Source organism: Vanellus vanellus, assembly GCF_965231255.1.
Source record: "Vanellus vanellus genome assembly, chromosome: Z".
Classification (NCBI taxonomy): domain Eukaryota; kingdom Metazoa; phylum Chordata; class Aves; order Charadriiformes; family Charadriidae; genus Vanellus; species Vanellus vanellus.
Window position 1 is genome coordinate 18,983,886 of NC_138908.1, and position 288,358 is coordinate 19,272,243.

A 288,358-nucleotide genomic window follows, 5' to 3' on the forward strand; every position below is an offset into this window, starting at 1 on the left:
TTACTGATCAGAATCAGGGAGTCAATTCAATCAGTTCCACAGCAAGAAATTATTATGGAATTTTTAATTTTATGGATTTTTAAATACGTTTAGGTGCCCAGAGATAACAAGCCTTCAAACAAACCTTCAAAAGCATTGTTTTTGTCTTATCAACAATACTTCTTTTCAGATCAGTTATTGCTGTCATTATACATAGTGCAATGTGAGTGAATTCCCAGTTGCAATGTGTGACATCTGATTGCAGTAGCTCGTTTGCTGTAATTAAGAACAGAATTTGTTATATGGCATAAAGAATGACAAGATCATAGTGAGATCCATAAATTCAAGTTTATTATCCATTCTCTGGGAATTGCTATAATTTAGATTTTTAATGGAAATACAGTTTTAGTAACTCCTGTGAAGTATGTTCCTTTCCAATTGGCAAAGAAGCAAAATCAGAACCATGAGGTACATTTTGCTTGATTCATGTTTGTAAATAGCTGAGATTCATTCTTGGCATAAGAAATAATCAGTAAGAATCTACATTTTCATCTGAATTACTCAGATAGTTTTCCTTCTAAAAGAGTATTTATTGTTCTTTAGGCCACTACTGCATTTTAAAAATCAGGAACAGTCAAAACTGATGTCGCAGCAAGTAACACCCAAATATTCCCAGATGATTTTCATTAAAAACTTTACCGTAAAATTATGATATATTTATATTAAATAAAGCCGGTGAATGTACACGGCCTACTATCATTGGATGTTTCATTACGTCACTTCTAGAACTACAGGAAAAATTTAGTATGGCCAGGATTGACAGCGGAAGAACATGTGAACTGCTGGAAGTGACATATTGCATTGTGTCCAAAACCAGCAGATGGTAAATGACAGGACAGCTACTATTTAGGGCACAGAAAGGTTTGGCTTCATACTTTGTTAGGGAAAGTCAGGCTATGGTGTAACAAGTAGTAAGGATAGTCTGTATAACAGTGAAATTTTAAAGAGATGGGAGCAACATCCAAGCAGAGCCAAAATACAGTCACACAAATGCGAGGAACAGCTGATGCAATCTACAGAGCACCACGTGGACTGAGGTCTTCTCTCTGCCCAAAACCAGAAACCAAATGGATATACGTTATCTGTTTAAAGCTGGCACTTGGTTTCTGGTGAACCAGAAAATGCACCACCTTATTCAAATGTACTGTAACCTGTTTAAGAGAATCTCCTAAAAAATACTGGAGGACTCCTAAAGCATACAAATTAGTGATAGGGCAATAGCTTTCCTCTCCATAACCATACTGGCACTCAGACTTTTCCCTGAGTATTGAGCTGAACTGAAGTAGTGCTGCTGGATTCACAAATTAGTCCAGATGGCATTTGTTCTAAAATTTAGAAAGCTGTAAATCTTTCCCCCTTTTACTCGTGCATTTCTATAGACCTCTGTAGAGAATTGCCAACCCCTGACAGGCACAACACCAGAAGCCGGGACAGAGTGCTGTATGTGATTTAATGTTCTCTATACTTTAAAAGATCTAAACATACAAAGTTATTTTGTTTTCAAAGAATTTTAAACTATAGCACTTCATATCACAGTGTATTTGCTCGTTTCATTTCTTCTTTTTATATCTACATTATTTTTAAAGAAAACATTAAAGTATGACTGCCTTTATCAGTTCAGATTGAGTGCAACCACTAATACCCACATAAGACTTTTCAGCATAAACTTACAGATATCAAGAGTGAATATTTTCTTTTCTACATAATTTTAAAGTCACATCATCGATATTTTTATTCAGATAAACATGTGAAAATGAACAACATCAGTAAAGTTTACAGCCTTATTTATGGCGTTGGCCATCATAGTTTCCAAATCACTGGAAAAGAAGATTGTTAAAACTGATCTATTGAATCCTTGTAAAAAATGATTAGCAATAAGGTAAGGGGGGATAAATATATGCTAGGAGGAAATTTCTTAAAACAAGTGTTCAAATTGTGTTCTGTTCTCCAGCTGGAAAAACAAAGAAGCCAAACTGCATCAGATAGAAATACGTTGTGAAAGAATAAATACAAATACCCAACAAGAAAACAACCCCTATCTGAGTACCTTCATTAGTTAAAATTCAAAATCTTTCAGCAATGATTGCTTCCATTTTTGTTTACCTAGGGGATTGTGTAATAAAGTAATCAGAAATGATGTGGCAGCATATTTCTAAGTAGTGCTGATGATTACATTTTTGTGCGGTAAGAGCTGTGGAATAATTTTGTAACAGAAGGTGAGTTTAATAAAGGCCTATTCTGCTAATGTCATTTTGCATACTCCCACCATAAACAAAAACACTAGAAGTCAAGCCAAGAGGAAGAAGAGAGAGTTCAGAAATGATGAGTTAGGTTATGCTAATGCTGCTGTTCATCAGAGATGTTAAAGGATTAGGTAGGGGTATTTTTGATACTCACCATGTCAGAAAGAAAATATATTGGAGTTGTATAGAAAGCTCAGCTAGCACTACAAAAACCTGTCAGCTTGTAGATTTCAGTGATACCATCTGTGTGTGTATGTCTCATTTGACAAATTTTAAAAATAAAAACATTACAGACATACCCCTCTGGGTAAATACAGCAATTCAGCTAGCCAGTGGCAGTGGGAAGTGCCCTTGAGCAAGAGCTCTCAACCCAAGGCATTTTCTGTGGTCCATAGTACTCGCCTCTGCCAAAATCTACAGCTGTAGCATCAAGGATGTTGGAAGGTACATCCCTGCCTATCTCTTATATATTTATTTTCCATGGGCTTGTCTCATGCCTGCTTGAATCTGGAGATACTTCCTCTATGACTTTATTTAGGAATAAACTCCAGAAGTTAGCTAGGTGGTGTTTAAAAAAAGTACTTTAACTGTTTTAAGCTGATTTGCTTCTATAATTTAAATGATTGAACTTTTGTTATTGTAGAATTCAGTGAATGTTGTTCACCTTGTCTTCTTTCATGATTTTGTAAACCTTGATCATATTCCACAGCACTCTTCACCTTAAATGAAGAATCATGATATTTTCATTTTCTACTCACAAGGCAGTTGTTCCATCCTCTGATCATTTTAGTTTTCTCTCTGTACATTTTTAATTGCCCTATGTTCATCTTGAGATGCAGAAATCACAAATGCACAGACTACTTAAAATGTGCAGCAAGGTCTTCTACAGGGCAAAATTATGCGCTCTGTCTCGTTCTCCTTCCCTTTCCCAGTGATGAACAGTGTTTTCTGGAGGTTTTTATTGTCTGCTGCTAAACATGGAAAGAGATGGTATTTCAGAGATGTGTCAACGTATAGGGACATGACAATTAATGTCCTTTGTACATTTAATTCACGTAGGTTATTAAGAATCCGTTATTAAAGCAATACTGCACACGCTTTGTTACTGACAGATTTCTAGATTTGGAATCACTGTCAGTGACTTTAAACTGGAGTATTGGAAAGTATTACATTATGATTATCTCCTGACATTTTCTCTTACATTGTACTAGATTTTCATATCAATGACCTTGAACCTCATGGGATTTTTTCCTACTGAGTAAGCTGCTCTAAAAATGTTTAGAGATTAAAATAGTCTAAAAAAAAAGTTATATAGTACACTTGCATATGTAGATAGTATGTCCTTACTTTGTTTCACTTAGTTTATTCATTTCACCTGGGACAGTGTCATACCAAATGTTTTTACAACTCTGATTGCTCAGCCACAGTAGCATATTTTTAGTGGTAGATGTTACTTGGTATGCTATGTGATACTTACATGTTTTAACTCTTCTGAAAGGGAAGCTTGTTGCTAATATTAACAGTTTTGTACAAATAATGTTGTAAAAGTAATACATAACAATAGCTTAATTACCTTACTTCTTCCTTATTTTCATCTGCCAGCTAATTTAAGACCCTTGCTGATATCTTCATTGTTTCCCATCTCCACTTTAGAACTTAAGTTCAGCTCCCTGTGGTTTTTTTAATTCCCTTGATTCGATTTTTATTAAGACCTCCTTTGACAAGTTTCAAAACTACTGCTAATCCAAAATCATCTGTGTTTTTCCTTGTAAGATGTTGTCCTTTATTGGCTTACAGTAGCCTATCATCTGCTGATTTGTCTCCAGTCTTTATAGCTGTTCCTTGCACCTGTGAAGTACCAGAAGGCAATTCAATGGTTATTTAGGCAATTCCTGTAATTTTTCTTTCTAAATTTGATCTAATCTGTAAACCTGAAGTTAGTGAATATCTCTATGACAACAACTTGCAGATCAGCTTCTCTTCTCCTCTCTCTTCTTATCTAATCAAAAACCTCTAACTGTCTCTCTCAATTTCTCTATTTCTTGATTGGCATTGACAGTACTACCATCCAGCCTATCACTCAAATCTGTAATGTGGTTGCAACATTCCTCTTCAATTTCTAAATTTTCAAATCTGGAATGCGCTTAAAATCCTCATGCTTTTGTGAGTATAATAACTTAAGATGTGGGTGTTATGGATATTTCTTTCCTAAGTAGCCATATGGCTAAAACTCTCCTCTGGACTTTTATCGTATCATGTTTCGGTTTTTGCAGCGTCTTTTTCTTTGGCTTTGCTAATATGAGTCAGAATTCTGCTACAAGAAGTAATTTCTTAGCTTTTTATGTGTAATCTATGCCTATTTCACTAGCATTATCTGCTTATTTTAGCTTTTGAACCCCCAAATCCATAATTCTTATTTTCCCTTTCCATTTTCATCAACTGCCACTTTCATAGACTCTCACTTTCACTTGGCTCATAATATCAGTTCCTATCATCCCTCTTTCTAGCATACCTCTGCTTTCTCCCATGCTCAAATGTACCCTTTGGAAACATGCTTAGAGCAATAAACCACTCCTAACACTATGCTTTGTTGTGATAGTCATAAAATTACCAGACAACGTTTGAAACCTCCACAGAACTACCACAATACAACAAATATTTGTATCAACAACATCCTTTAAAAGGATATTCTGAATACCAGTTTTGTAAGAATGAGGATTTTCTTGTTCTAGAAATAAGAAATTAATTTTCTTTTTCTAACAATTGCTTGTTTGGAGAAAAAAATGTATTCTTTCTCTTTAGTTGACTGTTATTTATGTAAATGAAGGTCTCTTGTTTCACTATGCACATTAAGTCCCACTTCAAATTAACAGGTTATGCTGATATAGCTGAGGAAAAATAAAACGAGTTCAGGAACACCTGAATATTTATGAATTCAAAGTCACAACCCCTGTAATATGGTGCCTTGTTTGGCTTTTCCCCCGTTATTCAGTTCCAAGAACGTTACATTACTGATACTTCTGTCGTGACTGTGAAGCATTTGCAAGTGGAAGAATGTACTTAATTACACCACTTTGGCACTATACTGTAGCACAAAGAATCTAACTGTATTTGTAGAGCAGTGCAGTTAAAAATACGTGTGCGGCAAGTCGAAAAACAAGAGCTCTAAAAAGAAATACGAGCAGCCTGGAGGCAAGTGTCTGAAAACGTGATGGTACAAACTAAAATAGCCTTGTTCTATGTGCTAGTTTCCAGTCATTTGTACCTCAGACTACAACAAGACCCCAGAAAAAGTCACTTACTTTCTTCCAGTGTTTCAGGAAACGTTTGTGCCTCATTGTTTCAGAAACATAAGATGATTTTTACACTCTCGAACACTAAGACTTATGCTTTGTCATGTATAAATGTGTGCAGGGGGATGGGGGCAGCAGGGGTTACCTTCTCAACTTCATCTGAGAATGGTTAAGGAGAGGCCTAATTACTTCTTCCAGGTGTATGTAAAACTGCCAAATGAAACCTTTGCTTACCTCTTGTACTTTTACTGTTGACAGTATGGTCTATCTCTCGTTTATCTAGGTAATGAAGAATGTTGGGTTTACGTTTAATTTTGACCCTGTGGGTCTGGGTGCCTGCTTGCCACTAGAGGTGCATGTGTTCTCTGGAAAATGGGATAGCAACATTCCTACCTAGCCATGCATTTCTAACTGGCTAAACAATCATGTTTGAGATTTTTGCTTGAAGAGAATATGGAATCCTTGCAGAGTACCAGCAAGCTGGTCTGAAACCATCCCTTTCCCCTGAAAATTCACTTTCAGGATCCTGTACTTTGTTATCACCAATTACCACAGCACTTCAGTTTGTATGTAGTGTCTTGAAAGTGAGCAATTTCGTGAAGATTTTTTTTTCAAGGTACTCATTATCCTTTGCATTACAGCACTACAAACTTGACCCATTTTAAGGGGAGCTGAAGTTAGGTTTCTGGTTTTGTTTAGCTATGAGCGTTTTGTCTGGAACACAAATAATTTGAAAGTTTTATATGTTTCAGATTTGTGATTATCCCAGAAGTTAACCAGTTAGCTTAAGAATAAAATCTCACAAAACAACTTAAACATGCAGCCTTTGGGAATACTCCCAAAGATTGGAAAAGTATCCCAAATCCTGTATTTCCTTTCTGGAAGATACTGTTACAGTTAGGAGTCTAGAAATATGAAGTCTAAGAATCTGCAAAATACCTTTGAATTAAGATTTGATTTAAAAGTCTTAACAAGCTGAAAGGAAAAGAAACAACCTAGTCTGTCTTATGCAATTACCCTAGCAATTGTTGAGTTTTGCCCTAACGGAAATCCACTCTGAAATGGAAGCTGTGAGGTGCTGTATCCAGCTGTAACTTTTCTGATCACTGGAATTTGATCATTACTATGGTAATTCAAAATTATGCATCACTGCATATTTAACCACTGGTTGTTTTTACTTCATATTGGAATAAAACCCACTGGATGAATCCCTAGGTGGACCTACTCTAACTTTAGTACCTGATTGATACTTATAAGACTTATCTTAATCTGGCATTTATTTACTAAGGTAAATGACCTCAGGAAAAAAAGGAAAGTTTACATTCTCTGGAAAAGGGGGTTGGCAACTTATGAGGACTATCAAGATATAACAAAGCTATGTAGGGGGAAAATGAGAAGGGCCAAAGCTCAATCAGAACTCAGTTTGGCCACCGCAGTTAAAGACAATAAGAAGAGATTCTTTCAGTATATCAGTAGAAAAAGGAAGACTAAGGAAAATGTAGGCCCACTGGTGAATGAGACGGGTGCCCGAGTGATGGAAGACACAGAGAAGGCAGAGTTACTGAATGCCTTCTTTTCTTCGGTCTTCACTGCTAAAGCTGTCCCTCACGAATCCCATACTCTGGAGGCAAGGGGGAAGGTCTGGAGAGAGGAAGATTTTCCCTCAGTTGAGGAGGACCGTGTCAGAGACCACTTGGCCAAGCTGGACATTCACAAGTCCATGGGCCCTGATGGCATGCATCTGCGAGTGCTGAGAGAGCTGGCGGATGTTATTGCTAGACCACTCTCCGTCGTCTTTGAATGGTCATGGAGAACAGGAGAGGTGCCTGAGGACTGGAGGAAGGCTGACATCACTCTGATCTTCAGAAAAGGCAAGGAGGACTACAGGCCAGTTAGTCTCACCTCTGTCCCTGGGAAGGTAATGGAGCGACTCATTCTGGATGTCATCTCCAAACACGTTGAGGAACAGGAAGTTATTGGAAGTGGTCAACATGGATTTACCAAGGGTAAATCATGCTTGACCAATCTGATAGCTTTCTATGATGTTATAACTGGTTGGCTGGATGAGGGGAAAGTCGTGGATGTCATCTACCTTGACTTTAGCAAGGCTTTTGACACTGTCTCCCATGACATCCTCATTAGGAAGCTGAGGAAGTATGGGCTAGATGAGGTGACAGTGAGGTGGATTGAGAGTTGGCTGCAGGACAGAACTCAGAGGGTTGTGATCAGCGGCACAGAGTCTAGTTGGAGGCCTGTAACCAGTGGTGTCCCCCAGGGGTCAACACTTGGTCCAATTTTGTTTAATATATTCATTAATGACCTGGATGAGGGGACAGAGTGTATCCTCAGCAAGTTTGCTGATGATACCAAACTGGGTGGGGTGGCTGACACCCCAGAGGGCCGCGCTGCCATCCAGCGTGACCTGGACAGGCTGGAGAGCTGGGCAGAGAAGAACCTAATGAGGTTCAACAAAAGCAAGTGCAAGGGCCTGCACCTGGGGAAGAAGAATGCTAGGCACCAGTATAGGTTAGGGGCGGACCTGCTGGGAAGCAGTTCTGAGGAGAAGGATCTGGGGGTCATGGTAGACAGTAAATTATCCATGGCCCAGCAATGTGCCCTTGTTGCCAAAAAGGCCAATGGAATCCTGGGCTGCATAGGGAAGAGTGTGGCCAGTAGGTCGAGGGAGGTCATTCTCCCCCTCTACTCTGCACTGGTGAGGCCACAACTGGAATACTGTGTCCAATTTTGGGCTCCCCAGTTCAAGAGGGACAGGGAACAGCTGGAGCGAGTTCAGCAAAGGGCAACTAAGATGATTAAGGGCTTGGAGCATCTCCCTTATGAGCAAAGACTGAGAGAGCTGGGACTCTTTAGCCTGGAGAAGAGAAGGCTGAGGGGAGACCTTATTATGGTGTACAAGTATCTAAAGGGTGGGCTGAAGGAGGATGGAGCCAGGCTCTTTTCAGTGGTTCCCAGTGACAGGACGAGGGGTAATGGGCACAAGTTAGAACACAGGAAGTTCCGTTCAAATACACGGAAAAACTTCTTTACGGTGAGGGTGACAGAGCACTGGCACAGGCTGCCCAGGGAGGTTGTGGAGTCCCCTTCTCTGGAGATTTTCAAGACCCGCCTGGATGCAGTCCTGAGTAATGTGCTCTGGGCAATGATGCTTTGGCAGGGGAGTGGGACTAGATGATCTCTAGAGGTCCCTTCCAACTCTGAAAATTCTGTGATTCTGTGATTCTGTGAGGTCTGATACAAGATGTGTACACAGTTTAGAGTTACAGGCTGGAGATTATATAAACATTTTTATCTATTTTTTTTTTTTTTAAGACAGAAGAGAAAAGAAGGAGAATATCCTAATGGGATCACATTCCTTCTGATGATAGCTTGAACTCTTGAAATATTTCCACAGTTTTCTAAGCTCCAAATCTTTTACTTCTCAAGACCTTTGAAAATACAAATTAATTACTAGAGTAAATAGTGTTTTGGGTGATTATTCTAAGAGTAATGTTCCCTTACAGCTACTCAAGCCTGGCCTTTGATGAGCATAATACTGATACTCATGGTTTTTATTTTTTATCTTCTTCCTCTCCCAGACTCCTAGTATGGGATAAAACTGACACCATGGCTGGTGTGAGTTGTACTAAAGACTGTATGGCTTTTCTTCTGAACTGTCTAGTGAGTGCTTGGACTATTTAAAGAGCAGGTTGATCCAGCACATTGAGTAGAGAACAGAAAGCATCAGGCTCCATCAAAGGTTAAATCTTTTAAGGTAAAGATTTCCAGTTCACTGATTTGATTCCATATGAAGACACTTTTATGTTCTTTTGAGAAAATGCAATTTATAAAGAATTCTTCATGCACACAGGACCATCCCTGTACTAATCTGGATGCCATCTTAATATATTTATCCTATACTTCTCTGTTAACTGTCACATTTACATAACAGTTAAAAAAAAAAAAAAAGCTGATCCTTTGTTTTTTGGCTTGTGATATCTTGTTTTCATGTGGGGCAAAGATATATGAAGCTTTTCATAAACAAGAAATTGTTATTTTCTTTTTTTGTTGTCATCCAGATATCAAGATTATATTAATGACAGCGTGGTAATTTACCCAAGGGTGAAATCTTATAAACTTTCTTTATAGCAAGAAATGGAAGTAGTATTTGAGGAAAATGGAAGGATTGTGGGGGATTTGGGTTTTTTGGTACTCATTTGTTTGAGTTAATCTTGTCTCAACCCTACTGCTGAAAACACATACATCTACATGCCTCTTTTAGTTTTGGCCCCAGCAACAGGAGGCCTAGACAGCACAGATTCACCCTCATTGAGCAAAGAGCAGAGGACTTTCAGCTAGGTTGCAACCAGCAGATGTTCATGCATCAGACCTGGAGAATTTTGTATCTGTTTATAAAGACAAGTTTTATTGCTGTAATTTTGGAGGACAGAAATCTTGCCAACTAAGTGGATGAGTTGGAGAGAACTAAAGCACATTTTTGCAAATTAAGGATTACGATCATTTCTGACAGCTCCCTTAATGAAAAATTAGAGGTTGTTTAGAACCAAGCAGTTTGCTGAGCTCTTCAATACTGACAAGTTTAGTGAGACAGGGAGCTGAGTTTTGATCAAGAGGAAGCTGCTCCTAGCTGAAAACTTTTCTTCAACCCCTCAGGGGTTTGTTTTGGGGTTTTTTTTGCCATGTGGGAGAGTCTTCCTCTGAGGAATACTGTTTTACAAGCCTTTTAGTCAGTGACTGAGAGATATCTTTTTCAAGCAGATGACTTCCCCCCCCCCCCCCCCCCCCCCCCCCCGAATATGTGTCAAAGCTATCTCAAAGAGGATCTTTCAGAGGTATTCCACTAGGTGTTGACAACTAGGTATAAAAAAGGCTGTCAATGACACTCTGTTGTTATTTTACAATAGCATGTTAATCTGTATGCCAGGACTAGGGTCCACATGTTACAGTGTCTCAGCTTCACTGATAAGGATGTTAATCTGATGCTATGAGTCATGAATATGTGGCATATGTACAGTTCTCAAAATACATGTAGATATAATCATTTATAGAGAAAGTACAGAATTATGTGTATTTCTTCTGAGATTATTTTCTGGCTGAAGATTTAGGACCCCATTGTTATGTGATGATTGTCACTCTCCAACTCTGCCTCCTTGGCTTTGCTCTTTTCATGTTAGGATAGTCGCTGACCTGCTTTCTCCAATGGCCTCTGTTTGTATTTCTTTCTGGGGATTTTTGGATACTAGAGAGAGGTGGAATTTTTTTGTTTGTTTTTAAATCAGTGCTTTGCCCTAGAATATAATCTATTTAATTTTCATAGCTAACATCCTCGTTTCATTATTTCTTGCAATGGAAAGAGAGACTGAAGGCTCTGAAGGGCTGGAGAAACACCAAACTACTGCTGGAGTTCCAATTCCTCTTCATTTTTAATCTGAATCTTTTCATTCAGAAACAGGGATACATTTTACTTCTGGAACGGGACTTATCCAAATAGCAGTTCATGACATTCACAATAAACATCATGCATAGTTATGTCTTTAAGTTATCGTCCGAATATGCAGAACAAATGCTTCTTGCTTAGCATGGAGAATTTAATACACAGTTATTTGGGTTTTGTGACACTATTGCTCCAAACCAAAGAAAACTATTGAAATTATTGCAGCTGTTGTCTCAACTAAAGGAAACCAAATATACACAATAAACTTTCTGCCACTGTGCAATCAGAACAGGAGCATCTACCTGTTAAAGATGAATCTTTATTAATATAATAATTGAGGCTTTATCATGCAAATGCATCCATGTGGCACAGAACTGTAGTATATTTATCATATATGCAAATTTATTTTTCCATCAAACCTGCGTCTTTCAGAACGTCATCTCAGAATGTCTCAGAGTTGTCATCTCACAGCATCTGATTTTAATTTCCTAGTATTAGTGATGTGTTTATGCATGGAGGGTGTACTCAGAGTGTTTTTGTCAAGACTCATATTTATGTTTCTGGTTTTCTGGTTTTGAGTTTTGAAAAGGGGCTGTGGAAATGTGTATTTGCTCCTCTTCCCCTCTTTCTTAAAAAATGCTATGGATTAATTCTGCCTGTGCTCACCATCCAGAAGCATCAGGAATTCCAGCTTTTTGTAGGAACGGTACAAGAAACACTGATGTGCTACGACCATTGTGCCTGCTCCACAGGACAATTAAAAGTATTTGCTCAGGTTGTCTGGCACTAAACTGAACTGGAAGATTTAAATTTCCCAAACGCTCTGTGTAAGGCAATAATGGCACAGCAATCTGGGGGCAGTGACCTTTCTTTGGTCCCTGAACAGGAGTGAAAATCATGGAAAGAAAGGAGGAAACACTCAGGATGCTCTGCGATGACCGTATCTTCTGTCTAAATAATTTACTGGAATTTTAAAATATCCCAACAATGATGACTCAAATTTTGATTCAAAATGAAAGGTATTATTTATATTAAATGATTGTCAAAAACAATTAATGTGAACTATAGCACGCAAAAAGCCCCCGAATCCCCCAGTAAGTTAAGGTCAGTCTAACAACTGCTTTCACAACACACATCCCTACAAAGGACAGCAAGGTAAGGGTAACATAACAGTAATGAGATTTCTTGCATAGGTTTTCTTTTTAAAGAATAAGATACAAAATGTGTGACAATTTAATCGGGAAACTAAACCCATGTTTCTTTTGATCCTTAAAAGGATCTTTCATGCTTGAGGGTTTAAGCCTCAGAACCTGACACAGGTAAAATAGGTGTCACAAAAGTTTTACTAAGCTAAAAGCTAAGACAATGTTCTGACTCCATATACGTGGTGCTTGTGAGCAGACACTGGCAATTAGCTGCCCCGGAGAGTCAGAGACCACCACTAACTCCACAGCCGGGACTCGCAGCAAGAATATATAATCCACATGGGCTTGGCAGGTTGCCAGCATGAAGAGGCCCCCTTGAATATTTTCCTCTTTTCATTTCTTTAAGTAATGTTTAACTGTAGATACACGTGGACAGATTGCAGGGTAAGAAAAATAGTGCAAACAAAAACACCTTTTAAAAATTGGAATAATGATAGTGAATTTATTAAAATTCTTTCAGGTGAGGACAACTGTAAGTTGTATTTATTATTGTAATAATTTCACTGTTGTAATTATTGTAATAATTTCACTATTACCAAAGAAAATAAATATGTTATTTGGGCTTGTTTATTTAGATACTCTGTCCAGTTTCTTAAATTATGCCAGTTTTGGACTCTTCCGATCCCAATAAATAATCTAAAATGATTTCTTGAATTTGAGTTCCAAGAGCATCTGGTACATGATGTGACCAGAAAGATCATAACCTATACACATAAGATAATATAGATTATAACAGTGAATATACACCCAGGGAAATTAAAAAAAAAAAAAAAAAAGAAAAAAAAGAAAGATGTTTTTCATGCCAAGAACACTAACTGCTGAATCCTTTTGTGTCTGTGAAGTTACCACCAGAACACTGGAAAGTACAGAAATACTTTTGTAGAGGTTATTGTAGAAATTCTTTTTTTTCTAACTTAAACAGGAAATGGGGAAACAGAGGCCACTGCGGTTAGAAGATATAAAAATGTTAGTATAAGCAATAAGCAGTCAGCTTTTATGTAACACAAACAATCTGGAAAGGGAAAACATCGGGAGTCATAAAAAAGTCAAAAGGAAGTAGTGAGTGTAGAATTACAGGGGTATTTCGACCACCTATAAAGAGTTCTTTGACTAAAGCATATTTGCAGTGAGCAGAAAAAACTGAAATAGGCAGGAAAGTAAAAAATTGACTAGTAAAACAGCTACGGAAAATCCAGCAGAAAAGACAAAGGAATGGCAAATTCTTAACGTTATTTTGTTTCACAAATGACAGCGTAAAGCAATTAGATGTATTTAAAATTAGGATTATTTGATCAGTACAGTCAGTTAATTGGCTAATAGGGATGCCAAGGAAAACCTTTTGCAACATTAAAACTTATGCAACAGAATTTTTGTTATTGAAACAAAGTCTTCTCAAACCTCTGAATTAGGTATTAGTGGACTGCTCTTTGGTCAGTGTTTTTGGTAGCTGGAACACTGGCTGCCTCTGAAGATCACACCAGAGAGGACTGTAGACAGTTCCTGGTGAGTCCTCTCACACTTGAGGAGCAGCAGACACCATTCTCAGTAGAGAACAAGACATTTTGCTGATCCTGCAAAATCAGGGAATGAAAGTATGTATTTCTGGTTCCCATTTATTGGCCAATTATTTTTTAAATACTTGCACATATACAAAGAGCCTGCCTAAAGCAGAATATAACAAAAATCTCCTTTTCATCATGTGATCTGGCAATACTGGACTTACTAAATGTGCTATGACCTGCATGAGGACTTCTGGCAAAGCTGAAGTTGCAGGCAGCTTGTGCTGTGTGACTTCCTATTCCCCTTTGGATTAAATAATCTGTTAAAACAATTTGCATAATTCAGTTTTGTGCCTATAGAGTATACTCCAGAAATGTTATACACTCAAGCAGTTAATGAAGCTTTCTTAGGGATACTGCTGCAATTCTGAATACCATGCTAATCAGAAACTATGCCCTCTACCAGTTTGTGTTATCCAGATTTAATCTTGCCATGTTTTTAGTTTTCAAGCCTTTCCAGTATGACTATCCCAGTACATTCTGAACACTCTCCTAATATGATTGAAATGACTGTTTAGTCTTAAATGGTTCACAGTCAAATCCCAAAAGATGGAAGTTGTGTTATTTGTTTGTTGGTTTGTTTTTTTTTTAATGACTCCCATGACTAATGATACTGATGTATGTACCTTTTACATGCACCTTTCAGACCACGTGTCTGAAAGATATTATAATGTGCTTTGGGAAAACGCAGTGAATTCTAGACATTTTTATGGAAACCAAACAGGAGTATGTTTACCTGACAAATGTCATTGCAGCTGACTGAGCTTTGTATTATAGAAGGAAGAAGCTGGTTATGATGTCATGTGTAATTCTATGCAGTGCACCAAGCTTTTCAATTTCAATGTTTTCTTCCTATGACTAAAGACAATTTGTTACTTCATATCTGTTAGACTTACAGGGGAAACTGTGTCTCCTTTCTTTCCCTGTAAACATCCTCCAGGAAAGCAATTAAAAGCTTTGACATGCAAGAATTGCAATCCCTTCAAATGTACTAGGACTTTTTCAAAACAAATAATCTTATACTTTGTCTAAATCTTCTAAACTGGGAGATACATTACATTATCCCCAGAAGAGACTTTCACTACGTCTGTCAACTCCTGATTTAAAAAGACAATGAATTCTATATAGTTTCATAGATCGAATCATGTTTTACTTAAAAGATTTTCTTCTTTGGAATAACTATTGAATAACTACAATTTTTATGTTTTCATGGTCTGGATTTTGTGATAAAATGAAGCAAAAAATCCAAATCAATAAAGTAATCTGGTTGATAAAGAATCTGTGTCTTCTTAAATCCCTCAAACACATCACTTTAAGTGGTGATCATTTGATACGCAGAGCAAAAGAATTATGTTTAACAGCCAGAAAAATCTTTTTTTGCTTCTCACAGTGTGGTTTAAAAGATTTTTGTACCAGGAGTAGAAGGCACAGATAATTCTCAAAATACTTCAAAACTCTTTTTTCTCTGTTGTTTTCCTGTGCTTGATCCCAAGGCTTAGCCAAGGTTGGTTTACATACATTTTGAAAAACATAGCAATGAGTTTGTGTCCTGTCGCGAAAAAGGGGCTTCGTGTTCAGTGAATGTCCTAGAAACACAGGCTCCCAGGAGGCAGCTGAAGCTCACAGGGGAGGGAACTGCAGTGCAGGTCTGTGCCCTGGACCAGAATTCTGCATTGTGCCCTCCTTTCTCCTTTGCAGCCTGGCAGGGACATTAGTAACATGGGGTGAGCGTAGTAGGTTACGAGCACTCACACGATCTGATGTGCAGATGCTGTAAATCTCTGACTCTGTTTTTGTGCAGGGTTTACAGAGCTGGAGGCTTACTCAAAATCTGACTTGAAATGTTTGAAAGGAAAAGTATCTTTCTGGCCCCAAGTCTGGCTCCAGTGGAGCGGCCGGTACTATAAGCTAGTGCAAAGCAGGTGCCTGGAGGGTACACTTGCAGCATATTGACTCCTGCGAGCTTAAACATGATGTGCGAAGGGATGGATCACTTCTTAGATTACAACTGTTTCGATGCCTGCTTGATACAGCAGTTGACAATAAAGTGGAATTCCTGTGATGTGGATTCCGTGACCTCTGCCAGGGATTAAATGAAACAAATTAGTTCCATCAAATATTCCACGCTAAAGTAAGTAAACCACTGTAATTCTACTGTTATTGATATATTCATAGGTACTGCTGGCTTTCTATGTCTCTGATTCCCTGGTTTCTTGTGTTCCGATCTGTTCGGTCTGGGATGAATATCCACTGTGCTGTTGTACATACAGGATTTGCGCAGAAATAATTTAATTAAGGCAGAATATATTCAGAATACTTTAGAAATATGGATTCTGAGCAATCCGTCTTTGTGCTGAAAGATTTCTCTCCTGTGTCTGGGAGTGTGAGAACTTTGATAATGTCACTACATGTTTTCACCCACAGGACATAGCACAGTGCGTTCCCAGTCCTGACTCATATCTCTGTGGCTGAACTGGAACTGTTTGTCACTAACAGCTGAGATATTATGCCTTTGCTTTTCTTTGAAAAATCTTCACTGCCATATGAAGACAAATTACATGTCTGACCTGAGGGAGACTATCACAATGCTTTTCATAACCTCTCTCTTTATTCACCCTCTCTCATGGATGATTTGACTATCCCTAAAATCATATATTTTAGGGCAAGTCAGGTGTCTCCTCTGCCCTAGATGGTCAATTACTAAGCATTTGGTAGTGGCTCCATGTAATGTTAGGAAAATAGTCATAACATGTTTTTTCTCCAAAATGTGATCCAATGTTGATCCTGTCAAAAATATAATTTTCAACTAAGCCAGCACTTTCCACCAGAAAAAAATCATTCACAGGAGATCTTCTGATGTTTTCTGGAAGGCAGTGCCAGACGCCTTCTTTAAGACAGTATTGCAGTTTACATAAAACCTTCATCAGCCTATTGGTTGGGATAACATCTTTACCCTGTAACTGTTTGTTAGTTTTATCCAATCCATCAACAAAACATTTGTATGCTACATGGTGCTGTTTGCAATAACTCAATCATATAACTGAAATATATCATCAAAGTGATGAAAACAGGTGCTGGATCTGATTCATAACCCTGATAAATCTTTTTTTAAACATTGCAGGGCTGTAATATTTCATATTTCTGTAGCACTTTCCATGCTGTGGGCTGTGAAGGCTAAAATTTCCTAATCAGGAAGGCAGAAAACACAAGCTAAATGAAGAATCAGAGGTGCCGTTTTCTTTAAAGCAGTTTCCTTTTAGTTTGGAGAAGAGTGGTTACTTCTTTGCATATGTATTAAAAAAAATATCACTGGATGATAGTCTAATTACCATTTTTATCACTTTTAAATGTAAAGTTTCACTAGTCTTGGTGGCAGTGGAGTCTGAACTATTATGCATGGAAAAGTACAATTTCCTGTAAAATATTGCTTGACTTGAAAAGTGTCTAGAAAGTGTTTTTTTTATATTCTTACATAAGAAAACAAAATCTGGTTTACTTTTACAGCTTTTTTGTGCTTTCTGTTAATATGTGGAAAGAAGTCAATCATCTCTGGAAGCTTAGAAAAAATGTTTTGAATTTCACTCTGCTCCAAACAGATTTATCTCTCTCCAGTGTCTCCAGAAGATTTTATTCTGGGTAGCTGTAGCTGTCTGTACAAAATATCTTTCTTCTAGATCTACCCTCTCCATTTTCTTTCTTGTTCTCTCTGGAAACAAAATAGTTAACAAAAACTAAACACAAGCAAGTAGTCTACTACCACATGTCTATTATAAGGTCTTAATTCCTCTGCAGAATATTTATTTGACTTAAGATTAATTTGGTGCCTTGTCTGTTATTTTACTAAGATGTTGTTTTTTAACTCACCACAGATGATTGTAATGAATTGAACTTGTTCTGTTCCCACGGTCCATCAGAAGTGACTTGCAACTTATCATCCATTTCAGCAACAGGTGCCTAAATACTTTCTTAGAGGAGCAGAGCTTCCTGGCTAAAAGCCAATTGTATATTCAAGTATTCTCCAGCAAGTTAAAAAAAAAAAAAAAAAGGAAAAAAAAAAGATATTTCAGATCCCATTTTGAAAAAAATATAAAAATCCAGTCCCATGGCCTACATATGCAGTGTCAATACTTCAATACTTTTTTTTTCCAAAAAAACCCACCCAAAACACTATGTACAAAAGCCCCTTTCAATTTTAAATTACTATTATTCTGCATTAAGATGTTTTTCCTAGTATAATTCAATGTATATTTTTACATGTCTAATATGATGTAATAATAAAAGAACAGGGTCAACATGTTATTGCATAATAACTTTAAAATATTCTTTCCTATTTCAGGTGGGTAGATTCTATTCACAGCTGTAAGCATTTCCATGTGACATTTCTGTCAAAATTAGAAAAGTTTCTGTTTATTGATGTTAGTTTATTATTTGGCTAGGCAGACATCTGGAGTGCTAGTACCACATCGTGTTTCCTTCTCTTTTTAACAACCCTGAATATCAAAGACAGCATATCAAAGACATAAGGAGAAAGGACCAACATCCTTCAAATCAGTGAAGACTCCTCTCTATTTCATGGACCTGGCATTTATTACACTGCTGAAGCTTACCTATCTTATGTGCAAAGACAGCATACTAATATACCGTCTTTTAGGTCAACAGCAAGTAAAAAGTACCAGACTTGGAAAGATTAAACATTTCTCAGCCTACTCAATACATGCATATGATTCTGGGGCAATAGAATAGCCAGTTTATTCTCTAACTGTACAAACAATCTTTATTACTGCAATTATTCACTAATTCTACCAGACTACTTGCTGAGTAATCATTAGTGTCTTGCCAAAGATTCACAAGCTTGAAATGCACATTGAGCTGAGCATAAATAATTCCTCAGAAAAGTTAATCTTTTTAACCAAACCCACTGCTTGGAACACTTGCAGCAACATGGGTAGATGTGTTAAGAAAAATAACGATAGCAGACAGATTATACAACCTGCTGACACATAAACAACCTTATTTTTCTTCCTCATTCTATAAATTCCCTACTACTCAGGATCAAGAATAAATGACCACTGATTTCCATTTGACATCATCACTTCCCTAACAGACTGCTGCTGTTTGCCTTTTTCATACCCAGCAATTGAACAGAAGTTGTGTGTTTTCTACTCCAAAGCAGAAATAGAGAAACAAATACTTCATTTGGAGTCACATAGATTCCTTAAAGAGAAAAAATGGACATTGTCTTGAAAGCACAGCTGCTTTTGAGAATGCAAGAATTTGAACTTTATCCTGGAAATTGGTGGTGGTGGGTGGCTTGGGGTTTGGTTGTTTTTTGTTTTTTTTTTACATGGTAACTATTTTTCTCCTGAGCCTCTTCCTTTTAGATTAGATTTAATCTTGCCAGTGCTCTCCGTCGCTTAAACTCTAATACAATTCCTTCTCTCTCCAGAGGCTATAAAAATCAAAGTAACCTTCTAGCTTCAGAAAGATTTTTTTAATGGAATTTAGACTAAAGGGGAGAAGAAAGGAAAGAACAGTACAACAGTCTCTCCTCAGCACAGAAGTGTTTAATTCTAAAGACTGCTGATGGGAAAAAAGCCATACTACAGACTTGATAACTGTAATTTCTGTTTGAGCAAAGACATATGTAACTAAGACAGAGACAAGAGCTCTCTATTTCACTCCATCTGTGATTCAAACTCACTGCTGATTCTGAGGACTATGCAAAAAACCTTCACATTTTTTTTAGTCAGTATCTATGGCAGACAGGATCATAAAAGCTTCAGTTTGTGATAAAAAAAGGAGGGGAGGGAGACTGACATTAATGTTGGCTGTTCTTTTCCTAATTTGATTTTATTCTATTTCATTTCAAGTGTGTGGATTTTATCCATGATAATAATAATTGTGGCTCTAGATTGTTGATTTTTGTAGGTTATTTTGTATTCTTTCAATCAGGCAAAAATCAAATCAAAATATGGATTACAATAAGCATTTTTACGATACAGAAGACCTGCAAAACCTAAAGTTAGGAGGTAAAATTGAGATATATAAAGTCCCAAAACATTAAATTCCCCACCATTGAGGTGTAAGGGAAGCAACTTGTATTTGAATGGCAATTTTCTGTCAATTTGTAGACTGTCCCAAGAAAGCTTTTACCTTTTTTTTTTTTTTTTTTTTTCCATTTACAGGGGAAGGAGGGAAACTGTGTCTGGTAGGGAAGCATGGAGAATTTTATTCTTAGTGATAAGCAAGTCTTTGCTTTCTCCCAGCTCTCTGCCTACCTGACTAACTGGTGTGACACTGAAGAAGTCTTAAGACAAATGGATTGTGAACCTACTTCGAAGATACTAAGATTGGAAGGGGAAAAGGGGACAGAATCTGCTTTTGATTTCTGGTACTAAAGGAAGAGTTCAAGGAAACAACAAAGAAATTCATGGATTTGAATTCTCTTGAGTTGTAGGGTATTTCTTTATAATGAAACTTCCGATGGGAAGAAATTTCTACTTTTTATTCATCTCTAGTATTCAAGTACTTACTGAGATTCTAAAAGATCTCTAACTTTCATTTCCAGCAATGTTAATTAGTTTTCTCAATGTGTATGAGTATCTCTTGAGACATCAGTTTGATTTTTAAATATCTAAATATCTTTTTAAAACTGGTGCAACAATGCATGTTACTGTGTAATATTGCTTGATGTTTAAAATGCTTTGAGGTACATCCACTATTTGGATGCCTGTTCATCAGCGTGATTAAACTTCCATATTATGCTTATAGTACTACACAACACAAAGCACTGTGAAAACAAATGCAAAAATTTTGTATGTGATGCCACTGATGTGACAGTGTGTCCAAAGGGACCAGTCTTGACAGAAGCCAGTGATAATGGTCTGGGAAGGTGGGAGCTGTGGCTGCTGAAAAATTAGCTAGTGAAATGTATCCCCTCAGCCTGTGTAAGAGCAAGGAAAATATGAATGTATTTCACTTGTTCATAAGTTGAGTCGAATAATATTTGTAATCTAGAGTTGCTTTAAAAGAGGAGGGAAAGCTATACTGGAAGGTATAAATCTAAATGACTCTGAAGAAGCTGGGCTCTGGGGTGTGGCCAGATCAATGCTGATACCATGGAAAGTTACCTGAAACAGGACATATGAGATGAAGCATTCGAATAAAGGTTAGTGAGCTTGTGGGGAAAGAAAATTATGTCTGGCAAGCTTTTAAAATTCTTTACTAGGTGAGGTGCTGTCTAGTAAGGAATGAGTGCAGACAGCCTGCAGGTCAGAGCTTGCATTCAAACAAGGCTGACAGGAGAAACCTGCTCTGGGGACATCAACAGAAATCACAGTAAATGACTTTCATTTGAATTCCAGAAACTTTTGCTGAGCGTCACTACTAATGGCTGTTATTCTTTGATGTTCCCACCAACCTTCCTTCCATAATGTGTTGGAAGGACTTCTGAGGAACACTGTTAGTAACTAAAGCTCCAAGTGGAAAATCCTGTGATGGGAAAACCAAGGCAGTGGCAGTATGTCTTCCCTTTGTTCTGTGTGGTGCCACTGTCAGATACGTAGCATAGCTTAAACCAGATTTAGTAATTACAGTTTACTGAGGATGAAATACATTGCAGAATACGAATTTCAGTTCTTTCCTTAAGAAAACACATACGTGTGTTCACACACAGGGATGTGTGACCAGAGTTGAGGATTGTTTTTTTTTCTGGGACTGTTAAACTCTTTCAGAATTTTAAAACACTTGCTCTCTTCCTTCCACTCCCAGTCCTTTCACTCCTTCTCTGACTTTTGTGGTCGCAACAATGCCATTATACTCGTTTCCAGTAAGTATGACAAACTGTTCTAATTAAGTCATTTAAAACAACAGCTTTATTGCAAACATATGTGAAACCAAATGTGTTCTTAAATTAATTTTCCACTGCTCTTTTGTGCAATTTAGATGACTTCAATCATTGTAAGTGTGATTTAGGAAAGCTGGAGTTGTTGGAACCCACTGTTTTGTGACAAGAGAATGCATTCCTTGTTTATTGAAATGTATGTGCTAGTAATATGTGTTTACAAAGAATATATTCAGTTTGTTGAAATTTAATTCAACTAACGTAAATCTTTTAAATAATACGGCTTAAAATATTTTAACCTAAGGAAGTAGATAACTTAAGACTTTCAAATGTAAAAGATCTTGCCTTGTTAATTCAAGAATTAAAAAGATTTATTCAATTGGTATTTATGGCATGACACAGTTATTTACGTATTACTGTAAAGACCTACTAATGCTGTCAGTATTATTTTTTAACATGTTTTTAATTCAACTGTTTAAGTTTGAGATAATCTGTTTAAATCTGCTTAGTAAATATTTAATTTCTGTAAGTACAGTGTTTGGTGATATAGCTGTCTGAAATCAAGATTCTAGACATAAAAAGCAAGGTTTTATCTAAACAAAAGCTTGTTTAAGTATGAAGTGGAAGTTTAGGAGTTGGTCTGCAAAAACAATTTAACCTCAGCATGGCAGAAATTAACAGAAGGCTCCTAACCATGCTACAGAAACTGCTGGTTTGGGTTCAGTGTTCAAACTCCCTGTTCAATATTTAGGAACAGGGAAGCATTTGTAAGACTGGTACTCAACAGTTAATTTGCTAAATTGGGAGGCATTTATTCTTCACCTCTACTTCTTTCTATAAATTCAGTGATTTGCTTCAGGCTACACTTCTCTCAAATAGGAATTCAAAAATCTGAACTCTTTTCTAAGAAAGGTATATATGCAAGATGCTTATCCCACATTCATTCACCCAGAGATATGAGAAACCTCTTTCATTAAAACTGTCTCTGTGCCTGAGGATACATAAACCAAATCTGTCCTTCTGGGGCAGGTGTTGGAAGCCAGGTCTTTCAATTTCTTGAGTGAATGATCCTTGTGCTCGGTTTTAAGAGTTTACAGCAGTTATGTTCTCAAATCCCTAGCTGAAATGGGTCTAATTTTGTATGGCATAAACAGAACAGGAAGAGTTCCTTCTCTAAAATTACCACGGTAATGAATAGAGGACCTTAGTTACAGGAAACAGGGAACAATCTTATTTGCTCTGTCCTCTTACTTTAAAGTGAACCCCAGCCCTATAACTTGCAGCTCCAGAAATGCCAGTACTTGCTTTCCCAAAGCTACCTTGTGAGAGCTCATAGCAGACTCTTTTTTCCCTCCCCTCCTCAGCACTCACATCAGAGCCCATGGCAACCTCTCTGGCTTCAAGCCCCAAAGTGCCAAAGTACCCTGACAGATCTCCATCAGAGGCCCCTGGGGCTTACCTGCAACCTTCCAGCTGCTGCTTGCAGAAACGCAGGATGAGGATCTGGTACCGGCCTTCAGGTCCTCTCGTCTGGGTTGCAAGAACTTGCTGTCACTTTATCCTTGGCCACTGAAGTCAACTAAGCCAGCTTTTTAACCTGCAACATCATGTCTTTACTAGCTGTCCCCACAGTAACCAAATTCTATCTCCTTTTCCTGACAAGAATTTAAAAAAACCTCAGCTTTACCTGTTAAAAATTTGTCAGAGGGCAGACAACAAAGATATGCCTAAAAATATAAATACATCTTCTTGAGAAGAACTATATGTTCTCGCACTTGTTGAAAATAAGAATGTCTTTAGAAAAGTTGAGAACCACTAGTAATTCAAGTGTATGTTCACTTCTGTCTTTTTGTAATAGGCATCACTCTACTCAATGCATGTACACTATATGTAACATGTTCACAAAATAACCTTTAATTTACCTGTTAATTTTCTTAGTTTTTTCTGTCTTAAATCCTGGGTATGGCTTAAATATATTTGCTTAAATCATTTGTGTGTAACTTAATGGCCAGGGCAATTGACTGTGCAAAGGACGAGACCTGTGTTCAAGTCCTCTCTGGTTAAGAAAAATATTTCTAATATTAGAAATGAGTGGTGGATGTTTCTCTGCAAATAAATGCTTTTATAATCCCACTTGTGTGATTCTCAGTCCTGGATTTTCTCTCTAGAAGACAAATGTAACTATTCTAAGCGTTCAAATAGTTTTAACAGAAAAGACTGAAAGCACCATATGATTTCCACATTTCAAAGATTAGTGGTATGCAGGGTCCACCTGCACAATGGTACATACAATTTGTTGTGCCATCCCTGGGTGGACAGGCACAAACTGCAGTTGGAAGAACTCCTTTGGCAGCAGCAGCTTATCTCCAGCTGCTTTCTCTCCTGGAGACTATGGGACTATCCCTCCACCCAGTGATGTAACTCACACCTTGTGACTGTTGTGCCTTGTTGGAACATTGTTGGGCTTGCCCAAAACATCAATCAAATTAGGTACCGTAACACTGTGACTGATAGATCTCCTGCAGAAGAATAGGCCAGCAAAGAGGATGGTACAAGCTCTGAGGTCCTGCCAAAAAGAGAGCAAGGGAGATACAACTATTTAATACTTGTTATTAATGCTTGCCTGTAAGAGAGAGGTAGCATGTGAACATCCATACCAGACTGCAGGTACAATCTAACTGACAATATCACAATCATTAGTAGCACACAACAATAATTATTGTGGGAAAAGATTCATGAAGCCTGAAACAAGATGGTAGATGGGAACGAGCTACCAGAAACAGAACATTTTCTCTGATTTGCAGCCTATCTACAGCTTGTATCCATGAAAGGAGGAGACCAAGAATGGGCAGCCCTAGTTCTTCTATCTATACCAGCCTGTTACTGAGGATCTTTGCCATGTGTACAGATGTACAAAAAGGAAGTTAATGCTTGTATCAGGCTGACTGAGAACTGTTGAATATATTGCATGTACAGTGCATCGCTGATTCCTCGCTTGCAGAACATTTGACCTGTATCCTCAGGGCATAAGGTTTGCTGTCCGTTTGGCCCACAAGTTTATTTGTGAGAGATTTTATGGCTTGAAATGGAGCTGCCACTGACATTCTTGATTAAGAAATTCACAAAGCTGCAGATTCAAGTCTCCTCAGACATAGATGTCATGTCAGAAATTTCCAGGTATGTCCAACAGTGGAGTGTCTAATCAACTTTAACATTGGGAAGTCAGACAAATGTTCAACAACAGCTGTTCTCTGATGACCTTTTGATAATTTAACAGCAGACCTGAAACTTGATCTGTGCATGACAGCCAACAACTTATATGATATATTTTAATATCTTAATGGGGTTTCATCTCTATGGACTTTAAGTCAACAAATCTCCATCAAGACAGATTCCAAAGACATTCCTTATGTCTTCTTATCTGAGTGCCCTCTGATATGGGTAGTGAGCAGAGCACAGGTCAGAAAACTATTCTGGTAATGGTTGCTTGTCCTCAGCTTCTATCTTTCTCCCTTGTGATAGCATAGACCTATCCAATGATGCTGCTAAACATATGTCTAACTCCTGAGAAAAACACAAAGAAAAGTTTGAGCATTGTGACAACAAATCCAAGGTATATGACCTGTGGAAGGGAGACCAGAAGTCACTGGGAGTTGCATGGGAGGTCTTCTGCATTTCACAGAGAAAAAGCACGTATCTGTGCTTAGGGCTAACCAAAAGGAAATACTAAGGATAGGGCTGTATCCCATAAGAATAACCAAAAGGAGCTCCCATCTGCTGGAGAACCACTCAAGGAGGTATGCCATTGTGTCTGTCTTTCCAGGAGCAATGCAGGACTATAATGATTTAAAACACTGCTAGACACAGTGAGCTGTTGCACATTTTGGCTACAAGTGATCAGAGAATTCACTCAAGATGTTGAAGACCATAAAATCTTCCAGACTAAATTCAGATTCCTTTTGCCTCATATGGGAATGTCCTAAGGAATCAGAGATGTAAAATGTGACATTGGGCAGAAAAGCATTCAAGATTCATAAGGTCATGAGGAGAAGATAGTAGTAGGATTTTATAGCCTCAAGAGTAGGGCAATGACCTGATCGTCATTGTCAAAACACTGCTCTGTATATTATTCAATATTTGATATAATACATTCATAGATTGCCAATAATTTTGATTTAAAGTATATGCTTTTATTCAATAAAGCTGTTAAAGATTATAGCTTAGTCACTGTGGTTGTATAAATTCAATTTTTAGTGTAGATTAAAATTTATAGCTATGATCAATCTAATTTTTTTCTTGATGTGTTACCTCATCGCAACTGAAGATAATGTACAAGAAGTCTCAAAAAAAATATTGCAATATGGACACACACAATATCAAGGTTTATTATTTTCCTTAAGAATTGAAAATTCTGAATGAGAATCAAGTCAAAAGGAAAAAAAGAAACATAAATAAAATAAATTCAGGAGACAGTAGTACTGTCCTAAGAGCTAAGAAAAATGTGACTCTGTGTCTGATGCAAGAAAACTTTACGCACTTACTGTGTGAACCTTTTCAGGTCAACTGTGGCAGTAGTATGTTACGTGCCAGCTGGAATAAAATACAAGTACTTTGGACATCTTCCAAAGAATTACATGCCAGGATATTGAAAGTTCCAAGTATCACATCTTGCCACACAACTGAGTCAACACTTTTTCCCCACAAGTCACCATTTTGTATCTAAGAATGGAAGCGAGTCTGGTCTTAGCCAAAAGTGAATGAGTGGTATCTATTTGTTTAGGTCCTCATATGGTTCCTATCACTTAGTATTAAGAGTGTCAACCAAATATTTAAGAATACTGATTAGACTGACAGAGTTTATTCTCACTTCAGAGACTATTCCTCTCAACTTTCAAACCTATCGGAGTGTGGCAATAGTATCTGAAATGTTTGACAAATGATAAAAATACAGACTAGCTGTTTAGTTTCATACAGCTCCATTTCTTATTATCAAGTTTTAAGAATAAAATAATTTTTAAAAGATGCTTTCTCCTTGCATGAATTTAAAAATAGCCAGGTCTTTAAAAGACATCAGGCACTGATTGTTCACCTGCTAATAGGGAACTTGATTTGGGTTACACCATGTGAGAGAGGTTAGATTTACCCTACTGATGATGTGTTGTTGTAAAACAAATTTTGAGCTTTTGCATAGGCTGCAAACTCTAAATCCAGCATTTCAGAAATTTCATCTACTGAAGCTAAAGGAAAAGAGATTAACAAGAATGTAAATATTCACTTCCACTCATTTCCACGCTCAGACCTTTTGTCGAATTCCAGCCAAATGTGAGTCTGTTGACTCTCAAAGATCCGTACTTGCAAAAAGCAAGAAATCTAAACCTCTGTTCTTAAGGATGCTCAGAAGCCTCACTCAAGAAGATGGAATTGGTACCATTAGGTGCCTACTACTTGCTCAAACCCTGCCTTCAAGTGCGGCACATGACCTGCGGCCAGCATACATGTAGCAATTATGGACTGTATCCCTTCTTTTCTCTGATGGTCTAAGACAGCCTTAGGCCTCACCGAGTGCTAGAGCGTATCCTCTTTGTCTGTTTCAGTGGATTCAACACAAGGCTTCTGTTTTACAAGGCCTATTCACAAGGCCAGTGGGCAGTTTTCAATAGATTGTGGGGCTGAGGGGGGTTTGATTTGTCTTGGAACTTTAAAAACATCAGTTTCCAGTTTGTAAACATTAGTTAAATAGGTTTTCAGAGCTTGTGTGAGTTTGAGCTTATAAATCAGAATTCCTTGCTAGGAGAGCAAAATCTGGGCTGTAATGCCTCCTCCGGTGTCTAATTGTTGCAGTAACAGGGAGGAGTCCAATGGTTGAAACACAGTTACGATAGCAAATATTTTAACAAGTACTAAGTAAAAGCAACAGTAAATATAAGAACTTAAAACTCTGAATCTCATGACTTACCATGTGTATCTTTTGTAAGATAAAAAGTAAACAGAAACTGAGTTACCAAATCTTCTAATGCCTGATTTGGCAATGCTGCAGAAAAACAAATCGAGTCACCTTACTCCAAATGACACATAAGAGAGCCATGGCAGTTAATTCTGCACAGACCCTTTTTGTACCATGATTTGAGATTCTTGCCTTTGTGTCTGTATGCGTATGAAGTCCTGTCAAAGGCAATGCCAAATCAAAGAGGTGATTTTTTATATTTACCTCTGATTATTGTGCAGCTTATACTCCTCTTTTACTCCTCAGCTTGGTGAGTGCAAAGACTTAGAATCTGTGATACGCAAAAAACATTTCATCTTTAGTAAACTGCTGCACTGGAACAACAGACCCTAAGTAATCAGAAAGTCTGCCAACTTCAAAAGGCATCACATAAAAGCCAAAGTTTGATAAAAATTTCAACATTTTAGAATAAATGATCATTGGAGAGGATCCTGGAAGTGGGGATGCATTTTTTCCCCACTTCTTCAATAAACATCCACAATAATTACATCTTTCCTGCTGCAGAAAACAAAATTGAATGTCAAAAATCTTAAACAAGGCAAAAGTCACAAGACTGTTTCTCACTCTACTGATTGAAATTACATAGGTGAATTAACTCCCTTATGCAACCTGCACAACAGTAAAAGGACTTCTGTCTTGACTTGGGGGTGCTCTGTGAGAACAAAGCAGTATCTAAGTATGGCTTTTCTAATAAATCTGGAGAAAGGATGCTTCATCTGATGGACCTTGACACCTCAGGTCACCCTTTGGCTCCTATGCAAAAAGGATTGAGCATATAAACCCAAACTTTTTAAAGGAATCTCCTTTGTACTTAGATTACTTGCTTTGTGCAGTAGCAAATGATTAAGAAACAACTAAACGGATCCCAAAATTGCAAATGCAAGTAATCAGTCCAGCAGTTTCTGTAAAACTTGGATTTGCATGTGAATTTAAGAGAAGGCATCATTGCATGGAAATGCGGGAATGGGATTATAGATTCCAGTGCCTGTCAAAGCAAGAAAACAACTCCCCTAAACTTCACAGAGAAACAAGAGATGCTGTCAGTAGTAGGCTAAGGCAGGCCAGACTAAGCTGTAAACTCGTTGAACTGTTGGCTGGATCATCCATTGTATCAGATTACACAGGTTTAGGATTCTATCTGCTTTCAGTGCCTCTAGTTTAAGCAACTTCTGAAGCAGAAGGTCAGTGCTGTAAAATATTTATGGAAACTTTAATCAACACTTCACTCCAAACAATCTGCAAAATTGGGCAGAGTTTTAAGAAGTTTCTAGAATCCTTTGTAGCTCTTCCTTTGTTGTTTGTTTGTCTCATTGCTTGGTTGTTTGTTTTTTAAATTCAAATACTGTCAAGGTTGTTGAAGTCACAAATTTACAAATGTACATTATACTAAATGGGTCTTATTGGGTTTTTCAGGTGAAGTTCAGAAAAAAGAATGGAAATTAACAGAGAGACACAAATGAACATGTTTATATTAAGCCTTCTGATCTTTACCATTTTATCTCTAGATAAAATCTGAGTCGGTGTAAGAAACTTCAAAATGGTGCTAATCACACAAATAAGATATCTTCAAATATTAAATGCCTAAGCAATAGCAAGAGCAAAAGAAAATTAAGATTGTTCTTCCTTTAATAATCCCTGGATACCAGAGCAGCCTAGATTTGCTGTTGCTATACAAAATCATGCATATTTTGAAGCAAGGGATAGAAAATAGGATTTTCCCGACCTTTCAGACTGTAAATTATATGTGTGAATGTCTTTTCGTTCACTGTGTTAATGCTTTTTAAAGTTCTTTTCAGAGTAGCGTTATTCTATGTAAGCTCTTCCAAAGCAAAAATACTCAATGCTAATTAAATTTAGCATTTTTCAATCCTTAAAAAAAATCTTTATAGGAGATTGATATAGCAATTTACTAAATATGGTACTTGACACCTGTATCAAAAGTAATTTAGGTATAGTTATTGGCTAGATGGAAGCATTCAGAAATATAATTTTAGAGTGACACTGTGGGTTGAGACCTCAGGAACAGAAGAGCATGTGTATTGGGTAAGACATAAGGTCCTTTTAGTCCTGTGTCTGGTATTGAATCACCACAGAACCAAATGACAGTAGCATAAAAACAGAGCACAGCCCAGGGAAACTAAGACACAGAGTCTTCTTGTGATCTGACTTTCTTAGACAGAAGTCATGTATTTCTGCTAAAATATAAGATTGGACATATTGAAGAGGTGTCACAACACAATTTTACAGAAGTTTAGACCAAACTGTCTCACTTTTTAAAGGAGGCTTGCAGATTGTGGGTCAAGCCTTCAGGTAATATACGTAAAGCATGTTAGTTGTAGGTTTAATTATGGGGCTTTTCTGAAAGTTGAACTGGCCTGATTTTCTGTCTACATGTTACCTACTCATCAAGTGTTTAATGGCTTGGTTTGTCAAGCAACCAGCCTCTATTTGAATGGAAAAATGCAATCTGATCTGGATTCTCTTCCTAAGCTTTTGCAACATTACATCCTGTTAAAACAACAACAAAAAAATCACAAAAAACTACTATGACAGAACTGCCTTTTGCTGTCACCTGTGTGCTAATAATTTTTCTTGATGCTTGCTAAAAAGATCAGAAACTATTCCACTGTTTTGAAAGAAAACAGATATTCAAGGTCATGAAAAAGTTAAAGCTCTATCACTCTGTTTTGTACCTTTCAGCTGGGATGACAATCCAGAGTGCATAGACTCTAGAGCTCCTTTTTCTGAACCAGTAGCTAAAAATGGACTGGTGGTAATTACCAAGGAAGCAAATGGCACGCACTTGATTCTGAAGATTTCTGTTAGTAATAGTTCTTACCTAGGGAGAAAAGGAGTTGTGAGTTTTCCCAGCACAGCTGCAAATTCTCCAGAACAAATTCAAAGCTGAGGTAAGCAAGAACAGCCACTTTGTTTGAATGGCTGGTGGATGACACATGCGGATATCCACTGAAAATATTTCTTCCTTAAAAATACCTGGCATCGCTTCTCAAAGAAGCATTAGATAGAAAGTACATACTGGTATGCGTCACTGTGCAACTTACATTTTAAAGACAGGTCATAGGTCCTGAGAGCTAGAAATGTTGTGACTGATTCCATGTAAATTGTTTGTGGGAATTTGCAAGGAGATGGTTTCATAGAAAATAAAAAAAAGCATAGTGGAAAAGCATTAATGTGCAAATTAATAACAGATGACACTAATATTATATAATAATTAGTGAACACTGAGTAATGGAAAAACCACATATTTTCAATTATAATTATCCGAATTTAGGAGTGGAATATGGGAATATATTTCTGTGGTTTGGAAGATTCTGAGTGGTGCTCCCGGGTGCTTGGGTCTGTAACGTAATGGGCCCAGTTCAGCAAGGCATGGATAGAGCCAGCGTGTCCTCATGCCATCACTTGGAGAACAATCAGTACCTCAAGGGACTACTTGGCACTCACACAAGCCGGTTCTATGTTCATCAGTGAGTAATGGATCCTTCCCATTTATGTTTCTGGCTTCTTTCTCTTTCTTTGTACCACGGCTTTTAACATAATTTGAATCTGGGGAGTAGGGGAGGAAGTGGCAGAGATTCATTGTCTGTGGATGCACAATTCATCAATCTAAAATGAAAGCCCAGAATATGTGAATGTTCACCTTTGCTTTACAGCGTATGACTGAGAAAAAATAGTTTTTTAATTGCAGTAGCTGGAGCGGGCTTTGAGAGAAAGGCTGTATAAATCCACTGTAGGCCTGCATGTTAGAGAATTGCATTTTTTACCTTTTTATTCTTGCTACTGTACTCTAGTTCTTTTCCATGTTTGGGTTACTCATTTAATCTGGCATTTCTTTTGCTCAAACCATTCTGATTGAGGTGCTTCAGGAAAGAATCTAGACAGTGTTTTTCTTGTGTTCTCCAGATGTTTGCAATAACATACTACTGAAGTGAATGCCAGCAGTAAAGGGATATTCCTCCACAGGAAATACTTTGCATCTGACACCAACCAATAGCTCCTTAGGGAAAAAAAAGGCACTAATTTGTTAGCTGACGGTTAACCAGTAAACAAAAAAGTAATCTTGGGAAAATTAGTTTCAGTACATAACTTCCAGTAACAGAGTTTGAAAAACAAGTATAAGAAATGACTAATACAAACTATTGCTTCAGGATTACTGCAGAAATGTATTCGGCCACCATTCCCCTTTCAGTCTTACCACCTGTTTGCTTTTCAGTTTTGAAGAGAAAGAAAGAAACTTCTATTCTTTCCAAGCAATTATGCAGAATGTATTCAATGGAGAAAATCGTACATTTTGTCTCCCATTATTCCTTTACTTTAAAAACATTTTGATGGACATTTGCAAGAGAGATGCACTGAACATGCTATAATCATCTTTTCCATTCCTGGACCATTTCCTATTTATTTATTGTCATACATAATATTCTATCAATTTGCATTAAGACAGCCATTTGTGTTAATTCTCTTCACCAAGACTGGACATTGAACTGAGTGTTTACTGTGAAAGCAAATACATTTCTGCATATTTCAAGGATGCATATGCATATAGTTATGTTTTCTTATCTCCCACAATAAATTAATAGATTTTTTTTTTTTTTTTGCTTGCCTATCTAGTGGGTCATTGTTGAGTCAAAGTTTTGAGCACAGAATTATTTACACAATATTAGAAGCCACTGTATAATATGAATGGACAAAGTTCACATAACTTGGACAAAGTTCATAATATCATATCACCTCTATGTACTTGTATTCTGACTGAGTTTAGTTTTATTATCCTGTCTCACTAAAACCATAGGCTGTACTCTGTCGAATTTTACAGTGACAACTGAATCTTTGTTGAATTAAAACAAGTCACAGACGTAATTGTTACTTACACTTTTTGGTAAGATGCTCTATTTCTTTATCTAGGTTTTGAGGGACTAGTTTGCAGAAAATAAATGATGTAAATTCTTTCTCATGTGTACTTTTCAGAGCTTTTGATATTTTTTGGAAATATCACTAGTTAAAATTTGACAGAAAAAAGCCCACTGCAATTTAGTGCCTGGGGAATACCCCAGACAGAGGATGGTTCATTTGCTATGGTTGTTTTACAGCTCACCGAGGAAGCCTGATAGAACACAAGTGGTTCAAAGAGATCTTAGTTTCAGTAAGTTTATCTTCCAGCTAGGTAGTATTTCTTATTACCCTGTGAAGCAGTAATAAATACTGGGAGTTGGCATTCCAATATAGAGACACTATACAGATTTTCCTTTGAACTGTGTTAACTAATGTGACACTCCATCCCAAGCAGATTGATGGAATTGAACATGAGTTATGCATGGGAGACATTTTACTCATATTTAATAGAGAAAATATTGTGTATATTTTTTAAGTTAGGCCAAAATAACTAAGTAATTTCTCTCCACAACATCACTCAACTAAGCATTTGCCAGATAAGTAACTTTTATTGACACCCTGATTAAACACATTACAAACAACATGCAACGATAATAGATTTAGATTCCATAAAACTCTTCACTACTTTTACTTCTAAAGAAGAATAACATACCCTAAGCTGTCTGTTCAGTTTCTTAAGAGCTTAGCTCCATGCTTAGAGTTCTGCTCTACAAATAATCAGCCCTGTACCATCTTTACCAATATGTAAATCCTCTTGAGAAATATGTGTGCATTGTGCACTTGACTGAAAGCACAATATAACAAGTTTCATACTATACATATGGTATGCCTGATTTTAAATCAATATCAAGAAGAAAAAGGTTGGAGCAGTAAGACAAGAACTTGGGTCAAAGGGTGACTTTGCCTTAATCCTGACTTCCATTACACCTGCCAGTTACTGTTGGGAGACCATCCAACTTAATTCAGAAGTATGTAGTTTATTTTGTGAGATTCTGCGTTTCTTTTTAGGGGAATAACTTGTTGGTTTTAAAGAAGTGAAATAAATTAATGGTATTTAATTATACCACACTTCAGAAAGTGCTTTTAATTTTTTCCTTTACCTGAAGAGTCTCTCAGCCTCTATTCAAATGAACAACAACTCTATAGTTTGGAGCATAAGCAACTAGAGTGACTTCCTCAGTATAACTGTTAAAGAATTGTTTAAGAATTAAGAAAAGAACACAATATTCAGTTAAATATGGGAGCATTTTGGAAAAAGATTAACCCACTCTTCTTTTAGAATAGAAAAGATAAAAGATGAAAACCTATGTTTAACAAGTACCTGGAATGGAAGTTAGTGGCATTGTACTATAGCTTAACCCATTGTTTTAATTTAACTTACGATTAATTTTGAAGACTTCAATGAATACTTTAACTAGCAAAAGTCTAATATGCAAGCCTGTGGCAATTGAATTAAAATTTCTTCCACAATTTCATTTGGAATGAAAAAAGGTAGGTTTGCTGTTTCAGTGCTTCCTTGCGTTGTATGTTGAATATTTGCTTCAGAGACAAATTCAGAAGAGAGATATAAAATAAATTAAGTTTTTATTTTATCATTCCCCAAGTTAGTCAGTTCAGCTAGGTATCCTTTTTGCTTGGTAAATTCTTTAATTTTGTTTAGAAAGTTTGAAAACATTTAAAATAAATCATAACATTCAGATTATTTTTTTTTGGCCTAGAAGACTTTGTTCAACTTTTACATTTGATAAATAGTAGAAATCCCAAACAAAATACCTTCAACAGGCAACAACAAATTAATTTTTAATTAATCTGTCTGAAATACTAACGACTTGGAGAACGCTATGGTATTGTATCAGCCCCTTCCAAGTAGGTAAGCATTTGGGTGTGGGTTTTTTTATTATGTTGTTTGGGTTTTTTTTTTTGTTTTTTTTGTTTTTTTTTTTTAATAAGATAAAAGTGACTAAATTTAAAAGTAATTGCATTTCTATATTTCTGATATGACTGGTCTGGCTGATTCTCATGAATATTTTTTTCTGTGATTCATGTACATTTTATGATTAGTCATGATTTCCTGCATAGTTTCCAACTCTCTCTGTGACTACACATACACAAAAAAAAAATCCCATAAATAAAACAGCATGATAAAATCACTGTTTTGTGTGCGTGTTCAGTTCACTGTATTTGTAACACTGGGCTAAGATATAGGATATTTTTTTGCAAAAGGAAAAGTGCCATCTACTGAATTACCATAACAAAATTTTGCAGCATCTTGAGAGATTTTCCTGAGAGATGTCCTTTCCAATTACTGATCAGGCCAAGCCTTACTCAACTTGTGAGCTTTAATGTGATCACAGCTGGCAATGGTATGGTTGAGTGCCACATTACTTCACTAAGTATTCATTTAATGTCTGTTTTGTTTTGTTTTGGGTGCTTTTTTCGGGATTAAAAAATGTTAGTGGAAGATCAGTGAACTGCACTTTGAAGGTCTTAAGCTTTTACATCTAAAATAACTTTCTCCCCCAAGATTGTTGGGGGGACTTCTTGTGCATCCTCTGCATCTTCTTAACGGCCTACAGAGGTCAAACTTCCAGTAAGGAGTTACTCCTATTTTCCCTGGTTAGACACTTCAGGTTTGGTGAAGGTACAGAGAGAAAGACTGCAAAAAGAATAAACTGATAACACACTGATAAATAACATTTACTTGCAGAGACAGAAGCAAAAGAAATAGAAAAAGTAGTAAATAACTTTGCTATGGGCCACTACCTACTAGTTGACTGAGACATAGTTTAGCAACGTATAGAATATTTTTAGAAGCATAAAACTGCTTTCAAGACCAATAGGAAAATGAACTTTACTCAGGACCTAGAACTGTCAGTTTTTTTCAGAAACATGCAGTATATGCTTGGATGAACACAATTTATCTATAATATACAAAAAATATAATAGTATTATAGACAATAAAAATACAATATAAAAGTATAATAAAATACGTATACCACTTTATAATCCTGTGCAGCTCTTGGAAGAATGTCGCTACAAAAGTGGAAGGATAGGTGAAATGGACATGGTTTATATCTTCAAAAGTTTGGGAAGTCTCCAAACATGGTCACAGGATTAAGGAAACTGGATAATCACAGGATTATGGGTAAAGTCTTGTCATGATTTAAAACTAACTGATGAGCTAGAACAGGAATCAATTTTTGCTTCTTAAAGTAAAAATATTTAGCAGTGAGTGGTGCCAAGGCTTTATACAGAGACAAGAAAATAAGTAAACAATTGTGTAGGGAAAATATGTCTAATCATGAATGCTCAATCAGGCTAGACAAAATGTAGAGGGTCTGTAGCAAATCTGTTAGTAATTTTGTGACAATGTTGATGATTTCTACAAAAATGTAGTAGAAACCATCCCTTACCTGTTTAAGCTGTGTTATGTACAGGTATGTACAGTATACTATTATACAATATCTTTAACTTCTGCCAGAAAATAGCCTTTTGTTCTTCTAATTATAAGCTGGATATGTGCTGGCTTTTGCATGCATAATTTCACTGATAGTTTTTCATAAATGTTTTTTTTTTTTCTGTTCATACGCCTTTGATGAATGGTATTCAAACATATTAATTAAAACTTACTCAACAACTTGTGGGTTGCTTTCTTCATAATTTAGTAATGACTGCAGTCAGGAAATTCAGACTGTATTACTTAGCTAGATTTAAAAATCATATGATGATGTTGCTCATACAGAAACAGTTAAGCAAAAATAACCACCAGGAATGCTTTTAAAAGTCAGTTTTAGAAGAGCTTTTGCTTTGGTGAGATGAAAAAAAAATCTACTGTGAGACTTGAGGAAAGCCAAGAGGAAAGACATGGGCTCTTCTTGAACATGGTCTCTTTGAAATTGTTTAACAGGTCTATGAGACACGTTGGGGGAAAAAAAAATTACAATGTATTCCCACTAACAAATTATTTCAGCCAAACACCACAGGTTTTATAATGGTGAAAAGTGGGAAGATAATTACACCTAACCCAAGACAGTAAGAGGTGCTGTCAGCCCCTGTCTATTCATATCCCAGTCCCACACCCTTCCCAGAGACAAACTGTTCGTCCCCAAATGAGATTTTCACCAGGTGCTGTCAAACTGCTCAGGGCAAGGTTTCTGCTTTTCCCGCCCTGCTTTAGCTAGGTTAAAACATCTCAGGCTGCCAAAACTCTCAGAAGCATTTACAGCATCAAAGTCAGTTGCAACCATGCAGGGCGATCCTCGAAGCGAGGCTTGGCCGCGTGCCCTCTTCTTGCTGTTCAGAGCTAGTGGGAGGTAGACATACCTAAAACAATTCCTTTTACCTGAACGTGCCACTTTTTTTTTTTTTTTTTTTTTTTTTTCCAGAAAGATGAAAAATCACCAGAGGTGAGTGATATCTAGCAACCTCTTCATTTTGCCCCACAGGTTGATCTCTGGATATCACTGTGTATTCAAATGCAGCGCTGGCCTCTGCTTCAGAGAAAGACCCAGGCAGCGTATTCGTAAGAGCTGTTCTGCTTGACGTGCGTTTTTATTTCTATCTGATGAGATGGACGACCTTTCTTTCCCAACTGGAAGCGGGTCCGCTGACCACTGCACATAAGGGTGTGTAGAGACGTGTAAACTGCCTTTTACCAGTTCGGTGGCACTAACTGGACACCGTCCTGCCTATGGCCCCATTACAGCAGCTAAGTCCAACGCGAACATGCTGCACCCCAGAGCAGCCAGAACGGTTACCTTAGAGTGCAGAGGTGTGCGAGTGTCACCTCCCAATTATGACTTCCCCCCCCAAAACGAGCATCGTTGTTGTCTCCTTCGACAGGAATTTTGCAATGAGCCAGCGTTCCCCTTTTTGGGCGCTGTTTTGGCGGGTACACATTTCTCTCCGGCAGAGGTGCTGCAAGCAGCCCCCGTGCGCGGGGACCACCGGCGGGGAGGAGGGGGGGAGGGGGGGCGGAGGGGACCCGGGGGGGTTGTCTCCGTGCTGACACCGCGCCGTGCGCTCGCCCCCGCGGGCAGGGGCGAGGGGGGAGGTGAGAGTGGGGGGTTGCGCGCCCCTTCCGGAGGAGCCGCCCGGTCTCCTCCGCCCCCCCCCAGGGGACCGCGGGTGGGGGCGATACCGCGGGCGGCGGGCGCTCCTCCCCCGGCCGCTCTCCCCGGCCGGAGCCGGAGCCGGAGCCGGAGCCGTAGCTGGAGCCGGAGCCGGAGCCGGAGCCGGAGCGGGCGGCGGCGCGGGCGGGGCGAGGCGCAGGCGCGGCGCACGACGGGCTGCAGCCGGGCCCCCGCGCCGCTCCCGGGAGCCGATGGCAGCTGCACAGCGCGGCCGCCCGGCGGAGCGCGGCGCGGCTCGGCGCCCCCGGCGCGGGATGCGCGGGCGGGCAGGCGGCGGCGGTGGCGGCGGCGGCGGTGGCGGCGGCGACGGCGGCAGCGGCTGCGGCAGCTCCGGGAGACGGAGGGACGGGGCCGGGCGGCCGGCGGCCGCCGCGCTCGCCTGACCTGCGTGCCCCCCCTGACCGCGCCGGGCTGCCCCGAAGGATGTCCGCCCAGTCCAAGGGGACCGCATCCTCCTCCTCGTCGCCGTCCGAGGGGCCGCCGGCAGGCTCCAAAGCCAAGGTGAAGGAGCAGATCAAGATCATCGTGGAGGATTTGGAATTAGTCCTGGGGGATCTGAAAGACGTGGCCAAGGAACTTAAGGAGGTGAGAAGCGGAGAGCTGCGCCGGCAGATCCCCGGTCTGCCCCGTGGGGGGGCGAGCGCCTGTGGGCCGGGGGCCCTGCTCCCCCCGGGGCTCCGCTGCCGCCCCCGGGCTCCTTCTTTACCACTTCTTCACCGCGGGTCGAGCAACTGGTGTCCAGGCTTGGGCACGGGGCGGCCACCGGCCGTACCCGGGGCGGGCGGCTCAGCCTCGCTGCCGCGCCCGGCTGTCCGTAACGGGACGGGGCGGTGCAGGGCGGCTGGAGCCCCGTGTGCCGGGTGCCGTGCGCCCCCGGGGCCGGTCGTGCTCCCACCCATCCCCCGGCTGCGAGGCGGCTCTTCCCGGGGACTTCCCACCTCGGCGTAACCTACGGAGTTGTTTTGTTGGGGCTTTTTTGGGGGGGAAGGTTGTTTTTTTTTGTTTGTTTGTTCGTTTGTTTTTCCCGGAGGGCCAGGAGTGCATCTCCTGCGGGGTCCACCCTGGGCGAGGAAGGTGTGTGTGGGAGCTGCAGGACCCGCAGTCCTGCCCGGTCGCGGTCTGCGCCGGGCCGACATCCCGACGGTGGGAGAGGTGTCAGAAGCGGCTCCACTCCCGCTCTGGCGGGTTTAACTTTTCATCTGCACGGTGCAGCCCCGTATTCACCCCTTAGGCAGCAGCCCGGCTCGGATCTCCCGGCTGGTGGCGGGGGGGAGGGGGTCCCGGACCCCGCGCACCCGCCGCCCTGGGCGAAGGGTCCCTGCCCGGCTCGGCGGTACCGGCGCGGCGAAGTCCCGCTTCTGCCTCTGCAGGCTGCTTCACCGCCAGCTGGGAGCCCTGTTGGTCTTGCCGATCTGGCATGATTGCCTTTGCAATCTTTCTTTTGCCGGTGGCGAGTGTCATCTCCCCTCGGTTAATCTGCAGGCAGAGTGCGATTACCGCGGGCGCGTTCCTTAACGGGGAAATGCTGTAGCTGAAGGAAGAGAATTTGGCTGTCCTTTTGGAGATTTCCACGTTATCTTGATTTTGCTACACAACTGGTCGACAGATGGTTGGATTATGCACCGAATTTCAAGTCCAGAATCTCTGTGCATTGCTTTTTAATCCTGTATTTGACATTTATAACAGGCTGTGTTTTTTTGCTATCAAATATTAGTTTTCTATTTTAACAACACTGTCAACAAGTTTCATTCAACAGACTTTTGCCATCTGAGGCAGTCTGAAATTCACCCAGTACTTCATATGAGGTTGAAAGATGTATAAACACACGGCTCACTAATCACAGCTGTTAGACTTCTTTCTCACCCACAATTCCAGATTTCTCCTTTATTGAAAATATATCTATAATTTCTCTTTTCCTTAATGTGCTACTGTCTGTGCTTTGTAATTTTTTGAGGTATTTTGAAGTGGAAATAAACATTATTTGTTTGGCAGTTCTTCCAACATTTTAAAGACTGATAGAGCAAACTGGCTTCTGTTGCTGCAGAAGCACATTTTCAGGACCTGGAGAGGATGTACTGTGATCTGTCTCATGAATGTAAATCATTCTCTGCACATAATCAGTCCTAGCTTTTCTCTAGTGAGCAAACAAGATCACTGCAGGTGGAGGTCGTATGTCATCATTTACTGTGGCATGTTTTATCTAAGCAAACTTGCCTGTTCTGGTTGACTGCATCTGTGAAAGAGAACTGGATTTACTTCTGCTCGGTGGGGAAATGGCTTGGGTGGAACTCCTTTTTCCAACTAGAGTGAAATGGGAAGTTGTAGAGAAATGGTGCAGTAACTCTATTAAGTGCTACGTACCTGTTGAAGGGTGGAAGGATTGCCAAAAGCATCTGTTTTTAAAAAATGGAAGTATTTTTATAAAAAGGATAGTTAAATCTTGTTTGTAATCACACAAGCTTTTGAGTAATGCTTTTCTCTAAACATGTCTTACAAAAATAATACCTGCAATACTCTGACAAAGGTTGCATATACAATTATCTGCTTGCTTGGAGTATTACCATTATGTGTTAAATACACTTTGTGTGACATTTATTTTGAAAAGTCCACGGAAGTTTACCATGTGAGTACCTCCAGTTGTCTGCCTTTTATGGACTAAACCTGTACAAGATCTATTGACGCATCTTTAGTGTATGCCTTTTTATGCGAAAATGAGTTAATTGATGATAGTATAAGCTAATAATCAGTCTCTTTCATACGTTGTTTGTAGGTGTTAGAAAGCATTGTCAGATCTTTCATTAAAGCGTGTAGGAAGTTGTTCTATAGTCAGTTCTGCTGTATTACACACAGAAGTATACCTGTGCTTCATTTGTGGTGCATTACTGTAGTACCAAGGAAAGCGATAAACTAGAGGATGTAAGTTTATGCTTTCCATTTTCACTACAAATTGTGTCTGGAAATGTTTTGGGTACCTTTTTTTTTCCCACTGCGTGTTTGCTGCAGTTCAACTATTGCGCTACAACCTTTTCTGTTGTTCATTACTTTTTCTTTTTAATTAGGAATATAGTATTCTGAAAACAGGTTTTTATTCTTGTTATTACTGTTATGTTAAAAAAGACTTCAGTTCTGCTACAGTGGTAGGGTGTGAGAGCCTTTTTGTGCAGTTACAGTAATATTTAATTCTGATATTGAAAATATGGCATTTGTAGAACACTATTTATGTCCACCTATTTGTTAAATATAAATAATTATTTGTTAGATTATACTTAATGTAGCACTTGACACCCAGTCTAACCCAATACGTAACCTCCTAACGTCTTTCAGTCTTTTTTTGTAAGATTTCATATTCAAAATGCTGTCAAATTGAAAGATAGTTTTGTCACTTCAAAGTGAACTGTGCTGTAACAGTAATGAGTATGGCTGTATAAGACTTGTATGTCTCGTTACATTTAGCTTATTATAGCTTACTTACATTAATGTGTTTTAATCTGCCCTTTGTTCTGAAGATTTTTCTAATTTATCCTTTAACATTTTTTGTATTTAAAAGAGGGGAAGGGAGGAGTGGGAAGAGGATGGGGTGTTAAATCCAGATGCACAAATCATGGAACTTATAAATTTTCTGTAAAAGCACATGACTGAATCATGTGGATGAAAATAAGTACATGTTAGGAGTTACTGTGTCTTAGAAATGGAGCGTCTGTCTCTTTTTTGTCCCTTATTTATTGGTCTGGCCTGTTAAGGCTAACATAACCACAGAAGACTAAGGACAGAGAAGGGGGGTGATTGGGAGGTATGTTCGGATGGAGCGGTGCAAGGTCCAGAGTCTGAGCTCATGTGTGGTTAGTCCTCTCTTGGGTGCAGTTAACTTAGGAGAGACTTGGCAGCTTTTGTATCCTTGCTAAAAAGAAACACTGGGTGGGTGTGTACCAGCAGCAGGATATGTTTTGTGCTGGAAAAAAATTGATGGTTTTAAAATGGATCAAGTGGCTGTTATTTGTTGAATATTCCAAAGAAAAATCAAATGGGTGCCAGAGGATTGAGTAACACTGACTATTTCTTCAGTTCAGGCTATTTCAAAATTAAGTTGGTGAAGCCTTAAACTTTGATTCTCCTCCAGAGGATTGGATAAAAGACCTTTTTCTCTGGAGCCTGTCTAGAAATATGTTTATTATTCAGTCTTGCTTTGCAGATGATGTTTATCTGTCTGGTACCTAAATAATGATGTACTGGAAACCAGAAGCTGTGTGCTAATTAAAGTATTTTGAATGTAAAATGCGTGAGGTAGCCCTAATTCTTTGATGACTTCAGACGGGGCTGTAGGGGGTGTGCATGCACACCTGTGGAGAGCAGGACACAGAGATCTGTATCATCTTAATACTGATCTTATAATTTTTAAGACTTCCCTGCTTTCACATTTTATGATAATGTTGCACATTTCTGTATCCTTGCACTTGTTTACATTAAAGAAATACTTAACTAAATCATTTGATAAATACTTTTTGCGGTAATAAAAATTCATCATGCAGAACAAATTCCTGGAAGTTATGTGTGAAACATTTGCATAGCTTTTAATTGGCTAAATACGCTTCAACCTTTTATCGAAAGGAAGCAGCTGTGTAGCTATTGCCAATGTTTAGAATAATCCAAAATGGAGGTACAGGAGAAACAGAAGCCCTCATAAGCATTGCACATGCATCAGTAAATTTCCAGTCTTTCCAAGTCTTACCTCCTCTGCTTTAAACCCTGCAAAAATGTCTTGCTGACAGAACGAGTGAATAATACTGCCTCATCTAACTGATGCATTTATTTCCCATAAAGATGTGATCTGTAAAATTTGGGCGTGACTTAACAAATAATGTTTTCTCAGTGGTGATGGAACCAACAGATGCTACCCCCCCTCCTTGCAAGCACCATGATAAAGTTTGTTATGGGGTAGGGTACATGACCTGATTCTGTTACCATGCCAGTCATTGTTCTTTTAAGTGGAGGGTGGTCATGTATTCCATGGTCTTCATTTCTGGATCAGGCCTGCAGGACCATATTACAATTTCAACACCAATGTTTTCCATTCTGTTTTTGTGTTCAGCTCACGATCCAGATGGGACGAAGGCACTTCAGATTCTTGCCTGTTAATCCAGAAACTAGGAAACTGCAGTTTGTGTCCATCAAAGGGATTAGAATGGAGACAATCAATCGTGTATCAGTATCTCTGATGTGCAGGCAGCAATACAAACAAATACAAGAAATGTTTTGGGTTCATATTGCTGCATGAAGGTGAGGAGGGGAGGTAATACAGCACAGGTAAAGAATAGACTATGTGCAAACCTAAGGGTAAGCAGAACAATAGCAAAACGTTTTAATCCATTTGATCTTCTCCTGCTGATCCCTGCCTCTTCTCTTTTTTTTGGGCTCTCTCCAGATGTCAGGGACTTCCAGCTCCTTTTTCTAGGTGGTGGCAGTTGAAGGAAGAGGTTTTTGAGCATACTTGTTCCTGCCGTTAGAAATCCAGTAAATGCAGATGCCCTTCTTAAGTATGGATTCTGGATGCTTGCCCTCTTAACAGTGTTCCTCCCGGAGTCTTGCTTCAGTAGATACAGTCTTTGTATATGCAGATCTGGTCAGTGGGAAGTGAGAGGGACTGAAGCTGTCCTGTGATTTTTATTGCTGCAGCTGGAGTTGTGGTCTGGTTCAGGCACCAGGACCAAGGCATTGTATGACTAATGGCATTTCCCATTCCAAAACTTGCTGATCTCTCCAGCAGCAGGCTTTTTTTTTTTCCCAGTTTCTTGTTGCATTCCTTAGTGACAAATGCAATCATGAACTGTACCTGGATGTTTATTCCAAGTGCAGAGTGGGATTCATTGTGTAAGAGAAGCACTGCACAGCAACTGTATTGTGATCTGCCCAGGGGTCCAAACAGGGCCACAGATAGTCATTGCAGGTGACTGAATCCTAATTTTAATTTCCTTTTATTTCTTGTGGTCTATGAAGCATTTATACAGTTATACCCAACAAAAAAGTGCAAATGTATTAGGACAAAATTCTTATGCCAGTAGTGTCAATAAAACCAATAGAGCTAAAAGGTAACTGTGAACCTTACACACACACACACACACACACACACACACACACCCCCCCCCCGTGTGTTGAGGTTGTCAGGAACATTTTAAATGCTGATGTATGACAAGTTAAGGTTGCTCCGCATCTGATTGGTAACCAAAGCTACCAAGAGTTAGTAATTATGTTGTGTAACACAATGAAAAGAATAACTAGTGTACGTATAGAGCGTTGCTTGTTAATACCAGGAGGTTTGACAAAGGGAGGCACACTGTCAATTTATGCTAGCTATTTTGTTTTTATAAACACTCATGTCAGCTACTTCATTCCTTTTATGCAATACTAAGCTCCTGATAGTAATGTGTATTGTGCAACCATGAGCTAAATAGAGCATATATAAATTCAGTTTTCAAATAAAAACAGTACCACAGTGAAAATATGTATCTTTGTGCTGCAGTTCAAACTTCGCGCAGTCCGTGCACTACTGACCGTGATACAGAAAACAAAAGTAGTGAGGCACGAAATTCAGTTTGTTGCAATCAGATTTTTCCACTGAATTCATTAGGAACAAAAGTAAGATCAAGTGTCACTAAAGTTAGATTTGGGCTGCTTCATTTTTATTAAAACTTCAGAATTTAGAGAAAACAGTTGCTGCCATGTGTATGTATGAATGTGTCATACAAAAACAATGACTTGGTTGAGCACCACCATTGAAGTTTGGCAGATTTTTGCCAGTTTCCTCTGGAAATGAAGCAATGCTTCTGTTCCCATTACTCACGCTGGACAAAGTTCTAGAATAGCCTTCCCACTTCCAGTCAAAAACTTCCATCCAAATTAGTACTTACAGTCAATTTGCACACAACTAATTAATAATACTCTTGGGGGAGATGTGGGAGAGGGGCAACTGTTGTCCCTGAGTTTAAAGAGTACTTTCCCGTAGTGCCTATTTCACAATACCTTTATGAAGAGCATCACTATCCTCTTCTAGTTTCCATTTCTTTTAGAGCTGCAAAATGTTGGTGGTTTATAGTCTTCTCAGTATGTTATAACTGTTATTTGAAAGGCAGATGAGCCGAATGGTCAGTGACCTCACAGGTAGCTCATGTACATCCTGCTCAGGTGTCCCCACTTTTTCTTCTGTGGAGGTTATCACTGTGAGGCAGAGAGAGTGAAGGGGTCTGTTTTGCATACGGACAGGTGTCCTTCCCACATAACCTGTGGCTGACTTTCAAAGCATGCAGGTTAACACTAGTGTTTTTACCTATATGTAGATGTGACTTTGTTTTATTCTGCTAGTAGTTGGGCTTTTTGGTTTGGTTTGGTGTTTTGTTTTTGGCTTTTTTTTTTGTTTGTGGTTTGGTTTGTTGTTGTTTTTTTTTTTTTTTTAATAGATGCACTAAATAGCAACTGATGTATGTTGTTTTCTTAAAGTAAAGGTCTTGAGGTAGTGTTTCACTCAAATTTCAATGTAGCATGCATATTACCTGTTTTACTGAATCTTTAATATGTTAACCGTGAATGTATGATAAGGGCTGCAGCCTATATCTGCCTCCCTCTCACAGCTCATGTCCAGCTCTGTACATCATTGACTGTGGTCATTCTTACTGCAGCTACCTGCAATGCTTCAAAATGCCCTCTTTCTTATTGTACTCAGGGGAAGGAGAAAAGCAGAGCCTGCCTTCACTGTGGAAGGGCTAAGAAAATCCTCTAGCAGATCTCTTACTACAGCTTCCCTGTGTCAGGTTGTGTCTGTGTTGGATGACTGGGGTGGGAGGGCTTGGTGGCTGAGCCCCTGGCGTTCTGGTTTGGTTTAAAATTATTGTGTTAGAGCTGATGGGAGTAGCGAGGAGCAATTGCCTCCAAACAGGAGTAGTGCCGTCAGTTGTTGCTTTTGCAAAAATTATAGGATGTTCATATGTCTTTAAAGGTTAACAAAGTCATCCGTTGTTTCATGCAGCATGTGCCACATTGCATTATGAAGATGGAGAGCACTGATGTTGAATCATTTCCAGCTTTCATTGTAGATTATTTCTCAGTAATCTGAAAAATCCTGCAATTTTAAAACACCTTTCCGTTTCTTTGCCTTTTTTTTTTTTTGATAGATCTGCAGTAATTATTTTATTCTTTCACCAATGATAGTATTATGTTCTATTGTTTGTTGTAGTCTGTTTACAGTTCTTTCAGTGAACAGCTTCAAGGTGGAAGCAGAGTAAAACATTCTTACTTGCACTGTAATCATTTGTGTTGTAAGTAAGAGAAGAAGATGATTTAATACTTCTGAAAATAGTGTGAGAAGTTTATTACTTGTTTAAAGTGGTACCATCTTCATGGGGCTCCAGGACTTTGATGGGAAACCAAAAACTACATTTGGGCTTTCCATTCAACTGCAGAAAGTGAGATAAGTGCTTAAAATATTCAAAATTTTGATATTTAATGATATTTTACATTTTACTGGAAATGGCACTGTGTTAAAGGAGGCAGCTTATGTAGCCTGAAAGATGCAGATTTTATAAGCAAACAAAAAACATTAACAAATGAACAGTTTGGGCTTGTTTCTCCGTTATAATTTATTTGTTTATACCCATGTAACTGTGTCCTTTCTGTATATAATTAATGTGAAAATGTGAAAAATCGAGGTCAGTATGTTTCTTCTTTACTGCAGCGTAACAAAACCCAAGGATAATTCTTTCTTTGCATGCTTTGTCATTGAGATTTTCTTCTTTTTTTGTGGTATGACTTCAGCTTTTTCTTGCCTTTTTGATGAAACTGGGCAAAAAGAACACTTTTTCAGTGTTAGTTCTCTGAATTTTTGTAAGGGCACATGCTAATGAGAGAGCAATTGTCCAGCTAAATTAACTACTGAAAGTTCAGTAGTTACTGGACAAATAATTGGAACAAATGTATTTATTTTTAAATATGGAATCACAGACTGGTTGAGGTTGAAAAGTACCCCGGGAAATTGTCCAGCCCATTCAAGTGTCTACCAGACCAGGTTGCTAAGGATCTTGTTCTTGAATATCTTCAAGGATGGTGACTCCACAGCCTTTTTGGACTACCTATTCCAATGTTGAATCACCCTTACAGTAAATATGTTTTGTATTGCGTTTAGTGGAGTGTCCTGTATTTCAATTTGTGCCTGTTGCCTGTTATGCTCTCATTTAGCATCACTGAGAAGAGTCTGGCTTCGTATTCTTACTCCTTCCAATCAAGTATTTATACACATTGTGATAAGATTGCACTGAGCCTTCTCCTCTCCAGGCTAAACAATCCCAGTTCTCTCAGCGGCCCCTCGAATAACAGATGCTTCAACCCTTTAGTCATCTTCCCAACCTTTTGCTGGACTAGGTACAGGATTTTAATATCTGTCTTGTACTGGGGAGTCCAGAACTGTGCACAATACTGCAGACATGGCGTCAAAAAATCAGGTATGTATTCAGTAAAAATGCTGTGTTACAAACATTAGCTTCCCTCAGTAAATATTTCTTTAACACTCAAATTTTGAATTAGGTGAAAAACATGTTCTCTACCTTTTCATTATATCTGCAGTAGTAAATGGTTACGGACTTCTCACTGCCTGTGGTCTGAATCTGGATTTTACTTACTTTCAGGCAGAAGGATAAATAACAGATTTGTAGGATAACTCCCTGTATGAACATAACGGATGCATACACCGAGGGTATGGGGCTGGTGTTGGTGGGTGCAGCCACTGGATGTGACATTAGGCAGTGATGATGGGAAGGGAGGGCTGCAGCTTCTGCTTTTTACAGGGATGCCACTCCTCTGTAACATCTCTCCATGAGACTGTGATACATCCTTTTCCCCACCTCCAAATGAAATTGAGCAGGCAAACCCAATGCAGCTACTCAATTTAACTTTGTGAACCATTCAGATTAATTTTGCCCCTCTGCTCCAACCGCTGCAGATGTCAATTTTCACTTTGATTTCTCATTTTCTGTTGCATCATACAAATCCCTCCATTTCTATGAGGCTTTTTTGTTTTCTTTTCCTAGCCCTTTTCCTCTTTTCTGTGGTAACAGTTTCTGGTGCTTCTGCAGCTTTATCTACCTCACTGCTAGTGGCTACCAAAATGACATATAGGATGTTAAACGTGAAAGTGCTTCTCTCTCCGTTCTTGAACGTTGACTCAGGAAAGTCAACATCAGAGTTTTAAGATCGGTCTTAAGAATTTCAGGTGACTCTGGTATTCATCTTAGTAACACAATTGTTCTCCTCATGCATCTTTCACGTGCTCATAGCAGATTCTCCTATGTAGGTTCTGGAAGCATTGTTAGTATTTTTTTCTAGCTCAATTTCCAATCTGGTATAGCAACTGATAGCTGCATTGTTTGGATTCCGAAGTTATCTGTGTTGCTGTGATAAGCAAAAAATTTTCGTTTAAAGCCCATGATAGGTTAAGTTAACATTGTTTTCGAGCTTTCCAGTTCAGTATCCAGAATATTTAAAATTCACTCCATCTTTTCTCAAAATTCTGCAGTGCTACACTCTTAAATCAATGATTTTCAGTTACCAACTGGAGTGTACTTTAGGAGTTTTTAGTGATGATTGCAGAGACCATTTGAATGGGATATGTTTACAACAGCAGGTGGTCTCTGCTAATGCTACTTTTATCTGTGATAACTGGAGTGGTACAGTCTAGGCTTATTTGACTTTCATTGCTTATAGGTAATTTTATGGGGCAGTTTTAAGGTTCAATAAACTGTGGCATTTGGAAAAAAAAAATACCCTGTGTTTGGACATAGTGTCTGGTAATTTATTAAGACTGGGAATCTATATAAGCATACGTACCTTTGCTGAAGTAATAACTTCTGTTTCTTGAAATCAAAGTATGGATGGTATGGAGAATCTGTAAGGCTTACAGAAAACTGATGGTTGACCAAACTGGGAGGTTTATGCTGAGGCAAGAGAATGAGGAGGTTGTGATTGTTAGTTTGTTTTGTTGCTTGTTGACAATTGATTTGCATATGCTTGTTTTTCAGATGGTAGTTATTTGATTCTGTCTATTAAAAAAATTCATAGAATTTGAATGGTTGGATTGTAAGCACTTTAAATCATGTGCAAACACTTTAGTTAATTCTTTTCATTAGCTGCCGCCTTAAATCTTAGAATGCAGCGCTTTTGCTGATGTGATACAGTGTAACCATCAAGGTGTTTGACTAAGCTGAGACTTTAAATTAACTTGATGAGTATCATGGAAAATAGGGTGTACTACAAAGATATGTAAGACAGTGTAGCTGCAAAAAAAACCCCCAACCCCAACCCAGTATATTGCTACACATAGTAATATTTAAAGTAGGGAGGGATGGATGGGCGGGTGGGTGGGTGGGTGGATGGATGGATGGATGAATGGATGGATGAGTTGCACAAGAAAAAGTCATACTACTTCAGGTGCTGAGGATGCTGAACTAGGAAAAAAAGGTACTGCAGAGAAGTAAGAATTTTTTATTTAGTTCAGACTTTACATAGTCTGTTCCTTTCTTCAAATTAAAGCTGCAATAAGACAGAAAAACTGATACCTTGAAAATATTCAGGTTTGTCTTTGAAGAAGGTTTGAAGGATAATGTAAAACTGAGGGCGTTACAATACAGTTAGAACAGTGGCTTGAATGATGTTTTTCTCCCTATTTTTAAGGGGCTGTACACTGAAGAAACTTAATTCGACTTCGATAGAGCTGTGCCATCTTGTATTAACTGGCCTGTTGTTCTTAAGCAGTGCAAGACATTCTGGAGATTTGATATGCCTGTGTCTGTGTGAAGTTGGTATCTGATTCGCATAATTCATGTTCTTCATTTCAGGAGAAATTAGAACCCCACTACTTGTATGGACAGTAATCTGTATGAATGGCTATGACAAGGTTCTAATTCTTTTATCTAAGGCTTGAGTTTATTGCATGCCAAAGAGTTATAGTCCAAGATTGATCCTGTTTCTAGATGAACACTTGGCTAGCATTGTGAATCTTTACTTCAAGTTTCTTACAAATTAAAAAAAAAAAGTCAGATCTATCAAAGTTTGTTCAGTTTACACCTTAGAAATAGGTGCCACTTTTATACTTTATATATACTTTTTTATACTTTGAACAGAATATTAAATGTACCTAGTCGGTTATTTTCTCCGTAAATTAGTAGTCTGCTGCAAACTTACATCTGGCTTAGAATGTAAATTATTTCTGAGATTCAGTGTTTAACAGATGTTAGTCAAACAAGAGCATAAAATAAAATACTAAAAGAAAAAGTTAATAAATAACCCTCTGGATGAATTCTTTCTTTGGGAAAAATGTAAACAACCTTGACTTGACGCTTTGTATCATGGAGTCAGGTGTAGTTAATAATAATCGATTTTGAAAAGAAGGAAGGACTTATATTTCTGTAGATCTTGTGGCTCATTTGCTAAATATGAAGCATGATTCTGTTTAGTTTTCCCCACTTCTGACAGTGACATCTCATGATAATGTCCTGGTATTATGTGACAGCTTTTCAAATGATTTTTGTTTCTTTTATAGCTATCTTTTGAAAGAGTGGCAAGGCTCAGAGGGGATTTGGAACATTATTGAGCCTTAATTTTCTAAAAATCAAGTTCTTGTTTTAATAAGTGCTTGTTTCGTACAGGTAGAGTTCTTCTCGCATGTTCATCTATTATTTCTCAGCTTAATTTATCAAGATTGAGGCATCATTGTTATCACTGTGGATTTACAGATATGATATGTCTTCCTTCTATTCATGGTTTCTTGTATGCAATGAAACAAAGTTGTCTGTTACATAAATGCTAATATAGTGCAATTAAATCTTGATCAAGTGGATTTTATGATAATTAAATAACTATTTTGAACAGAGTAATTTTTTTCCTTGCTTTTTGTACAGCAACTATAGTCTTGCAGCACTTCAGTACAATTTTTCATTGAAAACTTTGTGTTAGACTTTGGAAGCCTGTGTGGCTAGAGGACAAGATGTCAGTATCTTGCTTTCTTCTAACATAGAGCAGTAGCAAGTCTATGTGGCTTTAAGGTTTTCTTCCCATGAAGAAGATGTTCTTGCAGTCTTCGCATGCTTCCTACTGCAGACTGCCATGTAATAGAGACACAGGAAGCATAGTACCATGTTTTTGTGAATGGAAACTGTTTAATCTGGGCAAAAACCCCCAACAGGCAAAGAAATGAACAGTGACAATAAAATTTTGTTAAAATTCTAGTAGTAGTACAGATTAGGAGGAGGTTTATCACAGAGTCTTTTTCCCTTAGCAGTCAGTACTCTTATCTCTGATTTTCTTCTGCTTCTGATTTTTGTATGACATTTATTTGAGATGCAAAATATATGCATGATAAATTAACATACACAAAGCACTGTGTTGTTGTGGCTAGACTACTTGCAGAACTTGTCTCCTGTGACATAGACATGTGCTTTACATAATTTTCTCTGTTCATGCACGTGTGTCCTGTAGTGGAAGCGATAGCAGATACTACATAAGGCATCCTCCTTTGTTTTAAGAAGCACACCCTGTTTCTAGCTCTGCAGAAAGAGATTTCTCTGAAGGAATTATTTTCTTTAAGGACATCAAAGGGGAGCAAATTACCTTAGTGTTTTGTGAACCACATCTGAGGAATAAAACTGTAAAAGCTCTGGAGAGACTCACAGGCTAAGTAGAGGTATTTGCAGGATGAGATAGTACTGTGGTCCTCCGTATCATTGCGGTATGTACATTATCAGGAAAAAAATCTTGAAAATGAATAGTCTACTTTCCTAAATGAGAACGCAAATGTGTTGCATTAAATTCAGCAAGAATTTAACAGTTTCCTTTTTTAGAAAGGTTTTGTGCTGTTATTCTCCAAAGAATGTGTCCTGGGTGAATGCTGACACAGTGTTATCATCTTGATTTGCAGACTGCTCTTGGGCCTTTGCTGCTCATCCTTGCCTTGTGTAACAAGATCGGTAATTTTCAATACAAGTGTGAAGAAAATCTTAACTATAGAAAGTAGGAATAAGAATTATTTGTGATTTTTTTTTTTTTTTTTAATTCTTGGTGAAACCTCAGGATGTCACAGCTGCTGGAACCATTGGCATAGAATGAAGAATTTTGAGAAAATGCAGGAAGAAATAAAGGAAGAGAAAGGAGGGATGCTGGTGGTGAAGGGATGCAGATGGGAAAAAAAAGCTTTGTCTGACAGTTTTTCAAGTTAGAAAAGGAAGATGAAATTGGAGTAAAAAGATACTCCAGCCTTAAACTCAGCTTATCATATTATCTGAAATGTCATGACTTTTCTGTGTGGTGGTCTATGTTTTGTTTAAGAATAGGTGACTGGAAAGAGCAAACTAAGTCTCTGAATCCAGGACCCTTCTATTGGAGGCAGATCATGTTTCTTTGTGTGTTTATGTAGCTCCATTTTAAATATATCAATTTCTTTTGTTATCTTCTTTCTACTGTTCCCATTGGAATATTATAAGAATTGATGTGAAAACTTGGAATCTTTTAATTATTATTTTTTTATTATTTTTTTAACACCCAAGGTTTTCGTCCTAGTGTTGCCACTCAGCTCAGGTAGCTCCTGAATATTTCCTCCACCTGTATTGTATGTTGGTACATTAGTAAAGAAACTCTTAATCCTTTTATTAATTTGATAGACGGTCCATTTGATGAAACGGAGAGTTTTTCTATGTCTATTTTGATTGCGTTAATCTTCATAGAACTGTCTGATGCTATAGGTGGCGTCTAACCAGAGCTTTGCACAGTGTTGCTCATCTTTACTGGAACTGTGTCTTTTGCTACATCCTGAAGTTGTATTTCCATTTTGGTGTCAGATTGGCGTTTGACAGCTGTGCCGTGATCATCTTGTACACACAGGGTCTTTTCCACATAGGTCTATGAATTAGTGAACTTCCCATCTGTAGCACGAAGCTATTTAGTTTGTCCTCACGGTTATGATCTTGCACATTGCACAATAGGAATTTTATTCCACTTCTAAGCATCTGCGAGATTTACTCCATCCCCTGTGTGTTGTCTCTTAGCTCTGCTGGATCAGCAGATTTCCTCAGAGCGTTTACAACATTTGTGGCAGGGGAATTAATAAAAATATAGTATGACATCAGCCAAAGTCTGGTTAAGGACTTTCATTGCTGTGTTCTCCTGACCCAAATCTACTGCATTTTATATGTTTAGAAAACCATTGAACTATAAAGTAGTCAACAATCCACCTGGAGGTGGCTTTTCAAACAGTACATACTTGAGTTTTGGAACATCTTGGCCGTATACATTATGGAGAATATGAGTTTCTGTGTGCTGAAGATGACAGTGGACAAAATTAATGAGAGGGAGCTCCCTAAATGCATAGAAAAGCCTAGAAGCTGGCTAAATGTATAGAATGAAGCACACATCTCAGGAAAACCCTGGGCCTCAGGTGGTTGCAGCCTGGGAGAGTGCTTAAAGTGACTACTCGCTGTGCTCTTCAGCATCTGTTTGTGATCACTGTTGGAGAGAAGATGACAGGCTAAATAGAGGCTTATTCTCATCCAGTAGAGCCATTTTTATGTAGTTTGATTATCATAGTTTAGCCAATTTTATTTACTGTCTTTCTTTCTCAGAGGCATTTTCAAAGTTAAGGGGTTTCATTTTAGGTTTATCCACCTGTAGCTGCCATCCTTCCATTTAAATATAAATGTAATGTAATACTTCTTCTCCATTGTCTGGTATCTCATTTGACTTTCAAGACTAAAAAGTCTTGCTACTGGCCCTGGAGATAACTGTGTCATTGCTAGAGCAGCACAGCTGAGCTCATCCCATGCTGCTCACCTCAGTGCATTGAGTTTTTGGGCTTTCATTTCTGTTGCTGATGCTTGGGGTTTAATTTCCATTGTTCGTCTTGCTGCAGGATAGGCATAACTGATATTCAGTGTAGCAAGAAAAGCCAAGTAGTTCAACCAGCACTTCTGAAAGCTAATACAAATTAAAGTTTGAGGGCCGCCTGTATTTAAAGTATACTGGCAACCAGATTCCTTACTTTTCTTCAGGAAATCTGAAGAATCTTTCACTATTTAGTGTCAGTTGCAAAATCTTATTCAGGTTTTTAATGATTTATTTAACAATACATTCTTCTTTACTGTACAGTCTTTATTTTCATGGTGGACTCTTTAGTTCTGTATGCTCTTTGAGGTAGTTTCTAACCAAATTAGTTCTGGAAGTGAAGGGCTGTGATACTTCTGATTGATTGGTTTTGTACTTTTACTTGAATACATTGTAGTCCTTCTCTTTATCCACATTTATGAGCTTCTCAGTTAACTGTATTAATCAGCCCTTTGTATTTTGTCAACATCTATCTTTTTTAAATTCAGAACCTATTTCTGTTTTTTTTTTTTTTTTTAGTTTAAACTAAGTGTGTTAATCTTCTGTCATTATACGCATGGTTATTCCTATGATTGCTCTTTCTACAGGGCCTGAAAGGTCTGAAGTGGTATACTCTCTTACTGAAGCAGTGACTAGTTGAGAAGGATGTTCCTGGTTTCACCCTCAGGAATACATGTGTATTACCATTAATGATAGCAACATTGCATGTTTTACTGGGCATAAGTTAGGAGGAGATGGGAAGTGCAAATCATAGAATGGTTTAGGTCAGAAAGGACCTTGAAGATCATAGAGTTCCAACCCCCCTGCCATAGACAGGGACACCTCTCACTAGACCAGGTTGCCCAAGGCCACGTCCAGCCTGGCCTTGAACACCTCCAGGGATGGGGCCTCAACAGCCTCTCTGGGCAGCCTGTTCCAGTGCCTTACCACCCTCAAAGTGAAAAACTTCTTCCTAATGTTTAATCTGAACCTGCCCTCTTCCAGTTTACAGCCATTCCCCCTCATCCTATCGCTACATGCTCTAGTAAAAAGTCCTTCCCCAGCTCTCCTGTAGGCCCCCTTTAGGTTCTGGAAGGCTGCAATAAGATCTCCTCGGAGCCTTCTCTTCTCCAGGCTGAACAGCCACAGCTCTTTCAGCCTCTCCTCATAGGAGAGGTGCTCCAGCCCTCGGATCATCCTCGTGGCCCTCCTCTGGAGACACTCCAGCAGGTCCATGTCTTTCTTATCTTGGGGACTCCAGAGCTGGATGCAGTACTCCGGGTGGGGTCTCACAAGAGTGGAGTAGAGGAGCAGAATCACCTCCTTTGACCTGCTGGCCACCCTTCTTCTGATGCAGTGAATGAGTAGTTTACTGGATGATGAAGTAGATTCTGCGGGTTTAGTTGGTCCAATAGGTTCAAAGACTAATATTTAAAAAACATTTTTGTGAAACAATGGTTACACCACTGTAGTGTGATTAAATTATTGTTACATTAATTTAAATTACAGAAGTTGAGACTACAAAGACATGAGCTGAAAAAGGCAAGACACAAAGTGAAGGAAACTGATGTTGGTCTTCGGAGTCTGAGTAATGTCTGTGTGGTCTGGCAAGGAAATCTGGAATGTCAGGAATACAACTTCAGGAGGGATTTTCACTGAAATTTATCCTTGCTATTCTTAATTTTATGTTTTTTTCCACCTCCTGGAAAAGTTTACTCTAAGTCACCTTAAATTGCAGCTCTTACTTTTATGAAGGGATATGTCCACTGTGACTTTTCCACAGTGCTAGTCTCCTATTGTTATTTATAGACGTACGCATGTTTCTATTTCTTTTGGGATTTTTGTTGTTAATATTTTGTTCCTTGGATGTTACAACATCATAGAATTTTTGTGTTGTGCTTGATTCAGAAAGCATATGTTGTGATTCTGCTTTTTCTCTGCCTGTGATCTTTGACCATGATTATTTTCCAAACATATTTCGAAATATCTTTCTTTCTGCTCCTTTGTTATTACAACTTACAGGAAACGAAGGCTATTTGCATCACTTAAATTCTGTCCTTGTTCTAAGACGAAGTGATGCTTCTAATTAACTACTGTTAGGTGCCCTGGCCTGGTTTGTCTTGTGCCAACCCCTTCATTCTCTCAGCAGGGGAGTGAACTTTCTCAGTGTTTCCTGTCTTCCTTGAGGGTTAGGTATCATCTGTTGTGAAACCATGGCCAAGGAGTAGCACCCCGTTGGAACTGGAGTGTCCTCTCTAGCAGATCTTTTTCCCCCTCCCTTCTCTCCAGTCAGTAGACTTCTAATAAGGTTTTTCAGGCTCTGGGAAATGTTGTATCAAGATACCCAATTAACAGCAAGAGTAATAGCAGCTGAAGATAGCAATTTACACGGTGTTCTTTTATGAGGGAGTGACATTATGCGTTTGTCTTTGCATGTTGTTAAAAACCTTCTCCATCAGTGAAGTGAAATAATGTCTCAAGGACTAATTAGCTATAGCATGCTATATACTAATGTCAAAGGAGGACTTTCCAAAATGGCTGGATACTTTTTCAAAGGTACACAATGCCATTCTGAAGAGTTTACTTGGTTTTGTTCATTTAATTTTGTTTTGTTTTGCTTTGCAGACAAACATAATGTTTCAGATTGTGTAACACCTTACTAGATTGCCAGGTGCTTCCCATTATAAAATACCATCTTCAGTTGTTTGTAACTTTTCTGTTAAGGCCAAATAGTTTAGACAGAAATTTTCAATGCTGAGTTCTGCATCATGCTGGTACTATTTTTTAAAAAAACATTTTTTTAGACTAAGTGGTTGATCTATTTCAGAGCGATAAGAATGGGAAGACTTCATTGTTTTGATCATGCTTGCTGTCTTCATGCTTGAAAGGTTTTTTTCCCCTGTCTTTACTTTAGCAAAGGAGTCTAACCTTTGATATATTTTATTTTTTATCATGGAAGCCTGTATGACATGACCAGGGAATGTAAATGCCCCATCTGAGCTGCTATAACAAGTCTGAGTCCAGGACTCTGAAACTGTAAGTGAGGAGAATTTTTTTCTTCTCCTCCCTTGAGTAAACCATGCCACTCTGCTGACCTAACCTGATGGAGAGATGGATACCTGAAATGAAAGGAGAAGGTTGAACAGCAGGTTGAGGGTAAACTGGGGTGAGGATGCTGTGATGCACATAAACTGCATGTACGATTTATGTTTGCATAAGTGAAGGGTTGGCAGAGGGGATGGGAAAATGACCATAAATGAAAAACCGGTATAATGATAAGGCTGTGACTGGAGATGTGCATGTTTGAGGGCTCTGGGAAGAAGATGTCAAGTTTGAGAGTTCTGAGCAGAATCCTGGTACTGGCGTCCCTTTTGAGGTCCCTGAGGTGCTGAGTGAGAAGGCTCCCAGGATCTCGAACTCTCTTCCACCATCATCTCTAAATGTGTGTAAATGTCCCTCTAGTAAAATGTCCCTTACTCTCTCAGGTCCTTCATATCATGGGTGTCAATTATCTTTTTCTTTGTGCACCAGTGATCTTACAATGATCTACGTGACTCAACTATCAGTAAGGTGCCAAACAATGAAGTTGATCCTTTCTGCTATTTTGGTTTGCTTTTAAACTAGGAGGTGTAACATAAACTTAGGGTGTGTATTCTTAATTTTTTTTTTTTATTGGTTTTGATGTAGTTTTCAGTTGCATGCCCATAATTGTTTTCTGTAAGACTCTGCCTTACTTAGAGTATTTTATGATGGTTCATGCTTGCTATATAATTAGCTGTGTGATACTATGTTGTTACAATTATTTGGTGTGGTAGGCCATGCATTATACATAGCATGATGTTCAGAGCTTTTCTGAATGGAGAATTAATCTTCTGTTGGGCTTTTCTGTGATAGGCGTCATTATGGTCCTGGAAAGTCTCATAAATGTTTAATGAATTTATTTTCATAATACATTTATGAGGTGAGGAGGTATTATCTCCAGTTCACAGGTACAAGACTGGAGGGTGCGAAATGCGAAACAGTAGAAACGTCGTTTTTCAGTATATTAAGGACTTTATAGCTCCCCTGACTTCAGCTGTAACAGGTTGGTCTTTGGCAAATCAGAGATGAGTATTTCAGTTCAGAAAATAAGCAATACACATCCGCAAGGTAGGTACAATTTTGATGGCAGTGATTTCCTATGGTATCACCAAGCTGTATGGCAGGGGCAGGGGTAGAATCAGGGTATTTTTGAAACTCATTTATTGAATTAGCTACTGGATCCTCTCTCCCCCCTGATCCCCCACCTCCTTTTATTAAGGTCTCTGTTGCTTTTTTACCTTCCAACGCAGTAGTCTGGGACCCTTTTACCAAATGAAGTTGGTCTAGTCTCAGGCCAGCTTGACCTTTTCCATTCAGTCAGGTGGGACTTAAGTTGAAAGTACTGTGCCATCCAAGTCTGGACCATAAAGTATATTTCCTAGGGGCTCCAACTAAAATTGTAGAGGCTATTTTGACCCAGTGGCCCTAATTTTTACCCTGATTTTTAAGCTTTAAACTATGGTAGAAAGGACACTAGAGGGATGCAAAGTTTGCATTAATTTAAGTGGTCTAGGAAAACTCATTCATATATATTGAAACCAACATCTAACAGAAAATCCCTGACTGAAATGAGGCCACTAAAAATGATAAGTTCTGAGATGGTTTATGCAAAATGAATCAACAGCTAGCTGAAATTAACTAACTGAATTATGAAGAAGTATAATAGCATGGCTAACTGTTTTCAGCTGAAGTGCCATCAAAATTCGCATGCATTAAAGGAGCAAATACCACCAAAAAGCTTACTGTTTTGGAAGGAGATTTCAGCCTTGTATTTTCATTGTTCTGTTTTTCTCGGAATCTCTTTTGCAGGACCTTTTGCAGAAGGATCTTCTAGTGCTCATGTAGTGGTCGCTGATCAGAAAGGCGTCAGGTATAAGCATTTAGCTATTTAAAAGGTATTTCAGGATCTGTGTAGTCTAATCAGTCTGTCGAAATATTTTTATTTATGATTGAGTAAAGTAACTGTAAACATTAATTTTAAATTATCTAAATTGCATAGTGTTATCAAATCAATATTTTGTACTACCTATATATTATTTTCTGTCCTACAGTTTAAATTTTTATAAATCTCCTGGTTTATATTTCAGTCCTGTTTTATCTCATTGCTCAAAAATAATTGGATTATTTTCATTAAAAAACTAGTTATGCTCTTGAAGAAATGTGCGTTCTTTTTACCATGTTAGCTTGATCAATAATCACCTTTAGAGATACTGTGGCCCTCAAAGAGAATCTGTTATTCCCTAACTTTCAGAAGAAAGCTTTTTCTTTTTAAAAAAAAAAAGAACAAAAAAAGAAAATGGAATTTGCTTGCTCTTCATTACAATATGTACTGTGAAAACAGAGTAGTTACATTTTTTCACTGGAATTTTAATTAAGCAAAGCCATCAAGGAACTATGATAGATGCTTTTTAAAATTGTAAATTGAAATCCATAAAAAACTAAGCATATAGCAAAAAGAAAACTCTTCCCATAGGTGAACTATGTAATACATTTTACTTTGTTTCCACGGCACATTTAACTTTCTTGTATTGTACTTTTTATGTAGTAAAAGGACACTGAAAATGAAGATATGAATCTTTTACAATACTCACTCTTTCTGTCTCTGGTGTTCCCTTTTTTTTTTTTTTTTTTTTCTGGATATTGCCAGCGTTTTATTTCTTATTATGAAGGCAATACAGCTTCCAGCATAACACACCATTAGGGAAGACACTGTTTAGCTACCGTTCCAAAATGTTTTTAATTCCTAAATTGTGTTGCAGCATAAACCTGAAGTTGGTGATGTATTTAGTTTCACATATGTTGAAAGGCTCATCACAACTTGGAGAGACAGGAAAGGGGAATGTTTTTGATCTTTTTGTTATATTTAGAGGTGACAAATTGCTCGGTTACATGTAGCTAAAATTATGCCTAAGTCAGCAATTGAAACTGAAAGAAGTTGATATTGGTCTTGTGTTGATTTTTATATATCTTGTGTGTTTTTAGGTTAAAGATTTTAAGCAAAAAAGAGTTTAGCACTATTTTTGTTTGAGTATACTGCTTCCTGTTCTTTAGGTACACCCACGTACAAGTACAGTCTCTATCTTATCTGTTTGTTGGTTTTGGGTTTTTTTTTTGGCGTGGTTTCTTTCAGATCTTCTAGTCACATCTCCAGATGATCATTGCGATAGTGTCAGAGGTCTGGCATATTCACGGCCCATTTGTCAACTTTCTTGCTAAAGTGTTGCTGTCCTTCCATTGAATGTGCATCTGTTCAGGTGCCAGAAAGACCACCTTTGCAGTTTCAATAGCTGAATGAGAATTAGTTTTAAATTCAGTGGGAACTGGGGATTATTGTTGCAGCAAACATCCAGAACAAGCCTTGATTCACGCTTTAAACGTCAGCTGCAGTAAATTCTTTTTGAAAACCATTTTAACATCTGAAATTGACTTTATATTTGAAATGAAACCCTGAAGTTAATTATTTTTCCTTGGTTGACCTAGCTATAGGTTTTATTACAAGTATAGTGCACCTGGAAATACCTCCTGACAAAGGATTTTGGAAATGAAATGCTATGCAACATTATAGCCTAAACTCAGCTTCACATCTGTGCGTTTGGTTTGACTGTATTTCCCTGACCTCACCAGGGTGTTGTAAAAATAACTGCACTGAAGATTGTAAAATGCCTATATATTATGGTAGTAGGGGCCATGTAAGTACCTAAGATAGATGGATAGACAGATAGCATTAGTGCATTAGAGGGTTCCTTGAGAACACTAACGCGATTAAGTGCCAGTGTTCTTCTATGTAGCAATGTTAATTGCCAATTTTTGGCAGTTGCACAGGCACTAATTACTTTTTAATAGAACCAATGGAAGAAAATTTTCCACTAAGCTTTTATGGATAATTATTGCAATTTTTTTTTCTTCCAGGAGCTTGAAAGTTTGCTGTTAGAGCATCCATCAGATCTGTCTTCCAGATGAATGGTAGCATTACAGCATGTGCAAGATTGTATTCTGTAGCTTTATACCATCCCTGTCTGCTTTTTAAATGATACCATTTAGAACCTACTCCCTCACTGAACAGAGAGTTTGTACAAATAACACATTAACACATTGCTTTGTTTTGTTCAAACCCATCGTGTTTCTACACAGTGTGTTATGGAACAGACAAATCTGTGGGGACTGTCCACTGTACTCAGAGCTTTTGGAATGAAGCCTCACGACTGTGCTGAATAAATATACGGGAGTGCGAGGATTTAATGCACTAAATTTGCCAGTGTCTGTTTCTAAGGGTTCCCAGGATTTACTTGTTTTATGGCTCATTCTCTCATTATGTATTCATGTTGTGCTCAAAATAAAAAGAAGAAATTGCTGTACTAACGGTCTCAGAAAGACAAGACCCATGTATGATGGTAAACTTTAAATCATGTTAAAAGATGAGTGTGTCATTGCAGTTGGACTGAGACAGTATTGGCATCATCTTACATCACCCTTCTGTCAAGAGTTTGTTACAGTTCATTGGGATTTTAATGTAACACTCATCTTTCATAATACTTCGTAAACCAATACGCCATGTCTTCTCTGTGGTAATGAGTTAGACTGAACACTAATGTTTTTGGCTGCAAACCCCCCTGTGGCTTCAGTATTTCCCATTGGCTACAGGATAAAATATCAGGTCTTCAACCATAGAAGACTCCTTGAAGGACAAGACCTGCAGATTTAAAAAGGGAATGAGGGTTTGTTGGTCAAATTCTGGTAGTTTATTAGAAGGTCCTTAAGATAATAGGTATACTTAAAAACAGGAGTGTGTTGGTGGCCTATGGGTAGATAGGGAGAGTGTGCCCCAAACCATCCCCTTTATGGGGACTGATGTATAGTTCACTCAGGTGTGTGTGGGTCCTACATTCACTCTTGTCCTGCATTTGGCTCTAAAATACCCCTTGGGCAAGCCTGATCCTGTTTGAAATTTGGACTAAACTTTTTCTTATTTTTTTTTTCTTGAAGTGTTCACTGGAGTAATTGTCTAACCACTAGCAAAAAAAAAAAATACTGGGGGAGCAAACGTTTATAGTTGGACTGTTATTCATAAGGATTTTGTTATTAATGTTGTTATATGTGTAATTTCAACCTATACACCTGAAGTTATAAATTACATCATGATATGAAAAGATGGTTACAGTGTAATCTGTAAAATCTGTGTTTTAATTTAAAACATAATTTAAACATCAGCAATTGCTAAACCTGGTTGAAGCAATGTTTGCTCAGAGACCCATTAAAAAGATCTTTTTAGGGTTTCTGTGTGTATAAGGGTAATGTGTTTATAACGTAGTATATGCTCATTCTCTTCTCTAGAGCCATTCAGTTAATTTGCATTAATTGCTCCCCGCTGCTTCTTTCTACCTTTGTTTATACTTGTCATTTAAAAAACAAAAAAAAAATCACTCCTACCCCTCCCAAAATCACCTTTCCCTTCCAAACCATCTCTTTCCACTGTCTTTGTGACTTTTGGCAGTGAAATAGTCAGTATCACAAACCTTGCTTACAATACTTCTGATGGCATTCTGTTGCACATTTCAGGGGGTTTAAAACTGCAGCTCCTTATGGTCTTAATCATGATGAAAAATCTTGTTGTTCTGCTGAAACTTAAATAAATAAAACTGCAAGTTACAAGGTTTATTGCACTTTCTGAATTCTTTTCCAGAATGACGATATTTTAGTCAGCTAGTATTGAAGTATTTTATTTGTTTTGTAAGTTAGCAATTTATACAGGCACAGACAAATGAATAGATTAGAAGGGGCAGAAGCAGCACTGGGAGAAAAGGCTTCCAGGGAAAAAGAGTCAGAATAGATGGAGGATGGCAGAAACATCATCTCTGTGAAGTTATCCTCAGCGCGGGGTGTAACTAAGTTGACTGGTTCCCTCATCTCCTAGTGGTAGAAGCTGCTGCAGATGATTCAAACACATGATGCGAATAGCCTGGGCAAGACTGTTGGGAAGATAATTAAATCTAAAAAGTGCCATTTTCCAAGACTGGGTAAACATGACACATGGAGCAGGAAACAACCAACACCTACCAAAACAGGTAGATGCAAGAAATCTGAGTAACATTGAGGACAAGGAATGACACTCCTTATAAGTCAGTCTACATCGTATAACAACTTAATCCAGAACTCCCATTAACATCTGGCTGTTGGGCTAAATGGCTAGCACAGGTAGCAATAATGGGATTGTCCTCAGCAGCTGTCTTTTCTCATAACGTGTAATTCATTAACAGAATATTGCAGAATGCTGCTACATGTATGAATTCATTCACCAGAACAAAATCCTGACTGTGTGATCATTGTCCACAGTTGGATATAGTCCAAGGCACTCCCTTCTGTTCCGGGCTCTTGATTCATGGGCCTTGTTAAATGTTAGAGCCATCCTCCTATATGTTATCAGATCTGCTGATACCACTGTTTTGCCACTTTTCCTGCAGTGTGTGTGGGGAGCAGGAATACACCAGGAAATTTGCTATATGCACTTTCTTATTTAAGACTTCAGATGTTGACTGGGCATTAGTACACAAAGTATTTTGTGATGGGTGTTTGGAAAGTAGGATTCTCTTCTACAGTAAGAAACACTGGACATGCAGAGGGGTCCTAATTATGTGCCATAGCCCTCACTATTTGTCATTCATTTGAAGCTGGGTTCAAAGGAAGTTCATTCTTAATTCAAATGAAGATGTGAAACAGCTTATGGTTCTTAGCGGGAGTGATTTCTTAGAGTAGTAAAATGCTGCGGTTTGTCACATGTGGAATTTTAAGCTTAAAGGTAAAATCAAAGTAAGGACAGTGTATATGTTTCAGTAATTGACACAGTTCCCCAAGTCTAAGTCTGTAAAAGCTGACTAGACCCCAGCAGCATAGGAAAAGCTAAATATGTGGTGCTAAGGACAAGGAAGGTCTATGGTGGTACTGGAATTGGCTGGGTTTCCGCTAATAGAGAGACTATATTCTTCTTTTCTTTATTAGTGTAAATTTATTAGGTATAAAAATGCTTTTTTTAAAAATTATAATTTCAAGTAATTTGGGGAGAAAATAATTAAAAATGTAAAATTATTTTACAATCAGAAGTCATCTTTGGTTCAAAATCTGTTTCTCTGTTTGGTTTTGATGATAACCAGAAGTTTTGTAAAGAGGTATTTACTTGTGGACTGTTCTTTAAAAGACCCTTAATTAGATTTAATCTTTCTAATTTTATCTTGTTAGATGCTGAATAAGTTTGTCTGTAGTGACCATTTAACTGCCTGGATGATTTAGGTTTTATTCTTACTCTTTTTTGGCTCTTGCCTGAGACAAGAGAATTGCAATGGCTTTAGAGGTTTCTGATTTTTTAAATGCCAGTCCGGTTTTAAAGTAGTACTAAAATTACTTGAGTCCATGCTTTATAAAATATTTTCCCTTTGAAAACACAATAATTTAGTCTATAAACCTTAAAATGCCGAGAATGCTATCAAAATGTTTTCCTGTGGGGTTTCTTTCAGATATAATTGTTACGATGACAGCAAACCTACTTGGCAGCAAAAGAAAACAAGCTTTGTAGGGTTGACCTTGGGTGACAGCCAGACCCCCACCCAACTGCTCTATCACTCCCCCTCCTCACTAGGACAGGAGAGAAAATAAGATGAAAAAGCTTGTGGGTCGAGATAAGGACAGGGAGATCACTCAGCAGTTAACAGTCATGGGCAAAACGGACTTGACTAGGGAAAAATTAATTTAATTTATTTCCCATTAAAAACAGAGTAGGATGGTGAGAAACAAAGGCAAAACCTAAACCACCTTCCCCTCACTCCTGACTGTTCTGCCTCCTGCCCCCAAACAGTGGAGGGGGATGGGGAATGGGGGTGGCAGTCAATTCCTAATGCTTCATCTCTGCTGCTCCTTCCTCCTTGTGTTCGTTCCCTGCTCCAGGCAGGGTCCACCCTGAGGGCTGCAGATTTTCAAGAACAGCTCCAGCTTGCGTCCTCACCATGGGATGCAGCCCTTCACAGACTGCTTCAGCATGGGTCTCCCATGGGTCACAGGTCCTGCTAGAAAACCTGATACTGCATGGGTTCTTCTCCATAGGACACAGCTCCTGCCAGGAGCCTGCTCTGGCATGGGCTTTCCATGGGGTCACAGCCGCCTGCTCTGGCATGGGGTCCTCCACAGACTGCAGGGTGGATATCTGCTCTGGTGGGGTTCCTGATGGGCTGCAGGGGGACAGCCCGCCTCACCATGGTCTTCACTGAGGACTGCAGGGGGATCTATGCTCCGGCACTTGGAGCACCTCCTCCCCCTCCTTCTTCACTGACCTTGGTGTCTGCAGGGCTGTTTGTCTCACATGTTCTCACTCCTCTCTCCCAGTTGCTGTTATGCAGCATTTTTTGCCTTTTCTTGAATATGTTTCCACAGAGATGCCACCATCTTGGCTGCTGGACTCACCTGTGCCCTGTGGTGTGTCCTTCGGATCTGGCTGTGAGCTCTCCTCTGTGAGGAGAGGCCACCCTGCAGGCCCATTGCCAGCACCTGGGCATCTGCACCCAACACAGAAGTCTTGTTCCAGAAAGTAAATGGAGTGTGCAACAGAAATGGGAGTGCACCTTTAATTAATAGGTGACTTGTTTTTATAGGAAACCCAAATGCTGAAGGCAAGATGTAGTGCAAAGTCCTTGTCATAGCTCAGGAAACATGTAACTCTGTTCTAGACTTTAAGTTCCACTGATTACTTCAGAATAGGTAAAGCTGGTGTTTTTGTGGGTAAGGTTTCCCTCTTCATGTGCAAAAAAGCCTTGAAATCTGGTCTTATCAATGAGATGCTTGTTTGTTTGCATTATTATAGTGCATTTTGGACCTAATTCAAAGCAATGCAGAGGCTGAAGGATATTTCCTTTGCTTTTGGTTTCTAGCGGGAAGCTTGCTAGATGAGTAGCTGAATAGCACATATTTGATATGTGGTCAGCCTGCTAGGCTGATACCTGGTGGGTTCCATCTTGGTGTGATTTAAGTTTTTTTTTTTTCCCTTCCCCCTTCAACTGTATTAGTGTTATAGCAAACTTGATAATTTTTCCCTAAATAGTTTCTTTCTTGAAATTTGATATAATGATAAATGGTTTGATGATTAAAATGTTAGTAACACTTTAACTTCTTTTTTGTTTTTGAAAATCACAGTACGTTGGACATCTTAAGTGTTATGCCAGTTTGAAGTCCAAGAGAGCATTTGGTTTTAGGTTGCCATAGGTAAGGGGAAAGATTGGGTGAATGCTTTCTTGCAGCTTCAGAGGGACACTTCAAGTTTCCTTGCAGGAGCAATTTGCTATTCTGGCACTCAGTAAGAGCAGTGAATTGTCAATGCATTGTGATGGCATCTACCCTGGGAGCTAAGAGACTTCGTTAGGGCATGAAGCTTATTCTGACTTTCCTGAAATGTAATCCAGTCTGCAGAGATGGAAGATTGTGGTTATTAGTACAAAACTACTATTTTAACAGGTCTGGTAATAACAAGCTGTTAAAGTGAACATCCTGAACACTGTCGTATTCAAAGTCTTCATAAGAAAAGAGCTGACAGCTTACAATAAAGGAAAGAGAAGCAATACTCAATCTGTCACGTCACACTTCTTTCCAAGAAGGTGATTTTTAAATTATTTTTGTGACCCAAAGTGAATTTTATTGATAATTGACTGATTTTAAAGACCCCTAACATCAGTATTGTAAAGGACAAGTATCTGGGGCAGCAGAGGTGGGGAGAACCTACAGCTAAGGCAAAGTCAAAAAAGTACAATGCAGAAATTTTAGAAATAGACAAGCAATGGCAATTATAAACTCTTATGTCTGACTCCTTCAGTCCCTTCACTTGAGAAATATACACAAAGTATTTTATGTTGAACAAATACACTGTTTTGCTATTCATTGAACGTGTAATCTTGTGAGCAGGTGGATGCTACAGCATATCGTTGGGGGAAGCGTTGATCTGAAGTATTGAAGTGTTGCAGGGACTGGGTGGGAAGAGGAGAATAAAGTGAAAGGGACTTGGCCTTTTTAAGTTCTATATGTGAAATATTTTAGTCCATGAGGAAAAAGCAAAACCGAAAAGGAGCAGCTGAGAGAGTCTGTACACAGCTGCCTGATTTTGCTTCAGGGGCAGCCATAGCCTGCCACCGGGCTTCCTAGGTTTTGTGCAAGTATTTACATTGCTGTTTAGAACAAAATCCCTCCGGCTGGAAAGTGGAATAGACTCAGTCAGTAACTGGGTGGTGAAGGAAAAGAAATCCACAGGTTGCTTCCACAAGTACTTTGTGATTCAAAATGATTTATATTATTTGGTTATTTATTGGGACCAGATACTGTAGAAGAATATCCCCAGTGGCTTGCGGTGTAAGGATAAGACAAAAATCAATGAGTGAGCATTAACTGGAAGCACAGTAAAACAGTATTAATCAATATGATTAGTTCAGCTATGACTTTTCACACATTTTGTGGGAGGAGATAGGAGGAAGATAATAGTTTTCTGCAGAAATATCCACCCTACCTCTGTGGGATATTGTTGGAGAAAGCTCATAGATTCTTACTTGAAAATTTAAAGCTGTGGGTTAATCATGGATACTCTGCTATTGCTGTTCCTGCTGCAAGGCTGAGTGATAGCATACATTGGAGGATGGGGAAGGGAAAACAAAACAGGTAATGCTTGAAAAGGTGTTCCAGTAGAGAGGAACATCTTTCAAAAAGACTTGTAAGTTTAGTCATTTTTGCAACAACATTCAGGATAGTTCTGGATAAGGCAAGTTTATCTTTCTCAAGGCCTGGGAAAAGGATGTTGCAATTATCTGTATGCTTCCTGGTGACTACCCTCTCCCTCAGCAGTTACTGATGTTTTCTATGAGACTTCTACTATCAGAGCTTACCAATATTTTTTGGCCTGTAATGATTATGAAGACTGTTCAGCAGGGTGTATGAGTAAGAGTGCCCAGCACAATACAGGGATGTTGTAGATCACAGAATAACTGCCTTCTTGTACAGCTCCCCCTTCTCCATCAGTAATCACTCTGTGTTGAGGAATGGAAGCCTGTACTCGTCAGCAGCAACAGAACCTGTCTCTGAGAACAAGTGATTGCAACACAGCAAGAACTGGATGCTAGAAGTGGTATTGATGACTCACCTGCTCCCAATTAATTACAGCCTCCTCTAGTGAAGCCAGAAATCCTAGTGGACAGATGACATCACTGCCTCTTTCTTTTTTCCCTACTATTTACCCACCACAAGACTATAAACTACAGAAACTTGTTACGAGTAATTTCTCTTCTCTCAAAGCCAGCCCTGCTCTGTTTTTACAAAGCAATGCCATCCCCAAACATGCCAGCTCCCTTTCAGCACTGCTGCACTGTCGGATTCCCCCAGTTTACAAGCTCCCACTGCAATACCATGTTTTGTGATTCCTGTTTGTCTGGTATTCTTAAAATCTTCAAATCCAGTGTCAAATGTGGGCATTCTCGGCACCCCTTTCATGGTGGGTGAATGCTGAGAATTTCAAGATGTCTAGATGTCATCATTGCAGTAGTGCATTTGCTACAATGACCTAAAGGGTGTGAAGAACTGGGAGTAAATGTATTCAAATGCGCTGTTGTAAAAATCTATTTTTTAAGTGATTATTGTGAATTTTGGGGGCCTGATTTTTTGGTTTGGTAGGTTTTTTTCAGCTTCTTATTAGGAGGTAAAAATATCAGATATGTTAGGGCAACTAGCCCATTTTTGCACTGATCTTATCAGTTCCTCTTCTAGTGTAGTGCCACACTCGAGGTTTTATGGCCACTGAGCTCATAAGCCCTCCAGCTTTGCCAATAAACAATTCCAACAGGCTGTGGAGAGTTTTTCTGAAGGAAGAGGAACATTTTCTGATTTCATTTCTGAAGGAAGAAGGAAGATTTTCAAAGCAGTGCCTTTGGATGAAGTTGTCAAAGTGGACCTGATCAGATGGGGCAAGAGGAGAACATGCAGCTGTGATAGTGTCATGTGTCATGGGAATGAGTATTGCATCATCTAAGGTTTTTGGAGGTACAAGCCCCTGTAATTCTCCTGCCTTCTTCCTTTCCAGGTGTGTATCAGTTTGTATGTAGAACCTGTTCCAGGAAGAATATATTTTACTGATCTTAATTTTATAAAACTCTTCTTACGTACTGTTGCTGTCTTGCCTATATGAAGGCTTTTATTGTTTGATCATAGTTTTCCAAGTTTAAAAGTATTTTTTTCTGTTAATTGCACTCATTTTTTTTTTTTGAGGAGACCTTCACTAGCGAAGCTTTGAAAGCTCTGCTTTGTGGCTGCAGTGGGATATTGCTTTTAGCCAGCTAGCGGGAGAGATATTTTAAAGTGTGTGATGTACAGAACTGTATGTCTTCTGGGTTCACTTCTGTGTATGCACAGATCAGTTGCTCAAATCTATTGCCTTTTGCAGATTGGTTTTGAGGCATGTCCTCTTTATCCAAAGGCTTTAAAAAAACAAAACAAAAAAAACAAAGTGAAATTTCCTTCTTGGACAAGCATCAGAAATTAATTATGCTCAGCTCCAATGAATAGCCAGTATTGGTGTAGGGATTAAATTGGCCATTAATGCTGTACCTTTTTTTTTCTAGACCATGCAGGCATGATTTTTTCCTATGAAAGTTCTTTTAAATTCTTTACTGCTGTAAGTATGGCTTTGAGGGGAAAAGTGTTTTTCAGCATTTCACTGTGTTTGCTGCATGACTGATGCAGCCTGATATGACTTATCACAACATGACTTGTCATCAGAAAAAAGCTGAGAAAACAAAAGTGAGTTCCTGGAAGCTAATGCAGAGAAAACCAGTGTTAAGGGCAGAGCAAGAAAAATATATGCTTTTAAGAATGGTTTCTCTCTTCTCCTCTTATTCCCTTCCCACTTAAGAAAAAAAGCTGGCTAAAAGAAATTTGGCAAGTAGTAAACTTTTAAATAAGATCCTGGATTTGCAGGTTGTTTTCTAGCAATCAGGCAAAGGAAAAAAAAAAACAAAAACAAGAGGCTATTGCTTTGGCTCTTTTTTGAGGGGACATTAATCTCTTAATAAGAGGGGGAAGGCTAATGATGAGAAAAATAACAGTGATGGTTGTAGACTTTAAAAGCTGTTGTAGTCTTAGTGGTCATTTGCCGCAATTTTAAGGTTGGAAGCGTTCATTTGCAGTAGCCTAGCCTTTCAAGATTGAGTTATTGGCATTTAATTATTTTATTTTTTATACTTCTTTTTTCCAGGTCTCTTTTCTTATGGCTGTTCTTCCCCAACTCATAAACTTTGTGAAAGTCAAAAATAAAGCCCAAATCAGAATATTTTCTCTATAGTCAAATAGAAGTATTTGATCATTTTATACATATTTAAGCATGTAAATACACTGAGGAGCATAATTAGTTTACTGAGGTTTTACTGCTAAGCTCTTGTATGGCAAGATGAGAAGACAGTGATAAAAGAATTGCTAACTGGTGTCTATAATGAGTTGAATTCTGTATGTAACTTGGTAAGAGTGAGTTTATCTGAGTACTAATTATGCTGGAAACAAATTTGGAGCATTTTTGAAGTTATTTCAAGGCCTCCCAAGTGTTTAAGAAGAGAAACTTTAATGCAGTCACAACCGATGACATCTGTTTACATGTTTCAAAACGTAGCCTGTGCCCTCGTCCTTAATATTCAGTGTAGTTTTTGCTGGCTTTTTGCTTTTAATGTCGCAATCAAAAGCTTGAACTAAGGTAGGATTCTAGTACAAGGGACCACTAACGGTAGATTGATACATAACAGCATGACTTCAAAGTGAGTAGCTAGCAAGCTACTTTCAGTTCAGGGTGGAAAAGAGAGTATGAGGAGAGACACAACGACTCTCCAAGTCTACCAGCGTGACAAAAAACAAACTACTGGAAAGGAGACCTAAAGAGATGTAGCATGCGTTCAGTAACCAACACTATTATATTTATCACAGTATCACAGTATCACAGTATGCTAGGGATTGGAAGGGACCTCAAAAGATCATCTAGTCCAATCCCCCTGTCGGAGCAGGAACACCTAGATGAGGTTGCACAGGAAGGCGCCCAGGCATATGATCTTATTTTGTGGATCATACAGTGTGAATATATAAAATTTCCCATCCTTCCAAGAGACAATGGACAGAGGGGACAAATGACCAGGGGTTTTGGTCCAGATGACCTCTAGAGGTTCCTTCCAGCCTCAACAATTCTGTCATTCTGTGATTGCATTAACATTTGTGGTTGTTGATTCCTGAGAGAAGTGAATATTTGAAATGAAATTTTGTTTGGGTTTTTTTTTTGGTATTTTTAAAAATTCATGTTCTTGAACTTTACTAGCATGAATTTAAAAAGAAAAACTATTTTTATTACATATCACTCACCAGCATTTTCTAATTTTATATTTAACTGTAAATTGTGTAATTGTATAACATTTCTTAGTTGCCATTCAATTACAGAGGAAAAACAACAAGAAACTTAAGACATAGCTTACCAAAAGCACCTATATTAGAAATACTTTTCAGTTCAATTTCCTTTCTGTGCTGTAATTTTAATGTGCTATTTACTAGTTAGGGGAATTAAAAGAAATTGGCTTAATATTATTTTATAATCCTTTCTCAAATAATTCAAAGTGAGTTAATATCCTAAAAGGCATGTGACTCATCAGGAAATACTGAGAGTCACCTCTTCCAATGGATGCGATTCTTGTTCTGTAAGCGTATCTTTTGTTAGTGAAAGCTGCTAGCTGCCTACCATTTTTTAAGAAGTTCTAGTACATTATTGGCTAATAATTGCCTTGAAGCTTTAAATAGATTCAGAGTTATTAAGGATAAATCTCAGACTGATATTACAGATGGGTCCTTTGACTTACATACTGCAAGTGCTGAATGTCAGCTCTAGAAATCCTATTGAACTGTATAAATAAAACAGGATGCATTTAGGCTAATGTTGCTGATGTTTAGCCAGTCTTCTGTAAATGACACAGAAAATGTACCTAACTCAACTTTAGGTATAAGGTGTTATTGTCAGTAACTTTTGAATTGTGAAGATGAAACAAATTTCATACCAATGTCATGTGGGTGTATTTTTTCATTGCTTATTAGAAGCCTGGAGGAAGTCTCCCACAGTGGATGTATCAGAGCATGCTAAAATAAATCCCATTGATTTCTGTGTATTTCCAGTATTATAGTAGAGTTTTGGGTTCCAAGATATGTTTTATTTTGTCTGCGTTGCTGCTTGTTTGGTAGTTGGCAGCTCAGAAAGTTCAGGCAGTTACTCTTCACCCTTATGAACATGCTCCTTTCTGAGCTCTCTGTGACTTCCCAGCGTGGTTGTAGCCAGCTTAATTTGGTTCTGTGAAATAAACATCAGCAACATGTCAAGCCAGTGACTCCTGAAGAAAAATACCTTTAAAAACCCTATTAAAAAACATAAACCTATAAAAATGTGTCACCTAGAAATATTTATTTTTCAAGTATTTTGAAGTGTGATTGTTCTTTTTCAGATTGTGTTTTGGCTCTGTGCAGAATATATGTGTGGAAAATGGCTTTTTTTTCCCCCCAAAGGTTTCATCTAGCTTGAGGCAGGGATAGAAAGGGGAAATGGAAGAACATGACTAAAATGCAAACACAGCTTTGAAAACAACTTTAGTGATTTTACTGGTCCAAGTGTTTTTGCAGAGGTAAACCTCCCTTTCCTTGTCTAGAGTTAATACATGTTATCACATGGCTGGCATCCCTCGTTTCCTCAATTACCCTTCCTCCCATCTTCCTTGCAAGTGGAGAAGAAACATTTGTTCAGGAAATACTTTTCAGCCTGCTGGAGTGGCTTGAAAATTTCAATATTGTCATAAGTAGTGCTTGAAAGCTCAGTTTAGGCGCCACGTGCAAGTATATAATTTATTTTCAGACAATGTAGATAAATACTCATAGAAGCTACCTATCTTATTCATTTAAACTACCAACTTAGGTTTATCGCTTCCTTATTTCCATCTTTGTTTTCTTTCACGTCTGCATATCAATTGGGCAATTTGGGAAATGCAAGATCTCTTGGGAGTGCTTAACCAATTTCTTGAATGCAACTTGTTGTTTTTTGTTTTTTTTTAAACATGACTGGCCCTCATGAGTAACATTAATATTTTTTTTTTCTTCATGGGATTGGTGAATCCACCTCTGGTATGTTGAGATGATTGAGTCCTATCAGTTGCAAGTTCCTGTTACAAGATTATGGGAACCTGTTGGTGATAACCAGGTTTCCTTTTTCTGTTAAAATGTCATTAGTTTTTTATGTGCTAAATTTCATTTAAATACGTAAAAAATGGAAGTCTAAAATATACTCTACTTCTCCATTACTCAATAAAAGCTGAATTCTTGTGAGTTAAAAGCATTTATCTTGAGGCAGAGATCCTTATGCAAATGTCCTTAGCACTCCAAGCGCAAGATTTCTAAACTTACAATATCCAAGGTGAGTAATTAGGCCTAAAGAAACAGAGTGTTATTTGAGAGGAAGAGACAAAGTAATCAATTTGGAATACTTTGTGTATTCCCCAAAGACAAAGCTGCTGTCTTCCACAGAGCATTGAGTATGAGTCCTGGCTATGATTTCCTCCTCTCCTTGTGGGACTCACTGAGGTAGACAGCTGTACAACATATTTCTTGTGCATCCGACGTGTGTTGTCTAAGCTTAACTGATAACAGTATGACCTGATGCTCATAAAAACAGTATTGAGGTTTTCTAGGAATTAAGTTGTCCCATCCATAGGGAACTGCCTGTCCACTATTGGAGAAGATGGTGTTGGTTCAGGCTGGTGTTCCTGAGGGTGTCCTCTGCCTCTTACACTGCTGGCTCAGCAGTGCCCTTCAACAGCCCTAGTGGAGTTTATTCAGTTGGAAAGGGTGCGATGACATACCCAATCTGTAGGGAGTTGCATAGGGGTCTTCCTATGTGGAATTTCTGCCTTGCAAATCAAAGAAAAGAGCAGAGGGACCTTGCACAATGTATGCCCTGGTGGGTTTCCAGGTCTCCTGGGTTGCCTGCACTTTTCTCAACACAACTGCAAGCATTATAGTTTTGCGTCTTTACAGTGTAAGTGGAGTTGGCAGAAACACTTCAAACATTACAAAACATGCACATAAGCAGGTTCTGCTGGCCCTTGAGTTTGCTCCCTGGGCCAGCCAGAACACTTGTTTGAGAGAATTTACCCAAAACTGCTGCTCTTCACAAAGCTACTGGTTTGCCTGGAAGTCCTGCCAACCACTTCCTGCTCAGCGCGAATGATGAGTTATAAACCAAGGAGGAGTGTGTTGTGTTATCATTCGTGGAATGCTGGTTTTGGGGGGGGGGGGGGGATGATTCTTTTAGCAAATGAAGTAGAATAAAAATGTCAAAAATTCCAGATGATGTCACTGATTCTTTGATTCATGTTACAGAGTATGTGTGAGCGGGATGGCGGTGAAGGAAAATGTACTTATGCATATATTTCTCTTTCACATGTATGACTAGAGGCAGGTTAGCAGATTCAAACTGAAGGACATCTGTCTATGCTATCCATGTGTGTCTTACTGTTTAATCTCTTTGCAGAGCACTGCAGATGTTCAGTGCTTGATTTAGAAGGTTAGAGATGAAAAGCATAGCAGCAATAATTAAAAAGGATTTATTTTCTGTTTTTATTTCTTCATTTCCTTCCCTTGACCTTATGTCAAGGATGCCGAATACCTTCAGTTTCCTCTTAAGTAAAAGGGAGGCTCTTCCAGATGCTCAGTATTTCTCAAAGCTAGCTATATGTGATTTGCCTTCCTTTTTTTTTTTTTTTTTTTTTTTATAATACTGGTGGTGGTAGTTTCCAAGATAGAAATGTTAATAGTCATTTTGGAAAATAAATTATTTGTCCTTAGGTTAATAAGCATTTTAAAGCTAGTGTCCTGGTGTATTTGACCAAAGGCCAAGAAAAAAAAAAAGGTATTTTAATGCCTGAATGCCTGGAGACTGGGTTTGTTGTGGGGTCTTTCCAGAAAACCTGCTCCTGCGTGGGATCTCCGCAGGGTCACAGCCTTCTTCAGGGCACACCCACCTGCTCTGTTGTATTGTGTGGTGTCCTCCCTGAGTGGCAGGGTGGGTATATGGACTGGTGTGGTCCTCCATGCACTGCAGGGGGACAACGTGCTTCACCATGGTCTTGTTCTTGAACTGCAGTAGAATCTCTGCTCTGGCGCTTGGAGCATCTCCTTCTCCTCCTTCATAAACCTTGGTGTCTGCAGGGCTGTTTCTCTCATATTTTCTTAGTCTTCCCTCCCAGCTGCTGTTGTGCTGTGTTTTTTACCCTTTCTTAAATGTGTTCTCACAGAGGCATTACCAATGTCACCAATGGGCTCAGCCTTGGCCAGTGGCGGATCTGTCTTGGAGCCAGCTGGAACTGGCTCTGTCCCACTTGGGGGCAACCTCTGGTGTCTGCTCACAGAAGCCACCCCTACAGCCCCTCTACTACCAAAACCTTGCCATTGTAAACCCGATACGCTAACAAAATGCATCACAAAAGTAATGAAGCTTCCTTTTTGGTAGCAAGTCAGTTGTTTAGAGCATCATTTACACTGACTCAGTGGGGAAATAAACATTTTGGTTCATGGTATGAGAGCAGAATTCTACTGTGGAAAATACTATTATACATGCCAATTAGATACTAAAATTTTCCGTTGACATATTTTTTTTGTCTTATTTTAGAAGTGTATTCTAAAAGACTATTGTCTTTAAAAAAAACCCCACAGTTTCAATTTTCTATCTTGCAAATGAAATAAATTAGGTGAAATTTGGTGGATTTTAATCATTTGGCAAGGAGGACACCAGGGCTGTCAAACCTGGGAGCTTGTTAAATCATTATTTGTAACACTTCCAACACTGGGTAATTAACATTTTGGTGGAGAAAAAGTCTTCTGCAGACTAGTAAACTGTCAGCATAGACGTTAACACAAGTTCAAAGCCATGGCAATCCATGTGAATTCTTATACACAAGAGGCTGTGTGAGATGTTGATACATCTTCCTTCCTCAGCTTGTTTGTGGAGTGGATCTGCTGAGTACATCATTGTCTTGCCATTTAGCAGAACTGAGATTTTTGATGACCAACCCCTTTTTCTCTTGTCATGCAAAAATGCTAATACAGATAGTTTCCAGCCATTTTCAGTTTTCAGTTGGATCTAGCAACAACAATTAGCTAGCTTTATATATAGCAAAACTACAGCTGTGTTTTAAACAATGAAAAATTAGTGCAAGTGTAGGTGGGAAAAATTACAGTGAATTTTTAAGAGGCGGGGGGAGAGTAAAATGTCCTGAGAGACAAGAGGAAACAATTTGCTGTTTTATAGCACTGCACATTCTAGAGGATCCCACAAAGTCTTCCATGGAAAGTTTTTTTTTTGTGGGAAACCCTGGGACTTGTCTGTGGTGACAGTGTCATTTGTTCAGTACCATCCCTTGTAAGCAATGCGATACTTCCCCTTCCATTTTTCTCCATTTCAAGATGGGCAGTCAGGAGGGAGGAAATTAGTATTCAAACTGCAAGTTATTAAAATATATTTTTAGTAAGTGATAGGACCTTCTTTGTTTTTGTTTTTGTTTTTGTTTTTGTTTTTGTTTTTTCCATAACCTGCATGTCCTTATTAGAAGGGAACCATAAGTAGCATTCACAGTTGAAGCTTGCTTACCTCATACTCTGCTTTGCTATTTCAGCCAGCTTTTTTCTCTCCTAGCTCTAAAATGGGTACAGATGTACACAACTGCACATTTATTTTTTTTTTAAATAGGAGATGAGATCTGTAAATAAGTAAAGTACTATTTCTTTCTTCTGGAAAGATAATATGGGTTCAGTTTAGTGGTTTGGTAATATAAATGGGCAAACCAAAATGCCATTTGCAAAATATTTTAAATTCTTTCTGTTCTGGGTTTGTTCACCCATAATACAGATACAACTTTGCAGAGAGATTCCAGCACTTACCAGCCCTCTTACTCAGCAGATACATTTTTGAATTAATTTCATTACTATTTCTTACTTTTTATGTTGTTTGGCATGTTACATTCTTCAGAAAAATCTGTAAACAAAAACATTTTGTCGGAGTATTTGTGAGAAAAGATGAAGTATCAAGCCTTTTTAGTGAAGTATTCAGTCCCATTTGTTTTTTATAAGGCAAGACAGTGGGAAGCTTGGCAAACATGCGTAACTTAATTTGCTTTCCAAGATGTGAATGCCTCTTGAAGTGAAAAGACCCACTCTGTTGCAAATCTAAAATTAGATTACATATAATATATTCAAAGCTGACGAAATAAAATTGCTCCATGATGAGTATAATTTTGTTGATATGAAACTTATTTTTAAATCCTTTTTATGTGGGATTTTTGTTTAAGTTTAAGCTGGGGTTGAATACCTCAGACCTCTGAGTCCTGTTCTCTGATGGATTTATATATCTTTTTATCTCAAAATAAAATAAAAGGGAAGGGAAGCGGGGAAATGTCTGGAAAACCTGATGCACATTCCAATATGTGCAAATTGCTGGATTCTTGACACAGCTTCCACAGCCTTAACCCATGAGGATATTCAAACCCTGCAATGGATAAAAGAAATTATGGAGAGAGAGCAGAGCTTCCTGCCTAAAACAGGCTTTTCTGCAATGAGTCTGTTCCATGTCAAACCACATGGAAAATGTTTACTGATACTTGTATTTTATTTTTACCTCATGTGGCATTAGAGACTCGGAAAAGCTGAGTCTCGTAGGACAAGTTAACTGTGATGCAGGTGCCACAGGAACAAGGTCAAACTGAGTCCAGGCCAAAGCAAGTAGAGTTACGTGATACTGCACGACGTAGCATGTCTTGTTGGCTTGCTTCTGAGCCTTCTGGGAATTTTCCAAACAAGGTGTAGCAGCTCTACAGGATGGATCTCTTTGACACTGCTGATTTGAGTGAAACATTGCAATCTTTGGTTCAAGATAACCATATCTTGCATTCTCTGCACTGCACTAAAGCATAGTGTACTGAGATTGAAAACACGTAACCCACTGAGTTAGGCAGGAGTTGAGAAGATGATACTTCTGGTGGGAGTGAACCCTAATGCAGGCATGGCTGTATGATGCTTGCTCCACACTCACTATTTGTGGCAAAAGAAAATGAAATGCAAACATGCTGTGTGGGTGATTTCACACCTACTTGTACCGTCTTTTTAGACATCTCTTCCACAATATATTTCCTTCCTGTTGCTTCATGTTCCTGAGAGTTAGTTTGCTGTTTCATAAAGATCCACATTGTGAGCATTATTTCACTTAGCAGTGCTAGAAGACAAAGAAATTAAAAAGGTGTAGTATTTTGCAACTTCCTCACTTACTCTTTGTCTTCAGGAGATACTGGTTTTGCTAATGACCTTGTTTATAATCTGATTCCCTTTAACCCTTATATCATTTATCTTAGTTTAAATCTTTATTTGACAACTTGTCTTTCCCCAGATGGTTCCCTTTGTACCTTTTTGGTATGCTGAGGCAGATACCTGAATGGATTACCCATGCCACAGCTTGAGCATGAGATTGATTTAGGGACAGAAAGTGGGTCATGTCAGGCTAGCCTGGAAATTATAGTAGGGATTTAGATGACCTGCTTTACCCAGTGTTTTGTTTCGATTGTGTTTTACTAAAATAATTTTTAAAATAGATACTACTCAATTTCACCTTGTCTCTAAATGATACCTTTGCCAAGACAGGTATCAATTTAGGTCAATATTAATATATATATTTATTAATAGATATCTTTTCACATCTTTGAGTGATTCTCTTACTTTGATGAATTGTGTTCAATATGTATATTAAAAGGTGAACTTTCAGCAGAAAAAAAAAGTTCTTGTTCACTTGCAAATATATCTATTTTTATCTGGGACAACAGTGGTGGCACACATGGTAGCACTGCAGTTACACAACCTAGCACAGCAGACAGACTTACAGCTGTAGCTTGCAGAGCAGACGTTCCTCTTTTACTAGTAGTGGAGTTCCTAAGTTCTATCATTAATTACTTTTCTGTATTTACTCTAAATACAAAAAAAATATGGATTGCAATTATTACCCCAAAATAATCATAAACCAAGCTTCAGTGAACAGAATTTTCCAGGTAATGTGTATGGAATATATAGTCTGTATAATTATTCCGTATATATTGACATGGTATTGAGTTATAAATGGATTAGTACAGATTTACAAGACTTTGTCTCAGAGGTGTTATACAAACAAAACAAGTAGATAAATGCTTGGCCTCTGTTAGTCAGTGATACATTTTATATTAGTATAAAATCATTTACATAAAATTTATTCAGTAAAATCTTTGTATCATGTCACATAATTATATGTGCACACGTATGCATAAGGCACTAAGTTCTGCTTGAAGTAATTGTATTTCCGTAGCTTGTTAATTTTCTTGTTCATGTCAGAAAGAAACTTGGGCAAATAATTTATTACTAATTATATTGAGGTATAAAACTACCTGTGCACTACCTGAGCACCTAAAACCCACCAGGAAAAGGAGAGTATGTTTATGCACCTTATGGGCTGTATACACAGGCTGTGAGGTTCAAAATAATAACACAATGTAATTATAACAGAAAAAAGTTACAAATGCGTAGCTGTATTAGAATGCATTGCATGACTATAAACTTATGGCTTCTTAGAGTTGGATCAGTCAGGGAATTTCTGTCATGCAGGTTCATGCAAATGTCTCAGAAGAGTGAATAAAGTGCTTGCTCTGTCACTTACTTCGCACTTTTAAAAAACAACAGTTAACAAGAATGACAGAATTTTTAAAATATTGATTTCGGTTTAGGTGAAAGGCAGGAGGTCGCTGTCAACCTGTCTGTGCTTAAACTGGATATAAAAGAAGGTATTTGAAACTCACATGTTTTGAGAATTAACAGCACACCAGTGCTAGTTCCTTTATTTTTCTGCTCCGCAAAGTATAATATAAGTTCTGTTTATATTTGATAATAGGGAGTTGTGACCTTTAGAAAACCTGAGTTCGAGAAGGATGAAAGCTGGTATTAAAAGTGGAAGGTTTGCTGCAAATACAGGAAGAAAGGCATACACTTTGAAAGCTGATGTTTACATAAAAAAGCAAAATGTTACGCTGATGTTTATATGATAGTTAATTAACATCATGCCAGGGGTAATCATAATTCAAATGACTTGTATGTTTCCTTTCTAACTGCTGTAGTCTGATCTTTTTAGTTCTTGGTGACTTTCATCTAGCCAACAGGCTTTCTGAAGATATTTTTGGTGCAATACTTGATGAAAATAGATCAGTCCTTTTTTTTTTGTAAATCCCCTTTAGATTTGTATATTTTTTTCATTTTCCACGCCTCTGCGAAGACTTTCTATAAATTATCTCAAGACCAAGTCAATAGCATTGTGAGACCGGGAGGCTTGGGGGTTTGTCCTGTCAGGGTCTGAGACCCCCTGAGGATGTGCAGCCCCCAGGGGAGCCTGTGCCACCACTCACCTGTCCTCCTGGGGAAAGGTTTTCGCACAGCCAGTCCTGGCCTGTTGCGTCCCAATTCCTGCCGGCTGCCTATGTGGCCTATATTGTAAATGAAAAACATAGTCTGGCAACTGTAATGAAAATCCAGTATTCACATTACCAAAACCAGCCTGTTACTAACTGGGCCCCATGCATTAAATGTATTCCACAAAGGTGTTTCTTTCTGCATTGACATCCACTTCTGTGCACGCATCATTCTCTGCGATGATAGTGATGATATAATTGCAATGCTTACAGGGTCACTGTTTCATACAGTGAAAACATCACAGCTTGATCTGAGCATTAACTACATCTAGCAACAGGAGCTGACAATGCAAGTAGGATTCTTAGATGTGTTAAGAGGAGGTTTGAAACTAGAAAATGTGAAAGTGATGTGTTAGAAATTATTCATTTGGAACACCATGTCCAATTTTAGGCTGCTTTTTAAAAGGGAAAAAATAACAGACTTAATAGGATCAGGTAAGATAGATTAGGACGGATACTGAATGGTGAGATTTGCTGCATATGAAAGTGGAGATTACAAATAAATGAAAAAAAAATAATCAGGATTTGGGTAAAGCATTGAAATTGTAAATGCTCATGAAAATGAATGGGTCCTTTCTTTTTTCTGTTGTATAAAGAAGTGAAATTATTATGGAATAGAACTATTTATCTGCACTCCTGGTCTGAAACAGTCTCTGCTGCGGTGGGTCACTGAGAAAAGGTTTACAGATAGGTATTTTATTTTCAGTATTAACCCATGCGACAAGTTGCTGAAGTTTAAAACAACTGGGTTCATCAGTTTCTATTATTCATGTCATAAACTGAAGACTGTGGGGTGCTGTGAAAAGTTGAGGTGCTCTAAAGATAGGGTTTTCCTCTTCTGTTTGTATGGAGTTCTTCAAAACCTGTGTCTGTTTGTTTGTTTTTAATGCAGAAACTTGTGATTTCTACTTTGGGTGCTCTGATTTGCAGCTGGTTAATCAGAAGGGTGCAGAACCAGTGTCAGAGAGCTTAGCGAGAAAAAAAGAGTAGAAGAAACATGTGAAGTTGCTCTAGCCAGAGATCTGATAGGGAGCAAGACTTGCTGATGGGCCAAAACCACTTTTTTTTTAACTCTCTGCCTAGTGCCAAGAGTCACTGAATAAAACATATGCGAAACCCATAAAAGCCAGTTAAGAGTTACTATATCTGTTCTTCAAAAGCTAGCAATAAAAATGCTAAGATAGCCTTTGCTGTCTTTGTTGGTTGTTTGAATCTTTAAGATGTTTTGTGTTTTCTGGTGTTTCTTCTGAATATTATGCTCTTTCCTCTGAAAATTAAATACTAATATATTTAAATTGTCGGGGTGTTTATTCTGATGGAAGCTGACTACCTTTTCTCTAGTTCTAGGAGGATAATAACGCTCATTACTTACATTAGATTTTTCTACGTTCAAAGTTTTTTAGTCATTAATTAAACAGATAACAGAACCCTTGATGGAGTTGGATTCAAAGGATAAATTAAATGCAAGACTTAAAAATAAAAAATTGGAATGTAGTATTACAGTATTGGCAAATTCTAATGGTTTCATTTCTCTTCTGCTGAACAGGCTTTAGAGCCAAGACAGATTCACTAATCTTGATTTAGTTTCCAGAAGTAAAATTGAAATTTTGAACAATTTAGCATGCAGATGATATTTCTAAATTTAGGCTGCCAGACCCACCAAACCATTGTTATTTCTTTTACTAATATTAAGATCAAAGTAGTGCACTATTCTGAATGTTACTGTAATTCACATTAAAGGAACATAAATGTGTATTTTGATATAATTTTGTATGTAATGCGGTCACCTGTCTTATCTTGTGTTAGTGTTCCCAGATATTGTAGAAAATACAAGATTATTTAAATGCAGATTGGTGTGTCTGGTCTGCTTGTTGTTTGTTCAAAAGCATGCACAACTGAGTTACATGTTTATAAACTAGTTTCAGTATTTCCATGTTGCATTTTAATATTCAATTTCATTTCAGTATTTACATGTTTTTTAACTTTACTACAAATTTTCAACCAGGAAGCATAGTATTTGATATTTTTTTTTAAATAGTAAAAGATGCCTAAATTAATTTCTGTAAACTGGAGAAGGCTGCCTTTGGGTAGTTTTCTGGTAATTGTAATGTTTGTGGCTGCTTTAAGTAAAAAAAAATAAGCATATTTTATCTTAAAATGATTTAATATACATATTTATAGCAATAGTTGTTCATATGGATCATTTATACTCAGTTTGGAGGGGGACAGTGATGCATAAAGTGTGTTCATATCACATTGCAGTATTACCATTTATGAAAATGTTTAATTTACAAAATAGAACGTAATGGGTATTTTGAAGCTCTGATGCCTTTCCTGTGTTGGTAATCCTGATTAAAGCAATATAAGTAGGAATTGACACAGGCTGGTGCAGTCCATTATGCCAGTAATCCGTGGTTTAAGGGTCCCTAAGATGTTGTGCACGGTGGTATGAAGGAAATCAGTAGCTGAACCATCATGTTAGTGGTTTGTAGATAAATTTTATTTTGGCAGTTTCTGCTAAGCATATGTTTTGTGTCCATGAGGGAAAAAGATTTACAGGATGATTTTGTCTGTAAGCAAAGCCTCTGTAAGTAACTGAAAAAAAATGCAGATAAATAATCTGTTAGGTATTTTGAAACCATTAAATAAGTGTGTATGATCCATTAAGAAATTTATTTTTGCAAGAAATAAAGCTTATAGATTCATTAATAGACTAACAAAAATAATTGGCATTAAGGTTACCTCAAACTGTTGCAGTACCTAAGCACAACAAAATGAGGGGAGGATTGCGTGAAAGTTTAACTTAATTTATGTTAGTATTTGTAATCCCTGTAAGTTCAGAAAAGCTAGGTGTTGAAGAGACATGGTTTACATGTAAACCATAGCATTTACTCCTGTAATTAGCAGATTGCACTTTTAGCTTGGGTAATGTATCGACACCTATGTAACAGATTATATGTGCTGTTTGGAAAAAATCTAAGTGCTGCTATTCGTGCTCATCATCTCTTGCAGATACAAAATTAAAAAGATATTTAAAATACTGATTGCACTAAGTGATACAGTAGGAGATAGTTGCTGAGTTATTTGAAAATATCAGGCTTGCATCAGCATACAGGGCTTTTTTAGGGCAATGTTGTGACAATTTCAATCTTGAAACTTGAGTTCCTTGGGCAGTTTAAAGAGAAAAAAAGAAACACTTGAAAAAAATCAGATGGGTTGATTAAATCTCTGTTTATGGGTTTATCTTTATCATGTACTTTGAACAAAGTTTTGTGGTCCTTTTAAAACAAGACATTTTATGACTGAAATCTGAGGAGCATCTGTCACAGACAGCAAAGCCTGAGAAATATTTTGGTATAGTAGACACAAAGATTTAAAGAAGATGTAGTGGGAGGTTTTGACTAAACCTCTGTAATATATATTCACTAGTTATGGGAAAGTAGGAAGCTGTTTGATATAAATGATGACTTTGACGTAGGTATTACAGTGTTTTATATGCCACGATCTGAAGCCATAAAAGGCAAAACTGTGGTTTGCATGTTTTATGAGCATCTGCAGATTCTGTGGTTTTACGTGACTTCCTAGTACCTGGGCATCTCAATGGCTTCAGTGTCTGAAAAAAATGTCTGTGAGTTTTCAGATGTGGTGTACATTGTTGTCTGTAGCTGGTTGAGCATGAGTTTTGCTGTGGATCAACATCTAGATCAGCATCTGAATCAGTATGTACGTATATGTCTAAACAGGGTGATTCAGGAATATTTCTGGTTTTCATGGTCATGGTGAGCATGTTAGCCGTGTTTCAGTTCCCCAGTGGAATGGGAACAGGGTGCACGCTGCTCCTGGAGCTGTTACCTCTGGGAAGGACACCCTCACGCGTGGGACAGCCTGCTCTGGCCGTTGACTGTATGTGGTGAGGAAGGGAGAAGAATCAGCATTTTCCAATTGCTTTATGAGTACCTGAACTGGCAGAATATTGTTATGCTTCCAAATATTTCTCATGAAAATAGGTGAATGAAAATTGGTATTAAGATGATTTTGTTGCGGAATGAATAACTTAAATTGCTCACCCCTCTATTGGTAAGAAAGTACTTACAGTTTACTTATTTCCACAGCAGCTTCTGTTGTATGAAATACCTACCCGTAATTTGGTGTTTGAGAGGTAAGGTGACTGATCTGAAGCTCAGTGAGGTTGTTAGGCTGTTCTTGGCTTTTTGGTGACCTAGGAAAGATGATTCTGTTGCAAAGACAGGATTTAGCTGGATTTCACGTCTCAGTTCTGCTCTTAGCTGTCTCCTGCCCATGAAATAGACAAAATCCTCTGAATGGTGCAATTTCTGCTCTGAATGGCAGACAGGCTCACTGATTTTTTTTCCATTCTATGGGGCTCCAAGAAGTGAGTAACAGCACCGTGTATTTGAGTGCAATAGCAGAGAAATATATCCCTAGAAGCCAGGAATTCAAATATACTGTTCAACTCGAAGTCTAGTGAAGTCATAAAAAAGTTATTGTGTCCACAAGATATACAAAGGACTGGGAAAGAAGATCTAAAAGTCTATAGTAATTTAGCTCAGCCCCTTCTTCTCTGATGAAGAACTTCATCATTTCACCGTAGAGAATTTGGGTTTGGATAGGAGAACTGACCCATTGCCCAGGGGAAGATGTAAGGCAACATAAATTGCTTTGAGAACCTTTTCAGCTTCCACATGCGTAGCTGATAGAGCCCTAGTATGAACAGATGCTCTAACAGATGTCATACTTCTCAGAAACAAGAAAGTTGATGATTTAAGGGTTTCTTGACTGGCAAATATCACTGCCAGAAGATGTAGAGCATGTAATGCAATACTGTGTTAGCTGATTGCTGTTTATACCCATCTAGATTGCGCTTTCAGATAGGTCATTGCCAGCAAATAGGTGATGGGCATAATTAAAAGGAGCCTGGCAGGAATGAAATGCATGAACACCAAACACAGACTCATTTGTTTCCTGATTTCAAGTCTTGATATATGTAGGGTATAAAATATCTCCAAAACAAAAACAAAATTAGGCCCAGGATATGGACTGCAAAATTCATAGCTGCAGCTGGGAGTAGAAGTACTGCACTTCTTCCAAAAGCGTGGCGTTCTCAGTGTGCAACAGAGGTAGTCGTAGATCCTAATCCCAGCCTGCAGATGTGAATCTCAGTAGTGGTGAATGCCTTTCTCCTCTTATGCTCCTGTTAGTATTATTTGTGATGCGAGGCAATGGGAATGACAACCTGTTCTTTCTTGTGTAACAAGAGAGCATGGCCTTATGGACACAAAGCACTGCTGGCAAGGAGGAAACATAGTTTGTGTGAGGCAGGTTTTAAATAACTTGGTTTTCGTGCACTTGAGTCTGCAGAACTGGACTGAAGGCCAATAAGCAATTCGCCATCCTCATGAAACTTCAGAAAAAGGCAAAACTTAAGAGGTAAGGTTCACACCGAAGTTAGCTTCTGACTCCTTTTGACCAAATCAAAAGCTGTGTCAAGCATGATCAGTCTAAAGTAAGCTTGCTTCCCCACACTCCCCTCCCCCCAAATGAGAAAGTAGATGTTTCCACTTCATAAATTGAATAGATTGCAAGACACATTATATGATAAATGTATCTGTCCTAGTGACTCACCTGGAGATCCCACACAGCAAAGACCATGGGGGTACCAGGCAGTCCTGCTCTATTTTAGCCAGTGAGGAAGGCTGTTACTTTCCATTCTCTCAGCTGGTGGACAATAAGCTTGAAAATGGACTGTCAGCACACGAGAGCTAACATTGTAATGGACTTTTGTTCAGTAGAGAGTTTGTGGGGTGTTTGCTGTGATAGGGTAGGGTCTCAGACTGTTGTTCACTCGATGAACTTGCTGATAATGGCAACCAGTTCATCTGCTCTAGCAGATCTGAGTAATGGACAGACAGATCTTTTCAACTTCAGGGAGAGCTGAATGAAAGGCAATATAAGTGATACGCAAGACCATAATACTTGAAGAGAAAAATTCCTGTTGAGTGGCAGGTAAAAGGAACAGAGGTGGTGTATTTTATTTTGTATTTATTGAGGACAAATACACCAGTGGAGTGAAACTATCACTCTGATTTACTGAAGAAAGGGCAATTTTCTTTTGAGAGATTATTAACTTTGTTGATAGCATTTAGGACTAATGATGTAGATGTTCTAAAGCAAGCAAACAAACAAACCCCCTTGATTTGTTTTTGCAAACTTGAATTCCTCATAAAATATGTAAAATGGTTATTTTAAAACAGTTAAAGCATGAACTTCTGTTTTAAGAAAAGAACTAAGTGAGAGTGGAGAACCTTTTTTTTTAGAATAAATGAATGAGTAGTTTGCGCTTGTCAGTGAACAAATGCAATGAATGTCACCATGTTGTATCTTTGCACCTTTAACAGATTTCCATGAGTTTAATATAGATTTTTTAATTGCTGCTTTCTCAAGGCAATTCTGCTTTTTAGTACAAGTACAGAGGGCATTAAAGCAAAACCAATCAATTTATTTAATTCTACCAGTCTATTACTCCTGTTCCTAAGAGCCTGCAAATGAAGGGATTTTCTTAAAAGAACTATTGTGGAATAAAAGAGTAACTTAACATATTTTCTGGTTGAAAATAATTTGGTATTTTAAACATGATACACTGATATCAGCCAGGCCGTGTGCTTGCTATATTTTAAAAACTACAGTTGATTTGGGAGACAACTGATAAGAATTCTGCTGCAGTAGCAGGGCATTTATTGCTAATAACTGGGCTAATTTCTTCATGTTATTCTTCTACAGGTATAGATATGTCTATGTAGAAGATGAAGTTTTTCTCAAAAAGAAATTAGTGCATTGTATTTTACGAATGGATTATGAATGTTGAACTGAGTTTAGCAATTCTTCCTGCAGGTATAAAATGTCGTTTTCTGTTAAAATTGGCAACTGCCCATTCTATATAGCAGCACAGCGTTAAAAAATCTTATAAACTTCTGGGAGCCCTCACTCATTCAGGATCTCTTCCCCGTGCAGGGGTGAAATACGGATAAAACCCGTGTGTTGAGTTGCCGGCCAAATCCGAGCCGACCCTGCATCCCGAGCAGAGAATCCGCTGAACTGCAGCTCCCTCAGGTGGTCACAGGCAGCACGGAGGGGTTCCAGAAGAACTGGGGCAAAATGTGGTTCAATGAACAGATGCCAAAACAGGACATCAACAAAGGGCAGTCAGAAATAATCATGATGTGGAGGAGATGATACTAGTGTAAAAAGTTAGAAATACGTTTTTTTGGGCTGTTTTTTTTTTTACACTTTCGCTAGGGTGTCCAGCTTAGTTTTGATTTTATGCTCAGAGATGTCATTTTTGCCGGTCAATGGCCAATATCTATACGTAAATCAAGTCTGTGCTGGAAATTCAAGCCATCTGTTTCATATATGGAACTTTAACTTTATGATAAGTGAAATAAAAGTGTTTCCATCATTTGTTTAACACTACTCACAAACGTCTCTCATGTTTTCCTACCTGTTTTCTCTGAGACACTCCCTTTCTCTTGGAAACCTTAATTTTCTTTATAATGGAAGGTCATCGAAATGTATATTTCTTTTTGCACTTGCTGAAAAGTCTAAATTTAATTAAAAAAAAAAAAAATCAATCCTTCCCCTCCGTTCCCAATCCTGGAAACCAAGCTAGGAACTTTCACAAAGTTGACGAAGGGAGGAAATTTCTAATCTTTATCAACTGCTGGAGTTGGATAATGGGCACAACTTGTGGAGCAAGTGCTCTTAACCACATTTCACAGCCATTTTCAAAAACTGTGCGTCTTTTGTATCCCTTCTTGCCAGCTTCCAGTCTGTGTGATCAGGTGCATAGTGCTTTAGAATATAAATTGTAAAGAAGTGTCAAGGCATTTGCTAGTGCTTCGTTAAAGCCCTTGCTAGTTCTAAAACTGGAACATCTAGGAAAAAATGCATATAGTGCATGTGTGCGTCTGAGGTGGAACAATATAGTTAGTTATCTGTACCAGCAGACATATTTACTCTTCCTGCTAGACTGGCTAAAGGAGATTTGAACAACTGAAGGAAGCTTGTCTGAGAAGGGAAGAAAGCTGAGGAGAAAAGCTGCTTGCTCAAGCTGGGAGAGAAGGGGTTTGGCTCTTTATTTTTAGCACAGGAGGAAAACTGCTGTCTGTCACTGCCTCATTTCAACCTGATTGAGCAAATTGTCCCTGATCAGTAAACCCTTAAACAGCTATATGCATCCTAGCGATCTGTATTTAGTAAGATTTAAAGATGAGGAATTAAGAATGTTTCATATCTTGCTCAAGTTAATACTGATAAGTCAAATTCTATTACAGGAAAACTTACAGGGAAAATGTTATTTAGAATTCAGGCTTCAGTTTTCATAGATGGAAGATACTTAATATTTGAAAGATGGAAGATGCTTAATATTTGATTTCTACCTTTAAAAAGAAATAACTTGAGATTCTGAATTTGATATAAGAGAAGGGGGGGAGAGACATGGATTAATCTATATTTCTCTTTGTATGCTGTCATGATCCACTTCTGTTGTTCTTTGGTGCTTCTGATTAACCTTTTGATTAACTGGGTTCTGTTCAAAGAGCATTGGCATTATCTGCCCTTTGATGATGGAAGGGAAAAAAAGGCTTCATAGACTATGATTTGGAAAGGCAGCTCCGTTAATTTTGACAGTGAATTTGAAACTGGCCATAAACTTCTCAATTTTTCTTTAGAAAGTTAACTTACCTCTTTTCTATTTGGTGGTAGGCCCATCTAAACACATTCCACTGTTTGTGATTTTTAAATGAAAATTAAAAATTTTTTTTTACATGTTATTTTCTCTCGAGATGTTCTGCCTATGCATGTGAGCATTCGTGTTTACAGATGTGGTATAGAAGCAACTTCAATGGGTAAGGATCTAGCCACTAAAGATGTCACAGATGTTGAGACCCGCGTGTACCATGGATGCTTAATGAGGTCTGGAAACAATTCTGACTGAAACAATTCATCTGACTGTTGCTCAGACTGTAAGCCTTGATCTCAGCTTTTGTTATGTTGTGTGAAGGAGTAGGGCTTGTACGTCTGCAAGGAGCCTCAGGATCTCTGCACATTGCACTTCTACACAGTGTAAATAGGAAGCTGCTCCAACACAGAAGAAACCACAGACCTGAGTACTTAAGCTCCATGCGTAACAATTCCATAGATTTAGGTACATTTAAGTAGGGATTACAGCAATTAACAGGCAGGACATGGCAGCTGAACTGGTCAGGAGAAAATGCTTTTGATGCTACGTGTGTTTTAGTCTTGCCTCTGATCACGGGTTGGATGTCCACCTCCTTCCTAGTGCGAGTGCTTCCTTTCATAAACAGCAGAGGCACCACTTTGTTGCAGAAAATGTCAGGAAGTGTATGGGAGGTGGTATCTAAAAATAACAGTGATAATTGCTTTCTGCTGGTGGGAGGTTTTATTTTGGAACACAGTGAAAAGAGGAAAGAATGGAAAGGCTGCAGCCAAGGGAAACCGCAGCAGGCTTTAGCTTCCATTTGGTGTTGCCTCTCAGTTATTGCAGATATTTTCAATGCTGTCTGCTTATGTTCATACTCCATGTAGAATTTCTTAGTACAGATATCTGACCAGCCTCTGATGAGACATTTGTCCCGTTCTTTGTTGGAATCACCCCTCTCCCTTGGCCATTGAGCTAGTGCTGGTTGGCCGGGAAGTATCTTGCTGTCAGACGCTGAGCAATGTTCAGTGCAAAAACCCCAAATGCTACTGGGGAATCAGGGGCGGTTTATTGGAAGTGTTGGGGCAGGGAGAGTAGGTGGAAAACTGGTAGATCAGGAGATATGTGTCCCGTTTTAGTCTGCAGGATTACAGGACAAATGGTTGAGACTAATCTGCACTACACCAGTGCTAGGAATAGACAAGATTACAGCCAGTGAGTTGCGTGTCTGGTGGGGTTTAAGGATCGTTGAAACAGCAAAGCATTTCTTTTTGTATTGTTGAATTATCAGTTACTGTACTTCTTTTTCTTAGTCCTTATTCTTAGTACCTTTAAGATGTTGCAAACCTGCACATTTATCAGTATCAAGCTCTATTTACCAAAACTAGATGTGAGATCTAGTTCTAGATCTCAAGTTTGTGAGACACAATTGTTACAACATTTGCAGTACACGCACATACCCACAAAATGTTAGAATACGTAGCACAGGTAGTAAGGTGCAAAATGATAGGCGCTTTTTTGTGTGTTTTTGTTTTTTTTTAAAGAACTTTCTGCTACTCTAAACTGATCTCAGATCCATTCTGCCCAACTAATTAAAAAATTTAGCTTTCAAATCCTAAAATCAAAAGGGAAATTAAGAGACGGTCCTTTCCCCTTTCTCTGCTCTCAGGCTGGATCAAAATCATATCTTCTAATCTCAAATGATGTGGATTACACACAATTCCCAGTTGATCTGTTCCAGTGTTCCATTGCCCTTACCATTACAAAGGTTTTCTTAATGGGGTCCTCTTTGCTGCATTTTAAACTGATTACTTTTTCTCTACTTCTTTGATGTATAGAGCACTTGTTCACTCCAGTTTTCTTTGCAGGGACATCTTGCAGAAACGTTGGAAAACTGTTCCTGAATGTTCTGATCCCTTTTTCTATTTTTCAGGGTACTGCACTGGGACTATGGAAGACTGCTAGGAAAGCTGTAGAAATGAAAAAAAAAAAAAAAAAAAAGTATGCAGCAGAAAAGCATAGAGAAGATGGTGAGATAGAGATTTCAGTTTTACTGGGTTTAGTGATTGGTCATTCAGCATAAAGGATTGATAGTTTGGATGACATCTAGATTAATACTGTTTTGAAATTATTATTTGGTGCTTTAGCGTGCCATGGTTTCAGCTGGATTAGGGCTGACTTTCTTGCTAGCAGCTGGTGTAGTGCTATGTTTTGGATTTGAGATGAGAATAGAGTTGGTAGCGTACTGATGTTTCTGGTTGTTGCTAAGCAGTCAGAGCTTTTTCTGCTTCTCACACCACCCCACCAGCGACCAGGCTGGGGGTGCACAAGAAGTTGGGAGGGGTGACAGCCGAGACAGCTGACCCCATCTGACCAAAGGGATATTCCATACCATATGACGTCATGCTCAGTATATAAAGCTGGGGGAAGAAGAAGGAAATGGGGGATGTTCAAAGTTACTGTGTTTGTCTTCCTAAGTAACCATTACATGTGATGGAGCCCGGCTTCCCTGGAGATGGCTGAACGCCTGCCTGCTGATGGGGAGCAGTGAACGAATTCCTTGTTTTGCTTTGCTTGTGCGTGTGGCCTTTACTTTACCTATTAAACTGTCTTTATGTCAACCCAGAAGTTTTTTCTTACTTTTACTCTTCTGATTCTCTACCCCATACCAAGTAGGGGGAGTGAGCAAGCAGCTGTGTGGTCCTAGTGGCTGGCTGGGGTTAAACTACAACAGTGAAACAGCCTAATGATTTTTGTTTGATTTACTGCGGACGGATGGCCATATCTGAGAATTTAGTCCTTTTTTGGTAAAAATTTGTTCCCTTTTTTGGCAATTTTAATGAACATAACGAAGAATTGCAGATTAAAAACTGAATTGGCCTCTCCATAGGTAAGGACTGAAGTAAATTGTCAGTGAAATTTCTAGGGCACATCTTCTGTCTGTGTCAAACTTGTATTGGGCAGGAATACAATATTGTTTCTGGATCTGTCAGTCATGCACCTTTCAGAGGTAATGAAATGCAAGAGATGTTCTTCTGAATTAGGTTCTATTCTGACAGTCATCTCACTTTTGAAATTTTACTGCTGAGGCAGAAGTGCCATGTTTCTTTTCTAACATGGAATAGCAAATTTTTCCTTCTTTGTTGCTACGTTGTTTTAATGAAGCTGGTGAAGGGTCTTGAGCACAAGTCTTATGAGGAGCAGCTGAGGGAACTGGTGTTGTTTAGTCGGGAGAAGAGGAGGCTGAGGGGAGACCTCATATCACTCTCTACAACTACCTGAAAGGAGGGTGTAGAGAGGTGGGGGTCAGTCTCTTCTCCCAAGTAACAAGCAATAGGACAAGAGGAAACAAACTCAGGTTGTTCCAGGGGAGGTTTAGGATGGATATTAGGAAAAAATTTCTTCACCAAAAGGTTTCTCAAGTACTGGAACAGGCTGCCCAGGGAAGTGATTGAGTCACCATCCCTGGAGGTATTTAAAAGACGTGTAGAAGAGGTTCTTAGGGACGTTATTTAGTGGTGGACTTGGCAGTGTTAGGTTAACAGTTGGACTTGATGATCTTAAGGGTCTTTTCCTACCTAAATGCTTCTATGATTCTATTTTAGAGTATTGTTAACTGTAGATGTTATTAACTCTTTTAAAATAGCATATAGTACGCACACAGCCACACCAGAAGGACATATCTCCAGTACATGCTTTATTTTGACCCCTGCCAACCTGTGCTTGTTTAATTTTTCACTTATTTAAAAAAAAAAAAAACCCAAAACTTTTTTCTTTAGCAGATTTATATAGCAAAACGGTGGCAGCAGACTCCAGTCTATGAAAGGATCAAGTCTCTTTTTATCGTTATGTTTTCATGTGTTTTTCCCATTTTGCTAATTAAAAAAGGTCACGAATCAAGAAAAGACAGAAATGAAGAATAGTCCTCCACATTAAACAAAATTATTTGGGACAGCATGTAGTTATTAATTGCATGGGAGTTAGAAAAAATAATTATATAGAAAGTTTTAAAATTGTTTAAACAAGTATGATTTTAGTTTTTAAGTTTGGTAGCTGAGCCTCTGTTCTGGAAAAAATTCTTGTTCTTTCTAACAATCTTGGAAGTTACATGGATGTGTTTTTCTAAGGATGTCAGTCTTTCCTGGCTTTGAAAATGTAGTATTCTGCTAATGTCGTTGTGGAGGTTGTTTATACAGACAGGCAAGGAAACAGTGTTCGTTTGTGAGATGTTGACATGAGAATGTGCTTTTCCATCCATTCCTTTCTTGTATTGAAACAAGATTATAGCTGATGAAAATGCCTAAGTAAAATTAGTTTCTTATCTACAAAATCTTGGTTTACCTCCTTTCCTGTTCTGGATTTGGGACGGGGACAGAGAGAAGTAGCAGCACCTAAAGCGTTATGCCCTGCTTCCTGCAGAATTATTAAGCACAACGTCAGCATCACGAACAGAAAGTTGAGTTTCAGGTGTGGCCTCTGAGGCTCATCTTGATTTCTGGAAGGAAGAACTCCCAACGCAGACCTGCTGCTGGTATGTATTAATCAATTCTGGCATCAGGCTGCTTGGTGTGCACAGGAGCACTGGACAAAGCACGGTGATTGCGCTCAGTGTGAGGCTACTCGGTCGCAAAAATTCCTCTCTATGCTTGCTAAACCATTGTCTGAACTGAGCTTAATATGACTCAGGCAGTGACTTTTTGACTCCGTGGGAGTACGCCAGCTACACAGCTGCTCATGGCACTCCCGTACTCGAAGGGAGGTTCCTGTCACCTTCTGTTTCAAATTGAAACAGCCAAATGAAAAATAGGTTTTATTTTACTGTTTCAGTCCGTGCAACACACTTCCGTCTTTTCATCACAAACTGTTTCAGCCGTCCTGCTGTGATCCTGTACATCCTGTGACCTTCTAAGTAAGCTCTTTCTACCCATCTGCCCCGATTCACATCTGGTGCTTCATCTCTTACAGTCTCTGAATTTAGCCAAGAGTCTCCTCGATTGTTTTGAAATTATTTTTTTTTTCAGCAAATCTTCTAAAACCGTCTGCATATAGACAATGTCAATCTGCACTTAACCAGGTCAGATAAGATAAGATGTTAATATTTCTCTTGGCTTGAAATTTGCAACAGGATTCACTTCTCTGTGAGGTGTTTTCAAGAAACAAGAATTTCCAAAGATTAATAGAGAAATTCTTTTAACTCTTTAATCTGGCTACCAGGGTAGGGTAATCTCAGCAAAAGACAGAATGTCACAGTATCCTAGGGATATATTTTAGTTCATATGACTTATTATGTATTAGAAACAGTGACTATACAGTGGATAAATTTTTTTCTTTGATACAGAATGGCTATACGTCAAAATTTATTGTAGCAGTTTAATGGTGTAGTATCTGGAGATTGCCAGATGCATCTTCTTTATCTTATTGTGGAAATGGAAATGGAAATTAAAACCAAAAAAATTGCACGCATTTTCATAAACAGCCACAATATTCCTGCATAAATTTTCTAGTAGCTCAACCCTACATTCAGTCCTGCTTTTGGTCCAATGATACCTTCTGTGAAATACAAATATTTATCCTTTTGCTAAATCTCCCGTCCACTTCAGTATGTTATAATTGCTGAAGGCAATTTTTTTCGGGAGGTGGGGTGGGTGCTTGTGGGGTTTGTCCTATTAAGGTGGAGCTCCAGGAACTGGTGACAAGTAGCTTTTTATGGGCATTGATAACCTGGCTAGCATTAGAAACTGGGAAAAAATTCAAAGAAAAAGTTGAATCCATTGGGTTGCTGTAGCTTTGATGAATTCTTTTGCATTGTTTGTGGCAACACTTTTTGTTGTAACCTCTTTCTGATATGTTGGGGATTTTGGAGAAGTTTGTGGGTTTTTTTGGTTGTCAGTTGTTTGTTTGTTTTTGCAAAAAAACTGCTTTGATGACTAATGTACGATTTACTGTGGATCCAAGATCTTTTCTTCATATTTAGCTGGTTCTTTCCCATCTTGTATTTGTCCAGTTGAATATATTCTTATCTAGAGGCAGCACATAGTTGGCTTGCAATCTGTCTATTTCAGATCATGTCTCAAGCTTGTGATCTGAATTCTAATCCTCTCCTACAAAATAACCAAGTTGCCAGTGTCTGCAGATTTAAAAAGGAAACTCTCCCTTTCTCTAAGTTATTAGTAAAAATGCTGAATGGCAGCAGACCTAAGCCATATAACTGAAGAGTCTTCTTTCATGAATTTTTCCAGTTTGACAATGGCCAGTTGGCAGATGCTATTTTGGTACTGTGTTCCGGTGAGTTTTGCTGGTGTTGTAGTGGGATCCTTGTGTGAGATGGTTTGGAGTCTGCAAATACCTGCACGCAAGCTTCCCTTAGGCAGCATGTTTTTGGGACGGTGGCAGGGTGCAAGGATCATTTTCCCAGGTCTGTCTGGTATTCAGGCTTATCCTATATTTCAGCTTGTGGGGCAGTAGGGGTGAGTGGGAAGGATTTTGTAAGGCACTAGGGTTGTGGCAGTATTTCTGACATGGAGAAGCATTCATACCTCTTACTTGGGGCTCCAGCCTCTGAAGTGGGATGCCTGCATTGAAGATGTAGAGGAATGGGGAGAAGAGCATAGGCATAACTCAGGGGCTTACAGGATCAGTATCAAGTGGGTATTCGTGACCTTGATGCATTGTGCAGGAAAAAATCATGCAGAAATTCTGTGCCACTGTGTGTATTTGCAACACGTTGCAGTGCCATGCAATCGACGACATCATCTGGATTTTTGTTTTTCTGAGATATCCTAGTCTCCCTTTTCCTTGGTTAATGAAAAGTTTATTTTTGTGTGTCTTTATTAGACTAGACCCAAATAAGCACATGTTGGGGGGGGTGGGGGGGGGGGGAAGAGAAATAAAACGTAGCTCTATCTGTTGCAGACTGTGTTTTCCTAACTAGCTTAGGATGATGACACATGAGGAAAAAGCCAAGAGTTACTGCATCCTTGTGTCTTTCCCATCCATTATACCTGGTACCTTGTCACAGAAGCAAATTAGATTTGCTTTGACATAGTCTGTTTTTGACAAGCCAGTGTTGGCTATTACTCATCTCGCTGTTGTTTTGTCTGTGTTTACAAGTAGTTGGTTTGGCTGTTTCTTCCAGTAGGTTTTGGGGAATTTAAGGGGTTTCAGTAATTTCTTGGATTGCTGTTCTGTACATTTTTAAAGATAGGTATTCTTTTTGTCCTGTTCTACTGATCTTGGACCATAAGTTTTCAAAAGAGTTGTTAAAGGGCTATGTCATTAGTGGAGGCAGTTCCTTAGATGGTCTAGGGTGATTGTTCATCAGGCCCAGGTAACTTGAAAACCTGTAGTTTAGGTAAGTAGATTCCAGACTCTCCAGCTAGTCTAAATTGGATTCTTACTCCTTGGGTGTTTTTTGTTTGGTTTTTTTTTTGTTTGTTTGTTTGTTATTTAATTACATTTATTAAGAATTAAGTATGTTAGCTTTCTCAGGGTCATGTGTTTCTATTTCTTTTTTTTTTTTTTTTGTTACTGACTAATAGATAAACTATTTCCTTGGTCTTCTATATGTTAGTGTTCTCCAGGAATTAATTTTTTATTTTATTTACTGTATCCTACATGGCAGTTGGGGATTTTAAATTTTTTTTTCTTTTAAATCTTGGGCCTGTGTGATTTTATCCATACACCTCTATTGCTATAGCTTATCTGTAATCATTTGATCTATTGTTCACATTTTAACAGGGTTTTTTGAGTTTCAGCTGGATAAAGGAATCGTGTTCTAGTCCATTTGATTTCCCTTCATAAATTGTTTCCTTGCATTGGGATAGATTGTACATTTCAGATTGCTTAAGGAATTAAGAATCCTTTTTTTTCCTTAATCTGTTCTTCCTATGGGATCTTGCCTATCACTTTATTGAGTTTATAGAAGTTTATTTGCTGAAGATGATTGTCTTTATGCTTAAACCCCACCTGCCAGAAAAACCCAAACAAACACAAACAAACAAAAAAACCACCTGAAAATAACAACTCAAACAAAAGGTCTGAAAGGCCTGTGGAGCCCATTCGGTCTAACTTCTGGCTCTGAACAGATCTAGTTTCAACGTTCGGTCAGGTTTCTCAGGTGAGGTTATTTTTTTTCCTAAGAATAACACGTTCCCTTTTCTGTGAGCTGCCATTTACATTTTAACCAGCTCCTCTCTTTTCTTCAGAGTTAAATCTAGCAAAGCAATTCTACCTTTTATTTTCAGCCTTTTGTATAAAAAATTTTCCAGGAAGATGCTGGATATGCCTTATGCACTGCTGTATTCTTTTTTAAAAGATGTCATTAAATGATTAATACCAAGTCCCACAGTCCAGAGCATTCTATCTATGGCTCAAGAAAAGCCTTTTTGGTGACAGCTCCCCACTTGCAGAATTGACTGCAAGTCACTGCTGGACTGCACTCTTTTTGTTCTCTTCTCTAGGGAGATTTGAGTAGTGTAAGACGATACCTTGTTGCTTTTCCTTCTTGTTTGCTGCTTTTCCTTCCTGAGCATGCTTCTGTATCAATTTCCAGAGATGGTAATAATCTCATCTGTTACTGTCACACTACCTAAATTACCCTGGTAGCAAGTTTCTAGAGCGCTATAAAACACTGCCCTCACCATACTGGAAGCTTCAGCCAACTCAGCAAATTGAACATACTCACCTACAATGAGCTGGGATTCACATACTCCTGCTAGGAAATACAGTGCTTCATTCTTCCATGTTCCTTGGTTTCCTATTTACTGCCACTTGTTTGCTACTAACAGCATGTTTGCGGTGGCAGCCTTACCGAAGGGGAACAAAAGAAAAGATAGCAAAGTGCTGTAGACAGCTGTATGTTGCTATATTATTTATTTGTAGTCAAGAAAGATTAAGTTATAATTCATGAGAGGCAAGACACCGGTGTCAGACTTTTCTCAGCAGAGGTAAATTGTGTATTATATATGGTTGTCCACCATTTTTGGCAGTAACTACTACTTACCAAGCCAGCTGTTATATTCTTTATTTTGTCACTTCAGTTCATGCTGAGAATTTTTTGAAGGTGAAATTGCTGATGTTTTGTGTCAAGGATGAAAAATCCCCCAAACCAAAACCAGAATAAGAAATTACAGTACAGGCATCAAACATCTTAGAGTCCTCACACCCATAGAGAAGTCATGAGTGCAACTTCATGATTACATGCATATTCAGCTGCACAAGTCTGATGTTTCATGGCTAATTGATCTTTTAAAGTAAGGATCCAGTTGATTGTTAAAATACTTAGTTTATGTGCAGCGGTTTCACCCTTGAGTTGAAAATACAACCATAGAAGTAGGCCGTAGGTTTTGCAGATGGACAATAGTTTTCTGTACAACCAGTATCCTTGTATCCAAGTTGATACGTAGTGCTTCAGAAGTTACTTTAACACAAAGCGGAAGCTGGCACAAGTTCAGCGACTTGATGCCGGTGCTGGTACCTGAGTAAGAGCTGTCTGATAACCTCTGCTGTAGCAGTTTGCTTTCTTAGCCTGTGCACTGTTAGGGTCAGACCAAAAAGCCTACAATTAAGCTGAAGAGTTTCTAGGCTCTCAGCCAGGTAGTTAAGAGGTCTGGCTCCAGTTTTTCAGCTTCATGCCTTTACTCTGTCTCATGTTTGAACTGTTGAACTAAAACGGCTTGATAGGCTTACAAAAAATACATAAATTAGCTTCCACGAGACTAGAAGAAACTATAGTTTTTCTGAGACGGAGTGAAAACTTTTTCACAATTTTGATTTCAGAAAAAGGGAAAACTCCAAATCTCATTCATCTCTGAAACCAAGCACTATTATTGACAACAGATCTTGCAGATTAATTAACATGTAGTGTGTATGTATAAAACAGTAAGCATGTCTGCTTCCTACAAAAAAAATTAGTAGATTTAGCTAGGCAGACAGTTCAATTTTGAACATTTTTTTCATCTTCTTTTTCATTCTTCTTCATTCTCCAAACTTACTTTAAAGAGATTTATCTGTTTCTTAAGTTGTACTTATCCCCAGTGCAATCAATTTGTCATGTATTAAATGACTGGTATTTTGGGGGTTTTCTCTTCAAAATCATAGTTTTCTATGTAAAGATGAAATGTGAAAGTTAAAATAATTTAGGAATAATGATTTTCTAAAGACCAGCTAACTGAGAAGCTGTGGCTCTACCGATTGCTTTCAAATCTTGGTTCTTTCACTGTAGGTTCCATTGTATTACCTTAAAAAAAGCAGCCATAATTGAAAGAAGTCATGAGTGGTAATAATGCTTAATGTAAGTTTCCTTAAGAAATTGTGGAAGACTGAATTAATCTCATGGGTGTTTGAAGTAAATTGTACTGCTTTTGCTAGACAAGAAGGCAAGAAATGTAGCTCTCTGTAAAAAAACAAATCCCGCGAACAGTTTCTCCTTAGAAAATTATATATGCTGTCTGTGACTCTCTGGTCATTCAGGTATGTACCATCTTTAAAGTGGGGGTTGTTTCTGTGCATCTGCAGCATGCACACTCTTCTGAGGGGATCCAAACCAACCTTTTCCAAGTGATATTTCCAGTATAACTGTTACAATTCTTTTTTGGAAAATACTATGTTCTAAAGTGATTTTGGACTAATGATTTAGCTGCTTGTTGCATAAAACTTAGATAGTTCTTTTTTTCAAGAGGATCTGTGTAAAATATCGTAAAACTTGGCTGTTTATTTGTAATACATTTAGATGCTTATCAAAGACAGCACTCTCACTTTTTCTAGCTGACGGAGGAGACTGATGCGTTGGCTCATGTGAGAAGAGTGTGTGTTAAGCAAATGGCACAATGAGAGGAGAACTGCAGTTACAATGCGTCTGTATCTGGAAAAATACATCTTTTCTCCTCTGAGTGCAGCAAAGCTTCCAGGACAGTGAACAATTATGGTTTCTTGCTTCTTCTGTGACCTTATTCTCCAGAAGAAGCTGAAGCTCACTGCTGGAACCAGGCAACTGTTTCTGTTGTGTGAGGGCCCAGAGCATAAGAGGAAGGTTAGGAGAGCTTGCAAATGCCCAAGATATGGGAGATGCAGCAGGGAATGTATGGTCTGGTAGCATGCGAGGTTACCACATCTGCAGCACCTGGTTACTGCATTTATGATACAGAGGAAGGAAGTTTTAGCTGGAAATGGCAGTTTGAATAACTTGAAGTCTTGGATTGGTTTCTGACAGTCTGCAGGCAGTGGAAAAACACACGGTGGGGCAAGACTTCATTGTCTCCCACAGGTTGTGTCTGCAGCCTCACCAGTTTCACAGGACAGCAGAGCTGCATGGCATCACCAAAAAAAAAAAAAAAAAACCCAAACCAAAAATATATTGAGATGTTGTTTCCCTATGGTTTAAAATGTGACATCATCTAAATTGTCTGTGTTTTATTCTAGGAAGTGCCTAAAAAGCTTCTTGTCCTGCACTAACTTTAGTTTGGGGTCTGCAAGCAGCATTGCCATACCGCTGCAGAGAGCACCCAAGTTTTATGTAACCGATTTATTAACCATGGAGATGGTTCGCAAAGTCTGGGCTGTGTGTTACCGTGGAGACCTTGTTAGCAACTTTAAGCTGGATTGGGTACATCCGTGTGAGCTGCAGTTGCAGCAGTCGCTGCAGGGAAGAATACCCTGAAGGAGAGATGATGGGATTTTTCATTTTTCTTACACTTAAGTGCAGTTTTGTTCAGCTTCTTAACACACAGTGATAAAAATACTTAGCTTCAGTTCTGAATGATGCTGGGGGGCAGCGTATTTTGTAACAGTGTTTGTGTCCCCATAAATTCTGGAATTTCACACGAGCAGGTGGTTCTGCTGTCAGTGACAGGCTGCTGCTGCCGCCTCACCTCTGCATCTCTGTATCGTAACGTACTTTCCTGTGCATACCTGGTCTGCTGCAGCTGTGCTGATGAAGAATAATGCTTATTGCACCGTATTTTAGCCCCTACCCAGTTTCATATGCCTTTTATCAAGACTGGTGATGTTCATATTGGTTCACGTTCACAGACATTATTCCTACCTGCAGGAGCCTGCCCAAGAACCTCTCTGAATTATAGCCTAAGATATACATAGGGAAGAAAGTGACCTATTTGGATTCTCCAGAGCATACTCCCAGCCTTTTCACTAGGACTATTCTTTGCTTCTTAAAGAGAAAGTTGGCTTAGACTGCCTGTAGTAGCATAGTGAAGGTAAATTTGCTTGCTTTGTACATAGGTAGGGATTATCTGCAAACTCTTCACCACCTTTTAGACATTTGAAGTGCACAGATGGAAACAAGTGTACAAAAGATGCAATTGCTGCCAGATTTGTAGGGTGAGGGATGGAGACCTTACTCCAACTGTTGCTGTTTTTCTGTGTTTCCAAACAGCTTTGGACCCATCAGTCAGTGGGGTATGTGTCCTCAGATGGTGCCTTGGTATTATCATTTCCTTTATTTAGTCTATCAATGGGACTGAGTACTCATTTTGTATGGCTGTATAGACTGGCTGGGTAGTAGCCATTCTCAGCGAGTCCCTTGTTTGTTAGTGATTCTTACTGTCTTACGCAGTAATAAAAGGCTAAGTCTTGCTACCTTTTCTGGCAAGGATTTTGTCCACCGTATTTAGATGTATTTTGAGTAGGAAAATATCCCAGTCCCAGTATGCCAGACCATGCTTTTTTGCATAATCTTTTCGTTTCTGAAGGATCACACTTATGTTTAGATTGTAACTGCAGGGTAGTTCTTAGCTGGCAAAGGGCCTCTTCCTTAGTTGTGCAGCTGTCAGATGATTAGTGAAAACCTTTTACAAAATACAGCCTTAAACTTGGCATTGACAAGCTAGTGTTTAATATTGTGACTGACAGCCTCAAACTTCATTTTCAGCCAGGCCCTCTTTTCTTCCCCACACAATGCAACAATTTGGGGAGAGTTTTAGCAAGATTGGCTAAGAGCAATAGTGTGTCTGCTCTAGCCTTTGCAACTGAGAACCTGAATTGTGGTTAAATTTTATGTGGTAACTTACCAGTCCAGCTGCCAGTTTTATTTAAAGCCTAACAAATTTTAATTTTTCAGAAACAGTACGAAGTTATTCACCAGTTTAAAGATTTTGGAATCAGATATCAAGAGAATGACTTCACACAAACTCTTCAAAAACAGTTGTCTCTGCAGTTAGTTCATTCAAAATCAACAAAATGGAGTCTACAGTGTGATAGGAGAAATAAACTTTGAGGTCTGTAGCAGACCAGCACAAATGACATATATACTTCTTAACAATACTGTTAAAATCCTTATAAAATCACGGAATCACGGAATTTTCAGAGTTGGAAGGGACCTCTAGAGATCATCTAGTCCCACTCCCCTGCCAAAGCAGGATTGCCCAGAGCACATTACTCAGGACTGCATCCAGGCGGGTCTTGAAAATCTCCAGGGAAGGGGACTCCACACCCTCCCTGGGCAGCCTGTGCCAGTGCTCTGGCACCCTCACCGTAAAGAAGTGTTTCCGTGTATTTGAACGGAACTTCCTGTGTTCTAACTTATGCCCATAAAATCCTCCTTTCTGCCCCTTTCCGTGGTGTTATGCTCAACTTCTATCACCTCAAGGTGGGAGGTCCCTAAGGTGGCTGCATTCAGTTTTGGGTGGGTGGTGATGGCATAAGCAAGCTGTCAGCATGCTTGTCACGTACCAGGAGGTGTATGGTGTTGATAGTGCAGGTTTCTTCCTCCTCTTTGCTGAGGGAAGTGTGATGTTATTGGTATCATCTTCTTCCTCCCTCTGGAGTCTGAGGGGGGCTTCCACCACACTTTACACCAGGCTTATTTTCATTCGTCTGTAACTTCACTTTACATTGGAATTTGATGCGTGTGGTGGGTGTTCTGTATTTTGGGTTCTTTGTTCCGTTTCCCGTCCCTAAGAAAAATGCTTTTCCCAGTTCTCAGGTTTTCAGTGCCTTAACTGATGGCGAGGGAGTTGCTTGTAGCCATAGGACCTCCATTGTCATCCTCTACTCCCTCTTATCATATAGTGTGCGTACTCCTCTGCCCTTCCATCTTCATCCTGTGTCCCTACTTTTGAGGCTGCTGTTGTCACACCATGCTTGCTTCTTTTTTTTTTTGCATATGACATCATTATGGCAGGGTCATAGATATTTAATTCTGTGCAGTCTAACAGCTTGTTTCTACCAGCTAGATAAAAATTATGGTTATACCGTGTGATTATGCAAAGATAATTAAAAGTAAAACAAAACAGACTGTAGGCTTCTACAGCTAAACCAGCTAAAACAAATCTCTACGCAAGCCAAGACATACTCAGACAAAGCCTGACAAGTCCCAAGGCCTTTCAGAGTCAGTATGAAATCTATTACTAGCAATGGTGATGCTGTAGTCACAAGGCTACAGAGTGACAATACAAAGCATATGCAATGCATATTTCATATGATGAGTAATTTGTTGTATAACAGTCTTGAAGAATTCTTAGCAGTCAGGAGATCTTTTAAATTAGTATGAAAGCCAACTGTGAAGCAATTGAAAAACATGGTGGAGGTAGGGTAGTAAGAGAAGGGCTCAAAAACTCTCTCTGTCATTTTCCAGCTTGCAACCCAACTTCAAAGGCAATAAACAGAGGAGATATGTATCATCAAAGTTATGTTTTTAATAAACAGGAAGCACACAGCCCCCCCATTTGATATAGAAAGAAGTAGGTCTAAAAACCCGTATTAATATTGGCTCAAAAGCAGGGCACCAAGACAAAAGCAGATTAAAGAATAGAAAACTGAACACAGAGAGACTAGAAACGCTTGAAGGCAGGACAGCAGAGCGTGGGGAGTACGTCACTAGTTTTCAAGCTAGCTTTAGGACAAGATTCAGAAAAAGCTGGTAATTATGCAGACAAAATAGCTCTGGTGACCAGTCCATGTCTGCTGGACCTTAGATAAGAGAAAGTTGGGAGTCTTAATGCTACAAAAATGTAGGTGAAGATTGCATTTAAATGTTATTTTGTCATGCTTTTCCATTCTTATAATTGAAGCTTAATGTTAGAACTTCATGGAATTTCTTTGGTTTTACTCTTCAGTTTGTCTAAAACTGGAAATGAGTCCGACTGTGATCATTATGGGTGCTCTTTAGAGAAAAAGGATCCAGAACAGAAGTGTTTCCTGCTGTGTTGAAAAGTTTAATGTGTGATCAGTGTTTCTAGGATTTTAAGAAGAGTTCTGTCCTACAGTGGGAGTCTTTTGTACTGTGTGCAGATGGCACAGAGAAAGCCTTGCAGTCGTAAGCAAACCCTCAAGTGTTACACTCATATTAGCCCTACATTTTCTAATCCTAAGTAGCCCTATCTTTTTAATACCCTAGAGGGATTAAAAGTATTGATGATGGGTTTATGTGTTTGTGTTCATTCATGATGACTTTCAGCATCTTAATCTTCTTTATGTTTTTTTTTTTGTAACTTATTTTCAGCTGCAGTCTTTTCACAAGTGTGTTAAACCAAAATTAAATTACTAGGTCTCTGGTGGAAGTAATCTTAAGTGTGTCTTGTGTAATTGTAGGCTTAATTTCACTTTATATACTGTAATATATAGATGCTGTTATGACTCTGTGGGGAAGGAGAACCAGAGGCCTTGAAAAGAAAAGATTAGAGGTGGCATAGGAATGAGAAGGAAATTCCTGTTGAGTAGCTGGGAAATCTTCTATGCTTCTTATGCTAAGTTAATTTGGTATAAAATAGCAAAACCACCTTTGTTGTTAGGATCCCTGAGCTTCAGGTTATATAATGGTGTCTCAGGAACAAAAGCAGTGTTTTGTTCCCCATTTGTTATATGCATGTGTACTCTTGAAATTTTAACTTTCTCAAGTAATAGATTTCATTTGTTTTCTTGATACTGATTACAAACTCTGTTTTTTTGTTTTTTATTTTCCTACCTATACTTCATAACCAGGTTTTCTACACATGCGTTGAAGCTTGAATCTTATTTCACCATGCACAGCGTACAGAAGTTTTGAATTGTTTTCCTCCTACTGTGTCTCTTTGCAGCTTTGCATTCAAAAGTGCATTAAACCTGTATTTACAGTGTAACAGTGGATCAACTAACAGATATTATCATAGAACCATAGAATCGTAGAATGGTTTAGGTTGGAAGAGACCTTGAAAATCATTGAGTTCCAACCCCCCTGCCATAGGCAGAGACACCTCTCACAAGACCAGGTTGCCCAAGGCCACGTCCAGCCTGGCCTTGAACACCTCCCGGGATGGGGCCTCAACAGCCTCTCTGGGCAACCTGTTCCAGTGCCTTACCACCCTCAAAGTGAAAAACTTCTTCCTAATGTTCAATCTGAACCTGCCCTCTTCTAGTTTAAAGCCATTCCTCCTCATCCTATCACTACATGCCCTAGTAAAAAGTCCTTCCCCAGCTCTCCTGTAGGCCCCCTTTAGGTACTGGAAGGCTCCAGCCCTCAGATCATCCTCGTGGCCCTCCTCTGGACACGCTGCAACAGGTCCATGTCCTTCTTATGTTGTGGACTCCAGAGCTGGATGCAGTACTCCGGGTGGGGTCTCAGGAGAGTGGAGTAGAGGAGCAGAATCACCACCTTTGATCTGCTAACCACCCTTCTTCTGAGGCAGCTCAGGATACAGTTGGCCTTCAGGGCTGCGATCGCACATTGCTGGCTCATGTTGAGCTTCTTGTCAATCAGCACACGCAGGTCCTTCTCCTCAGGGCTGCTCTACAGCTGTTCCCCACCAAGCCTGTATTTGTGCTTGGGATTGCCCCGACCCAGATGTAGGACCTTGCTCTTGGCCTTGTTGAACTTCATGAGGTTGGCTTGGGCCCACCTCTCCAGCCTGTCCAGGTCCCTCTGGATGGCATCCCTCCCCTTCAGCATGTCTACCTCACCAAACAGCTTGGTATCATCGGCAAACTTGCTGAGAGTGCACTCGACCCCACTGTCCATGTTGCCGACAAAGATGTTGAACAGTGGTGGTCCCAGTACTGAAATAGTTGAGAATTAGAAATTATTGAATGAATAAGAATTATGGGAAAGAACTTATCACCATGGGCTAGGGGATGAAGGGAGAGTGACCCCCGTGTTTCTTCTTTACCCACAGAAGAGAATCAGCTAACCAGACTGCTCTAAAGGAGTCACATTTTAGCCTAAGTGTAAATGGGGCAGATTTACTTATATAAGACAGTTGGTACCATTTAAAAATAAAACTCACACCTCTCATATCTGAAAAAATCTAACCCAGAACCCTGAGTTTTGATGTGTCTGTATTCTTTAGGTTAGCTGATGTCCTGTGAATTGACTTTTAGTTTGTCTCCCCAGACAAGTTAGAGAATTATACAACAAGACAATTGTGGAATTGTCTTCTTTTGTCCAAATATATGGATTGTTTTATGAGGGCACAGGACCTTGAGTAGAGGTTTGAAAATAAATTACATTAGTGAAATGCAGAAATGTTGTTCTCCATAGGTGTTCTGCTTGTGGAGGGAAGTCTAAAGTCTCTTGACTCCTTCCTGTACCAATGGGATAAATTCTGAAAGTCTTGCAGACGATTCATTGTGAGTTTCTACAGACTCAACTCCTTTGTTCTGACTTCTCAGTGCTTTTGAGACACCGGTGTTAAGGGTTTTGCTGTTTTGACTCATGGTTTTCTTCAATAAAAACAGGAAACAATCAAAACACAACATATTTATTTTAAAAGGGTTTCTTTTATTTATGAACACTTTCTTAAAATATTAATACGGGGAAAATGTTGGAGAACATTTAAAAAAAGCAGAATAATACTGAAGCTGACATTTTCTGCACAATTAGATAAATAATGTTCAGGTTTCTGCAATGCTGGCTATAAATATGCAATTTATTTCAAGGAAAGCAGACAGTAATAACATTTAATGGTTCCTTGTCTAAGCTCAGGTAATAAAAAGCCTTTCCAGTCTTGCTATAAGACCAAATACTGCCTCTGAAGTTAAAGACTGGTAGCTCTTAGTCTTCCTCAGAAATTTCTGTGTATTCTCTTATCATTTTTCTATCACTGTTAATTATCCAAAGTTTAAGAGAAATGTGACAGAAATTGGTTAGAAAGCTTTGGAAACCACATATTAAATAAAAATCAGCTATTTAAATGCTGTGAGATCTGAGAATATGTGTAACAGTTTTCCAAAAGATCTTTAAATCTAATTTCAACTTAAGTGCCATTGCGTACAGACTGTTCTGAGGGTTAGGGTTAACTGTGAGAGTTAACCAAATTAGGGATTGCTGGTTTAGAGGTTTAAGAGAATTCAGTGGAAATACCAGATCCCCCAATTTTACTGAAATAAATGTTACGAATCTGTCCTGCAGGTTTCATATGTTCATGACATCTGTTTTTTTTCTTGAGTGTCTCAATATCACTAAATTAGAAATCACAGAAAATGATAAATCAGAACTGCCAAAACATGAAGAGGCCAAGGCAGTCATAAGCTTTCTGCCCCAAAATCAGCATCTACCAAGAGAATCTATCAAAGGCTAAAATGGAATAATATTCTAGTTGCCATGAAAAGCCAGAGTTTTGGAAGGCTAATTACCTTGTAAACTCTGCATTTCACATTTTTGGCTTAGATCAGCTGAAAATGAAGCAAGTGCTTTTCAGGGCAGAAGTTACTGAATCAGAGAATCACATTGGCATGGGAGAACCTGACTTTTTATGAGAGGTTCTGACTAAAGAAAGAAAGGATAGAGTATATTTCTAGTGGAAAGCATAAGGGAAGAAGTATATCTCAGTTGAAAACTCAGAATTTTGTATCCTACCCCATTCATAGTCATTTTATATTGCAGTATTTGCTAGAGTTTTATGTGTAAAAATTCTTAATTTGAAAACAGAAATTTTTGTTGCTGACCTGCTGCATTCTGCTTCTTACTGAAATTACCCAATTTTGTGCTGCGTACCGGCATCCTGTGAATCTGTATTAATAGAATCTGTCTGAAAACCATATGCTGTTTCAAACAATCTTTTTTTTTTTTTTTTTTTTTTTTTGTGGAAATATAAGTGGCTAGAGACCTTATAAAATGTGTCTGACAATCAGGAAAAAGAAATTCAGACTAACTCTCAGGGGGCATATTGAAGCCAATCTATTCAAAACCATGTATTATTTGAACGATGACCACTTTTTTTTTTAAAGCTGTAAATATTAGATGTATTAAAAGTGAAAGACATTGCAGGCGGTGAAATGAGAAGCAGAAGTATCCCTTTTATTTTTTTCAGAAAAATCACAGAGGTCACAAATAGAGGAGCTGTCAGTGAATTGCAAGCATTCACATTTGAAATGTAAGGAAAATACTTTTCCACTGAGGTTTTGTAGTTTGTGTTTTGGGGTTTTTTTTTTGGTATGTGAACAGTGCTAATTGTTTAATGTTGTAACTGATGAATATTAAACATTTAAAAATTGTCAACACTTGTTGCATCTAGCAACCTTTGGCTTTTTGAATGAAAATATTTATTTCTGTCCATAGGAACTGTTTTTAAGTGGAAAAAGAAGCACAGATGGATATTGTCCTGCTGTTAGAAATTCTTTGTCTATGACAGTACAAAACTGTACTTTGAAATTCCAATAATAAGTATCAATGTCTCAGACAAAGAAATTTTCTTGTAAATCATAGAACATGAACCAGTGTATCAGCAAGATATTTTTTAAATAGCCAATATGTTATTGATGTGAATTGTTAATAGTTTAGTTTCTGAACATCTCCGGAAAGTACGGTACCCAAAAAATCATACTATTGCAAAAACAAACAAACAAAAAATAAGAAACACTTTGATAAATGAAACTTAATCAAATAATATTACTAGAAAATAATGAAAAGAGTACCAGTGTACTGATGTGTCATTGCTATGCAGGCATTTCTCTTTGAAATCCTTTTGTGGCTCTGCTGCCCTTCAATTACTGCTTTGGGTTGTTGTATCTATGGAGAGGAAGTTCATTGTTTGCTCTTGGGATTATTTGTTGTATACATGAACCTAACTGTACGTCTTTGCAAGCTGCAGTATTTCTTAAAAAATCACCTAAGCTCCACCTGTTGTTATGGTATTGTGATGTGCTCAAAGGTACTGAGCATGTGACGAGAAAAGGACTGTTGGTCAGTTGTACAGCATTTGAATCATATATCCCAAATGCTGGCAAAAGATGTTACAAACAATATCTAGTAAAACCATGAAAGCTGCAGAGCGTTTGAAGCACTTTTTGGCCTCATAATACATCTAAAGGTCTTCTGTTTGGTCAACATCGCTCTCTGACGTCTCTGCTTCTGAGAACAATTTGAAGCCGTAGGAATTCTGCTCTCGCAGTCACGTCCGTTGTACCTGATGGAGGCTAAAGCTGACTTCCACTGTAAATCACATTGGTTCTCCTGCATTTGGTGTTTGCTGCTGTTCTTTTTTTCCTTGACAAATGCTACTTTGATAAATTCAGTTCGGCAGGCGTGCTTGAGGAAGAGTCTTTGTATTTATCACTCCTTTATATACATGATTTATTTTTCTCCACATAACCACTGGCGTCATTCCCAGTCTCGTCAGTCACTCTATCAAATTACTCCTGGTAATATACATCAGTTGTAACTGTTTTTTTTAAACTTAATAGTGGGTTCCAGTCATAGCCAGCTATCTGAAGGGGAGCTGATTTTTCAATAGTGTCAGACTATACTGTTGAAGTTAGAAGTGGTTAGCAGTGCTCCAGCATGTGTCAGAGCACATCTGGGCTTCCTGTGTCCAGTTTTGGTTCCCAATATGAGAGAGACACTGACAAACTGGACAGAGCCCAGAAGGCTTTCCAGGTGATTGCATGGGAGGTGAGGAGGGAGTGGGGGAACCACACTCCTTTGTCCTGCAGAGGAGAAGAAGTGTCTTCTGCTACCTAATGGGAGGTTTCGAAGACAGTGGAACCAGGCTCTTCTCAGACATGCATAACAAAAGGATCAAGGACAAAAGGCAAAGCAAGAAGAGAAATTCTAGTCAAGTGTTAGGAAAGGAAATTTTACAGCAGAGATGGTGAGACAGTGGAGCAGGGGCCCAGAGACCAGGGGATACTTAGAGATTTTTAAAAACTCATTTATTAGAGTGAAAAACATCTAAAGAATGTTGTAATCAACCTCAAACAAGTAGTAACTTCAAATTAAAATTTAATTTACTTAGAATTTATTTTTAATTGATTCTTCGTGAGGATCTTTAACAAAGGTAGTTGGACAGCTTCTAGTAAGAGTTTGCAGTACCTGTAGTAGTATACTTAGGGACTAAAACTACTTATAGGCCATTTTCATTTTTTCATGAGGAAATGGCCTTGGTGAGGCTTTTTAATTCAGCCAGTAGAATCCATGTTGCTTTTCTCTTAAAAACAAAAACAACCAAACAGGAAAGTTAACAATTTTTTTATTAAACTGGGCTAGTAACTGAATGGATTTTTTTCTGTGGCTGTTGATTTTTAGTTAGGGTTATTAAGATTGTCTTTCCAAAAAAGTATATCATAGGAATCCAGTTAAATGCTTTCTGATAAGGACAACATTAGACCATACTCAAAGGAAGAGAGTATGTCTGAAAGATGTTTTTATGTTATCTGCTAATAAGGATATTGGTCATGTGTTAAAAACTTGTGGATATATTCCAGGCATGTAGGAGTTCCTGTGCTGTGGAAATAAAATGGTAAAGAATTAAATTTCAGTATTGAGAGAATATGATCATTCTGAGCAATAGCAGTACAAGCACACAGTTGAAGAAGATGCTTTAATCATCTTAAAATATGAATCTACAATTTTACTCTCAGACTCTCAGACATGTTTTCTCTTTAATTCTGAACACATACATGGACTTTCAATCCACAGGGCTGAGATATAATTTATGGCCTTCATATTAATGCTTAATTTTACTTGGAGGCTACATTACGTTTCTGTGCCAGACCACAGAAGACAAATGAGTAAAATTAAAACAAAGAGACACCGTCCTATCCCCAGTTGCTGCGTACAATGTATCGTCATTAAGCTAAATGAAATAGCATTGATGCTAGAGAAAAATTGGGGGGTTTTGTGTAGTGTTTGGGTTTTGTTTTTTTTTTTTTTTTTGTTGTTTGTGGTTTTGTTTGTTTGGTTGGTTGGTTTTTTATTTTTTATTTTTTAACTTCATTCATCAGGTGGAAAGGAATGTTGGAGTCGAATTTGTGTCCATGACAGAATTTAGACCCCTTCAGGATTTCTGGGCCCCACTATGGGTTGATTGTCTCTTGAGTTCTGCATAGTGGTCCTAAATGAGACTGTGCTGGATAAGGCTATGTTCAGCTCAAGAACCTGCCTCCAGTGCCAGCCAACAATGAATGTGTAGAAAAGTGACATTTGCATAAAAATAAGTGAGATTCATTATTTTTGTTATGACATTAAAAGAACTTTCAGATATTTTCTAGTTGTACAAAATGCCGTCAGTATTTTCCTCTCAGTTGTTCAGAGAGGAATAATATCCTATTTGTCTGATTTGTTTCTGTTGCAAGATTCAGTCAGCCATGCCTTAACCTCACCAGCCTTGCTGCTGGTAACTCCTTCTCTTCTTACTATGATATAAATGAAACCCAGGCTTGTCCCCAGCTATCTTTACTGACCTTTCCTCTTGTGAGTATCAGAGCAGGTTAGCATCATGTGTGAAATGGCACGCTGCATCTAGGTCACTTCCACCCTACTGCAATGTATGTAAAGAAAGGATGTACATATAACACCATGGCACGTGTTGCTTCTAGCAGTACTGCAGCATGGTAGCTTCAACTGAAACTTACATGGGAACCCTTACATTTACCAGCATTGCTTCTCAAACGTTTACTGTTAATAGTAATATTAAAATTTGATTTAGAAGAATAAAGCATTTAACAGAATTATTTTTTAATAATCTTCTGTTCTTACAGCTGAAAGGCTTAGAATTTCATCATTTGACAAGTTACTATTCTACCAGGTAGCATCTCCTGCCACGTTCATGTGAATCCTTTGCAAAAACAGTTAAGCAAAAGAAAACAAAAACCCACAGCAAGACCCACTGTCTTGTACTGGGAGTCCAGCACCATGCTCTAAATTCCAGATATATCTCACCAGTGCTGAGTAGAGGGGAAAGATCACCTCCCAGGAGGCTGCTGGTTTTCTTTGTTGTAAGGGTATAGTGCTTGGTCATGATCAGCTTGGTGTCCACCAAGACCACCAAGTCCTTTTCTGCAAAGCTGCTTTCCAGCTGCTTATCCATCTGGTGCGAGAAGTCATGAGCTTCCAGCCTCCTTCCTCATGGGACTCCCACCTGGATAATCTTGGATTTGCCTGCTCCTCCTTTAGTACCTCCTTTGGAGGTTCAGGCCTGCAAAGCCACAGGGACTTGGAGGAGGTACAGTCCATCTCTTTCTTCTCACCTCTGATGCTGTCCAGGCTTCTGACTTCTGTGGCACAGGTGGTCCACCAGCGCACACCTTCTGCACGTGCTCTGAAGATAAAACTTCCCTGTTGTCTTTGCCTCCTAGGAGGCTGGGAACAATACTGGTATTTCATACTAGTTTGAAGAAAGTTGAAGGATGTGTTTAAGACCCTGTACCTGAAATTTCAAGTGTTCTGCCATCCTCTTACATTTGCTTTTTGACTGCATGCTTAGCCTTGTGTTTTGTCATGAGTAACAATTGTGAATGTATCTTTGCAAAATTCTTCTTTGTGATTTTGTGAAAAAAAAAAAAAAAACAAAAAAACAAAAAAAACCAAAACTTCTTTGTGATTTTGTGAATTTGCCAGTCTGTGAACTTGGATAGATGCATTGGTTCTTCGGTCTTCAACTGAAATTTCACGGATTTCACAAAAAGCTGCTAGATTTTCTTCATTTTCTCTTCAACTGAACTGCAACTAGAAGCGCTGTTGGTTGCAATGTGGGCTACTGTGCAGGCCAAGGAAGTTTTTGAGTTTAAAGACTCCTTTCTCAGAAAGGTAACTAAGTAATGGGTTGCTGGATGGGAGGAAATGTTAGTTATTCCAGCGCAGTACAGCAGCCCAGTGGCTATGAGCTGAGGGGAGCTACTAATAGCTTGAAAATAAGCTCCCCCACACATTTGAAATTAAACATCAGCAAATAGTAAATAATCTGAATTTATATTACGGCCTGTTTTCCTGTGGCATCTGGCTGAAATTAGGTTCTACTCTTCTAAATCCATTTGTTAGGGTAGCCTGCAGCTATGAGGAGAAATTAAAGTCCTTTAATGTTATTTGATGAGAAGTTCATGCGTTTAATTCTAGAAACTGGAATAGCTGACCTCTCTGTAGAGGTCAAATAATACATAATGCCAAATAATAAATTATATCAAGGATGATAATTGCGATCAGCTCCCATTTATAAATATATGTGCTCTCTAGCATCACTAGAAATTTTTAAATTAGAAAAGCCTTTTCAGTAAAGAGTTTCATGGGCCATTTTATTTCCATGCATGAGAAATTAATTGGGTGATTTTACAATGACATATAAAGTTTGTTGATTCTAATGTAAGCTAAGAATTCTTGGCTTTTGTAGTTCAGTTGTAGTGTTTAATACACTCAAAATTCCAACTGTCCACTTTTGTACTCCTGTTTAGTCTGATAGTCCTTTACTAGGATATCCACATTTCTGAATGCACAACATTCAGAGGCTGAATTCCTGAGAGGCTCTTTAGAGTACTTTCCAATCAGTATTATTTTGAAAACCTGAGTTCAAGTACATTTTTTTTGAAAAGATAAAAAAAACCCAAGAATATCTTGCCTTCTTACACAGCTATATAAAGAAAGCAATGCTACAGGCAACTAGGACAATAGGGAAAGACCAGCTCTTTGTTGGGAGGTTTCAGCCATGCAGACATCACATTTGTTATCTTACAATCAACATGATGTGAATAAAGAGTAAGGTACTCATAAATTCAGTCAGTCCATCTAAGCAAAGATTGTACTGTTTAAAGTTATCTGTTGTGTTTCTTTGAATATTTCAGTGCTCTTCGCGTTATTGAACATGTCACATTTTTCCTACTGCAGACCACAATAGTCAGAATATCAGCCTCCAAGTGTGTTAAATGCTGTGTTTCTTTTCCTCAATCTATCACACTGTTTGCTCTCAGGCATAGTTTGGGTGTCAGTAACAGTCACTATTTTTTCCAAATGTGAAGGAAAATACTTGTTAAGGAACATCAAAATGCAATATTTTAAAGTTTCTTCTCCTATGCAAGAGGCAGAGGGACTTCATAGTTAAAATCTGAATGTTTTTTATTTGATTGTCTTGTAATCTGAATCATCTTTAGGGATAATATCTAAGGTTTCCTGGAAGAAGGTATTAATTATGGCATTTAAAATCAAAATAAATCTTTTTTTTTTTTTCCTCAAAAGCTAGCTTGTAAAGTGTTTAGTAATTCAGAACAAGTTAGGCAAGTAAAGTCATAATATACTATTGTGAAAATAATCTTTAGGTTTAGCTGACATGAATTCAGGTAAAAAGGAAAGGACAATCGAGATCACAAATTTTCTTTTCTTCCTCTTGCCAAAGTTACTTAGATAAAGTTTCAGGAGGAACACTTTTCTTCCCTTCTGCTGCATAAAGAGGAAGTGGAAGAAGTACAGAAATTGAGTTTATGGAACTGCTGCTGTTCTGTGTAAAGGGTAGCTTGAAACTCACCAGCTCTAAGATGAGGTCTAGAAATTATTGCCCTTTCAGCAAAAGCGTGGAAGACACCTTAGAGAGAAAGTGAAATGTACTTGATGCTTACAGTGTCTTTATCTCTTGTTGTCATCAACTTGTGTTTCATCAAGTTTTACGAAATAGAACTTTTCTAGTACTTTCAAAAGTCTCACCACATGATCCCAGGCCACATTGTGAACTCTGTAAATTGTTACTTAGTCCTTGTAGCCTCAACCTGTAGTCCAATAGCATTTAAAAACATGGGATCACGGAATCACAGAGTTTTCAGAGTTGGAAGGGACCTCTAGAGATCATCTAGTCCAACTCCCCTGCCAAAGCAGGATTGCCCAGAGCACATTACTCAGGACTGCATCCAGGCGGGTCTTGAAAATCTCCAGAGAAGGGGACTCCACACCCTCCCTGGGCAGCCTGTGCCAGTGCTCCGTCACCCTCACCGTAAAGAACTGTTTCCGTGTATTTGAACGGAACTTCCTGTGTTCTAACTTGTGCCCATTGCCCCTCGTCCTGTCACTGGGAACCACTGAAAAGAGCCTGGCTCCATCCTCCTTCAGCCCACCCTTTAGATACTTGTACGCCATAATAAGGTCTCCCTTCAGCCTTCTCTTCTCCACAATGAAAAATATGGAGGAGTAAACTATGGTGAATGCTCCCTTGGTCTTCCCTAGACACCTCATAATTACTGTTCAGCTTTGCCATTTTTACTTTTTCATTTAGATGTGTTAGGAAATAGGCAATTAGAGTACTGATACCCTTTCTGTCACAAAATTTAATAGGGAAAGAGTTATGATAAAACTTTGCTCTTCTCTAAAACTGTTCTGTAAGTTCTGGAGTGACAGGTGCGTTATTAAGTCTGGTAAATTCAGTATGGTTCATAAGTTTGAGCTGGCAGAAGACACTGCTGACCTTCCCTCTCACAGCTGAAATTTGTCCTGATTTGTAGTTACTATTGTTTAAATGGGAAACCACATGGATTTCCACAAATAACTTATGCAATATGCATCTTATGCAAGAACATACTTTCAGTAACAGTTTTGGAGCTTGATTTGTGTGGCTTTTGAGTGTGAATTAAAATCCCAAGATACCCACTCAAGATTATATATACTGTATTTCAGTGAATGTTTTTAGATATAGGATATACATAATTAAAAAGGGTAGATGTCAAAAAAGTGGTTTTGTATAGGATGCCTTCCTGTGTATTCTTTTTAAAATCATCCCTAGTACAATATTGCCTTTCAATATTTCTAAGTAAATTTTTTTCCTCATTTCAACTGTTACACCCTGGTATTTGTTTCAAGCAAAGCTAAAATTTTGAAGGCCTCTTCGTTATTGCTTTACATGCACGAGTATCAAAAATGCTATTATACTAAGGGAGTAGTACCAGTTGTTTTTTTCTTGGAATTGAATCTACAAGGGAACTGGCACCTGCTTTTGCCCACCCTCATAAAAGCAGTGGTTGTTAATGCACTTGCAAGTGTTGTTTTGAAGAAGAAAAATTTTGTATTGCTTTGAAAGAAATGGGTAAATAGCTGATGCTTTAAGGTTAATATGCGGGGTGGGTTTGCCTAATTATGAGATAACCGCAGAGATGAGAGTTTTCAGTGTTAAAGGGTTCTGTGTTTGCATTGCCTTGGGGTAGAGTACAAAATTGCATAAAATTATCTCCAGCTTGTTGTTGTTTGAAGTCTGTTTGAATTTCAGGCAAAGGGTATATTTTGCAGAGTTAAAGGGTCTCAAACCTGACTCATTTGATTTCATTCAGTGGGGACATTTTATTTTTAAATATTTCCCTACATTAAGTAAGAGCTGTCTGAGTGTGATGAGCACAGTGCCTTGGATTTAGATTTCCAGTGTTCAGTTGTTCTGAGTCCTGTTTTTGTATTTAGTCTTCCGAGAGACATGAAAAGTTAGAAACCTGAAAGGAAAGTGTATAGGAATACTTTCTGGAAGCAGCACATACAGAAGTATATATATCTTAAATTTTGGTATTCAGTATTTAACAGCCTGCTGGTTTTTAAGTAGAATACTCTCGCTATTTCATTCTTTCTGTTTCCTCCTTTGCATTAAAGAAAAAAAAAAAAGCAAGAAAATTAGTATATTTTGTGCTAGTAAGTCACTTACTCTGAAGGCAGCCAATCAAAATTATGTGAAAAATAAAAGCATATGATCACCTCTCTGTGTTAACTAAGGATAATTGCATTCCCTTAAGAAGTGACTTAATTTTCATGACTGAATGTTACAATAAATAAAGCAAATGTACTCTAAGTAGTGCTGCTCTGGCATCTGAATGGTATTTTATTTTTGAGTATTTATATAATAAGATGTTTGAATGTGCTGATATTGCAGATGGACTGAAATGGCACACAACTTCACGATGAGCTGCTTTAATCTCATTATGTCTGTAGAAAAGTAGAATATCAGTTGGTAGTTTTTAATTTCATGCAGATATATTTGATTCTTCAATTTTAACATTGGAAACGTACAGCCAAACATGTTCTTCTGCTTATCCTGACGGACATCTGTCTGTAGGCTGCATGTGCCCAAGGACAGTTGTTGATAGGGGCTGCTGGACACACCAGTTAAATCAGTAAGTGTCCTAACATCATCTTATCTCTTGACAACATCATCTTATCTCTTGACAATGCAGTTTATTTTTTTTTTATTTCAGTGGAAGATTGCAAAGGGATGTAATCTGGAAAAGATACTCATCTGCAATTCATCCTAGCTATCTGCATCTATGTTCCCTCTCATGTTTCATTAATCCCTCCTGTTGCAAGTTTTTACATTTAAGCACATAGGAGGATTGTGTGACTCTCCCACTCTTACATCAAGCCTCAGCTTGTATGTCGTCCTTAATTAGATGTCCTTAATTACCCCAAATGCCCAGCTTTTTTCTGTAACTCATGCTTCTTCCTTTTTGAGAAGAGAGGACAGGGATAGGTGCATGGTTGGAAGTGAACAGGGAAACCTAATAGTTTCCTTAAATCATAATACTGTACGTGTCTCTTTTTTTTTCCCCCCTAGAAACTATTTACTGGAGGAGAACATATAATCTTTTGAAAACATTCAAGTTCTAGTTCAACTTTATTTTAAAGGATTTTCTGAACTGGAGAGAAGTGTAGGAAATATAAAAGAATGACTGATTTTAGCCAAGGCAAGAATTCCAGCTATGCTGTGTCTTGAAATTGCATCTTGATAGTTTCATTTAATGCTCCTTATGTTCTGCATTATGAGACCAAGTGACTAATCTTTACCTTGGTAGTGATGAATAGGAAAAAGATTAGTCACTCATACTAAGGTGTTGGTGAATAGCAGTTCATGATTTGATTATATCTTCCCTCAGCTGCTGCTTTTCCCAGCTGAAGAATCTTAGTCGCTTTAAGGTTTTTCTTTTTTTCTGTGCAAAAGCCATTTTGCATTGCCTTTGTCGCCCTTCTGTCTACCTTTTCTAGTTCCTTTTCTAGTTTATGATGAGGGGACGGAACTGAGCACATCAGTCCAAAACCAGTACCTTTTTGATTTGTTCACTGGCCTACTGCTGCAAGTAACTAAATTCTTGTTGCAGCTAAACTTCATTACCTTGTTAGCTCACTCGGTTTGGGGATTTGCTTGTCCTGTGCTGGGACCCTCCCTGCTGGACTTCTAACATGTCCTTTTCAGTGACAGAGGAAAGAGAAAAGAAAGGAAATGAGAAAAAGGGTAAACACGTGCATTTCAGTTTGGTGCAGTCATACTGAAACATTCAGGGACTTTAATGTTCTCTGTCACATTAGTAGGGTTAGAGTTTATTTGGAAAACAGCTACTGTGATAATGAGCTTATTCATCTCAAAACAAAAAGCGGTGGGGCTGTTCCTCTGATTCTGATTTAAACAAAACAAAACAAAACAAAAACCAGAAGCAGTGTGGTGCCTTTTATCACAGAACAATTGCTGAGATTTTAGTTATCTTTTTCTTTACCTGTTCTGGGAAGATTCCAGGCATTGTTGAATGTTCCTAGGGGTAAAAAAAGAAAATAAAAAAGAAGAAAAAAAATACAAGAGATGTTATAAGAGAAGATTCCACCCTCAGCAAGTTTCTGCCAGGAAAACCTGCACCACCATGCTAAGCAGTTTTGTGTGGAGATATGTCTTAGTGTAAAACTTAAGGTATTTTCTAACAAATTGGTGTTGCAGCCTATCATTCTACCTGAAAAGTGGCAATAAGAAACAGCAAGAGTAAAGAAAAGATTAGTCTGAGTTGTCTTTCTCATGGTGCGCAATAATCTGTCATTGATTCTGAGCAGCAAGGCGATGGTATTCTTGGTTTGCAAGATGAGTGTTTATAGGAAAATTTATGTACTGATGTTCTTAGTATTTTGAGAGATGAACTCATCAGATTTTCTTTTCATAAACTTTCATGAGTAAATAGGTCATTTATAATCACAAGTATTTATGAATGAATAAATGCCTATTTGTGAATTCAGTGTACTGATCTAAACATGGAATTGCAGTAATTTATGCTGTTACCATAAAAGTAGTCATATAATAATCAACACTGAACTCTGACCTCAGCCTATGGAAATCAGGCTTATTAAGTCATTTATGATGTTCCTGCATAAAATTTTACTGCATAAGATCTTGTTAATGCTTTGTCAAGCTTATTTTTTAAATGCCTCAATCTGCTGCGCTTTTTACAAGCATTCCCCTCAGCTGACCTCGCTGCATGCACTTTTAATATTTTCTATATGATGAGATGCACGTAAAGAAACAGAGAAAACTTTCTGATTTTGTTAGCTCTTCTCCAGAGCAGGGAACTTCCATTCCCATTTTCCTGTTTCCTGGGCTGGGATTGCCCATGTTCCTCTCCACAGGATCGGATTCCTCCCACCTCACTCCCTCCCTTTCTGTTAAAATTTGAAAGGCACAATGTTGCTTTTTTTTTGTTTTCTGGTGATTATTTATGTTTGTGGTGGTGTCTGCCTTGGCATATGCTTGGGGAACTTCTGCAGGTGGTGCAGGTAGCATGTGTGAAAGCCTGGGTGTCCTCCCCAGAGCAGCTGCTGCTTCAACCACTTCAATATCCCACTCACTGTCTTGTTCTCTCCGAATCTGCTGATTCTTTCTGTGGGCTCGTCCAACTGCCTGGATCCTTACAGATGCCTTATATAAGGAGGTACTTAGATCTATTTGGTGCTTTAATAATTTAAAGACTTTTCAGAAGCTATTCATGTCTAAAAACAATTTCGGTGATCTCCAATGATTTAATCTGCTGCCTCATTGAGCACTTTATACATGTGCTATACTCTGAAAAGAGCATGCATCTTCAAAAGAAGGGGTTTTATTTTATTTTTCATTAATGAGGTAAAATAATTTCTGGGAGACCATACGTTCTCCACCACTACCACCAACTAAATTTCTCCTTACATTTCATTCTCTGTTAATTGGCATAGTTATATGCATTTTATGCTTCTGTAGACTATTATTTTGCAAGTACTTGTATGAAATTAACAGAATACTTAATGTGTTTATGTATATTTATGTCTGTGTGAGTGTTCATAATAAACTATATATATTTAATACACGTGTGAATTGAAGAATAAGCTGGTGTTAAGACGAAGTGCATTTGTCACACAGGAGAAATATGGTACACGTTCGTATTTTTGAGATGAAGTGGTGCATTCAGTAAGGATGAAATACTCCAAATGGCTTATTCCCACTTTTGTTGAATTTAAAAACAGTCGAAATTCCTGGGATTTGACAAAGGAACACAGACCATATTCCTGGACATGCACAGCCAGTCAACACTTCCTCAGCCATGGGACCTACTTGGTGAAACAGGTTTTGAGCCTTGTGCCAGCACCGTGGGAGTCGGATCAGGAGACTGTGTTGTGTAGGCAGTCGTGATGATGTTCGTCCCTGCAGCTTTTGCCATGTTGTCCTGAGATGTTAAAGTCAGGAATATAGGGTATGCTGTGAATCAGTGGAGAATCACTCATCCTTGGGTGATTAAGTTGTCTTTTGGGCCTAGCATAAGGAACAGAGGTCCACATCTTTTGTTTGTAAATGTCAGTTGCTTAATTTGGGGACTGAGGGTAAGGCCTTGTTTTTTTTTTCAAAACGATTGGTCTATTTCTTCCAAAACTGCCTACTCTTTTTATCATCTGGGATAATTCAAACACGATGAGTGAATGGAAATGTTAATAATACTTTCTGTAAACAGGATAATCACTTTCAGTCACCTCAAAAATGTCGTTTCACCAATGAAATGTATTAAAAAGTGAACTCGAGTTCGACTATATCTGTTTCTCAAAGGAAATAGCAATCACTGTTCTGAGTACTCTTTAGTCTTGTTCATGTATATCTTCTCTAATGCATAAGAAGCTTTGTAGAAAAATAAACCCAGATCATAATATTTTCCAATGTGGTACTAGGCCATCATTTCTAGGATTAGGAGTACAATATTCTATTGATAATTTTTCTCTTATTCTCTAAGAAAAATATGTAACCAAACACTTACATTCACAAAAGAACTATTTTCACTGAAGTGTGGACTTGCATAATTCTGTGACTTCTTTATGGGCAGCTACTCACTCCTTGAAGGTGAATAAAAATAATCCAAGTAATGTGTTATATAAAACCCTTTACAAAGTCCACAAATCTTTCTAGAGCCATCTTTTCTATCTACTGAAAAATCTCCCTAAAATGTATTTACTAGCTTGTTTTCTGTAGCATAGTATCACTCCCAACACACCACAGTCTCATTAAACTTGGTATAAACTTAAAAAACAAAGTTGCACAGCAGTAGGAAGAATGGCAAGCAATTACAAGCAAGAAGAGACATTTTGTGGTTTGGTGTTTTTTTAATGAAGTTAATGTAGTCAGTCAAAAAGTTAAGATATTAACAGAAATAGTATTTAGTGCAAATACTAATGAAGATGAAGAGAAATCAGGAACATTATTGAATTTGAACCCAGTAAATCAAAATAATGGAAACACATCTGCTCCTCTCTTCAGGAAAGTAAGAAAAGTTATTTTGTATGTTAAATGCAATAAATTGTAGTTGTACAAATTCTTTGATGACTATTCATCAAGCCTATATACCCTGTGTTTTGATACAATCTAATTTTTAGGGCATTCAAAAAAATCAAATCAAAAGACCTGCTTATTATTTTTCAGCACTGACCATATTTTTCTAGAGTTTTTCTTGCCCTTGCATAGACAGTTCTGTCATTCAAGGCAGCCAAATTCTTTTCTAGTTAGTAAAAGCCGCATTCACAGAATCCTCCCTCAGAACAAATCCTGGGCTTGAGCTATGGGGTTGTAAGGGACAAAGTTACTCAGTCACTGCTCTGTCCCCAAATCTGGTAGACCAATGATGCAAGAGAAGCTGCAGTGCTGTTCCTCAGTATGGTACCAGTTGTTAAGGGATATTGATTCCGTCTCCTGGGTATCTTAGGAGAACTAATGGAAACCACAGGATGGTGGCCGGAGCTGGGGTTTCCAGGGTCAGGGGCAAAAGTCTGCAACCATTATGTTACTCTCGCTGATCCAGCTTGGAACTTGGAGACTGGAGATTTTGCCTACTTATATTTATTTCAGTTCATGCGAATGACTTTTTTATATCTGAAGTTGCTCCAAACCTACAGTAAAGTCTCTTGCCTTCTTTATGCCTGGTGTCTCAATGGCAGCAGAGACTTTTCTAGTGCAGTCACAGCACAGGCCAACAGAAGAGGCTTTTCCACAGGCATGACTACGCACCCTGTGCAGCAGAGACCACAGGGCAAGAGCTCCCTTTTGCTGGCATGGTGCTGCTTGCTCCATAGCTTTGCTGGCAGAAGAGTTCCAGGAGGAGGAGACTTGTCGTTGAGGCCTAGGTAATCTGGTTAGGCCAGCAAAACTTTATAGCATGCAGCTGGTCTAAAATGTGATGCCTGACGTTTTATACCATTGGCTGCTGAGTGGGCAGCACAGGGAGAGTGCTGGGGCATGACTGTTGCACAGGTCTCTGTGGTGCTACCTGACAGATGTACGTGGTGCTGGTACAGGAGCAGTGAATAAGGTAACGTGGAGGTTTTGGTCCATGAGGGCTCCACAGTATGTTTCAGAGCCACTTTACATTCAGGCAGTGAACAATTTTTTCCATTTCTAACAGTAATGGATTCTGAAAATCCTCAGGAGAGTTTTTTGTTAAGTTATATTTAGCGATTAACATGTCTTGTAGAAGTTCTGCTCTTCAAAGTCTTCCTTCTGTCATCTTGTTGGTAATGTACTAGCAAAAGTGATACAGAGATTATATGGATATATGGTTAACTGGCTGATTTGTATAGTATCATTACTTTCAGATGGCTCTAATCACTGTATGACAGTTTTCTCCCTTCCATCATTCGGTGTATTTCAGTGTTTCTAGGTATCAGACACATAACAGAAGCATCTTTCATGCAAAGATACATTCTTGCTTGTTCTTCTTGCTGTCTGTCAGAAAGCAAAAATATTAACTGTCATTCAGTGGTACACTCACTACTTTGAAGGTCATGACTTCTGTAGCTTCTGGAGCAGTATTAAGACAATCAGGATATTTCTTAGAGTTGGATAGTGCTGATGGTTTCTAAGCTTTGAGGAATCTGAATTGATCTCACACTTTTACTTGCTACGTGGATATTGCACATGCATGGTACTATTGAATATGAAAATTTTAATGGCTAGTTTAATATTGTCACTGAAGTGACTTTGGTACCTCACAGTGGTGCAGTCTGGAATACTGATGTCTTGGCAACCACAGCAATTAGCAAATCTCCATGTTCAGATTTTATGAACATGAACATAGTAGCTTGTGCCAGCAACCAGAACAGGAGCTCAAAGGAAAAAGAATTAATTTTCTTTTATTACTGCATATTAATGAAGTGATTTTTATTCAGTTTAGCTATAGCTGCTTTAAAAGTTGACCAATGTGAATGTCAGTTAAGCTTTGAACTAACATGGTTTACTTTTGCTTTGGCTCAAATGTTAAATATTTTGTACTGGACCCATGACTGCAGGAAGGTTGTTTGGCAAAAGATAACAGCAAAAGATCTGAAGAGCAAATAAGTGTGTGAAATGTCAGATACTGAGATCATGAAAGCTGTGTTTAATTTTTTTCATGTGTTTAATCAAAACAGGGTGGAGGATTAAAAATGGTGTGATAGAAGTGGACAGTGTGATAGAATTGGACAGTGTAATGGACAGTTGCACTACCTGCAAAGAATAGATTTCAAAAGATTTGACAAGGCAGTATGAGTCAACAGAAAATAGAATTTAATTTGATTTTCATTGAATGTTGCTTCTTTGATCAAAATATTTCATAGCTCATGGATTAAAGACAGTTATGTCTTCATTTTTCATAATGAAAAGAAATGATTTCTCCCCTGACTTCTGAGATCACAAGAATTAATTTTCACCTCCTCTTTTGGTAGAATGCACAAAATGAAAAGTTGGAGCGTAGTGTCCAGTTTTAGTAAAGAATTTGGATGAGCGAATCTGCTTTTTTTCCTTTCTTTTTCAAAGTTTTCATTTCATTAAGAGAAGGAAGTAAATGTATAAGAGTTGAACTGGGCAGCAAGTTGGAAAGAAGTAAAACCATTTTTTTTTTTTTTTTCTTACTTAGTAAAGCTTCTGTGTGCTTGAAAGCCAGAGTGCTTTGTTCCAGCCATCAGCTGGTCTTATAAAGATATTACTGCTTGCTTCTTTTTGTGAGTAAACACATCAGTCTGAGAGTGAGATGCACTTGGGTGTCTAGCTAAGATGAGGGTTTTTTTAAAAATTAAAGTCTAATGTATAGCTTTCAGTAAACTCTCCTGGTTTACTATTAATACAACAAATAATTACAGCCTGCCTTAAATCTGTATTCTTTAGAATGTTAATTCCCACAGCTTGGATTCATTTATTTATATGTTCATGGATTCTCTTCTCTAAAGTCTGCCCTTAGAGAGAAGAATTAAAGGTAATGCTACTACTGTTAGTAGCAATGGAAAGAGTTGTATTATTGTGTTGTTTTTTTTTTCCAATTAGCATTCACCCTTTACTACAGGCCAGTGAGAAAAAATACAGATTCTTATTCTCTGCAGTTCTCTCTTCCACTCCATCAGTAAAAACTGTCAGCATGAATGAATATGTTGTGTATCTCTACAACGTGTTGGCTCATGGAATCACGGTATTTTCAGAGTTGGAAGGGACCTCTAGAGATCATCTAGTCCCACTCCCCTGCCAAAGCAGGATTGCCCAGAGCACATTACTCAGGACTGCATCCAGGCGGGTCTTGAAAATCTCCAGAGAAGGGGACTCCACACCCTCCCTGGGCAGCCTGTGCCAGTGCTCTGTCACCCTCACCGTAAAGAAGTTTTTCCGTGTATTTGAACGGAACTTCCTATGTTCTAACTTGTGCCCATTGCCCCTCATCCTGTCACTGGGAACCATTGAAAAGAGCCTGGCTCCATCCTCCTTTAACCCACCCTTTAGATACTTGTACGCCATAATAAGGTCTCCCCTCAGCCTTCTCTTCTCCAGGCTAAAGAGTCCCAGCTCTCTCAGCCTTACCTCATGAGGGAGATGCTCCAATCCCTTAATCATCTTAGATGCCCTTCACTGGACTCACTCCAGCAGTTCCCTGTCCCTCTTGAACTGGGGAGCCCAAAATTGGACACAGTATTCCAGTTGTGGCCTCACCAGTGCAGAGTAGAGGGGGAGAATGACCTTCCTTGACCTACTGGCCACACTCTTCCCTATGCAGCCCAGGATTCCATTGGCCTTTTTGGCAACAAGGGCACATTACTGGCTCATGAATAATTTACTGTCTGCTAGGACCCCCAGATTCTTCTCCTCAGAACTGCTTCCCAGCAGGTCCGCCCCTAACCTATACTGGTGCTTTACGTTCTTCCTCCCCAGGTGCAGGACCTTGCACTTGCTTTTGTTGAACCTCATTAGGTTCTTCTCTGCCCAGCTCTCCAGCCTGTCCAGGTCACGCTGGATGGCAGCACGGCCCTCTGGGGTGTCAGCCACCCAGCCACCCCACCCAGTTTGGTATCATCAGTGAACTTGCTGAGGATACACTCTGTCCCCTCATCCAGGTCATTAATGAATATATTAAACAAAATTGGACCAAGTGTTGACCCCTGGGGGACACCACTGGTTACAGGCCTCCAACTGGACTCTGTGCCGCTGATCACAACCCTCTGAGTTCTGTCCCGCAGCCAACTCTCAATCCACCTCACTGTCACCTCATCTAGCCCATACTTCCTCAGCTTCCTAATGAGGATGTCATGGGAGACAGTGTCAAAAGCCTTGCTAAAGTCAAGGTAGATGACATCTACGACTCTCCCCTCGTCCAGCCAACCAGTTATAACATCATAGAAAGCTATCAGATTGGTCAAGCATGATTTACCCTTGGTAAATCCATGTTGACCACTTCCAATAACTTCCCCTTGTTGTTGCTTCTTTTATATCATTCTGATGTTTTCTTTATTCTCCTTCTCTTTTTTAGATATCAGTGCTACCATTTCAGATTATACGTATTGGTTGTGAGGATCCTAGTTTTATCTGTGGAATAAGAACCTGATGTCAGCAAATAGAAACACATTGATTTAATTAAGAAGGGAACGAAGTCCTTATTTCATTATCTGTAATGTGGGTGTACATTTTTTACAGAAATCATACTACAGTCGTAATGCTTAAAAGTTTCAATCTTTTAGCTGTCAGGACTCTATTCTGCCTATTAGTTCCGTTTATCTTAATAATTCTAGGAAGCCTATAAACTGCAATTAGATAGTCTGAACATAACTGTCCTTTGTCCTTGCTAAGCTTCGGAAAGACCTGAATATTGTCTGCCTCACAAGAGAAGGAACATTCTAAATGTTTAGCTCAACCACTTTTATTCTTAAAAAAAAATATATAAAAAAATAAAAATAAAAGAAGAAAAAACATAAAAACTCTGTCTTATACTCACTGCTTATTTTGGTGCTACCATGCCTACCTAGATCTGCAGGCTGTCCTTTTCCAGTCTCAGACTGGTGCATACATTAGTGTCATGTTATTACATGTCCCTGACGTAGATAGTCCATCAGTAGGACACTTTCCATCTTTTTTTTTTTCCAACCACTTCCATCTCAAAGATGTAAAGTTATTTTTTTCCAGCTTTCATGGTGAAACTAGTCTACTTAAAGATCTACGTGAAAAATCACGCGTCTAATGCTTCTTGGTGCAGAGTTTTCAATTCTTTTTTTTATATTTATTTTTAATACAAACAGAAAGTGTTTTGCTTGTTTTGAAAGTAGCACTCCAGCATTTTTCTTTTATGGTACATTAAGCCTTCCTGGTTCTGGGATTTATATTTTTGTATGTCAGAGGTGTTAGAAATTTTGAATTCTTTATATACCTGTACATAAGGCAGCCCACATAATCCAAGCTTGTGAATAAACTGAGCAAATTTTGTGCTTCGTTTGCTTCATTTCCTTTCTGCTGTGACTGTTTGTATATATGGATGCAACATATTTGTAGTTTTTTATAATAGTTGCTGTAATATCCACTTGGAAATGAATGCATGTTTGTGCAGCATATCTTTGTTTCTGCTAGTCACTGAGACGCCATACTGGTGTTTATTTTTGTTCATTGCAAAAAAGAATGGTCACTATGAATTCTTGTAGTCCTTTGTGGGGAAAAAAATAGTATTTTCTATGATGACTTAAAACCAGCTAATTAAGTTAGAGCTGCATCACCTGTGTGCCGTGTAATTGATGAGTAGGTGGGTCTCACTGCATCTTGGAACTCAGTGCCAGAACCTGAATTATGCCTGAGAAAAGATGTGCATGCTCAGATGGGTGAGTCTCTGTTTGTTAACATATAAGGAAAAGCTTACTTGATGGAGAATTTGTGAACAATTTTATGTCAAGGGTTATTTATGTTTTCATTACTCCTGGTTTATTAACAGTTACGGATACCAGAGACCGTTAACGATCTTCTGAGATCTAGGAACAAGCAAGGACAGACAATTCACCATGTATAAATTAGGTAACCTTGCAAATGGACAATGAAGTAGATATAGAGATACAATAGCTTCAGAAAGTCAGAGTGATTTTGATACAAATTGTGTATCCCTTTATTAACTTGCCATATAACTTGCTTGTACTGCATGGAAACTTGGAGCACCAAGCCAGATGGTGACGAAGCAGAAGCAGTCTGGGAGATCAATAGAAAAATATTAAAAGTGTGTTGATGGGGGCTTCTGTAGTCTCACACTGTGCTGTCCTCTCCCATTAAAGTATGGGGATTTTGAGGTGGGTAATCCTATGAAAGCTGAAGCCTGAAATTCCTCTGAAATTTGATCAAAAAGTTTTATCTTTAAATACCAAAGATAGCATGTCTCAACTGCTAAGACAAGTCACTCTGCTGCTTTCCTGTTACTTCATGTAACTTCTTCTAACCCTATATCCATCTTTTGGAACAGGTTTTATAGGCTCTCTCTTGTGTCAACTTCAACTCATCTCATGCACCACAGTATTTCACCTGTCTTTCATTTAATGCGTATACTTGCTTTGGATTTCTCTTTTTAAAAAATTATATGGTATTGATTTCTTCTTGAAATTTGGGTTCTGGGACAAGGGTTTTAAATCACTTCTTGAGAGATTATGCAGATATGAGTAGCATTTGAATGGCAGCAACATCTAAGACGCCAAGTGGTGGAATGAGTGAACATGTAATAGTGGTCAGGGATGGTATGACACGTTCACAATTACCATGGGGACATTTAGTGTTATGTAGCCTAGTATGTAATTTAGTTACACCTTGCTCTTGAAAATATGTAATTCCCACAACTATTTGCAATATCTGGTATCTAAAACATAATTTCTACAATATATAGTTAAATGAAGTGAATTTGGAGTAGTTTTGTTGTTGTTTTTTGTTTTTGGTTTGTTTTTTTTTGGTTTTTTTTGTTTTTTTTTTCCAATAAACGTTCAAGTGCATACATTGCGAGGAAATGTTAATGAAAGGCATATTTGAATTTTGAAACATCTACACTTGAAACTTCACTGTAAGTGTTTTATTTATCCTGCTGTAGAGAGAACCTATTAGACAAAAAAATTAGCCAACAAGATTAGCCAACAATGTTCTGCTCTTAAATGGTGTTAAAGAATAATAGTAACAAGTAGCACATATTTTGCGGGGAGGGTTGCACACAAAAGAAATGTAACTCTTGTTCCAGAGTGTAGAGTCTAACTGGATGAGAGATAAAGAGTAAGGAGAAAAACAGCGCCACATAAAGCTCCTTTCTTGAGCACAACACAACTGTTACGTCAATAGCAGGGCTAGAAATCAGAAACCACTGGGCACACAGCTATTTCCTGTGATCTCTTTTAAAATTATTTATAGAATATGTATTATTTGAATAGGTAGCAACTGCATTCAAAACAACTGTGGGTTGTTTTTTTTTTTTTCTGTCACAAACAGAAAAAGAGATGAAAAATAAGTGAAGAATCATTCCTTCTGCTGCAATACCCATGATTGGATAGGAGCATGTGCAATGACTTAATGGTGTTGGTTTTTTGCAATACAATTGTGTTGTTTTTACAGTTCTTCATCTGGAAGAAGGGGAATTTTTTTACTTTAAAGATACCTAAGGGTGTAAAATCAAGAGCAAAAAAACTACCTGCTGTAATCATGAGGAGACGAACCATGAGTGGACACCATTTTTATAGTGTTTTTGTTAATGCAAAAAGGCCACTGTCATAACTGTTAGGCTAAAAAATGTAATTCAGCCCTTCTATGTTACTAACCTAGTGAAAAGAACAAAAAAAGCCCCAACATTGATCACCAGGTTAACCATATATATTACAAATATTTCATAGCAAGTATAAAATATGCATGTAATATTGCATATATACATTTAAGAATACTTGTACAATAACATGAGAGAAGAGTTTGCAGAACTGCTTTAGTCTTAACTATTCTGACGTTAAGAATAGTAGAAATAACTATGATCCATTTTTGCACGTTCAAGTTGTTTTTTTTTTATCTTGTGACATTTTCTCTTGCACTTTCCGTCAAGAATGCAGTTGGCTTGTGTCGCAATCATGCTGCACAGAAATAAACGAAATCAGACACATATTAAATAGCCGTATTTATTACATAGTACTAATGTCTTATCAATAATTAACTAGTATCCATTTAATAAAAAATTATAGTCCCTAAAAGATAATTTAAATTAAATTTAAATGTTACTTAATGGTACATTTTCCTTATGGCTGAATTCTCATTTTTAATACATTGTATCTAGCCCAAAAGAAACATGTTAACTTCTGCCAGGAAGATAGAACCTAGCTTTGAATAGAGTTCTGTCTTCTTGAGCTGCCTAATGTGTCAAATCTTACACTTTTAACTTAAATAAATACAATTGTTTCCACTAAAACTAAAACCTTTCTTGCGCCTTTTAAAAAACTAACTGCAATTCCATAGGGTTTTCAAGAATTTTCATTTGAAACTTTAGAATAATTTGCAAAACTTACTTCTTTAGGCATTTCATAGTTCCTTTATTTTTCAAGTACAGATAATATTTTTGATAGAGTTTGCAGCACTTCCTTCTATTAGATGTATATACACTTTACCTTAGTACACAGGCCTGTTTCATGAGTCTGAACCCCAAGTATCTGCATTTACAGCTTATATATGCTTTGCTAAAAGGGCAAATCTTGGCTTTAAAATTCTAGGTCTTAGTATTAAAATATGAACTATAGCTATAAAGCTTACCTATATAATTTTCTTTTCACTAACAGCCCAGAAAACAAAATGATTAATTGTTCAGTGCTATCTGATTATATTGTATACATAGCTGATGAGTTTTATGGTAAAATGTTAATGCATATACCAAAGGTCTCTGGTATGTCATGTCTTTTCTTCTCGCCAGTCGTGTTCTGTTGAACAGTAGGACTGTGTTTTTATTTGAAATAAAGCGAACCAAGTTGACTTCCATAGGACAGCAGCAGAAGCAGGCACTTGATCTGTCTTCCTAGTGCTTCTCTGTGCATCCTGCCAGCAGCAGGAAAAATTCCACACTTTACATCTAAGGACCACTTCAACATAATAGGTACAAAACATTTCATTCCTGCTGCCACAAGTACTGCAATTATCAGAAAGGGATTGGGAATTATAAGGACAGGATGCAAGGACTCTTCAAAGTGGATTAGTAATGTGGGTGGCAATCAAAGAAATTATTTCGTATGTGCGGGATTGCGTAATTAACCTAAGCAGAAGTTGTGCTGCTTGCCTATTATATATTTTAAAATGAAAGAAAAAAAAAAAAAAAGAGGAAAAAGTATTCCTACCATGTAAATTCCAGAAGATAATGTGAAAGGAAGGTCCAGCAAACACAGAAAACTGCTTTATTTCTCTTCTCTCCGTGAGGTTTGGGTCAGATTTTCCTTGTATTCTTATAGTCACTATGGAATTAATTATTAATATACATAACTTTAAAATAAATATGCCATAGCTTTTTTATCAACGTGCTGACTCACCTGAAAATGCTTCATAGGGAAGGCAAAAACCAAAACAGCTTCAAAGGCTAAGTATCAACAATTTGTTTCAAGGAATGAATCATTTTGTCCTTATCTTTGGTTGGAAATTTGGAGTAGCCGTGCTGAATCTTGACTGCAGTTTGCAGGTCTCTACTCCGCCCCGCAAACCACAGTGTTTGCACATCTGTTTGGAAATGGTTTTCTACTCTCTGCATCAATGTAGTCTACTACTGCACTTTCCTGCTGCAATGCAACTATTCATTTAGTGAAGGAAACAGACCTCTTGAATTTCCCCTTCAGCCTTTAATTAACGCTTCAGATAAGTCATGCCTCTCTTCCATTAAAAATAGCAAAAGTAACTAGACCCAAGGGAAACCTGTGCCACAGGCGCAGCAGCATCTTAACTGAATACGCAAGAGAGGGACTGGACCACAAGCAGTAAAAATACAGTGTCGTGGTGCTGAGCACAGCACCACGTACCACGTGAGGTGGCCAAATTCTCTTTTAGCAGTTCAGTAGTGCTGGGACTGTAGGTACATTACAGGCGTAACAGGCCCAGCTTCTTTGCAGATTGTGCAAAAGCAAAGAAAAACTTTCTGTTTTCTTGCAGTATAACCTACCTGATGTTTAACCAGAAATAGAATTGGAACCGCAGGTAATAGTGCCAAAAACATGAGCAAATGGTCTTATAAGCACAAAAATTTATTAGTCATTGTTTGAAAAACATCCACGGTATTGTGCTTTGGCGCACACTGAATCATTTACCTCCTGCAAAAGTGCCGGAAATATCTGAGCTACAGATTTCCTGATCTTTTTTCTGTTGGGGTGATTAAGAGTACAAATACTACATTTGAAAACAGAAGACTTCCTAAGTCTTAAAGGCATCTTAAAGCTGTTAGATAAGCATTTTTAAGGCTCAGCAAATAGAGTGTGTCTGTCACTGCAGACATTATCTATAAACTCTGCTCCTTCACCTTTGCTCCCCATGCATCCTTAATTTATGGTTTGGGGTTTTTGTGTTGTTTTGTTTTTTTTTTTGTTTTTTTTTTTTTTTTTTTTTTACTGGAAGGCAAAGAGAAGGCTTTTGTCAGCTTCTGAAATAAGTGATTTTGATTAAGTTCAGCTTTAATGATAAGTGAACATCTGTGTAAAAGGGTAATATTAGATTATATTATTTACTTTGAATTTTTTTAACACCTGTATTGGCATTGTTCATATGCTAATGTGTATACTGTAATTATTGCTAAATCATTTAATCATATTATTTAGTTTGAAAATCCCTAGCTACAGTTTGCTTTTATTCACTGTTTAAAATATATATAAATTATGCTAATGACTTGAAGGGATCAGATTTATGTATCCGCCTAAGGGAACAAAAGTTTTGACTAGATTATATTGTTATTAGCTTTCTTCAGATAATTAGCATATTGAATAAAAAATGTGGTTCAGGCCAAAGCCATGGAGAGCTTAGACTCAATAAACTGTTGTAACATTTTGACATGTATTATGTACAGAGAACCAAGGATGAGATAAAACTCCTTATTTTTATATTTCCCTTGTGCACATGTAGCATTTTATTTAAAGGCATCTGAAAAAAAAATGTTATCAATAAATATTAAGACAGAATATTCTGTTGCTTTTAATTAAATTCCTTAAATATGTTGTGATGCAGTGTGAGCAGAAGTCATTTAAATTGGAGCAACTAATAATTAAAAAGCAACCAAGTATTCATTTCAAACCTACATGGTTCATGGCAATTACTCTCCCTAGTAGCAGGGTTTGGCTGATTCATTACCATTATTTATTAGTGGTGTAAGCTCACCATGGGCTCTCCCCTGTTATGTATTCTGCCCAGTCCATCCAGATGGAAAAAGTCAAACTGAGTCCCAAGAAGCCTTCAGTGGGGTCAATATTACGACATCTTTTTTGTTTTCTCATTCTTGGAACAATGTTTACAGCACACTTTACTTCCAGACGTCACCAGCAGCTCACCAGGAGAACAAGAGAGAGAAGGCAGCTTACTCATTTTAAGACCTCTCAGCTGAAAGAGTTATACAACTTTTTAATAATGATCGTCATTATCAATAACATTATTTTTATCCAGGCAAATAGTTCAACCTATTGCATAAGCAGAAGCTCTTCCTTTCAATAAAACCATATCAACAGAAAAAGTATTGCAGGTATATCTGAAGAAAGCAAGCTTACTACTGTATTTTTTCGCTGTAAAAAGCAGATGATGCTGTCACTTCATCTAAAATTTGCTTTGAACTTTTGGATTGGTTCAAACTTTTAATTAGAATGAAACTTAATGGATTGTGCAATTTTGGGTCGTGTTTTGAAGCCAAAAGGACTGGTTTGAAATGTGTCTATGAAACTAAATCCTCTAGTTCTGTTCAGCTCTGTTGAAACTGTATTTTAATAAATGTCCAACAGGCTTGGAATTAGTACTTCCAGATTAACGTAAATTCGTTGCACATTTCATTTAGGCTTAAATGTGGCTTTGGAGCTGTAACAGAAATGGTGCTGAAATATTAAAATATGAAGGCCATCTAAACTCAGAGTAGTATTACACTAATAACATTCTTTCAATCAAAAAATCTGCCAGCCCAATATGTGGTCTCCCAAAAGATATATTGGCTGTTCTTGGGGAACATCTCTTTGTTTTTAGAACAAAAGGATGTTAAACATTTATTTCTGGAGTCTCTTTTAGACCGTCAGAGGCCAAGGAAGGATGCTGGTTAATACTGTGCCTAGTGAGGTGGTTTATTTAAAATCAAAGAAGTATACCTAGTGCTTAAGACTGAAGTTAACACAAAAGAATTGCAATAGAGTTGTTTATCAATTTCTCAGAAAATTCTTTCTGTGTGCTAAATATTTTAAATTCTTTTTCAGAGCTATAATGTTACGAGGTGGATTTTTTTTTTTCACAATAGGTGTTATTAAAGTATCTGAAGAGTGTACCTAGGAAACTATGTGATTAGTGGAACATTTTATTCTAATCTTACAGGGGAACTTTCAGTCTCCATGGTGAGCTTTAATAGTTTGGGGATGTACATACTTTAAAAAACTTCTACATGCTGTTCACATTAATAGTAAAGAGCTTAAACAAATATTTAGCATTCATTTAAATTAATACGATGTGTGATTAGGCAAATAGCTGTATTTGTAGTCCTTATGAACGAATGTTTATAATAAATGTTGTTATGTAGGGACTAAAATCTCCAACATTTTATTGTACCGCATTTTCAGCTGTTTTACAACGCTTTTATTTAAAAACACCGGAAATAATGAGAATGCATAGGCTAACCGTTCCTTAGTTTATGTCAACATGCAGCCATTTCATTTTTTTTACCTGTTTTGAGAGAGAAAAGCAGTAGTAAGCTGCAGATTCTAAAATGTTGATTTAGAAAGATATATTTGATTCAGAAAACACAAAAAAGTCTCCCAGCTCTGTTATTCTCTGGCCTTAACAAAAGAATTCCACTGTCAGAGAGTATTACTGAAACATGTACACAAGGGTTCCACGTTGTCCTGAGTTTTTTACAGGGGAGCCTTTTTACTTGTATGTACATGTGCTTTTACACATTGAATGCTGATTAGCAATTTGTCTTTTAAATTTCCTGATTTGTGCCAATGAATTAAAAAAAATATCATTGATCATATGCATATTTACCATGTCCAGATTCATCCTTTTCAATGTTTTTCCTTTTCTCATCTAATAGTGTGTAAATAGTGGTCTGCAGTCTTTGTGTTTCCAAAAATGTAGTTTATAGTTCCACAAATTTAGAAGAAAATGTACAAAACCAAAATAATAAACAATTTGTACACTTGTGCACGCTGCTTTTTATAGTCTTATATTTGCCATTGTCAGAGATAGGATAAAAAGTAGATTTCTATTTTGGTTTTCTATTACTTTCATGAGCTTTAATAGTCACACAGGCTATATCTACAGTGTCAAAACTGAACTTGAAGAGTAAAAAAAAAAAGGTATAACTGACATCAGTATAACAATAACGGGAAAATTGCTGATTTCCCATTGTTTCAGTTTTCTTTGTGAGTCATATGACATTAGACTTTCTTTGTATTTTATTGTGTAGTCCTCAGCTGTTTCTTCAGTACTTAAAAGCCCTTTTTTCTAGTTGTGAGTCTTGTTGAAGTTCAGAACAAGCTGTGCCAGATTCACTTGCTGCTCTTGGAATCTGTTCTTGAACGTCTCTCAGTCAAAACTGCTGCCCATAGAGATCTGCATCCTACGTGTTATTTCAAATATGTGGATTGATTTGCTGTGCTTACACAGTTTGGTGACTGCATCATGGGCAAGAGAGAGAAGCAAAGGAAAGGGGTGGCTGATAACTCAGAGTGGGAGTTCTTTTTTTAGTATTGAGTCTGAGTTGCAGTTTGTCTTTTAGCCTGGGTAACAAGTGTAATCATTGCACTCCCTTACCAGAGATAAGACCAGTGTCATCTCTCTATGTTTCTAGAAGTGACATGAAAACAGATTTAATCCCCTTTGCTTTCATGAAATTAATTACTTTCCTATATTGCTAAATAGGAGATGATGTGAGTATTTCACTGGAAGTGTGAAATTCTGTTACCATTCATAAGGAAAACTGACTTATTTCAGGTAGTATTTTAGAACAGCTTTTTTTTTTTTTTTGTTACAAATACTCTTTGAACTTGCTTTTCTAGAAAGGGATTTTTTTTTGTGTTTGCTTGTTTTTTACTTTATTTTCTTAGTGTTTCTGTTTGGTTATCATAATTTTATCAGGGATCTTTTGTGTGTGGCAGGAACTGTAATTGCACTATTCTTCATGCTATGAATGCCCACCACATACCTGCCTTTGTCTCTCTTTGTGATCTTCCAAGCAGCTTCCCTAGCAAACTTCATCCAAAAGTGTACAGAGAGGAATTACCATAGCTATGTTAAGTTCTTAAAGGGGAACACAGAGAACAGCGTACCACCTTTTCTATTCCTTTTTTTTTTTTTTTTTTTTTTAATTCCTTCATGGAAAAGAAGACTTTTTCTTCTAAGATTTTGAATATGGGCTTCCCAGTTTGCTTTCTGTGAAATTATAAGTCAGGACGGTGATACTGAGCTTTTATGGCCTTGATGATAGATTCTGAAGAGTCCAGCATATTCTTAAAGTTCCATTTAGACATTTATGTCCAGCCTAACTTGGTGTTCAGTTTACTTCCAAATGTCAGAGTAGAGTTTCTGAATTCATTTGTATACGGAGAGTGCGCTTGAATCAATGACTGTACAATGTACTCCAAAGGGTAATACCAGTTTGCTGAAGTTACTAGTATGTTCTTTAGCAAAACTTTCTGGTGGCAATAAGAACTGCATGTGGGTGTTTTTCTGTTATTTATTGAGTTGGGATGTGTGTAAGCTTGCTTAGGGTGGTGTTGATCTTTTAGATACCTTAACACTAACCTTGCCCTTTGCTGGTGCTGCAGTGTGGATGACTGAGCTGTCTGAGATGCTACTCAGAGAGTCATCTCCTGAAAGCTGAGCTTTGAATCTGCCTGGAAGTGTGTATTAACTCACATACCGGATTCATCCTTAGTGCTGTGCTAGAATGTCTCAGCATAAACAGACATGATTATTTATTAATACAGCTTCAGATAGGAAGATGCTGCTGGGTACACTGCAAAACTTCTATTATAACTTTTTAGTGGTGGCAGAAGGACTGCTGGGTGTACCCAGTGATTTGAGTCTTTGTGTCCTTGTGTAAAGTTATTACTCTTTGTTCTACAGACATCTGTCATGTATTTGATTTAAAACAAAAGAAAAATTCCAAGACTGAGAGGGCTTGCATAGCTGTGGTTTTACAAAACAGCTACAGCTTAAGTATTATGCAAGTCCATGAAGCACTTTGTGTATAAAAGCTTCTGTGTTTTTTTTCAAGCAGAGAGAGGAGTAGGTGGTATATCCGTATAATGAAGGTGGGAAACTGCAGGATATTGTGGGTGCTAAAAGCTTATATGGGTTCAAGCAGAAATAGGCATGTTCATGGTAGATAAATATGTCAAGATCTACTTAATGCAAAATCTCTTAAGAAGTACTTGAGTTAGAAATTTTTTGAGGCTGGGATAAGATTCTACAGAAATATTTCTGTGTGACTTTTCTATTCTTGTGTTCTTGCCCGAGCACCTGCTTTTTGTAATTCTTCACAATATGGTACTAAGTAGACCACTTATCTCTTCTAGTACAGCTCTTCTTTTGGTTTCTATTTGCAACTTTTTGGCTTACACAACTTTATAAACATGCTTCTAGTCTAAATTTGGTTCTGTTTCTCCTTGACCTAGAAGCCGTATTCCCTGGGGATGGCAGGAGGGGGGCAATGTAGAGAAGCTGGCTGTGGCAAATGCAAAAGATATGACCATGGATGACTGAAGCAGTAATATAAGCACCTGAGGACAGGGTGAATTCTGATTTTATGCAGCTTAAACTGTAGAGGGAAATACTGGCTCTCTCGTTCATAGGGACTTCCCTTTCATTTGTTATTGGCTCTGTGCTGGTTCAGGATTTACAGGCAAAGACTTGGTAAGAAAAAAACTTAATTATGTCCTTAGTTATATTGAACATTCATTTTTGTCAACAAAGGACTAGTAACTCTACAGGAAATAATAAGCTAAGATGATGGGAAGGTAAATAATTTGTCAGCCTGTCTTTAAGATTCCTGTAGTAATTACAGCAAGCGAACAATTTCTTGTAGGATTGGAGATGCAGTCATAAGATACTACTACCACTGACATAGCATATTTACCAGTTCCTTACTTAAAGGCAAGAGTAGCCTCTTTGTGATAGAGCTGATATTGCTTTTTATTGTTAATTACATGTTTATTCTTCTGGCTTGTCATGTCATTCATTTTTGCACATACAGGGCAAAATTTATCCCTGTCAAACTTTGCAAGTGTTTGGAATGCTTCAAAAATAATGAAATTAAGACATGTTGATTGATTGCATTTATTTGTAATTAAAGAATACCACCTAATTTCATTCCTTTCTCCAGTACATTTTTTACTTCAAAGTAAGAGAGCAAAAACTTGTCCTAGTCTCATGACTTGACTTGATTTCAGTTGATTTAAAATCAAAATCAATATCTGTCTGTAAATATTCATTTTCTAGAACACTTCCAGCAAACTGTTAAATCAAATCTCATAGCTGTACACTGCTGTGGTGTAGTACTAAAGAGGGATATATGGATTGTAACTATTCCATCTCAGAAGTAATATCACAGCTAAGTACCATTTCCATTTTGCTTATACAGCTTTTTTGAGAGGTACTAGTCCGTACAGAACCAAGTCATTTTAAAAAAGAAATCTTACTCATAAATCCATGTGAAACTTTGAAGAATGCACAAAACAGTGAAAATGGCTTGACATCTTAGAAAAAAAATTATAGTTCTGTGAATGTAAAAGTATATGAATTTTTAAGAGTATTACTTTTCTTTCTGAAAAACAATTTGCTCTTTATTCAGGTGTTGAAAAAAAGCACAACAATTGTCTGTGGTTGATTGAGTGCAGCTAGTGATTTATATATTCATTCAACATCGGTACTTTACTGCCTTGTTTCCCGCTATCTTTAAACAGGAGGAAGAAAAAACCTGGTGAAACATTTATTATAAGGAGATAATAAAATCCCAGTAGATTATCTATGCATTTTTGGATGTGTATTGCATAATCACACAAAGAGAAGCACTGCAAAAAGTGTTTGTGAATAGCTGTAGATACTTTTTTCCAGAGAAGTTTAGGGACATAATTAAGAAGTAAAAGAAACTGTTGCTTTCTGTTTCATGTTTTAGTCTTATTATTGCCAAGCTAAATTCTTCTAATGAGATCTTGGCATCGAGTAAGAAATATGGGGGTTTGGGTATTGCTCTGATCAAGTTAAGATATTTGCCCACAGAAGTGCGTTAGGAGAGGAGGTAAAAACCAGAAAATGACTTGTAGGTGCAATTTAAGCAAAGGAAATATTCGGCCAGCATAGGCTGCTTTTGATAATCACAAAATGTGTTTTTGGAAGAGGTTCTCAGTTGCTTTAAACTGGGACTGCAGTTTGGCCTTAGTGGAAAAGCAATACTTTATGCTAGCTCTGTAGTTTTAAGCAATTTAATGGAAGAGTTTGATAGCATTGAGGGATGGGGTTAATGTTAGGATATCTTTGCATTGCAATTTGTTTGCAACTTCAATGTCTTCCTTTATTTTTCAATTTATTTCTTTTTCTTTTATTGGGGGTGGGTAGTATTTATGTCCAGTTGACCTCCTTACTTTGATAGTACTGATTCATTCTCCGTACACTGGTGGTTGCAGCACAGAATTTCTGAGTCAAAAAGCACATTGGTAAGGTGTTTTTTTTTCACGGTTACATAACTTAATCTTACTTCTATCTGCCACAAGGAGCTTTACATTTTCTCTAACAGCTTTACAGTTTCTCTAACACTCACCAAGACAACAGGGAGTAAAGTTGTCTCCAAATAGTAATCTTTCATCTCAGTTTACTTAAGGTTCTATCTTACAAATGTCACACGAATTGTATTCATGTTTAATCTTAATGAAGTGGGAATAAAAACCTCATGTAATGTTACTATAGATCTTACATATTGTGTAAAATTAAAAGTTACATGTACAAACTTCTGCATGCAGTCTTTCTCACAAATGATCGTACAGCTGTAGCCATTAACTCAAATGTTTTGTCAGCTCCTCGTGAGATGTGGTTTTACATGGCTGCCTTTTCTTTCCTAGCTTTCATTGCACTATTATTTTGTTCTCAGGAATCATGTTTACAACATTCATCCACTGACTCACTCTGGCTTCTTCAACTTCTATGCTGTATTGCTAAAGCATATCCAGAGTGCAATCACTGTTTTATTTTGCACTCCCATCTTAAAGTCTAGTGGTCTGGCCTTATTGCCTACTCTTAGTAACAACTCCCTGGCAAATTGTCAGCATGAAGCAATCCTTGGTTACTTCAGGTTTGCTTTTCTTCTTCCCAATGGCTGTTTATCATTTCCTGCACAGGTGCTTTTTTTCATTTGCGTCCTCTCTGGAGTGCAGAGTTTTCACTTCCATGTGTCCTCTTTGATGAGCTTTTAACCATTTTTGTTGTTGTTGTTTTCATTTGTATGTCTCTGGTGGATACTATTCAAAGCATTTATTTAACAGAAAATTAAATTAAAATTATCTAACAAAATTAAGCACAAATTTCAGATTTAACCACAGATCTAGAATTTTCCTTTTGGTTTCATTTTATTATCATTCTTTAGTTTTCTGTGTCCAATCCAAACCTGAAAGCTTTTGAGGCAGAGAGAAATGTATTATTTTGCTTGTCTGTAAAATGTCTCAAGCATATATGGCATTCTCTAAAGATTTGGATTCTGCTGCTATGAGCAAAGTGCCCCAGAACACTTCCTACCGTCTTCTCAATTATATATTTCTACACTCTTTTAATATTCAAGTTATTAGTTTAGATATCTTGAGAAAACCTTTTGAAATAGGGAGTTAAAAAAAGTTTTAAAAAAAGTATTTAAAGTTAGTGCATTGACAAGCAAAAACTCAACAGCTGTAGTATTCATTTGCTTTAGCAAAGATCTGTGATCTTCCTATAGTCATACAACACTGATTTTTTCCTTGAAACTGGTCTTGTAGTTAGGTACTCAAGAAGGAGGTAGCTTACAAGATACATTAGCCAGCCCCTCTGAGTTAAGTGATTCAGTAGCACTGGTGCATTTGAGCGCTTGTCTGTTTCCTAATTAGAATGTTCATAATTAACTTTTTATTTCCCAAATCTACTCAAAGACTTGAGTGTCTACATAAAAATTTAAAAGAACAAGAAAAAGCAAAAGAATCTTGGATCATAACTCTAATTCTACTTTTGTTGATTTCTTTTTCTTTATATATATATTTCATAAATTGCTGTTAACTAGTGTTAGTTTTTAAATATACCCTTGCTGTTTTGAGTTTAGGTAGAGATTAATTTAATTCACGACAGCTGATTGCTGGTTCTAAATGGTGATTATGTATGTTTTACAGATGCTGTTGCTGTTATCTTCTGTCTAGTTTGAGCATTACTAGCAAGAAAGGCTTGAGTGGCTACAGAAAAAATTAAAAGGACAAGAAAATAAAAAATAAATTGCAATCAGTAAACTGGAGGTGATGGATAAACATAATATCTACATTAAATTTGCTTTATCTAAACCATCAATTTTTCTGTTCATTGTGTGGTAAACATGCCCAGCTGTTGTCTAAATGAAAACAAACAAACAAACAAAAAAAAACCACAAAAAAAAAAACAACAAAAAAACACCAAAACCCCAAAACAAACAAACAATAAAAAAAAGACACCAAACCAAACCAAAAACCCACCAAAGGCTCCACAGATATTTCTAAAGATAAAGTGAAACTATAAGCACAGATTTGACTTAATGAACAATTTAGATTTCAGGATAAATTATTTTGGGTCTGTACGCATGTTAACTTTAATTTCTTGGGGTCAGCTAGAGAAATCCAGCTCCATCCCTGCTGGGAACCTTATATTGTTGTCCCATAAGAACCCAGAAAGAGGGTAGGAATGAGTTAATGTCCTGGTCCATTCAGGAGCGTGACACCAGATCCTACAGAGCTTGAAGCCTCATGATATCGATGGTGGGGGAGAAGTGGGCATCTCTGCAGAGCTCAAATCTGCTTAATGGCTAAGGAGCTCCTCAGGCTATAAAAAGATGTCTCCCACATGCTTGTACATGTGAATCAAGTCCTGTTTTATTTCAGAATTGAAAAATGGACAGATTCTGCACAACTAGAGCAGCATTTTTGTTTCTAAATATTCTCTTTCTTACTTCCACAGGAAGTGCATTGTGAAATGGAGGCTATTTTTTTCAACCCACTTTTTTTCTTTTTTCTCTTTTTTTTTTTTTTAACTACATCACTGGGTTAGTCACTGGTTCTCTGTTGCTTTTTCATCTTACTTGATTTTTTTCCTTCTGGGACAAAAAAAGCAAAAGAAAATAACAGTAAACAGAATCACAACTTGTGGTGGGAATGAATCTCGACAGATAAACTGTGTTGTTATGTCAGAGCCATTTTGTGCTGGTTCTATGTTTTACAAATGGGTAGGTGAAAAAAAAATTCTGATGTGTACTACACATTTGCCCAGAGGGCAAGAGATAAACTCTGTAGTCATTTAAATTCAAGGACAGTTCATAATAGACTTTCCTGTTACTCTTGAGAAAATGTTTGCACTGTCAGAAGGACAGTTTGAATGGACAAAAATTTTCTTATCACTAGGGTCTGCCATTTCATGACACACGTGCTGCATAATAACAGCTATATCCTCACAGCATCAGTGGAATATCACCTTTAATGTGTCTGTCTCAAAATAATAAACAACAGGTTTTGTTTCTCTAGATTTACACTGCATGGAATACATTTATTTTGTAGAATGTGGAACAGAGTCCAGTTAAAGACCTGTGGCTAGTGGTGTTCCCCAGGGGTCTGTGCTGGATCCAGACTTCTTCAACATATTCATCAACGACCTGGATGAAGGGACAGAGTGTACCCTCAGCAAGTTTGCTGATGACACAAAACTCGGAGTAGTGGCTGATACACTGGAAGGCTGTGCTGCCATTCAGCAAGACCTGGACAGGCTGGAGAGTTGCACGGAGAGGAAACTAATGGTGTTCAATAAAGGCACGAATAAGGTCCTGCACCTAGGGAGGAGTACAGGTTAAGGGTTTACCTGCTGGAAAGCACCCCTGCAGAGAGGGACCTGGGAGTCCTGGTGGACAAGTTGACCAAGTGGCCAACAATGTGCCCTTGTGGCCAAGAAGGCCAATGGTATCCTAGGGTACATTAAAAAGAGCACGGCCAGCAGGTTGAGGGAGGTTGTCTTTCCCCTCTTCTCTGCCCTATTGAGGCCACTTCTGGAGTACTGTGTCCAGTTCTAGGCTCCCCAGTTCAAGAAGGACAAGGCTGGAGAGAGTCCAGCAGAGGGCTACAAAGGTGATCAAGGGAATGGAGCACCTCTCTTATGAGGAAAGACTGAGAGACCTGGGTCTGTTTAGCCTGGAGAAGAGAAGTCTGAGAGGGGATCTCATCAATGCTTATAAATATCTAAAAGGCAGGTGTCAAGAGGATGGGGCCAGACTCTTTTCAGTGGAGCCCAGTGACAGGACGAGGGGCAACGGGCACAAACTGGAACCTAGGAAATTCCATCTGAACATGAGGAAAAACTTCTTTCCTTTGAGGGTGACAGATGACTGGAACAGGCTGCCCAGAGAGCTTGTGGAGTCTCCTTCGCTGGAGATATTCAAAATCTGCCTGGATGTGATTCTGTGCAATCTGCTTTAGGTGAGCCTGCTTTGATCTCTGAAGGTCCCTTTCAACCCCTACCATTCTGTGATTCTGTGAATAGGGACAATTTTTGTTGCACACGAGGCCTAAAGCAAAGAAGCCATCATTTGTGACTAGTTCTGCAGAAAAAAAATACATTAAATTACTAGAATTTTGTGTATGTCTTAAAATAACATTAAAATGCATTTTTGTTATATTATTTTCTTCTTTATTGGGAATTTGACATTAGATATTGTGAGTGAATTTTATTAAGACAATGAGAATTTAATGTATTATTTGCATAGTCCCCATGAGATTTATCCATAGCTAATTATGCAATAACCATGTCAGCAGTCTGTGGCTGTCTTTTTCCTCACATGTGCGGTGTTGGTTTCTAAGGTCCTGTATCCTTATAGGTACCTTTCGAGGGGATTGTCATAGTAGGAAAGAAAAATTACGTTTTGTTGGAATAAGCCAATTGCAAAAGAAACCAGTTTTCGTTCTTGGCATTTTAATATTGCCCTTATTGAGCAATGTAAAGCGACCAAATATTATCACTTAGTATAATCTAATACTGTAATATAGGCCAATGCACAGTCACACGTACGAGCTATCCAGGGCTCCTGTGTTGAGCATCCTTACAGATATGTCTTTCCTTTCTCTCTTGCTGGCACCTGTCTAAAGACTTTGTTTTTTTGCTTGCCAAGGAGTTTCTTTGGTTTATGTTGCATCAATCCATTCTGTAGCTGTTATAACTTACTAGAAGATTACATATTGGATTCCAGGAGAGCATTCAGTAGTATATTCAGCCATATGTAGGCAGACCCTAATATTTACACAAATCTGTACTAAACTTGCAGAGGGGTGCTTGGATTTCAGGCTTAGTGCCCAGGACTGTCTTTTCCTTGTTTCTTTAGATTCACTGTTTCATTTTGAGAAGTTCTCTCCACCTTGGTTTGCATGTGTAAAGTAAGGTGATAATGTGAGTTCTTTCTCCTGTAAACTGTCTTGCTATGAATTTTGCATTGTCTTACTACAGATGTGGTTTATCTTCTTTTGTTTTGAAATTTCCAAGTGTAGTAATATGCTGTACCCTGGAGGAGACGTTTGGGATCTGACTTACCAGAGTTCAACCATATCTTTCGACTTCTAGGCTGGTATTTTAAATCCTGTTTATCTGGGGGAATCAACGTCTGTGTTTTAAGGGTATAATTTTTCTTTATCTTTTATTGGAGAAAAATCAGAATGCTAAAAGAGAAACTGAAATCCAACATAGTATTGGGCTTTGAATAGTGAATAAAAGATTAGTTGTTTTGGTCTTGGAGAAAAACCTGTAAATTTTTTTTTCAAAGATGTTTGAAAGCTCTTTCTGAATCATGGTTATCTGCATGTTTGCCATTTTTAGGAGAAGGCAGGCACTGAACTGAATATGAATATGAATTTTTATGAATTTTATATCACACAAATCATAGCTACAGAATCACAGCGGAAGCTAAAGCACTCTTTCATTCTATGGTGGTTTTGCTTTCACTATTTACTGTTTATGACTGGGCATGTGAGTGAGTTACAAAGCTGACCAAATAAAGAGTCGCTGTAGTAATGACTTTCACTTTCTTTGCAGTTAACATATGGCTTATACTCCTCAAAAATAGGCTTACCTTGAAATCAATAGTATTAGGACTGAATTATTGAAAGCAGGTAGTAGAATTGAGAGTCTCAGAGGGGTAAGGATTGATTCAGTGGCACAAGTGGAAGCATCTAGTTTCATTTCAGATATACTTGGGTGTCCCCTCCAGCTCTCTCTCCAGAACGTCACATAAGGAGCCCAAACAATGGCACAATATTTTTATTCATGGGCCAAAGTTAGCTAATAACATTTCAGCTACTGCTTACTTTATGTATATCCTGTGAGGATATAAAGGGTAAAGATCAATTTTTAAATACGTGCTTATTTCTTGTGGTGTGTGTTGCAGTTACCTGTAGATTGTAGCTACAGATGTTCAACTAGGCACTGAGTGAAATGCGGTTTTCAGGAAGGGCTTTTAATTGTTGACATGACAAATTTTTGCTACCTAGTAATGGCACCATCAGTTGCTTGTCCTATAAAAAACTGAGTAGAAAAAGGAGTTTGAAAGACTAGAAGAGATCTAACATTGTCGAAACTACAAAGAGAAATATGGGAGGTAGAGGAAATCTTGGAATAAAGTGCATGTGTTAATAAATGCTTGTAACTTTGGAAACCAAGCTACTTTTCCGCTTTTCTTGCAGCAAATGCTATTTCAGGATTGCTTCAGAGGATCTCAGATTTTAAGGAAAATATTCATGAAGGGGGATTATGTAGACTGATACAAGAGGGCAGCTGCTTCTTAGTACCTTATTTATGTTAAAAAATTGTCAGGGAAGAGCATACCAAACTTATGATTGTAGGTGTATAGTATCATGTATACAGAGATGCATATTTAAATCTGGACTGTATGAAAGGTCAGTGCTAAAAGATACTCTGCAGAAGATTTGGATTCAGAATCTGTGATGTAGAAGCTAAAGTTAAATAATTCAGTCTCCTCCTGCAATGGAAGGCAAAGCGTAATATTGAAGGATTACAGTTCACTTACAATTATATTACCAACTAAACCCTAGAGGGAAAGAAATGGAATTTCATTCCAGAGTGCAAGTTATATTTCTTTTGTATTCAGGTGATGAGCTAGCAAACTAGCCACCCCTATTATTATTATTAATAATAATAATAATAATAATAACAATAATAATAATATCATTATCATTATCATTATTATCATTATCATTATTTATTGTGTTTGTTTATTGTGCTGGTATGAAAAAAGAAATAACAGTCAAAAAAAATTGGATATTTCAGTTCTGGGTAGGACAGAACTCATAGCGGAGAGTGCTTTTGTTTCTCTGTGCCTTCAGTGGGGCAAGCTTTTCTCAATATTTTCACTCTTGCTGTCATGCAGGTGGTTGACCAGATTGACACACTGACGTCTGACCTGCAGCTGGAGGATGAGATGACAGACAGTTCCAAAACGGACACGCTCAACAGCAGCTCCAGCAGCACAACAGCTTCCAGCTTGGAGAAAGTCAAGGTGCGGGGCAGCGCACCTCTCATCAAGCCACCCGCGCACCCCTCCGCTATCCTCACTGTGCTGCGGAAGCCGAATCCGCCCCCGCCTCCACCACGACTGACGCCCGTCAAGTGTGATGAGCCTCCGAGGCTGCCTCCATCAGCCAACCCTGTCAAGACTAATGGTACCCTGCTGCGAAACGGGGGTTTGCCAGTTGGACTCAACCGCATCCCGAACGGAGATATATGCTGTGTACCAAACAGTAATTTGGAGAAAGTTTCGATGCAGCCTCTGATGCACAGATCTGAGAAAGAGCGGTGTCCTCAGCCGGCAGCAAGGGAACGGGTACGATTTAGTGAAAAAGTGCAGTACCACGGCTATTGCCCCGACTGTGATGTTCGGTATAACATTAAAAACAGGGAGGTGCACTTGCACAGTGAGCCTGCCCGTGTTGTGGGAAAGCTGCCGCACCAGTGCCCTCCTCTGCCGCCTCCACCACCTCCGCTGCCTCCATTTCCTCTGGAAAATGGAGGGTTGGGGATTAGTCCCAGTAATAGCTTTCCTCCTCCAAGACCTGCGACTGTGCCTCCACAAACTGCACCAAAACCGCAGAAGACCATCCTGAGGAAATCAACCACTACAACAGTGTGATGTATGCCACTTGAAACAACTCTTTGTTTTTTTTCCTATATATAAGCATAAATAGGTAATGAGCACTTTCTACTTGAGCAATAAAAAGACCCAATGTATTACTCCCTGTGTCCAGTGAAGTGGCATAAAAATCACATGGTAAGTACAAAGAGGAATGCTTGTTGATCTCACTCGCCAAAAAAATGCCATTATGGCAAAGGATACTGAAAGAATATTCGTGCTTTAGCTCATAAGTTGTAAATGTCTATTGCAGTTTCATATCTGTAGCGTGGTTTGAAAGACAGTGAAAATAAGGTTTTGTTTGAAAATACTGAGTGGCAATTCATGATAGATTTCAGTCTATCTGACATAAGGGAATAACCGTTGCTCCTGGGTTTTGGAAAACTTCCTGTTTCTAGCAAATACCTTTTAAAATGTCATTTGACAAAGCATAGTGGAGTACCAGAAAACAGCTTTTGACTGAATTCTAGCAAATGCATTTTTCTCTGCCTGACTGCTTGAGCGAAGGCATTGTGTGTGGAGCAGTGCTATAGGAGATAATCATTGAACTTTCAGGCAGTTTGATCTCAGGTGGGGAAGTAAAGAAATAATTGAAAGGTATGTTAATATGGCATCAGAAAACTGAATTATCTTGCATTTTGCTTCTCATTTGCTTGATGTGCCACAGCCAAGGTGAAGTGCAGAGTTTTCAGGTGAGCATGGACCCCATTCAGCTCCGCCGTATTTCCACTGCTTAAACTGCAAAATGGTAGTAATAATTTATCTCATTTGTGATGGTGGTAGATTAAAATGACAAAGCTCAGTCCTGTGTTTTTCACAAAGCTTTTGTCTGGTGCAAATCTCTTTTTGAAGCCAAAGAAAATTTTGCCTAAGGCCTGCAGGGACATCCACTTAATTCATGTAAAGAGCTTTGAAGTTGAAAAGCTTTGGGCAATTACGAAGCATTAACATGCAAAACAAGATATTTTACATGTTATCACATTTTGATGCTGAACCCAATTAATATTCTTACTAGTTGAAAAAAAGTCCTCAGTGTTTTTAATTATTTTATGAAAGAACATTCTTTTATTCTCACAAAGAGAATTGTTGGGACCTAGACTTAAAAAACATCTGATCAGTGAAGAAAATCTGATAATAAATCTGTTATTTATAAAAGTTGTGCCAAATTAATCTCAAATGGCCCAACAGATGCTATATAAAAGCAGTATGCTTTTTTCAGCTGAAATGTAAAACATACTCTATGGCAAAGCAGACAAAACTAGACAAAACAGTTTTTTAATTTAAATTTCGATTTGCATGCAGTAATAAGTATTAAACTGAAAACCAGTCTTCAACAGTTTCCCTGTATGCACATTACAGTACACTAATAGTATTTAAACCAAATAGTAAGAATAATCATAACAGAAATTCTAACGGATAACTACCCTTTGAAAACCTTTGCAGTAAACAAGGATTGTATTTTGTGCAAATACGCATTTAGGGTCTAAAGCTTCATGTTGTATTCCTTGCATAAAAGTGGCAAAGCAAGGAAATTGCCTTAAATGCTTAATCATGCTTTCCCCAGGTGGTGCCCACGTGTTTTTCATGATGCACTTCACATTTTGTGTTGCTTGACTATACTTAATCTCATGAGAGCTGTTGCCAAGTGAAGTCCTAGAGCTTGCAGCAGGAGGCAGTAACTCGTTCTGTATGTGTGCGAGACTTTTGCTGCCTAAATGAAGTTTCTGTCAGGTGGATTCTGCTCATGCCCTGAGACTCCACAGCACCTCCTTTGCTCACACATTGAAAATTACATTTAAAATTACAGAAACAATGTGTGGACTTATCCACATTGTGTATCTACAGGTTTTTCTTTTAAAAAGAAAACTTCTTCTGTCTGGTTTACTTTATCGCTACTGTGCAGATCATATGCCAACTGTTATAAGGTAGTTTAGTATTTTTTTTCCTTCTTAAAATAGACACTGTGTACAATAAATTAATGCAAATCAAACATGGCATATTTTTTCTAAAATATTTCTTTCACCTTAAATTTGACAAAATTACACTGGCTAATCTTAATGGGGGAGGGTCTGCTGCACATGTCTTAACTCACTTGGCTCGTTTTTTTTTTCAGTATAAACTCATCTCTGATAGCAGAGTACAGTACTGCTCCTCTGGATTCTGCCTCTGCGCTGGTCAGAGTCTCATGAACATGTCAGTACCTCCAAATTAGATGCTATACTTTATGAATATGCATTGATATACATGTAAATTTCAGTTTTATCGCGGTGTTAAGTTTACAGTTCTCAGCTCTGGAAAGTTTAAGTGGCATCTGACTTTCAGCATTTCATGTTCAGTTTTGGTATCCAACATCTTCCATCTTGCCCTTTGTCCTCTCTTTCAGAGGTGCTTTCCTTTCTCTTTCCCCATGCTTCCTGAGCACCCTTTCACAAACCACTGCCCTTCTTTGTGCATTTTCATTGGTGGGGCAAAAATGCTATGCTATCGAAACAAAAGATGCAACTTTTCAAATGCAGCTTTTGGCCAGAAACGCAGTTTCCAAATGTGCAGCAAATACATTGTTTTTCTGCAGTTTGCTAACCCAGGCTCTCTTTAATGCACCAACGTGGTCCAAGGTCTCTGTTAAATCATGCTATGAATGATGAATCAATTCTTCTGTTTTAATGAAAGTGTTTCTGGCCTGTGTCCTGTTGTAAGGTATTTTTATCAGTATAATAATTCCACAATATTAACATGACACCATAAAATTCAGGTTATACCAGGTAAATTTGCAAAGCATGGGAAACAATTAACTTTAAGCTTTGCAGCACTGTCTGGAAACTTCTAATAAAAATGGCGTAAGAAAGAATGCAATACTATATTCAGCAAGCAATGTTTTTTACATTTAAATTAAGTATGTAATTTCTGTGAAGCATTTTTGAATACCTGTAACATAGTATTTTTCACACCTTACTGAGAAAAACACAATAGACTAACCAGAACCTGAGAGGAATTGTCTGCCTTTGAAACTTAAATTTAATATCTTTGAGATTATATTTAGTGTTTTGCAAAGACGTTAATACTTGAAAAACTGAAAGACCAGTAACAGTACTCAGAGCTTTAAATCAACGTTTGCCATCATTTCAGTCTACTGCTCAGTTTTGATTCCCCAAAGGAATTTCATGTCTGAATTGTCCAGATCTAGACTTCTAACATGCAAATAGAAGGAGAAGATCAATTTATCAATTTAATGAAGGGGATAAGCTTAGGAAAATAAGCCATGAATTTTGCTTAGTTTGTAATATGTCGTTGATTAATAAAAGCTGGCATATGGACGCTTCGTAAGAAAGGAACACTAGCAGAATAAAATCCAATAACAATCCTTTTTAAGGACATGAGGAAAGAATCTTCAAAAAGATTTTCGATCTTTTTATCACCTAATAAAAGTCACTGTTCTTCCTTCTCTCTTGTCTTCTGGAGTTGTCACACCTTTCATCATACCTTTCATCACATCATCCATTGTTCATAGAAACAAGAAAAGGTTGCAAATCTTCATCTTCCTTTTTATTATTAAATCAATATTTTATTTAAAATGTTGCGTGAAGTAAGTGAAGTAGATTACAGCTCTTATTAACTTCCTTTGGATAACTTCATTATTGGTTTTGAAGCAAGCACAGTGCAGTGTGAATTCTTTAATTATCTGAGGGAGTTGAGTTCCTGTTCTTAAATGATCTGGCATCTGTCTGCCTCTTGTTGGTCAAAGAGTGTTCTTGTTAGCTGAGACTGGAGCTGCTGGAATAAATGGACTTGACCAGATATCTTGCTCCAGGAAAACGGCCCGTGCCCTTGTCAACCTGTGCAAGTCTGCTACTGTTTTCTGAGTTTTTTTTACATTTGTTCATGTATGGCAGAGTCCCCATGTTACTATGTAGTTGGAGGGTTTTGTTAAGAAATTGAGCCATGTACTGTATCCATCAGCTTGGCTGCATTATTTCAGGGGTGTTTAGGTCGCCCAGTCTTTTGTATGCTGGATCTTTGGAAATTTTGAGGCAGATTTTTCTTATTGTTGAGATAATCAGTCTCCTGTCAGGTTATGAAAATCAGGTGAGAATCTGTCATGCAGGTATGACCAAGAGGAACTAAAACCTTTCACTTTTTGCAGGGCTGTTTTTGTTATTGCAGGACTATGTACCTTTTGTGGCGTGAAAATGTTTTTTACAGATAGATGAGAAAAAAGTCAGGTCCCATCCAGTAAAAGAAGTACAACATAAATTGCCTGTGATAGCCAGCCAACAGCAGTGCTTCGAACAATGGGTAAGACCAGGTTCATTCTGCTGCCTTGGTTGGGGAAGGCAAAGAGCGGAGCTCCAGAAACTCTTCTCCTCAAGAGAAGAGTTTTTTTCTTTCATCCTGAAATATTTTATTTGTGTACTAAAGCTCTTTAAGAAACTGAGCACAATCCGCTTTACTGTTGGTTGTAAATTGTATTCATAATAAGAAATTATAGTTTTCTGATCCCAAGTCTGTCCCTTTATGTTGTTTGCCTGATCTTTTGACTCACTTCTTTTGCAATCTTGCAAGCAATAATGAAAAAAAAACGTAAGAAGGGAAAAGTAATAGGTAAATTATGAAAAAAAAAAAAAAAGGAACTTTGAACGAATGTTTAAATGTACTTTTCAGCAGTGCTTGCATGATGATGCCTACATCAATCCCCGAGTTTGTTTTTCTTTAAGTAAGGTTATTGTCATTACTTTAAACTTTATCTTGAATCACTTTAAGCATAAAAGAGCAAGAAAACAGCCAGTCCATGGCAGAATTTTTCATAGAAGTGTTTATTTCCTTTCCAGTTCTGTTTGACTTTGCTATGTTCAAGTTATTAATACATGTCAGTCTCCTTGCTGGATAAATTAGTATGTGAAAACCAAAACATGATAATGATATCTTTTTCTATAAATCTCTAATGCCTACAGAATATTTTTGTTCTCATATTTTGCAAATACAATGATGATTTTATACTGGAGCTGCAAATTACATTATCATCTGTCACCAAGGAGTAACTAACATGCTGTAATTTTAATGGATGACTGTTTTCCTTGAGTTTCACAATTTCAACACGATTACATAGTTCAATTTTATGATGTTAATTTGGGGCTTCAGACCCATGTGAGACAAAACATTGTGTTTAGCAGTCATTAAGATGAACTACAGCCAGTGGAAGCTGACTTTTGAAACAAAGCCAGTGTACTTTCCTCACACCCACTGCAAAAGGATTGGTTGCAGAATCTTTCTAGTACTACATAAAAAGATGTTTGTATGTCTTTATGTTCCAGTTTCTTCCTTGTTTGAAAAAAAAAAAAATAAAAAAATTCCACAGTGACATCTACTTTGGTAAATGTTAGATTTGCAAATATTTGATATTAGGAAATACTGATTCATTGGAGATAATACAAAGCGAAAGAAAAACCTCACTGATTCTCACAACATCATAGAATCATAGAATGGTTGGAAGGGTCCTTCAAGTTCATCTGGTGTCAATCTCCCTGCCATGGGCAGGGACATCTCCCACTAGACCAGGTTGCTCAGAGCCCCATCCATCCTGGCCTTGAACACTTTCAGGGATGGGGCATCCAGAACGTTCTCTGGGCAATCTGTTCCAGTGACTCACCACCCTCAGAGTAAAGTCTTTCTTCCTGATAGCTAATCTAAATCTACCCTCTTTCAGTTTAAAACTGTTAGGCCTTGTCCTATCTCTACAGTCCCTCATAAAGAGTCCCTGCCCATCTTTCCTGTAGGGACCCATTAAGTACTGAAAGGCTGCTATAGGGTCTTCTCCAGGCTGAACAACCCCAACTCTCTCAGCCTGTCTTCATAGGAGAGATGCTCCAGTGCTCTGATCATCTTCATCGCCCTCCTCTGGGCTCCCTCCAACAGGTCCATGTCCTTCTTATGTTGGGGGCCCCGGAAATGGACTCAGTACTCCAAGTGGGGTCTCACGAGAGCAGAGTAGAGGGTCAGAATCACGGTCAGAATCACCTCCCTTGACCTGCTGGCCACGCTTCTTTTGATGCAGCAGTGGGTGGCTTTCTGGGCTGCAAGTGCACACAGCTAGCTTAAGTTGAGTTTCTCATCAACCAAGACCCCGAAGTCCTTCTCCTCAGGGCTACTCTCAATCCATTGTCCACTCAACCTGTATTTGTGTTTGGGATTGCCCTGACCCACATGCAGTACTTTGCACTTTGCCTTGTTGAACTACATGAGATTTGGACAGGCCCACATCTCAAGCCTGTCCAGGTGCCTCTGGATGGCATCCCTTCCCTCCAGTGTGTCAACCTGACCACACAGCTTGGTGCAGTTGGCAAACTCACTTATGAGAAAACTTTCATCACCAAACCTTCTTATGAGAAAACTATAGAGCAGGTATTTCTCAAAAGTGTATAACAAGACACATATGACCTCAGTGCCTTGGGACGTTATGGAATATATCATCCTGAGAGTCATTATGCAGTACATGTGGGACAACCAGGTGATCAGGCCCAGTCAGCATGGGTTCATGAAAAGTAGGTCCTGCTTGACTTATCTGATCTCCTTCTATGACAAGGTGACCCACTTAGTGGGTGAGGGAAAAGCTGTGGATGTTGCTTATTTGGACTTTAGTAAAGCCTTCGACAAGGTTTCCCACAGCATTTTCCTGAGAAACTGGCTTGGATGGATGTACTCTTTGCTGGGTAAAAAATGGCTGGATGGCCATGCCCAGAGAGTGGTGGTAAATGGAGTTAAATCCAGTTGGCAGCCGGTCACAAGTGGTGTTCCACAGAGCTCAGTACTGGGGCTAGTTCTCTTTAGTATCTTTATCAATGACTTGGATGAGGGGATCAAGGGGATCAAACTCAGTAAGCTTGCAGATGACACTAAGTTAGGTGGGAGTGTCAATCTGCTTGAGGGTAGGATGGCTCCACAGAGAGATCTGGACAGGCTGGATCAATGGGCCGAGGCCAATGGTATGAAGTTCAAGAAGGCCAAGTGCTGGGTCCTGCCCCTGCTTCTCTTTTTAGCTCACTGACTAAACAAAGGAATAAAAGTAACTTTTGCTGTTTAGCATATAACTGAAAAATAAGGGTGCTATACTCATTAAAACTAAGTTCCTGTGCTAGAATTGAAGATAGAGAAATAATACAGAAAGCTAAGTGGTGTTCAATAGGACATTTGTAATTAGCAGTAGAGGGGACTTTTAGTATTAGCTATCAAGCGGATGTAGAACCCGTTAATGAATGCATAGAAAACATGACATTTAATAATATATAGTAAATAAAAGAAAAATGTGGTTAGTGTTTTAAGTCCTGTACTGTGGAACAGTAAAAGGATAAATTTAAAATCATAGAATCATAGAATTATCTAATGAGTCAGTAAGACTTTAATATCTCTGGGACTTGTTCCTTAGATACAGCATGAAAGAAGGTATGATGTATAGCTGCGCTGCCCAGGAGGAGCAGTGGGAGGCAATGACAAACTTCTTCCTGGAGGAACTGTGTTCCTAGCACTGCAGCATTTCTGGACTTGATACTAAATCAGATATAAGTGACATTATATCTCAGTATCCCTTGCATAGCCAGACATGTTTGCAAGTCAGTGTAGTAACAAGGCAGTGTCTCAGTGCGCTGCAGAAAACACGAACCACACAATTTGCTTAGCCCAGGGTTTAATTCTACTGGAATTACATAGTATTTGGGTAGTTTGAAAGTTTGGGGGTTTGTACCCTTCATTATCTTCTCCTGCCCTACTCTTCCCTTTCTTTCTCCACAAATGCACGATAGTTTAAGAATGGGATAAATTTTGGGGATCTAAGTGTTTAACTTTATTTAATGTGGCTGAAGATTACTAAAATTTATTAGATTTGACCATAAAAGTGCTTATAAAGGATATTCACATACTCTCAGTTCATTTTTAACTGGAAAAATGCCAATTATCAACAGTCAGTGCTAGGAACTGAACAAGAGAGAAAACAATTTATCTACCGCGCCTTAGCATGCATTGACTGGTACTGGACAGCCAGGTAGACTCCCAATGCTATCACTGAGTTTATTTTTAAGCAGGTGATTGAAACTAAGGTCTTTGTGGTTGTCACAAACTGAAGGTGTTGTATTTCACAGATTGAAGGGGTCCTTGATGTGTCTGTCACAGATGAAAATATTCACAGCATTATGGTCAGTGCTTTTCACCCTAAGTATTCAGAATAAAGATTCTGACACCATTCTTCATGTTTGAATATTGGAAGAGAGAGTGGGCATTTTTTTTATCATCTCTTCAAGCAACATCAAAAGCTTTCCATCAGAAACCCATGTAGTTTCTTGTCAGAACTGGCCTGGCCTTCTCGACTCTGATTTTAGCCTGAAGACTAAAAGGCTGAGGTGCCCTGGGGCTCTCAACTTCCCACCAAAGTACTGGTAGCTCAGGAGATCTGTTTTTATAGATCACTGTAGTAAATCTATCAAAAGACTGAAATAAACCACCTATTTCCTGAAACAATTTTAATGGTATATTTGTTTCCATGAATTTCTGAATAACTCTTTATTGTTCTGAAGTGAAATAAAACTTCTGTCAAAATGCTGTAATTCTGTACCAATAGAAATACTTCTAACTTGTCTGCAATCAACTCTTTCAGGTAGCATATGTCATGGACAAGAAAATCTTATGGAATGACTGCTGCAAATGTAAGAACAGTCGGGCGCGTGTGTTTAGTGAAGCATAGGATTGCTTGCTGCTCTTGTATCAGCCCTTATTTCCCCAATGGATGTTAACAGGATATTGTGTACAAATTTGGAATTTCAATTTTCTTGTTCTGGAAATCAAACCCTTATTCTTTTCATCTGTTTCCAAAGAGCAATGTTTCAATGTGTGGCTCATTCCAAGCAGTAAAATGTAGGAAAGGAAGCTTTGCATACTCCAAATGTCCAAACACATTGTCAACAAATATCCCCTAAAATATATTCACTGATAGGGCTTAAACATGCTTAGAACATTCCTTGAATGGAAACTAGGAATCCGATATTTAAAATGTCTAACTCTGCTATTTTAAAATGCGAGGAAAAAAATACTGAGGTTTTTTTCATTCAGCAAGGTCTCCACTTGTCCAAGTTTTAACCTCTAAGTGTGTAATACTTCTGATAGAAATGGGTAATGACAGTCTCTGCCTCTAGAGAATTTACTAGTCTAGATTCAGGAAATATCTGATACTACTGAGCTAATTTTATACTAGCTGATTAAGGAACAAGAAACTATTAAAACTGGACATGCTATATAGAGTGCAGTTCTCCAATAAAATACTTTTTTAGTTTAGATGGACCTAAAGGAATAAAAGGATATCAAAGAGATAAATTAACAGACTTCTCACATTTAGCTATGTATATAATGATCTTAAAGCTCGGTTTTCATTGGTATTGAGGCAAAATCAAGTGATTTGGAGGACAAGGAGATTAATGAATGCTACTGAATAAGTGTCAAGAGTGGGAAGAAAAAGTAAAAGCAACATAAAAACATTTTACCAACTGGCAAAAATGGACATTGTATTTTAGCTTCACAACAGTAATGTGTTAAAAATACATAGGTTTGTGTTTTACTGCAAGCTGGATGGTAGAGGTAGACATACATACTGGGCTCAACCCTATACAACAGAACTAGACAGAGGAGCTGAAAGTGGACGGTACCTCTTGACTTCCCTGGGTTTTTCCACTGGGATAGGTGTTGCTCATTTGGCTGTCATTCCGTGATCATTTATAGTTGATGTGCATCTACCAGGCAGCTTTGCATCTGTACATCCTTGTTCTGGTGCAGGTGTGCAGTCCTAGTGACATTTCAGTTGAATTAGTCCATATTTCTGGGTGTCTGTGTCAGGTTACCATTGCTGGATCCAGTGTGTCCTATCTAGCTGTTGGTTTTATGTCTCAGATTGGACATAACCAAGCTTCTTATGAAAGGAACAAGACTTCTTAGGAGTCCATTATTAAACACTGGTCTTTATGTAGGCCTACTTCAGAATTTTTCCTCTGTCTTTCCAGTTGTGGGCAGCAATACTGGAAGAAGCAGATGGACCCAGTCTATTGGTACATGGCTCTGTGTATTGTGTCACTGCCAGAATTTTGATTTTTTTTATAATGGGATGGTCTGCACACTACCAGGCCTGCTGGTGTCAGATGGGATGCATCTTTCTCAAAGGGGAAAGAGGCTCTTTGCTCACGAGCTAGCGGGGCTGATTGACAGAGCCTTAAGCTAGACTGGGTATGGGAGGAAGGGTAATATCAGGCTCGCATGTGACAAGCCAAGGGACGGCATGCCAAGGTTAGAGGGTGCTAGCAAAGGCTTTCAGGCCACTGCTCTGAGACTTGCTGGGTACACCAGAGCACACCTGAAGTGTTATGGAGGTGGGCCAGGGGCTCCTGAGGTAAAAGAAGCCAACAGGGAACCCTGGTGAAATACCTCAAATGAATTAAGGGGTGTTCCTCTAAAAAGGTGACATGGCCGACCACCCAGCTGAAGTGCTTGGTGGGATGAATCCCATGACTGGAGTGCAGCTATTGATGGCTGCAAGATGTTCAGAAGGGACAGGCAAGGAATGAGGGATGGAGAGGTTGCCCTCTACATCAAGAAATGGATAGAGTGTGAAGAGCTGTCTCTGAAGAATAAACATGAGCAGGTAGAAAGCTTATGGGTAAGAATTAGAGACTGAGGCAACAAAAGGAACCTTGTGGTTGGTGTTTACTATAGGTTGCCTGATCAAGGGGACCCTATCAATGAAGCCTTCTTACTCCAGCTACAGGAGTCATCATGCTCGCAGGCTCTCATCCTGCTGGGGAAATTCAACCACCCCAACATCTGCTGGAAAAGTAGCACAGCAACCTGTAGGCAATACAGGAGAATCATGGAGTGCATTGAGAATAACTTCTTAAGCCAGGTAATAGACAGACCTACTAGAGGGGATGCATTACTGGACCTGTTGATCACCAACACAAGTGAGCTAATAGGTGATGTCAAGTTTGGAGGCAGCCTGCGGTGCAGTGATTGTGTACAGGTGGAGTTCACAGTCCTGAGGGATACAGGAGAGGCAAAGAGCGAAGTCAGGACCCTGAATTTTAGGAAAGCAGAAATCCAGCTGTTAAAGGAGTTAGCTAATGGGACCCCGTGGGAAACTGCACTCAGGGACAAGGAAGCAGAACAGAGCTGGCAGATCTTTAAGGTCTCTTTCCACAGAGAGGAAGAGCTCTCTGTCCCCATGTGTAAGAAATCAGGAAAGGAAAGAAAGAGAAGAGCATGTCTGAGTCAAAACCTGCTGGTCAAACTAAAGGGCAAGACCGAAATGCACAGGCAGTGGAAGCAGGGACAGGTATCCTGGGAAGAGTAAAGGGATTTTTCCCAGTTGTGTAGGGATGGGATCAGGAAGGCCAAGGCACAACTGGAGCTGAACTTGGCAACGGATGCAAACAATAATAAGAAGGGGTTCTATGTCAGCCAGAAAACAAAAGTCAAAGAAAGTCTGTCCTGCCTGATGAACACGACTGGCAAACTGGTAACAAGAGACGAGGGGAAGGCTGAGGTACTCAACAACCTTTCGGCCTCAGTCTTCACTGGCAATCTCTCTTTCCATGCTTCTCGCGTGGATGGACCTCAAGGCAGGGACTGAGGGAGCAAAGTCCCTCCCACTCTAAGAGGAGATCAGGTTCAAGACCACCTGAGGAATCTGAACATACATAAGTCTATGGGACCTGATGATACACATCCCAGAGTCCTGAGGGAACTGGCTGATGTAGTTGCCAATCCACTCTCCATGATATTTGAAAAATCATGGCAGTCAGGTGAAGCCCCTGGTGCCTGGAAAAAGGGAAACATTGCACCCATTTTTAAAAAGGGTAGAAAGGAGGGCCCTGGGAACTACAGACCTGTCAGCCTCATCTCTGTGCCTGGGAAGGTCATGGAACAGATCCTCCTAGAAGCTATGCTAAGGCACATGGAGGACAGGGAGGTGATTCGAGATGGCCAGCATGGCTTCACAAGTCCTGCCTTACCAACCTAGTGGCCTTCTGTGATGGAGTGACTACATCAGTGGACAAGGGTAGAGCTACAGATGTCATCTATCTGGACTTGTGTAAGGCCTTTTGACACGGTCTCCCACAACATTCTTCTCTCTAAACTGGACAGATATCAATTTGGTGGACAGACTATTAGGTGGATAAGGAATTGGCTGGATGGTCACGTACAGAGAGCAGTGGTCAACAGCTCCATATCCGAATGGAGATCAGTAATGAGTGATGTCCCTCAGTGGTCCATACTGGGACCAGTACTGTTTAATATCTTCATCGGTAACATAGACAGTGAGATCAAGTGCACCCTCAGCAAATTTACAGCTGACACCAAGATGAGTGGTGCAGTTGACACGCTTGAGGGATGGGATTGCCCTTCAGAGGGACCTAGACAAGCTCGAGACATAGGCCTGTGTGAACCTCATGAGGTTGAACAAGGCCAAGTGCAAAGTCCTGCATGTTGGTTGGGGCAACCCCCAGTATCAATACAGGCTCAGGGATGAATGGATTGACAGCAGCCCTATGGAGAAGCATATGGGATTACTGGTAGGTGAAAAGCTGGACATGAGCCAGCAATGCGTGCTTGCAGCCCAGAAAGCTGACCTGGACTGCATCAAAAGAAGCATGGCCAGCAGGTCGAGGGAGGTGATTCTGCATCTCTACTCCGCCCTGGTAAGACCCCACCTGGAGTACTGCATCCAGCTCTGGAGCCCTCAGAACAGGAAAGACATGGACCTGTTGGAGTAGGTCCAGAGGAGGGCCACGAAGATGATCAGAGGAATGGAACACGTTTCCCGTGAGGAAAGGCTGAGACAGTTGGGGTTGTTCAACCTGAAGAAGAGAAGGCTTTTTGGACACCTTATTGTGGCCTCTCCATACCTAAAGAGGGCTTATAAGAAAGACGGGGACAGACTTTTTAGTAAGGCCTGTAGCGATAGGATGAGGGATAATGGTTTTAAACTGAAAGAAGGCAGTTTCAGACTAGATATAAGGAAGAAATTTTTTATGATGAGAGTGGTGAAACGCTAGAACATGTTACCCAGAGAGGTTGTAGATGCACCATCCCTGGAAACATTCAAGGCAAGTTTGGACGGGGCTTTGAGCAACCTGATCTAGTTGAAGGTGTGCCTGCTCATTGCAGAGGGGGTTGGACTGGATGACCTTTAAAGGTCCTTTACAACCTAAAGTGTTCTATGATTCTATGATACTGTCCCCTTGGCCTGCACATGTCCCTAAGAATGGAGCGTATAATTCTCACGCTTCAGAAAGCAAGGACTTGATTAGATACTGCTAAAACTATTTAGTTGCATCAGCACTTTTCCCTGATGTGTGATGACAGGAGAGGCAGTTAAATTGTGATTAAGAACTTTGAAAGTCATATTAGAATGCAGGGATGATCAGTTTGGTGCAGAGGCCTGAAGAAATGAGTTTCTGTGGGTATAGTATAAATGTTTCGCTGGCTCATGTCCCTGAACAGGTGTGAATAGTTCCTCTTCAGAGTCTTTTAGGTGATCACCCAAAGATATATTAGTGCCATCTTACATTAAGTGATGTTATACCCACAGTGATGTCTTTGTATAGTGGTAGTATGGTAGCTGATAGTGTAACTTGAGTTAGTTCAACAAATACTTCTTCCAGTCAGTCAACATCTCTAGTCTTATATCATCTTTGTGAGTTCAGAGCACATCTTTCTAGGAGAAAGTTGTTAATAAATTACAGCCATCACAATACCAAAGCTGTTAGATTCAAACAAGGATAGGAATGTTTTAGCTATCATGCATAAAACTTGGTAGGTTTTCAAGCAACAATATGTAGTGCTAGGAAAATTCGGAAAAGGTTCTTCACTGAGAGGATGGCCAGTCACTGGAACAGGGTCCCCAGAAAGGGGTCATGGCACCAAACCTCCCAGAGTTCACACAGCATCTGGATGGTGCTCTTAGTCATATGATTTATTTTTAGGTAGTCCTGCAAGGAGCCAGTACTTGATGGTCCTTATGAGTCTTTTCTGAGTTGAGATATTCTGTGATTCTATGAAAAATGTGTGCTGAGTGGCTACTACAGCAGGCAGTTATTAAACATTTGCAGATGGCAAACGTTCTCTGTTACTGCCTTTCAAGGAAAGTATTTAGTACAGAGCTCTTGTGCTTGAGTATGGAAGAGGATTCACTCTGTAGGGAATTAAGATTTTAGCATGTTAAAGTGCAGGCCGGGCCACATACCAGAGTTATACTTGCTCGCTTTAGCGGCTGTATGTTGAAGCAGTGACTCCTAGAGACTTACTAGCCCTGATGAGCAAGTTGAACAGCAAAAGCAGTGCCTAAGAGTGCTGACATCTAGTTAGGCTGTTACTGGAAAATGTCCTTTCCTTCTAATAGAGCTTCAGAAAATATAATGCAAATTAAAAAATTACAAAAAATAATAAAAGTTATTTCTTAGTCAGACCTTTCCTTTAAGTTAAAACTTTCTGGCTATGAGTTGCTTTAACTTAACAAATAAAATATTTAGATGGAAGCTTATTTATTAATTTGGTGGAAGTAAGGTTTCCAACAGCAGAGGGCCCATTAATATGGTAAAAACACAAGGTACTGTTGCCTAAGTTAATAAAATCAGACTAGAAATAAGATAAAAATTCTTCACAGTGAGGTATGTAGCTAGTGGAGCAACTTACTAGGAAAATTAGTCACTAATCCACACTACAAAGTTTTTAAATTAAAATTGGGTGTCTCTTAAAAGAAGAGACACACTAAGTCTGAGAAAATCACTTTGAAGTTCTACAGTGGTAAACAGGAGGGCAAAGTAATTTACCCTAACGCTCCCTGTTAGCCATTAAAAGAACTGATACACCTTTCATTAAAAGACAGATGAAAAATATACCTTTCTGATGTTTCCAGCAGGTGCGATTTTGTACTTGACAAAGAAGAGAGAAGAAAAAAAGCAGTTAAGCATGCCAGAAGCAATGGAAAAATAAATGTCAAACTTTGTTTTTTATGAACAGGCACAACTCAGTACAAATTTTGCAGAGTGTTAGTGAATTGCTTCTACTTGTACGGCGGCTTGAAATGAAGGGGTTGAATGCCTTTTTATGGATATATGTGGAAGTGCCTCTATGTTTTAGAATTATAATTTTGGAACAAACCATCTTTCTGTATCTGTGTGTAAAATTCACAGCAGAACCACATACTCCAGATCAACCATAGTGACAAATCCTTTGGCAGCCAACGTGCTAATTGGCTGTGCAGGAATCAGCCTCAGAATTAATCTGTGGATACAGCCATAAACAAATGTTATTCAATTCCCAGTGCTGGTGTGGCTTAGTGCATATTTAACCCTGCACTATTTTTGAAAAAACATCCTAACTCACCTTTGCCACACATTCTTGTGTCATCTGTACAATAAGTCAACTGCAGACATTTTTGCAGTGAAGCAGTGAACCAGATGGGTAATCCAAGCTGTCTGAAAAAATGTTTATCTCCCAAACTGGTGAGTCAGACAATGAGACAGTCTATGAAAGAAGATGGAGTGGAATTTTTATTTTTTTTTTGGTGACGTCCAATGCTTACATGTCTTTGAATTTCATCACTAAGATTATGTCCATGTGAAGTTAAGCAAAGACATAATGAATCCTTTAAATAAAAATAGACATCTAAGCCTGTGTGCTTCTATTTGATTTTACCATTATATGAAGGAAAAGAATCAACTTTGTCACACGGATGTGAGGTTTTGTCTTGGCTTGACTAGTATCTAAAACGTATGTAGGGCTGCAGGAGAAATGTTTTCATTTATACATACCATGATATATTTCAAACAAGTGGTTGAGCTTCACCAGTGTAACTGAGGTGAAAATATAACCAAAATAGGAACTGAAGTTGTGTTTTGATGTGATTTTGATAATGCTCGTAGTAAAATGTGTCTTTTCATAAGAATTACGGTAAACTACTTTGCTACTTCTAAGGAATTTGTAACTTTTATTTCTGCACCAAATTGTCTTAATACCAGTAGAGTAATAACTACATAACAAAGAGCTGCTCACGGATGTTTATTTTCTAAAACATAATCCCTGCAGTTACACACAAATAGATTAATAGCAACAGAAATAGCACAACTCATATTTGCATTAATAAGATAACAGTCGAGCTTTTTCTTCTAGGGACTTGTTGAGGGACTTTTTTCTTTTGGTCTTACCAAGTATAAGGAGGAAGCTGTGTATTTTTATTTTTTTTAATCTTTTATCCTGAGGTCTTTCCATCTAAAACCATCCGGGGGCAGTGGGGGGGGAGGAGAGGGGTGAGGGAGAGGAAAGAAGAGAGAGAGAGAGAGAGAGAGAGAGAGAAATATCTGTGATATTTTTTGTTTCTTTATGATATATGACACAGCATGTTAAAGCATTTGTAAATACATCAGTAATTCTCACATTGTCTCCCCCTGAGAAATTCTGACAATTGAAATACTAGTGAAAAACTGACCTCCAAAAATGTGAAAGTAGGAAACAACAAAACAATGCATTCACTGTAATTTTGATAAACATATATAATATCAATAATTACTGAACAGGTTAGGCAAGAGAATAATCTGATAAAGATTCAGCACTCCATGTTTTTTGACAATAAATGTCATGGTTAACAAAAAGAAATTGTGAGACACCTCCAGCAGCTTATGTGGAACGTTTTGTGCTTTTGCCTGCAGTGAGATAGTAACTGATTGATAACCCTCGTTACGAGCATCTATGGGAAAGCTTATGTGGGCCAATAGGCCTGATGCATTTATTTTCATAATTCATAATAAATTTTCATAAGAAATCTGTTTTTGTGATAAATTTAATAATAATTTTTGCAACCTCAGTTATATCACAGAATCAGAATCACAGAATTTTCAGAGTTGGAAGGGACCTCTAGAGATCATCTAGTCCAACTCCCCTGCCAAAGCAGGATTGCCCAGAGCACATTACTCAGGACTGCATCCAGGCGGGTCTTGAAAATCTCCAGGGAAGGGGACTCCACAACCTCCCTGGGCAGCCTGTGCCAGTGCTCTGGCACCCTCACTGTAAAGAAGTTTTTCCATGTATTTGAATGGAACTTCCTATGTTCCAACTTGTGCCTATTGCCCCTCGTCCTGTCACTGGGAACCGTTGAAAAGAGCCTGGCTCCATCCTCCTTCAACCCAGCCTTTAGATACTTGTACGCCATAATAAGGTCTCCCCTCAGCCTTCTCTTCTCCAGGCTAAAGAGTCCCAGCTCTCTCAGCCTTTCCTCATAATCATCTTAGTTGCCCTTCACTGGACTCGCTCCAGCAGTTCCCTGTCCCTCTTGAACTGGGGAGCCCAAAATTGGACACAGTATTCCAGTTGTGGCCTCACCAGTGGAGAGTAGAGGGGGAGAATGACCTCCCTCGACCTACTGGCCACACTCTTCCCTATGCAGCCCAGGATTCCATTGGCCTTTTTGGCAACAAGGGCACATTGCTGGGCCATGGATAGTTTACTGTCTACCACAACCCCCAGATCCTTCTCCTCTGAGCTACTTCCCAGCAGGTCCGCCCCTAACCTATACTGGTGCCTAGCATTCTTCCTCCCCAAGTGCAGGACCTTGCGCTTGCTTTTGTTGAACCTCATTAGGTTCTTCTCTGCCCAGCTCTCCAGCCTGTCCAGGTCATGCTGGATGGCAGCACAGCCCTCTGGGGTGTCAGCCACCCCACCCAGTTTGGTATCATCAGCAAACTTGCTGAGGATACATTCTGTCCCTCATCCAGGTCATTAATGAATATATTAAACAAAATTGGACCGAGTATTGACCCCTGGGGGACACCACTGGTTACAGGCCTCCAACTAGACTCTGTGCCGCTGATCACAACCCTCTGAGTTCTGTCCCGCAGCCAACTCTCAATCCACCTCACTGTCACCTCATCTAGCCCATACTTCCTCAGCTTCCTAGTGAGGATGTTATGGGAGACAGTGTCAAAAGCCTTGCTAAAGTCAAGGTAGATGACATCCACGACTCTCCCCTCATCCAGCCAACCAGTTATAAAATCATAGAAAGCTATCAGATTGGTCAAGCATGATTTACCCTTGGTAAATCCATGTTGACCACTTCCAATAATTTCCTGTTCCTCAACGTGTTTGGAAATGACATCCAGAATGAGTTGCTCCATTACCTTCCCAGGGACAGAGGTGAGACTAACTGGTCTGTAGTTCCCTGGGTCCTCCTTCTTGCCTTTTTTGAAGATCGGAGTGATGTCGGCCTTCCTCCAGTCCTCAGGCACCTCTCCTGTTCTCCCTGACCGTTCAAAGACAATGGAGAGTGGTCTAGCAATAACATCTGCCAGCTCTCTCAGCACTCATGGGTGCATGCCATCAGGGTGATATGTTACTGAGAAATTAGAGTATATCACTCTGTGAAAGATTTCTTTAAAAATTTTCAGTAATCACACCTCCTAAATGATAAATGAAAAAATACAGCTATGATGATTCATAATTTGTAATTTATATATTTCAAATCAGTATAAACAACTCAATATGATCATGAATACTTTAGAGACTGATTATTTAATTGTTTTTATTCCTGCGGTGACCTGATTTTTAAATACAAGAGTAGTATTTCAAGAGTATGTCTAAACCTGCAGACCTGTAATTGTACACTGCTTGGAGACTAGCTGTGGTATTTGAAAAAGTATTAGAACTTAAATTTTGCCAAAACTTGGAAAACAGTCACAAATAGTGAAACAACCCTTTTCTTTTGATATTACAAAGCATTGTTTTAATTAGAAAAATCTTTTATTACAGTATGTTGACTAAATTATTTTGTATGTGCATGAAAATGTCAGAGGGAAAGGATATCATGTCTTAGTGGCAGGAAGAGATGAGAAACTCATGTTAAAAAAATAAGAATGCACTGTCTTCACCTGAAGGCCAGTAGTTAACATTGACTTCATCCTGTTAAGAATCTTAAAATGCATATATTTACATTTTGGTTTATTGTCATTTGGGTTTGAACTTGTCACTGTGGTATACAGGCCAATTATGCCAGTGGACAGAAAATGAAAGACTTTGTTCCAAGTATATAATTTAGTATAATCCAAGGTCAAATCTGATCACATTCACACTTAAGTAAGTAGGTCTAGTAAAACGGTTTGCCATTCTTCCATGCAGGAAACAGCTTTTAGAACCTGAATTGCATGACTGAGGCAGAAGAAGCATTAAACGAGGGAAAAGTTGAAGGAGAACAGTAAATTCGGCAAGCAAAGTTCATATAAACTTAAGGCTCAAGATGTAAATTTTGTAGTATTAGTGCATTTTACACACATTTTTCATTTTCTGCCTCTTCTTTTTCCTGATACTCAGCTCCAGCTGTACAAAGACATGCTATGTTGTTCAGTTACTTCTTTTAGGGCTAGGGAAACAAGAAATAAGGTTGTAAATAAATTACAGCCGTCTCATTGATTTCCAGAAAGAAGACTGCCAATGTAACAAGCTTCAGTGATGATCTTATAGTCTGAATTCACACGCTGATGCAGGAAAACTATTAGAAAAGCATTTGTATATACTAGTATCTCTTTTAAGAAATTTGTTTTGCTATTACTTATTAACCGTACATGCAGGAGATTAATTACTTCTCTCTCAGACATGCAATGAATCTTTTAAATCATGTTCAAGTGAGTACTTCATGAGCTTTCAGCAACTGTGTTTTGTGTGGTGCGTTTTCAAGGAAAATTTGTTCTATATATGGAAGCTTTAAAATGTCTGAAATAGAAGAGAGCTTTATCATAGTGCAGCAAGATTCTAGGTCACAAGGTAAATATTATGCAGTACTTTGGGTAGAAAGGTATTGTACTGGTTTTCTGTTTAACGGGAAATTGCCTGTTTGATAAACCAACCTTGTACCACTGTGCTTCGTCTATATTAACTGGAAAAACTATGAACTGTAGGTCTGATTCAATCACCTATACTATTAGGTAGCCTCATCCCTTGTCTAATTAGATGTGTGGGTTTGTGCCTTGGTGTGGAAGAAGATGATCTCCCAGTTCTGTTGATAAAACAGCACATGGTTAACTGTGACCTACATGTCTGACATTTTCAATGCATAGAAACTGGTGCATGGGAATAGGAGGCAGAGCTAGGTCACTGCTGCACTCTTGGCTTTTGCCAAGTAGTAATTTAGCATAGTTGGTACACGGATTTCTACTAGGAAACTTGGGGTGCTCCTAATTTAGACAGGCTGAGTAGTCATATGCATTGGGTTTATGTGGCAAGGTTTTGGTGGGAGGGAGGGCTGCAGGGGTGGCTTCTGTGAGAAGATGCCAGAAGTTGTCCCCATGTCAGACAAAGCTATTTCCAGCCACCTCCAAGACAGACCCACTGCTGCCAAAGCTGAGCCTGTCAGATATGTTGGTAGCACCTCTGTGATAACATATTGTCCTTATTTCCCGTTATCATAGTCTGATTTGGATTGGCAATAAATTAATTTCCCCAAGTTGAGTCTGTTTTGCCCATGACAGTAATTGATGTGTGATCTCCATGTCCTTATCTCAACCCATGAGCCTTTCATTCTACATTCTCCTTCAATTTCCAGTTGAGGATGGGAGTGATGAAACAGCTTGGCGGGCAGCTGGTGGCCAGCCAAGGTCAACCCACTACAACACTCACACTCAGGGGCCTGGCAGCACCCTGGTAGAGCTGGGAGTGATTGGGGTTGATTGTGGGAACGTGTTCTTAGTGCTTGAGGAACACTGCAGAGCTCGCAGTCCTCATCCCCTGAATGGGCTGCAAAGAAGTTGCAAGGGGTATCGGAGCCACCAGCTTCCCCCAGTGCTTTTGAATACCCGGTAGTGTCCTGCCAGGCTCAGGAAGGATTCTTGCCCCCACAGTTGATCTGTCCAGGGGTTTTTTGCCATCTCAGAAGCCCCTGAGATGGATCCAGGTTGTAGGAGGGAAGGCGTCAGGCAGTAGTGGTGTCCCGCGTAGGTGTGACAACACCGTGGGGCCAGGTGACAAGTCTTGCTTGCATGCTCAGGGAACACTTGATCAATCACCGGCTCTGGAAGGAATTTCCTCCCCCAGGGCCACACTGGAAGGAATTCCCTTCCCCCAGGGCACACTGGCACTGGTCCCCAGTGTTTTTTTTTTTCCTTTCTCTGCAGCAGTGAGCATGGCCCCTTGCCAGGGCCCCCCAGGGACATTTTGGATAAGTGCCTGCCTGCTGCTTTTGCAGCAATTAGATGCTTGTTTTTCAACACAAAGATGCCACTGGTGCCCTAGGTTTATGGTCAGGAAGGAGCTTTTTCCCCCAGGGAGACTGGCACTGGTTTCAAGGGTGATTTTGCCTTACTCGGCTGCACTGAGCACATCCCCTTGCCAGGGCTTCTCTGAGCCATTTTTGACTAAGTGCCTGCCCACTGTTCTTGCGGCACAAATATGCCATGGGTGCCCTGGATCCCTCAAGATCTGCCACTTTTCAGCTGCCCTTACATTCAATAAAAGTGTGGTTTTGTCCTTGATTTGCTGTTCATGTCATGTGGGCTTGTCTTGGCCTGGAAATCTTCTCCTACAGCTGTGCTGTCAGCAATGCACGCACATAGTATTGGGTTTTTGTGTCAAGTTTTGTGGGCTGGAGGCTGCAGGGGTGGCTTCTGTGAGAAAATGCCAGAAGCTGTCCTTATATTGGATACAGCCATTTCCATATACCTCCAGGATGGACCTGCCGCTGGCCAAAGCTGAGCCTGACAGCTATGTTGGCAGTTCCTCTGTGATAACATATTTAAGAAGGGGTAATAAAAGCTGCGCAACAGCAGCCAGGAGAGATGAGTGAGAGAAACAGCCCTGCAGACATGAAGGTCAGTGAAGAAGGAAGGGGAGGACATTCTCCTGGAGATAGAGATGAAATTCCCCTGCAGCCCATGGTGATGACCATGGTGAAGCATCTTGTCCCCCTGCAGTCTATGGAGGTCCACAGTAGAGCACATATCTACGTGCAGTCTGTGGAGGACCCCATGCCAGAGCAAGTGGATGTGCCATGAAGGGACTGTTACCCTGTGGAGATCCCACACTGTAGTCAGCTCCTGGCTCTCCTGTGGCCCTGTGGAGAGGAACCCATCCTGGAGCAGGTTTGCTGGCAGTTCTTCCTCACGGGGAACCCATGCTGGAGCAGTCTGCTCCTGAAGGACTGTACCCCATGGAAAGTTCCCATGCTGGAAAACTTTATGGAGGACTGTCTCCTGTGGAAGGGATCCCATGCTGGAGCAGGGAAGAGCGTAAGGAAGAAAGAGCGGCAGAGACAATGTGTGGTGAACTGACCACAACCCTCATTCCCTGTCCCCCTGCACCCTTGGGAGGAGGAGGTAGAGAAATTGGTAGTGAAGTTGAGCCCAGGAAGAAGTCAGGAGTGAACAAAAGGTGGTTTTAGATTTGTCCTTATTTCTTATCATTCCACTCTGACCTTTGATTGGCAATAAATTAAATTAATTTCCCCAAGTTTAGTCTGTTTTGCCTGTGATGGTAGTTGCTGAGTGATCTGCCTGTCTTTATCACAACCCACGAGCCTTTTGTCATATTTTCTGCCCCTTTTCCAGCTGAAAAGGGAGAATGATAGAGCAGCTTGGTGGATACCTGGTATCCAGCCAAAGTCAACCCACCACACCACAGTGGAACCTACACCTAGCTTTCACTATTCTTGCATGGCGTAACATGTTATTTTTACAATACCACTGAATTTAAGGTAAAGAAAGGTTTCTCAGTGTACTCCAAGAAATATAAGTTGAATGTTAGTTAAGAAAAACCTGATTCAAAGTAGAAACATGAGTGTAATCTCAGATGCTCTCATAATGCTCAAAATGGATATTATGCAGTATTCTGGCAGTCTAGATTCAACACTTAATATTTTTGTTAGACCACTTCTGATATTTTGTAAATCGTGTATGTTTCTGTCAGGAATGAGGGAGAAATTATTTAAATCAAACCATAATACTTAAAGCCTTTTTCTGATTGTCAGAGAAACAGTTTATACTGGATCTGTTTTCAAAATAAATTACATGAACAAAATCAAAGAACCATTTTCTTCATGTTATAATTTCACTTAATTATGCTTTTCAATTTATTTTGTTTTATATTAAAAAAGACTCAGTAGAAGGAACACAGAGCACAGGAAATAGTTTTTCAGGAAATTTTCAATATATGTATGGCTTGATTATGAAATTATATACTGTATAATCTCTTATTTGTGGTGCAATAGCAAAGGATTTTTGAAACTAGAGCTGACTTTTCCCTTTCTAAATAAGAGATCTGAGGTCATATTCACTGTAAAATTTTTCAGCATAGGACTGACCATCACCAGGTGATACATGAGGTAAGCAAGTAGGTTGTGTTTTTTTACATCTGCAGAGGAACCTCACAAATTGCACCGAATATAAGCAAACAAAACAGTATTATGCTGTTGCTGTAGCTAACCAGTGTAGACTTAATATTTGGGTGAAGAGATTAATAGTGAATATAGTCTTCCTCACAGGTTTGGTTTCTTTTTTTTTTTCAAGGCTAGTAGTAAATGGCAGCATGAGCCCTGGAGAATTCATTCATGGGCAAATTGGATCCATCTAAAAGCAAGAAACAGTGAGACACAAAGGGATGAGAAGGAAGAGTGCAGGGAAGGGGTGATGAGAAGTACATTTACCCTGCCCTATTTCCCAAGGAGGAACTGAAAAAAGAAACACAGCTTTTGGGTGAACAGAGCAGCTCATGTGCCACAGGCACCTGGGATTTAGTGGTTTGCTTTACTTCTTAGTTTCTTGGTTTGGATCCAATTTACTGTGGTAACTTGTTTATCAGTTACCATCTGTTTCATGTGATGTACAACAGTGAAAAGTTTGTTTGGCCTCTTTTCTTTGGAGAACTTTTTGGTCATTTCTCATTATTTATTCATGCCTTTCTGAGCCCAAGAGCTTAAAGTGACTTCAGTTATCAAAAAATAGGACTTTTTGCCTGCTCACTTTTCATCATTTTTGCTTACTAGCAGAGAGTTTTTTGGCAGCCAAAACTGTACAGGTGCCACATTCATTTTACATTAAAAGCTTTTTCAACATGTTCGGTAGCAACTGTTTTGGCATAGTGTTGAAATTTTAAATGTGTTTTCTTTCCCCCAGCTCTTATGGCATGCCCAAGTTTATATGCTTGCAAATATTTAAATGTAGCTAATAAAACATTAGAAAAACTAGGAAAAATGCTTCTTTGGTCAAAGTTTCAAAATATAAGACTTATTTCCTGGCACATTATTTTAGAATGCTGCTTTAATAATTTATTTATAAAAGACAAAGCTTCAACTTGAGTGGAAGAGCTTGCTACTGTTTCAAACATGAAAAAATTAAAAACATTTATAGGCATTTCTGTGTGTGCGTATCTGTACGTAACAGTGTCGTAGCAAATAACTGCAAGCTTATGCTGTTATTCCTTGCCCTTACTAAGACATAACATTTTATTGGATGGTTGTGATTTGAGTCTCTTTTAATACCTGTCAAGGGTTATTAAGCATCAGTGGCCTGGACCTGGGGCCTTGCTGAGGGTTGTATTTGTTGAGGGGCCACTGATTGCAACAAGTACTGCATAAAACAATGGGAAGTTGTCTCCTAGTCACCCCTCCAAAGCTCCAAACATTAATTTACAGCTCAGAAAAAAGGTGGAAGAAACAGACCTTATGCTGGCCAAATGACCATTTTGACATTGCGGGGCTGAAAAGGGGAGAGCTTTGGAGAGGGTGAGCAAGCAAGGTGAAGGGGCAATGAAAGGAAAGACACCACCGAAGCGTATTCTGTGTAAAATTCTCTATCGTATATTTTGACTTTCCACTGAAGTGGAAAGTGAAAGGTGAAGTAGAGGTGAAGAAGAAACCGTGAAAGAAAGATGAAAGAACAGCAAGTCCACCTAGAAAATATTCTGACTGCATCACCACAGTGTGACATCCCAGCTTAGATTATTTTTACAGGTAATGGCTAAGTGGCTTGTTCACAAAATTTCTTTCCTGAAGCCCACACGGCATGAAATGACAAAGTATTTAACATTTGTTGTTTTTCTATTAAATGTGTAAGGAGGAGGCAGGGAACAGTTGCTTTAGTTTCATATCTTAACATGTTTTCTCCTTCTTTTTTTTTTATTTTTTTTTTATTCATATAATGCCTGGAAGTCCTTGTGGCTGAACAGGAAGCTTTTCTTTTGAATTTTCTGACTAACATAAGGACAGGAAACCTAAGAGCATTGCTGGGATTTCAAATAAAAGAAATGCAGCATGAAATAGGTAACATTTCATAAAAGCCATAGAGGTGGTCCTGGGAGTAAATGGAAATTATAGGACAAGTACAGATGCATCTTATAGAACATGACAGTTATGAGGGAATTGCATTGAAATGTCATTTTTAATAGCTTAGACAGAAATTAACCCTCTGAACAAACAAGACCAAAACCATCCATAGAGCCAGTGGCTAGATTAGTTACATCAGGGGTGAACTGGGCCCACTATACTGATGATAGGATATGGAGCTTGAAAAGGGCATGAAAAAAGATGAATTGGAAACAGATGTCAGAAAGAATTTTTAAAATCATGCATTTATGAAGTAGCTACTGGGCAAAGCAGTTGCTGAAAAATACAAGGGGACAATAAGAAAGGAGAGAGAGACAGAGAGGGGAACACAAATATTGACATTTCTTAGTAGCTGCAACAGATAAAAAAGAACTTTGCAGGTAAAGTCTGATGTCCCTAGCAGTTCTTTTTATTCACTGCCACATTGGGGTGTAAATTGGCAGTATTGAAACCCATTTGAGTCTTTCACTTAAAATCTTGCTTTGTGCATCTGTCCGATTATAGAATTGTAGAATCACAGAATAGTTTGGGGTGGAAGGAACCTTTAAAGGTCACCTAGTCCAACCCCCCTGCAATGAGCAGGGACATCATCAACTAGATCAGGTTGCTCAGAGCCCTGTCCAACCTGACCTTGAATGTTTCCAGGGATGGGGCACCTACCACCTCTCTGGGCAATCTGTGCCAGTGTTTCACCACCCTCATTGTAAAAAATTTCTTCCTTATCCTATCCTAAATCTACCCTGTTTTATGTATTTATAGTAGGCTAAACCCCACTATTTCCATATCTATAATTTCCTAAACAATATAACACATCTTTATGCATACCCAAATGTATGTATTTTACAGGTCCACACGTTCAGGAAGTATAATTAGGTATAAGTATATATATATATACATACTTTAAAAGACACATGAGGGGGTTTTGAGTTAGAAGCTATGCACTGTGTGTTCAGGTACTGCAGTGATACATAGCAGTTTCTGAAGAACAGATACGTGTTTTACACGAGTATTTCTAGAGATCTCCTAAAACCAAGGTTAAATAAATTTAGTATCAGTTCAAATACCATTCTATTTTGAACGCTTTCTTTCATACTAGCCTTCATATAAGGTACACCTTCCGTAACCATTACTCCACTTCCAGCAACTTCTCCCCTTTTGTAGGGAGAACAAATGCCATTGCCACCAATAACTCTTGATTGTTTGTCACCGAGCACAAATCACCAACTACTGGTCACCCAACAGAAATTCTTCCTCTTGCAGTGTTTTTTTGTTTGTTTGTTTGTTTTGTTTGGTCGGTTTTTGCTTGTGGGTTTTTTAATGACTTCATTCTCTACCTTTCAATTTTGGGTCATTCTGGTTAAATCATCCCTATTCCAAGATTACCCAGATTGTCCAAAATGGGACTGAAACTTCCATATATATTTGAGGCTGGGTGACCAACTGCCTATGGTGAGACTGCGTCAAATGCTTTTTCCTATATAGTTTTTCTGATTTGACTCAAAACAATGTTTATTGTATCCAAATCTTTTGCCATTTAAACCACATTGTAATAATCTAGTAAAAAGATAAGCACGGATCCCTTACAGTGGCAATGACCAGTTATATAAAAGTATCATATGGATTCTGAGGTTCATACATACTAACAGATCTGTCTGTGTATATATCAGGAACACAAATCCCTAGCAAGTTGAAACTTAAATGATTCCATGGTACTTCAAGTAACTCTTTGGTAGCAGGAGAACATTATATGAACTTAACAGGAGCTGCTTACTTCCTTAGCACTATTTGAAAGCTACTTCCAGGACTGATCTAAGCATTAAAACACATACCAGATAACTAGAAATGTAATTTGGCTAAACTGAGATTTCTGCTTTTCATTAGACAAGGAAAATTGCATTTTGATCATTAAAATAGCACAACTGACAACATTCAGTGAAATAGCATGTATGATTTGAATTTTTCAAACCTATGAATATGCTGGCAGAAAAATCCTGCTGCTTTTTGCACTTTCAGAGGAGATAAAGCCAAAAATGCCAGATGTTCAATGTGTGCACCAACTGTGTCACTTCTCAATTTGCTGTCCTGTCTCTGATTATACTGAAGAAAACTGGTCCCGCTCACCTTGGCGAGGTGGTCCTCACCTGATCCTCTTCTCCTGTGAAACTTCTGAAGGCCCTAAGGACTTCAAGTAGTTCTTTTGCAGTTGCAATTCCATCACTTTATGATTTAATTGTTTAAAAATTTTTATCCATTTATTTTATCTTTGAAATCAGGACTTTTAAAAATTAGAAGCATATTCTGTGTAAAATTCTCTATCGTATATTTTGACTAGCTTTATCAAATTTCATTCAATATAGTCACCTCCTGTTACCATGTCCAAAGATGATAAAAGTATCATTCTGGTTTCCCAGGCAAAGAAACTTTTATTTTGGAAATTTATTCTTGGGATACCATTCATCACTTTATTTGTTTTCCCCAAAATTACCTCCTGAAAGAAAGGAATATGAAGTGTTATTGTTTCCTTTTTACTTTGGATTTATGGTTGCAAAGTGCAAATACTCATGGGGAAAGAGAAATTCTATATTTTAAATGCAGTTGAAACCTAATGATAAAACACTTGAAAATATTACAAAGATAATATTATTATTTGGTTTGGGGTTTTCAGTTTTTTTTGGTTTTGTTGTTTTTAATTTAATTGATTGAAGTTGTTTGTTTTGTTTTGAGCTTTTTTCCTGGAAATTGTTAGGTAGCAATACATAAAAGCAGTGTGCTGGGTTGAAGACTGATAAATGAATCCCTAGTTTCCTTTCCTGTGTTTTTTCCAAAATATTGCATGCTTCAGTTAAATGTCCAACAAAATGGAATTGCAACTGAGCTACCGTGAATCATACTAAAAATATAATTCAATTTTATAATAATTGCAACTTCAAATCCACATGCTAGTCTGTGCCAGAATAATATTTTATATTCACTCTGCTCTGCTGTAACTGTTGCTCAAATGTTGCTGCTATTTTTCAGTCACACACTACACTTCGAACAGAGAGGTTAATGACTGTCTGTCATTGTGAAAATCCTTTCCACTGTAGAGTCTGCAGTAAGTTTCAACCTGCTGCCTTTATATGTTAAATAGTTCGTGGTGGTAGCTAAGGGAAAACTCTTGGATTATAAACCTGTACCCAAATTCAGCACCGGGAGAAGCAGACAAATTTCACTGGTGTAAGTATAACCATTTATACAAATAGTGATTTTGGTTGATTAAAACCATAAGACCTATACTCAACTTTCCCACAGTTTAAGTGTTCCTTAACTGTCTTGTAATACAATGGGGGAATGTCTCTTTGGGTTCTTGAAGATTAGTTACTGCAGTTTTCCTCAAGTTCCAGTGCCTCCTATCAGTTGTTCACCTGGAGTGGTTTAAAAGGACGTTGCTTTTAAATGTTTTTTTATGCCTATTTTTTCTAGAATTTTAAGGGCTTAACATAAAACTGTTACTTCTGCCGTCTCTAGGTAGGAACAACAATGAATCCTATTTGAAATGCAGTTTTTAAGCAAAATTTCACAGTCAGTAGGGCAAAATAATGCAAAATTACATTTCTAGTGTTAAGGTGAACATGAATGGCATTAGTTAGGTGTACAACTACAAAATTAAAAAACCCGTTTCTTTAAAAAAAATCAAAATGTTAGTATCTTTAAAAAGGTTAATTCACAGAGGAACATAAATAAACTGTTTATTCTACCCTCTTTCTGACAAATCTTAGCTCTGTGTACAGTTATAAAAACATTGCTTCTTAAGAACTATTATCATATTCGATTATCTTTTGAAAATTGAGGCATTCATGTTATCGGCTCTGTCTGGAACAGCTGATGTAATAATGAGGAAAAGGGGGTCAAATTGTGCAGTTGAGGAATGGGGTGGTAAAGTTTTAAGTGACTTAGGTAACAAACGAAGTATTTTTTGAAACTGGCTACATTCAAATGGCACATATTTAAAACTATTTGAGACGTTTGAAATCTGCATAATAAAATTTTGATTATGTTGTCTGTTTGAAAAGAAGGACTTCCTAAACAGGGTTGTCAGAGTAAATCAGCTTTTCCTGTTTAAAGAAAAATCTTCAAGCCTGCAGCGTAGTTCTTAAGTTTGAAACATGGAAGTTTGCAGGCATCTCAAAGAATCATAGAAAGGTGCTGCACATTGGTATTCCACTGCAGAGTCACTGGGAAGCGGAGGAGAGCTCCTCCCAGGTTCTGGCCTCTGCCAGCAATTGCGTGAGGTGCCCTGCTACTTTTTCCTGACAAAATACGTTCTGGCAAGTCTGAAAAAGATTATTCTCCAGAATTAAGCCAGACATTTTAGGTGTGAGTACACACAAATTTGTATTGATCAAGTGAATAGACTTAATGCTGCAGAAATTTCCAAGATTAATGCCAAGGATAAATGAATAAAATGTAATATCTGCTCCACCCCACCTGGAAGGATTAAGACATTTTTGATAAATTAATAAAATTTAGTATACTGCTTTATCAAAATGTTCTTTTATTCCAAAGTAGATTTGCAGTGATTCACATACATTGTTCTGGACCATAGTGATTTTTGTTGGATATGCAATTCTCCAGGCTTGTAAGCAGTGTATTGCTGATCTGAACCTAATGCAGATTTGTGAGATAGCAAAGCTTGTACTATTTTGCATGGAAACAATTCCCTTCTGTCAATGGGCTTTATTCTTCATATCATAGTTTCACTGTATAATTTATTGTTTTGCGGTTTGTTGGGGGTTTTTATTTATTTATTTATTTACATACTATATAAAAAGAAACAATAAAGGAGATGCCATATAACTGGTATTGCTTTGTAATGCAGACTTGCAGATATTTCTTAGGTATTTTCATTTTGTACGTGAAATTCCTGTATCCTCTGAAAAATTTCAGGGATACAAACATATTTTGAAAAATACACTAAAGTGTCTATACTCAGAACATAGATCTGTTTACAAATGCACACAGCAAGAATGAAAGATAAGTTGGAAATGACAAAACTGTCAATTACATACAATTCCACTTGATACCTTTATTTTGCAAAAACAGGCTGAAATTGGACTTGCTACAGTATCTAGAATCCTTTCTGTGCCAAAAACCTGTTTTTAAAAGACGCTGGAATAATTTTGCATTTGACAGAGTTATTATGTTTTTCTTTTTATAATTTACTAACATCTCCAAAGGAAGGTTGCTCTTAACATTTTTTCTTCTTGTATTGTCATGTGAATTCTGCAGAGATCTGTGTTTAATTTGCTAGAAAATATTGTAAAGGAAACGTATTTGTACGATGTTAGATGTTTGTGTTTGTAAATATTACTTCTGCTCGAACTTCCCCCTCGCCCCCCAAACCCAAATTATGTTGATATTCATAATCTGAGGAAAGAGAAAATTTAAGAAAGGGGGAAGGAACAGCAAAATAGCATAGTGAGTTGTGGGCAGAGAAACCATGGAGGGTGGGTGTAAAGCAGGCATGATTAAAAGCAAAGGCTAAAGTTTTCTCTTTCAACTATGTGTCCTCGCAGGTGCAGCATAAGTTCAATCAAGAGTCATGCAAACATTTTAGCATAAACAGTGAATGAACCAAGTAGGCGGGATACTTACTACCACAGACAATTTTCTGTGAGGAGTAGAAGAGTAGGGTTTGTTTGAAGAGTACAAGAAAATGAGTATGTCATAAGAACTTTTAGCATTTTTTCATAGTGGTAAATTAAGAATTCTATTGTGAGTAACAATGATACTCAGTTCTGAAAAGTCTTCCTCTTATTGCGTACCCTTCAACAGCAAATAACACTGAAATCATATTATTCTCAAAAAGTATTTTTTACAAGACAACAGCAGGTTCACATATGGAGACTCTCTTGACCTCTTGGTTGACTGTAGGCATGCGTACAGTAGAGACCTTCAAAGAAACAGTAAATATGGAATCCTCTTCATGCTATGTTCAAAATCCCTTTTCGGAAGGCAGTGAACATTCAAAGTATTAGCTTCATATTCCTTTTCAGAAGGAATGATGCATTTATGATATGATGTATTTATGGATATGCTCTTATGCTGAGAGCAGATAAGTACCTTGGAACATTCAAATTTCTTTGGGACAAGGCCCAGAACACCCTGGTCTAACTAAAGTTTGCTCTGCTTTGGATTGGAATATACCTATTCTTTCCAGCTTCAGTTTTTCTCTGATTTTGTTATCTCAATGAACTGGTTGGAGGTTAACTAAAATGATCTGAAGACACTGGCTTAGAAAGTTGCTCCCTTTCCAGCATCCAGCAGTTTCACTAACGGCCAGGTGCTAATAATAATGCCTAGTTTATGCTTGAGATTGTTAATGTATGTTTTCTAAACTAGGTATTAAGCCTGGTTTTCCTCAGAGAATAATGTACCATGAGAGGTAGGTATTGATGCATGTGTATGCCGTGGGCTATTTCAGATTTAGCAATCTGGAGAAAGCTGTAAGAGAATTCTCCCATGTATGCAGTGGTTCTGGATGGTTTGGTCTTAATTTTCTTGAATTAGTTGAAAAGTGGCAAGAAGATGAAGTGTATGTTTCTGCGAGGCTGAATTTCCCTCATAAATTTGTAGACTGTGTTTTAGACTTTCTGTGTTAATACTGAGTATTGTTTGAAGTCATGTTTAGCATCATTCTTTTTCCTGCTCTAAGGATATCTGCTCTAAGTTTATGAGTCTTTCCCTTCAGGCTGTTCACTGAATGCTTCCCACAGTCAATTCAGTCTTCCCACCACCACATACATTCTTAATTTTGCAGCTTTGTGAATTGAAATGAAAACACCATGTTGCTATATCATTTGTACCATATGTCACTGTTGTTTATAGTTGGAGCAGAGAGTATAATCATCAGAATTTTCATTAGTTTTAGTTAATGACGCTATCAGCAGTATTATAATTTAACATTCACTTGCTTCCTTGAGTTCATAATAATGTCTTTGAGCATAGTCATGCCTTTCTTTCCATTCCGTAACACACAAGCATGGGAATGTGACTTCTGCCCCTCCAGTATTCATTGATATTGTCAGTGTACTGTCTGTAGATGCTCTGGCGCACTGAATTCACTTAGTAGTGTGCCAAGTTAGTGACTGGATGTGGTTTTTGAGAGACGGGTACTACATAGGAAGTAACTTGGTAAAAAAGAAGATGCTTTTTTTCTGGGGTACTTTTTGCCTGTAAGAAATATTTCCTTTTTGAACCTACTAATAAGAGTTGCATAAAGTATATTTTTTTTCATATCAGTATACAAGGTTTGAGAAAAATATCCTCTATCTATTTAAAAAAAAAAACAAAACACAAAACCAAACCAAACCAACCAACCAAACAAACAAACAAAAAAAAACAAAACAGCTTTGCCTCTGCCTATGTTGGAAACTTGCAGAACACATAAAGTTACATTTCAGTTAGTCACCTCTGAGTCCATTTGTTTCAATAACAATCCAACATTTTTCTAAAGTGTTGGACACTCAGAATTACTTTGCAAATATTACCACTACATTCCAGTAGCACCAGCAGGAATTGTTGTCTTGAGTATCACAGGCAATAAAGCAACCCAGTGATGCGGTGTGTTCTTTTTACAGATCAAAATTATTGTAATTTCTGAAGTAAAAGCAGATCTTGTAGGGTATTCTTTCATGAAAGTATTCATTTACTTTGCACTCTAATTTGCCTTGCAGAGAGAGAAAATCACAAGTGCATAAGATAATCCCAAAGCCAGCTCATAAAACGTTCAGGCTAGATGAAAGGTTGTGAATTGTGGTGATTAAATGACTATAGACAGCATCTCAGGCTCCTTACACGTACAGATGAATGCAAATAGGTGGGAATTATGTGACATCTCAGCACTCGATTGATTCCCAAGTTTCTTACTACAGTAACTTGATTGACATGAAACCTAGTTTCTGATTGCTTCCCTAATCTAGAATCTTTTTTCAAGGGTTCAGTTACCTGGAAAACTTACCCTGAGAAACGCCCTAGGAAAAGATTATCTGGCATTTTCTATTGATTTCATCCATAGAAGTATGTTTCTTTTATCTATTGATATAACTATCTGTCTATCTAGTTGTTTATTAGTGTTCAGTAGATCCTGGAAGTGTATCTAACTGGGAAATATTACTTACTGTCTTATATTATTATATACCAAAAAATCAGGCATTTACAAGAAATGCTAATCTCCCTTGTGTCTTGCAAATGGTCAAGAAATTACCAGTCGAAGCAATCAAGAATAATACAAAATGAGAAGGCAACGATATGGATGATTTGGGCTTAGCTCCATAATGAGACTGCAGTTTTGTCCGGTTTAGTTTCATGGGGTAAATTGCAGTGCTTATGTTAGGACACCTTATGAATCTGTGTGACCGCTGGTATAACTGTTCTGTTTGTCCTTTTTTTCATTTTAGTTTTTGAGCACTGTGTAGGTACTGCAGGTACAGCAGGTAATGAGTGTAGACTACGCCTCCTGGGAGAAAAGCAGAGGGTGCTTCAGAGCAATATGTTTGGGCATGTGGGATGGAAATTTTGGAATGGGCAGAGAACATTTAGCACTGTTGCACTGGCAGACTCCAAGGAAGACATATTTATAAAAACAAAAAAGTACTTTTTTTAAGATTATTGACTTGTAGGAAGCCATCAAAAATGGTGAATGTAGAGCAAGCCTGGAGGGACATCTTGGCGAAGGGGAGATTTATTCAAAACCAATTTCATTTTCATCCAGTCTCACACAACAGATCTGAATTGTATTTTCCAAATGTTACCTTATTCCAGGGACCCTACTGAAACCTAACATAAAAAACTGAAAGACCTTTTGGTGTTTGAAACATATTCAATTTAAGGAAGATGCTGGCAGATCCACCTGAAAACTGCATCCCATTTCAAGTCCTGAAAGAGCATTTTTGCTTACAATTTATCTGCTTAGTGCCCTAGGGTAGCTGTCAAAATCCTTTCGGGTAGCACAGTATTTGGATAGAAATGAGGAGGGAGCAAGTCTGGTTTTAGTATAAAATGTGTTTCTTAGTTTATAATCCTCTTTCATCAGAATCCTCCCATCACCTGTAATGAGTCATTAACTGCAGTCATTCTCTCTCTTGCTCAGTGACTCATGCATTATTTTCTGCCAAAGTTGCACAGTTTCAGCAAAAGCAATGGAGGAAGATCCCATACTCAGACTAATTTGTAATTGGGAATCATGGTTGTGTTCTAAATAGAAGATTGGGGTTAAAACTTAGTCCCATGAGGGAAATGAACATCGCTTTTCTCACTACTAGAAGCATATTTTAACATTTTTAAATCTGGTTTCATCTCTTCCTCTCTTCTCTCCCTTCCCTCTCTCCTATGTGCCTTCTCTGGATGCATTTCAAAAGGAAAAAAGGACTATCACTTCATTTTGAGCAGATCTGATCTGGTCAGTTTTTACTAGGAAAATCTATGTTTACAGGGAAATCAGGTACAAGAGTGCTTGTTTCTGAATCCCAGTCAACCGTGAATGTCAGCTGGACAAAATGACTCAGCCCTGCAAAGCTCTTTTGCATATCTACAAAACCCAAAAATACGTAAGTTTGCAAGGTGAAGCTTTTATCAAGTAAATGCCTCTCCAGGATTCAGTAGTCGTTAAACACAGGCATTTCAGGATAATAATTTTGAATTTAGTGCTTGTGTTTTTTTCTGGGCATCTGTGCTGTGGGGTTTAACTTGTAGCATGTTAGAAAGGACTAGATGAACTTCAAATGACCCTTCTAAGATAATAAGCTAGTGGTTTTGTACTGCATCACTACCTGAAATCCTAATAACCTTTGGAAAACTTCAGATATGTCTAGGAAAAAAACTCAAATTAAATATTTCCCTATTCTTTTTGCCATTCTTCACTTTTACAGAGCAATGTTCCTCAGTGCTCAGTTTTACTGGAAGTGATTGCTTTTTCTTGAATATTTGGCATAGTCTAGTTGAAATTACTTTGCATGGAACATATGTTGCAGAGATTATACTTTCCATTGGCTGATGCCTTGTATCTGCCTATAAAAGCAAAACTGAAATAATGATGTGAGATTTTATTTTCATATACTATCTTGTGTCTTGGGAATTGCAGTTGAGAATATGTAAACAATTTGCTTTATTTAGAAGTATCTAGCAATAAGAATTCTTGTTCTGGATATTAACTTAAGATTCCCTGAAGATTGTTTTGATTGATTTGCATATGTATTTTTATATGTACAATCAGTATAAATTCTGTACTACATACATGTGATGCAAATCAAAATAAAATTTGGCCCAAGCAGAATTTTTCTCCTTCTGTCTTCTGATATATTTTAGTTTCCCAACAATTAGAAATTCTTGCACCTCAGCATAATGCAGCTTTGCTGTATGCTTTTGAATATGCAAAGATTTCACTGTGCTGTGGACAGCTTTCTTTTTTTTTACCTTGGTAGTGATATTACATACAATTCTGATACCATGTGTATGATTTAATGGTAATAGCTCTATTCTAGTCACCTCATTTGGTCTCTTTCCTGTCCAGGCTCACTGGAACTGAGGGCTGGGTTTTGGGAAAAATGATGCTCAGATGAGCATCAGTACCTTCAATTGCTGTCATAGCCAAATGGTGACTTCATTCTCTTTGCAAATCCCATTCGCTCTCAGAGGGTTCTCCAGCAAATGTGTATGCCCGGTGCTGCTTCCGTGGCACCACTGCAGGCAGATGGGATAAATGGGTGCTGCTGGAGTCAGTTCTGCAGCTCATCTGTGCAGGTGAATGTTCTTAAAGTCTAAAAGGTACTCAAGATTTCTCTCCACAAGCTGTGTTGGCAAGTTCAACAGAGAATTTTGCCTTGAAATACTTTGTATTAGAAATTGCTGTGAAAATACTGTGCGACATTTATATGGCTGCTGTATTCACCTCTGTGGGACCCAGTAACCTCTCCGGCTGTACACTTGGATCCTGAGCAAGACACTGATCTTGTGGTTTCCTTCAGAATAAGTTATAGGACAACTTTTTTGCTTTTCTGAGATTATGGGGATTTGTGGAAAAGTAGTGGACAACTGTTAGCATGTAAATGATTTAGTGATTTTCTCATTGCAAGATCACCAGTAGGGATGGGAATAGCACGTAGGCTTTCCTTCCCTTGGGAATGAGCCAGATCAGGTAGAAAACGGTAGAAGTAGTGGTTTGGACTGTTAATGAGAGTGATTTTAAGAGCACATCTGGTCACAGAAGTGAATTAATTCTATAGCCGAGATGAACTTCAAGTAGTCTATGTTTCTAAGTTCTTATGGATAAGGCTGTGAGAGGAGAAAATTCCAGAATTTTAATTACTGAGAAAATAGTTTAAAATAAAGTACCTGTTTTCAGAGAGCTAGTTACAGGTGACACACTGCCTGTCCTCCATGTGTCTCTAATGCAGATAGAGAAACATGTGGTTCATAGCCCAGAACATCTTTAAAACAGAGCCATGGTGTAATGTGTAATGTGAAAACAGCTGTATAAAATTTAGGCAACTGGAGTAAGTACAAACCCGTCTCAATCCTGTGACCATGATAAGATTTGTATAATTAAAAGGAAAATAATAAAATTTTCTGTTAAGAAAATGCCTATTATGAAAATGTGAATGATCGAAAGTAAAATATAAGAAAACATAATTTTTGCTGTTGCTATACTGCTGGTCACAAATGATAACATTTACAGAGGACTGCAGGCATGTTAGGAAGCCCATGTATTCTTTCTGATAAGTACAAATCTTGTATGATCTACAAATCGTTATCTTCAGATATTTTGCTGGTACTTCAACTAGTTGAAATTTATCTTTTACAGACATCTCAGCAGTAAAGTAAAAAGCATACTGTCTAAACAAAAATACAATTACTGGAAAGTGTCAAGGTGACTCGTGGCTCTGTTGATACTCAATCCAGGTAGAGGGCTTAAGCAAATATAATCATTTTATGATTTGTTTTGAAAAGTCTTATATTATCTTCATGTTATCTTTAAAATTCATCAATATAATTCTTAGTTGTACATTCAACAGGTTTTATTGAAATGAAGTAGTGGATAAAGAAGATATACCTCTTGAAAGTACTGTGAAACTTGTTTTAATTAATTTCAGTAGGTTAGTTGAAGCTACAGAAAGCAAGTTTAAAACACTGAAATTTTAAGTAATCTAAGCATTTCTTAACTAAACCCTGGGTTAAATATCAGAGCATCTATTTCAATCCTTTGCAGCTATTTGCATTTAGATAATCTGTAAATAAATTATTAAATATACTATTTAGCAAGTTCTGGCCCTCTGTTAAATTTGTGCAATGAGTACAAAATGTGGTGGCTTTATGAGTTTGAAATGCACCTTAAAGTGGTTAATGATGTATAGTCATTAAAATCTCATCTTATTTTCTATGTTTAACCTAGGATTCCTTACTGTAACCTTCTTAAAATTAATAGATAACGCTCCTGTGCATTAGGATCTGAGCATCACTGTTTTATGTGTTTTCTGTAATAATTAATGCCGTGCCATCTGACACCAAGGCAGAATGACATTGTTACAGCTAATGAACTTTGCACTTTAGAAAAGAAACAGATTTCTGTGTATGTCCTAGAACTTAAAAAAGTGAAAAAAAACCCTCAAACTTGGAAATAATGTTTTCAAATATTATTAAAAGTGTGAAATGTATATGAGTTCCATAATCTACAGGAACATTACTTGGACATAACAGTATCTCTTTTTGTTATTTAAATTGCGGTAGGGCATATATTTTATAAAAGAAGAAACCAAAATTTGCCGCTAATTTTCTTCCACGAATCCATTACTGCTTTGAGATGGAACTGAACCACTGCAAATTCATTACATTGTAATGATTGTGCGATAGAAAACTGTAGTGTTTTCAGCAACTGTAATAGATCTTACATGCTTAAATTAAACAAGTTTGTGAGTGCAAGTAGGCTGATGACCCCACACTGTGTCAGCACTGACTGCAGAATGCTTCAGGAGCTGCAGGAGGAAGCTAAAGGAGAGTCTAAATTGCTTTTCCAGAGATCTTGAGAGTCCATAAGCAGGAGGAAGGACATGACAGAAAACAGAGAAGGTGAATTATTAGATGTGTAACTGGTGCACATTTTAATTTTTTAAGTCATTAGTGAGTAGAACTGTAGGAAGAAGTTATGCATATGTAATAGATAGGGAGCATGCTCTTGTCTCTGAAGTTTCATTGGAACAGTCAACAGGTGTTGAACAGTGTAAGAGCGGAGGACCGAGCAGGCATGTAGAAAACACAATTAGTATGATAAAGAAATTGAAGAGAGGACAATTGATTGACTATTATAAGTGCTAGGAACCTGGGTAGCTAGCAAAATAAAAAGGAAAAATTGTTGAAAGAAATTTAATATATTTTTATCTTTACCAAAATTTACGGTTTGCATAACTGGAACAGTACGTTCTGAGGTTATCACCTCACTAATCTGTGAAAAAAAAAAACAAACAACCTAGGTTTAGAGCAAGTAATTCTAATGTTAGAAACATCACTGCCTATGGAAGTATGAAAATCTAGAGAGATGAAAAAAATAAAGGTGAAAAAAATCTTGTAGGCCCATCTGTTCATGAATGTTTTTTAACAGTGTCTGAATCACTATTTAGGAGAAGCTCAGAAATACTGGAGTGCCTCCTGGTCACTCGAAGTAGTCATGGAACAAGAGCAGAGGAGATTAACAGGTTGGCAGGGTTTTAAGAGTATCAATGTACATTTCCATGGAGAGAAAACTTTAATTTTTCACAAAGTGAAATAGGAAGCATCACATGGCAACAATTTATTTTACCTGTTAAGCAAAGCCTTGATGGAAATATTTCAGTAAATACCAGAAGAAATAAACTGAAAAAACACTACTTGTTGTATGCTGGGGATTTTTCAGATGATCATTTTCCTGAGTAAAAGCACGTACTGTAGTTAAAATGCTCCACCCTGCCTGTGAGTCTGCCTGCCCTTGCAGGAGCTGAGACTCACCAGGCAAGTGGGATACAGGATGCTGTTGGGGCAGGAACACCACACCCCAACCAACTGTTGTGTGTGTACCCAGCAGTGGTGGGTGTAGACACACTCTTGGGTGTCAACTAAGAGACAGTACAAGTCATCACTGTCTCTACTATGGGGTTGTGTCCACAACTTACATGTGGTTTGGTTTCTTGCTGATGTAGATATCCCACTTGTGATCTAGGCTATCCTGCCAGCTAAGTTGCAGGGCTTATGTAGGTGGGGAGGTGTCCACCTAGTATGAGACATCACTGTAATAGAGTGGAAAAACCAAAAGATAGGTGCAATGGCCTTTCACATAGTTGCTGTTTTACAGTTGTGTTTTAAAGGTGCAAGTGAACCTCAAATACACCACTTGGAGCATACCACTGATTCAGCAGTAAGAAGGATAAATTATATGATTAATACACATTTTACTTCTGCAACTTCCATAAAAACTCATCAACTTAGCACTAGTAAGGTATCACAGAAGAAATGAAATGAAAAGTCTATTGTAAGAGCATTAAATCAAACAGGAATTATTTCAGTAGATTTTTGTTTAGAAATAGTTTTTGTAAGTACCCAGTTGTTTTTGTAAGTACTAAAAGGTGGCAAATATTTATATAAATAAGTATGATATCTGAATACAAGCTAGATTTTAAGTTTACTAAAAATTTATTACCTTAGGGGACTTTTAAACATAGTTTTCTTAATTGCTGGAAAATTAAATGAGAAAATTAAGTATTATTAATGACGATTAGTGTACTGGTTATTTCTTATAGGATCCAACATGAGGAATTACATTTTACTTAATACAGGTAACATAAATAGCCTCCTTGGATTTTCCTTCTACTTCCATCTCAGTTAACAGGCCATTATTTCAAAATCCTATTAAACAAAGAGGGTTTATTTGTCTAACCATGTAATTTTCTGAGGCAGAACTTTGTGGTATTTTCTTGATCAAGATCAAGAGTATATTGATCCTCCTCCAAAAGCTTTTATGTTACTTTTTACTGATTGCGTATTTTTAAAGGAAAAAAAAAAAAGAAATCCGAGACGCCATCATCCCACTTAGTTTTTGTACTGCTACTATTTGACAGCTGCAATAAAATAAAATTATTACTAATTGCTTCTACACATAGATCTATTGAAGAATTACTATCTGAACAGCAGAATACTTGTGTTTCAATTAAAACCTCCAAAGCAGAAATCATATTTTAGTTACTGCCAATGCATTCTTATCAGCTAGTAGAGCATTCAGCTAACTCTTAGTCAGTTCACACTTTTTGAACTTTCCTATTTATGGGAACAATTCATCGGGTAAAGGAGGGAGGATGATACATGGAAAGAATTATTCACCTCTAATCTTTGCTGTAGAAAATCCTTGCTTACAAGATAATTCCCTTTTTTAACTAGTGTATAGTTTGACTTCAGCCCACAGGCAAGACAGAAGGTTCGCTGCTTTGGTTTTATCGATAGCTCTACTGCTATATTTCTATTAACATTAGAAACATGAAGAATGCAGCTAACACAGTACTGGTCTTAGAGTCCAAGTCACCAAAAGGAACAGGAAAGGTGTCAGTTTTACTGTTCCACTATTGTCACTATCTGAGGTAGCCACTAGGCTGCATTATTTCAAGCAATGAAAACCAGTAGGGCCCAAAGTGTTCATTCATTCGAAGTGTATCCATCCTGTTTAATTGTGACTCTGGAAGGAAAACCAGTCTGTTTTGACTCACACTGACAGTGAAACATGGACTGTGTATTTGTATGGCCAGAATGAAGAACTGAAAACTGTCATTCCTTTCAGCATCTAGATATTCTTGCTGACAAAAATCCAATTGCTTTTCATTCACTCATAAATAAAGCAGAGGATAGATGTGCTAGGTTTACAAATTGCTGAAGAAGGAGATAGTGTTTGTAGACTGCCTTTCTTTTGCCCTCTTGCTAGATAAGAGAAACCCAAATTGAGTTGCTTCATCTGCTGAGGCATTTTGAACATGCAGCTTGCCTCATGTCTGAATCATGCTCTGTGTCTCTGTACAGAGCAGTACGGCTTCAGCTGCTCATGGCTGCACCTGTAGCTTCTTTGAGATTTTGTTAGGAAAGGGTGCTGTGAGAGAGAAGAGAGGAGTGCTAGGACGGTGGTTGTGTTTTAGAAAAGCAATAAGCAGCACACTGGGAGAACAGAGTATCCCTTTTCCATCTACTGTATCCTATGCCTGAGATGGATTGAATTTTTCTGCAACCTCCACAAACACATACCCTCTTCGGTTTATGTGACAGTCATGGATACACTGCCAAGGCACTCCTTGTTTTGGGGCATCACATCTAAAGCCTCCCCGTTGCCCACAGTTCACCATCCGGGCTCCTCCAGGCTCTGAGCTGCTGCTTCTGCCAGCATGACCACTAGCCAGGTCGCATTTTGCGCCAGCTTTCCCCCCTTCTCAACAGCCGTGAATACCAGAAACAGCAAGCAAAAACTTCACCAAATTCTGACCTCCTGTCCGTCCTTCTCAGGTGCAACACCAGAAGCTGACTTTTCCCAAGCCACAAAGAAGGTATGGAGTCTTCTAACTTGCCTCCTCTTACCTTCCCATCCCTTTAAGGAAAGCCATATTCTCCTGGTGACTCAGTTACCTGATGCTTATTGCATCAACAAAGGCAGCTTTTCACCTGCTCTCTGCTGGAATATGCTTAGACATTCCCTAAAAGAGTCTAGAATTTGATTCTTTAGGTAAAGTAAGTTCACAGTTATATGGAGACTTTTAATAGAAGATTGCAGGAGGATGCAGCTAGCAATTTACCGTTCAGCACATACTCTGTGTTGGTGGGAGGAGTGGTAAGACTTCACTCAAAATGGAGTCTGATGTTGTGGAAAAAGACTTTTCAGAATTCTGCTGTCATCTTGTCATTTGTCCATTACGTACTTTTGAGGTTTGACATGGTACATGAAGATTTTGTTACATCTTTTACATTTCTTTACATCTTTTACATTTCGTTACGATCTTTTAGCTGACTTACAGTTGTGATTAGTGCCATGATTTATATACCCACATGCTAAGAGCTTGTTATATTTCTTCCTGGGTTTTGTTTCCGTTCTTTCTTATTGGAAAATCACTGTGACAGAGGTAAAACAGTTTACAAAGGTAAATTTAGCATCTTTGCTTTTAGTGATACTTATACATTGACGCCTTCTTTTTATCTAGGGAATGTATTTTGAAAGTTGTGTATTTCTTTGTAAGCAGTAACCATGTACTTCTAATTATTGATACAGATCATTCAGTTTATTATCCCAGTTTATTGTCCCAGGACACATTTGTGGCTGTGAAATATAAGTACTGGAAATAAAAGCAAGCTGTTCCAGTTTTCTTCAGTTAAAAGTTTTTGTACTGGTCTTGATTAGAGGCTCTTTTAGGCATTAAGAGTTAAAGGCTCTTAGATAACTTTAAAAAAGAGAAGTGATATTAAGGATTAATATATTTTTCAATATTAACTGTAGAAGAAAGTTTCACGAGGCCAAAGTTCCAGCTTCTCTTGTTGGGTTTTCAAGGGAAATACAAAGCCATTTTATTTTTCATTGTTATTTTAAGCATCTAAGGATCTCCAATAACTACTTCACCTCTCCTTTGTGAGGTTCTCCAATGTACAATTCTTTGCACACAAAAAACACAACAAACCCAAAAGCCACCAAAATAAAAGAAAGTACATTGTGACTGGACCAGCACTGATTTTCAGCTATTTGCAAGGGAATTACCCAAATTCAGCAGGGTTCAGCAGACTTTCCTTCCTCTTTTTCTTCTGGGTGTGTTTCTTCTTCACACAGTGCTTAGCACAAGGTGTATGCTATCTTTACGAGGCTCTGCTCACTGATGCCTAAAGTCATATCTGGTCTCTACAAAAACAATTCAAGAAAGGTAATCCAAAAATGAATTTGTGTTTTGGTTACTTAATTTACTTAATTTTTTTGTTATTACATTTTTTGTTTTCTTATATCTGGCTTACTGCACTATCAGGGCAACTAAGAATGCACTGTGTAAATTCCTTTATCTAGTTTTATTGTAGTGACCAAATTACTACTCTTCACCAAATATATTTAATTTTTCCCATTGCCATACTTGATACAATAATGTCATATGTGTTGGGCAATTATCCTTTTCCTGAAAGTTGCCCCATCGTAATGTGGTCTTTTGAACTGCTGATATGTGGTCAGTGCCTTAGATGGGCACTATTATCTCTCTAAACTAACACTAGTCCTTCTTGTTTGGACTTTTTAGTATTAAAAAGAAAGGAGGAAAAAAGGAAAAGAGTGTAATTATAAGAAATCTAAGATGATCTACTTGCCAGGGTTTGTTTTTTTTTTTTAATCTTTAGTCTTTCTGATAGATAGGTGGCAGATTATTGTCCTCCAGACTCTTCAGGCAGAGATGGCCCAGAGAGCTTCTGGGGCCTCGTGTGTTTTTCAGTTTTGTTTCTTGTACTGCTAATCATTCTAACACTCTCTGTTCCATGGAAAGGAAAGAGGGACACTGGAGAAGTCACTGGGGACACACAGACACCTCTCAGAGCATGTGCTGAAGCATCAAAACAGTGATGATTTCCCATGACTTTCAAGAAAATTGATCACCTTCCCATGCAAGGTCACAGCAGCAAACATAGGTTTGTGTTAGGCATTGGGATTATGTGTAAGTGAGAATTTACTTGGTTTCAAACACGAGAAACTGGATGCTAACAGACTACAGGGTAGGATTTAAAGAACAATGGCGTACAAAATAAATTCAGAAAATCTGAAATATGTACACATAACGAGCTGTAACCATAGACTTTGTAAGATTTGGTAATCTTTGTTCAAGATTAAGTACTTTCTTCTATTAATTTTGGCTAATTCTCCAAGAGCTGACCATTTATGGGTGCATCAATCACAGAAAACAAAGCCAAGTGTCCTTACTGTATAAAATGACAGATAGAAAGTCCATCCTACTTGAAAAAGAATTAACAGTGATTTTGGCCTTCTGTCCTGTGCAGAGGAGGAAATGCTTGAAGAGGTGTTTCAAATATGCAGAGGACCATCTGTGACTTATCTAAGGAGCTGCAAACTCCATTAGCTTGAAATGTGGCCTGGAAAACAACATTGAAGAGGACCTTAGCCAAATCAGTGGGCACACAGTAGGTTCAGCACTTCAAACATAATTCCAATGCAGACAGCCCAGAGCATGTACTGCTGCTCTGATTGGAATCAGGATTTTGCAGCAGATTTTGTTATATATCTGACTAACTGATTCAGAGAAATCGCTCCAGAGGTTTTATTCTTGTTTTCAACTTCAAGGCAGTCTATCAAAATGACTAACCTCTTTCGTGAACAGGTCACAGAATTGTTGGCCCAATGGTTTGTGGTATTTTATTGGCCAGAAAAACACTGTATTTGAGGCCTGTGCTTAATGTGCAAAGCACTGGATTGCACATTTTGCTAGTAACCTTTTCCTGAATAGCATAAGCAGGGGATTGTAATGGGCTGTATTTTAATTCTGAGCTGCTTTTGTTGGCCTGAGTATCTTTTTTTTGTTAAGCAAATCACTCCAAAGCCAGATGAGCATGAATACTTGTGTTGAAGCAGGGATGGCCAGTGATTTTCAGTCAGCAAGCTGGTCTGCACTGGCAAAGGTCTTGAGGTTTGCAAATGTTGATATTGGGAAAAAAAAAAAAAACAAAAACCAAAACTGCAAACCACCACCACCAAAAAAAAAAAAGGATTTTATGTTCATTGCAAGCCAAGCCATTAAGCATATTTGATGGATATTACAAAAGGTCTAAAGCAGAGATGCTTTATGGCTTTGAATTTTGAGAAAAGAATTCTGAAACTGGGGTAGATCATTGCCTGTGTAATCATCCCCTTTTCCTGCTGGAGCTCACCACGTGCTCCTGTGCACTTAAAGTAGTTCTTTACTACACTTTTCATATGTGTAGATTTTCATAGGGCTGTCTGTGCTAATAATTGAAAGAAATTAAGTTCCTTAAAGGCTAAGTGGAGGTAAGATTTGTTGCTGAACTTGTGTTTGGTTGTCCCATCCAGTTGTATATAACATTATACATCATTAGAGCTGGATTGAGAAAAACAGTGATTGATAAATTTGTCAAAAAATATTGTTTCATGCAAGGCTAGACTTTTTGGCATTCATCTTAAAATGACTAAACAGGCTACAGAAGTAAAGTGACCCGTGACAGACCTGCAAAATGAGAAGCTCAAATATTGATCTTTGTTTTCTTTGCATTTTTCCAAAAATACCCCAAAATTATGGCTTTTTTTCAAATAGAGTGTTATATCCCACCAACATAACAGAATTCTGGAAGCTCACTTTTAGGATTACTCAAAATAAATGAAAAGGCATCATTCTGAATACATAAGAAAAAGAATAATACTGATATTTCTGCCTTTAAAACATCAATTGCATATGGCTTCTTATGTTTGGAGTGGTAGATAATTGGGAATAAGACAGCTGTTAAGTAGATTTCAGGAGAGGATGCACAGTAGCATCTGTTGTTTTATATCCAGGTATTTGAAGAACTGTTGAAACAGAAGCTGACATCACGTAAAACAAAAGTTTGCCTTGAACCATTGTATATTTGCAAAAGTTTTAGCTTCCTGTATGTCTATTTTTATAATCTAGAAAGCAAGTACCTTCCAGTAAAGTATGTACCTCTTCACAAATCCGAGCTCTTTGCCAAGGTTTACATTAATTGCATTTGAACATTCCCAGAAAATACATAGTGCTTTCCATGAGAAGGCTCTTTCATACATCTTCAGTGTAAGTGTCTTGTCGATCTCTTTCATGCATATTGTTGCTGAAAGTACAAGGCATATGAAGATGCTAGGTAATTTAATGATGCTTAGCCATGGGGTGTTTTTTTTTCACCTTTCAATCTAAGAATATATTCTGTTACATTTTTTAAATCTATTTTGCTGTTTCCATTCAATTTTTTCCTGATACCATGATTTCCTCTGGAGCTCAAGAAAGTAGCTGGTTAAGTCTTGGTAAATGAATGTGTAGAAGTTTCAATATTTTTCTTTCCTGATGCATGAAGTGTCAAGCAGTAGATACAACGCTTTCTGTTGTAGCTTGTGATAGAAAAAGGCTGCAGCTGGTGGTCAGGAAGTCTTGCACCTGTAGGCTTCTGCCCAAGATTCAGCTGTGAGCTACTCAACTTCCAGCAGCTAAAAATTCCTAGCTGCAAAGACAGAACCTCCCAGTGCCCAGAACCGACACAGAAAACCCTTTTCTTTTGTAAAGAAAAAATTTGAGTTTGAGTATGTTGACTAACCAGAATAGTAGTGAATCACTGTGAGCTTTAATCACGTTGGCATGTTTAGGAAGAACAGGATAATGTAGTTTCAGTAATCTCCATATCTGTAACTGGCAGTGAAACTAATTTTCTTATGTGGCAAAATACTTGTGCCAAATGATAAGGGAAAAAGTAAATCCTATAAAGCACTTTTTCACAAACAGCCTGTTGTCAGGTAGAATCATAAATTATTTCATCTCTCTATAGACAAACCTGCAGAAAAGCTTGCGCCAAAGTATTTACAGATATATTTTTTGATGTCTTTTAAGTCCTTTTGGCTTGCAAAGTAGGCCTAATCCTACAAAGCTGCTGGATTGCTTGAGTAATTTGAAATAGGTGAAAGATCAGTAAATGTCAAAAAAAGCAGAAATATTGATAGTTACATTGTCTCTTACACGGCTCCTTTCACCCATACACATTTTATTTTTATTTTAAATAAGCAAGTGGAGGGCTGCCAGCTCACTTATCACCCATCCTTCCTAGCTCCAGGCTGAATGAGAAAAGGTTACACCTGTCAGCTGGAAGGTGTACTCTGGGGAGAGTGATTTTCAAACCATTCATGTCACTTTAAGACAAAAACCTCTAAACTCTAAAAATTGCAACTTAAGACTCAAGGTTTTTAAATGATAGCAGACGCAACTCCTTTAAAGCCATTAACTATTCTGTGTGAACTTGCATTTGTCCTAAGACTAATGTCCCCTTCACTGACTGATAAAAGATTTCTTCCATTGGCAAGTTGATTATGCCATATACTCAAAGAATTTTTTATTATTATTCAGTGACTGTAGGTTCACAGGCATTTGTATTATCATCCTGTTTTCTGTTACATAGCTTCAGGAATTAACTGATTTAAAAGTAAACCACAGGAATTCTGAATTTTTACAGAAAAAACACTGACACTTATGGGATGTGGGGTGGTGGTGACTTTTCTAACCTGTCAGGCCTTCTGTCTCTTTTATTTTCTGCCACCAACTAGAATTTAAGAAGGCAATGATGGCAAGGACCTTAGATTAACCAAAGAGGTAATAGTTACAGCATTGATAGAAAACTTCCCACCACTAGATACTGGATGTGACATTCTTTGGCAACTTGTTGAAAATGCAAACCTACTTCATACTTAATATTTTTGTTTCATTATTTGCTTGCTCTGGCATTGCCTCTATTAAACTAGGCAGATAAACTTTTTAGCCAACCGCCCAAGTGTGTCACTAGCTAATTTTTTCACTAATCATTAGAAATAGAAAGTTACTTCTGTTAAGGACTTAGCTGTCTTTTGCATCTCTCTCTTTTCCTAATCTTTATTCTACCTCCATTTGACACAGATGTGCATTCAAGCTAATTAATGAAATTTGCTTTGACACAGCATGAAAAAGAGGGCAAAAATAAGGGCAGAAAGATTAAAATTGTACCACGTAGTGTCTCACTCTTGTGTTTAAAAATATATTTTTAAACCAAAAAAGTGCAGTAAGAATGAATAAGTGGGTTCCCTGGACTGTATTGTTTCCATATCACTATAGAAGATTTTCTGTGCGTATCTCAGATAAACAGCCTCAATTTGGGAAAGCGACAGGTTTCCCTAGCCATGCATCCCCACCCCTCTGATATTCAGCAGAGGGATACTGAAAGAAGCAAGTTTTTGTTTACCACTTGCAATATAGGGTTTATTTGTTTCTGTTACCTCTAGAGTATAGGCAGCCCTCAACAGGCATCAAAACTCTCTTGTTTTAGTGGTTGTGCTTGTAGGCTCAGTGTTTCGAAGTATTTACTTTCTGAAAAGATGAAGCAGAAATCTGTGGAGAGTGAAAGAGACAGACTCAAATAAAATGCTGTTAACTTGTAACATGTAGATTAAAAGTATTGCTTGGATCTCAAAGGAAATCTGCAGCCAAACCAAAAAACGGACCCAAATTTCCTTTTACATAGTTAAGTGCCGCAGATGCAAGGCTAGCTTTATGCTTTAATTATTGTCCACTGAATGCTTGGTATAAATTATTTCGGTAACCCCTCATGAAGTAATACTCAAATACTTTCTGTATTAAAAGCCCTTGTAGCTAAACAATTGATATCTACTGTTAAAGAACCATCAACAGACATCAGTGTGGCTGTTAGTACATCAAATTCAGTTCCATAGTAACATTAGCATATCTCTTCTAGGAACGTAACTAAGCTGAAGTGTGACTACTTTCGTATAGACAGAACCAATGATGTTGGTAGCCCAGCAACTGCTGTTGGTACATCTGTGGCTTTGGATATGACCTTGCGAACTGCAGCCTGTTTGCAGCCTTGTGGACACTGTCAAAGATCTGTCCTGTAGCTAACCCAACTCACTAGAAGAAAGAGAGAGTTAATATATTTACGTATATTATATGTATAGACATACATAGGATATATAATAATGCATAGATATATGTTTATATTTACATATATGTATATATATTTTATTACAGCCATTGATAAGCAAGTATATAAGTATACTTGGCCTTGTTTTTTAAGTAAGTCTACACCACAAGCTTAACTGTAAATGAAAATTTGGAAGATCCATACCTTGTTCCTCTGAAATGAAATACAAAATGAAATGAAATGAAATGAAATGAAATGAAATGAAATGAAATGAAATGAAAGATAGCTCAAATTTTATATCATAATCTAGCACACAAAAAAACCCCTTGATTTCCTCTTCTTGATCATTTCTTGCTTTTTCTGTGCATGTTAGTCAAATACAAGATAAAATATAGTCCAAAGCTAATTTTTTGAGAAAATAGCTTTTCTGGGACCTAGTAAATATGCATCCCAGAGACAAAATGAAGAAAAAGCACCCTCCCAGAAATATTTTGTGAGTACTTGTCTCGAAAGACCCTAGAATCATGTATTGTCCCATACCCAAAAACTAATGAAAGAAGAAATAGGCTTCCTAAGAATGTATTCACACTTTGCATAACGAATGTTATCTTAAGACATGCTTTAAGACATTGCCAAAACAGTTTTCCAATATTTATGTGGATGAGTGACTAAAAAAGTAAATGAAAAGAAAGTCATGTCAAGAAAAATGACCTGATAAAGGTTGAAAATGGTGAACAGAAATGTATTGTCTCAGCCAAAAATGTGTTTGAGGAATTTTGAAAATCCTTATTTGTACATCATTTCTGTGCATGCTGAGGAAGTAAGATCTTACTTCTCTATTTAAATTTATGTATACTCCTCTTACCAGACAAGGTGCCCCTGACCAGTGAACAACGCTGACAAAGTTTCCCAGGATAATTCAACAGGATTTTTTCCAGTGCCCTTCTTTCCCCTCTTAGCATTTTTTAGTCAGAGTTTTGACATTTTTGGCATTCATCATGGCAACCCCTGATGTAGGGTTTTGACTTCCATGGTGTCAAGACATCACCTGGTAACTTTGGTTGCCTAGATTTCAGCTGTATTGGAAAACAGTGATATCAAGAAAAAAGGTTTAATTTCATGTTGTCAGTCCCACAAATTGCTTCTTTCAAATCTGAACTCTTTGGGACTTTATTGAGAAAAACACCACAGCAACTTGGCCAGCAGTCCATAAGTAACAAACAGGAAATTTTGTGAGTTTCTTATATTGTCAAGAATGATGCTCCTGACTTTCATTGCATGCTTCTGTTACTATTAATTTTTCATTATAAAAAAATTACTCTAAAGTACCTCTCAGAGATGATATTCTGATGGTCTTTGGTTTGTTGTGCAGTCACACAGAGATAGTAAACTTCTACATCTACTTTATTTAAACAGTAACAGTTCAGTTGAAAAAAGTTTATTCAATAACTGCTTTCATCATATACTCTCTGATGTCATTTGCAGATTTCCATTTAGGATTATTTTTATAGAACTATATGTAGAACTGGTTTTAGAGAAAGCTCTAGATGTATCAAACCTGGAACAACAGAGGGCTTGGTAATCACATTAGGGAAATGTTTTTAGGATAGGTTAGCAAGATGAAAAGATTAATACCACTTTAGAAGCTAATCCATGCTGTCAACATATAAATGCATGTGTGTAAAGGAAAAAAAAATGAAAATGTGTAAATGTAGATATTTTGATTTTTTCATGTCATTTGCAATCTCTTTCAAAGTTTTGAAAGAAAAAACTTCCAATAAGCAATCGGGAATTCTTGTTTGCTCTTTGGCAAATAAATTATTTACAGAATGAAACAGTAGGATGAGGTAATCACACACAAATAAGTATTCTGAAGCTTCTGAGAAAAAAAAAATAGGAAGAATTACAAAGAAATGTGGTGGTGGATTTGTTAACATTATGTGTTGTTTAGATTTGGTTGTTTTAGTTTTTACAGAGAAAGATGTCTCAACAGTGCTATACCACAGAACACAAAAATGCTAACATTGGCTTATGTAGTTAAAATATTGATGGAGAAATAAAATGCTTGGTATAAACTTTGGTTTTGCATTCAGGATAATTCCTTTAATCATAAAACATATACAATTTTATCTGGAATGTTCTGGCTCCAACTGAAGCTTTGTGTCTTCTGAAATCATTATTTAAATTTATATCTAAAAAATACACCGGTGATCGTGATGGGGATTTCTTGGACAATAGCAACAAGCCAAAAAAAACCCACTAGAAAAACATTCTCTTCCCTTTCAATAATTCTTTCTTCTGTTGAAGGAATTAGTGTAGTAGCACATCTTATCTAAAAGGACTAAAAAACCTGAAGTAACATACATAAAATAGTCTATATCTGAATCTAAATATTTCTGTATCTTTCAGGTATAACTTAGTAACTGAAACAGATGTCATTGCTCTTTAAACAATATCTAGAAAATATGTGCACTGTGTTTAAGAGGATTTATTACTGTGTGATTTTTTATTTTTATTTTTTCCTTAGGAACATTTGTTATACTCTTAAATATGTGAGTACAACTAATGCACTAATGGCATGTGGTCTGACTGCCAGTGTTCTTATGACAGGTAACAACATATGTCCAAATTATGCTGTCTGTGCTAAAATAGAGTAAGTAATGGAGATTTTAATTAGGCTAGTCTTCCAGGTGCTTTTTTCAGACTCTTAAAATGATGTGGAAATCATATAGCTTAGTATTAATCAAGTAAATCTCTCTCAATTGAATGTGAAGTGCATTTCCTAGTTGTTTTCTCCTTTTTCTTGATAAAAGGCACTAGACCCAGCATAGAAAGTTGCATTTAAGGTATCCTTTTCTGTGATCATTGGCAGTCACCACTGCACTCATCAGTTTGAAGTTGATAAATGTCTCTATACAATTTGCTTGATGTCTTCCTGTCATGCCACTATAGAATCAAATTGCATTTATTATGCTTTAAGTACTGTAAGTTGAACCTGAGTATCTCTGTATCTCAGTATCTTTAAAACAAAATTTATTTCTTATTCAGCTAAGCTTGGGTAGATGTCCCTTCGCATCATTTTCCTGTTTTGTACTAAACCTGTATATCACTCTTCAAGTTATGCTAACCAGTGTATGCATAGCCATCCGATAGGTCTGAGGTGAGAGAATGATTCCCTTCAGTAGCCTTTTCCCTTAATATTTTCGGTCTGCTGCGTTCTGCATAGCATTCTGTGCAGTGACACTATGGTCATGGCCATGAGGAGGAGGAGGATGTCATGGTAGATTGGACTGGACTTACTCAGTTTTTGAGAAAACTGTGACAAACAGAAGGAAACAGAAGGGAGTAGGTCTTTTTCGGGTAATACTGGCACAGAAGTAAAATGTAATTTATTATTATAGAAGAATAGTTATCTGGGTTTGAATGAGGAAAACAATGACATTGGTTCCTCTGAGCCTTTATTTTTTTGGAAATAAATACTGATGCTGTAGAAGGAAGAGAATGACTCTATGCTGATAAAGTAAGGAAAGGGAGGAGAAAGGATGTGAGTGAACAAAATAGTCCCCTGTAAATTGTCTGAACTCTAGCTCCCTATTAAGGTCAGGATTTTTCGCTATGAGGATATTGACAAGATATGGTGTAAGGAAGGGATTTTGTAATGATGAATTAAATGGAGTGATTTGAATGTAAAGCCTTGCTGTCAAAATAGTAAAAACTGTAGAATTAAGAAATAGAGAGTTCAGGATAGGAAGCTGTAATAAGTAGACACATTTTTTTCAATGACTGGCCTGTTTTCTGTCTATGCCTCTCTTCTTCATGTGTACAATAATAATTTGTAATTACAGGGCTTTTTTGGAGTGGCAAAAGGAATTGCTTCTTCTGTTTTTAATGCGGGCGTTGCCACCTTCTAAATTTTTCACTCAGCAAGCTTAACCGTAGTCTTCTAATTTGAACAAATTAGTTATCAATGTGGAGAGGTGCATCACATTTTTCACAGTGGTGCAATTTGTGCTTTTTAGCAGAGATATCATAAAGAAACAAGAGGCAGGCTTTTCTTCTTTGGTAGAGTGGAGATGAAATGAATGTGGATGTCACGTGGTGAAATGAATGTGGATGTCACATGGTTGTATGACTGGAAATGAACCAAATTGTATGAGCTGATGATGAATTAGAGAGATGCTAGAGGAATCCAGTATACCTGATACACATCTTTGTGGGCATGATATTGAATATGTTTATGAATTGCAAACCAGAGGAAGAGAAAAAAATTATATTGCTTTTCATGCCTACAGCTGCTTAGCATTGTATTGTGCTATATTCAAAATAAGTTTGAGGAATAAATATTTTCTCACAGAGAACAAATACTATTTGTATTATTTCCTTTTTATTATTATTATTACTTTACATACATGTTTGTTGTACTATATTCATCCTGTTTCATGACCATTAAGCTGAGTTCAAGGACAATACCATCTTTTTTTGGTGATCTTTATGAGCTATTAACATGCACGAATCATTAGCCCAAATGTAATTGAATGTAACTGAAGCCCAAACTGTGACAGCTGAAAAAAGGTTGTGTGTTTCTAGTGTTATGAAGACTGTCCTCAGTTAAAAAATAAGCTTCTAACAGATGTTTAGTACACTTATCTTTTTCATTAATAATGTGAGCCGAATGCTAAATAGATCAGGAGAAAAAACTTCCTTCCGGGCCAATTTTATCATAAATTTATTATTATATGACATCTATGGTATGGAGTATTTCATTGGCCATTCCATTGTTCTGTCTGTTCTTCTATGGGAAGCTGAAAGGAGGAAGAACCAGAAGTAATCACCCAATCGTTATCCCCGGGTGAAATGGAAGATGTACAAAAATATTTCAGTCATCATCCAGGCAAGCAAATCGTCACCTGGCTGCTCCAATGCTGAGATAATGGGGGCAGTGTCTCGGAACTAGAGGGTAGGGGTGCCAAGCAGCTGGGATCTCTGTTTAGGGAAAGGATTATTAACAAAGTGATTGGAAAAAAACCCACAAGTTCTCAACCTCTGGGAGTGACTTTTGTTACCGTGAAGGAAAGTTATCCCTTCAAGATATTATATGTCACCCAGGCAAGTGGACCATCATGGAGAGAAGTATCCAATACCTGAAGGAATTAGCTTTGTGGAAGCTGATTTATCATGACCTGGATGGCCCAGGATTATCATTAACCACAGATCCAGATGAAGTCCGATATATCCAACCCATATGGTGGACGTTTCTACAGAGTGCACCATCATCATATGCCAGTGCATTGGCGACAATGAGCTGGGGAGACGCAGAGGCACCAGCAGGGCGTGCAACAGCTGGCCAATGCCAGCAATATGAAGAAGTCTTTCTACTTCCCTATGGGTCTGCATTTTGGCCGTGGAAAGACTGTCCAAGGAAAATAAAAAGCCTGTTCTGAAAACTGTTCTGGGAGTTACAGCAACTCAAAGAGGACAGGTCCCACTCTCCACCCATACAAACCAGCATCTCAGCTATTAGGAGTAAGCCTTTTCCTCCTCAAGAGAGAGGATATAGAGGGTACACAACACAAAGCACACTGTGATTTTTTCTCTGAGACCACGCAGAGGACATGAAGAAGGGAGATGGAGAACCTACTTCAAACCTAAAGGCATGGGTACATGAGTTGCAAGGAAAAACAACCACCAGCAGGGGCTCTTTCTGGAGAATGGCTGCTCCAGTTTCCAGTGGGCAGTTCCCCACGCAAGGCAGAAAGGTTTCTGAACCTCTTGGAGGAACTCCTGATTGGTATTTCCAAGAAGTGAATAATAAAAATGGGATTTGAACCCATGCAAGTGACAGAAGCCCATTCATCAATGCTGGATACTACAGTTAGAACTAGAGGGGCCCTGCTTCCAGTCAGATGAACGAAAGGGACAACCAGGTTTACTGGCCTGTGTGGATTTGATGGCCTGGGACATCAGAACCCCAGGAGTATAATGCTCTGGTAGACACCAGTGCACAGTGTACCATAATGCCATCAAACTATAAAGGGGCAGAACCCATACGTGTTTCTGGAGAGACGGGGGATCCCAACAATTAACTGTATTGGAAGCTGAAGTGAGCCTAACAGGGAATGAGTCACAAAAGCACCCCGTTGTGACTGTCCCAGAGGCTCTGTGCATCCTTGGCATAGACTACCTCAGAAGAAGGACTTTCAAGTATGCAAAAGGGTTCCAGTGGGCTTTTGGTATAGCCACTGTGGAGATGGAAGAAATTAAACAATTGTCTTCCTTGCCTGGTCTCTTGGAGGACCCTTCAGTCATGGAGTTGCTGAAGATCAAAGAACAGCAGGTGCCAATTGTTACCACAATGGTGTATCGATGACAATATCACACCACCCAAGATTCCCTGATTCCCATCCATAATCTAATTCGTTGACTAGAAAGCCAAGGAGTAATCAGCAAGACTTGCTCACCTTTTAACAGTCCCATATGCCCAGTGCAAAAGTCTAATGGAGAGTGGAGACTAATGGCAGACTATCATGGCCTCAATGAAGTCACACTGCCACTGCATGCTGTCATGCTGGACATACTAGAACTTCAATATGAACTGGAGTCAAAGGCAGCTAAATGGTATGCCACAATTGATATCGCTAATTTATTTTTCTCACTCACTTTAGCAGCAGAGTGCAGGCCACAATCTGCTTTCACTTAGAGGGATGTCTGGTACACCTGGAATCAACTGCTCCAGTGGTTGAAACACAGTCCTACTCTTTGCCGTGGGCTGATCCAGACTGCACTGGAAAAGGGTGAAGCTCCAGAACACCTGCAATACATTGATGACATGATTCTGTGGGGCAATACTGCAGAAGAACTTTTGAAAAAGGGAAGAAAATAATCCAAATCCTTCTGAGTGCCAGTTTGGTCATAAACCGAAGGTCAAGGGACCTGCACAGGAGATCCAGTTCTTAGGAATAAAATGGCAAGATGGACACCATCAGATCCCAATGGATGTAATCAACAAAATAGCAGCTCCACCAACTAGTGAAAAGGAAACACAAACTTTCTTAGGCATTGTGGGTTTTTGGAAGATGAATATTCCAAATTATAGTCTGATTGTAAACTCTGTCCATCAACTGACCTGGAAGGAGAATGATTTTAAATGGGGCCCTGAGCAGCTACAACCTTTTGAACAAATTAAACAAGAAATACCTCATGCAGTAGCCCTTGGGCCCATCTGGGTAGGGTAAGATGTTGAAATTGTGCTCTACACCACAGCCGAGGATAACAGACCTACCTGGAACCTCTGGAAGAAAGCACCAGAGGATACTTGAGGTCGATTCCTAGGGTTTTGGAGTCAGGGATACAGAGGATCCAAAGCCTGCTATACCGCAACTGAGAAAGAGATATTGGCAGCATATGAAGGGGTTCGAGCTACTTCAGAAGTGGTTGGTACTGACTTACAGCTCCTCTTAGCATCCCAACCTTCTTCTCTATAGGGGCGACTGATACCAGCATAGGTTGGTTCTCTGGTCCAGTAGCTGTAGTGCCCATCATGGGGGCAGGCTTGCCACAGCATTCATCATGGGGGTTGGAGTAGCTACAGCACTTGTCACGGGGGTTGGAGTAGCCGCAGTGCTCATCGTAGGCGTTGGAGTAGTGGCAGTGTTCATTGTGGGGATTGGAGTAGCTGCAGTGCTCGTGGTGGGGGTTGGAGGAACTACAACGCTTGTTGTAGGGGTTGGAGTAGCTGCACCGCTTGTCGTGGGGGTTGAAGTAGCTGCAGCACTCGTTGCAGGGGTTGGAATAGCATGCCTCCCTACGCATGTCTAACCCTAGGCAGGACCAAGACCTGAAACATATTGAAAAACACTAGCAGTAGGAATGTGCTGGTTCGAGCATCCCAAGGGTATTCAAAATTCTTGAACACTGTTGTAATTAGCCTGGAGGAGAAGGGGGAGGTCGCCCCACAGATTGGTTCTCTGAGGGGGAAAGGTAAAAGCGTAATTGCAAAAAGTTCCTGCTAGGCACCCAAAGTACGAAGATGCTGCCATTTTGCCTTGTTCATCATTCTTAATCATTAACAAGTACAGCCTCAACACACCCTATTTCATCACATCATAAGCCCGCACTGCAAGGCACAGAAAACAATAATCTAAATTGGCTAAAGTGGCTAAAGCCACTTCCCAGGGACGATAAATAGCATAACAAGGGCTATATTCATAAAACTAATGGCAAAGAAGTAGTTTTTCTCCACCTTGCAGTATGTAGCTCTGGGTGTAAATTACCAATGCTGGAAGAGGAAGTTCTCATTCTTTTTCTCAGGAGGCATGAATTTAATAATTTAAACAAATTGGTGCCCTAGCTACCAACAGGTAAGTATCCCAAGGTCTCTCTTTTAGATCCAGCTGTATCTTTTCTAATAAATAAAGTAAGGAAATCCAGTGAATCAGTGAACCTCAACACTAGATTACAGCATTATTCTCTTTCACTGACTCTAGGGCTATTATAGTTTAATTAGATTAAAGATTAAAGCGGTTTCACAAAAAGGAATGTGGAAACTTAAATCAGACTGTTGTGTAGTACTTTAGTGACTAGGAAACTTACCTTTCAGGTGAGAAACTTCTGCTAAATTAATTTCCTATTTAGTTTGAGAACAGGGATTAGAATCCAGATTCTCAGGTTAAATTAGACTTAAATTCTTAGAGGTTTCCTCAAGTGCTTAATGTATAGTTCTTTTTTTTAAGATCTCAGGAGTTCGTGTTTCATTTTGTGCTCTAAAGCATATTGTTAAGATGAATTATTATGTTATGTACGTTAAGAAGGGTAATCTTAAAAAGAATAATTAAAAAATGATAAAAAAATCATAATTTCATTGTCCCAGAATGCTCCAAGACCTAGGATAATAATGATCAGTTTCTCAGGTGGTGTAATATCATGTGATTTCAAAGAAACTATTAAAGTTAAACCCATTTATCCCAGCAGAGAATCAAGGCTTGTATCGATAACAAAGTACAACTATAAAGGTCAAGTTTCAAAATATCATAATTCTTTGAACTCTTGCTTAAATGAAAAATAGAATGATCATTCAAAATTTTGGGTTTTTTTACTATGAACTTTGTCTATTTAAAGTAACATTTGTATAACTTTGTCCTTGTCTTCTTTTCTTTTTAACAGCACCTTCAGGCTTGAAGGATTATTTTTATCTGGAGGCACATCAGTTAATTTCTTGCATATCAGATTCATCATTGTGGCTTCTTGCAGGCCAGATCTGAGAAGTAACCAGGAACCTGACCCTCTGTGGAGAATGGAAAAGCCCTTCAAGTCAGAGCACAACTGATCATGAGTGTAATCTGCATTGAATCATCTTTCTCAGATCTGCCAGCTATAAGCTGAGTCCTGGCAAAAGCCACAGCCTTAAATTCCATTTAGTGGGAAAGAAGAATAAAGAGGACTAAATGTCTTGCCCCGTTGCGGAAATTGCTCTCTCCAGGCCTGGCCCTCGAGTTCTGTGCTGAGCAACCAGAGTAACAAACAATGAGTTTTTTGTGGGTCCAGCCAGCATCCAAAAATATTTCAATATGTAGCCAAAAGGAGAAATGAAGCACTTAAGGTGACAGCAGAAAATTAATGCATTTACTGTACCAGAGCAATGTTACTGTCCGTGGGGAAAGAAGACCTCTGTCATCCCTTGTACATATTCAAAGCCATACAGGAACAGGGCATCGGTGATGTTAAATTACTTAAAAGGATGCTGTCTCCTGTCCTCCACCCAACTTTGAAGAAGTTCAGCTGTTAGAGATTGCATCTCAATGCACTTCTAGTATTTGCACTGTCACTTCCATTCAGGGTAATGTTGTGCACCACCATTTGCACAGACAGCCCCAGGAGATTTTTGACCACAACAAGCTATATTTTGCCGGGGCAAAAGGAATTAAAAAATTAGAACTGAAGAAAAACGTTTGCTCTCTCTTTCACTATGGGGATCTCTTCACAGAAAGGACCATAGTCCTTTCTTCGGTTTAGATAAATACATACATATACATACATATATATATATGTATATATATGAAAAAGCATCAACATGATAAGGTGTATTTAAAAAGGGGATATAATCTTTTTTAATAGCATCCATTTTTTATCATATTAGCAGCCAAGAAATTTAGTCTATTGAATTACACATCCAAAATGTTCTTATTGAACATTGACATTATAGTCCCAGTTATTGTTAAAGAAGTAATTTCTAATATGTATTTGACATAAATTTTTTTAGCCATTTGTCTATACTTCATGGAGAAATCTATCAGACAAACAGCATTTTCAGTTTATTTTTCTAAATAAATGTGTTGTTTATATTGTTTGCAGTCACTCATTTTGGCTAGTTTTCGTTATCTCCAAAAATGATTTAAAATCAGAACCAAAACACAGGAATTGTTTGTTCATGTTAAGCTGTAATGATTTGCTGACCGAAAGCTTTAATATAAATACTGTAATTTGTAAAATGATTAAGTATATTTATACAGGCAAATATGTATGGAAAACAAGAGGAGGTATTTTAACTCTTAATTTCAGAACATAGTTTATTTTAATATCCACATGAAGAAATCTAAAAATATAATGGGATAGATTTTTTATTATCAGTGAGTTTTAGGAAGTGAAGATTTGAATGTTTAAGAATGAAAGGAATGTACTCTGATACCGGTGGTTTCCCAAATTATACAGAGACTATTTGTCAGCTGTCTCATTTTATTAAAACTTGTTTAGGTTTTTGGGGTTTGGGCTTTTTTTGGTGTGTGTGTGTGTTAGGGCTTTTTGTTTGGTTTTTGTTTGTTTGTTTGTTTTAGCATACTGACAAGGCCATGAAGTTGATACTATTTGATCACAAACAGTTTGAGAAGCTACAGAATAAGAGGTTGTTCCTTAGAACAATCTGCAGTTTACAGTTAAGAACAGTTGTTGTTATCCATCTACTGCAGTGTTTTGTCATCGAATTATTGAACATTTCAATGCTAGAGCTGTTTTGAATAAAAATATATTTTTCCTTTTTTCTTAGTCCATTAGCCTGTGTGTAATTTTAAGAGAAAAGTAAAGCATGTGATTCCCAGTTCACTTATTCATTCATCTTATATCCAGTCATATGTATCTGATTTATAAAGCTGAATAGGCTTTTCCTTATTTTCATTGCTTTATGGAACCTATGAAGTGCTCACTAACAGAAAAATCATCTCTCAACAACAAAAATTGAAAATTCAAGCCTTTTTTTAATCTGTGGGTTAACTTTGTAAAGGGCAGATATTTTAAAAATATGTTGCTCTGCTCTAATGTACGAACTAGTGTACGCGTGTGTGTTTCTGTGTGCGTGCACGCATGCGCGCCCCTACCTGCTGATGAATGAAATGCCAGCTCTGCTGAAGTAAGTGCCACAAGTCCTGCTACTGCAAAAGATGCTTTTGTTATTGTATTTTTTGGAGAAAGACCTGAGCTCTGTCTTTGTTTGTGACTCTGAAGCCATAAATAGCTTTTACAGTTTGCCAGGAAATCACAAAATGAACTAATTAAGTGAATGTTAGCCTCCCTTATTTGGCAAAACTTGGGATCATCTCATAGTTTGACTCCTTTTTTTAAAGAAAGACAGTGGCCTGTTTCCATTGGCACAACGGATAGGTGAAACCTTTGTATTTGTTAAAGAATGATGGCTGTGTTTTGTTTCCACACATTTTAGCTTATGGTTGGCTTACCGTCTTTTAACTGTGATTTTGTTTCTGTGTCATTAGAATCACATATTTGGACATACAACTTGCATGGGCTTGGTTTTGCTCCCTCTTTGGATAACCTGTGTTTTAAAGTTGGAGAGCTTACTCTTTAAGACAAATATTCAGAGTTGTTTAAAGAAGGGACAACTTTATCGAAACAATAAGAAAATTTCAGAATGATAATTTGAGCACTTCCATTATTATCTAATAATAATATTTGGAAAAGCTCTTATTTTTGTGAACAGAATGCATTCATCTATATTTGAAAATAGCCCAATAAAAATCTAGTGAAATTATTTGTTACTACTTGCAAATACTTTTCTGATGAGTTCTAGATCAGCTTGTGTGTTTAATTTTTTATTGTGTAAAAAACACCTGAAGCAATGCACAGTTTTCTTCAGAAAAAATACAGCAAAGATGAAAAAAAAAACCAAACCCTAGTCTCAGGAGTGGTTTTACACAATGTGTGTAATACAAAAATAATAAGCATATACCAACATGTAGGCCTAATTTAAGTGACAAATGCAGTTGGAAGAGGACACTGCAAATCATGGTTCTCATCAATTACATGCTGTTGTTTACACTTCATTAACTGGGGTTTCATGCTGGAAAGTCAATTTCAGTGTGTGTGCACGAATGCACTCACATGCGTCATGTCTTATTCTACTACCGGCAGCACTGGGGTAAATCCAGATTTCTTGATTTTTGTATATTTAAATAGTTAAGTCTTTAGGTAAGTATTCAATATTGTGGTATAAATTGAGCTGATGTGAATATAATATGCAGATACTCCCCTGAGCTAAGACTTCAACACAGGGTAATAAAACTTGATTGGGATTCCAGAAATTGTTGGCAAATAATTAGCACTGAAATATTTTTTTTTTTAATAAATTTAAAACCAGAGGAGACAATTAGATTATCTCATTGAACAACCAAAAATTTGTGGGTTTTCCATTCCCTTAAGCTAAACATTTTGACAAGACCAGCAGAAATTTTTCTACTATGGTGACATTATGGTGACTGATGGGTCTTTTTGTAGGTTTATGGGTGTTATGTATATAATAAGTGCCTACAGAAGTGGATTTAGAATAGTGCAGTGTTTCATTATCTGACATCTGAAAATCAATCTGAAGCAACCAATGTGCTTGAAATGATGAGGTGTGCAAAAGAAAAAGCTGAGAATTCTGGACATATCTATGAGACATACTTTCATCACTTGGATTTTTTTAGAGACAAGTGCTGTGGTTTGGGCCACCGTCATTCACGACAAAAACAGGGACATGCTAAAATAGCTGTTTTTTAAAGTGGAAGCAAAAGATTGCAAAAATCTTGTGATCAACATGATGTTTTAAAAGTGCCCCTCTCCTGATGCAATCGTCCCAAATGTCACATGGCATGAATGTCCCCAAGGGACAGATTTTTTTCTCTGATGGGATACATGCTCGGCCTATAGCAAGGTTGTCCAATGACATCATAAATAAAACTTGTCCACAAGATAATGATGCCAGTGTTAGTGTGGGAGGGTATTGCCTGGGGAGGCAAGGGAGGAGGACAGCCATGGCCCTTCACTGGGGCTCCCGTTGAAAGTGGGAAACTGTTACTCAGGCATCTGGCAGACCCAGAGCCCATCAGGGGACATCTGTGCAGGAACATGCCTGCCACCTATGAGATAGTACATACTATGAACATAGGAAGTTCCATCTGAACATGAGATATGAGACAACTACTTTGAGGGTGGCAGAGCACTGGAACAGGCTGCCCAAAGAGGCGATGGAGTGACATGGAGACATTCATCATGGATGACTCTGGAGAAATTCAAAACCCACCTGGATGCCATCCTGTGCAACCTGCTCTAGATGAACCTGCTCTGGCAGGGGGGTTGAACTAGATGATCACCAGATATCCCTTCCAACCCCTACCATTCTGTGATTCTGTTATCTAGTGTCAGGGCCATCTGCTAGTCAGCAGTGAGGAGGAGTTGGGGAACATGGACACTCTGGGTGTCTGTGACAGAAGAAAAGGAGCCTGGAGCTTCTAGGGCAAAATTTAAAGGATGTTGGGAAAGAAGTTGTAAGCTTAACCTGACCTAACTTATGGAGTGGCTGGGAGGGAAAGGTCCATTTCTGTTGACTGATTTTAAGTACCATTATCCCTTTGTGTGTTCGAGAATGATTTATTTAACACGTGTCCAGAACAGGTGTTTTACAGCATTGGCACAACAGACCATGATCTCTGCAGTGAACTTCCCTGAGTTACAAAGTGGCTAAAAGGGAGTATTTTCATGTATAACTGCAAAAATGGTGTAAGGAGAAGGTTTATCCTTAAGAGGAACCAACGAGAACTTTTGTTTACAGGAGGTGGTAAAGAAGGGTTGACACTTAAATTGAGATCACGAGTGAGTCTACCTAAAGAGTGGGGAAAAGGCAACAGGTGAAGTAGAGCATGTGGTTTGAGATGACACATGTACTGGGTCAAAACTGTAGGAATGAGTTGGAAGAACAAGACTGATTCTTGCAAAGAAAATTAGATTGAACAGAGTAACACTTACATATATTACTGTAAGTTTCCTTAGAGGGCTGCTGAGACTAAATTCATGATTTCCATGGAATGGATAGTTGAAGATCCCATGACCAAAGAAGCAAAAGCCAGGTGGATGTGATTCAAAATTCTTCAGCTGAATCTCTCTCCAGATTTAATATGATGCAGGGCTGCAGAAGCCAAGAAATCTCCACACAATTGTACTCAACTTCAGAAAGGGCAATTATAAACAAGGACTCCAGTAAGGAAGAATCTAGAAAGGATCACTAAGAGAGTTAAATCACGGCAGATGGCACAGAGACTATTTAAGATACTGTGTTGAAGGCAGAGAGCAAATACATCCTGCTTAGCAAGAAAGGCTTGAGAAAGGGCAAAAGGGAGCCCACATGGTTAAGCAGCATGGTATCAGAGACTGCTGAGAGCAAGAAAATATCCTTCCGATAGCTGAAGACTTTTAAAGGAAATGTAAGGACTGTAAACTTCTTAAGACTAAATATAAATAAATAATAATAAAAAAAAATCCACAGCAAGGCAAATTGAAACAATTGCAAGATACATAAGAGATTTGTTAACCAAAATAGTTGCAAGAAACATAAAAGCTAAGAAATTCTATTTCTACAATAGCAGCAGCAGGAAGTCTGGCAGACAGTCTATACTACCAAAAGATAATCAAGGAAAACTGAAGCAATTAGAAAAAGTTATAGGAACTAAATTGTCTTAACTTTTAAATTCTGCTTTTGCTATAGAATGGTTTTGGTACATCCTCATACATGGCTTTTTCTCTATGGGGGAAATCATCTGACATCATACTGTAACATACACATCAGTGTAAGGTGGTACAAAATAAAATGGAGAACATATCAAGACCAGATGGCATACATCTAAGATTTTTAAAATAATCAAAATGCTGTGAAATTCATTGCTTAAAAATATTTTGATAGCTTTTGAGACGTGAGGTTGCAAATAAGTTGTCAATTTTAAAGTGAATTTGAGGGAGGTTGAGCGTATAGACCATTAAGTCAGTACTGGGCAAATCAGTCAAAACTGTAGTAGCACTTTTTTTTGAAGAACTAGAAGGTATTTAACAGTGTCAATGTCATCAAACACTGCAGGAAACAAACACTGCAACTGCCTAAGAGGAAATAGAGGAAACAGTGCAGCTGGCTAAGAGGGAAGTTCCTACATTCATAAAAAAGTTATTAAAATATGAGAGAAAATGGATTTTTTATGGTCGGTTTTCATGAAGGAAAGAGACCACGAGTGAAGTTCCATGGTACCTGTACTGGGATCCATGCTTCTCAAAATGTATGCGAATATATGTACATGCTGGAACAGTAGTGAACAGGTGTTTGGTAAATCTGCTGATCATACTAAGTTATTAAAGGTATTAAATGTGAGTGACCTGAACGACTAGTTATTAAAATAAAGAAATTCATTAAAGGTGAATGTAAACTGATCAATATGAAAACCAATTTTTATTTCACATATTCCCCTTAGCTTAATATTTAACAGTTAAATATTCCTATGAAAATGTTGGTCCTTTGCTTACAAAGTCACAAAAATTCAAGTATGCAGTTAATAATATTAGAAAAGCAACAGAGAAAAAAGGTTAATATCATTGTATCAGTCAATAGATCTGTGGTAGGCCATGATATTTATCTTTTTAAATACAGTGTGCAGTTCTGATCCTCATCAGGAAAAAAAAAAGTAATCACATTGGAAAAGCTTCAGAGAATGTGTGACAAAGGTAGTCAAATGGTAGGATTAGATTCTGTCTGAGGAGTGACAGCAGCCAATGATTCTTCTGCTTAAAAGAGAGGTGTGAAAGGGAAGTACAATAGAGAGCAATAAAATCATGAGTGTCATCAAGTGTGCAGTGGTAGGGGACATCAAACAAAGCTAGCCATTTGCAAGCTCAAAACCAACAAAAGTAATGGGGGGAACACTGTGGAACTCTTTCAGTCAACACGTTGCATATGCTGAAAGATTATGGGACTCAGCAGCGTCTGTGAGAAGCAAAGCAAAAATATTCCTTGGGAGCTACTAAATGAAATGATCTAATTTTTGGCTCAACCATGACCCATTGGTGTCAGGGAGGGTATCATGAAGATGTGTTTCTACATGTGTGCTTTTGATCACTGGCAGCTGCTTTTGTGGCCCAGCTATGCCATTTACATTAGGTGAAACACTTGGGCAGAAAATTCTTTTATTTTGTATTGTTTACTGTGTTCTTTATAGAGGCACCATTATTACTAAAACAAAAATGACAAAACTATACAAGAATGTTTATAGGGAAAACACAACAAAAAAGTCTTGAGACAAGTAAGGGATAGTGTACTGAAAGTTCTGTCATGATTGAAAGTTCATTAATCTGTTGCATTGATGTTTAGGTACTGATGTTCTAGTAGGCATGTGTAGTAATTAAGAAGAATAATGCCCAGCAAAGAGATGCATGCTTCAGAAAGTAAAACGTTCCCTTAACATAACTTACAATCTGTTGACTAGTGCCGATTATATATTTCTTTAAAGTAAATGTGTGGTTATTTATTTCCTTAATTTTATCACTGGAATAAATATACTGTACTGATAAATGCAGTTGCATTGTAAATTATGAATGAAAACCATCTGCATTACCAGAATAAGGAGCTTATAATTTACTTCTGAAACCCACCTTGATTGGACAAACTTCCTTTGAATTGCTTGCATTTGAATAACTAGAGAATTCTTATATGCTTAGACCAAACTGACAGCAGTTGGGCATATGAAAAACTTATTATTCATAGTGAAAACTTTACTTAGGCACTTTATTTTGTCATAATTATTCACAATTAAAATGAGTGTCACTAGAAGACCTAGCCAACAGAATTTAAAACTTTTGAAACTAATTTTGAATGACTAGACCAGATAAGATTCTAAAACAAATGACAATCTGTATGTAATATGGAACATAACAATTTATTTGATTTGACTCATTATTTGTTTCCATTTAAAGAGATTTTGCAATAGCAATGAATAGGTTGTGCAAAAACATTTCTATAAGATTTTCTTCATAGAGAAAAATGTTTTTAAAATGTTGTAACTGAGAAAGTCAGTAAATAGTTTCTATTTATTATAATTTAGTAAGTAAAATATTGAGTATTTCTGTGTGTATCACTGTTACAGTCATGATGCTCTTGCTGAAATAAGACAATACATCTGGTTTTAAAACTGTTTTTCATCTATCTACTCTTAGCTTTTTTTCCAGTTTGTCTATAAGGCTATCTGCTTTCATATTGCTAACAGAGGCCTATGTTTTTTTTGTTCCTCTTTTTTCAAATTACAGTTGACTTCTGTGACATTATAAAACTAAATTCATCTGTTGGGAATTTGTTGCATGTAGATTATATGCCCTGTCTTTTTCTCTGAGAAACAGATACTGCAGATTTGTCTTGTGTTAACAGACTTAGTTTAATGTAGGTTAGACTGATTTTATCTTGTGGAAAAGTAAATGCTTGGTATTTGTGTGGAAAACCTAACTAAAGGCACTGTCTTTGCTGTAGGCTGTTTAAACAGACTTTTCTAAGAAAAAGATAATTTAGAGTATCTTGGGAATGGATCAGAAATGTTTCCATATACCTTGTTATGACTTTGTTCCATTTGAACTAACAATGTGATGTTTTGAATGGAATGAATTCAACTGAATGAAATCACCACTACATAATTAATATGTTTCTAGTTTGCAAAATTTTTACTTTTCTGACAGTGTAGAGGATCTTAGCTCACATTAAAACAAGGTTCTAATTAAGAATTAAAATTTCTTCATGTTTTTTTTTTATTTTATGCAGAGATGAAGGTAAATAATGATAAAATGTAGAGTGGCAAAAGTGAGATCTCTATAAAAGTAAAAAAGTAGGAAAATTCCATTTGTCTTCAGATGGATGTAATGTTTGCCTTTTTCCAGTTGAGGACCTTTCTTGATTACTGTGATTTTAATAGATGATAGTAGCCTTGTGCTCACTTCAACCAGCTCCTTCAGCTCCTTCCGGTGAGCTTGATCTGATACCCTATACTTGAGTAAGTTCAACTTCTTTAAGTTGTCCCTAACTTGTTGATCTCCTGTCTACCTCTTTCCAAAACCAGGCTGATGCATGCAGAAGTTAAAAAGTAGGCCATGCCTGCAAAGACTGAGATGAAAAAGGCATTAAATAATTCAGCATTTTCCGTATCATCTGTCAATTGTCTCTGCCATTCAGCAGCACTTATTTTCTGTGAACTTCCTTCTGATACCAGCATACTTGTAAGAACCCTACTTCTTATCTTTTATATCCCTAACTAGTTTTAGCTCTAATCAGGGTTTAATCTTTGTGATTTTTATGTTTAACAGCATAAGCAATCCATTTATAGTCTTCATTTCCTGTCCTTGTTTTCACTTCCTGTATGATATCTTCTAGCATTTCTTTAAGAAGTTCTTTGCCTAGTCGTTCTGGCCTTTGGTTTAAATTCCTGGTCTTTCTGCATGAAGGGGTGGTTTACTCCAGAGCTCCAAGTTTTCTTTGAATGTCAGGTAGCTATTCTGGGTGCCCCTTGCTCCAGCAATTTTCTAAATAGGCCAAAATCTGCTCTTTTGAAGTCTAGAGTCCAAGTCCATGGCTTACCCTCTCAGCCTTTCTCCAAATCTCAATCTCAGTCTTCTCCCGGCCTCTGCAACTCAACCTGCCACCTGTGATCACATTCACAAACATTTCTTCCTCATTGAGAAGCAGGTCAAATAGAGTATTTCCCTGGCTGGTCCCTCTAGCATTTGCATTAGGAAACCATAAGCAGTGCCCGCTAGACACAGCTACAGTGACTTTAAGAATTGTATTTCCTCTTCAGCAGATGTCCTATGGCCAAAATCCTCTGTATGAACCAATGCCTGTGATCAGGGTATTTCTGCTGATTATCTGTAGACAGCCTCAGAGACGTCATCTTAGTCAGGTGGGCTGTAATAGACTTCATCACAACATCATCAGTGTTGCATCCTCTTTGACTTGTACTTGGAGAGCCACCACAGACACCTCCTTGGTTTCACATCACCTGTCTACTCAGTCAAGGGTCTCCTTTGCATAATGCACATCTCCTTTTCTTCTGGCTGGATGCTCTCACTCAAAGAGTTGCAGTCAATGGCTCCGTGTCCAAGCAGCGAGCAGTGAAAAGCCATGTTCCTCAGTGGTCGGTACTGGGAACAGTACTATTTAACATCTTTGATGGTAATGGGATGCTGGGATTTAGTGCACCTTCAGCAAGTTTGCCAATGACACCAAGCTGTGTGGACAAGTCGACACAGTGGAGGGAAGGAATGCCATCCAGAGGGACCTGGACAGGCTTGAGATGTGGGCCTGTGCAAACCTTATGAAGTTCAACACGACCAAGTGCAAGGTCCTGCACAGGGCACAGGGCAATCCCATGAACAAGTACAGGCTGGGTGGACTGAAAACAGCCCTGAAGAAAAGGACTTGGGGGTGTTGGTAGATGAGAAACTCAACACGAGCCGGCAATGCGTGATTGCAGCCCAGAAGGCCAACCGTATCCTGGGCTGCATCAAAAGAAATGTGACCAGCAGGTCAAGGGAGGTGATTCTGCCCCTTGACTCTGCTCTTGTGAGACCGCACTTGGAGTACTGAGTCCATTTTCAGGGTCCCCAACATAAGAAGGACATGGACCTGTTGGAGTAGGTCTAGAGGAGGGCCACAAAGATAATCAGAGTGCTGGAGCATCTCTCCTCTGAAGACAGGCTGAGAGAGTTGGGGCTGTTCAGCTTGAAGAAGAGAAGGCTCTGGGGAGACCTTACAGAAGCTTTCCAGTATCTGAAGGGTGCCTACAAGAAAGCTGGAGAGGGACTCTTTATCAGGGAATGTAATGATAGGACAAAGGGCAATGGCTTCAAACTGGAAGAGGGCAGATTTAGAACAGATATTAGGAGGAAATTTTTAACTATGAGGGTGGAAAGTCAGTGGAAGAGGTTGCCCAGAGAAGTTGTGGAAGCCCCATCCCTGGAAGTATTCAAGGCCAGGCTGGATGGGGCTTTGAGCAACCTTGTCTAGTGGGAGATGTCCCTGCCCGTGGCAGGGGGATTGACACCAGATGAACTTGAAGGACCCTTCCAACCATTCTATGATTCTATGATTCTTTACTGCCTTCAGCAGTCTTTAACCATGTATTTTGTGAAGACAACCAGTTCTGTCTACTGGAAGCAGCAGCCCTGTGGAACTGAAGAGGACAAGAAGTAATTGCCTAATGACATGAAGACCTGTTCAAGCTGGATATGAGGAGAGACCTTAGGACACAACAGCATTGGAATATGTCTTATGGTCTTCATTCTTAGAGGTTTTGAAGCATAAAGTAATCTAGCAATCTGACAGCAAAGATTTATGCATGCTTGTTCAAGCATAGAGGCAGGATCGTGGTCTATATGACCTTTTTATTAATGGGAAAGAAGCCATCAAATGGGATATGAGGCTGTGAATTTGAATATCACTAACTTAGTTATCAACTGGGAGCAAGCAACATAGTAAAAAAGTGAGTGCGAGTCCAAGAGTAAGTGTGAGATACACTTTTGACGTACTTGTCAGGATTTCAGAGAGCTGTGTGGTGCTCATTATGGATCACATGAATATTACCAAAAAGGCTACCTGACACAGCAGGAGGACTGAAGTATAAAATATTTGGCTGTCAGATTTTATAAAATATATAAAAGTTATAATCAAAATACTGTAGAAAATCTTAAAAGAGTATTCAGGATTGCCTGTTCTGCTAAATGAAGATTTGAGATGAAAATTGTCATGCAGGCAAGCATAGAACCCCTTTGACCACGTTATCTGAATTTGCTTTCAATTCATTTGTGCTCAGCCCAGATGCATATGAAAGTAGATGATTATCTTTGTGGGCAAAATCATCACGAAGGGCAGAAAAAAATTTAATTGCTTGCAACTTTGTTATCCTTTCCACTTACCTAGCAGGGTGAAAATAAGTATATCCAGCCATAGGTATAAAGACAATTTGTTCTCACTTTAATTCTAATTTCTATGGACAGCATAATGCAAAAGGATTTACTTAAATGAAAATAAGACCTTCTCTCCTCACCACTATTGTTTTATCCTAGTCAGCAGCAAATTGAGTAATTAATGTCTGTTTGGCTACTTGTAGGTTAGCTCCTGAATTAAAGAAGAACTAGGATCATTGGTTCCTGGGAGGATCTTAGTGAGATGTGTGTTGGAAAAGGGCTGAAAACAAATAATGTTTCTTTCTCATTATTTGAGATGTATTATGTGAGAATTGGAATTATCTTCTGGATGTACATCCTTCCACTGGCACAAAGATGATTTAGATTATACACTTAACCTTAAGTTAACTGAAGCTACATAAGATGAATCCTTCTTTATTCAAGAAGATCACCGAAATAAGTGTTGACCAATGATTAATGGTCATGTTTAAAATTAATTTAGTCATTTACAGCCAGGTTCACAGAGCATAACCAGTAAAGGTAATAGATAAACTGTCTTTTACCAGAACTTTTTAAAGTCATATTGCTAGAAAGAATTTACTATTATGGCCTTGTCATATTTACCCCAAAGAAAAACCACACTGATGCTAAAAAGAAAAAGTTTATTTTACACAGATAAACAGAAGGTAACAACTTTATAGCTTCTTATATTCATTAGATTCCAACAAATATTACTAGGTTATCATAAATTCTTGCCTGCATTAATATTTAGCAGGTCCTTCCAGAATCTGCCGTGGCAACCAGCATATTTTTCTTTTGGGGGGGATCATATAGACAAAGCAGAGACACGGGCAGATGAATTTACCCAGAATATGTAATTTATATGTGAACATTTCTAAGCAAAAAGATGCCTTAAAATCTTTTCAGACTCCCATTAGTATGAAATGGGCATCAGTATAATCCTTGAGGGACGATATTTTAATTTTGATTGAAACAGGAAATGCAATTTAATGATGTCTCTAAGGACAGAAAGATTGGGGCTCCAGGCAGAAACATAAAGAACATATAGGAAGTTTCAAATGCATGAACTGCAGAGCTAATACATTCTGTTCTTGTACCCTCTGGACTCATGTCTTTGATAAAGTTGTGCTTATTACATAGATGTAGAAGGACAAAGACTATAGACATCACCTGCTGTTTTCCTGCTGTGTGCTCATGTACTATTTTTTCTTCATAGAAACAATGAGTTTATCCAAGGAATGTCTTTATTATTATTATAATTTATTATTATTATTATTATTATTATTATTATTATTATTATTATTATTATTATTATTATTAAGTTTTGAAATTTTACCTATTAGGGATTTAAATATTATGATTTTTTTTTTAAACTACCATTTATTCTGATACCTGAAATCTTTAGTTCTCTGGTACAAATACATTGAAAGTATTTTAATTTGCTGAAATCTTAAGTTCTCAGGTACAGAGAACAATTGGACCAGCTAATGTGAGTGGCCAGCTTTACCCACATAAATTCTTGTCTGTTATTTTTATTTTGTTATTAATCAGATCTCAGGTTCTTTTTTGCTTTTATTGATTTTTTATTTAATTTTCTTTTTAAACCACAATAAGCTTTATTTGCTCACCCGTTTTGAATAACCTACTTCCCCATTAAGAGCTGCCCACCAAGATGGCATCATGCCAGTTTTTGTTACACTGGTATTTAACCTTTTTATATAGGTGTATATTTATATGAACGTATTTTGTGCTGGAGTAGAAGCTGCACAGAAATACAATTCTAATATTTGAAAATTTTAGATAATATTTAGAGCCACAAAGATTGCGGGCACAGAGCTTGCATGTTTAGATACTTTTTTTCTAGTTTTGGATGAAGCAGTTTTGACATTTATCTTCATTGTCATCCTGCCAAAGGGGATTAATTTTATTTAATATCCTACTGAAGAATGGAATGACAACAAGTATTGGAATCAAGTATTAGACATAATACATACTGCAGTAAGGAGTATTCCTCAGGCAACATTAATGAATCAATAATTTTGTAGAGTAAAAATTTAGGATTATTTTCCATTACACTATATAAAGAATTTTTTCTGTCCATTTACAATATCCAATCTAGAAATCATGTTAAGGGAGTTTACTAAGCCTTCATGAAACTGCAGTTCCAGAAATAAGTAATTCTCAGAGAGTGCTTGTATATAAATCATGATCATCTGAAGATAGAATATGCTCAATATCATTTGGAATTGAGAATCTCACTATAACTGAAGCACTGAATCCCTGGACATTTACTCCTTGGAATCCATGATATTTATGTCTTTGATAAGGATGCTTTTTGGAGGAATGTGGTTTGTGAGCTAATGACATATGCAAACCACTCAGAAAGAAGCATATTTTAGCATTGTTAAAGCACTGCTAAAATATTGTAATTGGCAAATTAAATCGACATTAATATTTATTTTTTAGACACAGGAAAAAATTTTACGTTCACTGTACATGGCAAAATGCTAGTCTCATTTAGGTACTGTAACAACCTTTAAAGAGAGCCCAGGGACTCAAAGCTTATTTGCTTGACTGACCTTTACCCAATTTCTGATCCCCTCCCTGTCCCGATCAGTGTTCTGCTGCTTGGAAGTCTGTGCTATTATATACTAGCGAATAGCTTTCGTAACAGGCCTCTATTTACTGAGTGCCTTAGGATCCAACAGAAAGAATAGTGTCTGCTGAATTAGACTAGAGCATCTCAGAAGATCCCTCTTTTTCCCCAACATAGTCTCACAGACCTAGTTTCTAAACTGTGTCCAGAGGTCTCCCCTGAGCCTTCAAAAAACCCAGTAGAATATTGGCATCCGAGTCTTAAAGTACCAGCACTGTTTCATTAGATCCTTCATTAAAACTATCATTGACATGTGTCTTCCCTAAAGAAAAGTTCCTTTGGAGCTTCTGAGAAGTAACTGCAAAACGTGTGGTTTAAGTCCACTGCAAGTGCACTAGTTTTCATCTTATTCTTTGTTAAGAAATGATCCTTTGGAGTATCTGCCTCATACAATATACAGACACATCCCTGCTACTCAGTCTAACAGGAATACTCCACTCAGGGGCATGCCTTCTATAGGGGTGACAGTACATGAACTCCATGTACTTATATATACACATGGAGTTGTGACTGCTGCTCTTTCCACTCAAAGGTCTCTCCCTGTGGTTAGGTATCTTCTTGCTTCTTTTATATTCTTTTCAGGTTGATTCCTTCTTCATGTCTAAAGTCTCTAATTCCTTCCTTACTGCTTAATTCAGATGATGCTTATTCTGTAATTTAACATGCTCAGTGTTGTGTATTCAATCCATGTGCACACTTTTTATGCCCACATTCTTTCCTTTAACAGATGAGGTGGTGTTATCCAGATTATTTGCCAGGGGTGGGCCCTGCAAGTACCCCTACAATACATTGGTGTAAGGAGTGTCTTGCCAATGCCCAAACATTTTCCTGAAAATAGAGACACTTTCTTGCAGACCCCTTTCTCATAAGAACTGAACAGAGAATATTGCTTGCAAAGAAAATACACAGCTCCTACGGCTACGTAAAGGAAGTAGAAAGCTTGGATCACACTTTTTTTTCCTTTTCTTCTGAGAAAAGTGACCAGGCAACAGGGACTTGTTTATTTCTTAGGAGACAGGAGATCTTTGAGACAGCTTCACTTTGTACAAAATAAAATTTTTTGAAATAAAAAGAGATTGCACAGAATTTCCTGCCCAGTGACACCTGCTCTCAGGAGGAAGACTTTTATACTAAACAGTCCTTTGTACGTGTCTAGTGCAGTAAATTTTGGCTACATTTTTGAACCGTGGTCCTTATTTATGTCACAGCAGTCTGGTCTCCTGATGAAGACAGATCTACTTGTAAAGCATGTGTATCATACATACCTTACTATAACCACCTGGTAGTAGAATGGGCTGACTGTCCGGAATATGGGAGTCTCAAAGAATACAGACAAATAAGTGCTATATCCCTGCTTCCCTTGGTTCAAATTCCTTTCTTGAAAGAAATACTGTAAGTGATATTTAAGAAGGCTCAGTGCCATCACCAAGTATTTGCTGAATAAAGTGTGAGTTTTATTTTAGTTTGGGATAACCTTGTTGAATGTGTCTGTTTGCTAACAGCCTTCATAAGGGCAGGTCCAAAAGAAAAAATAAGTCTAAAATGAAGCCAAATGAGAAAATGTTCATAGCTTCAAATACACTGGATATAAAAGCTTTGAATCCACGCACAAAGGTGTGTACGTAAAGGAAACTAAATGGAAGAGCAGTAACAGCATCCAGGAACAGAATAGGAAGACTGCCTTTGGCAGCACTGATGCATGGCAAAGTGGGAAAAGTAATTAAATTAATAAATTTCATTTAGAATGCTAATGAAGAGGCAGGAGAGGAAGGCAAGTCTGTTTGCACAAACAGAACTTTTCTTGAATCTCAGTTCCACCAGAAAAAACCCTGATGGCACTATCACATTTATTTCTTACCGAAAAGCTCTGTGAGACCCCAATGTTTGTTTACAGGATTGGGTTCTTTTTCTAACTTAATATTGCTGCTTAGTTTAATTTAATATTGGGCCTAAATATACACATCTGATTTCAAAATGCATGTACCATACAGGAACTAGACTGCTGGTTTCAACTCAGTAGGGCTACATATATACTGAAGGCAGAATATTTTGAATTTTATTTATGAAGATCACTGTGCCATTATTGTTTGGAAATAAATCAGTACTAATTGCTTTCTCATATTCAGCTTTCCTACAATGACAGCTACATGCCAGATTTTATTATTCTTCTGTTTTATTATTCTTGTAATATAACTCAAAAGCTGTATTTTTACATGCCAAATGCGAGAGATGGATATCAGAGGAATAGCAATCAGTATCACTGATTTTGTAAGACACTTGCACGGATCACTATTACTTGCTTAACCTGCAAAAAAACCCAACAGCATTTTAAATCATCCTGCAACACAGGGGGTAACTCCTGCACTGACTCCATTTGTCTTAATGGTAGAAGCTTAAATAAAAGAAACACTGACTCTCAGGTACCTCGCTATGAAAAGAGGATAAGGAAATACTGGGCTGAAGAAAAACACTTCTGGCTTTAGTTCTGTTGTATTTATACCATTGAATGTTTCTTTACTTTATTCTTTTAAAAGTGCTTAATGGTTTATCACAGCTGTAAAAGTACTTTGACTTCAGCTGTTCCAAATGCACACAAAAGTCTTCCAGCCATACAGACCCCTAAGTAGCACGTCCCTCTATATATTCATCACCTTCAGGAAACCACATGCATTTGGGTTTACAGGTAACAGTTTAAATTTGACAGAACTTGTACTCTGGTTTGTTGAACATCAGGCCCTTGATGAACAAAACCTCACTGTTCCAGATCTTGTTGTCAGTTTACCATCAAAGTAACTTCATGTTACGTGAAAATATTTGGAGACTAATTTTATCAAGATTAATTTTATTAAGTAGTATTTGAACGTGGATTAAAATACCAATGTATTTCTCTGGTGTAGGTCTTGACAAGCATAAAGTAGGTAACTGTTGCTATCAGTTATTTTCCAAATTGATTTTATTGTTAGAATTTGGAAATTTTGCATATGTACAAATTACCTGCCAAAAAACACTCTTTTCTTATGTTCCCTTTGATTCTATTTAATCAGTTCCTTGTAAGGACAAGCCATTTATTTTCCCAGGTCCTTTTGGGTAAAAAGTAATAAAATTTCAGCCCTGGGTTATTGCTGAACTTTGTCAAGTGAAAAGCTTTTAATCAAGAATGCATTTTGCTCAGCTTCATCAAGATAACTACATACTAGCTGCAGAGTTACAGCACGTAGCATACCTACTATACGTTTGGGCACATAAATCAGGTTGAGAATTTTATTTATTCATTTTTTTTTTAATTTAAATTTTATTTATTATTTTTATGTAGAAAGGCATTCTTGTCTGTCTGTCCACTTGAATGAATGTTGGCTATCTTGCGAATTTGTTTTTGACTCTGGAAGGCTTTCAAAGTCACCATCTGATTTTGCCTTTTTTTAAAAAAATAATGTATCCTGGCAGTGATGCACAGCTAGAAAACCGTATTTAGATTGAACGTGAGACAAAAGAACATTTGCTCTTTTGGATCAGTGACATTTCCACAGTCATTGGGAGATTCGGAAGCAGGAGTCACACCACTAGGGCCCCAAATAATATACTATCTTGATGGTCAAGGACATGCATGTTCTGTTTTGCCAAAATGTTACAAATGCTTTCAACAATTCTCCACAGCATAAATTGCAGATAGGCATTTTTCTTGCTGGCTATAGGAAGCAAAAAGTCTGTAATCAAAATGGCTTAATTGACCTGAAAGTGATATTTTGATGACAGTGGATTCCGAAACGTGTTACTGCAACCTGAATAAAGTAAGTAAGAAAAGACTACTTCAGACAAGAATCTGTACTGACTACCTGTAAGCCACAGGCAGCTATTAGCAAAGAGCTCTCTCTATAAGCCTCATGCACCTCTTGTCTCAGTCAAATGCATACCTTACAGATTGTTTAAAGGGTGTTTTTCTTTTTTTCTTTTTCTTTTAGCAAAGTGTTTTTAACCAGTCTGACAGTGCCATTAATACTGAAATTATATTGTGTGCATTTGCAAAGTATTTCTTAAATGCACTACTTCACTGACCTAGGACATCATCATCTTTCTGTTAAAAAGTGTATATTTCATATTAAAAGCCCATTACATTCTTACGTAAATCTTTTGCTGTGATAACAATGGTTATCTTTTCTTTGGCTTTGAGCCCTTAATTTCTCTAACAGGTTATTAATAGAATTGCAAAATCATATCCCTCTACAGAGAAAAAAAATGAAAGCGTATTGTATTGGTGACTTTGCAGTAAGTGTACAATGGAGCTATAATAAAATCTGTCATCTCAGTCTGCAGCCAAGATACTTTGTATTACCACTGTAATAAGGGTCAGAGACAGTTGCTGTGGTGTGAGAGCATGAAAATCACCCTGTGTTTTCAGACAGTGTACTCTTTCTGAAATATCATCTCAAAGAAGTTATCCATAGAGTATTTTCTGGTGGTTTGTGCAATGTTATCTCATTATAAGATGCTGGCACGCTTCCTGGATTTCAGCTGCTGACCTGCATTTTATGATAGGTTAGGCAACATAGAATACGTGCTTAATGTTCCTTTCCACCTTAAGAATTTCTTAGCCTTTATGAAGATGCAAATAGGAAAAGGACTGTCCATCAAGTAGTCTCCTTTTCGGGATATGAACTTTGCAGCTCACCACTACCATATTTAGAGTACATTAACTTTTTCTTTCTTATTTAAAAAAAAAATCTTCAGCACATCCATTTTGTTGTGTTCTTTATATAATGCTCTATTCCACCAAAATGAATGTATTTAAAATGCTTCTTCTCTCCTAGAGCACAGAAGCTTCGGAAGAGGTTATTGGCAAAATGCTTAAAGAAATAAATCACCTGGTGCACTGTATTAGAACTATCAGATTTGTTAAAAGAATGAACGATTCATCCTAACACACACCATTTCTGTCAGGTTATGAGTGTGCTTTGGAAAATGTTCTCGTTGACTTCTAGTTCTGTAGTTGTTAAAGTAGAGGTTTACCCAGATACAACATCAACTATTATTCTTGGGAGCTAGGAACTTCTGCACCCCAATTTTAGCTCTGCTAGTGGTTATGCCATTTATTTTGAATGTCAACATGCAGTGGTTTAGATGGCAACATATAATAGGACTGCAGCTTTTCAGCCTTTTGGCTAATGAGCTGATCACAGTATATTTTCAGCCGGAACAGTTTTGTTTCTTTGGATTCTGTGTGGTCACTATGTCTCCTGGAGTAATGTTCATCCTAAAGTTCGAGTGTCTGTAGAATGCCATTATTCCTTATGGCAAGAAGTTGTAACACTGCACCTAAAGTCAATTCCCCCTAATGTTCTGGTGTACTCAGGGCAGGGCAAAGTATCACTTCATCCCCTTACAAGGAGACTGAACCTAAACGTTGGTACCTGTCTTGGTTCTGTTAAAAGAGCAAATGAACCTCATCATGGTACCATGGGTTTTAAAATAATATTAAGAGCTAGAAAAATATTTTTTTCCTTTCTTATCTATTAGTAGGTGTATTTCCATGAAGAATATTGCTTTTGACACTATTCTACATTTCAATACAACCTAAAGCATTTCATTCTGAAATTTAATGTTTAGCAGGAATGAAGTAAAAGCAATGCTGTTGTATTTATTTTGTTTTAGGACCAAGCATAATGCCTGTAAATCAATAAAATTAGGCTCTGAATAGGTGTCTTATTGTACTAGATGATATACTATATGCCAGGAGGGGAGGGGACATGGCATAGGGAGGGAGAGGGGATAGGGAATAGAAGCTTGGCTTCCAGATGTTGTCACAGTGGTCCTGCGTTTGTAATCAAATGACATTCATTCCAATTATTTTTATGCTTTTCAGCAAACCAGCAGAACAGGCATTAGTTCAGATTATTTTACTTAATGTTTGATCTTTTTAAATCAGATGTGTTTATTTCAGGTTTTGGGTTGTTTTCAATGTAGCAGCCAGCCATGACAGCTTAGATAAAATCCAAACCATCTGTTAAATCTCTTCCTAAAACACTTCCTTAAAAAGCAACTAGCAGCAAATCAGAAAAGCACAGGTCTGGCCTTCTAAACGACACGTTACTCTGTGTAGGTTTAAGTAAGTATAGTTTTTATTTTTGGTTTGAAACCTTGAGAGAAATCATATATTGTTCAAGGTCATCATCTATTGTTTAAACTTTGTCTCCAATGAATCAGCTTTCACATACAGATTCTATGATTCCACTGGTTATTTTATTTTAGTTGAACTTTATGCTCTTTGTTTGGTTTCCTGCCTAGTCCCCTGAGGAAAGAAAGCCTGTGAAATTGTGTTATCTGCCTGCCTGTCTCACTTTTTGATCTCTTGGCCACCATCACCCAAATCTGGCATAAAGCAAAGGGCTCAATGACATGAGGCTTCCAAGGCCTTTAGAGAGGAAAATGCAACGTTTTTGTCACCGCTCAAAGATATAGCTCAACTCTGTCCTGGGACGCAGCTGAGACACAGTGCGTGCTGCAGCCACCTTGTCAGGCAGGTAGGGAAAGAGGTGGGAGTAAGGAAAACAAAGATAGGCGTCCTTTGGAAGCTATTAATTACTGGTTTCTCTACCTAGGTGTCAACCTTTTTCCTAGCATTCCAAATTTTGAAGTTTGCAGTGCAACTATGGTTCAAACGGTGCATCCCGAATGAAATTGAGCTGGCAGAATAGCAGTATGTTTTTGTCAACACAAATTAACCTATGCCACATTTTTAGTTAATTACCATATCTAGTCTCTTTTTATTCACTGAAGTCAGTACAGTTTCAACAGTAATAGTAAGTAGAGAAAATCCTGGTGTGGAAGTCAAATTCTTTTGTTCTACAGGAAAAAAAAAAAAAAAGAAGAAACAATTACCGAAATGGTGTGATACTATTGTGCACCTTTTAAACTGCATATCAAAGAGTGTTGTGCTCAGATGCGAATGAAGGCTGACTTGACTCTTCTTCTATTTCATTATTTATTTCTGTTCTTTTAGCCAAGTTGCATAAAATCAGTTCACATAAAAATAACAATAAAATGTATTTAAGATTCATATGATTTCTTGTATGAAAATATCATAAGAAAAAGCCTAGGTGGGTAGGAAATGGGAAGGAGAATGAGGACTGTAAGTTATTTATATGGTAATTTTTCTTTATCTGAAGTATATTTTAATGTAATGAGCATTTGTAAACAGTGACTTGAGATCAGTACAGAGATATCGAGTTATACAAAGGATCATGCCCCAAATTATCTTAAATTATACTTGGAGTAGCATTGAGGACCACCGAGATAAACTGATAGGTTTTTGTATAACTTAGGGCACAATTTAGTCTATTTTTCTCTAGCAGGACTATTTATTATAAACACAATTTTCTATAAATCATGTTGGACTTGCAGGCTACATTTATCTGATAGATAGATACATAATCCCAAAGAAAATGGGCTGTATTGTCTGAGTTACAACTGAGCTGCAGTGGTGCAGCAAAATAATGTGTACCATATTCTGCAAGAGCTTTTCTCATGATAAGTGACAGCAATGTATGAGGCATAAAAAAAGCATTCTGACCAAACAAACAGGTCATACAGCCTCTAGACTTCAAGTAGTAACCAATGCAAGATTCAGGGTCACAGATAACACAGTTAGCTTCAAGGGGGGAGAGAAAAAGGAAAATGATGAATGCTGTCTTGTCACATCTTTATGCTGAATTAAATATTTGAAGGCATTTAATCATGATGTTGCAATACCAATATGGGAACCCTCTGCCATCTCGAAGTCTTTGCAGCTCTAGGAAACTGTGTCAGGTAACAGAAATGTTCCCCAGGTGTTGAAGTCAGAGTATCACTGGTTTGTATCAAATTAGATGCCAACAATGTTCTGGAGGAAACTTGAGCCTGAGTTAATTTGCTGCCAAAACTAAGTTTAACTGAAAGTCTTTTGATCAATGTTATTGAACTAATTCAGCATCTGAAATAAATGCTTTGTATCTTTCAGTGGTCTGTGAGAAAATAAAATTGTGCAGCACGAAATAGAAGTGCCAGAAGAAAACTGTACATTGTAAAGTGTCGCTTCCAGCAGTACAAGTAGTACAATATAAATACAGAAGTGCATTTCTCTACAGTGTTAAACAGAGAGTTTGGGCTCTCAAAATGCAGCTAAGCTTCAGCTCACTAAGAATTGCCTGTCCTGTACAGCCACAACTGGCAAGTCTGTATGTACCAGTACCCGCAAGAAATGCAGTTGCCTTAGGAGGCCAACATGATGCTATTTTTCAAATGAGCGACACACTCTGTTACATGGGTAGTTTATGTCTTTCTGTCATGACTGACATCTGTGTCAGCTTCACTCAGTGAGAAAGGTGGAAAAATTGAAAAAATGCCCCTAGTTCCTTAAAAGGTGAGGGCTTTTTACCATAAATGTGGATTGATTTCATCAATGGGAAGGCATTATGATGACAACAGTAAATGTGTGTGATGACAGACAGGGGAATATCAGTTTTATTTTACTGAACATGATGCCTGCTTCTGTGTATATATTCTTTTTGGTGGGTTATTTGCTACTTAGTTAGTCATTAAACTACACAGACAATGGATGGGAAAAAAGAGATTAAGCTTAACTGAGCAAAACCAGGTAAACTGTAATTTGGCTACAGGACAAGTAAACTTGGACAATTTTTTTCTAATCTTAAACCTAGGATCTATTTTAGACCATTACAAGTCCTCTAGCCTAGAGTACAGGAGGAAGATTTATGTAGGGCTTGGGTGGCATATGGACTTCATCTGTCCTAACCCTAGCCCGGAAAGTACATGGCAACATAAAGCAGAAGCACTGAGCTGTCAGGTGTAATCTAGGTTATGTCCAGACATGGTACAGAGATGTTACAGTTCTGGAACCCTGTTGAGACTTGGGGTTTATTAGTTCAGATGTAATTCTTGAGTTAATGTGCATTTCCTGGATCTAGATCTGATCTGACATGGCATTGCTTTGATCTGTGTGGATTTGCTAGTTTGGGATTCTGCAAGATCAAGCACAGAATCTTCAGCAAGTCCATCACTTAGCTTGCAGAATAGTCAAGGGCATAAATACCGATGCATGTTTGCATAAGGAATTCAGTAAAACAGAAAGCATAGGTAAAACAGTTTACATATAAAACTCACATGTTTAAAATCTTTTCTCAAAGGAATATATACCTTTTGGCCAATACTCACACTTTTTATTTTAAAAGGTTGTTACTGTGCCTCCACATTCCAACTGTCATTCACACCATTTTCAGGGAAAACTTTTGAAAATGTAAGATCCCTGGGGACTACAAGATATAACAGCTAGAAATCATGTAAAAAATAATCCAGAGACAGCAATGAAGACAGTCCTGGAGGAGGGTCATGGATTGCTTTTTCAAGGAGAAATAGAAAAGCAGATGTGTCATTTCAAAAGTGTGTACTCTGGAGTCTGGAAGGAACATTCTCAGAAGGGTCATACTACCTTTTAGAGGGATACCTGGGATTGGATTGTTTTGTTGGATTATGAGGAGATGATATTCAGTAACACATGGCAGTTTTATTTCCTGACACCATTACAAGCAGAACAAAGTGCTTGGGGGAAAAATTGAACCAAGGAAGAACAACATTCCAAAATATACAGCTACAGTTTTCAATAGTTACATTTGAAAATTTTATGTTCATTTTTTTATTATGAACACATGCATTTCTTAGTTCTGGCTAGAATTCTCATTTTGTGGTCTATTTACAGGTGTAAATATAATCGTGCAACTCTTAAGAAATTACCAAACTTACAAATTGTGACAGAAATTAGCAAAGAAAGACAAAGTTTTGTCTGCTTAGAAAGGTTAGGAAAAAAGTTTAGCTTCAGAATTTACAAGCTTTTATTTTCTATAAACTGTTTAAAAATGGCTACCTTCTACAAAATCTTATAAGAAATATTTATCATTTCAGTAGAGGTTGTTTCATAATTTTAACTAATAAGTTGGGAATAGAGTTCCTTTAAATTCTATTCCAATACTTACATATTGACAAGAAGACAACTAAGATATATATGAAGAGCTGTCTTCTTCAAATGGAAGAACTGATTTCACGTGACAACTATTACTGCAAAATAACACTGAACAAAATATGACTTACACTTAGAAGAAAAAATTGTTTATCCTTGTTCTATGATACATTTACAATCCCAGGTTGACTGGGAACACCAAAACAGTGCTTCAAAACTTTCATCAAATTGACCAAACTGCAAAATATTTTAAACAAGTCCTGAAAATGTAACTAAAATAATATCCTTTTTGGCCCTCCCTTTCATCTTGCTCCACCTCCCTTCCCACTCTTCCAGCAATGAGGGTTTTGCCTTTGTACCTGCAGCAATTGGGCTTTATTCATCAACTTGACCTCTGTTCACAGCAGTCAGCAGAACCTCTCTGAATTCTCTGGCCCAGACCTGTGCTTCAGTCAGTCAAGGACACTGCTGGGTTTGATTGGGTTTTTAGTCAAAGTGAACACAAACTGCATGACTTAGTAGATAAGACTTGTCTGAGAATGCCTTAAGCAAAGCTAGTCCAGGAAGAGCTCTGAAGTTTGTAAAGGCTGATAGTAAAAGATGCTTCTGCAGACACCAGTGCACACATCCCGCTATCACATAGCTTCAGGTGTCATGTGTGAACCTGTTATTAAAATATTCTGAACCAGTTTGCCCGGCTCCTAGGAAGTACTATAGCAATTTGAAAATAAGTGGTGATATTTAAACAGGCTTTAAAATTAAGAGTGGTGCATAAGTATTTGTAGCATTCTTTGGCAGTATATACAAATGGCTGTATTCCACTCGAAGGACAAAAATGCCCATGGAAAACTGTGTAGTACCTAGTTCTGTACTTTGCTGACACAGATTGTCTTTAGAAGACTGTTTTACTACTACCAAAAGAGAAAAGCTGCAGAAAATAAAATTCTGCTATCTTTAAAATTCTAGCACACACATGTTTGTGCAAATCATGCCCTTCTTTGGTGTAGGCATGTCAGAAGCAGACTGGCTCTTCTTTGGAGAGGGTTTGCAAGCAAATTCCTGAGGGTATATTTTCATAAGATGACCTGTGTGAAATTAACAATTCCTCTCCACTGAAAAATGCATGAGCTGTTTCCTTCTCTCCTACATGCCCATCTTGCTTTACCCTCTCTCTGGCACTTATTTGATGGTGTAATAATTTGGTTCAGCTCCGCAAAAGAGCAGAAGACTAACTTGGCAAGCAAGAAAGAGAAGAAAAGATTCTTTGTTGGGCCAGTTATTCCACCTTGCTGTGTGATCAAAAGAGTAGCAGAGGCCATCTCCTCCCATGATGCTCCCAGCTTTCTTCTGATGAAGACTAGCTGTACTCTCATATTTATCATTGCATATATCATCAGTTCTTATCCTTTACTTATATCAGCACTGAATTTTTCTTTCCCAGCTGGCATTGTGACATATAATTCTTCTTTCACACACTTTGCTCTTTATTTATTTAACATACTCCTGTCTCAGCAAATCCTTGTCAGTGCTTTCCTTATGTTTGGTTTCCAATACTTTTATATCTCAGTATTATTTAAAACATTAATATTTAGTCTGAAGAGATGGTAAAATGCACCTAAGCATATATTATGAATAAATTCATTGAAGATTTACACAATATCTGGCTACAACACAGGTTTAGATTAATATTAAATAAACCAAAGGCTGATTAATTTTAAAAAAAGACAGCTGCTGAACTGATAGAAGAGTTTGTGTTAGAAGTATTGCAAAGCTTTTTGAAAAAAAAAAAAAACAAAAAAAAAAAACAAGAACAAAATATAGTATAACTTGCTGTTATGATACAAAGCAGACTTTCAAAAAAAAACAGTAACAGCTTAGTAATGGATAAATAGATTTTCTGAGACTCCAGATTTGGTTTCATCATTGAACTAACTGATATTCACCCAATATCTGTCCAGCAAATAACGTCTAATTTCTTTTAAAACTCTGACCACTTTTTTTTTTTTTTTTTTTTCGCTTTTGATGCAAGAGTAGTCCCTCTTTGAAAGCCAGGCTTCAATTGTTTGTGCCAGATAGAGGTTGACAGGGATTGCCAACCGCGCAGTGAGTGATGCTGTGGACAGTGCAGGGCAGCAAACAGCACTGAGATAACACCATCTGGGCCGCAGAACATCATCAATTTTCTGTGTGCCAGGATACGGGTCAGCTTGGGTACCACAACCTGCAGTCCGCTGTCCCATCCCCAAGGGGCTCTGCCAGTTCTGGGGGAGAGGCACACATCCAGGCCCTACTCTGACAGGGAGAAAATTTTTTTTCTTGGTGCTGAGAGTGAGGGGGCATATTTTTGGGGGCCTGTAACCTACAGCTGGTTTCCAGCCAGATGTTTGGAGTCCCCTCGTGTTGCCTGGGTTGCAGGCACAGCCAGATTTGTCTTTCTTCATGTCTCACTTTCCATGGGCTGGGACCAACAAAACGCTGCCACGGTGTTTTGGACACCTGACTTCAAGGGGATGATTGGCAGATCTCCTAGCTGCTGCGTTTTTTGGTAGACAGTCTTTCTCAGAAGCCTGCCTTTTTCTTCATTTTTGTGGTGAGAGGGAAAGAACAATCCAGCACTGTAACTGATTAAAAAATAATATGTAGGTAAAAACCAGGAAACCACACACCTACATTATTTTTTATCCCCCTATTAATCAGCAAGTGATACTACAGAGTAACCAAAGCTGTGAAATCTGCCAAGCTTCATTCATTTTGTCCTGGTTCGAGGTAAAACAGAACCAATTTTGTTCAGTAACTTCGCTTCTTAGCTGGGCCTCTTCTAACAACTGAAATTAACTGCATATTGTGCAGACAGTGTTCACTCTCTCAGAGTGATAAGGCCAATTGTTTATAGCTGATGCCCAGGCATGGTATGCAGAGAGGCTCCTGCTTACACTTATTGTCATAACAGCCAAGGCCAACCAACTTTGTTATTTGCTACGTTGGAGGGTCGGAAGCGGAAAAGCATAGTGGGGTCTCACCTGAAGGGAGGAGCGGACAGGACAGGTGACCCAAAACTGACCAACAGGGTATTCCATCCCATCTGCCTCATGCTCAGTATAAAAGCTGAGGGACCAAAGGGTCACGGGCTCTTCCTTCAATGGCCGACGTCTGAGGAGGACTCTCTCTGCCTGTGATCCCAATCCTGACTCCAGATCCGGAATCCAGTTCCCGTCCGCCACTGAGTCCAGCCTGGGACTGCCCCAGTGCCAGCCGGTGACGTGATTGTCATCTCGGGAGCTTGATACGGTTTTGTATATATTTTTTCATTATTTCTTTTTATTTTATTATTAATATTTCATTAAAGTAGTTTAGTTTCTTCTAAACTCTTAAGTCTCTTTTTCCTCCTCTGCCTCTCTCTTTGTAGAGGGGTAGAGGGGAGCATCTGTCGGTCCCGTCTGGGGTCCCTCGGGTCCCCAGTGGTGGATTTGGCCTAAACCACGACAGATTAATTGGCGCCCAACGTGGGGCACGAACAGTGCTCCCCCAGAGCTGTGATAAATTGTCCAAATAGTTTGAATTCCAACTTGCTCAGAGATTAGAACAGACAGCTTGCATTATGTCGTTCTTAGACGAAATCATGTATCATGCCTTTAAGCAGCTTTGTTGGACTTTAATGCAGTCAGCTTGGTCTAACCTGTCAAATGTGTTGCAAACTTCATTTATTCTTTGTCTTTTTATGCGAAGGTTTAAAGGTGCTATGTTGGTGTGGTTCGCAATTCAGATGTATAACACGATGAGTTGGGTAACGGCTCTACCTGTATATCTCGGGCATCAGGTGATGGATTCTGTTATTAATTATACTGTCGGTTCTACCTGGGGAATGTTTACTTCGCCCTTTGATACTTATGCTAATGTGACACCATCAGAGCTGGGGCATGGAAACCTTCTGGGCTCTGAGGATAAGGATTGTTACCTTGTTAAGATCGTGATTTTGTTGTCGGTGCTTCTGAATGTGGTGCAGGGGTGGTTTCATGTGAAACATCTGTGCAGGGGTAGCTGGAGGGTACCGTGCGCTGCCGCCACTCAGACCCGCGCAGCCGCTCGGCGATCTGCAGCGGCGCGAACCGCGGCCCCGCCCGGCCCGGCCGCAGCTGCCCCCCCCAGAGCAACGGCACCACCGGCAGCCGCCCCCCCCACCGCAACGGCACAGGCGCCTCCTCCGCCGCCGCCGCCTGCAACTTCACATATTATTTTTAGGAACAACGTTTCTATTTATTTGAAGAAACACTTTATATCTTGAGATTCATGTCTTCAAGAAATGCAGGACTGGCCAAACTGGTGGGTTTTGCAGCCTGAAAAAACAATACTTGGAATAGAAGCTGAAGTTATTGTTGCTGAAATACCTCCAATTTTAACACTTTGGGGAACACATCTGGTTTTGCCTTAGCCACTTAAATACGCAGCACTTTTTAACAGAGTTGCACAGATGTTGTTGTGCCTGTGGGTGAAAAAGCAGAGGTAGAAAGAATCCCTTCTTGGGGTTAAAAATACTGAAGGCAGCTGTGCATTCAGTGTTTCTAGAGGCAAAATAAGTTCTCAACATGCATAAGGAATGAAGACCCACTCCACTGTAGAAAACTGCATTGTGTCAAAGTAAAATCAATTCTTTGGGTAGGTGGATTGACTGAACAGGTTTCTTGGAGCTTTGTGAATATCTAGCTTTTCAGCTCATTGGCCAAACCAAACCCAACAATAATTCTAAAATGTATTTGTGATTGACTTAAGTTTGTTCAATATATTTGTTTGAGAACAAGCAAAATATTTTCAGATAACCAGAATTAAAAAACCTCAATTGCAAATGCTATTACAGTGTATGTTATAGGTTATATACATGTACTCAAGAAGCTAAGTCGAAACTGCCCTTGCAATTTAAGTTTTTGTATATTTTAACTCTTGAATGTTATCTTAGTAGTATTATTTATCATGATTGTGTTTTGTGTGCATACCTGTAATGGCTCTGGCTGTTTACCTTCGAACTATATTTCAGTTTGTTCCCAAGCTATCTGGTTCTACCCATGTTGGCACTCTATTATTGCTTTCATGCTGAGAGATTAGTATCTTAAATATTTTTTTAAATGAGCTTTTCTTATACTTGTAGCTCTTCTCTTCACTCCTTTTAATTTAGCAATAAATTTCTATGTATCAAACCATTCAGATTCTTCCCATTAATATGTCAGGTTGAACAGTGACAACAGCTTATTAAAAGAGAATTGTATGGAATATTAATGCGTGCTTACATTGAGCCCCTTTGGTTTCATGTTTCTACAAAAATGTATCTAATTTTCTGGCTACACACTACCTTCAGAGAATCCTTTTCCATGTCCCTCTTATTAACTGCCAGCTATAAGAATTCAGAATAAAAGAATGTGATGCATAAAAAGCTGGAACAACCTGGGACAGTGTGCTGGTATAGCAAGCTAATGGATAACATTTATTAAGCAGATTATATGTATCAATTCAGTACCAGCGGTCTCGTTCTGGTGGCCCAGAAAGCCGTCCTCCCTTTTATATCCTAACACTTTCCTGACCTTCTGCCTGTGGTTCTCTTTTCTGGTAATTTCTTTGTGGGTGGTTTTGGGGGCATTTTTTTGTTTGTCTGTGGTTTGGTTGGGGTTTTTGTTGTTTTGTTTTGTGGGGTGGGGTTTGTGGCATTTTTTTGATTGTTTGTTTTGTTCTCCTTGATATTTACAAGTATGCTCAGTTTAGAATCCTCTACAGATTTGATTGAAACAGCTTTCCACATGAAGGTTTATTCAATGTCTTCATTAATGCTCTGCAAGGGGATTAAGCTGTTTCAATCAAATCTGTGACACTCAGCATTCCAGCTTTAGTCTTTACCCTTGTTTATAATTTTTTTCTGGCCACCACAGATGTTCTAAAGAAGTAAACGTTTTGTGCAGTAATGCAGAACAATTGAATAGAAAGCACAACCTATTTCTCTCATGGCTGAATCAATTATATGAGAATTAAAAAAGTACTATGTTTTTTAATTACTTGTTTGAAGGGTCAGCTTCCAGAAAGAAAGACGACAAAAGCAAACCACTGGGCAAAGAAAAAAAAAAAAAAAAAAAGAAAGAAGCCTGAATAGCAGAGTTAGTGCTAGAAAAATATCTCTTCCCCTCTCATATGCTACCACTGTAACCCCTGAAACTTGTTTTTTCAGTTGTCTTAGGATGAATACCAATGTAAGTCATCATTGTATCTAAGCAAACATAACATTAATCTCAGCCCTGTCACATGTCTGTAGAACTACAAGCAATGTGAACCACACTGGTCATGACAGTCTACTGGGAGAGAGTCTAACAGAGTCATTCACAAAATCTATTGCAACATAATTGCAGCATCATCCAATCAATCCAAAAAGGTCCCTCCAAAATCCAGAGACCCCCTTAAACAGCTTATCTAGTCTACCATGCTGTGACATAACAATTAAGAACATGGTATTGCCTCCTAACTTCTGAGAAGTTATTAGTAAGTTGAGCAAAATTTTCATAAACTGAACCTGAGAAAAACATATTCATTTTCACATACTCACGTTCATGTAACCACATGGGATGATTTTATCTAAGTAAATAAAAAGGATATTCTGTGTATCTCAAGAACATTAGTTGCTTGTGTCATATTTCGTATTCTTTAGACATACTAAAACACCCTGAGGGCAATCGATTAAAGTGTGTATGACTGTAAATGAACTCTGTTGTAAGAAGATTTCTTCAGCTTTAAGCAACAGAAATCTGGAAGAAATCAGACAACCAGGACTGTTTTCTGAGTGTGTTAAGAGATGCAGACTCTCCAAATTTTCTGAACAGCAGGTAGAGGTAGATGAATCTTGGTTTTATATGTCTTTTGAAGCAGCACACACCTAATAGTGCAAAGAACTCCTTTTCTTTCCCCCCATATCTGCTACAGCAGCATCAGCAAGTTAAAGAAAAATTCAAATCCTGGAGCGCAATTAAGCTAAGCAGAAAAACTAACCTTGATATTCGGCCATACTATTTGCTCTGCAGGATAAATTGTCTCCCAAGAATTTATCCTAAGGAAATTGGCATTGAAAAGTGGTAATTTTGAAAAAAAAAAAAAAAAAATGTGCTAGTATAGTTCTTCAGAATATAGAGATATAGAGCACTGAGAATACCAAGTCATTGAATTACCTGGTGGTAATGATTCATGTTATGAAGGGAAAGATTAGCCTAGCCCTCTTCTTCAGCCTCTTTCCCATCCTCTTTCTCTCTCACACACACATACGTATGTCTTGGACATGGCATATGAAGAATCGTCTGCACATTTGGTTTGCACTCATTGCAAGGGCATATGCTCACTTTGTCTATTCCATTATCTTATTATCTGTGAACAGCTCAACTGTATTAAATTCATAATTTGATGCCCCCTTCATGACCTTGTATGGCAGAAAAGGATTTAATTTTAGGTCTACATCCCCAAAAGAAAGAAGGAATAAAAGGAGGGGAAAAAGTATTTTAGGTACTGAGGCCCAGATTCTCAAATCTTCAGTTGTGCCTAAGTTTCACTGTAATATTTAAATTAAAGTATATTGTAAGGCTTAAAAAAATCTGGATGTAAACACCACATCTGCAAATGCATTACACTGTAATCTTCCAGTTTTCTTATGCTGTAATGCATACTTACTGTGAAGATTACACGCTGACTCAGCAGTGGCTAGGAGATGATGAGCTAAAAATTCCCAGTTATTTCATCCTTTTTTTCTTTTTCTTTTTTTTTTTTTTATGAACTACTTCACAGCCTGGTATACATAAATACGTTTTCAAGTAGATTAGCCTTGGCAATTTGTGTATATAGGATCTTCTAACACAGAGCCATTGTATACTGTACAGATTGTACATAGTTTTTGCTTTATGCCAGCCACTTGTAATTCCAGAATTGTAGTTATGCTTGCCTTGTCTTGTCTTCTTTTCTTTTCTTTTTTTTTTCTCTTAAAGAGAGGTAACCCTCATTTAGGTAAAATAAAGTGCTGTCCTCTTCAAGAAAAGGTACCTAAAGTCCACATGGTTTATCTTCTGTGGATGCAGCTGGTTTAATCGTAAAGGTAATATTTAAAGCTTAGTTTGCCACTGCATATGTCTTCTGATTTTTTTCATTATACTTGATACCTGCACTGTATCTTCAACCTGCAGAGGCTGAAATTCTCTTGTCAGAGAAGATGCATAACACAAACAAGAGTGTTGAGAACATACATTCAAGGCACTGACAAAGCTTCGATTGAATCTGCAGAAGGGAAATCTCAAACCTTGGCCTTGTTGTTATTCTGTAAAGCTTTCTGGTTCATTTGTTCTTGTGAAGTGGTTAGAATCATGTGAAAGCTTTAAATGGATCGGCTTTCCTCTTTATAGTGAGTTGGGAAATTAAATTGTTAGCCCAGAGTAGTTAATTCTGGAAGGTTACTTGGAAGATTGTGCTTTGGAAAGAAGGAAAGTAAGCTCTGATGAAACCTCAGTAATTGTGCAGAAATTTCTAATGCATATACACCATCCCTTAGTGTGGCAATATTGCTTTGGGTGTGAGGCTCTCCGTTCCAAAAAAAACTCAAGACTTTTATATGCTGGTCATCGCTATGAGACATAAATTGAGTCTACTAAAGAGCCAAACAGCCTGCATTCTGCCCTTTAGTCCTCTTGTCCATTTATACAAGCCAGAAACTCATATAAATAAATTGGCAAAGACTTGACTCAAAATATAATACAGCTGTATGTATTTTTACACATTCTGTTTTAGGGAGATAGGAAGGAAAGGAACTGCTTGTATTTTCAGGGTCAGTTAAAAAGTAGAGCTTTCTAAGAGAAAATCTAGTCAATTCCAGTCTATTTATTGTGATTTGGCTTTTTGCATAAGGGAAGAGAACATAATATTTTCAATAGATTTAACACATTAATTCAGAATCTTTGCTTAATCTCCTAAAATGTGGCCCAGCCTTTTCTGGACCTTTTCTTTTCTTTTTGGTAAGGAAAAAGGGGCTGTTCCTCAGATTGCTAAAGAGGGAGAAGTAGTTCCCCTTGTTTCAGTGTGAGAATGTAACGTACATTATAATAATAATAATGAAAAATGCTGTTAACTGATCAGTTCTCAACTGTACTCTTTCTCTAGAAAAATAAAAATTAACACAGCACAGTTCACTCACCCAACCAGAGACAGTAAAATCAGAGCACTGAGTTTCATTAGGTTCACAGAAGACATGAAATCTCCAATGTTAATGTATGTAAAACTAAAAACACAAAAAGTAAAAATAACTTCATAAGTGCAGCTTTTGTTGCTGAATGGCAGTGTTCACAGTAATGAGGGTAGATAGGAAAACTTTGGTAAATAAGTACAATGGAAAAATCATGTTAATTCTCCTCTTATTACTATGTGATTTCACTGGGGTTGAGGTACCTTACCAGAAAAGGGTGCAATTGCAAAGCAGTCCAGTACATATAGTTCTGGAAAGGCTTGAGCAGAGAAGGGAGAAAGGCGTGGGTCTCAGAGTTAAGTCACGGAACTGTGCATGTGTTTCAGTTGCTGAGTGAGTAAGGAGCCCTGGTGATATCTGTGTTCTGATTAATCTGGCCGTGTTTATCCTCTCGGAAGAAACAGGTCGAATGCTCCCATCATAAGAAGCTTAACGGAAAAACATATTAAGCGAACCACATAGGGGAAATCAAGACTCCCAATGCCAATCGGTTCAAATAAATTAGTGTTTGCAAACTGAAGTAAAAAGAAGTGGGCCACTGCTGTTTGCTTTTCAGTAAAACACCTATTCCATTCCACAGTCCCGGAGGCTGAATAAAAGCTGTTTATTCAGAGAGGCCCTGAGGCTGACTCGTCTTTTACAGATGCAGAGCTACATGGAAAAGGCCAATGGTTCCTTAGAGGCATATTTCAAAGAAATTCTGGATTTATGCACACAAACCTTATTATTTAAAGTGCAAGTTCTGCTCTGAAAGTCATTGCATAAGAACAGCACAGAGTAAAAGGTCTTTGTATTTGCTATTTCAAAGCATACTGTATGCTGAATATCAGCTGTGTCTAAGTATTCAAAATATCTCCCTATGGCTAGTTATCTAAGATGTTGTCTTTCCTGTCTTCCTTGGTAAGAAATGTGCAGCTGGAACTAATCAAAATTTTTACTGATTAAATATATGCCAAGAAATACTGTAGCAAGCTCTTCCTATATTTGATTGACATGACTGAACAAAAAGACTGAAAGGTAACAACATCTTTCTATTTTTCCTCCCAAGAAAAAAAGCAAGTCTGAACCTGAATATTTGTCAAGAACAAATTAATACAACATTTCAAGATTTTTTTTGATAGCTATCTTATTTGATTACTTTTTTAATTTTTATTTTCTCCCTTTTGTGTACAACACTATGCTCAATAGGCTGATCAACAATTCCTGGACTCTTAACATCCCTAGGGAGTTCATACAGAGCAAAAAGAGTGCAAAGATTGGTTTAGTGTATTGAACTCCCCAAAAAGCTTCAGAATCTGTGGATCCCAAATGTGGGGTAGTGGGACTTCAGTTATCAAACTGTACTGTGCGTTCAAGATGCCTAGAAAGGACCTGGCAGTGTACTTGCAGAAGTGATAGGTAAAGAAACAACTTTCACAGCTGAGTGTAAAGTACTGATTATGCTCTAGAAAGCTCATGACTGCAGTTTTTTGAGAGGAGATACCTAAAAAATGGAAGTGAAATAATTGTATTTCATTATGCTCTGGGCATACACGAGACCATGCTGAAATGTTAAAGTTGTTGACTGGAAATTTGCTCTGACATAGATCTTCCTGTTCAGAACATATGTTTGTAGAGAGCAGCTAAGCTTTTTTTCCATTTTTTGTCAAAGTTGTACCAAACAGAAGTGTGAGACAGAAATACTCATGTATCAGTGTGTATTTGGGATTCAAGGAAAATGAAAAGGAATCAAGGAGGGCAGTTAGAACATGGATGTAGCTGTTAACTTATTTTATCTCATATGTAAAAAATGATGATAAGACTAGCTTAATTTGCACCACCATTAGAATGTAACATGATCTCTCAGGAGATTTGCACTAATAAACATTATAATATCTTGTCTGCCTGGAGACATTGTTTCCCTCATCTTATTCTGCTTTGAGTTTGTATTACATAAAAAGGAATTATGAAGAGCAATTTTGCAGTTTAAAAGCTGACAAAGCTGCTGTGTGAAAATGCAGCTGCCCTGTGCAATCTCATGTCTTTGGTCAGCTTGCATCAGTGGCAAGCATCTTTTTCCATAAAAAAGTGAAAACATAAATGTACATTGGCAAATATAGAAATGGCTGATGGAAGGGACAACAGCTCCCAGGCAAATTACCACAACGCACAGCAAATGGTGCTGGCATTTTAGAAAAGGTGACAAAATCCATTTTAGACAAGGTCTCATGGCATTTTGACACGACTGATGCGAAACAGCAAGGGGCAACACAGGCTGCCAATTTTTATTTCATTAGTTTTCTCAAAAAATTCTTAGAAGCATAATTCTGTATCTCGTCAAAACAATAAAAAAAATCCTGTCTTTGATTTTCTGCCTTTATTTATTTATTTATTTATTTTCTTATTTATTTCCCGGTATCATCATGCTTCACAAAGCTAACAATCTGGCTGTAGAAGTAGGATGTTTTATTTGCTTAAATTTGGCAAGTAACTTGTAGTTCACTAGTTTTATGTGAAACAGATACCTCTTTCACCCTCTAGCTGCTGGTGTACTGTGCCACATTGATCAAAGACTGGTTAGCACGGGTCAAAATTAATTTTCAGAGTTCTTTTGACACGAAGTAGATGCAGATGCTGTATCACAATGACAAGTAAATAAAACTTGATCCAAAACCCAATGAAGTTGATTGAAACTTTCTCACAGAATACAGTGAACTCTGCCTGATGCATTACAACTTCTGAATAACCTTTTTCTGTGCAGATTCTGCATATCAACGAAAAAAAATGGTAAAGAAGAGTTATTGAACTACCTTTGTCTGACTGTGAATCCTACAAAAGCACAAGTGCAGCAAAAAAGGAGACATGGCTATCTAGAACTCCACAACTACTGCATAAGTGGTAATGAATGCACTATGAAATTCACCTGGGACAAATCTCATGCAGTTTTCTAGGTTAGAATATCATATCTTCATAAAGATCTGAAGCGAATTCTGAAACTAATTCTGAAACTAAGCAATGTGAAAAAGCTATTCTTTCATGTAATTAAAGGAATTTATATATGTTGTTATCTATCATAAATATGTAGTGGCATATTACAGATACAACGTTTTATATCAGTGATGTAAATAAAAGCATAAAATTAAAATCAGAAGTATTTTAAGATGGCATTATTTTCTTATTCTTGTTGCTTCTTATAAAAAAAATCTATGGATAGTAAAAATTATTATTATTTAGTGAAACTACCTATTATTAAACCCCCCAAATTTTTATGCTAACTAGACTAGCATGGTTTAGCAATTTTTGCTTTGCAATTTTTGAAGGTGAATTTGTTTATATTTCCTGTCAAGTGGTTTCATGCAGAAGATATTTGAGGATTTTAACCTACTCTAAAAGTTGTTTGCTTCCCAGTAATCATTATCCTTATACACACCCGTATCACCACCATTCTGAGAAACACAGTATTTTTTACATCAGGAAGGAGTTCTCTGTATTATATATTTGCATATATGTGGTTCACAAAGAAAAGGAAGGAAAATTATCAATTTCTGTTCTTCTGACTATAGAGGAAAATCCCTTTACTCATTCAAGAAGTAGATAAGGTTTCTTTGGGAGGTGGAAAACTCTTTCCTGGTTCCTGCAAACATCTAGAAGAAACCCAGAAATCATGTTATTATGACATGAATAAAAAGTCATAGAAAGTTGAGACAGAGAAAATGGGAGATTGTGAATGGGTAGATAAAATGAGGGGGAAAACATGAAAGTGATAACAAAGCAAAAGTAAAACAATGTAAAATTCAAAGAAAATGATTCCTGTTAGCTTTCAAATTCCATGTGGGCTCAGGCAATGGAATAATAAGGATAAGGTCAACAATGTAACAAAAGAAATTTTATAGAAATTAAACACTGGCCATGTTATTAGTAAGTCTGCTGAAACCTTCCTAAACTGTTTATTACATTTTATTAAAACAGTTAATAAGTCTGATCAATTCCTGAGTTCTTTCTCTTTCCAGCAATAGCTCTAGTTATTAAGATACACAGCATGGACCACAAATTAGGTCATACATCAAGATATGCTACATAAAAACATAATCTATAGTTTAGGGAGAAATTGACTGTCTTTTTACATGCATTTACTTATTTTTCCTTAGTAGGTGTCAGAGATTATGAAGATAAACAGCATTTTTCTCTTAGACATGAGCATTCAACAGTTTTTTACATAGTCTTAGTAGGTGACAGCTAAATTTGGAGTTCAGTCAAGATTTCAGATACCATCTTATTACAGGCCCCATTCTTATTATTTCCTCCTTCTAATCAAAACTTGAAAACCAGAAATACACACACACACAAAAAGAAAAATAATATGGAAGCTTGGAACTTGGCTCTCAGCTTAGAATTAATCTGTTTGCACTGACCTTATGCCTAACCTTCACAGAAAACAGGGAAACTTGTTATATCCATGTCAAGCTTGAACTGCTCACTGTCGCGTTTAAAATTAGATACAACCCTGAAGCAGGCCTACTGATTAGGAAACTGGAGTTCAGTCAAGTCTGGAACCTCATTTTTTAATTCCTCAAAACAATGGATACATTTTGACTTAGACTGGTTGCAATTCACTTCTAATTAGCATGGTTAAAAATTGCAACTATGTAATATTTTGATAGAATTGTTTGCCTTCCTTTGCATGTATCATTGAACAATAAAGGATTTATATTAGGTAATAAGCAAAACGTGACTTGCAGAATACATAATCATTTATTTTGAAAAGAATATTTACAACATTAGAAATTTTTTTCTTTCAACAGTCTTGTTTCTTGATTTGCTTAACACATTGCAGGATTAATGCTTATACTAATTGCTTGGTAAGTACATTAAGTCCCTTTGAGTTTGCTTTTACTTTTGAATTCTTATTAATTTTTATACTCTGTTATTCTCAAATTTGGTGTAATGTTAGCAATAATATTTGAGAGTTTACACAGAAATTTGTATCATAAAGCACAAAAGAATTACCCATTGTTTTTGCTGTGGAACACGTGTTTTCAACTCCTTTACAATTCAAAAAAGAAAAAAGTTAATGACAATTAATTCAGGTCTTAATAAAGTATTTTTTAATATTGGTTCATAGAATCACAGAACATCCCAGGTGGGAAGGGACCTCAAAAGATCTTCTAATCCAGCCTTTTGTGGGAAAGGGAGTCTACATGAGATTATCCACTACCCTGTCCAATCACATCTTGAAAATCTCCAGCAACGGGGACTTCGCCATGTTCCTGGGGAGGTTGTTCCAGTAAATAATTGTTCTCACTGTAAAAAAATCCTGTCTTCTGTCAATATGAAACCTCTCCCAGTGCAGCTGGTACCCATTGCCCCTTGTCCTCTCCATGTGGCTCCTTCTGAAGAGAGAGCCTCCATCCTTTTTGTAGCTGCCCCTTAAGCACTGGAACACTGTGATGAGGTTCCCCTGAGCCACCTCTTCTCCAGGAAGAAAAGTGTAACTGCTTCAGTCTTTCCTCATACGACAGGTTCTGCAGCCCTTTGTTCATCTTCATGGCCCTCCTTTGGATGCTCTCCAGTCCGTCTGCATCTTTTTTGAACTGTGGGGACCAGAACTGGACACAGTACTCCAGGTGTGGCCTAACAAGTGCTGAGTAGAGTGGGATGATCACATCTCTGTCTCTGCTAATAACGTCCCTGTGGATGCAGCCTGGGATCCAGTTTGCCTTTGTTGCTGCGGCGACACACTTCTGACTCATGTTCAACTTGTTGTCCACCAGGATGCCTTTCAGCAAGGCTGCTGCCCAGCCACAGTGATCGTAATGAATGATGAAAAATGTCGGTTGGTGTTGGAATCTGTCAATTATGAAGGGTTTCTTTGGTGAACATGAAGTGGGAACATAATGCTGGTTTCATTTTTTTTTTTCTTCAACACTGACATAGGAAGGTGGGATAACCAGGTGACTTCAGAAGATTGCAGAAATCTGGCACTGTTCTCATTTTGAAACATCACAAAAAACAAGCTAGTGAACTTGGAAATTTAGCAGATTAGATTTTCCAGATAGGAGATTGGTCCTCTGACCGCTGAAATCTGCCTGTGCAATATAAACAAAAATAAAAATTAACAAAGTAGCATGAAACTGGAGGACAGTTTGAAACTTAATTTTTACTCACTAGTAAAGGTTTCTTAGGATTTATCAAAAGTGATTGGTAATGTAAGCTAAGTTTTGCTACAACATATGACATTCATGACTAAAACGGCAGCTAGAATCAAATATTGTAGGTCCACTGAAGGTAGTTAAAAAAAGTGGTTAAATCACAGTTACAGGTTTTGTAAGCATCAGCTCACAAAATTTTCTGAAATAGGATAATTTTTTTTTAAAACATGTCAGATTCTAAAATTATGAGCAAAAAAAAAAGGAAGTAATGCAGCCAAACTTCATCAGTCACAAAGATGGTTGGAAGGTAGGCCAATGCTAATTACCACTCTCAGTCTCCTGTGATTTTTGACAAAAGAACTTTTTGAAGTCCTTGAACTTTTTGACTTTATTTTACTAGAATCTAAAGGGATTTTTGAAGCCATGCAAGATTTTAACCCCCATGGTCTCCTGTAGCAAAGAATTTTACAGCTGAACTATGTATTGTTTGACTTACTTTATTTGTTTTCAACCTTTTATCTGTTAGCTTAATGTAATGCTCTTCTATCTTGTATCAGAAGAATCAGAGAACAATCATTCCCTATTACCTTTGTGCCAGACATATTCCCCTCAGTTACCTTTTTTTTGGTAGAAGTGACTTAGGTGGTTTAAAGCTTTTCATACAGAAGTTGCTCAACTAATCTAATCACCTTTGCTGTCCTCTGAACCTTTTCTTGTTTTTCTATATGTTTTTTTGAAGTGAGGAGAACGATACTCAAGATGTGCCCATGTAGTAGCATAATTTTTTCCTTTCTATTTTTTTTTCAGAAACAATACTAATAGTCTGTTTTCCTTCATGGTTGTTCATGAGAAAATCTTAAGATGAAAAGATGTATCTTTTAGTTGATTGAGCTCTTCTAAGCTGCATCTTCACTACTACATGCAGTGAAAAACAACTGTTGTTTCTGGTCACACTTAGACGATATTCCATCAAGATTTCTTCCACTGACTCCTGTGGTGTTTCTGGCATAACTTCATGGGTAAAAGTTCATTTTCTTTTACTTCTTCACAGAAACATACTCTTTTGAGCTGACTGCTTTGTGTCCTCAGACAAGTCTTAAATTCCTCTGTAATGTAACCCATCCTCTCTTATCTTTCCAAGCCTGGAGAACTTTGGGGTATTTCAGGTACCCCAATTTTAGTTCAGAGATATGCGAAAGCCTTTGGGAGAGTGTGAGCTATATTTGCATTTTACCTTAACTGGCATAATAAAGACAAGTGGTGGACAATTTGAGCTAAAGAACAGTTTATATAAGTACTTCACCATTTCCAGAACCTTTGTTTCCTGCTTTTTGTCATTTAATTTCTTTCTTGAAATGTTTTGGGGTTTTAATTTTTTTTCAGTTTAAATTTGTAAATCTTCATCTGATATTTCAGACATTTTTCTGAAATGTTTGTATAGCTTGTCTAATTAATCTCATAACCACGATAAACTTACTTTTCTGTAACACCTGCTTTGGTTGTGAGTGTTCTCTTCAGTGGTGGAGATCACATCCTGGTGTTCTCTTTACTTCCTTTCATTGACAGTAGCATGTTCTCCTAGCTCCAAAATACATGTTTTCACCAGTTTCTCTCAAAATTGACACACTTTCAATTAAATTAATTTTCAGGATCTTCAGCAGTTGTGGTTTTCTGGAGAAAATTGGAAATAGTTTTTCAGAAAAAACTTATTTGTTTGCAAAGCATTGTAGGCAAACATCTATTAATATGTTGAAAAAGTAAAAAGATGGGTTTCTATTTCATTGATCATTCCAAATTATTTCTTCCTTAATCAGCAAATAAAAATTTAGAAGAGACTTAGATGATAGAGAGATTGATTTTATTTTTTTTTTAAATCCTGTTGTTTCTCACTTTTTGTTTATTAAGATGAGATAGAATGATATTATTAGGTAAAAACTTCTCCTGTACCTCAAGTGGTCTATTATTAGATCCGACTATGGACTGTGAACAAATAGCCTAACAATGACATAAGTAATCTTCACATATGAACTAATAGAAAATCTTCAAGGCTTATTGATATATATGAAAAGTGTTGTCTTTGCCATTTTCCTTTTGTCTTCATTTGTTAATTAGAGGTCTTAAAAAATTTTGTTGTTTTTTTTTTTTTTTTCCAAATTAAACCTCACTTTGTTAATTTTGTTTAGTATTCTCTTCTGTTTGTGAGTATCAAGATTTAATTACATGACAGCTTTCTTCATGGTAGCCTGATTTTTTTAGTGGTGTTAAGAAGACTATTGATTTCTTTCTAGTCTGTGGAGTGACATACCAAAAAGCAATGACTCAGCTACTTTGTACAGCAGAGCTTCAGAATAAATTGCTGTAAGGTGATCAAAGATTTCTTTTCAAAACCTTGTTACCTGTTGTGTGGTCTCTAAATATTAAAATGAAGGTAGGAGTCAGTATTTGCATTCACAGGCAGTTTTTCTTAGTTGGTATGATTTCGGTGTTTTTAATTTAAATAGCAAAAATCCTTAAAGATTTTTTATATTATGGGTGATCAGGAGAAATCAATCTCTGTGGCCTAGAAAATCTTTTTATTATTAATAAATTCTAGAGAGGCATGAATTTGACGTGAGAAATGCTTGAAGATGCTTTCCTTTGATCAGTTTTAAGCAGCCAAGTGTTTATTAAATATTTTTAACTCTGAAGGGACTTTCCTCTACTTTAACAACTTCTTAAAAGTTTGCGATTTTGCTAGTGAAAAAGCATTCTGAACATTTTTGTTTGGTTGGTTGTTGTTTTTTGTTTTTTGTTTTTTTTTTTCCCAGTTCTGTTACTTTTCCAACCTGAGATAACTTCCTTTTCATAAATGCCTTCTGTAAAATTGCTGTTACATCTTACAACCCTCTCAGGACAATTTTCAGTAAATTCACTGCTTAAGGAATGCAGAATGTCTGAAACCAGCATTTAAGACAAAGAATTTTACAAACATTTTATTCCTTTTTTTTTCTTCAAGATTTCATTCCAATATTTTTCTGGGTGCAATGAAGTTATCATTGATCAGAACTCTACAATGTAAAGGTAATTCCATCATTCTGGTGAAGTTAGAGGACCACAGAAGAAAAAATCCCTGCAACACAATAAGGAGATTATAGTTGTTTATTATTATAAACAACTGAAGTCAATAATGAAGTCCAATGTATGACAAATTCCCTGAAATTAAATGCATTTTTATTTTTCTTTATCTTTCAGTGTTACAAAAAACAACCACAACATGGGTGTCTTAGGTTCTTGCTGTAAATTCTGAAGTTTTCTCTGTCTAGTTGTCAGTCTGAACTTATAAGAGGAGGACTCTTAAAAGAGACACATTCTATTGGACAATCATGCAAGGATATCATGAGAAATGGTAACTGCTAGTCAGTAAATACAGACGGCAGTCAGTGGCAAGCTCAAGTCTTTGGTAAAACACCATTGTGTTAAGAGCCTGGGATCGTTGTGCCTGTTGCTTGTTCTCTTGCAGGTGAATCTCAAATGCTTCCTGCAAATCATCTTCCTTTCCTTATACACTGTCTGATTCAGTATCTTCTGTTAATTTCAGTGTAATCTGCTAGAAAAATGCCATTGTCATCAGACTTCTATTTAGAAAAGTAATTTTGAACACACTTAATTAAGACAACAACAGGCAACCAAAGCAGGAACCAAGAACCTGGAGGTTGTGAGCTTGTCAGAGAGACCACAGGAGGATCCCAGAATACACTTTGTTGTAATTCTTTTTCAGACATGCAACAGACAACAGCGTAACTATTATCATTATGAAGAACAATCTCGTAAATCACCACCTTCAAACAGGAACGTGCTGCTTGTGGAATACTGCAAAACACTTTTCATTTCTTCTTTGCGAAAAATGGTGAAGAGAAGGACCAGAAAATCGAGGACATAATTTTGTCACTTGATATTATGAAGTAATTGAAAAAAAAAATCATGTCATAAATCAACGTGATTCATCCTAATCCCCCAGATCTACCATATACTACTTTATTATAAGGTTTATTTTTGGCCACCTCATCTATTAACTAGTTTTAAAAAGGAACAGATATAAAGACCTATTAGTCAATCTGAAGAGAACCCTACCTTACTCACTATAAATAGCAACACTATGTCTGATAAGAAGCTGAATGTGGTGAGGGAGTAATGAAGGCGAAATCACAAGAAGGTTTCTTAGTCGCTTTGAGTAGTAACTTACTTCTGACATTCAGTTCAAACAATAATCCTTATAAGATGAAATACTGCTTATCATGGATAATAATGGCAAAATGTGGTCTAGAGTTTGCAGAGAGTTTCCATTTGTTTTGTGTTTGTTTGTTGGTTGTTGGTTTGTTTTTTGTTTTGTTTTGGTTTTTTTCAGAAATAAAAGTGTTTATAAGAAGTATCAGACTGCATTGTCTAGAATCCATGGTACATATAAAAAGGGTAACTTTTCACCAACCCTCTCTTCTTAACTTTCTGATGATTTTGTTTCTTTTACCTAACTGAAATAATGATCCAGAGATTTTTCAAAGAGTAATTTTCAAGACTGCGATTGATTCAAAGTCTCAAGCAATGACAACATTAGGTGAATGGCTTGTTAACCCACCATAGAACTTAACCTACCATTCAAATAAAACAATAGCTGCTAGTAGGCTCAAAACCACTGTCTCATATATTTCGGTTCAGCTCTGATATTGAATAAATAGCAGAAGGATCTATCCTTTGCTCCAGCCATAAAATGATGTTTTGCATTGCCCCTTAGGCATTTACATTTATGGAGAAGACCAAAGGAAACTCTAAACAGAAATCCTTCAACACTTGAAGATGAAACTAAGATTTTCTATTCAAGTTATCAATACCGCATATTGCAGGAAGGAAATTAATATGCACTAAACGTAGGATATTCTCTGTCCTCATGGAAATAATGCCTGCTTCAACAGTGGGTAATCTAACTATTATTCACATCTCATATACTTATAAAAGAAGAAATAAATGGAAAAAGATAACAATGCTTTCACAAAAGTATGTAATGCTGCTTATTAAAAAGGAGATTTCCTCTATAGCTAATTAGTGTTTATCAGAATAAACAGGTGCAGGTGTTGACATAAGCATCATGAATTTCAAAATTATTCCATAATTATGTTTGGAAGCAAATGTAATATTTTATTACATTCATTTATTGTTTCATTATTTTTTTGACAGAACAAGGTCACCAATGTATTTTATGGTTTTCTATTATTTTCTGTTTGTATTGCTACTTCTGTATTAAGGGAAATCAGTTCACCTTAACAGGGCAAGTGTGCTGTCTAGAATACACTAACAGAGCATTAGGTTGTATTTCAACCTTTCAATGTGAAATACATTTCAACCTAATTGTTGAAATGGAGGGAAGTTGTCTATAACTGTGTCAAAGTTATCTTGTCAAAAAATTTTCTCATTTTTTACCTCCCAGTTCTATGTTATTGTTACTGTTGTGGTGGTGGTGGTTGTTGTTATTTTTGTTATTATTGTTATTATTTAACCTGGGCTCTGATTGGACTGTGAAAGACAAATCATAATGGAAATAAGGATTTTATGGTGCATGGCTTTTGATAAAAGAACGATACAGTAGTCAATGACATTTTGAAGCAATGTATTAAGATGAAGGATCTGCTAAGTCTAGATCTGGAGTAAATTGAACTAGCATTTGTTTTAACCATTTGATTAACAGTTGATTTTGTCAGGCTTTAGATTTATAACCAGTGAGTAAGTAATAAAGTAAGAAGTGACAAAGCTGAAGTATTAGTTTCAGCCCTGTAACACTATTGACTTTCAGCAGCCTTTTTCTCAAAAACCTTATAACACTGCTAGCACTGATCCCAAATCCTCCTCAGCTGATCTCCTACCTACTACCTCCTGTGAAAATTCACCGCTACAGACTACTTCAGCATTTACTTGTTGCATTTATCTAGACAAATCCATACTCCTGAACTATTTAATCTTCAGAATAATACAGGTTGGGGTCTTTTTTTGTTTAGTTGTTGTTTTGGGGGTTATTTGTTTGGGAAGGTGTGTGCGTAAGGTTTGGTTTGTTTTAAGGTTTTTGTTTGGGTTTGCTTTTTTTTTGTTTGGTTGGGGTTTTGGGGGATTTTTTTTTTTATTTCTCTTGGTGGAATGATTTTGAGTCCAGAAGGGAGGAAAAGCAGATCTGTGTGATTTTGCTCAGTGTCATCCTTCCCATAATCGACTACATTAAGAATAAGAGTGACACTCTCTTCCGATCTGTCTTACAAGGTGTTTCGGACTTGGTTGTACTATTATGACTACAATTATTACTACTGTTACTACTGATTTGCTAGTATTGAAAGTCACTAAGAAGTGAAGAGTAGTTCCTATCTCTCTCTCTCTCTCAAATAGTATTTTAAATTGACCAGACTTTGAACTGACAGACCAGGATCCACCTAAAGCCTTTCCTTCCATTATTAAAATATACATAAAGCATATACTTTGGGGAAATGATAATTGCAGTTTCAGTGGTTATATTCCTTTTAACTAGGTGTAGGTATTAATGCCAAGAATAAATATGGGTGATATTAATTGTAAACTGTTTTGTGGCTTCTTTTCTTCAGCCATGTTAATGAGATAACTAAGTGTCAGTAGTAACTATGTAATCAGAAAAAAACTTCTAGAGGATTTGGCAAAGTACACTCACAGAAATAATGGTGTGTTTGTCTTCCTAGAGTAAGAACATCAAACTCTCTTGAGCTATTTGAGAAATCTGCTTGGTCACAGTATACACCATTAAGTACACACATTACAGGACATTTAAAAAAAATTTATTTAGAAGTTCATAGAAGAATTCAAAACTCTAAATAATTTTATCACAGTTATTTTTGCCAGCAAAAAGAAGAAAGTGATAAATAAGGGAAAGGATTGATGTCACAGCTTGAGTCACACTGAGAATTTGGTTTTATAGAACATTGGAATTCATTATGGTATGAGAATAGACATTCTCACAAGTGGGAGGAGGAAGGGACTTAACCTTAACATTAAAGAGGGAGTTAAATCAACAACACATATTTTATGCAGATGTGTGTACGTATGTGTACACAGAAGCCTATATATACAAACACATAATTGTATGCGTTAAATGCTGCATGTGCTTAGGGTGTTGTAAACCCATCAAGCTAATACGGTAAGAAAGTTTAAGAGACGAACTTACTTTCTTGTTTCTGTCCAATGCTTGGAATCTCAGTAAGTTAGGAAGAGGCATTGAGTGTTCTCATCATTGAGAATAAAGGTGGTATAATTGACAATTTAAAAGTTGATTGAATCTCACCTCTATATTACAAAGTCTTCTCATATCTCTGTTCAGATACTGCAAACAGTAGTAAGGCAGTCATGTTAGAAACTCTTATTTTTTAACTGTGTTGATAGCTTTAGCATCAAAGGATCTTGAATAATTGTGTGTTGGAGTGGCAGCAATGTCAAGTGCTTCACTCATTCTGCCATTCTGCCAATGATAATATTGATTGAATATTTTGCTCCAGACCCACTCATTAAGATTTTAAGAGAACTTTATTGTTAAAATAAACTTCAGCTTAAAGAGAAAGAAGTTGTAGGTTTCCTGTAGGAAATAGGAATTAGGAAAACATTATTAAAGATGCTAAAAGTTTCTAGGTTATATCTAACAAGAACTTACTGTATGCAATAGTATATTAACAATTATAACAATGCAGAAAGATTACTTATTCACCAAACTGAAAGTTGTGTGTTACTTAGAGATCAGGAATCATGATTCCTTTATATTCAAGATGGGCAAAGAATGAGTGAAACTGTACATATACAGAAAGGAAAGTGCATATTTGATATTATACAACAATTAATTCAAATAAAGAATTAATAAAATTACATTAAAACATGAGTACAATTTGTCAGTAGGGAAAGAAAAGCAGAAAATTACAGATGAAAACTGGGAAATCTTTTTTGTGTGTGTGTGTGTGAACCAGTTGTCATGATTCAACAAAGAATAGAAAGGAAGAAATATGTCTAAAACCTCATTCTGGTTCACTAATAATTTCCCTGAAGTCAGAAAAAGTACATGTAACTAACTGAAAAATAAAAGTGAAATATATAAGGATGTTGTAAAAGTCATGCTGTTGAGAAATTCCATAAGCAGTTGTAAAGATATAGGAGAACAGTTGACTGTAGTTGCTGCTGTGTTGCTTTTAAGGCTATTTTAATTTATATTGTGGTAAAAAATTAATCATACCACTGGCATACATGTGGTTTTGGTAAAGATGACTGTGGAGGGTTGACAGCTGCCCACCAAAGCCGCTTTGTTACTCCTCTCTTCTGTAGGACAGGGGAGAGAAAATACAACAAAAAACTTGAGGGTCGAGATAAGGACAGGGAGATCACTTAGCAGTTACTGGCAATGGCAAATCAGACTCGACTTGGGGAAATCAGTTTAATTTATTACCAATAAAATCAAAGTAGGTTAATGAGAAATAAAAACCAAATCTTAAAACACCTTTCCATACCCTTCCCTCATCCTAGGCTCAAATTCACTCCTGAATTTTCTGCCTCCTCCCCCCAAGGCAGCACAGGGAATGGCAGTTGTGCTCATGTCATCGCATGTTGTCTCTGCTTCTCCTTCCTCCTTATGCTCTTTCCCTGTTTCACCTTGCACTGGATACCGTCTTCCATGAACTTCTTCAATGTGGGTCCTTCCCACAGGCTGCAGTTCTTCACAAACTGCTGCAGTGTGGGTCCCTTCCACAGGGTGCAGTCCTTCAGGAACAGACTGCTCCAGCCTGGGTCCCCCATAGGGTCACAGGTCGTGCCAGCAAACCTGCTCCAGCATGTGCTCCTCTCTCTATGGGGCCACAGGTCCTGCCAGGAGTCTGACCATGGGGTCACAGCCTCCTTTGAGCATCCACCTGCTCCAGTGTGGGGTCCTCCACAGGCTGCAGGTGGATATCTGCTCCACCATGGTCTTCACCACTGGCTGCAGAGGATCCTCTGTTCTGGGACCTGGAGCATCTCCTCTCCTCCTTCTTCACTGACCTTGGTGTCTGCGGAGTTATTTCTCTTATTCTTGCTCCTCTCTCCAGCTGCAATTGCGCAGTTTTTTTCCCCTTCTTAAATATGTTATCCCAGAGGTGCTACCATTGTTGCTGTCGGGCTCAGCCTTGACTAGTGGTGGGTCCATTTTGGAGCTGGCTGGTTTTGGATCTATCTGACACAGGGGAAGCTTCTGGCATCTTCTCACAGAAGCCATCTCTGCAACCCTTCCACTACCAAAACCTGGTCATGCAAACCCAGTACAACAACAAAATTGAAAGGAAAAATTTTAAAACTATTCGATAAGATTTATGTCCTGTACTTGTAATTAAACATATTACTGTGAGGATTAAAAGGTAATTTGGAGGTTTTTATTAAATAAGAAGGATGTTAAGCATTACCTACAAACAGAAAACCTGAATAAATGGTCTCTGAAAGAGATGGCTAACAAAGTCTATGATTAACTTTCCCTAATCCTGGAACACTGAGGAAATCCATGAAGTCTAGCTGAAAATAATTGCTATATTACTATTCAAAAGGTGCAAGCTGACCAGGACAGCCAACATTTATCCTGAAGACTGGTGAATCTTTTATGTATTTGGCATGGTTGAACAGTTGGCACACTTGGGTAGACAAAAAATGGTAAAGTTGAAAATATTCTGGCCCATGACTAGATACATCGGAATAGAATTGAAAGGACCTGTTCTTCAAACTATTTATCATAATGACTTTTGAAAATAGATATAACAGCTGTTGAAAATGACACTGGATTTGCAAAAGCTAGTGAAACATTCAGTGGGAAGAAATTAACCACTTCTAGATACTATGTCCAGTTTTATGCCTCCAACACAGGAAGGGCATTAATAACTGAAGCGATAAGCACTGATGTGCTTGGGGCTGGAGCACTGATCATGTGAGAACAGGATCTACAAGCAGATAAGCTTTTAGAACTAACTGAAAAATTGTCAACTCATAGGAGCCCTATTTTTTAAAAGTGTATTGGGTCTGCCTGGAATGAAGTTTCCTTATAGCAGCCCTTATAGTGCTGTGCTTTGCATTTGTAACGAAAATGGTGTTGGCAAATCACTAATGCTTTGGCAACTGCTGAACAGTGCTTTCACAGTATCAATTCTGCCTCTCCACCTCCCCAAAGGCTGGTAGGCTTGGGGTGGGCAAGAGTTTGGGAAGGGTTGTAGCCAGGACAGCTGACCCGAGCTGACCAAAGGGATATTCCACATCATACGGTGTTGAGCTCAGAAACAAAAACAAAGCAAAAAGAGGGGAGAGGTGCGCATTTGTTAGTACAGCAATTGCCTTCTGAAGCAACCCCTATAGATATTGGAGTCTTACTTCCCAGGAAATGGCTGGACATGACCTGCTGATGGGAAGTAGAGAATAAATCTTGTTGCTTTGCTTTGCTTCCATGCACAGACTTTGCTTTTCTTTGTTAAGCTGACCTTATTTTGACCCAAGTTTTTTTCATCTCATTTCCCACCCCCACATCCTGCTGAGGAGGGGGAGCAACAGAGTGGCATGTTGGGTGCCTGGTGTCCTGTCAAGGTCAACCCACCACAGTCTTTTTTTGGCACTCAATGTGAGGCTGGGGACAATGACAGTTTTCAATTGAGTGTGCTATAGCTATAGTAGTTATTAATTGGCAGGCTTCTTTGCGGGTCATGGAGTGTATTTGCTGCACTGCTCAGGTCTTTATTTTGCTGAGAAAACATGTTAATACAATGGCTAAGTGGTTTGCCCTGGCATTGATGTCCTTGCTGGGCTGGGGTAACTATGTTGTGGAGAATATGAGAGAATACAACTTCCTCTTCTTGCCCAGGATTCATGTGAGTGGTTTTGTTTTGAAAGCTCCTGAGTTCTTTGTTCACTCTTATGTGAGCTATTTAGTACTACAACACCGTTGGGTTATGGTCAGGTTTGTGGAATCTGTATCATCCTGGTGTAAGAGGAGATAACTTTGGGGAGAGGTGATACTGAAACATGCCCTGAGGGGGCTGGTCCCTGGGTAGCAGGACATGTGGAAGTATGTGGGTAGGTGCTTAGGGCAGTTATCACCTCCCATAGCCTAGGTTTTTATACCTCAACAGGCAAGCAACCCTTGTGAATTTATGCACCAATTGATATAAGGGTGCCTTGCCTATCACAATAAAAACCAGCAGGTTCTAGCACTGTTTTGAGGCTTGGCCTGTGCCTATCCTGTTTAATGCCTTTATTAATGATCCTGCAACATGGGCCACAACAACCCCGTGACATGCTACAGGCTTGGGGAGGAGTGGTTGAGAAGCTGCCTGACAGCAAAGGACCTGGGAATGTTGATTGACAGCTGGCTGAACATGAACCAGCAGTGTGCCCAGGTGGCCAAGAGGGTCAACAGCATCCCGGCCTGTATCAGGGATAGTGTAGCCAGCAGGGCTAGAGAGGTGATTGCCCCCCTGTACTCAGCACTGGTGAGGGCGCACCTTGAGTATTGTGTTCAGTTTTGGGTGCTACAGTATAAGAAGGACATTGAGGTGTTGGAGAGGGTCCAGAGAAGGGCAACAAAGCTGGTGAAATGTCTTGAGAATAAATCTTATGAGGAGCAGCTGAGGAACTTGGGCTTGTTTAGCCTGGAGAAAAGGAGGCTGAGGGGAGACCATATTGCTCTCTACAACTACCTGAAAGGAGGTTGTGGAGAGGTAGGAGTTGGTCTCTTCTCACATGTTACAACTGGTAGGACAAGAGGAAATGGTATCAAGTCACACCAGGGGAGGTTTAAGTTAGATATTAGGAAAAACTTCTACATTGAAAGGTTTATCAAAGACTGGAACAGGCTGCCCAGGGAAGTGGTTGAATCATCATCCTTGGATGTATTTAAAAGCCGTCTAGGTCTAGACATGGTGCTCAGGGACGTGGTTTAGAAGTGGGTCTGGTAGAGTTAAATAAAGGTTGGACTTGATGATCTTAAAGGTCTTTTCTAGCTATAACAATTCTATGATTCTATCAAGCCATATTTCAGTACTATCAGAGCACGGTGGTTAAGACAGGGACCCAGACCACCTCTGAGGATGCCATGATTGAGACAGAGACCCAAACTACAACTGAGAACATGACAGTTGAGACAGAGACCCAAATCCAAACTACAGTAATCACCACAATACTGAAAAAGAAGCAGTGGACATGAAGGAAGATGACATCATCCATTAGAAAGGGAGGAGGAAGAGGAAGAGTCTGATCAGGAAGCCAGTCCTTCAGCAAAGAAATGGGAGGAAAATAGTTTTGACCTCTTTTGACCCAAGAGGACAAAATTATCTAGACACTGACCTTGAAAGAACTTCAAGACATGCAAAAATTCTAGAGCTGCCAGCCAGGTTAGCAGATTGCTCCCTGGCTGCTCCAGTGCTGGGTTAGCGGGACCAACAATCAGAAATCAGAATGTAAGGAAGCCCAACAGCTGGGAACCTTCCCTAGGGACAAGGGAATTGACAGACAAATTAGAAATGAGGCAACAATTCAGAGTCTCTGCTGGCAGCTCCTGTCAGCATGAAGGCAAGATACCCATTCAAGAAAGACTTTTTTAATTACCAAGGGAAGTGGACTACTGCTGAGAAAGGCCTCCAGAATCTGGGAGAATTAGAGGTGTTGAAAGTCATCTACAGTGACCTAGATGACAACAAGGTCTCCAAAGATCTGGGTGACAGCCTGTGTATACGGGCCACGTAGAGGAAGGTAGTCCAAATGCACCACCATCAGCTTCCAAGCAACTTGACAACAATGTATTGCCCTGATTTGGATACACTAGCTCTATGGAGAGGGCATCTTCCTGGCTCTGAAATGTTGAAGAAAATCTTTCTCCCTCCTTGTCCCCTGGGGCAGCACTTTGGTTGCCAGGGGCTTCCCATGGAGAGAGCCACAGTGCCCCAGTGAGAGGGAAAGGGAGACCTAGGCACACACTGCATCACACTCCCTGGTTCTTCCTGCATGTCCAGGGAGAGGACATGAGAAAGTGGGATGGATAGCCCACCTTTAAGCTGGAAGGTACACAAACTGATGGGGAAGACATCTGCTGAGAAGGGGCCATCCAAGAAGGCTGTTTAATTGCTGCTGAGATGTAAAAAGCCAATCACTCCCCAGATGCAGGAGAATCATTGAGATCACCTCCCTTGATTCTGGTGAAGGCACCTCTGGTCTGGCAGTGCAAGGGTCAGACAGTAAATGCTCTGAACAGGAATAGAGGGTCTCTGCTTTTGACCAGGAGGAGGAAAGGGAGTAACAGTTATGCTAAACTGTGTGGGTTCAATGGCTTGGCATATCAGATCCATTGAAGTAAAAGGCTTTGTTAGACACCAGTGCACAGTGTACCCTAATGCCTCTGGGGTATAAGGACATGGAACCCACCCGGATTTCTGTGGTTACAGGGGGATCCCAATAGTTGTCTCTGTTGGAGGCTGATGTGAACTTAACAAAAGACAAGAGACAAAAGCACCTATTGTGGACAGTCCAGAGGCCTCATGTATCCTAGGCACAGGCTACCTCAGGAGTGGGTGCTTCAAGGACCCAAAAGTGTACCAATGGGTTTTTTGTGTAGCCACCATGAATAGAGAGAAAATTAAACAGCTGTCTACCTTGTCAGGCCTCTTGGAAGATCCCTCCGTTGTGTGCTTGCTTTGGGTTGAAGAACAGCAGGTGCTGATTGCTAGCACGTTGGTGCACCAATGGCAATATCCCACCAACCAAACCTCTCTTGGAGTTACGGCATTTGTTTTCCCAAATTAGCATTATGTGTGATACAGCTCTGCTGTCCTGGAGATGCTGAGATCAGCTGCCAATGGGAAATGGTGAATGAATTCCTTATTTTGCTTTGCTTGCTCCCATGGCTTTTGCTTTACCTCTTAAATTGACTTTATCTCAGTCCACAGTTTTCTCTTTTACTGTTTTACCCTTCCGATTCCCTCCCCCTCCTCAGTGAGGGAAGGGGCGGGAAGCGGAGGGAAGGAAGGTGAGTGAGTGAGCGGCTGTGTGGTGCTTAGTTACTGGCCGGGGTTAAACCACAACAGATGTACCTACAGAAAGGCACAGTGGCAAATGGAGATGCAGACACATGAATCTGGGCAAGGTGGTTATGCTGCTTTCATAGCCTGAGATAGCACAACTGTTTTTTCACAGCACTTTTTCACTAAGTAGACGTAGCAGTAATGAATGATCCAACAGTTATGTCTGTTTCTTCCTTTATTCTCAGTAATGTTAGTTGCTATAAATGTGTTGGCATATGTTGACACTGATTATACAAACTAAGCTGTGGCAGATAAAAGAATGAGAGCTGGGGAGCAATTCTGTGTGTATAAACAATGCATCAGGTGAAGTTATGCAGTTCAAAATAAAAATTGGACATACAAGAACAGACTAAAAAATGTATGTGCAAAAGTAAATATATTTTTATGTTACTTTTACTAGTTGTAAGTTTTGATTTTTTCTGGAAGCAGATGCTTCTAACTACTCTGTGAAACAATTTTATTTCCAGTCTGGTTGGCAATGAATGAGATTTATTTCAAAATGTGCTATTTTAAGAATCCAGTATTCATTTATGTCTGGAGCTCAAAGAGCTCAGGAAAACACCCATTAGACATTCTTTATTGGGTAAACAGAAACCTGTGATTCAAGAGAAATCACAGGTTTTACTGACCTGGGAGGTTGAACAGAGGAGTACCTGGCCACCCTTGCAAGGGCTTCTTCTTTATTGAAACATGAAGCTATTCTAGAGATATTTGTGGAACACAGGAGGAAAAATGACAAAAGGCCATATTGTGTTTTCCTAGTGTCAGTCATCTAGTCAAGTACTTTCTGTTGTAATCAGAAAATCCACAAAAAAATTTGTGACTATTCAATGTATCTGCCTAGCAACTGTTTAACATGATTGCAGGGGTGGCATTAAGCTGAAGTAGAAGAGATGCTGCCTTGAATTGTTTATTCAACATTTTGGGTTTTGTTTTTGTTTTTATTTTTTTTTGACATTCACTCCAAATTTAGAATTGACTCATGTGCTTACAAATGTAAATATTAGTCAGAATCTGTGACTATTGTATGGCTAAAATAACAAAGTTTAGCATGTTAAAGCTTTGGAAAGAATAAAATTGTGATGTATGCATTATTTTTCTTGAAGCAGTGTTTTAAAACTTCTTTGATAAGCATATATTTAGGAATTTCTTTTTTTGTGTATTTTCAAGTGGATTTCTTTGCAGTCCTAGTAACGTTGGTGCATAGGAAGCAGTGGATTTTCAAGGTTACTGCTTCCTGGAAAAGCAATTCATGCATTACTGAGGCTGAGACCTGAGCAGCCAGCTCAGCGTGTTAGCTAGGGTTTGGTGAAACTCAGAATTAAATTTAGTGGTTTTGCTTGGAAAGGATTAATATCTTGGATAGCTGATGGAACAAAGAAAGGGCTTGGGACCCAGCTTAAAGTTGTAACTAGAATTCCATTCACAAATTGTCGCCACTGTAATGTCACATTTGCATAATATATTTTACCTTACTATACTAAAATAGGTAATTTATGTCACATTCATAAACTTTGAAAGAGTAAAGAAAGCCGACCTCAACCTAATTTGTCTCTGGGATTATAGCTCATTAGCTTTGCAACTACCTCTTTTGAAATGATGACCTAGAGATATAATAATATCAGTTGTAGCTTCTTGAAACAAGAGGGTAAAGCAGTTCTTTCTGCAAGCTGATTTAATTCAATGACTATGTTTTTCCCTTGGGAGTTCTCCCTTTACTTAAGCATTCTGTTGTTACAAACTGCTACGTCCCTGACAGGGATTAAGTGTGCAATTTAGACATATGCAAGCAATAGCTAATAAACAGCACTTACCAGCCATGAAATAATGCAATTTGAGAGTATAACAAATTAATGCATCCGGAAATTACCGGGCAAAATAGTTTAAAAAGTTCTATAGAACAAAATAAATGAACACTATATCATGAAATACTGGATGATTTCTCCAGACATGCATAAACGTTTTATTCCTGGTCATGGTCAAGCATGATTCATAGTAAAAGCCTTCATCAGAATTTCTAAGGAGTGGATATTTAATTTATTCTTTAATAAACAAAAAAACCACCGTGTGAAAAAGTAGTGAGAAATTCGCGGTGCTCAAAAAGAACTTCGGTTCATAATACAGTCTTATTAGTTAGGCTTATATTTTGCTACATTTGGATGGTTTATAAAAATGCATATTTCAGGGGAGCAAGGCATACACAGTCTGAAATCTTGTTAAGATATCTTCTTAAGAGCTGGACCACAAAATAACATGCAAATCTGAAATTCTTTTGATCTCATGTATTGTTTTATTTCCATGTTCCAGGCAATCAGTAATTCACATGTCAAAGAGTTGGTAGGATACCTGCCTCTTCTACACACTTTTTTTGTGTCAATATAAACTATTACTCATTAGCTGTAACTTTTTAGGGTGGACATAAAGGTGTCCAAATTATTCTTTTTCACCAGACTTTCATACAGTTTTAATCAATAAGAGAGAGGAACTTCAAACCGAAGAAAGAATAAGTAATGAGAAAGAAGAAAGAAAATAAAATATCCTGTTTTAATGTAACTGCCTCTTCCAGAATTTCAATTAAAAAATTCAGGTATCTTAAGTGGTAAAGTGATGAATATCTAAAATAAAATTTATGTAACCTGAAATTAATTATTTGGTCATTAGGATGTTCAAGAAACAGGTTCCTAAACAGAAGCTTCACTTACTGAGAAAGTTTTATCTTACATTGTTACTTACTGAGGTTGTACATCTTACTTTGCTTGATAACAACAATATTAAATATTTTCCTAGAGGATTTCCCAGGTAACTAAGAAGTACCAAAATGGGCAAGTTTTGGATACCTATGTTTGCTCTTATATTTTGAATCTCTGCTCATTTTTCACTGGAACAAATACTTTTTTTTTTTTTTTTTTCCCAAGTGCAAATAAATTGACTGGAGTATTATATACAATGGAAAACATGTAAACTGGATTTTTTTTTTACTGTTTCTGAAAAAAGTTAAAAATGTCAGTAGTATTAGTTTTTTGTCATACTGCCTTCTAAGGCTGGTTTCCATTTTTAAGTGCAGGGCATGGTAAATGACTCTGTGGCTCTAATAATGTAGCCTAAAAAGGAAATTTTTATACAGTGTTTGACGTTTCTAGAGAAGACTCATATTGTTTCACAGTGCTTGAAACACCAGTAAGGACTAATCTATAAGTAGTTCTCTGTCTAAAAAGATGGGGAAAAAAGTTAGAAAATCCTAAGTGGATATATTTAATAATATTAATAAGGAAAGATGATCGAAATGAAAGAACTTTGAAAGGCATGGGTATATGAGATCTAGGGACTCAGAATTACTGAAAGAGTACTTAACATTTAAGGATTACCATTTACATTACACATTATGTTAGACTAGACATACCTGTTTATTCTGTCTTGAGCAGTGAGATATATCTTTCTTTAAAAAAAAAAAAAGATATTGGAACGACAAGGCTGACCAGACTGCCCAGGCAAAAGATGCCTCTTCAGTCTTTCTCATGCTTTCTGAAAGGAGCCATTGTTTTGAAGACCTCTAGGTCAGCAGCTGAAGATATTATTCACATCTTCTAGATGACTGAAGAAAAGCAGTTTGCCTGGCAGTCAAAATAAAGAAATTTGAAAAGTTTTAAAATACAGGAAGAAAGACACTTCTACACTTGTACAAGAACTTTATGGCTTTTGGGAGATGTTAGCTTAACATTAAAAAACAACCAACAAAAAAACACAAAAACCCCAAACAAACACAAGAAGAACAAACAAGGTTTTCTAACAGGTTTGAAACCTGTGAGTCAGAAATATAGTCGTACAGTGCCTGCGAATCTTTAATGTGGCATCAGAGTTGAATCTCAAAGCTGAAAAAGGAAGATCTTGAGAATTCTGTGTTGAGAGAGCACAAGGGCAACGTATGTGACTCTGGAACACAAATTGGCCATACTGACAAAGTTAGAAGAATATCAAGAAAATAGATTTACCCAATCACAAATCCACACAAATCTGCCATGTAAGAAAATTAAATAAGCAAAAATTGAGTCTCCATTTAGAAATCTCTTGAATTAATTGTTTAAAAGATGTGGTATAAAACACTTCACTGTCATAGAAGAAAACACAAACCAAAACCAGACGTGGACAGATCTGTTATTTTGCAAAAATCAAAATTAAATACCGTTTATCAAAAAACTGCCTGCCTTCAAGTACCTAAAGTAATTCTAAGCTATTCACCTTAAAGGTTACCAATAGTAAATACAGAGAAATAGCCATTTTAAGCAGTAATTCTTCTGCCTTATGGTGAGATGCATATTGCCCTACAAGCTCTCTTCAGTTTACATTAATGACAGGGGAAGATTATAGCTAGCCTGGAGGAACCTGCTCAGCTGTAGACATCTGTACTGTAAACAAGGTTTACAGAGAGACAAATGAATCAGATACACAAATGTTCTGATAGACAAATGAATCTAACTGCTGGTGACTGAAATATCACATTGAATATAATACATCTCTTACAACCCATAAAGGAGATTCTGGTACAAAGATGAACGAGATCTCTGAAAACACAATGCAGTATTTGTAAAGAAAAACCTAGTCGTCTTGAATATACTCAGACGGAAAACATAACATTCTGCTGGGAAATAATGAACTTCAAATCTGCTGGTTAGATGTAATTCTAAAGGAAATCTAAAAAAAAAAAAAAAGGCTTAGAAATGGGAGTATCTATTCTGAGACTAAAAAAAAAGTCAGATAAAAGTAATAGTTCTTACTGAGGAAAGTTGTTCTAGGGCCAGAGCCACAAACTCCACTCTTCTAACCCACATGCACTCCATTTTTTCAATACAGGTAAATTAAGTACAACAGGACTTCTAATTACAACAAAGAGAAAAACGACAGTGATTGGAGTTATTGATATCTGACTTGCTATGTATTCATCCATTTGTCATTTTATACTTGATCTTTAGTTTATCTCCAGAAAACAGCTAAAGACTTGTGGTTTTCTTTGGTAAAACATAAGAAAAAAAAAAAAAAAAAAGATTTGCTTGTTCTGCAAACTATATCATGGTAAATCATATTTTAAAAAATATTTCTTTAAATATATTAAAGAATAAGGCTTATTCTGTCAGTTTTTGTCAGTTGTAATAGAAACATAGAATCATAGAATGGCGTGTGTTGGAAGCGACCTTGAAGATCATCAAGTTCCAACCCCTCTGCCATAGACAAGGACACCTCCCACTAGACCAGGTTGCTCAAAGCCCCATCCAGCCTGGCCTTAAACACCTCCAGGGATGGAGCTTCCACAACTTCTCTGGGCAACCTGTTCCAATGCCTTACCACCTTCAGAGTGAAAAATTTCTTCCTAAAATCTAATCTAAATCTACCCTCTTCCAGATTAAAGCCATTTCCTCTTGTTCTATCACTACATGCTCTTGTAAAAAGTTCCTACCCAGCTTTACTGTAGGCCTGGTTTAGGTACTGGAAGGCTGCTATAAGGTCTCCCCATAGCCTTCTCTTCAGGCTGAACCACCCCAACTTGCTCAGCCTGTCTTCACAGGAGAGGTGCTCCAGCCCTCTGATGAGTTTCCTGGCCCTCCTCTGGACCTGGTCTAACAGGTTCCTGTCTTTCCTATGTTGGAGGCTCTAGAGCTGGATGCAGTACTCCAGATGGGATCTCACCAGAGTACAGAAGAGGGTCAGAATCACCTCCCTTGACCTGCTGGCCACACTTTTAATGTATCCTGGGGTATAATTGGCCCTCTGGGCTGCAATCATGCACTGCCAGCTCATGCTGAACTTCTCATCAATCATCATCTCCAGGTCCTTCTCTTCAGTGCTGCTCTCGATCTATTCTCTGCTCAGCCTGTATTCGTGCTTGGAATTGCCCCAACCCAGGTGTAGAACCTCTCACTTGGCCTTGCTGAATTTCATGAAGTTATGTCAATGCATGTATACTATGTTCAAAGTATTTTTTCTCTAAGTTTAATGCTTCTATTCATGATGTGGTTCTTTACCCACTGGAATCACTATGTGCACACGATTATTTTTGTATGTATCTTCACTTGTTATTCTCCTGAGAACTTGTGTAATAATCTAATTCTATGTGATAAATCTTGAAATCAGTAATCATTGTGTATATGGGTGTTTGGTTACTAACTTTATACAAATTATAATATTTTCTTAATTGTAAGTAAGCAAGTTCACACATTTGGTCTACTCTTATTGCCATTAGATTTTCTCCTTCTCCTTTTTTATAATGAAATTATGATTCTGAATAGACTTTGCCTGCAGGGCATGATATTTTACTGTACACCTTTTCAGCTCTATTTAATTTTATTTTTTTTCCTCCTCATTGCTCTAGTCAGTTTGATTTTCCTATTTTAAAATGTTAGATTTTCTCAAAAGAAGAAACTATATTATGGTAATTGTAAATGTCATTACAATACATGAACTAGTTGAGAACCTAATCAAGCCTTTGTCTTTTCATTTTTATGCAGCCCTGATTCAAGTAAGGAGGAGAAGAAAGGTCAAACTAAATGTTTGGGTGCTGTACTTTTTAGCAGCAACAAGGTGAAAGGATGTAGCATGGCATTACCATTTGTGATAGTAATGTAATAGGTAAGAGAATCAGAAGTAACTGCTCTTCACAACATATTTTACGAATGGCTTTTCTGGCTAGAGGACTCACCAGTTCTGTGAACACTTGCTGTACTTTCCCTGTAGGCAGGTTAAAGTCCTCATCCAAACTCCTTTTTCATCTAGACCATCCTATGCAGATGGTGTTAATGACTCAGATGATTTTGAGAAAGCTTCTTTGAACGACTTGTGAGAATAATCAGGGCTGAACTGAAAATGTGGGGCTGGAGTTTCTTTCCGTTCAAAATCTCATGAATCTCTCTCCATTTCTCTTGCAGAAAAAGAACTCCTCCTTGATGCAAGTGAAATTTTCAATTATTCTGAATAAAATACTTTGTTTCTGCTTAGAACAGTTTAACAAATGCAAAACCAGAAATCAAAGTAAAAAGGAAAGGGGAATGACAGGCCAGGTTTAGGCATTATTCAGAAAAATATTCAAGGAGAAGATGAGCTACTTTGCCTATGGCTTAGTGTACAGGAGACCTGTCTTTACCCCACATCTATGTCCACTTGAAAAAAAAAAAAAGCTGTAATCTGTAATCGTCATACTAGGTAGTATTTTGGGATGAATTACTCAGTCTATTTTGTTAATGTTGTTCTATTCTGGACACTATTCCACTTTGTATATGGTACTTAAATATTAATTGGACCAAAGACTTGCACACGTGTCTCACCTCTCAGCTGACATTCCCTGAAAAGAAAAAGCCTATCTTGTTTGGGGTTTCAGGAAGTTTTTAGTTTAGTTTTGGTTTTTGTTTTATTTCTTTGTTTGGTTTTGTTTTCCATCACATTTATACATCAAATTCAATGTCTTAAAAATGAAGAAGTAGGAGTGGCAGCAGGTCGCAAGCTGCAGGCTACTTTCTCAATGTCACTAAAGCATTCTTATTTCAGTGGACAATCTGTGTCGGAATGCCAACACCTCCCAAGAGATTTTGGTGTACCAGGGTTGATTCTATGAGGTGCTGAACAGACCTCAAAAGGCCACATGACTTGAGAGGTGCTTAATAGGAAGTCCTGGATCATGCATACTCTCAAAAGTAGAACATGGAATAGACAGACTGCCACATAAGCAGAATCTTACTCCATGCCCATAATTTTTTCTAGTGTTTTAAAAATTCCAGTGACCAAGTTTAAATTCTGATTTATTTTAAATCAGTATCTTTCTCTTATCCTGCCAGGACAGAGAAACTTCTTCTACTTAGGTGAAACAGAGAAGGCTGTGAATATATTGCTACTGCCACTACGCTCTACACTTCATATTAACTTCACTCCCTTTCCAAATCACTAGAACTTCTCTGGTGACTCCTGATTCTTGTTCTCTCTTCTGTGTTCCCTACAAGAAGAGTAGATAAGGAAAAGGTGTTATGACTGTGTGGTTTAACTTTATTGTGCTCTGTGCAAGAATGTTTATTCTGCATTCAATACCAGCATCATGTGTTTCTTCTCTCCACTTGCAGAGTCTCAGCTCCCAATGAACCCTCCAATAAGATGGTAAGGGGTGAATAATATTGTGGTTAGTCATTCACCAGGGCCCAAACATCAGAATTCTCTCTTATTTTCTTTTCTCTTAGCTGTGTGCAATTATTGCATATTAGTAAGAAACATTCTTAGCTCTGCCAATAGATGGGGCTACAGATTCTACGTTTTTAATGATGTTTTCAGCTTGGCTTTTATGTTTCTCCCCAAGGTTGATAAAAATGCTGATTATTTACCCTCAAGTTCTATTAGATATATTTCCTTTTGACTAATGATTATTAGTGCAAGGAATTCATTTGTATGATATTTTTTATAATTAGAAATTCTAATAATATATTAAAGTCTATTTTTAATTTTTAATGTTCTTTACCAGCTTGCACATTAGAGTAAAACTGATTGCTGAAATCACCCACAATAATCTTCTTTTACCTGTTATTCTCTTATCTTTCCACTACGAACTTTATGCATCCCAGACTGTTTTGTCACTTTGTAAATATATCGCATCACACATCCGATACAGAAAGAAAAATCATTTTCCTATCTGCTCATTCAGTATTATTATTATAAATGTATTCCATGAGTAAAGGAACCCAAGCATTCATCACTTTCTTCAGCCAGCACAGAAGTCCACATTGTTTTTTCTGTTACCAAAATTATGAAGCTCATGGTCCCTTTCTGTGTCTCAGACATGAAGCTGCAGCATCTAAAAGCATGTCAATGACTGTAAATTGTAAAGCAAATTTTGCCATCTTATGATTATCTTACACATAGGAAAACACCTTTTTCTGAAAAGAAGTATTTCTAAAATCTGAGTCACTTGTCTGTAGTTTCATGTCACCCATAGTAGATGATTGCAAATGGTGTTCTTCTCTTAAAATGAAAGAATTATGTAGTTAAAGGTTGCATAGTATTTTTATGCAACACAGGTGTTTTCTGTTTTTTTTTGTTGGTCAGATCACTTCCTTAGAAAACTCCTCAGATGAAATTCTGAATCTGAAATTTTCTGTCTTGAAATTCTGTATTCCAGAGAGTTCTCTGAGTTTATGTAAAGAAACAATGTTATGCAATTTCCATAACAGAAGTTGCAGAAGTTGCAAAATTCAAGTTACTACTAACTTTGCTCTCTTTTTGGATCAGCTATTTTATATAACTAATGCTAATTCCTGGTTAAGACTTCTTAAACTGATTTTTGTACAGTTCTCTAGATTTTCTGATATTTAATAAAAGGCTTGAGTCTAATTTAGATTTCATTCTTCTACCCCACTTGTTTGTTTTCATGGAAATTGCTGGAACACAATGTCTTTGATTTTACAGCTATATAAAACAGGGCTGAAGTTGAATAATGGATTTGAAAAGAATTTATGGGAATCAAAGAGACATGGAGTTAGATACCTGCAGATATACACGGTGCACATATGCCCCTACTTCTTACAAAAGCTCTTTAAAATGAAGTTATAAGTAAGACTACTCAGCTGAATACAAAAAAAACCCAAAAATGCATTAAACAGATGTTACCCAATCAAGTAACAAAAGAATACGTCAAGTTTTTCATCTAGTATTAATTGCTGAAAAAAATACAAATAAATTCAATATGAGAAATAGTTTTGAGAATCAAATTATTTGTTTACTGAATTTTGTTGTAAAATGAGTTACAACAAATGGTGGAATCATGGAGTTTCAGAGTTGGAAGGGACCTCTAGAGATCATCTAGTCCAACTCCCCTGCTAAAGCTCTATCTGTTTCACTATGAGACATAGAATACCATTAAAACCATTGCATTGGAGCTGGTACTACGAGTACCTAAAAATCAAGCAAACATACCAGGTTCACACAATAACACACACAAAAAAATCTTTTATCTCTCAAGGAAACATTGATATTGCCAGTAAATACAAGACGTGATTAATCACATTTTCCTCAAAGTGTGCTTAACCATATCTACTACCCAAATACTACTCCATTTGTTGCCCATAGTGTAAGATTATGGCTCATTATCTTGCAGATCCTCAAAGTAGAGAGTGAGGGTGGAAGCTTAAACATAAGAAAAGCAGAATTAAATCTTTGCTATTGTGACCTACTGTCAGATTGTTTTGTGTTTAACCTCACAAGCATACTGTACTGAACTTTGTTCTTCCAAAAAAAAAAAAAAAATTGATATTAAGATTGAAAATTGCAAAGATAATACACTTCAAAAATTATCATTTCATTTTTGTCTTTTATTAAGTGCTCCATAGACCTTTCTACATCCCTTTGGAAACACTTTAGGCAACAATTAGGGAAACTTGCATAAATTCTGTCTCCACTACAAAACTGGTAAGATATCAGCATAAAAGTAGTAATAAAATAAAAATGAGTGGATAAAGCCCCTGGAGGATAAACAGAAGACTTACCCTGAAGATGCCTATCACTGAATAAATAAGGAAAGCAGAAATATCAACTAAACACCCTACTTCTGAATCATGTTGATATTTTTTGTGACATGTTACTTTATAATTTGAAAATATACATACAAATAAGCAGGAAGACTCTTGGAAGTGGTTTTAAGAAGTTTTACATCTCCTCTCTCTTCTTTATGAAACTGATTATACAGATTCCCTTTTATGCAACCTGAAGAAAAAAGTGTGGAAGTACTAGAAACATAAGGGGTAAGAAGGCAGAAAAGGACATGTTTTATAGTTCCCTTCATGACTTGTCATTTCAAAATTAGTTCGGATATATGCCAGAATATTCATTAAAGAAACACATTCTAGGAAAAGAAATTCTGTTCCCAAAATTCAGAATTCACAAATAGTTACTCCACCCATTGTTGTGGCAAGTTCTTAGGAAGAATTTATTGTTACCCAATTTTCCATGCTATGACTTTCTGGGAGGAAAGAAGGAAAACTTGGGCAACTTGAAAATGATATCAGGATATGTAAAAAATGTGAAGAGTGAAGTTGAAGACATTGTACTGAATATGCAGTAGCTATCATTCTCATCTGTATAAAAAGCACTGATAAACTTTTTTAAGAACATGATTTCTGCATCTACTTCTCTAAATTTAAAAAGAGAAAGAAGAAATGTTGAAGCCTGTGCTCCAATCACTTATTTCGTCTCACTTTCCAAAACATTGAACATTACGGCAAAATTATCTTTGGCCTGGCAGAAGCTGTTATTTTCAGATACTTTGTTCAAGTACTGCTAGTTCATTATTCTTATGATAGGTACGTCAAACAACCAATGGGCAGTTTGCCTGCAACTATGAATGAGGATCAGTATTTAAGCCCCATCTCATCCCTGCTGTAAAGATTATCTTTTGGTCCGGCTATGATAAAAACTGGCTAGGCTTTCCTCATTAAGAGAATTAGAACATATGTTGTTCTTGTTTCTGACAAACACTACCAATTGTTAAGAAGAAATATCACAGAGGCTGTTTTATTCACTGTGATACCAGTACATCTGCGTGAATTATGACTATTAGAAAAATAAGCAATATCTACTTTGCTCTATCTGTAGTGTGTAAGATGGCTTGGAGGATAAATTTACTAAAAGCAATGTTCTTAGCCTCAGAAAATTAGAAACCATCTGAGCTTCCTGAAGGATCTGGAAGGCTGGTAATTGAGTTACATTTGCTGCTTTCTTTCTAACACTGTGAGACAGATTTTGAGACAAAAATACTATAAATGAAGAAATACCTTTCTTTTTCAAAACTGTAAGATGGACTAATGGGATCAGCTCAGTAGAAGTTTACTTCCACAATATATATACCATGTTGGAAACAGTTATAAATGAGTAAAACCACAACTACATACTACGACCTGAAAGCAGGATGTACCAAGGTGGGTGTGGGTGTTGGTCTCTTCTCCCAAGTAGCAAGTGACAGGATGAGAGGAAATGCCCTCAGGTTGCGCCAGGGGAGGCTTAGGATGGATATTAGAAAATATTTCTTCACTGAAAGAGCTGTGAAGTATTGGAACAGGCTGCCCAAGGAAGTGGTGGAGTCACCAACCCTGGAGTTATTTAAAAGTCATGTAGATGCGGTGCTTAGGGACATGGTTTAGTGGTGTTTTTGGCAGTGTTAGGTTAACAGTTGGACTTGATGATCTTAAGGGTCTTTCCCAACCTAAATGATTCTATGATTCCAAAAAGCAAACGCTGACTGAACCAATGAGATCAGACTGTGGAAATGAAGAATAATATAATCCAGATTATTTTCTATAATCTCATTTCAGTACAAGAACTATGAAAAGTGGCAAAGTACTTTTTGATTTTAGTATATAAGGTGTTTGGTCTGAATATTTTAGAAATATAGGAGTATATCTGAAATTAAAAGTACTGTTCAAGACCCATAACAAAAATATGAAAAGGCTAGGAAGAGCTAATAGGGATTTTTTTTCGACATATGGTGAAAACAGGAGGAGAAAGGGCAGTAAAGGTGCAGGGGAAGGACAGACTATGCTCTAGAGAATGGGGAGCTTTTGGGGCAGAGGATGGAGAAGCTCAGGATTGCCTGTGGGATGCTATTACACACATCTGCTTACTTCAGTAAAGCCAATACTGGGGTTTCTGGGACTTCTAAATATTACAGAAATACAACCTAGAAATATTGAGTTCTAAATTATTTACATGAAGAGTGGTTATTCTTTTTTGTATTTATGAACATTGAAGGTTTGTGTAACATATCTCTATAATAAGTTATGTAATGCACAAGAGAAATTCTTGTATGATTGTTTCATGATGCAGTGAAGCATTAAAAAGGATCTAGTACATTAGATTTCCTGAGAGGATTATGTACAGCTTGATATACTTTGTGATAAATATATTTAAAATGTTGATTGGATTTGCACTCAAAATGTCATTCAAAATAACAGGCATACACTATTATTCAGGAATCTCACTTAAATGGTGTATTGATATATTTTAATCCATTAGAAACAGGAGCAGTGCAGTCAGTTTGCTAAAAAATTCTGTAAAATAAGTGAAAACTACATCTAGCTTCTGTGCTTCATGAAGTTTGTGTGTTGGCTCCTTCATTGTCATTTGACTGCAGAACAACAGAACAGCACCCAGTGCCATCAAAATGGAGCAAGCTAAATGGAGTAAATGACAACTTCCCAATCTCTCTCTTAATATATAAACAACATAGCTCAGTGTGCCAGAGGGGACATTACAGGGAAATTCATCTTGCCGTACCCCTTGGCCCTCAATTCTGATCTGGATTTGTGACATCTCCTTTATGTTGGAGACCTTGGAAAGAAAGGACTTTGGATGTTTTTGAGCTTGTGGTTAAAGTTAGAAAAAGTAATTAATTTTGTTGGAAACATAAAGAAAAATAACTTTAGTCAGCCAGATAAAGTTCTGAAGTACAGATGTCTATAAAATTATCTTGAAGTTACTTTAAGGAAATGATATCTTCTGAAAACTCATTTATCCCAAGAGGATTTTTTTCGATACACATCTCAATGGCTAAAAATAAAACTAAAAGCTGATTCACTGTTCCAAATATCATCAAAAGTCCAGTTAATATCCTACAACTGTAACAATTTTAAGACAAAAATATAGATGATCAGCAATAAAAAGCACATTTAACTTTCAATATTTAGCAAGGAAGACACTCTTCACAATCAATTGTGAATAAAATATGATAAGAAATCAACTGATGAGCATCTATCCCAAGATCCTCTGAAGTGTTTTAACACCCAGAGAGGCTTATCACATCACAATCCCAAGGAATGAGTAGATCAGAGTGTCTGGTTTCTGGCTGAGTTTTCTAGAAAGGAGAGAGAGCAGATAAATTAAACTAACCATAAAACACCGAACTAGATCTATACTATAGGATGACAGCTTTTATTACAGAAGAAAAAGTGTACAGTTAAAACCTGATAACAAGCACTCTAGTAATAAGGTTGGAGAAGATCTTCAGACTGTGACACTACTGTCTTCATAAACGTAATTTATGTCAAGAATCATACTTCTATCTTATTTCAAGATGCTATTTCCTATGAGAATGAAAACTGACTAATAAATATGTTCATACATATTATATTTTGAGAGTCTTGACTACAAGCACAGTGGATGAATGAGAAGGGCACTGATGTGCAATAGGATGACAGACTACCATTTTTAATTGCAGATATGTAGGTATATGCCCTTTCATCACATTTTATTTCTAAGAGCAAAGTGTCGTGCTACTGTAACTGTAGTCCGTGTCGCCAGTTTTTTTCACACAGGGTTAAGTACGACTAAAAACCACGGTTAAAACTAGGTCGATGTAAAGGAGGTATCTGTCTACTTTCTTCAAAGCTAGAAGCCTCTGAAGTCACCTCCCAGTGTTAATATTGCATGTCAGGTTTTGTTCACATTTTTTGGAGCAGCAGTCTGTTACCATTTTCTTCCATTTAAAAATCAGTTTTGGCTAGCTGGCTAATGGTGCATAGCCATTAGGTAGGGCACATACAGTCCAGTCTCATACACACAACAAACCTCTAAATCTTACCATCTGAATTCCTCTGACTAATACCAGACCTAGTTTTCCAGTAAATTATTGTTGTTGTCATTGGGCATTAATAGCTCTGCCGTTATGCATGGTTTATAACTCCATTTTCTATTTCAGCTTCCTTTTTGTGAACTTTCAGTTGCTGGATTTCCTAAAAGTTTTGGAAATACATTCCTCTCTGGCAAAGAAACATGCCAACTGGCGAAGCAGCATCACAAAAGACAAGATATGAATTAAGTGAGGTGTGTAGGGTTGACGTGACTTACATTCGATATTTTCTCTCAGCTCTAAAACAGTATTTCCAAACACATTTTCCCTAAATATATATAATTAGAAAGTCGGGCAGCTGGAACTGGCAGAAGGAATGCACTAGTGACATCAGTTGACTTTAAATCATGTCATGGCATTCCTGTTGCTGTATTATATACCCTTCCATTTGAGTGACCATATTCAGTTCCTCTAGTCTCTTCTCAGCTCTCTTGTGAGTCCAACATTCAATTTGTTGACTGGAGGCTTTGCAGAATGATTCCTGCAGGAATAAGAGGGAAAACACATTAAAACATTTAGTAATGATGTGGGCAACTCTGGAGAACAGAAAGTGGATATCAATTAGGTTCCATCTGAAGTACTGGTATGTCAGGTTCCACTGCTAATATAAAGGAATGAATACAAATCTCATTGAAATTCAACTAAATTGACTCAAAGAACTTCTTACCATTACTGCTGGTTTACATTCTGCCATTTCTATAAAATGTGGTCATTCTGATTCTCAGTTTCTAAAAATGCTCTGGTGCATATAGTAGAGAGAAATGCACATGTCAGCCAACCAAACCATGACTTGAGAGAAGATGGGCAGGGTCCATCTAGTCAGTATCCTCTTTCAGACAATGGCCAACAGCAAATGTGTAAGGAACGTTATAACAGTAAGGTATACCCTTTTATTTTCTGATTTGTCTTGAAACCAAGACTATCCAAGGACAATTTGCAGTTCTTGTAACCTTTGTATATTTGATAATCTACTGGCTCAGTCTGATACTGCCAGTGACAATAACGGAACTAACCTACTCATCCCGACTGCTCCAACAAACATTGTCAAGAGTGTGGTACAGAATCAATTCTTCATTTCCAGTTCAACTGGAAATACTGGGGAAATCCTCCACCCTTCAGACCAACATTTCACTTCTTATCGGATAGCTTCTGCTGTTCATAAGAAAATAGGTCTTTGAGTAGTTTCCAGAAACCACAATTTAGACCACCTCTTAGTCTTCACAGACAGTGGATTTACTACAGTGGATACAGCCAGGAAGCTAGCAAATAATGCTATGCTTACCTGGCCAGCAGCCAATAATAAGGGGGTCTTGCACACTGGAATTTTGGTTGCATGCCAAGCTCCAGGAGTTGCTAAAAGCTGTACATATAAATACGAAAATCTGTGAAGCTGTCATGTGCACCAATACAAACTGTATCCAGATAAGTTCCCCAAAACGGCTAGAATCTCCTTCCATTCTTTGCTATTCCCAAGAGGAAGGTTTGTGAATCACCCTCCGGCTAAGACTTACGTTCCAAAAGCTACATTAGAAAATGGATAAAAAAATAATAAATCTTTATTAATTTAACAACTTTGGAAATTAAGTTTTCCACTTACTGACTACATATGCATATGTATAAAACATCCCATCTTGATTGAGTCCTACCAAGATGGTCAAGTTCCAGTTGAACCATAGGCAAAACAACTTCTTGCACTTCTGTGACACCAAATGCACTATTTGAAATTCTCATCCTAACATGAGAAGAAAGAAACTATGTTAGATGATCTTGTTTCATTTTTCATCCTTGTTTAGCTGAAATCCTTTCCTGAAAACCACTATCGTCTGCTTTCTCAAGAATAAGGACTTAAAAAAATAAAGATCATAACCATCTTTTTTATTTCTTTTCCTGAGACAAAATAGAGGATTCCGTATTTATCAAATGATAGAAAAGGTGAATAATTAAGAAAATTTGAAGGGTTAACTTGGAGATACATTTATGATTTGAATTCTGTGGAAATAAAAACAAAGGGGACATTACAGTTCACTGTCAGGAAGGACAGTGAGAAGAAGGTCATGTGTCTGTTCTTTCCCCCAAAAATGTTTGTCTGTGAGTTTGGAGATTCACTAGATTCATTGCATTGAGTTTAGTGTTAACTGTCCCTTTAGCAATAGGAACATGTTCAAACTGACAAAGGAAACAAACAGAATTATCATGATGTGAGTTCTCAGAGAGAAAACTCTAGATGTAAAATCTTTGCTCTTTTTCCCTTTTTCTTTCACACATGGTATGATTCAATCATGAGCGATGTCTGTGATTTGAAACAGCATTACCTACAAACGGCATAAGAAGAGGTACAAGAAGATGAAAATTTTAAGATTCCTTCACCTACCTGACTGATTTCAAAACTCATCTATTTGAAATGACAGCATGTCTTTCTCAAATTTGATTCCGTCCAGTTTACTTATTCAGTATTCAGATAACATGAAGCTCTTTTAGACATTTTACAGAGACATTATCATCTTCTCTGAACAACACGGAAAAAGTGCTCTTGTCCACTACTTTTCTATATGCCAGGCTCAGTCCAAAGCTTCCTTTCACTCTGTCGGTGACCTCAAATCTGCAAAAGTAATTTTCAAACAAAACTAATTAGCTTCAAATAGAAGGCAGTACCCCAACTTTTGTGCTGTAAAGTAAACAGAGTCAACAGATGTTTGGCATTACTAACAACTGGTCTAAAACTTAAAAGAAAGGAAAAAGAAAACAGATAAAACCAAATACTTTTTAAAAATCTTGCATAGCTGTTGGGGCTTGTTCTGCTATTGTTATGTTTAGGAATTCAGGTATTTCTTGTAGCTCTTATTATCATAAAGGCTACCAAAAGACAGCTATGTGGCTGAAGAAAAAGATGTTTTATCTTTAAATATAACACTCTTCAGACTAGGGTGACAGACTAATGGAAGAAGCTGGAAAAAAAAAAAAATATATATCTTGCCACATACCCAAAAGCATGTAGAAAAAATGTTAGAATTAAAGATGTAATATTGTATTTATAACTAGCACAAATATGATTTAGTAAGCTTTGTTTACACATGCAGACATTTTTGGTAGTTTCTGTTTTAATACAGTTCATTTGCGTCAATGCTTCTGATGACACAGTACAGGAAAAAGTATGTACAGCATTCTGTAGACCATCTATTTGGCTTCTAGGCAAGCATTCCCTTAATTATGGTCTAAATGATGTTAGTAATCCATGAATGAGAAGATACAGGACTCTACAACATTATCTATCATCTGTATTTTCAGAATAAAGTTACATATAATAAATCAGTGGTAATCAAACTATTCAGATTACAAAATATTTTGAAGTATAAAGAAAGACATTTTACCTTTATGTTTTGTATGATTTCCTTCTCTCTTTCCAAATTTCTAATACAGTTAAGACTTGTTATTTTTACCATCATTCTTTTCCTCCTCTTGCTATTGAAATCTTTTATCTGAGCTTGTTTCTTTGCTGTTGTCTCCTTTATAGTGCTGAGGGTTATGGCTTAAAAATATGATAGAGCCATTAATGATAGGTTAGTTTTCTGTAACCTCTGTTTCAACAGCTAGTGGCTGTTGTGGTATACTGACATGTGGGTGAAGATGCTTTCAAGTCCAGTGGTAACTGTACAGCACCAAGTTACTAAGATACACAAACAACTGAGGATTTGCAGTATTTTTATATGCCTGCGTTATCCCGAGGGTTGAGAAAACAGCAAAAGCAACAAGGCTCCCCACAATAAGACAGAAAGCACCCACATGGTGGTTCCCTGTAAGAGGTACCTGGTACCCTAACCCCTCCCTTTGCACAGGCTCAGCAGACACCTAGAAGCAATTAGCTGCCTGTGGCCAGGTGCCTTACGGGTAGAACCTGGTGGCATTTTGGAGGGGCAGGCCGGTGTGAGGAATATTGCAGAGAGAAGATTGTGACAAAGTACAGGCAGCGAAAGTAAGAAATGGGAAAAAAGTTTAATGGAGGGTTATTGGGGTGGGAATCAGGGAAGATGAGAACCTTGGTCTGCTTTCTTCTTCTGTTTGGACTTAAATGGATAAATAGACTACCCTATTTTAAGTGAGAGCAGGCACTGAGTGTGCAAGCTGCTGGGCTTCATGCACCTTCTTTTTGGATAGCTTTCTTAAAATTTCATAGCGACAAGAAGAGATCTGCTATGCAAGGCTCTGATGAGGCATTCTGTAGACGTTAACATTACCCTTTGATGTTAGCTAGGAACATGCTGCTATACTCTGAAATACAGTAGAAGAGGAGGCTATTAGCATAGCAGGAGCACATGTCTTGTCTGTAATGGAAATGCAATGTTTTTGTCTTTGGAGGATAGTGGCGGTATCTCTAAACAGCTTTGGAGAACACTTGAACACCCATTCTCAGTGAAAGAGGGGATAGCAATAAAGCTATGTAAGAAACAGGCTTATATTGAAATGTAAAAAAATAAACATCTCTCATTAAAAGAATATTGAACAAGCTGGCTCTGCTAGAGTGAGTAACGTACATCCACAGGGAAAAGTATTTTTTATATATAAAACAATTCTAAACAATTTTTTTCTCAGAAAAAAAAATTCTAAGCAACATGGACTAGACTTTGAACTTGAAAACTTTCAAATTCATTGGTACAGATGACAGTGTTTACCTATTTTGCTCCAAAGGCACACCACCTTACCCTACCTAAGCTTGAAACGAGCTGAGGCAAGAGCAGCAAGAAGTTTGACTGCTAAACTGCAGAATTTCGCTGTAAATGTACTAATCTCTAGTCCTTAGTCCTGGAATAAGGATGCCTGGAAGGCATTTGCATCTCTGTGCGATTCTGAGTGTAGACCTCCTCTCCAAGTACGTAACTCCTGTTGTTCCAAGGAACCAATCAGGGCCTGGGTCTTTTCTTTTAAATATGGTTATGGAAGGATCTAGTGATAGATCTAAGATATCAACTTGGATAGCCCCCATGGCTTTAGTGATGTTGTGGACTTAGCATTCTCCTTAAGCTGAAAAGGCCCTAACCATTAAACTATAGGTTCAGGTTGAATGAAGGTAAACTTCACTGCTCTGTGTTGTGCCACTGCACAAAATTTGCCAGTAATTTAAGACTCGTGAGGTTTCTCCTTGACTTTCTACCCTGGTAAAAAGGACATTTGGGCAGTATGGAGAGTTTATTTGCTCTAGTAACTGCTCTCAGGATTGTTTATGTCCTAATTTAAACTCTCGTTATACAAATTTCAGGAGCAAACAAGCTTAGAAATAGTTTTGGGAGCAGATAATTCAGAACTCCCTTGCTACTAGTTAAGTGATGGAACCACTCAGCTGTTTCTTCTATGTGTTCTTGCTGTATTTTTCTCTGGTCCTAGGTCCTAGGGTAATTTACTGTATAACGGTTCCCCCAGCACCACTTCCCCCCACATTGTGATGATGAGGGAAAGAGATGGGGTTAATTTTTTTCTGCTGACAGATACAACTTTATTATCTGTATTAGTTTCTACCTACCACTTATTTCTGTGTATGATTTATGTTATGCTGTCCAAAGTACATTTGACATAATTTAAAAAAAAAGGTGTCTTTGTTTTGACAGAGATATTAGATTCAATTTAGGCATTACATGAGAAATGCAATAAATACTGTAAAGATATAGATGGGATGGAAAAATATTATTCATTTTCTGTGTTGAGCTCCTTAAAACAGTTTAAATGGTACTTCACAAAACCAGTGACCCTGGACTCATTAGCATATTATTGAGACTGATTAATGGGGGAAAAGTAGAACAGACTCCAGAGGAACATCAAATCTCCATATAAAATAATTCCTGCCACTTGCTCTGTGCAGTGTTACACTTCAAATTTCATGGCAGAATGCTGTACTTGTCCCTCACTCCTGTGTTTCTCTTGTGGTTTTGGTTTTTTTTCCCTCTTCTTTATGCAATGCAAAACACACAGGAAGAGAAGTGCGTATTTGGATGCCAGTTCACATAAAAAACAAAATGTAAAATTAGGACTTTTGGGAGAAAACATCCCTTAACAGGTGACTCTACCTCTCATCATTTCCATAGTACTGCCATTCACTGTGATATTTGCTGTCATTTGTATGATCAGCAGTGACTTGAAACTGATGGGAGACATAACTGGCTATGATGTGGTTTTCTCCTTTGTTTTTGTGTGTGCATGCATCTGGGTTTTGTAATTTTTCTCCCTTGACAGACATTTTTTCTGCAGAAAGAGCTAAACATTATTTTGAACCTGATGAACCTTATTCAAATTCATGCTGATATGCAGTCCTCAGCCATGTAGGGTAAAAGTTGTCACAGTTTATTTTAAATTTATTATAATGTGTGTGATAAATTTGTGTAATTTATTATTGGACCTTAATATCAGAGCACTGTGAAAATTCTATCTTTAATCCTATTATTAGTTGAAAGTAACTTTCTTATGCAGTCTTGAAACCAAAATTTTAGTGTTTGACCTGACAGTAAATCTCAAAAAATAATATATTTTTAATATGCTTATTTTTCATAAAAGTAGAAACAATAGAGGAGCTGCTCTTGCCTCATTTTTCTTGTTTTTTACCTAATTTATTTGAGATGCTTCAACTTAAGATGATGGAGGCTTAAAACTGTGATTGAACATATAAATTAACTTATGTGGAAGTCATTGTACTTTTGCTTTCTTTGTCTTATTCTTTACCTCTTAAACCTCTCTCCCTCCTTCCTGGGGATGGAAGCAGAAATTGAGAACCCATCAAGGTGGTGCATGTGGTTCAAGCTATATATCAGTATGCTTGTGAATTAATCTTGGCTTCAAGAACCCACATCTGTTCCAATTTTTTGAGTAAAATGTGTAAATAGCAATCATTGAAGTATCTGTTAAGTTTTCTAAAACTGAACAGAAAGAAAATACATTGAAAAAAATAAAACAATTAATTATTTGGGAATTTACATGGCAGAATTATAAAAAGAGATAATGTATTCTTTTGATACCTTTGTTTTGCTTTTGTTACCTCCAAGTATACACTTATTTTAGTTACCCTTTGATACTGAAACATGTATTTTTCTTTTTTGTGAACCCAATAGAGCCTTATCTGAAAATGTGCGGTTATTTTAAATTCCTTGTTAAATTCACTTGAAGATCTTTTAATTTGTTCTGCATGTATTGCCTATTTGTGAATTTACCCACTGGTAAGTAAGAATTTTCCTTCTCTCCTTTCCTTCCTTTCTGCCCCTGATTATGGGCCAATGTTCCCTGTTATTGTTGCACACAACGTTAACATGTTCTCTCTGTCCTGGTTTGAGGTAGAACCAATTTTGTCCAGTAACTTCGCTTCTTAGCTGGGCCTCTTCTAACAACTGAAATTAACTGCATATTGTGCAGACAGTGTTCACTCTCTCAGAGTGATAAGACCAATTGTTTATAGCTGATGCCCAGGCATGGTATGCAGAGAGGCTCCTGCTTATACTTATTGCCATAACCCCCAAGGCCGACCAACTTTGTTATTTGCCCCGTTGGAGGGTCGGAAGCAGAAAAGCATAGTGGGGTCCCACCTGCAGGGAGGAGCGGACAGGACAGGTGACCCAAAACTGACCCACAGGGTATTCCATCCCATCTGCCTCATGCTCAGTATAAAAGCTGAGGGATCAAAGGGTCACTCGCTCTTCCTTCAATGGCCGATGTCTGAGGAGGACTCTGTTCGTCTGCCTGTGATCCCAATCCTGAATCCAGATCTCGAATCCAGTTCCCGTCCGTCACTGAGTCCAGCCTGGGACTGCCCCAGTGCCAGCCCGTGACATGATTGTCATCTCGGGAGCTTGATACGGTTTTGTATATATTTCATTATTTCTTTTTATTTTATTATTAATATTTCATTAAAGTAGTTTAGTACCTTCTATACTCATAAGTCTCTTTTTCCTCCTCTGCCTCTCTCTTTGAAGAAGGGTAGAGAGGAGCATCTGTCGGTCCCATCTGGGGCCTCTCAGGTCCCCAGTAGTGGATTTGGCCTAAACCACGACACTCTCCAGTTCCTAGGGTGCTCACGTAGCTGCTACTCAGGAAGCACTGAATATTGTAACTTTAAGCAAAATAGTATAAGAATTAAGTATATCATCAAGCACAAAATTTTTAGGAGTGAATCAAACCCATTATTATTTTAAAATGATATTAACAAACAAGCAGAAAAGATCAAGTACCGTTTTCTGTAAAGAAACAAACACCTTGGACTAGAGATCTTTAAATAAGGAGAAATTGTAAGAACCTTTATTCCCCTGAGTGTCTAAGCTTACATCTCAACAAAAAACTGTAGACCAGCCCAATTTGGAAGTCTTTGAATACATTGATAGTACAGAATATAGTATGGACTGTATTGTTTTCTCTGAAGAAACTTTTTTTCTTCTAAACTTCGAGTTTGTAGCAGTTAAGCACCCAGTGATAATAGTTCTCCAAAAGCCTCTGGGGCAGTACAAGTGTTTTAAATCAGGACATCTTGACTTCTTGTGACTAGCAGGAAACACAAAGGACAATTTAAAAGAGCAATTTAGCCTCACAGTAATTGTGACAAACTGAATAGGTAGGGATTGAAGCAAACATTTTCAAATAGGCAACTTCATAATTTTTTCAGAATCATAGAATAGTTTGGGTTGAAAGAGACCTTTAAAGGTCAGCTAGTTCAAAACCCTCTGTAATAAGCAGGGACATCTTCAACTAGATACTCAGTTTCTGTCATGTTATATGTTCTAGCCTTAACTTTTGCACTTCATTTCTCTCTTAGATAAGAGAGTTGGCTAGATTTTGTATTATGACTCTCTGTTAAATTGATGGTTCTGGCTGAAGGCATACGAATAACCTGTTTCCTTTGAACGTTTTTGTATCTTTAGTTGCATCAGTCCAGATATTCCACATATGCTCTAAAAGGGTCTTAAGGAGTTCTACACTCTGGGTAGTTGTATTTGAAGCTATTTTTTGAGAGCTTTTTGTCATATGCAGGTATACCTGCATTTGAATCACAAAGAGTTGATTTGTTGCAATAAGGTGCTAATTAGAAAGGACGAATGTCTCACCTGAGTCTGAAATCAAAAGACAGTTAATGCAAATTTGTGCCTTTAATTGGCCTTGCCTTATGTGTGAAAGTACTGGAAGAGGGGATAACATGTATTATGCATCCAGTTACTAATATTTGAATACACTTACTGCCTTGAAAGATACCTAAGCTAATAAAAGTGGCATTACTTGAGCTTCTTAAATGCGAGTTGTATTTTTTGTCAACTGTGTGAAACGTAATTAAAAGTCAACAGTTTTAGAAAAATAATAACAAAACCAAGTTTGGATAAGGCAATAAAAGATTGCTCAATTGAGTAGCTGTCTTGTGATACAGTGTAAAGAAGCTGCAGAGAATGCATGCTTTAATCTCAAGTTGGATGACTTGTTGAAGCTATTTTTTAAACAAATTCAGGAAGAATTAAGACTTTAGCACTAGGTTCTTGCTAGATTCTCCAATAAACTTTGACAAAAGGGGCCAATGACTTGAAGTACATTAGAGACCTATGAAGAAATGGATTAATATTTCTTATTTAACTGTGAACTTTTGGTTGTTTTCTCTTATGTTACATTTCACATGATATTCCTGTTTTAGAGCTCAGTTAACATATGTCAGTGATAAAGAAAACTTACAGGGGTTTGAATACATCTAGAAAATAATCCTGCCAGAAAATCCATTGCTAGCAGATGTGTGGCTGAAGAGAATGAGTGGGAAGAAGACGACTGTGATGTTAACTACCCTACTTGTTCTTAAATCAGATACTAACTTTCACCTGTTTCAGAAAGCGCATGATCAAAGCAAGGGAACAGAGTATGGATAAGCAATGAAAAAAGAAAAACTGTAAGAGTGAAAGGAAACAGATTTTAAAAAAAATGTTTCTGTTGTTAGCTTAACAGTTTGAAGTTTAATTTTTCTACAACCAATGAAAAAAATGTATTTAAATTAATGGCATAACGGTAAGAAGTAGAACTCATGTGCAGTTCCTCCTATTTTGTCCTTAGTTATTAAGGAGTATTATTACTTATTATTTATTATATCAAGAAGTAATAACCTATTAAGGAAGTAAAACTTTCTATTTTAAGTAATGTGGACAAATCTAAAAGATAATGTGTTAAAAGGCTTTCTCTATTTCCATTCCTTTTTTTGTACATGACCTTTATGCGTTTTGTGCGAACTCATTTGTACCTGAGAAGTATCAGAGGATAGGAGAAATAGGTTTTTATCAATGAACAGAGGCAAAATTATAAGTGATAAAGGATATAAATCCTTAAGAATCACTTCTGTAATCTTTGTTGTATTAGTTCTGCTAACAACACATTTTTCCAACTACTGTACCCCAACTTTTTTCCTTTAAGAGGGGAATGGGAGGAATATTGCATTTAAACACCTGCAAACATATGGTTAGAGCCACCTATTCTTCTAAAATCCTTCAGGCACTATGGAACTGCTTCTGAAAAGAGAAACTTACAAATTTCTGCTCATACTTTAGCTCTAAAATCCTAATGAGCAAGAATGCCTGTGAGCAGCAGTGGAAGATGGGGATTCCCTACTCTTACAAAATTGGGCAAGACATGCAGCTCTTTCTGTGAACAATACTATTAATTAAATTCAAATTCTCCACTTAATTCTTACAGCCTTTGTTGGCATATGTTTTCTGAATATTACAGCTCTGGTTCTATTCTTTAATCTTGTTTTGTTGCAGAACAGTGTTTTGTTTGCTGGGTTCGCTCTCGTAAGAAAGGAAACAAGGTAGTGGCCACATCTTAAAAGTATGTGAAGCTAAGAAAATTTAGATAACAATCAGATATCTTTTGATAACAAGACACTGTAAATGTATATACCTATAGTGGGGTATTTACAGACTTTCTCTAATAGGCCATGTTTTAGTTTTTTACACCAGAAAACTAGTCAAAATAGCATTTCTCCAATATGGGAAGTAAGGAAAGTTTCACTTTGATTATTCTGGGTGAATAAAAAGTACAGAGAAGAATGTTCTCATCACTTCCCTATTTTAAAATGCAGTACTTGATAGGCAGACAGAAACACAATTCTTTGCAAGCCATCTCCCCTGCTTACAATAATTCTGTATTGTATTGATACAGTAACAAACGTTCTCTTACTTATTTTGGTTCTCTTTACTTGCTACAAAGGCTCTTGACTAAACACAAATCATTAATTGTAGAGATAAGGATGTGAAGAGTTTGCAGTTCTTAAGAATATGTAATGCCTAAACTAAAATGTAAACTAATGTAAACTTAGGCATTTTGTTGCATTTTGTTCATATGCTTAGTCTTAGCAGTTATTTCAAGGTCTTGAAAAGACATTTCATTGCTTGCTTAGGATTTCTTTGTATAAGACAGACCTTTCTTGGTGTGATTCTGTTATCAAAGATGGCTCTGAAAACCTGACAGGTTTTTTGTTACTCAAGAACAGAATGATGCCACATTTTTCCATTGCCACACTTGTTCCGGTGTTTCTAATGTTGTTATGTTTTATTTTGTTTTGTGGTTTGGGTTTTCTTTTGCCATTAGTAATTTCTATTCCAGACAAATTGTATATGGCAATCTGAAAAATCATAGATTGTTTGTGCATACAAGCATGTGTGTTGGTGAATTTGTTTTCACACATTGGATTTCTGGATGCAACTGGTGTGTACACACAGTGCTTAATGCATCCATTGCATATGCTTGACTTTCTGTGCTCATCCTAAATCCAGGTGGTCCCCTCACAGCTCTTTGCCTTTCAATGGGAGAGTTTGCAAATTCTACTTCACCATTTAGTATGAGCGATTTGAAATTAGCCTTTCTTAGTAATTTTTTTGAGGATCTGGGTTTAACAAAATTCCAGAGACAGACTTATCTTAATACCAAAGCTAGTAGCCAATGAATAGGAGAATTAATGCTTGTTTTGTCTTAAATAGAGCCTGGACAAGTCTGTAACATTCAGATGAAATTTTACGTCTCCTCCTACAACCATTCTGCTAGGGTATTTTTATTCCCTGCAAAATTATACGTGTTGAATTGGTATTTTATTCTGTGAATTTGCCTTCTTTCTTAATTTTTAAGCAATTTTGAACATATAGTTAGGATCAGCACTGTAATCATTATGCATCTTGCAGCAAGAACAGTGAAACTCAACACAGGTAAGAGTGTAAAGCACTGCTGTGCCTGATGGGAATTGATTCTTCACTCATTAAGGTTTCAAGTAAATACACTCTTGAAGGAACTGAAACTGCTTTTGTCCTTGTGCTGTGGTGGAAGAGGAAAGAAAGAGAATGAACAAATAGGCAGTGGTATGGAAATGGAGAAAGTATGGGAAGTGTTGACAGAATGTCATATTTGCTTTGCCTTGCCAAGGAAAGTCTATTCCATAATGAAAATATGCCATCCTCTATAATGTGATAAAGGGGGAATAAGAAAAAAAAAAGAAAAAAAGAATTAAACCAAACCAGCATAGTCAGCAAAATTAATAAATGGATTTGCATATGAAGTGTTAACAGTAGTTTCCACGTGAAATGTCTCTGGTATACACTACCAAATTAAGTTCTTCAGTTGTTATGCTTTTATCAAGATGACGTCTTTTTTTGAGAAGTGTTTTCGCAGCCCTAAACTACAATGCGAGAAGTAAAGTATATGCTTAAAATAGGTTTCTATGCAACAGCTTTTCTATGCAACAGCTTTTCTACACAACAGCTTTTCTATGCAACTTAGAAAATAAGCTTCGGTATGAACTGACAGACAGTAACCTACAATATTGACCCTAGCCAGCAAAGAAAACACATGGTAAATGCATGGCTTGCTAACTGATCATGCGGTTGAGACACAGCAGCAGGGATTTGTTTTCTATGAAATTTTCATAGTAGGTGAAAAAATTAAATCTGTGATAAGAAACCCTAATTCATCAGTACCTGACATTTCAGTGAACTAACAAAATTGGTTTCATTACAGATCCCTTTCTCTCTCCCTGTCCCTAAAGCAAATCTCTATTAACCACCTTTTGGGGTTTTTTTCTGAGTAACCCTTTTTTCCCTACGGCTGAAATGAAAGAGATAAATCTTCTCTGGATTGATAAAAAGATCTACAACTCTTCCAGCATGATAAATTACCTGAAGTTAAATTTTCTTATGCAAAGTTCCATAAGACGATAACTCCATGTGTTCCACATTTTTTAATAAAATCATGATCTTATCTTGTGAGAAGTAAGATATTTTACTGAGACGTGGTTTACAAGCCACTGCACATTTACTCGTGTTAAAAACATGATAATTTTTGGATTTTTTTTTATTGAACAGTGGGATGGAAAAACTATTGTGAATCTTTTTGTTCTCAAGGCTGAAGATTCATTGTATTTTAACTTCCAAATTGCTTTGAAAACAATCCTATATAATAATGGAGAAGAATATTTGGAGGTGGAACAAATGACTTGTCTGGTGATGAGTATTTTTTTATGCTAAGATGTCTCCTGGGTTTAGCTCCCTTTCCAGTCAGTATTAACATAGGCACAGTTACCTACTTTCAGTAAGAGTTAGTATTTTTCTCTCAAAGTCTGGTAACTGCAATACTCTCTTCATTTTTGTGATGATTAGCAAAGTCATCTTGAGAATAAAATGCTCCTTTCTTTTCCTTACTCCCAAAGTTTTGTATTCCTGACTGTTTGAAAGAGGTGAGGAGTGTCCACATGTGACATAATAGTGTCTTAAGTTCATTCATAGAATATGAAGCTGTGGTTATGCTGTTCTCCCTCTGCTAACATTCATCTTGCTCTTAAGGGTCCAAAAACTTTTCTGTTAAGTTTCTACCTGATTAACTTAATGAAGTTGGACCAGCCAACTGGCCCAACGTTTGTTCTTTTAGCTGCAGGCATAAGAAATATTTGTGTTTCCAAGGAACACCTCCTTCCCTCATCTTTCCTCCAGCTTTGATTAGTCAGTAAGTTTGTTACAGGAGAACTCCCAGCTGTAGATTACATAAAGGGGATAAGAATATAAAGGAAATATTACCTTTAAAATT

General features: G+C 37.9%; 1 protein-coding gene across 1 annotated transcript; it reads left to right on the forward strand.

Moving 5' to 3' along the window:
* Nucleotides 1–38,107: 38,107 nt before the first annotated feature.
* Nucleotides 38,108–242,262, forward strand: PRR16 (proline rich 16; the record flags this gene model as incomplete). Its single annotated transcript, XM_082497758.1, has 3 exons — nucleotides 38,108–38,269; nucleotides 146,459–147,355; nucleotides 242,185–242,262. 2 exons carry the CDS (start codon nucleotides 38,108–38,110, stop codon nucleotides 147,215–147,217), a joined length of 921 nt encoding a protein of 306 aa, XP_082353884.1. The 3' UTR covers nucleotides 147,218–147,355; nucleotides 242,185–242,262.
* Nucleotides 242,263–288,358: the final 46,096 nt, after the last annotated feature.